Source organism: Anthonomus grandis, chromosome 13 (genome assembly GCF_022605725.1).
Source record: "Anthonomus grandis grandis chromosome 13, icAntGran1.3, whole genome shotgun sequence".
Lineage (NCBI taxonomy): Eukaryota > Metazoa > Arthropoda > Insecta > Coleoptera > Curculionidae > Anthonomus > Anthonomus grandis.
This window is the reverse complement of record NC_065558.1, coordinates 1-222,332: the sequence shown is the minus strand read 5'-3', so window position 1 is coordinate 222,332 and position 222,332 is coordinate 1. Positions and strand designations below refer to the sequence as shown.

Sequence of the window (222,332 nt, the reverse complement as noted above, 5' to 3'; positions counted from 1 at the left end):
TTCGATACGGGGGGGTATACCCGAAAAATGAAAAAACCCAAACTTTGAAGGTCGATATCTCGGCTTCTATTGAAGCTATCGGGAAAATTCCAACGGTTTTGTCTTAGTTTCGTCGTTGTGAATCCAACGAGACCACCCGCAAGGTCGTAGCTCTTCTAGTAGCTGAGATATGGCATTTTTGATGCCCATTTTTGGCCTCAAAAACAGACGTCGAAAACGACTTTTTCAGGATTTTCAAAGTGCTCTTATTCCCTTAGTTCTGCTCGGATCCTGTTATAACCCGGTGTTTTCGTAATCTAGGTGACCCAAATAAGACGCTGGTATACTTAGTTTGATTTCGACAAAAATCAATTTTTGGTGAAAAAATTCGATACGGGGGGGTATACCCGAAAAATGAAAAAACCCAAACTTTGAACGTCGATATCTCGGCTTCTATGGGAGCTATCGGGAAAATTCCAATGGTTTTGTCTTAGTTTCGTCGTTTTGAATCCAACGAGACCACCCGCAAGGTCGTAGCTCTTCTAATAGCTGAGATATGGCATTTTTGATGCCCATTTTTGGCCTCAAAAACGGACGTCGAAAACGACTTTTTCAGGATTTTCAAAGTGCTCTCATTCCCTTAGTTCTGCTCGGATCCTGTTATAACCCGGTGTTTTCGTAATCTAGGTGACCCAAATAAGACGCTGGTATACTTAGTTTGATTTCGACAAAAATCAATTTTTGGTGAAAAAATTCGATACGGGGGGGTATACCCGAAAAATGAAAAAACCCAAACTTTGAACGTCGATATCTCGGCTTCTATGGGAGCTATCGGGAAAATTCCAATGGTTTTGTCTTAGTTTCGTCGTTTTGAATCCAACGAGACCACCCGCAAGGTCGTAGCTCTTCTAATAGCTGAGATATGGCATTTTTGATGCCCATTTTTGGCCTCAAAAACGGACGTCGAAAACGACTTTTTCAGGATTTTCAAAGTGCTCTCATTCCCTTAGTTCTGCTCGGATCCTGTTATAACCCGGTGTTTTCGTAATCTAGGTGACCCAAATAAGACGCTGGTATACTTAGTTTGATTTCGACAAAAATCAATTTTTGGTGAAAAAATTCGATACGGGGGGGTATACCCGAAAAATGAAAAAACCTAAACTTTGAACGTCGATATCTCGGCTTCTATGGGAGCTATCGGGAAAATTCCAACGGTTTTGTCTTAGTTTCGTCGTTGTGAATCCAACGAGACCACCCGCAAGGTCGTAGCTCTTCTAATAGCTGAGATATGGCATTTTTGATGCCCATTTTTGGCCTCAAAAACAGACGTCGAAAACGACTTTTTCAGGATTTTCAAAGTGCTCTCATTCCCTTAGTTCTGCTCGGATCCTGTTATAACCCGGTGTTTTCGTAATCTAGGTGACCCAAATAAGACGCTGGTATACTTAGTTTGATTTCGACAAAAATCAATTTTTGGTGAAAAAATTTGATACGGGGGGGTATACCCGAAAAATGAAAAAACCCAAACTTTGAAGGTCGATATCTCGGCTTCTATGGGAGCTATCGGGAAAATTTTAACGGTTTTGTCTTAGTTTCGCCGTTGTGAATCCAACGAGACCACCCGCAAGGTCCTAGCTTTTCTAATAGCTGAGATATGGCATTTTTGATGTCCATTTTTGGCCTCAAAAACGGACGTCGAAAACGACTTTTTCAGGATTTTCAAAGTGCTCTCATTCCCTTAGTTCTGCTCGGATCCTGTTATAACCCGGTGTTTTCGTAATCTAGGTGACCCAAATAAGACGCTGGTATACTTAGTTTGATTTCGACAAAAATCAATTTTTGGTGAAAAAATTCGATACGGGGGGGTATACCCGAAAAATGAAAAAACCCAAACTTTGAAGGTCGATATCTCGGCTTCTATTGAAGCTATCGGGAAAGTTTTAACGGTTTTGTCTTAGTTTCGTCGTTGTGAATCCAACGAGACCACCCGCAAGGTCGTAGCTCTTCTAATAGCTGAGATATGGCATTTTTGATGCCCATTTTTGGCCTCAAAAACAGACGTCGAAAACGACTTTTTCAGGATTTTCAAAGTGCTCTCATTCCCTTAGTTCTGCTCGGATCCTGTTATAACCCGGTGTTTTCGTAATCTAGGTGACCCAAATAAGACGCTGGTATACTTAGTTTGATTTCGACAAAAATCAATTTTTGGTGAAAAAATTCGATACGGGGGGGTATACCCGAAAAATGAAAAAACCCAAACTTTGAAGGTCGATATCTCGGCTTCTATTGAAGCTATCGGGAAAATTTTAACGGTTTTGTCTTAGTTTCGTCGTTGTGAATCCAACGAGACCACCCGCAAGGTCGTAGCTCTTCTAATAGCTGAGATATGGCATTTTTGATGCCCATTTTTGGCCTCAAAAACAGACGTCGAAAACGACTTTTTCAGGATTTTCAAAGTGCTCTCATTCCCTTAGTTCTGCTCGGATCCTGTTATAACCCGGTGTTTTCGTAATCTAGGTGACCCAAATAAGACGCTGGTATACTTAGTTTGATTTCGACAAAAATCAATTTTTGGTGAAAAAATTCGATACGGGGGGGTATACCCGAAAAATGAAAAAACCCAAACTTTGAAGGTCGATATCTCGGCTTCTATTGAAGCTATCGGGAAAATTTTAACGGTTTTGTCTTAGTTTCGTCGTTGTGAATCCAACGAGACCACCCGCAAGGTCGTAGCTCTTCTAATAGCTGAGATATGGCATTTTTGATGCCCATTTTTGGCCTCAAAAACAGACGTCGAAAACGACTTTTTCAGGATTTTCAAAGTGCTCTCATTCCCTTAGTTCTGCTCGGATCCTGTTATAACTCGGTGTTTTCGTAATCTAGGTGACCCAAATAAGACGCTGGTATACTTAGTTTGATTTCGACAAAAATCAATTTTTGGTGAAAAAATTCGATACGGGGGGGTATACCCGAAAAATGAAAAAACCCAAACTTTGAACGTCGATATCTCGGCTTCTATGGGAGCTATCGGGAAAATTCCAACGGTTTTGTCTTAGTTTCGTCGTTGTGAATCCAACGAGACCACCCGCAAGGTCGTAGCTCTTCTAATAGCTGAGATATGGCATTTTTGATGCCCATTTTTGGCCTCAAAAACGGACGTCGAAAACGACTTTTTCAGGATTTTCAAAGTGCTCTCATTCCCTTAGTTCTGCTCGGATCCTGTTATAACCCGGTGTTTTCGTAATCTAGGTGACCCAAATAAGACGCTGGTATACTTAGTTTGATTTCGACAAAAATCAATTTTTGGTGAAAAAATTCGATACGGGGGGGTATACCCGAAAAATGAAAAAACCCAAACTTTGAACGTCGATATCTCGGCTTCTATGGGAGCTATCGGGAAAATTCCAACGGTTTTGTCTTAGTTTCGTCGTTGTGAATCCAACGAGACCACCCGCAAGGTCGTAGCTCTTCTAATAGCTGAGATATGGCATTTTTGATGCCCATTTTTGGCCTCAAAAACGGACGTCGAAAACGACTTTTTCAGGATTTTCAAAGTGCTCTCATTCCCTTAGTTCTGCTCGGATCCTGTTATAACCCGGTGTTTTCGTAATCTAGGTGACCCAAATAAGACGCTGGTATACTTAGTTTGATTTCGACAAAAATCAATTTTTGGTGAAAAAATTCGATACGGGGGGGTATACCCGAAAAATGAAAAAACCCAAACTTTGAAGGTCGATATCTCGGCTTCTATTGAAGCTATCGGGAAAGTTTTAACGGTTTTGTCTTAGTTTCGTCGTTGTGAATCCAACGAGACCACCCGCAAGGTCGTAGCTCTTCTAATAGCTGAGATATGGCATTTTTGATGCCCATTTTTGGCCTCAAAAACAGACGTCGAAAACGACTTTTTCAGGATTTTCAAAGTGCTCTTATTCCCTTAGTTCTGCTCGGATCCTGTTATAACCCGGTGTTTTCGTAATCTAGGTGACCCAAATAAGACGCTGGTATACTTAGTTTGATTTCGACCAAAATCAATTTTTGGTGAAAAAATTCGATACGGGGGGGTATACCCGAAAAATGAAAAAACCCAAACTTTGAAGGTCGATATCTCGGCTTCTATTGAAGCTATCGGGAAAATTCCAACGGTTTTGTCTTAGTTTCGTCGTTGTGAATCCAACGAGACCACCCGCAAGGTCGTAGCTCTTCTAGTAGCTGAGATATGGCATTTTTGATGCCCATTTTTGGCCTCAAAAACAGACGTCGAAAACGACTTTTTCAGGATTTTCAAAGTGCTCTTATTCCCTTAGTTCTGCTCGGATCCTGTTATAACCCGGTGTTTTCGTAATCTAGGTGACCCAAATAAGACGCTGGTATACTTAGTTTGATTTCGACAAAAATCAATTTTTGGTGAAAAAATTCGATACGGGGGGGTATACCCGAAAAATGAAAAAACCCAAACTTTGAACGTCGATATCTCGGCTTCTATGGGAGCTATCGGGAAAATTCCAATGGTTTTGTCTTAGTTTCGTCGTTTTGAATCCAACGAGACCACCCGCAAGGTCGTAGCTCTTCTAATAGCTGAGATATGGCATTTTTGATGCCCATTTTTGGCCTCAAAAACGGACGTCGAAAACGACTTTTTCAGGATTTTCAAAGTGCTCTCATTCCCTTAGTTCTGCTCGGATCCTGTTATAACCCGGTGTTTTCGTAATCTAGGTGACCCAAATAAGACGCTGGTATACTTAGTTTGATTTCGACAAAAATCAATTTTTGGTGAAAAAATTCGATACGGGGGGGTATACCCGAAAAATGAAAAAACCCAAACTTTGAAGGTCGATATCTCGGCTTCTATTGAAGCTATCGGGAAAGTTTTAACGGTTTTGTCTTAGTTTCGTCGTTGTGAATCCAACGAGACCACCCGCAAGGTCGTAGCTCTTCTAATAGCTGAGATATGGCATTTTTGATGCCCATTTTTGGCCTCAAAAACAGACGTCGAAAACGACTTTTTCAGGATTTTCAAAGTGCTCTCATTCCCTTAGTTCTGCTCGGATCCTGTTATAACTCGGTGTTTTCGTAATCTAGGTGACCCAAATAAGACGCTGGTATACTTAGTTTGATTTCGACAAAAATCAATTTTTGGTGAAAAAATTCGATACGGGGGGGTATACCCGAAAAATGAAAAAACCCAAACTTTGAACGTCGATATCTCGGCTTCTATGGGAGCTATCGGGAAAATTCCAACGGTTTTGTCTTAGTTTCGTCGTTGTGAATCCAACGAGACCACCCGCAAGGTCGTAGCTCTTCTAATAGCTGAGATATGGCATTTTTGATGCCCATTTTTGGCCTCAAAAACGGACGTCGAAAACGACTTTTTCAGGATTTTCAAAGTGCTCTCATTCCCTTAGTTCTGCTCGGATCCTGTTATAACCCGGTGTTTTCGTAATCTAGGTGACCCAAATAAGACGCTGGTATACTTAGTTTGATTTCGACAAAAATCAATTTTTGGTGAAAAAATTCGATACGGGGGGGTATACCCGAAAAATGAAAAAACCCAAACTTTGAACGTCGATATCTCGGCTTCTATGGGAGCTATCGGGAAAATTCCAACGGTTTTGTCTTAGTTTCGTCGTTGTGAATCCAACGAGACCACCCGCAAGGTCGTAGCTCTTCTAATAGCTGAGATATGGCATTTTTGATGCCCATTTTTGGCCTCAAAAACGGACGTCGAAAACGACTTTTTCAGGATTTTCAAAGTGCTCTCATTCCCTTAGTTCTGCTCGGATCCTGTTATAACCCGGTGTTTTCGTAATCTAGGTGACCCAAATAAGACGCTGGTATACTTAGTTTGATTTCGACAAAAATCAATTTTTGGTGAAAAAATTTGATACGGGGGGGTATACCCGAAAAATGACAAAACCCAAACTTTGAACGTCGATATCTCGGCTTCTATGGGAGCTATCGGGAAAATTCCAACGGTTTCGTCTTAGTTTCGTCGTTGTGAATCCAACCAGACCACCCGCAAGGTCGTAGCTCTTCTAATAGCTGAGATATGGCATTTTTGATGCCCATTTTTGGCCTCAAAAACAGACGTCGAAAACGACTTTTTCAGGATTTTCAAAGTGCTCTCATTCCCTTAGTTCTGCTCGGATCCTGTTATAACCCGGTGTTTTCGTAATCTAGGTGACCCAAATAAGACGCTGGTATACTTAGTTTGATTTCGACAAAAATCAATTTTTGGTGAAAAAATTCGATACGGGGGGGTATACCCGAAAAATGAAAAAACCCAAACTTTGAAGGTCGATATCTCGGCTTCTATGGGAGCTATCGGGAAAATTTTAACGGTTTTGTCTTAGTTTCGCCGTTGTGAATCCAACGAGACCACCCGCAAGGTCGTAGCTCTTACGATAGCCGAGATATGGCATTTTTGATGTCCATTTTTGGCCTCAAAAACGGACGTCGAAAACGACTTTTTCAGGATTTTCAAAGTGCTCTCATTCCCTTAGTTCTGCTCGCCTTAGTTTTCCCTTAGTTCTGCTCGGAAAAAATTCGATACGGGGGGGGGTATACCAGAAAAATGAAAAATTCCAAACTTTGAAGGTTGGTATCTCGGCTTCTATGGGAGCTGTCGGGAAAATTCCAAAGGTTTTGTTTTAGTTTCATCAGTCTGAATTCAACGAGACCATCCAACGAGCAAGGTCGTAGCTCTTATACTTGAGATACTGCATTTTTGTGCTCAAAAATAGCGTCACTCCGATTTTCACCCGTCCCAAAAAAAAAAACTCGATTTCAATCAACAATTCTTTTTATTGTTGCATATAAAATTTAAATAAATTATCTTTTTCAATATAACAAAAAAAAAAAAAGAAACTGTAGTCAACATAATTCACTCTGAACACAGTAGCGCGCAAACGATTATTCAATTTCAACGATCACGTATTTTTTTACTCATTATCTATTTCTAACTGATTTTTTTTTTGAATTTTTTTTTCACAAGATTACGTCTATCTACGTGACTATGCGGACCTTTGGACCGACGCTAGGTGACGCTTGTCCTATGGGCTAAAAAATGAAAAAACTCAATTATTAAAAAATCAAAACAGCTAAATGAATACTAACCGGGTCTCGGTAACCTTAGAGACTCATTATCTTTAATGGTAATTTCATGGGGTTGATCATGGTAGTTGTAGATTACATGTAAGATTTTTTCTTCTCCCAGAGCGGCATCAAAGAATCCAGGCAAGTCGCTCTAAAAAAAAAAAAATAAGCAATATGACCTAAATCATCATTTCACCGATAAATAAATGAATTCCTAAATAAGTACCTTGGTGTTTTCATGTATAACCAGTTTAGAATCCTTGACGAGACACTGGACTGGTACAGTGACATCTATGACGTCACTAGACATTTCTGCATCCCCATGATCTAAACGTAAATTTTTGACTTATAATGTAAAGTAAGGAATTTTATTGTTACCCTTAATAACTTTTCCATAAATCGCTTTAATAATGACTAGACCCTTTTTCTTTTCTTCCTCCTCCTTGATCCTCGTATAAGTTGCTTGCATTAAATCTTGGGCTGCCATCGCTTCTTTCCTTTAGGACAAAAGGAAAAAACAATTTTACCATTTTTTTAAACACCAGGTAAAGAATATTATTCACCGTTTTTCCAGCAGCTTATTAAAATTATTTTGTTTTTGCTTTTCCAACTTCTTGGATTTCTCTTCTTTAAGAAAGGGCTCTACGACCCCTTTTTTTACCACCACATATAAAATAAGGGGCACCACAGTAGCGTAGAACACCGGGGAAGGCATTATTTCTTCACACAAGTGAATTGGGAATGAATACACTTGGTTTGCACGTGACAACCTACCAATAATAATAATATTAGATAATAGATAATACACCAGATATTGTATCATAAGAACTTATTGAGTTTTACAAAGCCAATATACTGAATGATTAAAGTTAAATTAATTTATCAATAAGATTATATTTAAAATAAATTCCAATGCTGTTGGTGAAGTTGTGAATTGTACAGAAGTTCACGCAATTCTGCGAGTATTTTTTACAGAAAAGGACGAAATCCTAATAGAAACAAATTATTATGCCAAGTATTAAAAAAAAAACATCCAGGCAGTTAAAACACTGAAAACACAAATTTTCCTAGAAAAAATATTGATTGTTACATTGTTCATATAAAAAAACAATTTTTCCAGACATCTTTGTTCTTGTACCACACAATTTTATTCTAAGGATAGCGAAATATACAGAAATTCTGATTGAAATCAATTGTTAAACTTTAATCCAGGCAATTGCGGTTAAATTCCAATTCAAGGGTGAGAAATATTCGAACATCACGTTATAAGGATAGAAAAATACAAAGGAATTACTATCTGGAATTAATTATAATTTTATTCCAGGAAGTTATGTTTAAAAAATAAAAATATCCAGAAATCCTGGTGTCTTTATATGTACTGTGTTAAATCGCATTCTGAAAATGTCACTTTTAGACTGGTCTAATAAATCTGAGTCTAAGTCAAAATTTTTGAGCTATAAGATTCTTTCATATGGATACCGCTTCTCTAAAAGGAACCAAACGCCATTCAACGAAACACAGTTTTCTTGTTTATCTAAACCGATCCAAGCGACTGGTTCTGTTTAGATAATCTATAGACATCGATATGCGGCGTTTGGTTCTTCCCGTATTTCTAACCTCAAAGTTATTATTCTGTTGTGTGGTTTATATATTATTTTGTTCAGTGTAAGTGCTGCAGTTTTTTTTTGTTGGTGGTTGATGGTTTTAGATTTTTTTTATCAAAATGTTGAAAAGAAATCTTACCAGGTGTGAAAAGTTGGTGGAATTAGCCCGCAGTAGTTTTCAAGTAAGTAATAAGTAAATTTAAAAGTTTAATTAAGTAGTATTAAAATTTAATATAGTATATAGTTATTTGTAACTTTTTCATAGAAAGTTGAAGTTTTACCAGTCAATAGTATTGACATTTTGGACTACAATGACATTAGCAATAGCAGGAGTTTGAAAGAAAATATTTCACCTAACCAAACTAAGATAAGTCAAATTGCAGAGAAAAACGTAAGTAAAAATGTAATTTAGTTCTTAAGGTCGCTACATAAACACGACAGATATAATATTATAATATAAAATAAAAGTAAAATATTTCTACGTTTAGTTTCTTAATTTCACTTTAATTTTTTACCTTAGGTTTCGAAAACTATTAAAAATATACCATGATAATGTCTTCCTGATTTGTGTGCTATATTTGTGTGATATGTGCAATAAAATTAGTTTTATTTAGAAAGACGATCCTATAACATTATTTTTACTATAGATTGTTGATCATAATATTTTAAATTAATGCTTTCTTGTAGGAAACTAGTGATTTTTCTGCCAACAAATTTAATGTTGCTACGAATAATGATACTATTTGCACTCTTGATAAACCAAGATGGTGTGCCAGACAAGAATTATGAGGTATAGAGTTATCTTATTAATGCAAATAACTTGAATACCTCCTATGAAAATTATTGTGGTCAATCTTCTAACGTGGCTATTCTTCAAGATACTGAAAATTACATAGATGTAAGTTTTGGAGTTTTACATTTTAAGTAGTAAGATAAAGGGTAGTTAAAAGCGTAAAAACTTATTTCGATTTTAATGTTCTCTTGCAGGAATCCGAAAACATTAATGAAGCATCTGATCAAACTGATGAAGACATTCCACAGCCTGAAAGACAGATTATTACTACCTCTTCAGATTCAGAAGAGGATTACCCTTTAGCGGTAATACGCAAAAAGGAAAAGCTACGAAGTGTTAAGGAAAACGGTGAAAGGAGGCTAAAGAAAGGAAGAAATAGGAAATATCCAGAGCAAACTTTTAAACTACGAAAAAAATTAAAGGACTCTAACTTGCCACATTATTCAGTAACAGGAAGACGAGTCGAATCAAAAACTTTGAATGAAATGAAATGTCAGGAAAAAGTGGACCAACAAAAACGAGCTGAACTTTTTAAAAATTTTTGGGATTTATGATGTTCAAACAGCATTTTTAGCAGCAACAGTTCAAGTTATTGAAATAAAAAGAAAACGAGTTCCTAACAGTCGGAAAAGAGGTTACACAAGTTATGTTATGTCGAGAAATGTTCGACGAAAAAGAATTTATACTGCAGTAAAAAATTAAATAATGATTGCATTAATGATAAAAGGGGCAACAAATCAGGAGGTTTAAATAAAATTTCCGAAATTACTAAGGATGCTGTTCTTGGTCTCATAGCTATGTTCCTAACCTACATATCGCATTACACTAGGGAAAAATCAGATGTAAAGTACTTAAACCCTGATCTTTCAGTTCCAAAAATACATTCACTATACTTGTCTGAAAATAATCCTTTTGTTAGTTTAAGTATCTACAAAAAAATATTTTATGAAAATTTCAATTTAAGAAGAAAGCCCAATAAAAGATACTTGCAATGTATGCGATAGCCAGCAAGTAAAACTACAAAACCAGAAAAGTGAGACTTTGAAACAAGAAATAAATCTCGAACACATTGCTCATTTAAATAAAGCTAAAAAAGCACGTGAGGCAATGAAGGTAGATTTCGCCACAGCAAATGCGACCCATGACGTTATTAGTTACGACATGCAAAAAGTACTAAGCTTACACAAATGTAACATACTACAAACGACAGCTCTCTGTGTACAATGAAGGAATACATAGTGCGTCAACAAATTTGCCTTACTGTTTTATCTGGAAAGAAGGAATCGCTGGTCGAGGAGCACAACAGGTTGGATCACGCATAAAATACATTATTGAAAATTATCTAGATCCAAATATTGAAGAACTCATTATGTGATTCGATTCATGCGGTGGGCAGAATCGTAATATTAAAATAATTCTTCTTTTAAAGGCTGTCCTTAGTGGACATAAGAGTCTTAAAAAAAATATATTTTAAATACCTAATCCCTGGACACAGCTTTTTTAGCAAATCATACTGATTTTGAAGAAATCGAACGAGCTATGAAGCACCAATTATGTGTCTTAGTACCTTAGATGATTTTAAATCAATTATTTTATCAAGCAAGAAAAAAAATAACTGAAATGGACACCCATCACTTTTTCTCTATTGAGGATGTTGAGAAGGCTATCTCAAACAGAAAGGTATTTGAAACAGGTGAAAAGGTTGATTAGGTAAATGCTAGAATAATCAAAATCAAAAAAGAAAATCCTTATAGCATCTTTTTTAAACACTCGCACGTCAAAGTCGATTACAGGGAGCTAAAAATAGATAAAAGATCTAAAGGTATTAAACTCAAAACTTTAAATGGAGATTTTAGGGCAAATCTAAAAACATTATATCCAGAGGGAAAACCGATTTCCGAAAAAAAGGCAGCAGATATCCAAAGCCTCATGACTTTAGTTCCCGAAGCGTGTAAGAACTTTTATAACACCAAACCGCAAACAGCAAATTTTGAAGAAGACTTGGAAGGATTTGGACCTGAAATTGAAGAAAATTATTATTTTTTTAATATAAATAAAAAAAGTTTTAAAACAAAAGTTTTGCAAAAGCTCTAATTAAAATTTTTGCCTATAATTGCTTTTTATTTTACCTTAAAATTATAATTTGTATCATACAATATGGAACTAACAGACAACTATAACAGATTATTGAATTTTTAGTTTTTCAAAAAGGAACCAAAGACCAAAAATGACATTTTTCACCTTGATCCTATGAAATTTTAATAAAATCCTCTTTATTTTACCTCTTATATAGAATATATTTTTTTAAACATCATTGCAAAATTTTTACAATACAATTTCCGGGATTGCTTGAAATATACAAATTGAATTTTCTCCAAACGAGGAAATGTCGCTTGGTGCTCTTTAGATAAGCGGTATCCATATATGAAATTTTTTACTCCTTAGGAATTACCTCACTTCAAGTGAAACCCTAATTAAAGTAACTGGAATATTTTCTGTAAGGTATCAATGATAGAAATTAATTATTAATTATAATTAAAATAAGAAACATAATTTTCATGTCAAAACACATAAAATCGCCAATTTGCAAGAGGATACTGCTTAAAATCATAAAATTATTAGGAAATTTCAAATGAAAATTCCAACTTCAAATACCCTGTTAAGCTCAATTACCATATTTTGGTGTGTAGTATCATCAGTTCAGAGATTGTCCATAAATATTAAAAATTATCTATTTAATTACTATAGTGTTCTCGTTTTTTCTGTATTTATTAACTCTTGTGTTTTTTCAGTTTTTATCTATAAAAAATCTTTAAGTTACCCAAGATAGATAGGGTAAGTAAAAGATTTTTTTTTGTATTATTTTGATTTATACAGTATAAGTTTTTTTAGTAACCATCTCTTTTTAATATCTAATTTTTCATATATTGTATTCCTTTGGCGACAAATAAACTATTCAAATTCTAATTTACCTTATTTTTAACTTTACTCCGGCGGGCACCCCACAGACAACAGAAAATGACAAATTGCTGTGCTTCGACACTTGCTTTTCCGCTCCATATTCCACCACTCCACCAAAAGTACCCATCCTGAAAATATTACGTAAATTGTTGAAAAAGAAAGAAAGAAAGAAAGAAAAATGTGCTATATTACGTAAGACAACAAAATCTTGTGTACAAGCATCCTAAAAACTAAAAAATTCCAAATTCACTTTAAATTTCAAACAAACATAACTTCTAAAACACTTTACATAAAATTTACACACATTACCAAAATTAATCATAACAAAACAGATTGAGAAAAAAAAGCATCTTTTTGATAAATTTCATTAAAAAATAAGTAAAGATAAATGTAAAAAAAAAAAGATAAATGTATAATGTGTAAGATCGTCAAAGATTCACGGGACTCAGATCGGTTTATATGCTCAAAAGGGGGTGAAAAGTCCACTTTGTCACTTTCTAGCGCATCTTACCTCTCAGGATCATTATGAAATTGAACTTTTCTTAAATATTTATGAATATTACGCATTCTTACTTGATTGCCAGCCTTAATTTCAATTCTTGGGCCATCATTTTTCTGGTGTATTGCAACTGAAAAAAGGAATGTGGTACTCCTACTTGTATTGAAAAATTAAACCTATTATTTTCTGAAACAAAAAAAAAAAGTTTATGATATCCGCTAAACATAAATGTCGCTGCCTTACCAGTATCCCTAATAATTTGCGTTGAAAATATCGACCTAATGCCCCCATGATAAGAAATGTAACCTATTGAATGTTTATCTATCTGCATCGCCAATGCTAAAACAAATTCAAAAAAAATAATAATAACAATTAAATCGCTTTAAAACTTCAATGAACCTCCTCACTTGACATAATACCAGGCCGGACTCCTTCGGGAGTAAATTGCAGAACAGTGCCGCCGTTCCAGAAAAACCGTTTCGTTAATGTCCTAAACCCTTTTAGAGATATCGCCGGACCACTTCCGGCGGTCATTTCGATTTCGGCCCAACTTTTATGGGAAAATAAATGGCGCCAGCTCATGTTCACACCACCACCTCCGGTGCCGTTTTGCGTGTGCAACTGCCCGGAGAGGGTGCAGGTGTCCTTTTGGGTTAAAGGAAAATCTACTCCTTGGGTGAACTGCATCGAGGACACTTCGATATTGGGTAATCTCCCGAGCATACCACTAAAATGAATAACTTTATAAAACCATATTCAAAATTTGCTAGGATAAAAGTTAAATGTCAGAGGAGACAAATTTCTTTAAATCTCTTATTTATTACTTATAAACTCTGTAATTGTTGTAATAACTAAACCATTTTGTAAATTGTGTAGGAATTTAGTGCATTTATGTGACTATTATATTTCTGACTTGTCAATGATTATGAGATTATTTTAATGACATGTTTAAGAGACAGTTTTAACTGTTTTGGTACCAATTTGAATCCACACTGCTAAAGGCCCAAGAAAGGCCGAGACACAATGGGATAGTTTCTCGACCTTATTCACTTAAATTAAGATTTAATGCAAAGCTTAATGCTTAGTGGGCTAGTTACTAATTCAATACTGACAAATTTTATAACGGACATAGGAATCCCATCTTGCCTCACAGATTTTTTAGATTTAATAGAATGGAGATTATTTCATCAAAGTGAGGTTGAATAAAAAAGATTTTTTTTTAATGTTTTTGAGCAGTAGCATAGTTTACTTGAAAATTAAGACTCTATGTCATAAAGAATTTTTAAATTTGTCCTGTTAATGTCCTGCTTTATATTTATTAATAATTGACTGCCTGTTTTTTGCTGTATCCTGCCCTTTGAACTGCTATACAACATTCCAGACAACTTTTGAGGGATTTTTTGAGTGGGTTATGTCATTTTTTAAGTGAACTTACAACAGTAACAAATACACACAAACCCAACAAAAACTGAAGTATTATTTATGAACTTAGATGAAAACCAAACAATACCCAATTTACACAAATGAATTTAATCAATTTTACTATTCAATAGTAGAAAAACTGACAGATAATCTAATCCTTATCAGGACTCCTTTTACTTCTCCTATAATACCAGACTTCAATATTCCACCAGTGAATTGACTAAGAACTCTCTTATTTATTTAACTATTAGGACTTTTTCACCTCCCAATTAATATAAAGTTTGCACAAATTTTGATTGGCTTCAAAAGATATGTTGCATCACTCTTTAAAGTGAAGCATTTTATTTACTACCTATTATTATTTTTTTTCAGATTAAGTAATTGTTAATCACCGTATTTTATGATAATAAAACATGTTTTGACTTGGTTTGAAAAGTATCTCACCTGTCATATTCATCCTCGAACAGATCCTCATCATACGGATTAAATAAATCAGTAGCGTTAATAGCAATTGTGATGTTCCCGGTAGGATTTGTGGCCTGTTTTTTCCTCCTCTCTGCTCGTTCTTCTGCGAGCTGTTCGTATTCAGCTCGAATTTCTGCAGGGGTTTTTGTTCTCGACACAATTTCCCAGCCCTCAGTTTCCAGACCTTTTGTACCTAGGGAATCATATATGGCACGTCTATGAGGATCTGATAACACTAAAAAAAATATAAATTATGTAGAGCGTAGGTATTTATATACCTAGTTAAATATTAGAAATATATCTGTATACTTTTTTCTCTTATTTATATATTTTTTTTTTTAATTAAAGTAAGGTTGTCTCATCTGCCTCATAATATGTTTACAGGTACAGACTAATGGTTGAGGGACATTCTACTATCAAAAAATTGATTGTATAATTTAATATATGGCAAATAAAACCTGTTTAAATTTGAATATTTTTTATGACAGGGTACCTTCATAAGCCTTTTTGATCTTATTGAACATAATGTCGGCCTTAGCTTTAAGCTCTGGCTCCCTGTGTTTATCTGGATGGTACATGCGACTAAACTTTCTATAGGCATTGTTGATTTCTTCTTTGGAAGCCTGGAATTTAAAATTTAAATGTTATTGATTAATGTAATCGATAAAACCTTTTTGGAGGCTTTATGGATATATACAAATACCTCTTTAGGAACGTTCAAAAAGCTATAATAGTCTTCTTCACTAATGTTTTCCTCGTCAGAATCAAAATCCATCGTTTTGAGGTTAAGTGGAGCCCCTCAATTAAACGTCAATAAATGCGAATAGTTGTTGTCATAAATATTTAAAATACTAATTATCGGAATAGGGGAAGCGGACACATTTTTAATTAAAATAATATTCCTGCACGAATATTTAATTTAACAAAAATTTCGTGGTTAGGATAAAAAAAAATGGGTGAGAATCGGAAAACCCCTGACGCTTATGCAACACAACAAACATCATTTGACATTGACAGTCTTCTTGACTGAGGCTTATAGGTTAGGATCCCTATGTACATTGTAGCAACAAAGTTGAATTTCTGTGTTGACAACATTTCTGTGTTATAAATCATAATTTTTAGGTAGCAACTAGAGGTATATATATATTTGTGTTCTGTGGGTAGCAATAAATTATTAATTTATAACAAAAGTTATCGTCATAAGACAAAATACAAGCCAACTACAAGGTAAAAGAAAAAGCTGATTTACTTCACTGGGCTGTCATAACCACAATACACTTAGTAACCAGTAAACAAACGCCCAATTTGGAAAGAAAAGCCTTAAAAAGTGCAATTTCCCTTCATAATGGGTAGAAAGTGCAGTGTACAAAACTGCGGTTCAGATTCCACGAAGCGAGAACATGCGGGCGTCACATATCATAAGGTGCCCCTGCATACCGACATCAGACCCAAGTGGATTTCCCTGTGTCGCATCCCCGAGGAAGAAAACACCTCCAAAGTGCTCTATGTGTGCTCTAGACACTTTCTTAGGGCCGACTTTTGCAATTTCAAAGGCAAAAAGTATATGCTGCGCCAAGGAGTTCTACCCAGCGTGTTTCCTTGGGACAAGTCAAAATTGCATGCAATCAAAGCAGAAGTCACCATTAAAAAGGAAGTCGAGGTAGCGCCTAAAAAAGGACAAAAAACTAAAAGTGTCCCCAAACAAAGGAAAAAGAAACTTTTAGGAAATGCTGCAGAAGTTTCTCAACCTGCAGCTGATGTTAAAGTAGAAATTAAACAGGAAACTGAGGATGCCCCTGATGGTGGACCATCAGCCCCCATAAACGAAACCCTCTTAGATACCTTAAAACATGAAATTAAATCTGAAGTGGCAGAAGAGTCGGATTCGAAACAAGAAATATCTGTGCCCCAAACAGATCCGTTCGATCAACACCAAATGTCCCAAAACACTCCGGCAGCCACACCAATCAGTTTCAATATTGGGTCTCGCATAGAAGTACTTGACAACAATAGTGTGTGGCAACCAGCCAAAGTTAATGAAGTGGACTACGAGGAGAGCGAAGTCCTAATTCATTTTGAGAAAAGCAGCAATAAATATAAGGAGTGGATTCCAATGGCTAGTCCAAGATTGAGACCTGTGCAACCAAAAGTCGCTGAGAAATTTGAGATTGGGGAGCGATGTATGGCTTATTGGTGCGATAACAGGAAGTTTCCAGCTCAGATTACCAAAGCATTAGACAACGGTAAGGGAAAGTTTTTTACTCGTAATTGTTCTCAATTTTTTTTAATTCACATAATTCATCTTAATTTAATTTAACTTATTTCAATGTAATTTGTCACTTAATATTTATTTTTATTTATTTATAATACAGGAAAACCCCAATTATTGTAAATTTTACAAAGCAATAATATTTACATAAACAATTGTCATAATCTAAACCTACTTAAAAAATTAATACTCAAGTAAAAAACACCTATACTACATATACTAGAAACAACCTTAATAATTTATATGCAAGAATGTAAATACAAAATTTTTGTGCACAATTATGAAGTAAGTGACCTCTTTAGATGCATTAAGGAACTTATGTTAAACACATCAATATTCGAATTGTTTAACAAATTCATATTATTAAATCCATAGGATGTTCTGTGGAATGGAATGTTAAAGGTTACATTATGGCGCAACCCGTGATGAGGAACATTAAATCGTATGCGACCCAACAGATCAGGGCAATCAATAAGCCTATTAACGATCTTATATATAAAACTAGCACCAGAAATATTACGGCGTTGCGACAGTGTCGGAATAGATAATTGACTTTCAATATAAGAATAGTCATGGTTCTCAATGACAGTTAAAGTTCTATGAGCACAATATCTCAGGAATTTATGTTGAACTCTTTCTAAAGCATCGATATGAATCTGGTGGTATGGAGACCAAACTACAGAGCAGTACTCCAATATAGTTCTTACTAGGGAGCAATAAACCCTTCTTGTTGAAGAGACTGAGAAATATGAACAGTTTCTCATAACAAACCTTAGCAATTTTGATGCTTTTACAGAAATTGAATTAATATGATCAATAAATGTGAGTTTCTCATCAAAAATAATTCCCAAATCCCTAATAGATGCAACATAATTCAGTGGCTCATTATTAATGAAGTAATTAAATTGAAACTGGTTGATCCTGCGAGTGAAACTAATAACACAACATTTCTTAACATTTAAATGAAGATTGTTTTGTTCACACCAATAGAAACTTGATTTATTATCCTTAGGTTGTGATACAACTAACACTTTAATGCTTGAGAAAAGTAAATCTTAGAGTTCTTTAGAAAGTTAAATTGACAAGTATCATTAACCTTAAAACAATTTGATAAAACATTGGTTGGAGAGGTATGTTTACACTGTCCCATTAAACCTTATTCTTCATTTTTCCATATTGCAATCTGGAATATTATAATGTGATCCCAAATATGGAATTTATTGTATTAGAATGTAATTTATAAACTTCTAAATTAAAATAAAACATTTATGGACAATATGCTTTTAAATATACCTACATCTTTTGATCTTCCTCAATTTGCAGACATGTATGAAGTCCTTTTTGATGATGGTTTCATAAAACTGCTACGTAGTGCCAGAATTTCGAAAATGTCGGTAACAAAACCGGCTCCTGCGTCTCCCTCTGTAGAATATAGACCTCTTAATGCCTCACCCCTGTTTGACCCTGTGCAGGGCACCAAACAAGACAGGAGGGAGAAAAAGAGGAAACTCAATGTAGCCGAATTGTTTACCGTGACTAAGACCAACAAAAGGCCCAAAAGTGGTAATAGCGAGAAGAAGAGGAAAACCAGCCCCACCGTTACAAAACCACTGGTGGATGAAATTTGTGACTCACCGGCATCGCAAGATGAAGGGCCAGTTCCGGAAATTATTCAGCCGAAAATCAAATGGCATCCAAGGTGAATATCTACATGATTCATAAAGAATTAGTCGTTATGAGGATTAATATTTTAGTTGGCAGGATGGCAAACCTGTGGGTATTGAATCTGCTATAGAGGGAGCAGATGGTTTAAGGACGTCCTACATTGTGCCAGATCCTAGACTTCCGCAGGATTGGGCAAAGCATTTAACTCAAAAAATCCATGGCAACTCTGTTGGAAAGTGGGATACTATCATTATGGCGTAAATGTAATTTTCTAAAGATATTTTTTAGGTATTTATAATGTTTTGTTTTAGGCCTGATGGGAAAAAATTTCGCAATAAAAATGAGATCAAGAACTACATTGAGCTTCATCCCAAACTGGAGGTCAGCTTAGACATGTTTGACTTTAGTCTATATCGCAGCGGTTCTAGGAAGAAAAGGGTGAAAAATAGACAATCAAAGGTCAAAGTAACAGATGTGGTACCGTCTACAGATGCCCCAGTTCAAAATAAAGAGGAGCCTCTGGCTGAGTCAACTATAGCAGAAGAAGCGATCGTGGATGAAGTTAAACAAGGTAATCAATCAATCAATCAATGCTTTATTATCATAAAATTTAAAATTTTGTCGACAAAGCTATTATTTAAATATATCATATAAACAAAATATACACAAATACAACAAAACATACAAAAAACTTAACAATTTTATAAATTGTTTGAGGTCATATTTCCTTAAACTCTATAAAATATATATACATTCACTTGTATACAAAGTGAGCAAAAAAAGCAGTTGTTTACAAAAACATTATTAGCAAACTACTAATTTGTTTAAATAACATACGAATATTATTTATGTACATTATCATAACAACATAATAAACGCATAATAAACTGTTATAGCCGTTGCCAAACTTAGCTCCCTGGATACTGATCTCAGAGCAAAACATGCAGAACTTAATTTTTTGGATAAGTAATCGATGTGGATATCCTATTTTAAAGAGTTGTCTACCATCAGTCCCAAGAACTTTACGGAATCGACGACCTCCATTCTGTTGTTATTAATTACAAAAGGTTGCAACGCACCGCTAAATGATAATGCTCTAGTTTTTGAGAAGTTAAGGCACAAAAGATTTGAATCGCACCACGATTTAATGGTGTTTAGGTCACGAGATATGGTTTTACGAAGAGCCACCATTTATAACTAGAAGAAACAAAATAGGGAGAGCCTCGAGGTACCCCGCATTCTATTGGCTTGCACGAAGACGTCATCGAATCAACCCTAACAAACTGATTCCTGTTGTTCAGGTATGACATGAACCACTCGAGAGGTGTTCCTCTAATTCCATAGTTAGTTATTATTTTAGAGGGTTCCCGTGCAAGGGAATTACTCGCAACGATTGCTTCCTTGTCTGAAGCAATTCTTAAAGATCTCTCTGGCGTAGCAGTGGCTTCTGGTGGTGGCTGAATCTTTGATGTTGGTGAATCTAGATTCTAGACCTAGCCAAGGCATTTGACACGGTCCCTCATAACAAATTGCTTCAAGTCCTAGAATCCTATGGGATAAGGGGAACCGTGTTAGACGTTTTTGCTGATTATTTGATGGATCGAGAGCAATCCGTCAAAGTTGAAAATACTATAAGTGAACCCCTTCAAATTAAAATGGGCATCCCTCAGGGGACTGTTCTGGATCCAATTTTATTTGTAGCATATGTAAATTCCTTAACCAATATGTCAATACAAAACGGTAGTACTATCTCTTATGCTGACGACACAGCAGTAACTTTCTATGGGGAAACATGGGATTTGGTGAAGGAACATGCTATAAACGGTATAAAGAAAATAAAACACTGGCTAGACTCATTTAAATTATCATTAAATATCACTAAAACTATTTATATAGCATTTTCCCTCACAGCTGCAAACCGTCCATCATTTAATAGTATTTACATAGATAGTCTTATGGATAAACTTCATGAAGTTCACTCTACAAAATATCTTGGAATCTATATTGACAAACACGTGGGACCACCACATCCTTAGACTATCAAAAAATATTTGAAAACTAATATACAGGTTTTATGTGCTCAGGGAAATATTAAATAAACAACTTTTGATTTCGATTTATAAAGCAATTGTGGAATCATTACTAAGGTATGGTCTAATTCTTTGGGGTGGGATATACCAAAACACATTGACTTCTTTAAATGTTACCCAAAACTACATTTTAAAAGTTATTTTCAAAAAAAAACAAAAGATTTTCTACTGCATTACTTTATTCCAGAAATATTTTTGATGTACGCACATTATACTGTTGGTCGCTCTGTATATATGTTCACAAGTCGAATAAATTTAAGAAGTTTGTTAATCATCAGTATCAGACTAGATTAAATGTAAATAGACACTTATCAATTCCAACTGTTGCCACTACTATGAAATTAAAATCAATTTTTTACCACGCACCCAAACTGTACAACTTATTACCACCATATATTAGACATACAAAAGTTGTCAAAAAATTTTGTAAAATATCTGGGGATTACATTTATGATCATTTACATGTATTTAAAAAACTACTTACTGTTAATTAATTTTCATATTTCATAGCTTTAGGTATTCATATGTGATCGTGAAAGATTTTTGTTTTCTTATGTTTAATTATTTATTGGGTGTTAAATGGAAACTTTGCAATAGTTAGTGGATGGGACATATTTTGTTTAAATATTTATTTTTATAAAATTGTTTTTGATTTTTTGCACATACAGGTATTTGGTTACCTAGGTGCACCTTAAAATGTACTGAGATAGATTATAATTATGGGATTTTATTACACATACTTTGTAAAAGCTTATATGTAATATATCCGAGTATAATCTGGATGGGTTAAAGCATTCAACTTGTAGCCATCTACAATTGTACCTGCTGGCCACATAGTTGGGCCTTTTAAAGTTTTTAGGTGCTCCTTTTTTTGCACGCCAACTTTGAAGTCTGAGTCTGGACAGTCCTTGTTCTTCAGCATAGGAAAGCATCTAACAAAGTCCGTGGTTTTAAGTTTCTCGTTGACGTAGTGTGCAAGTTAATTTGCCGTATAGGATGAGGGGATCCTAGACACAACCAACCGTATTCCCATTCCTTTTTTACAAAAGATTTGGAAGGTGGAGGAGTGGTTTTGTTTATGGGAATCTTCACATCTATAGGGTTTTCCAAATGCTCGGTCTGCGTTGAACTGGATTTTTTTGGTTTCAGGAGGCTACTTCCACTACACGTGTTTCCCTTAGAAGTTAAATTGTCGATGGAAAGTGCCATTTGGTTAACACTTTTTCGGAGATCACCCATTTCCTTTGCGAGCTCTTCCCTTGATGAGTCGTGTATCTGGACCTTAACAGAATCTCCATGATTATCCAGGAGAATAGAAGAGAGATTAAAAATGCCTTGCTTCATTTCCCTGATAGAATGGAATAAGGTTTCTTTTCCGTTTTCAGGAGTTCATCTATTTTATCGTATAAGGTCTTCCATTTCGAGTCATGGTAGCTCAGATAATACAGGGAACAGTTCGTTGTTCTTTTTTAGGCACGTTCCCAATGCTTCAACAATTTCAAGGGGGATCTGACTTTTTTGTAGATGAGAGACTTTGTCGTGCAAGTATTTGAGTGTCGGAGAGTCACAGACATTGCAAAAATATCTTACATTGTGGCACTTCTGCTGATAAAGCGCTTTTGTCATTGTCTTGTCCAGCTCGGTGCAGTTCATGCAGAAATTCCGGCGACACTCGCCGCTGCAACGAAGTTTATGTTTATCCTTATCGGATACGGTTTTTTGACACGAAACACACTTGATCTCAGCCATTTTTTATTAAGGTGAAGAAAGAAAAAAAAAATATAATAATAAAAAATTTAAGATTGTAGAGTAAAAAGTTAACTAATAAAATAAAAATAATGGTAAAAGTGTGAGTGAGGATAAAAATGAGTTTGGAACAAAAGTTTAATAGTCCTATGGTTAGAACTTTTGGTGTGACAAATTTTCGATAGTTATTAATTGGTTGGAGTAATTTTTTAGTTGTTTGTCTATCCCTAGAGGCAAGAAACAAGATTTAATCATGCAATGAACAAGAATTTTATCTTCACTTAAAATTAAATTATTCTTAGATTTCAATAATTTAATTTTTGTTGTTATCTTAAAAATTCTAGAGCCGGTTTCAGAAGAAGAAGAAGAAGAAGAAGGGAACTCATCGGCGTTAAAGATCGTCTTCGAAAATGACGCGTACAAGTGTCCGATCGAAGGTTGCGACAAAAATTTCCGTCGCGAAAACTTGGCTCTGATGCACGTGAAACATTATCATCCCGAATACACGAAATACCTGGAGTCGACCCCGAACGTGGCCGATTTGGCTTATGCCCGAACGGTCGGTGAAAACCTGGACCGATCTCCTGGACCGAAAAGCGGCGAACCTAAAAAAATCGGTAAAAAATTTGGGTTTTTTGTGAAAATCGTTTAAAAGGGGCGTGTTTCAGTGACGTCCAAAACAGCCAAATTGACAACCCAAGGGGATGTGATTAATCCCGCGGACGCAACTGAAATTCGAACGAAAGACTCTGAAATTATTAAACTACTTAATTCAAAGCCAATGGATTCTACTAATGACATTCAACCTTTACCGTCTGGTAGAGCACTTAATTAACCTCATCACACTTATTTTATTAAATCGATGGTTTTAGGTTTACCTGCGAGCATGTATCCCGACATAAAATTGAAGGATTTACTTGGGAAAAATGAAGAACTTTCCATGAGGGACGATATCAATATTAAAAACTTGTGTTCCTCGAGGCCCTCCTATGGTATAAAGAAATTATTTTCAATAATAAAATTTATAATATATATATCGTCAATCTCGTTTGCAGGTATCAAGACCCTGTTACCGGTGCGCCATTCAATTCCAAGCACGTCCAGTGTGCCTGAAGAAAAACCAGCGTCAAAAAGAAAAAGGAATTCTTTGGATAATTCTGATCCGTTGAAAGGTGAGAGTAAGGCTTTGTCGCTATTGTTTTCTTGGTTGCTAACTGCTGTAGTTTTATACGGATTTATACTTTTTCTATTTACACCCAATCACAAAAATTACATACACTATCGGGTAAAAGGAAAGCAACAAAGTGTTTTTTTTCTCGTTTTGTCGAAGAAAAAAAGCTATTGGGTGATTTTTGGATACGGTTAATGAATAAGTATTATCTCTAATATTAAAATAATTTTTCACATCATGATAAACACATTCATAATTATAAATATTGACGAAAATCAGTTTGACAAAAGTAAAGCAATTAAAAAGTATTCAACATTATTTTGGTTTTATATATGATGTTGTAATTCTACAACGGATAAAAACTGTAAATTCAACACAATTTAAAATAAGTTAATCCGCGGCAACGTCGCTTTTCTACCATGCCGCTACCAGCCTTTTGATGTTCTATAAATAACCTCCACCAGCGTGGCGCCTTTGTCCTTTGTGTCAGTCGCTCGTCACCACGAACTTAAAAATATACCTGGACTGCCAATTCAATGAAAAGTAAATGACCACTACTAGGGGGCCGCCATTTTGCGTGATTGTGTCCTTTCGATGTTGGTCACTCTGACAAATTTTAATTGTGCCAACTGTAGGGAAACAAAACAATTAAAGTTTTTGAGAGGTTATGTTTACAAAAATACAAAATAGAAAGTTACATAAAGGTAAGAATTTAAGATCGTTGCGTTAGATCTGTGATTTTTCTGGTACTTCTTTAAGAATTTCGTTAAAATTTATGAAAGTAATCCTCACCTAAAATGAGACAAAGTTTCAATCAACTTGGAATAGATGCGTGCACTTTAAAATATTTGTTTTATCATTCTGATAATCTTGAATCTTATAAATCCTAATGCCATGAAAATCATGGTATTCATTTCAATTTTTGCTTGTATTTACTTAACAAATTCAGTTAAAAAAAACACTAATAAGTGTTTTTTACTATTTCTTTCTATTTTTACTATTACGAGTTTTACTTTCCTTCCATGTACAGCGTTTCCACATTAATAAGTACAACCATATATAAGAATCAAAATGTAGATGATTTTATGAGGGTTTGTAATTATAAAGGGTTTATTTAGAAAAAATATATTATTCTGTCAACAACTCAATATATTATTCTATTATAAACAACACAGACGGACAATTCACAATAATTCGGTTTTGAGAAACTGAACCAAATACCTTTAAATAAAGATGGTGATACATTATTCACATATTAAATAAGGAGAAAGATACATCGCCTGTTCCAGACGATATACCCAAGCGTCGTTTACAAATCGTCACAAGCTAGGCAATCCGCTATACTCACACGTCAAATGTCAACTTCATTATCGTTATTTAATATATTTTTTGTTGGCAACACTAAAAATTTTCAGAGTGACCAACATCAAAAGGACACAATCACTATAAAAATGGCGGCCACCATGCAGTGGTCATTTTTGGGTATCGTGGCCATATGCATTAGCAGTCCAGGTATATTTTTAAGTTCGTGCTCGTCACCTCTCGGCGAGTCGCCTTTGAGCCGTCTCGCGGTATCGTCTCCGTTCAGTTGTAAGATGGAAGAAACGCTCGCAGCAAATCAAAATTGAACTTTGTTGTTTTCTCTTGAATTAAATTAACTTTACAACAAAAAATCGCTGCAGAAATTGAAGGCGGTTGAGTGAAGCAGTAATCGGCCCCCATGGTGGAGCAGTTCTTCTTAAAACCTTAAATTTGTAAGTAAGGTCTCTTCTTACATAGGAGAGCGCTACAAGTGATTGGGGCAGAAAAAACCTGCCCACATATGACAATAAAGAACATGTAACACATTTGTATATAATAATTACTTAAACTATTATCTTATTGATGCAATCGAATGTTGAATCACGTTTTCAAGAAGACTTGTCAAACTTGACTGATTCTATCTATCCATGAGTGTTTATTCGAAAATATTTGTTTTTGAATATGAGGTTCTCCTTCTTCCACAACCTCTCAAACGGGTTGAAATCGGGGGATTGGGCCGTCCACTCAAGTACTCAAACGTTATTTAAGTGTTTTGGATCGTTATGCTGCTGGAACGTGAAAAGCAGTGGCATTTCCTACTCTGCATAAGAGAATCACATTTTCCACTATTCTACTACATCCCTATAAATATATACAGTGTGACCTATTTGTTTTCGGGTCACCCTGATAAAAAGTTTATTTTTGGTGTGATTTTGCTCGGGTTTTTTTTTAAATGTTAGGTCCAGAAAAACTGCATCATTATAACAAAAAAAAATTCTGCCATGCAAATTCCAAGGCCTACTAATGTCAGTTTTTAAGGGCCAAATTTTAAGAAACCATGCTAGGCATTTTTTTAGCAAAAAATTGTGCACACCACTGGATTCGGCATCCCCCAAAACGGCCTTATACCAAATTTTACCAAAAAATATTAAGTAATAACAATTTTATAACAAAAAATAAAAAGGGAAATTATGCATTTATTTACATTAAAAAATGTGTAGATAGCCATGAAAAAAACAAATTGAACAAAGATAATACAAGCAAATAACAATTCCAAACTAAATACAAATAAAATAAAAACAACAAATAAAAAAATTAACCGCTACTAAATTTTTGAAATTTCTACTAATCCACCATTGTTTTCTATGCATTTTACATTCCTTTTGCCTACATTTAAAATAACTTTACGGACTTGCTCTGGAGTAATTTCTGAACAAACCTGGATTATTCTGACTTGTAGATCTTCTAAATTTTGAGGTCTTGATTTGTACACTTTTTCTTTAAGTAAGCCCCAGAGAAAAAAATCGAGTGGCGTTAAGTCAGGGGATCTCGGTGGCCACTCAACGAAAAGATTGTTTCGTCCTATCCAACAGTTTTCAAAATGTTGATTTAACCAGTCTCTTACTAAACGAGCATTATGGTCAGGACAACCATCTAATTGAAACTTCAAATTAAGATGATATCTTAAGGGTAAATTTTCTAATGCCTTCATTCTCAAGAAAATTCAAAAATTCAATTGTATTCAAATTACCATTAAAAAAAAAGGGCCAATAATTTTGTCGCTTAGTATTCCACACCAAACGTTAATTTTTTGCGAATACTGTCTCCTTGCATTTATTATAAATTCTGGATTCTGCACGGACCAGTGGCGGCAATTTTGACTGGAGACTACGCCATTTGTGGTAAAAGTGGCTTCATCGCTAAAAAGGATTTCATCTAGAAAGTTTCTGTTGTTTAAATATTCTTCCTGAAGCCAATAGCAAAACTCTAATCTTCTTGCCTGGTCACCATCCTCTAAGGTGTGCAAAAATTTTGGCTTAAATGCTTTTATGTTATTTTTTTGCAAACATCTTCTTATACTTTCTCTGGGGATGTTAAGGACCAAACTAGCCGTTCTGACACTACTTCGAAGATTGCCGTTAAAATATTCCAAAATGTAATTTTCATTTTTAAGTAGATTATTTGAAACAGATCCTGTTTCATTGAAAATTTTATGAACACTTTGCACAGTACTTAGACTTACTGGTCTATCAGGATGCCTAATATTAAATTCTCTGGCAGCTTCTCTCATCGAACACGTGTTACCACCAACAAGACGAACAATTTCAATTTTTTCTCTTAAATTTAAATTTTCCATGATTATTAATACTATCTAAACACGTTTTATTACCACTTTTGACAGTTAGATGTCAAATGTGACAATTCAATATTTCAATAATTTTTAGACACAATTTAGAAGTAAAGCGCATTTCTTTTTTTTAATCATAAAATTGTTATTATTTAATATTTTTTGGTGAAATTTGGTGTAAGGCCGTTTTGGGGGATGCCGAATCCAGTGGTGTGCACAATTTTTTGCTAAAAAAATGCTTAGCATGGTTTCCTAAAATTTGGCCCTTAAAAACTGACATTAGTAGGCCTTGGAATTTGCATGGCAAAATTTTTTTTTGTTATAATGATGCAGTTTTTCTAGACCTAACATTTAAAAAAAACCCGAGCAAAATCGCACCAAAAATAAACTTTTTATCAGGGTGACCCGAAAACAAATGGGTCACACTGTATATATATTTCGCTTCGCTTTGATCAATGCCTTACGTCAATTTTTCTCTCAGGAAAACACCCGCGTACCACTCAACAACAACCACAACCACCTTCACTTATCAATCCTTACGTCCCACCCCCACCTCAGTCCCCACCTCACACCACCGACCAACCACCCCCACCACCCCCGTTAGACACCGACACAACATCGAACACGAGCACCTTGGCGGACTCTTCTTCCGCCCCTCCGGAAATTCCTTCCGCCTTCGATTTGGCACCGCCCCCGCCTGGGATGGCGGAATCGACCGTTTGTCCGCCGACCGTCACCCAGTTCGACGGCGTGATAATCGAAGGCGGCCAAATTATTAAAATAGAGAGGATGAAACAGGAGGAGATCATCAATTGCACCTGCGGCTACAGCGAGGAGGACGGACTGATGATCCAGTGCGAGTTGTGTCTCTGTTGGCAGCACGCCTACTGCAACAACATACAGACGGAGAGCGAGGTGCCGGACAAGTACGTCTGCTACATTTGCCAGAATCCGTCCAAGGAGAGGCGGGGCACGCGCTATCTGCACGATCAGGATTGGTTGAAACAAGTAAGGTTTAAAGTTCAGTCAGAGTACGCGGATTCCGTGTTCTGTCGCTTTCAACATGTCGAGTTCTAGTGTTGAATTCCACTTTTAAAGTCAACCAAATATGTATTTTGTGTACCCATCGTTACCGGTTCGGTAAAAGTCGGGATTTATCAACACGTGGCATTTTGGATACTATTCATTCTGAAAATGTTTGAGCAAATTCTAGGTATTTTTTCTTTGTTACTAAATATCTAGGAATATTTTTTTAATTGTGTTTGTATTGGTCAATAGTTTGTATGTTATGTGATCTGTGATGGTTTGTTTTTTCGATATTTACTTTCAAAAATATTTACTCGCAATTTACTAATTCGATATTTACTCGGCCAAATAAAATAACTACCACAAAATAATGAGGGTGACTTCCCTTGCACTGGGAAACTTTTTTGCAAATATGTGAAAGGCACCCAAATTTGGTTACCAATATTATTTATATTGAAAGGAAACATCTAAAATATAAATAGGTATTTGTATAACGAGGAAACACGCTATGTATATGTTACATGCCAAATTTTTGAGATGAAATTTATAGAAAGTAGCCATGAAACTAATTAGAAACAATTAAGGTAAGCAACACAACAAAACATTATAGGTTCAGACAAAAATATAACCTACCTAAGCTAAATTTGGGGCCCTCCTAACCTAACAAATGACAAAAACAAACAGAAATAACAACGTAAAACGTAACTACAACACCTTTAGAACCTAAAATCAAACTACAATAACCAAAATAAATGTAATGCAAATAAAAACAACACAAACCTAACAAAAATGACGCTCGTAACAATATCAAGACAAATTTAAGAAGCTCAAAAAGGTGCTACTAAATTCCTACAATTTAAAAATTATTAGTTTTACCTTGTATGGGTATTTAGTAAAAATACCCAAAGTACCATCAACAAAAAAAAAACAATTAACAATTTTTACAAAACCGTCCAATGTCAAAATATAAAAAAAACAAAGAAAGTCGTATAGAAAAGATGAAATCAACACGTCAAGAGGTGTCGTCTTCGTAGCGACCGAGAACAGGGCGAAAGTCGTGTAGCAAACGGTGCACGGAATATAAAATTTTATAGGCGACATGTCGCTATGGAATTCAACAGTACACGGAATCCGCGTCCAGGTTAATGTTACTCGAGTCCATGCAACTTCAGTTATCAGAAAACCAAATCGATTTATTTTTAGGGAGTTTTACCGGTAGCGTCCTACCATAGCAAAGACTCGTTATCGCTAGAGAAGCGTTTCGATAAATTGAAAAAATGTCACGATATATCCGGTGGCCTGTTAGAACTGAAGGAGTACATGCATACTTTGGCTGTCAAATTAAAAGTTGCAAAGTAAGTTATTCTTTTTTTTTTTTGTTATAAATAGTGACGAACATTTTTATGCTAGTACAGTCAATCTGGTGTCTGTATGGTCCAGAAAGCATTAAAACGAAAAATTTTGCAGTTTTTTGGGTAACTTTGAATAGTTCGTGTGACTAAATCGTAGGTCATACTGAATATTTATTACTGAATAATTTACCTTCCGAGAGTAACACAATTAGAAAGTGTAAAGTTTCAGTTCTAGGTTCCCTTAGTTTTTCGGGGGAGATTTTTATGTGCCATAAATTTTTTGTTTGTTTGACATAGTAGATTTCATGCCGCTCACAAGAACTCTGACAAAATTGTCGAATTTGGGACGACATCAATTCACGTGAGATCCAAGAGTGTTCAATGCATTTTAAAAAGTCGCTCTGCGCCAGCGTTAACATCCAATTTCGTTTGGCTTAATTTCCAAATTAAAAGAACCAACGGGAAGGGGGTACCTTTCTGCCACCTCTTGCAACATTATATTGAAATCGCGTCCAATATACAGGGTGTCATTGAAATGGTGTAAAAAAATTCGGGGGGTGATAGTACTCCTAAAAATTTTAAAAAAAGTTCCTATAACTATAGGGCGGAAAATGCATATTAAGGGAGTTAGGGGCACTGAAAGGGTAAATTTAAAAAACGGTTTTTTGAAATTGTAGGCTTAAAAAACGAGATAAAATTTCGAAAAAAAATCCTCTGCCATAAATTTTGACCCAAAATCAAATGGTGATACTAAAAAATAATTTGGAAAATCGGAAAGGGTAGTTTTTGCAAGGGTAGGGGGTCAATTCGTGAATAACTTTTTTTAGGTTATTTTTTTCGCAACGTGGGTTCATTTTTTAAAAACTACATACTTTTTCCTACAAAAAAGGTACTCTTGTTGCACATCGCCCAGAACGATGGTTTTCGAGAAAATTGAAGGCAAAAAGTTTGCTCTGATGGGTTGCTAACTGGTTAAACAACATAAACCTATGAAAGTTATGGGGTTTCAAAAGTAAACACGTAGTTATTATATAATTAATTAAAAAATCTAAATTTTATGATTTTTAAAACATCTTATTGCTTTAAAAAACGAAATAAACCAATTACCAAAATTCCTTAATAAAATAATGCATTTCTTAATTCATTCATAGTAAATGTTCAAAGTGACCACCATTCATTTTAATGCAGACATCTGCTCTTCTTCTCCATGATCTGCGTATCCTGTGGAATATCCCTGGGGTTGTACGAATTTGATTGGAACAGTCGATAATAATGAAATTTGGAATAATTTACGTGTAAACTTGTCAACTCGCGCACGTTGAGTTTGAGAATAGGAGATTGGGTCCGCGTATTGAATATTTGGTACTCGCGGTGTAAACTAGGCTAATGAATCAAATAAGTATGCATTTAATAAGGAATTTTGGTAATTGGTTTATTTCGTTTTTTTAAAGCAATACGATGTTTTAAAAATCATGAAATTTAGATTTTTCAATTAATTATTTAATAACTACTTGTTTACTTTTGAAACCCCATAACTTTCATAAGTTTATGTTGTTTAACCAGTTAGCAGCCCATCAGAGCAAACTTTTTGCCTTCAATTTTCTCGAAAACCATCGTTCTGGGCGATGTGCAACAAGAGTACCTTTTTTGTAGGAAAAAGTATGTAGTTTTTAAAAAATTAACCCACGTTGCGAAGAAAATAACCTAAAAAAAGTTATTCACGAATTAACCCCCTACCCTTGCAAAAACTACCCTTTCCGATTTTCCAAATTATTTTTCAGTATCACCATTTGATTTTGGGTCAAAATTTATGGCAGAGGATTTTTTTTCGAAATTTTATCTCGTTTTTTAAGCCTACAATTTCAAAAAACCGTTTTTTAAATTTACCCTTTCAGTGCCCCTAACTCCCTTAATATGCATTTTCCACCCTATAGTTATAGGAACTTTTTTTTAAATTTTTATGAGTACTATCACCCCCCGAATTTTTTTACACCATTTCAATGACACCCTGTATTGGTATTCATAGGCTTTTTAAATGGATAAAAAATTTCGATAGCAAAGGCTGCATTCTTTTATTTCAAATTCAAATGAACTGTACTATACTTATTAACTTGATTAAGTTTCTTAACAACATTGTAAATAATTGTTTGTTGTTAGGGCCAAGAACCATCCAAAACTGTACCTCTGGTCAAAACCGTGGGCTAAACCGAAACTCCCCGAAAAATCCGATTCCACCGACCCGAGTGACATAAAACCGAAACTGGAAAATCCCGATCACGAGTACCTTAAAAACAGTTTGGATGTCGATAAGAGAGACTCGGCGAGCGATCCGATGCTAATGATGATCTTGAAATCTGGAAAAGAAGACGGTCCGATGTTGAATAATAGTAACGCGCCCATAATCCCTAAACCGGAGGCTCCGATAGATTCCGATGATTGCAAGTTGAATCTTTTGGACCATATAGCTCACGCGGAGAGTCTGGTGGAGGAGAGATTGGACGAGTTCGAGAGGAGAATGGATCAATTGGAGGAGGGAGTCAACTTGGAGTCGGATGCCGACTATCCAAGGACGAGGCAGACGCTTCAGATGCTCATCAGGGATTTAAATACTGTGAGGAAGTTTAGCGAGTTGCCTATGATTTAAAAAAAAAGATTTTATCTCGATTAGTTTAGAAGTTATGTGTTTTGTTTTTGTTACTGCTTATCAATTTTGTAATATAGTAAGTAGATTATTAGTGTAGTTTTATTTTATGCAATTGCAAAAGTATATCCATATTGACTATGCAGTCAAACCTCAAGATCATTAAAAGGTAAAGGTCTATTTTTTACTGAGAATTCTGTCAAATTTTTTATGATAAACTTGTCAGGGTGAAACGTTTTAAGAGCGTTTAAACAGTCAAAATTGCGAGCATTTTTATTAAAATAACTAAAAATAAAAGCTCTCCAAAAGCCTAATAATGGCATCATTTGTGTTACATTTTTCACTACATAACACCTTGAATCCAAGAAGGAACATATTCGATTTGTTACTAATTTCTCAATAATTTTAGAGAGACTGGATAATAGTGAAATTGACCTAGAATTAGATGGATTATCTAAATTTAGGTGATCACCTTAATCAAGAGTTATGATCTCTGCCAGCTTCAATCAGGGAAAACTTTTGATTCTCAAGAGTGATTTATGGCAAATACCAAGATTTGAAGAACTGATTCTAAAAATGACTTTTAAGTTAGGAACATTTTAAGTTGACTCTTAAATTGTTTAAATAATTTAAGTTCTCTGACCATCGCTAGTAGTCGATTGTATATTTTGATACAGGCTTTTTACTCTGTTAATAACTTATATTTTATGATTTTTATTTGCGGTGTGTTACTACTGTAATACATTTTAACTCTTTGTAATTGAATACGATTTTCTACTTTTTAGTTCGATTAGCAATAAGTGTGTTCTTTTATTTTTTCTAAATTATTATTTATTACGTATTGGATTGAAATTTATTTGAAATAATTAAAGCTTAAATGCCTCGTTTGCATACTTACGCGTACCCAAAACAAAATAAAACTCAATAGTATTTTATTTGTGGATCTCCATAGACTTTATTGGATATTTACAGAGAAGCCAAACACGTTAAGATTTATCAAGTCTATCGTCATCAATAAGAGTACGAGTAGTAGTAATAATAAACTCAACAAAAGACCGTTAACATTAATACTAATAATAAATAACGTCCCTACTTATTATAGGGTAATTAATAATAATTATTACTCACTAACAGCGTATACTTAATGAACAAAATAAAAAAACAAAAACGAAATACTGAAGGAATGAATATAAATAACACAGTCGCTGCGTTAAATAATTAAAGAGATTCTAGAAACCAGCATGTCGGGATGGTGGTGGTCAGTTTTCCTTCTAAATTCTTTCCGATGAAAATAAGTAGTTAAAAGAAGCCGCCTAACGAGAGAAAAACGATTCCGCGAGGAACTATTGATGAGGATTTTCTTGAGGCCTTCAAGAGTGGAGGAGGCTGAAGACGAGTCTAGTTATTTCTTCTTTTGGGCCTTCTCCGCGGCCTTCGTCACTTTGCCGGCCGTGTCTTTAAAGTTCACCTGCTTTATTACGCCCACGGCGACCGTCTGACGCATGTCGCGTACGGCGAAACGACCCAGCGGCGGGAATTCCTACAGTTACGAGTTAAAAAGACAACAAATCAGTTGAAATTGAAAAAAAAACACATTTCGTCAAATTCTTCTCACCTGAAAGGATTCGACGCACATCGGCTTCGACGGGACCAAATTGACGATGGCCGCGTCTCCCGACTTGATCCACTTCGGGTTTTCTTCGGTCGTTTTTCCGGTACGACGGTCGCACTTTTCCTTGATTTCGGCAAATTTGCAGGCGATGTGCGCGGTGTGACAGTCCAGCACCGGAGTGTAACCGTTCGCGATTTGCCCCGGATGATTCAGTACAATTACCTAAATATCAAAATTTACAAGATGTTTAATAACTGGACGTAGTTATGCATAACGCGATCAAACGCCAGAATGACAATTGTGGGAAAACACAATTAAGTTTCTTAATGAATGCCCTTAAAAATCGATAAAATCTAATACAGATCTCATTTTTGCAAGCTATATCCAAGACACTATTTCAAATTATATTATGTAAGCTTTTAGCAAAAAATAATAAAAAGTTATGATAAAAAATGTCACCTAGTCTGGTTATGCTTTTTTACTTATTAGGTTTTTTTATTTTACAAAATTGAACTACACGCCAAACTTGTCGCATAGCGCGTTTATGCAATGCCATGTATTTTCTTTTTAGACTATATATTTCGACTGACAGCCCTATTTTTCATTAAGGTAGTTTATGAACAGCTGAAAATTTTGTTAGAAACACCGACTTAAAATGAAAAGTGACTCTTTAAAACCCTTACAGATCTTTTAGAAAATCGTGTAAAAGCACTTTTTATTTTAAAGTAAAAGAAGCAACAAAATTACAGTAAAACTAAACCACTTTATTTACTAACATAATTAGTGTTGTGAGCAATGGAACGTTCCCGTTTATTCTCGAAGAACGTTCACGACTTTTTTCGTGACGTTTATTCTCAAGAGCATGAATCCGAACGTTCCCCAAAAATGTGAAATTTCCCATAGCGTTAATGTTTGGTGACGGTTCTATACCAATTGTCGGTATATCTTGGTTGAGTTAGGACAATACATGGGGAAGACCGACTACTTTGAACAGGCCAATCTCTGGAAAATAGTGGACAAAATTGATTCCAGGACATGGTGGAGTGGTTATTGCTCAAAGACATCATTGAAAACTATCGCATTAGCTATTTTAATTTTGCCACTGAAAGAACTTTCAGCAAATATTCTTTCCTGCACACAAAAAAAAGAAATCGATTAACCACTGAGAGGGCGGGAAAATTGGCATTTGTTGCTTCAAATATTAATTTAGAAACAGAATTAAAGAGTCAAAGTAGAGGCTCAAATACCGGCCAGCCAAACACCTCTACCAATTTAATGGAACCGAAATCAAAAAAAATAAAACTCACTACCAAATCTGGGGCTGAAATTAATACCATTAAAGATGATTCTTCTGAGTCTGAATTTGATTTAACGGAAATTCTCAGTGATTTAAAATCAAGCGAGCGCAAAGAGGGAGAGGATAGTTCAGATTATTATTGATTAGGATGGTTCTGTTATGACACCACTTTGCAAAATTGGATTAAATATATGTATAAATAGTTCATATATTTCATTCATATGCCTTTATGCCATCAGTCAGGAGTGCCGTTTTTTTTGTGTGAAGTGAAAATATGTTTAATTAATTAATTGTTGCAACAAGATAGAATTTTGAACTGGACATCAATGAAATATTTTTCTTGTGGAGTAGGAATTGTATTTTCCATTTTAAGATCTATATTTATCTAATGACTATTGGTCACACTAATTATCAAAACCAAAACCAGTATAATTTTTTATATTTATTTTAGTAATACGTTTCTTACTTTCTGATTACTATAAAGAAGAAAACTTAAAAAACTCAAAATATTAAGGGCCATAAGTGTACCTGAGCAATAAAATCTGCGGCACCCCTGGGCGGGTTACTCTTCGAATCACCAGCGACGAATCCTCGACGCAATTCCTTAACAGAGACGTTTTTAACGTTGAATCCAACGTTATCCCCGGGTACCGCTTCTTGGAGGGCCTCATGATGCATTTCCACAGATTTCACTTCGGTAGTGAGCCCGACTGGGGCAAAAGTCACCACCATGCCAGGTTTTAGGATGCCGGTTTCCACTCGGCCCACTGGCACTGTGCCAATGCCGCCAATTTTGTACACATCCTAAAATCATCATCACAAAAAAAAAAACAAGTAATGAAAAAACCTGTTACAAGTTATAATCAGTTTAGAAATTTGATAAATAATTTAAAAAAAAAAAAACTGTTTACCTGCAGTGGGAGTCTTAAAGGTTTCTCAGTAGGTCTACTGGGAGGCAGGATGGCGTCCAAAGCCTCGATCAAAGTCTTGCCCTCCGCTTTGCCCTCTTTGCGTTCAATCATCCATCCTTTGAACCAGGGCATTTTGTCGCTGGACTCGAGCATATTGTCCCCGTGCCAACCGGAAATCGGCACGAACGGCACCGCGGCCGGATTATAACCGATTTTCTTAATGTAAGACGAAACCTCTTTTTTGATTTCCTCAAATCGGGCCTCCGAGTACGGAGGTTCGGTGTTGTCCATTTTGTTTACACCGACAATCAGTTGTTTCACTCCTAAAGTGAAGGCGAGCAGAGCGTGTTCTCTAGTCTGACCGTTCTTTGAAATGCCGGCCTCAAATTCGCCAGTGCCTGCGGCCACAATCAAAACGGCACAATCAGCCTGCGAGGTGCCGGTGATCATGTTCTTGATAAAATCTCTGTGCCCGGGTGCGTCGATGATCGTCACATAATATTTGGCAGTCTCGAATTTCCAGAGGGCGATGTCGATCGTGATGCCTCTCTCCCTTTCCGCCTTCAGCTTATCCAGCACCCAAGCGTATTTAAAGGAGCCTTTGCCCATCTCTTGAGCTTCCTTCTCGAATTTTTCGATGGTACGTTTATCGATGCCGCCGCATTTGTAGATCAGGTGACCAGTAGAGGTCGATTTGCCAGAGTCTACGTGGCCGATTACGACGATGTTAATGTGAGTCTTTTCCTTACCCATCTCGATTGAACAATTTCAAGACTGAAAAGTAGGATACAGAGTTTTGTTAGTTTCATTTAATGGCATATATTTAAATTCTATAACATCGAAGGCACTTTTAAATCCACAAATTAACTAGGACATAATATACATTAACCGGGGTGAAGTAATAAAAGGTGATAGGTTTCTTAAAAAATATATACTGGCCCGCAAAATTAACCGGACGACAAAAATTTGGTTCAAATTCAATCCTTAATAACTTTTTCAGTATTGCATCAATTTTGACAATTTTCTGCCGAATTCTAGACCGTTTTATTGTTAAAATGTTTTCATAGCGAAGCTAGAAAAATCTCCAACTAAATTGTTGCTATACAGGGATTAATAAAACGTTGAATTTTACTCTAAATTTTTAAACACCCTAATGGAACAAAATTAAATAACCGAATGATTCTTTTTGCGGCATTTTCAAGCCCCATCTTTTCTTAACCACTTTTAGGTATATTGCAGCCAGGCTTGACCATCTACACAGTAGTAGGGTATCCGATGCGATACAAAGTTTTAGACAAACTGGTCAAGTAGACCTGGACAGGGAAGACAAGAGCCACAAACGCGGTTGAGGATCGATTTTTTCGCCTTCGAGTTCTTTGAGAGCGAACAGCCTCTGCTTCAGCTTTAATAAGAAGATTGGCAGATGTTAACGGTACGTTGATTCAGCTGAAGAAGGTTAGCGGATCAGAATTTAACATCTCATATATGTATCTGCTACAGGTCCTGTATTGTGCCTGGAGTTTAGTTTTAAAATGAGCCAAAAGTAAAGGATTAAATTGAGAATTAATACTTAAGGAGTAATTTCTAGTACCACTCTTGGAGTTTTATGGAGAAGGTGGAAATAACTTTTATAGTCATATAAGCAATAGTTCACTTTGGATAGGCAGATATTTAATGCACTGTGAAGGGGTTCTTTGAGAATCAATTAGCAGTTATTTAGAGATCATTTGAACCATGAGAGGCATAGATACTACTTGTATTTGGGTTGCCACATGCCCTATTACTTTATTCTTTATCTTCCTTCTTATGAAACTTAAAAAATCATCTCAAATCCTTTAGATTGATACAAAAATTTTATTTTTAATTTAACCACTCAGTAACGTGTATTTTTATTAAAAAACAGCTATAGCAAAAGATTCTTCCCTTTGGAATTTGAAGATTCAAGTCCAGCCAACTGAATTCTAGTCTGATAAGTAGTGTCGTTGTACTGAAATTTGAATTTGTACAATAAGAACTTATTTTGAACTTACTCCAAAGCGTTTAGTTTAAAATGCATACAGTGGACACCATATCACAGAATAATACTCTAAAGCATCTCTGAAAAGACAGTTGTACAGTGACTTAATAGCTCGATATCACAGAAATGATAACAGGTACAACGTAAGAAACCCAAATAAATAAATTCACTTTAGCCTATTTATGCTAAGTTCTCATGAGATTTTTGTTAATATTAACAAAAGACCTCTAAGTATAATAAATTTAGTTATTACCGATACCAATGACTTAAAGTGATAAAATCGTAACTGCATAACTTGCGACAACCTTGACACAGCGAGCATAGGACAACATACAACTTTATGCCTAAACTAATTTGCTAATAATAAACATCATCATCGCGCAATAATGTACAACACCGGCAAAACGAATTAAGATTAAAAATAGCGACGATAAAATAATTTAAAATGAAATATGCGGTGCTGTTATATTATGATTCCTAAAGTATGAATGAATGTATAAAATGCAGACGATTACTATTAATGTGCGAATTCTTTGTAACGGGGAGCGATTTATTATCGATTTTACCGGCTCCTGGAAGTCGACGGGTTTTCTGTTGTTCCTTCTGTGCGATGCCAACGCACGCCCAGCCATCGATTTACACGTACAGTGGCGTGGCATGCTTATAATAAAATCTTTGAGTCGAGTATTTAATTTTGATGTTAGAAGACAATAATGAATTTAAAAAATCAAATTTTTAGGCAAGTTTTTCCTTGTACAGTGTATGATTTTTAATTGTATTACATAGGCACCCAATATAAAGAAAAAATTTTCCTTTTATTAAAAGGTGCAAATAACGATCTAAAATAATGTAAAGCAACAATAATTATCTTTAAAAAAAAACATTAAGACACCTTTGATGACCCTATATGAGAGTCAAGGTTTTTCCAAAATTTTCTTGTCTTCAATATATTTTATATGAAGTACTTCAAACATGGTATTTCCCCCAAAAATTTTTAGATTAAAAATAATTTAAGATTTGTGACCATTTTACAACTAATTAAGCCATTTTGATATGTAATCGATGACTGATATAAATATTGAAAACATTTATTCAAGAATTTTTTTGCTATTTTATAAGGAACTGAAAACTTTTTATCTAACTTAGCCGAATAATTTTTACTTTTGTCTGAAAGATTATATTACCTTTTCCATACATATTGACCCTCTTTAAATTGTACCTACTGGTCTAAGCCTTAAATTATAGCTGTGTTGATCTTCGATGAGCCTGTTTTAATTGCTTTTCTACAAAATTATGAATTTCTTTAAGTTTATTACATTTTTCTCATACCCTATTGTCAGTTTCTTCCAATTCATTGAGATTGTGAGGTACATTTTGATAATCATTGCTTTCAATAGATTGTTTTTTCCTTATTTCTTTAAAGTAATTTCCATCTGTTACCACCTCATACCCAAAATTAATGAAGTAAGGAGTGCTTTTAGTGAGAGTTATGGTTTGTCGATAACAAATATAAAGCTATCTTTTGATTTAAGTTAGAAATACTACAATTTCCACAGCTTTTGTTTAATTTTGACCCATATTTCTGTAACGAAAGAGAGGCAAAGGTCAATGCAGATCTATTCATAATCATAAACTTAATAGTACCAAAACCCAAGTGGTGATGTTTGCACCTAGAAGTTGTTCAGAGTTTTTAAAAGGAATATATTTTATTTACTATCAATGGTCAAGCCAACTATACAGAATCTGTCATAATAACCTTAGGTTTAATAGTCATTTGTCTAATCTAAGTAAAAAGACATATCTAACACAAGTTACTGTATGCGAATATCTTAAACTAGAAGGTAAGAAAAAAGTTATGTGAAGCATATTATGTTATTTTTCCTTTATCTTATTGTCTTGTTTTAAACTATCCTCACCTAATGAAAGGAGAAAAGTGTTGTTTGCAAGTCATGCAGAATAGTAGTGTAAAATTTGTTAATGACTTAAGAAAACATGACCTCCAGTATAAAGAAAATGAATTGGCTCAAAGCTGCATATCAGTATTTAAAAGAGAGCAGTTCAATTCATCCTAAATATCCCTCAAAGAGTCACACTTTATGGAACAGAAGATCTTGATGCTTCTCTGGTCATTTTAGAAACATCTTCCCTTATTTTTAAAAATCATGTCAGGCTGCAAGGTCCAACACCACTGCATGCGACTCATCAGAAACTTAATTTACCCTTACCAATTCCTAAGAGTACTTTAGTGAAAAGCTCATTGTTATATGACAGTTGAAGAGTTTTTAATCACTTGCCTATTGTTTTAAAAGCAACTATAATTCAAAAAAAAAACATGCTTTATTGTTATTAACAAAGAAAAATTGTTCTGACACTGGCCATTTAACTCGTCGTGTAAATGATGTTCCCCTACCTGTTCCTACGTCTTCCCTTACCAAAAACTCATTAATTTACATAAGTAAAAAAATTTACAATCATGTTCCTCTGTGTGTTAGACATATATCGGATGTTAAGAAATTTAAAAGAGAATTAAAGTCGCTTTTATTGGCTAAGGCATATTATAACCTGGATGACTTTTTTAATGAGGTTTTAACCTTGGACATGTTGGAAAGTTTTCTTTTTTTTCTTTTTTCTTCTCTAGTTTTGTCAACAAGTTTACCTTTACTTAGTAATTGATTGTTTTATTTCGTTATCTTTAATTTAAGTATGTTCAAAAAGTGTTGTCTTCTTGTGTTTATTGTTTTGTCAATTTTTGAAATTGTATTTGTGTTTTGTTTTTTTAGCTTGTAGGATGCTTGTACACAAGATTATTCTTACGTAATATAGCACATTTTCTTTCTTTCTTTCTTTCAAGCTACCCTAAATTACTAAATTCCACAATTATCCCCTCAAGTATAAGACAGCAAAGAATTCTAATCATACAAATAAATCAAATAAAATTCAAATACTGTAAACTTACACTTAGGGAACATTAGAATGTGTCGACGTAGTATTCATCCAGTGAATAGTAACATTTTTCGATACGTTGCTTCCCTGATTCCACCTGGTAAACGATTGAAAATTTTGATTCCCTCGTAGAAAATAGATTATTTAGTTAATGTGGAGGAGGGGATTGGAAGATTTAGATCGTTCACTTGACGCGTTAAGTGTCTTGGATTTGGGGTTATAAATTTAAAGCGATTTGCAAAAAGTAAGCAGGCCACTTCCTGAATGTAGATGGAGAAGATAGTGTGTATGCCCAGCCTAACAAATAATGGGCGACAGGAATCTCTTGGTTTAGCCCCACAGATGTAACGTACAGCACGCTTCTGTAAAACAAGCAGCATTTGTAAAAGGTAGGTAGCTGCATTACCCCAGAAGCAAATGGCATACCTAAGGTGGGATTCAATTAATGAAAAATATACAGATCTTCCAAACTCCATGCCAAGTTCCAGGGTAGTCTCTCTAACTACAAAACAACCTGCAGACACCTTTTTGCAAGTACCGAGGATATGCTCTTCAAATCTGAGTACTCTGTCAATCAATAAACCCAAAAATTTTGTATTTTCAAACTGCTGAACTACTGAATTAGAATAAGGCACATATGGTCTAGAGCACACTTAAAACACAATAATTGGTTTTTTGAGAATTTAGTGACAGCAAGTTTGATTCAAACCAGAGATTTACTGCCTGAAGATCAGTTGCTAATGTAGTTCGCAGAGTATCTGTGTCTGGGCTGTGCCAAAGAAGTGTGGTATAATCGGCAAATAGAGTAAATTTCCCCCGTACATTAAGATTGGTAAGATCATTTATGTATAGGAGAAAAGGTATAGGCCCCAAAACTGAACCCTGAGGAATTCCCAAGGTGATAGGATGGTAATCAGAGTACTTAGATCCTACAAGCATTCGTTGTTGCCAATCTCGCAGATAGGAAGCAAACCAAGAAGATGATCCCCGAAATCCATAATGATGAAGCTTCTGCAGCAGAATCCTATGGTAGACACAATCGACAACCTTCAACAAATCACAAAAAACTGCCGCCGAAACTTCACCATCATTTATCTGGGAGTAAAGCCCATGAAAAAAATTAAACATGGCATCATTGGTACTGGTATTTTCACGGAAGTCAAATTGAAGTCTGGTGAGGATATTTTTGGACTTTAAAAAGGACATTATTGGATTTTTAACCAGTTTTTCGATTACCTTTGATAGTGTAGACAAGAGAGAGATGGGACGAAAGTTGGAAGGATTATCAAGAGCTCCACCCTTGTGAATTCGGATAACTTTTAACTGATTTTAGGCAAGATGGAAATATCCCCATGCTCCAAGAAAGGTTAATTTGCGTCAACTAGTGCCTTTAGAGCCGTTTCTGAAAAGTTGGGAAAAATCTTAGCTGAAAGGCTGTCTTCTCCAGTTGAATTTTAATTTTTTTTCAGTATACAGAATATCCTTGAGTTCATTTAGGTTTGTAGGTATAAAGAAGAAGGAATTTGGAAAATTCATTAAAGACTTTTAAAGGATTGCTAAAAAAGTCACTTTTAAGCAGACCTTATTAAACTTGGAAGAGTACTTCCAGGGGCTTCCTTCATTCTATTATGTAGTTTTTGGTCTTTTTTTTTCCTGTGAATGAGGCTAAAGTTTTATTTACATACGTTTTACTACTTAATACTTTTTATGTTTCACTAAATTTTGATACCTTATTCTATTATACTGTTTTATAATTATTTTTGTAATTGAAGTCCTATGTTTTACTACTTTTAGTATTTATTATTATGTACCTAGATCTTAATATTAAAACTACTCTATTAAGGTATTATATATGTTTATTTTCTCATCTTATTAAGCTATATTTTGAGTATAAATGCATACATGCTTTGTTAACAAAAATACATATTTTTTTTAAACAATAGAGCACTTTTTGACTTACTTTCTTTCAATATTGAATGTTGCTCATTTTTAAAATATTAAAGACATCGCGCCCAAACTACCTATATAAGATCAAAATATAATATACAGGTAGAACAAGAGCTAAGAAATAACTTTTTAGAAGTGTCTCGACATCTTACTTCAACATTTACTCGAAGTTTTATTTATAACTCACTTCTGAATATTTTCTGTAGTGGGTCGAACATTTTATCATAAATTTTAGAATGAAGGCTTAATCTTTATAGCATTTGAATACTTTGTAAAAATGGGGTTACCTGTAAACTTTATAAATAAATCTAATTTATTGTCAATTTAGTGGAGCCGAATAATGTTAAATATATTTTCTTTAGAGAAAATTAAGTTATCAATAATTATATTATACCTATGTATAATTTTTTTTGTGTATATATGTAGGTATGAAGTTGAATAGTTAATATAGCTAGACTTTTATGAAATTACTTTACCTTTTTGTATTTATAAATAATATTGTAATTTCTTAATAAAGCCCTTATTATAAAAATGTTTGATTCTCCTATAACAACTTTGTACCTACGATTAACAAGAATTGTAGCTATAGCAGCAAAAAAAGAACGTCTATATTTTTGTAATACCAGTCGCCCAAAGGGCTCTTTGAGAATACCCTAAGTGGCGCCACTGGTACTCCTCCTAGGCAAAAAAATTCTTGATGTAGGTCAAAATATGTATATAATTGAAAATCAATAGAAAACACTAATTTTAATTTGCTCTCCTAATACACAATGTCTACATATAGACGAACAATAAGGTACTTACAATAATAATAGAGCCAGGAAATTCGCGACTATTACACTAAATTAATTGCACAATATTATTCAGGTGTGTGTACGATCGATGATGCAACTATATCGAGCGGAAAATTCCAAGTGTTTGTTTCAAGAATAAACTGTAATATTTGACGAGTTTTGTCAAGAGAAACATCCACCAGCAGCAAAGGGATTGTTGTTAATAATCATTGTCAAAGTGCCGGTAAACGTCAGTCATATTGCAAAAATATTTACGGTAATAAACCAAATGGATAATTCAACGTTAACGTGTGACTTGTGGAATTCCGGATGATTTATTATTCTAAAGATAAATTAAGAACAATTAAATGTGAAAACTCACCCTGCAGGAAGCGCAAATTCGCACACAAAAGAAATCGAACGAAGTCCGCGATGTTTTGCGACAACTCGCCGAAAAGGAAATGATCGGGGAACGTTCGACGGAGGGTGGGGATGACGCGTCAAATCGCTGTCTTTTTCATTACGGTTTTTTTTAATTAATTATAAAATCGCAACAAATTCACGTTAATTATTATTTAAAAAATATATTTCGATTTTTAGTGCTAAATCGAAATCTTATTGAAAACGATAATTTACTCATATAGACGCACGAAAAAGTTCGTTTCGACCGGAAGTGCCCATTAAGCAAGGGGGATGATTCATTAAAGGCGGGAAATTCAAACATAAATATTTATTTACAAAATGTATTACATAAATATTATTGTGGTTTATTCGGGGATGACCACGACGTGGGTAAGTAGCTGGTCCATCCTTTTGTTCCGGGATCGCCTCTCGCCACCGTTGAAAGTTTTTGCGTTTCTTCCGGACTGAGTTTTAAGATTGTGTTTAATACTGGCACCAATCGGGACTTTTCGTCTCCATTATGCAACGTTACAAACTGAAAAAAAAATATATTAATTTTGAATTGCCCAATTTATATGTTTTTTCCAGAAATATAATAATAAGAATAATAAAGCCTAAAGAATAATAAACAAAAGTGGCGAAGTTTAACCTTAAGTGCTAGCTACTCTAACTTAACAATATAAACAGAAAGCAATTAGAAACTAATTAAATAAAAAAACCAATGTAATAAAAGCTTGCGATCTTTATTGTAAGGAAAAAAAATTACTACCAACATTAATGTCAGGATAAAGAGGTATTTGTTAACACTACTTAAGGGGGCTTAAGTAGAGCACAAGTTGATAATAAAAATAAAGTCAATTCAACAAAGTAGAATAATCTAAGGTCGATTGGTCAATAACGTATTTAATCTATAGTGCGAGTCTCTATAAGTTGGATAAAATTCATTAAATCAAAATTGTTCTCCTTTTCGGAAATATGCTCAGACACGTCTATTAGTATTTTAAATTGTCATTATTTTCATGCGAAAAAATTCTACACAGGGTGTCCTAAATGTGAGATATGACAAAATGAATTCTACCAATCCATATACCTGGAAATACATAAGTTCTGTGATGTATCTAAAGCATTGATGGGATATATTTACCCTTTAGACCTTTAAACCCGAATTGGACTATATATATCTCTAAAGAAAAAGTACCAACAAGCTTCTAAATAGAGCAGCTTCGGTACTAATCGTTTATTTCTTCTTTGTACTTGTACGTAAAGTAGAATAACTATTTTGTATTTAAATTTTGTAATTTTGGAAATAAATGTATTATTATTATTGGATTGTGTGGATCACAGAATACTATTGTCGAAACTAGAGAGATATGGCCTGCTGTCGAGGCTCATCCTTGGAATATGTCAAATCCTACTTGTTAGGTCGTGTTCAGAAGATCAATTTTGACAATTCCTTACAAGAAATGCAAGCTTCCACTGAAATTCGCCAGGGTTCTATCTCAGGACCACTACTCTTCCTATTATATATTAATAACTTGCCACTTCTACCAATAAAAGGCAAGGTGACAATGCGGCTGTCCCAAGCAAAAACAAAGTAACTGACATTTTTAATAAAATCGAGATTTTCAATTACTGCAGTTACTCTGTTTCTGCTTCACAATTTAGTATAAAATTTATTAAAATCGGTTCATAAACAACAGAGATATGAATATGCCTAAACCAATTAACTGCACCAAATTTTACAATTCCCCACACTAAAACAAAGCAATTACAAAATGCTATGCAAAAACAAAGTAACTCGCATGTCCGTTAATTTGTTTTTGCTCACAAGATTCAATTACTTTGTTTCTGCATGGGAAATTTGTGCCTATTTAATAAGTAAGTCAAGTGGAACGAGTTAAGCAGTAGTGTAAGCGAGAGTTCAAGGAAGAAGGATCGCCTCTTCGTCGAAAATGTCTTTTCGCACCAAAATAATAATGGATTATGCTTTACGGCCAGAAACTACTGGCGTTTTGTCACAAATAGTAAGTATTTTTTATAATGTGAAATTTTTGTAATATACATTTAGCACAAGCGTAATATTGAATGTAATGTCCTATGATTTAATATAAATGAATATTTATATAAATTAAATAAATGGTTTGTTTATCATATTATGGTTGCTTTTTCCATAGCCAATTGCGTTATTCTTATTTAAATACAGATTACTTTTTTAGAGGTTTTAAAGTCATCTTAATTTGTTTATACTTGTATACTAGATATTAAGTTTATATACTTAGATGTTTATTTCTTTTATTTACCTACTCAGAAATACATGGAGCCCCTTTAGTTATTTCCGGTAGTCAAATATGAGCATTCAGGGCTTTATACTGACTGCTTAGAAAGTCTGGAACAAAAGGAGGTATACGTTGCTAAAATTAAAGAAGTTTTTCAGACTAAAAATACTTCAATAAAAGAAAAAAATAATAAAATGGAAGCAATAGGAAGCAACATTGTTTGTTTAAAAGATTTAGTAAAAAACAAAAGGTTTGATGTTAGCGATGCAGGAAGTACGGTTGATGACAGTGATAAGGATCGAGATTATCGTCCTAGTTCCACCAGCGAAAGTGACAGCGAGATTATTTACCAAATAGGCAGCTCAAGTACAGAAAAAAAGGCGTCGCCTAATTAGAAAAATTAAAAAGGTTCTTGTTTGTTTTTTTAGTTGGTTTAATAATTTAATTTTCCATTTAGATGCCTTTAGCCAATCTAGAGAGTTCATTTAATATTGAAGAACATAGAAAGAAAAAACCGACCTGTTCAAAGCTAAAGCAAAAGATGAGTTTTAAAAGGAAGTTTTCAATCAGCGATGAACAGGTATTTTCAATTCTTCAGGCCATTGTTTTTATTTGCCTTTTATTAAACATGTGTATTTATTTTAGCCTGGCTGTAGTAAAATTGCCGTTGTACCCAAAATCTCCAATAATGATGAGAAATTATTAGATTTTGAGAAAGCTGTGGTAATATTTTGTAAACTTACGTTTATTGTTGTAGAAAAAAAAATTTTAGGCCTTTGGTGGTAAAAACCTCGAGATCATTGAAGAGTCCAGAATTCAATTGAAAAATAATGGCAAAATGCTTACTCTTGAACAAAAAGTGAGAAGAAATAAAAAGAATCATTCCTTAAGACCAATATGTAGAAACGTATGCAGAAGGAAATGTGGAGAATTAGATGAAGAAACGAAAAGAATATCACTATTGGTCGATGGATTATACAAGTCGCCGAAAGTGGCTTAGTAAGCATGTCACTTTAGTTCCTATTAAGCGCAAGTATTCACAAGCACTACACAATCGAGCAGAGTCTAGACTTTTTTCTTTACCAAAGTTACCTGATACCACAGAAATTTCAGTATGTAAGTTAACATTTTTAAATACTTTCGGATATAAAGCAGACGCTGTCATTACTCAATTGGTGTTAGCAATGAAAGCCGAACTTCGTGAAAGTGCTGTAAAAGAACGCAGAGGTTTAAATCCTAAACGAAAGGTCGATCGGAATATTATAAAAGAACATATTGAATCCTTGCATAAGCCACTATAGAAGAAAAAATGCTCCCAACACCAGATATCTACCTAGATAATTAACTATAGAGTTTTTATTTAACGATTTTATTTCACAACATCCCGGATTTTGCAAAATAAAAATTTACCGAAAAATGTTAAAACAGATGCACATTTAATTTTGTCAACCCAAATCTGATATCTGCGAAGATTGTACTTCTTTAAACAATAACAATAATTTAGAGGCCAAGGAAAAAATTACCATTCTTAAGTTAAAAGCTTCTCAGGCAAACGAAAAATATAAAGAAGACTCTGACGAGGCTGCACATTTTTCCAAAAATTGTTCTAAACGCATTTTTTCTATGCATCTTCAAAAAGTGTTATTAATTCCAATTATGCCCCAAAGTAAAACTTGTTTGTTTACAAGCAAACTGGTTGTTTTTAACCAGACATTTGCTACAATGAATAAAAATGACAAGAACGATAGTTGTTGTGTAGTCTGGCATGAAGCTTTATGCGGTAGGAAAGCAGAGTCATTGGTTGATGGAATGTTTGAGGTTATTAAAATGGAGCGCGATGTAAGCGAGTTTATATTTTAGTGCGAGAACTGTGCGGCACAAAATAAAAATTGGGTGTTATTCACCGCCCTGGTGAGCAAAGTAAATGAATCGTTTGGTCCACAAAAAGTAACGATTCGTTACTTAACAAAAGGTCATACACATATGAGTGCTGATGGGATACACGGCAATATTAAACAAAAAATTAAAAGAAAATAAACTGCTTACGATTTTCAAGAGCTTCTTGATTTAATTGCCAGTTCCAGAAAAAAAATAAAAATATTACAACTCACTGAGTTTCATGCATGGAAAAATAAAAAACGAACTGCAAGAAAAACAGACAATTGCTTGAGAGGTTTTTTATTAGCCGATTTGGTAGAAGTTCGCTTTTTAAAAGGTAAAACATGCCTCTATTATAAAACAAATTTTAGCGAAGAATATCAAGAACTTAATTTCTTGCAAAAGAAATACAATTTATCTACCGTGCCTAAGATGTTACCAAAACGTGGAATTAATGCGGATAAAAAGGAAAAAATTATAAGTGATTTACTTTCTCTAATGCCATAAAATCGAAGACTTTTTTGGCATACGTTCCTGCATCAAATTCCGAAGATTTGATTTCGACAAGAGATGCAAATGAAACCATAAATGAAGATTATTAGTTCGTTTTCCCTTATTTAATTTTCTTTCAAATTCGTTCTTTTATTTGTATACTTAATAAATTAGTTTATAAGAAACAATAATAATTATAACAATGTTATATGGACAATATTATTTACATTTATGTTTATCTTTATGAAGGGCAAGATTTCAGTTTGTAATTTTTATGATTTTTAGTGCCAAAATAAATCTTTTGCATTGACATTGTTGTATTATTTGTTACACAACATTTTTAGTCATTAAAACATCACAAAAATGCAGACCAAACATAGTTTATTTTAATTTTTTGACTAATGTGATAAAATAATGTAATGTTAGTTATTAAATACCTAATATTAGGTATTTACTTCGTTTATTCCTATTAGCATTTGTTTCTTTTTAATTTTCAAAAACAAAGCAAGTGCACTTACTTGGTTTTTTCCAACTTATTTAATTTTTTACAATTTTATACTCATGTGAAGAAACAGTTTTTTTTATTGCCAAACTAATTTAATATGCTTTAAACTGATTAAAATACCTATTGAACAAACGGCAGGGTATACTATTTGCTTCTTAGTAAATATGGTGTTGAAACCTTCATAAGCAACATAAGGGTAAAGCAGATTTATAAAAAGTCGTTTTTCTTAAAATCGTATTTTTAGCAGTTACTTGGTTTCTACTTGGGACAGCCGAATGTTTGCTGACGACATCACCATTTTGTGGCATGACAGATCTCGAAATGACGGTGTGATGAATCCCAAACGATCATATACATGAACATAAGTAAAAATAACACGCAGCTAAGGCGGTAGTCAATCTTACCTTAAAAACAACATTTTTCAAATATTCCAAATTCTCCGCATGTTTTTCCCTCTCTACGGACCTTTGCTGCCTTCGTATCTCCTCTTTAAGCACTTTATTCATTTGAACGTGTTTCGAGAGATCCTGCTCCGTGTCCGATAATAGGGCGGTCAAATGATTCACTTTGGATTCCTGTTGATAGAGTTGCTTTTTGAGAGCCATCACTTCGTCTTCAGATTTTGAGTCTAAAAATCAAAATTAATTACAATACACTAGCTAAATTAGTTTAAGTTACCTAAGAGCCGCTCCAAAGGAATCGGATGCACATTATTAGGGAGCGGGTTACTCTCAACGCTTTCGGAACCCTCTCCCTCCTCCCGAGGCATACTGGGAGGCACCGGGAAGGTACAGTGCACAGGAGACGGAGCTTTTTCCAATTTACTTTGCAGCTCTATGATTTCCCTGTTATGTTGGACCTCCAGTTCTGATATTTGCTGTCTGTAGCACTGCGATAAGGTATCTGCATGGACCTACAGGAATATTCCAAAAATTACTCCATATTATCCATAGGGATGGGGAAAAATTACTTTTAAATTTCTAACGGCTTCGATATGTTCACTTAATTCTTTTTGATGCTTAGCAGCAAGCTGGTCATTGTAGGATTTCAATTCTTCTACCTCAGTCTCTAGATCCTTGCACTTTGTTAGCAGGTTATCTCTTTCTTTTATTAGTACCTTGTTTTTTTGCTCTTCTTGACCCAACTTGTCTCTAGAATAAAAATACTTTACTAGAACTTTATTTAAAGAATGATTTTTATATTTGATGGTATATAATTGTACATTAAATTTTTGGAAATAAATAGTTCTTAGTAGATCTTGAGTTTGTTTTGCTATTTGAAATTAACAAATGTTTATTAGTTTTAGATCTATTTATATTTATAGTAGTAAATATAAAAAGGGATCTAATATTAGGAGTTTCACCATACAATAATTGTGCAGGGCATCTTCTTTTTTTTATATACAATTAAAAATGGTTTGTTTGTGCCTCTTTAGAGATTCAAAACCTCGTCTTTTGCCAGTTGGTTTTCAGGGGAGTTAAAGTACTTGATCCAGCAAAAGAAAATTTCAAATAAAAAATACATACTGTTGCAGACTACGAAGTCTTTTCAGATCTTAGAGCTAGGTGCAAAACTCTAACGGAGACTTGTTACCAGTACTTTATTTCAAATTTGGACCAGTTACTTTATACAAACCCCAAAAGTTTTTGGTATAAGTTTAATAACAGGAGAGCAACGAATAGGCTTCCTGATTTGATGACCTATAATGATGGGGAGTTTGCAGGTTGTGAACAAATTGCAGAGGGGTTTGCCAGGTTTTTTTTTCCAATGTCTATAATAGAGATAATAATGTCTTACCTTCTCGGCAGGCTGGTGTAAACATGACTATTCCAAATCCTAAATTATCCTTTGGATTAATTTTTCATAAGATCTTTCGAATACCCCTTAAACTTAGTGCCTGCCCTGATGGTATACTCAATTATTTTTTGAGAAAATGTGTATCGGCACTCTTATCCCCTCTTTATTTTATTCAGTAGGTCTTTAGACTTGACAGTTTTTCCATCCCAGTGGAAACTCAGTTTTATTATGCCTATATTTAAATGTGGTGCTGCTAATGAAGTGTGTGTGCACAGTGTGTCATCCCAAAACTTCTAAACAGTCTTATTTATGACCAAATTAATTTTTATTGCAAAGGACTTCTGTTAAGTGAACAGCATGGCTTCAGTCGTGGCAAGTCTGCTATTACAAACTTGTTGCTGTATCAGGGTGCTTTGGAGAGGGGTGAACAAGTGGATGTAATATATACAGACTTTTCCAAGGCATTTGACAGTGTCAACCATAGCTTATTATTAGAAAAATTGAGACTTTTGGTTTTTCAGATTGTTTGGTGGCCTGGTTTGCAAGTTTTCTTTCTGACAGATTTCAGCAGGTACAAATTGGGGATGCTACGTGGCATCTTATCAGTGTGACCTCTGAAGTTCCACAGGGTGGTCATTGTTCTCCCCTGTTGTTCAATATTTTCATTAATGATATTTTGGTTTGCTTTAAAAATAGTAATTTTTTGTTATTTGCCGATGATTTAAAGTTTTATAGGGTGATCAGTTCAGAACAAGACATGGTTCTCTTGCAAGATGATCTGAATAGATTGTGTGAATGGTGTGTTGGTAATAGTTTGGCTCTGAATGTGGGTAAATGCAGTAACATTAGTTTCTACAAAAGAAACAAACGGGTAACTTCCTTCTATACTATTGATAATGTTAATCTTAGGTAAAAGAATAGATGAACAATTGAATTTTAATACCCATGTAAATACTATTATAACTAAAGCATCTAAGGTCCTTGGTTTTGTCCTGTGCAATTGTAAGGATCTGTCGGTTGAAACTTGCAAAAGATTGTACATATCACTTGTTGTCTCTTTGTTGGAGTATGAATCAATAATTTGGTCTCCTCTGTACATGAATATTATGTATACAATGAAAATTGTATGGCACTGGAGAGGGTTCAAAATGAATTTCTACGATTCTGCCTTTATAAACTTCGCATTCCAGTTCCTAATGACCATTGTTATGATGAAGCAATGAACTTGCTGAATATGCGGAATTTACTTAAGAGGCGCACTGCGAATGATTTGGTGTTTATTTATAAACTTTTGAATGGCCTTGTGATTTGTCCCAAACTATTTAGTTAGGTTAGGTAGTATAGCTTTTATTTCTTTTTCAGAAATATATATATTTTTTGTAATGGGGTTGATCCCTTGTATAAATAAATGAATAAATAAATTTAAAAAAATTATTTTGTATAATCCAACTAGTTTTTCATTAAATTTTGTACTCTCTTTATCATCAGTCCAGGTGTTTCCTGAAAATAGGGATTATTCGGACGATGCTTGGGCCTTTGCACTATTATTACAGTAATTTCTTATGTACTGCACAGATCTGTTGCATTGGAAAATGTGAATCATTATTTTACAATTCCAGGCAGTTGAGGCATGAATTAAATATTTTCCTTCATACATTTCAAAATGCCAGGCAGTTATAAAACCCATGGAAAATATTTAGTTATCCAGTTAATGAGAAATTCATTTAATTTCAGGCAGTTTAACTGTGGATATTTTTTGCAGGGTAATTAAGTCATAATTTTGTATATTTTTAGGTAGTGGGAAAATTGAATAACTTAAGGCATTTTTTCCAATACTTTTAGAAGGTAATTATTCTATAATTCTAGGCAGTTAATTTATTTCACTCTGTTTAGTTTAATTAAATTAAATTATAATCTTCTCCTTTTATATAGTAAAGTGTTTTAATGGATTTTTCAATTTATTAGGTCCCTTATCAGCAGTTTTACTAGTGAAGGCATGCTAAACCATAATTTTTCCTTAAAGGTTTGAGTAATTTAATAATTTTCAAATTCCAGACAGTTTAGAGATGCTCAGTGAACACTAAACAGGATTCCAGGCAGTTTCATTAATTTTTTTTATGTAGACAGTTTATAAATTCAGATGACTAATTTTGCAATATTAAGAGCACAACTCATGGCAACCAAAAAAAAAAAACATTTATAAATGGCTTTTGTAATATATATAAATAATGAAAACAGGAAATTCAACCAGATAAACTAGAAATCTGGTCTCAAAAAACTACCTACAGTATCATATATTTATAATACCATAAGATTTAATAGTGTCCAACCCAACCCAACCCAATATCTTCCTTATTAAATTTTTTTTTGCATTAGATTGTCCAGGTGCCAGAATATAAACCTTGTTACAAAAAAAATCAATATAAATACTAATACATTCACCTTAATGATCCATTTGCCTTACCTAATACTTTTCAACTCCTCATTCAGCTGACAAGTTTGCTCCTTCAAAGTACAAACTTCCTCGGACAATTTTTCCTCAAGACCCAGATCCCTATTTTGGTTTTTCTTCAATACACTTTGAGCTCTCACCTTGTAAGTCTCATAATCTTCCTTGATGTTTCTCAGTTCATCTTCTTTTAATTTCAGAGTGTCTTGTGAATCTCTTAGGTCCTGATGGAGGCTCACTAGTTGATTGCGTAACTGGTCTCTCTCACTCTTCAGAGTGTTAAGAGATTTTTGATGTTCTGCAATGATTTTTGTGAGGTCCGTTGACAGTTCTTCATTTTCACTTCTTACTTGTTCCAGAAGCCTCATTGTGTCTTGCAACTGTGCTTCCTTTTGCTGCAACACATCCTCCATATGTGAAATATTCTTTTTACAAGCAGTGAGTTCAACACTATTGCTCTCAACACTCTCACTCTCTTCCCGAAGTCTCTCTTCTAGCAATTTATTCTGTTCTTTTAAAGCACTTATAGTTACTCTTTGACTTTCTAATTGAGTTTGCAAGTTTAAGTGTTCAGTTTTTTGCTTTTCAACTTTTTGGGAAAGCTCATGAACACTCCTTTCGTAATCCTGCATTTCCAGGTTTAAAACAGAATTTTTCTTACACTCATTGGTTGTTTGGTCTAATAAATCTTTAGTGTGTTTAAGTTGTTCTTTCTCATGACATAGTTCTTGCTCTAGTTTTGTTACTTTGGCTTCAGAATCTTTAATCAGCACATTTTTAGCTTCCAACTCTTTCCTTAGGGTTTGCACTTTGGCCCCTACTTGTTTCTTCCATGCTTCAACATTTTTCTTTTCATCCTTAAGTTTCTCAATTTCTTTGGTTAGTGTTGAAATAGTTTCTTCATTTTGCACCAAAAGCATTTTATCTTTTGAAATATTTTCAGCTACACTATTTAATTTTGAAAGGTATTGCATGTTCTCTTGTTTTAATTGTTCTGTTTCATCTTCCAAATTGTCAATTTGAGCTTGTAATACTTTTAAGGCTTCAGACAGTTGTTCTCTTTCCTTCTCAAACTCAGTTATGGTAATTGTTTGCTCCTTAATTTTTGCCTTCTGTTTCAATGCCAAGTTTCTTAATTTTCCATACCTCTCCTCCCAAGGCCCCTCAAGGTCCTTCAACCTGTTCACTTCTTCACTTCTCGAAATTGTTGAAGTGGACATTGCTTCACTTTCGGCATAACTAGTTTCTGCTGTGCTGTTCAATTTATCTTTAAGAGCCTCTATTTCATCCCTCAATCCATTGATAATATGGTTTTCTTCATTAAGATTTTTCAAGGAATTAAGCTCTTCAGATAAAGTTTTAATAGTTTCATCCTTCTCTGTTAAGGAGTCAATATTCTTGCTTGCTTGAGTTTCAAAGAGCTGTAACTTCTTTTTCATTTCCTCACAATGGGCTTCCAGCTTGGAGATAATTTCTCCTCTCTCTTTTAGAGCCTGGTTCATTTGGTTCATCTCGGAAAGCAATTCAGCATTTTCCCTTTTGTGATTTATTCCAATTTCCTCGCCCATGTGCTCTTCATCAGTTTGACATAGTGAATCCTCAAAAGTTTTACTGACAAATGATAAAAGTTTTTGTTGAAGTTCACTGTTGGTGGCTTCCAAGTCTTTATTTGTTTGAGCCAACCTTAGAATCTCTTCACTTGATTTTTCTGCAAACTGCTTTTCAGTTTCTATAGATTTTGTGAGATCGGTAATATGTTCTTGTTGGGAATTGATAATTTTGTTTAAGGCAGCAATTTCATTTTTCTCTATCTCATTTTCTATGGTATCTTCCAAGATTTTTTGCTTGGCTTGTAGTTCTTCATTAAGACTGCTCAGGTCTGTTTGGTACCTTAATAGTGTTGCATTCAGTTTTTTAATTTCTTCTTCTAAAAATGCATTTAGTTCCATCAACCTTGAAACTTCTTTAGTTGACCCTTTGAGGGCATCATTTAATTTATTAACCTCATCTTTCTGGCTTGCCTCAAAATCTTCAATAGTTTCTTTATACTGTGTTTGTTTAGCAAGCAAATCATTTTGAATTTTATCAAATGATTCCTTAAGTTTAATATTCTCACTCTCTATATTTTGATTAGTTTTTATAGCATTGTCTAATAATTCTTGCTTCATTTTGATTTTATTTGTTAAATCATCTATGTACTTATTAAGCTCTTCAATTTTTGCACTGATTACATGTCTGTCTTTTTTAAGGCTCTCATTTTCATGCTCAAGCCCATTGACAAGTTTAATTAAGTGCGAACTGGCAATACTTAACTGTTCCTTCCAATCTTTTATCTGGTCCGTATATTTTTTGAAAACATCTATAACTTGATTCTTCTCTTCCCTTATTTCCTTAATAGTAAAAGCAAACTTTTTAAGCTTAGAATGATATAATGTAACTTTATTTTTAAGTTTTTCATTCATACTTTCTATATTCCTATACTTAATATCACAATCATTATTGCTAGAACTATTCCTAATAATTTTTAAAGCTTGCAATTCTTGAGACAACTCTCTTATCTCATTTTCCTTCTCTTTTAAACTATTATTCAATTGATTGACTTCTTCCAAACTAAATGAGAGTTTATTTTGAAGCTCCTTCATGTGGTTGCCCCCTGATTTTTCTAATTCTAATAACTGGTTTCTTTGCTCAATCCCTATGCTTTTAAGCTCTGCTATTTGCTCCTCAAAAGTTGTGATGTCCGACAACAAAGTCTCATTTTCATCAGTGAGTCTTTTTACTTGCCTAGAGTATGAAATGTTTTCAGTTTCTAATGTGGAATACCTCTCATTTAACTGTTTAATTTTCGCTTTAAGATCTTCATTCTGGGTTACAAGAGCTAACTTCTCATCGGTGAGTCTTTCAATTAATTCTTTAGTGACATCGGATATTTCATGTTGCCTCAACTTCTCTCTAAGGCCAGTGATTTCTTCTTTCAGGGTTTCTTTTGAGGATTTCGCCTTTTGGGCTAATGTAATTAAGTTTTTGCACTTTTTGATTAGTTCCTCCCTTGCCAAGTCTTCTAGGTTAATTTTTTTCGGTTCTGAGGCCTCCATACTTCTTTTTTCAACTCGGTATATTTGAATGTAACTTTAATTAATGCGAAAAAAATGTTTTACTAAAAGGGACACATCGACATTTTCGCTAAGCTTAAGTTTTGACACTGACAGGTAAACAATAAACAAACAATGCTGCCAACCTGTAAATATAGTACCCGTTTGATATTAAGTTGTTGCTACATGAGCGATTGGGCACGGCGTTTGAATTTCGCATAATTAGCATGTTCGATGTGACCCAGTCCTCCCTTGTATTATGTTAAAATATTTATAACTCTGTAAGCGGAAATGCCTGTGTATAAGCCTGATGATGAGATCATCGACTTGATTTTGGTTCTTTGCAAGCTCAGCAAAGCTGAGTTTGAGGCGAGGGGAACACGGGAATGTATAACTGTAGCGTTGAGTTATTTTGTATAAGTTTAATAATAAATTATTGTCCTTTGTTTTGAAGATTTATTGTTTTATTTAGGGTTAAAGTAACCCCAGTGTTTACAACTCTATTCATTGTTCAGAAAAGTTCGGAAAAGGACCTTTTAGATATGGAAAGAATAATACGATTGCGTCGTAATAGTTGTACAAGTTTTGACAATATTGTGCAAGAAGCAGAACCAAAAGTTTACGTCTGAATTAGACAAACAGAACGAATCAATACAAAAATTTTTGTATTATATACTCTAAGCCTAAAAATGTTTACATAATTTGTATTTATATATCATCTAGTTCAGATTTTAATGACTTTAGAGAGAAATATTTCTGACATTCCTTACTCAGCGCATGTGATAGTATCAGGAGATTTTAATGTAGATTACAAGAATGGAACCTCTGCGTTGAATTTGAGATTGTGTGACTTGTTTAGATCTTTTAATTTGAAAATGTATATAAACTCACCTACTTGTATCACTAAATTTATGTGTCCAAATTTATACCGTTTCTAAATTTTTCCTAAGTTTTACTAATTTTATGTTTACTATTTGCCTGATTAATATACGAAATTATGAAATTTTTTAACAATCCATCTATCACAACCTTCTTTATGAGTAAAGATGGCTGTGTATCTATAAATAAATAATAATTAAAAATACATCTTTAAATACGTATTTTATGCTATCTAATTTTTATATTTTCAGTATTAGTTTAATAATTATAATTTTGCTTTAGAGCTCTTTCAGACGGGGATACTGTATGCGAGATACAGAATTACGACCGGATACGTTTTACTTCTGTATCGCATACAGTCTTGTCTTGTTGTTTTAGTTCGAAAATAGACCCAGTGTAGTGCAGTTGTAGTTTTAAATTATGGAAATAGAAAAGTGTATTGCGGTGTAGTATTTATTACATAATAAGAAGAAGAAACTAAAAAGGAGGCGTATTTTGTGAGTCCATCCCATGTTGGGATTAAGAGAAAGCAAGAGAATGTATAATTTATTGTATCAAGATTTGTTGCAAGATTCATCGAATTTTTTTAATTATTTTCGAATGTCTATTCAGTCCTTTGAGGAACTTCATAATATTTTGAAAATCAGACTTGTTAAAAAGGACACAAATATGCGTAGAAGTATTGCGTCAAAAGAACGACTAGCCATGACATTAAGGTAAGGAAAAAATACTTATAGTTTTTTTATTTTTAACGAATTTTTATTTAAAGTATTCCAAAAGAAATTTAATAATTATCTTATTACTTAATCTTTGTAGTTTACAAGGAGATCGATGATGGATCCGTCTGTTGAGGTGGCAGTTGATTCAACGGAATGGGGTGAGAGGAGGGGAATTGTTTCTGGTCTTGTGTTGGTTGAAGATTGGGACGCTAAATGGGAATGAGTGGAAGAAGGATGACCATAAACGTGCAGATGTGAAGATGATGACTTATGTTGTGTAAAGGGGGGATTAGGAGTGGAAGGATAAAACGGCAAATGTAGTACATGGTTGTAATTTAATGCATATTGAGGGGGTAATAAGGCAGATTTTATCGATTATATCATTGCCAATTTCACATCCATCTTTTTGTCAATTGGAACTCTTTTAAAGTCAGACAGTAGCGAAAGAAGGTCGACCTCCGTCATTATCTAGAATAATCTCATTTGTTTGTCGCTGTTCAAGACTTGCCTTCAATAGTTTCACTATCTCGGTGTTATGCTCGGTTTCCGATGCCCCTTTCCTTTTTTTCTGTACATGTGTAGGCCTTATAGGAGTAATATGCTCGTTTTGTTCATGATCCGAAGTTTCTCCGATATTCTCATTTTCCTCTATAAAATTTGAAGTGGTCCTAAAATAAATCTATTAATTTGGTAGTTCATAATTTGACAAATTAAATTTTTATACTCTCTATTTGAAGAGCATCGCATCAAAAATGACAGCTGTTCAGAAAATATATAGATTTTCCAAGAAGCTCCGTCACCACTTTTTTTCTTTTTTCTTTTCGCCAACTCTCGAGCAAAAGAGTTTCTTAAATTCTTCCATTTTTTTTGAAGATCATTCCCTGAAAAATTTAAAAAAATTTTTTTTTTACTATTTTCAGGTACGTGATGACTGGTTGCTCACTTACTGAGCACTACATTACAACTACAGAGTTGCAATTTCAACAGCGAGTGGAATAATTCAGCAGACATGCAAGCTAATTTGGATATTTATGAAAGAACAATGTATACCATACCAATGCCCACACGAGAAAAATGGTTAGAAATCGCAGACGGTTTTTTGAAAAATGCAAATTATCCACACTGTTTGGGTGCAATAGACATATCCGGAGTATAAAACCACAACATAGTGGTTCACTTTATTTTAACTATAAACAATTTTTTCCAATTCAACTTTTAGCTATGTGTGACTCGAATTATTGCTTTACATTTTTAGATATTGGAGATTATGGCAAAAACAGTGATTCAAGCATTTGTATAAGAACTTAACGTCAGAAAAGCTAGATTTTCCGAATCCAGATTTTTTGCCACAAAAGAAGGATTACGAAATCCCATATGTTATTGTTGGAGACGAAGCGTTTGGTTTATCCTTCAATGTTATGAGGCCATATGGTGGAAAAAATCTATCATCAAACAAGAGAATACATAATTACCGATTGACTCGAGCACGAAGATTTATTAAGTGTACTTCTGGAATACTTTCTAACAAGTGGAGAATATTTCACAGACCACTCAACGTGTCAGTAGTCAAAGCTTGTACTGTGCTCCATAATTTTTTTGTTCCATAAAATTCCATAAAATTGGATAGTTGTTTTTGTTTTGTTGAAACCAGTCACCCAGGTTCCACTTCGTTTCTTCCTTCCTGTGAGCTGGGACAAGGGTAGATGGAGCTGGGGTAACAATACAGCAGAAACGAACGAAATATTTGGAAATTTAGACACAAAATCAAGTGGGAACTGTTCAAAAACCGTTGAAAAATTAATGATTTATATCAGGAGAAACCATTCACCCAGGTTCCACTTCGTTTCTTCCTTCCTGTTAGCTGGGACAAGGTAGAATGAGCTGGGGTAACAATACTCCAATTTTGTTCGTACACGAACAAAATTATGATGGATGTAAACATGAAGATACCTTATCCGTCCAAGGATTGTATGATGATGATTATGTTGCGGAAACAGGAGCAGGTTCTGCAAGATCAGCGACTGTTATTCGCGACTATTTTGCTGACTAGTTCATGAATACTGATATATAACCCTGGCAGAATAGCTGCATTGCAGTGTGAACTAATGATGTTGAAATTTTGAAATTTATTTTTAATCCTAATATAATCTTATCAATTGAAATATCTTTTTATTTACTTTACGAATTTATATTATAATAGAATTTATTATTATAAATAAAAATGGTATTACAAGTTTTTTTTAACTTTAACAGAAGTGTACTTTACGCTCCGAAAATTTGAACATATCGATATGAGACACCTTGTATAATGGTGAGTTAATTTTAAGATACTAAGTATTTTTGGGACAATAAATTTCATTTAATATAATCCCATATTATGTAAACTTTTTAGCCTGCACTACTTACTTAAAATAATGTAATATTTATTTGAAATAAAAATATGCTTAATGCTAAATAATACTTATCATATTCATCTTGTTAAGCTGCTGTCTCAGGATTGCTGTTTTTTATTTCTATCGCAATAATCTGGGTGCGCTGTATCCCATAAACAGGGATTTGGTTCCACCAAACTTCAAAGACTGCACGTTCCATTTCTATATATACTAATTCTTTACTACTGCAAGACTGCAAGAAGAAAAAAACCCAACGCCTATGTTCTACCGTATTCACTGAATAAAAAGTATGCGTGTCTGAACAAGTCCATATAACATAATGATAGTTCTGTATGCGGCATACGCATTTGACTGTCGCCGGCGGCCGAAAGATGAGCGATACCGAAGTTTGCTTTCGGCATACGGAATGCGTCGCCAATGCTGTGTCAAAGGTTCGATTTGGGTGTATGAAATATTTGTATCTCGAATACGCGTATCCTCGTCTGAAAGCGCTCTTAATAAGTAAACCATATTTTCACTTTGTCTTTGACTATTAAATAAGATACTCAGAAAATAATAATCAAGAGACTAGACGTAAGCAAATTTAGACGCTTTTTCAGCTGCATCAATACTAAAAGCGATGCAATTAGTACGCACGATATTTACGTCTAGCTTGTTGCTTGTGAATCGAACTTAAAATTTCATCAGGTGATGCGATTACAGTATTGCGAAATTACAGTACCACCAACAAAACAAAATAAAATCCGATGACGTTTGTTTTGGTTTTTTCATTCCCGTTGACGTTTTGTTGTTTTCTTTTTTATTTTTAATACGTGGTTTAGTTAAAATTGCTTCTTTTCATTTTGTTCGTTTTAATAAATATATTTTTGTATATTATGTTTGCTACGTAAACAATGTCGTCAAAACATTTTTGTCTAAAGTGGACTAAGTTTCAAACGAGCATCTTAAACGCATTTGAAAGTCTTCAGAGCAGCGAAGATCTTGCAGATGTTACATTAACTTGCGAAGGGATCAGTGTGAGAGCTCATAAATTTATTTTATCAGCATGTAGTCCGTACTTTCGGACAATATTTAAGGTAAGACTCGGTCTCAGTCCTTATAGAGAACCACTGTAAAAGTTTTCACTTTATAGGAAAACCCATGTTCGCATCCAATAGTGATCTTAAAAGATGTACAATATGTAGACCTAATAGCAATAGTTAACTTTATGTACCATGGGGAAGTTATGGTGGCAGAGGAGCAGTTGCCCTCCTTCTTGCAAACAGCAACAATTTTGCAAGTGTCTGGCTTGATTAACAATGAATCTCCTTACTCGATGAACAAACAGGTCACCCCTATGAAAAAACAAAAGCAAATAGTTAGTGAGTCCCAAGAGTGTCCATGCCCCATAAAAAAGTTGAGAACAAGTCCAAAAGCACACTGTAGAAATATTTCAGAGGAGATTGGTAAAAAATCTGAACCTGATAGAGTAAAATATGAAAAACAAGAGGCTCCAGAAGACATAAAGGAACAAAATATTACAACAAAACTAAATGATGAAAAACCTGATAACCAGATGCAAAGCTCAATACTGGAACAGGCACTTGAGGTGAAAACAGGAAGTATATTAGAAAGGTCATTGACATCTCAACCTACTTCTGGTAAGTTGTTAGCACAGCCAATCTTATGCAATAGAATAAACATGTCAGAGGAACTTCCAGATGTATTAATACCGAAGACAATATTCATCCCCAGGAAACCACCAGAGAGTGACATGGAAAGATTAATATTGAGGTCATCATCTGAATCTAGTTCTAGTCCATCAACATTCGAGCGTCCAAGTGATTATCTGCATCAGAGCATCAAAGTTGAGGGAGTAGAGCCTCCTGATATAGAAGTAAGTAGATGACTTTGCTTGACATTGTTTAACACAAGTTGAATTATATTTTTTTTTTGCAATTTAAAACTCCAAACAACGCATGTAATAAATATAGCATTCAGAGATTCCTGTAGAGTAAAATTTATATATTGTTAAATGTATTATTTTACACTAAAATTATAATATACACTCATTAAACTATAATGTCCCTCTATACAGATTGACATCTACTGAGAAATGACCAACAAATACTTGCATTTCTTATTTCAATAAGTTGAAAAGAACAAGAATAAAGAGAAGTTATTGTTTACAAAACAATAGTTGTATTATTACAGTAATCCCTCGTCAACCGCGGGGGTTCCGTTCCAGATAGGGTGCCGCGGTTGGCAAAACCGCGGTTAGCAAGGGATTTTCTAAAAACAGAAGAATATAAAATATTAGTAATTCTTTGTAATTTCTGTCCCATTTCTATTTTGTCTACCCTCTCTAAGATAGTTCAAAAACTTGCAAAAAGCAGAATTTTGTCCTTTTTACATCATAATGGCATTTTGTCTGCAAATCAGTTTGGATTTCAAGCTGGTAAAGGGACTCATGATGCTGTTTTTAGCTTTTTGGAGAGCGTCTATGTGTTCTTGAATTCTGGAGAGTCATCGGCGGCAGTGTTTTGTGATTTATCCAAAGCATTTGACTGTGTGGATCATGGAATACTGTTATCTAAGCTCGATAAATATGGTTTTAGAGGCGTAGCGTTGCGATGGCTTGAGTCCTATCTATCAAATCGTACTCAGAAGGTTTCAGTGCCTGGGCGTTTGTCTGCTTCTAGATCCCTAAAATGCGGCGTTCCCCAGGGTTCAGTGTTGGGACCACTGTTATTTTTACTGTATGTGGATGACTTGAGTTCATTGAAACTGCAGGGCAAGGTGCTTCAGTTTGCTGATGATACCACCATACTATGGAGCCATAAAAATTCTGACTATATTAAGACTTGTATCCTTGAAGACCTTCAGATTTTATCAGGGTGGTGTGCTTCCAACAGGCTCGTGTTTAATGTAAGAAAGACGTCTATTATGGGGTTTAAGTGCGATGTTCAGGGTTTGATGTTTGACGAAAATTCCCTCTTGCAGAATAAAGAGTGCTGCAAGTCCCTAGGAATTACCATTGATGGTCGCCTTCAGTTTGAAAATCATATTTTACATTTAGCTGGGAAATTATCTTCTGGATGTTTTGCAGTAAGAATGGCAAAACAAGAGCTGGGAGGGGTGGTTGCACGTTCAGTGTACTTTTCACTTATTGAATTTCATATTCGGTATGGCTTGCCTTTTTGGGGTTTAACCAATAAGGGGCTACTTAACATTATCTTTGTTATTCAAAAAAAAGCAGTTAGATACCTGTGTTCTGCTAAGTTAAGAGATTCTTGCAAACCCCTCTTCATTTCTGAAAAAATCCTAACTCTTTTTTCACTCTTTATTTTAGAAACAGCTGCTCTTATTCACAAAATTCCCAAACTACCCTCTGACACTGGCCATTTGACTCGTCGTGTAAATGATGTTCCCCTCCCTATTCCTACGTCTTCCCTTACCAAAAACTCATTAATTTACATAAGTAAAAAAATTTACAATCATGTTCCTCTGTGTGTTAGACATATATCGGATGTTAAGAAATTTAAAAGAGAATTAAAGTCGCTTTTATTGGCTAAGGCATATTATAACCTGGATGACTTTTTTAATAATAGGTTTTAACCTTGGACATGTTGGAAAGTTTTCTTTTTTTCCTTTTTTCTTCTCTAGTTTTGTCAACAAGTTTACCTTTATTTAGTAATTGATTGTTTTATTTAGTTATCTTTAATTCAAGTATGTTCAAAAAGTTTTGTCTTCTTGTGTTAATTTTGTTCATTGTTTTGTCAATTTTTGAAATTGTATTTGTGTTTTGTTTTTTTAAGCTTGTAGGATGCTTGTACACAAGATTATTCTTACGTAATATAGCACATTTTCTTTCTTTCTTTCTTTCTTTCTTAGTGTGGAAATACGTAATTAAGAAACCAAATTTACTTTGTTGTACATATGTATGTACATATCTATATTAAAAGTAGATACATAATGATTTTGTTATAACCGTATACAACTTATTTTCGGAAATAATGTAAAATTGTCAGCTGCTTCATTTTTTTTGTGAGTTCTTTTTGGATCTCCCTATACGGATGCAGTAGCCCATTCAAACCATTTGAAGGCTTCTTTCTAGTGAAGGGTCTTCATCATAAACTAAATCTTGCAACTGTTGTGCGGTTGATAAAATTTTTTGTAAACTACTTAACACTAGGGATGTAGTAGTAATTATAGTAGTCATCGGCTCGTAGGAGGTTTCATTTATTTTCCAGGATTTCAAGCAGTTCTGATTCCGATAGTTCACTGTTGTTAGAAACTATAACTTTTTCAACATCACTTGATTGCAACTCGTCGAAACCATCGCCATAAATTTGGTGCAAGATTCTTACAATCTTTTCAATTTCGGTTGCTTTGTCAGGAATTGTTGATGTGTCTGCCACAACCTCTGACCACAGCTTTCTCCAACAGGCATTCGTGTTGATGAACATAACTCATCCACTGCTTCTTTGATAAATATTATGCAATGGGTGATATTAAAAGCTTTTCAACTTTCAGTGACTGTAAGACCAGGATTTTGTTCCATGCTATTCAATACATAACTGAAAGTTCGCTTAACATAATATCTTTTAAACACTGCTATTATTCCCTGATCCAATGGTTGTATCAATGATGTAGTGTTAGGAGGCAGGAAACGAACTTCTATGTTTGGATCAGCAAACTTTAAGGATTCAGGATGGCCAGGAGCATTATCAACAAGAAGTAAAGCTTTGAATGGCAACGATTTTGAGGTTAAATATTACCTAACACTGGGTACGAAGCAGTTCAGAAACCAATCTGTAAATAATGTTGCAGTAACCCAACCTTTTTGATTCGCTCTCCAAAACGCCGGCAGATCTTTTTTGTTTTTATTTTTTAGAGCATGTGAGTTAAAAGATTTGTATACGAGCAGTGGCTTTATCATGTGTTGGTTACCTGAAGCATTAGAGCAAAACAGAAGAGTAAGCCTATCCTTAGCAACTTTAAATCCTGGTGCGGATCTTTCAGTTTGAGCAGGCATCCTCTTCCAAAATAAACCAGTCTCATCGGCATTAAATATCTGATCTGGATGATATCCCTTGCTTTCAATTAGTTTTTTGAATTCCATCGGATACCGATTAGCTGCCTCGTGTTCTGCAGAAGCCGACTGTCCTGTAATTTTTACGTTGTGCAGCGAAAATCGCTTTTTAAAATTTTCAAACCAACCCTTACTGGCTCGGAAGCTTACCGTTTCCTCATTAGACTTTAGGTTCTCGAAAAGACGCTTATTAGCTTTTTCTTGAATAATTTGGGTGCTAAGTGGTACTTTTCTTTTAGTTTGATCCTCGATCCAAATTCCGAGCGCCCTTTCCATCTTTTCCATCGTTAGAGGTCGCGAGAAACATTTTACTTTGTTGCTGGTATTTAGTACCGCGCGAAACACTGGCCCGAATAGATTGCTCACTCTTTTTTATTGTTCTTACATTCACTTTAAATTTTTTTGCAGCACTCGCATACGTTTCACCCGCAGCAAGACAGTATAGCAATTGAATTTTTGTGTCAGGAGTCATTACATTTCGCTTTCTTTTAACAAAATCGTGACCTGTGAACGCCATTATATTATAACAAGAAAAGGACAATCACACTAATCACCAACTTAATTTGCTAATGAATGTAACTTAAATGCGTAACTAATCACACGCCACGTCGCGCTATGGCTGTGCGTTCCGCGAAAGAGGCAACAAAAGATTTAGGGAAGCCGATTTCGCAAGACAGAACCGCGATTGATGAGGGATTACTGTATTGATCTATTGTCTTATTTATGTAGTTTAAAGTTTTTGTTAACCAAAGTTTTCCCCCATTCTCATGTATTTTAATTCGTTTTAACCTTGTCTGAGGCACTAGAAGTATAAGATATATTGACAGAACCCCTTAATTTGTTATGCCTGACATGTTACATGCCCGAAACATGTTAGATTAATAGTTTTTTTTTTAAATAAATTTAGTAAAAGATGAATACTTTTAATTACCCATTGATCTATTAACTCCACTGCAAGAATGGACTACTTCTTCAATATCAGTTTTGTCTGAAGTCCTAAATCTGTGACACTTTCTTTCTATTTTACGCTAAGGACATTCAACTTTATTAGTAGTTAATTTGTTTTAGATTCTTTCTTCAGAAGAGGCGGCCCTGAACTTCTCCAAAACCATGATCGATATTCCGCACCACAGCAGCCAGTGCGGCAATTGTCCTCATTGTGGCAAAATTTACTCCAATCAATCCGCTTTGAAATATCATGTGAGACTGGTCCATTCAGATCTGACTAACATGTACTGCTGTCACTTGTGCCCCGAAAGTTTCGATTATAGGGAGGGCTATAAAAAACATATGGCGGAGGCACATTCGGTTAGGAATTAAAACTGTTTTAAGAGGCTTAACTTAATTTATTTATATTGGGAATTGTTTTTTTTTATTATTATAATTATTTTGTTAAACATAATATATTATTTTATTTTGTATGCTACGTTAATTATATTAAAATGGTTTTTGATTGTTTTTTTTATTTTATCGCTTTTGACCTCCGCATGATAAACGTTTACTTTGGCCGAAACATAATATGGTTGTCAAACGCTATGATTTTCAAAAGCGAAAATTTTCGTTAAATAAAATCATAAATTCAGAAAACTTTAATTCACTATCTATACTGCATTACAATATACAATCAATTCGCACTAAAATATTAAAATTAAAGCCAGTTGTGAAAAATTGCTTTAGTGATCAATGGCTTAGAGAAGAGGCAACGAGTTTTTAAATTGAAGATAAAATAAACCATAAATTTGAGCAAATAGAATTTCACTTTGAAGTTACTGCAGTGGAGTCAAGGTCACTAAAACTGTTGGTTACAACATCACATCGATCTTCAGTAAATAGAAATTTTGGCATGTTTGTCAATAGCCTGAGTGATATCTTCTTAAAAACATATGTAAGAAGCAAATAAATATTTTCCCATTTAATAAAATAGCCCACAGAGAGCTAAACTGACAGATTTATTATATTGTCTTTTAATCTAACTCCGTACATATTCCAATTAACTAACGGGATAAATTGTATCGACAATATAATCTTTAACATTGATACTATTAAACTGACACGAACATCGCTGAAGTTAACGGCCTATCAGATCATAGCTATATTTCAATGTCTTTTCAAATATCCATAAAAGTAAACAAACTAGAAGTTATAGAATACCGTCCTATCACAAAAACAGGTCTAAACATTTTATTAAACTACATAAAACAGATTAACTGATTTTTTGTAAATGAACCTCATTAAACCAGTCTTTTAAAATTATACAATTAGGAACTGAAACCTATTTTCCAGAAAAATAGACAGCTCGCCAATCGGTTGATACACAGAAAAAGGCCAGATAATTTTAACAGATTTTTTGGAATAATGTAACGTTTTTTTTATTCAATTGTGGAAATATATTTTTTTTTAAATTTATTTATACTCTTACAAACATATTTGAAATGTAATTATATGTGGGAGTGCTTACCTTACTGGCTTGCAGAAAGAAAAAGGAAAACCAATAACAATGATGAAACTAAACCTACACTAAAACTAATAACATTTAATAAAATACACCTACTTACAATTAAAAATCAAAAACAAAAAGAACAGATTAACAAGTAAATGATTAATCAGATAAGGATACAAAATCAGTCTTAATTTGGCGAATACTAATATTAAAGAGATCTATATCATATTTTTGTATATAATTATTACATTCTTGCATCATTCTATTAAATGGCGAACAACTTGAGGGTGAACTCTGGAAAAGATTGTTATTTCTTATTCTCAAATTGATTTTAGGAACAGCAAATGATAGATGATTAATTAAAGAACAGTTCTTATATTATAAGTTGTTAGTTATGTAGTAAATAAATAAGACATCATTCATATTACGCCTAACACTCAATCGTACCATTTTAAATTCAATTAGCATACTATTATAGGAGATCATATAAGGATATGCATTATGTGTTCTTAAGTACAGGTGTCTTAAAAATCTTTTTTGGACCCTTTCAATCATATTAATATGCACCATTGCTTTAGGTGCCCAGATAACTGAGGCATACTCCAAGATCGGTCTGACCAGTGAGTTGTACAGAATTATTATTGATTTTATTTCTTTAAAATGTTTTGTATTTCTTATTACAAAACCAAGAAGCTTATATGCTTTGTTTACAATAGTTTCATAGTGTTGCTTAAATTTGAGATTTGTTTGAAAACAGACTACAAGATCCCTAAATTTACTTTTCCTAGTTAACGATAAATTATCAATTTTGTAATCAAAATTTTTCTTGTGAAGGTTAGAATTTGACATTTATCTATGTTTAATGACATTTTATTTTCTCTGAAACTGGTTCACCAACACTGGGTCACCAAGTTCAAATCAATTTGCAGCTCAAGACAATCAATAAGAGATGTTATGTGCATAAGTAATTTAAAATCATGAGCAAACACGAGATATCTAGCATGCTTTATACAGTTTGGCAAATCGTTCAAAAAAATTAGAAATAAGAGAGGCCCAAGGTTACTGCCCTGAGGCACCCCAGATGTTACTATATATATTTTTGACAATTTTTTATCAACTTTAACTTGCTGAGGCCTTCCGGTAAGATAAGATACCATAAACCTACATGCTTTCAGCGAGAAGAATGCGAGTTGCGAGAGAATTAAGAACGCTAATTGGTCTGTAGTTGTCAACCAAAGAACTATCTCCTGATTTGAGGATTTGAGTAACCAAAGCATATTTAAGCACTTCTGGAAATGTGTTTGTTTTTAGACACAAATTAAAAATTGGTTTTTAATGGAGTGCACAAGATATCAGAACAACCTTTATAAATGTATGAGGGGATACTATCATTGCCAGTGGCCTTTTTTGATTTTAATCTCTTAATGGCTGCTTGAATTTGCATTTCAGAGATCTTGGAGAATGAAAAGTTGCCACTAGATTTATCAAAGTTAGGTTTTTCAAACTGCTAAAATACTGAGCTTAAATATAATGCAAATGTGTCAGCTATTTCCTGAGCATCGCTAACAGTACACTCCCCATAGCATACCTCAGCCGGAACACCAGGTCTTGAACGCCCAGACCTGACAAAATCCCAAAAGCTATTTGGGTTAGTTTTGACATTTCTCTCGATATTCTCATGATAAGTTTGAAGCTCATGTGCAGTTTGATATTTCACTGTACTTCTAATTTTGCTATATTCATTCCTAATTTGAAAATTGGCACTGCCTTTTTTAATTTGTTTATGCAGATGTGTCTTTAACTTAATATTTTTCTTTAGTTCTAGAGAGAAGTATTTTGGAAAACTTTTGAGTTTTCGTGTGCCTATTTTAACTTTCTTTCTGGGTATTGCCAGGTCTAAGCATCCATAAACCTTTTGATAGAACACATGAGTGTACATGTCAACATAGTCAGCCCTTTCAAGTTCTGCCCAATTAACTTCCCTCAATAATGTATAAAACCTATAAAAGTCGCCCATTGAATAGTCATAAATATATTCATAGTTAATGTAATCATGATTTTTTATGTGATTCAAAGATATCGGTAAAAACCGTACTTAAAGCAGGATGGTACCGATCTTCATCAAGAATTGGATTACCACAGTGTTCTAAATTAGTTATTCGCATATTAGATAGTACAAGATCCAGCTTTCTTTTCATTTTGTTAAAGACATTATTATGGCTGGTCTAAATTATAAAAATTTAAAAAGTTATTTATCAACTTACTTTTCTCACAGCCTTCTGTTACATAGAATGGTACGTTAAAATCTCCTAAGATAATTATATTTACATCCTTATCTAAGATACATTCAAAGAGGTTAAAAAATTGCACATATATATCAACATTAGCATTTGGTGGTAGCATTGTAAATTTTACCAGTAAGCACTCAAGACTAGAATCCTCAGGGATATTAATGGGGACGAGCTTCATGTCCAAGTTCTTCTTAGCTCCTACAAGAATCCCACCTCCCCTTCGACCATCTTTCCTGTCGCTTCTCATTATACTATATCTGTTGTCTAACAGCTCTGCATCATGGAAACCATCTGTGAGCCAGGTTTCGGTTAAAGTGACTATATCATATTCTTCAGCTAAAAAAATAGTGCAGCAGCATAGTAGATTTATTGACAGGTGTATTTTCATAACATGAATATAATGTAGTAGAACTACTACTACTACATTGAACACTATTTTTTTAATGATAAAAATATACACCACAAGTTATAAAAACAGGCATATATTTAAAAAATCGACTTATATAACATTCGTGTAATCGCTTATTTACAGCTACATAATATATTTAGTCACAGCCGTGCATCAATCTGCATAACACTATTAGTTATAGAGTGTCACACACATTTTAAATTTGAACCTAATAAGGCAACTATATATTAATTGATTATTTACATAATATTTAAATTTTCGAACAGTTTACGACGTAAACTATGGCACCATCTCAGCTCTCCATCTGGTCAGCGATGATGAGCTCGTCAGTTTCGGCCGCGCTGATTGTTATCATCATTTTCTGATCGTCATTTGAACTTTCCGAGGAGGCCGATTGTTGAGTTGAAGTCGCTGCCTCCTAAATAAACAAACGAATTGCAAGACAACGATAGTTTAATAATAAAATTCTAGTACCTTATAATCTGAGTAATTCAAGTGGGTTATCGAATATTTGATGTTATTCTTACTATCGGTGATCCAGACTTTGGAATCTTGTTCTTCCAGCGGAGGTGCCGGCTCGTCCTGAATTTCCCAGACTTCTTCTTCGTTCTCCTCCTTTTCTAGCTGTAAACAAAATATGCACGTTACATTTGACTAAAAAAATAATAATTATTATGACTTACGGCTGTCAGTTTTAGTTTCTGATGAGTCTTCAAATGTTTCGACAAATGGTCGGATCGCATAAATTTCTTATTGCATTCTCCGCATTGAAACCGTTTTTCTCCGGTGTGGGTTCTTTTGTGACGTTGCAGCTCGTCTGAACGGGTAAACTTCTTGCCGCAAAACAACCAATTACACACGAACGGTCTCTCCCCTGTATGCCATCGCAGATGAGCCCTAAAATGGTTAAGAATATATACTTTTTGCGCTGGCAAATTAATTTTATTGCTTACCGCAAGTGACTGCACTTTCCGTAAACCTTATTACACCCTGGAATATGGCAGACGTGCTGTTTTTTTCTGTCCGAGTCTCGTTTTCCATCCTGGCAATTCGGACAGGTACACGCGACCCTACGAACTCTCGGTTTTTCTGACTCATTGTCCGGAGTGGCGGGAGCCGCGGGCTGAGCGGTCTCTACCGTTGTTACACTTATAGGAGTTGCAACCTATATTATAATTTAAGATCAATACGAAATTTTGATTCATTAATCAGCCGTGATTTTTTCTGTTCGCCCCGAACAAGGCCTTAATATAGGCCAAAAGGTTGGCAGTAAAGAGAAAATAGATTTTACTTAACCCTTAAAACACAAAACAATTAAACTGGATCGCTAGGATAACATACTAAATCAATTATTGCAAATGTTTGGTTTTTAAAAACTTGCAAACTCCATTCAGCCCTGCCAAAGTTTATTGATGTATCTTTTAAAAGTAAATCCTATTTTTCGAAAAAGACTGATGTACTTGCTTTTGGATTTTGTTTTTGAAGAAAAAATGGCTAGATTTCAAAATCAAGTATTTATATAGTAAATGTGGTATTTTAGAGTTAGAAGAATATATTAGCTAAGATTTCATCGCTAAATAAAAAACTAAAAAAGTTGGTGAGTTGAAAGGATACCATTAAAAGAAATCCAATTAATATCGTTGAAAATTAGTTCTTCTCAGTCTTTTAATGAGAAAAAACAACCTGGAGGAATTTATACTAAGTGTTAAATTATAACTTCAATACCAGAGACTTCAAAGGGATATCTTATGGACAGACACCTCAGATTCCAAAATTGGTTAACGACTGAGAGAAAAATATCGTATCTATTTAAAAGCTGAATATTTTAAAACATAAAAAATTTTAAAGAGTCATTAATCAAAATGCCAAGGATTGCATAATCTTATTTCCTCTTTAGATAATTTAAAGTTACAACTTTTGAACCCAACAATTCCAAATCTATATTGTTTACCAAAATAAAATGAGACCAATTGTCTTCACCATATAGGATCCCCAATTTAGAGAACATTTGTATTAAAATAAATGCTTAACATATGCCAGTTGACAAAAAATAATACTTAATTCTTTACCTGAACGGGTTGTGGAGTAGCAGCCGCAGTAGTAATATGAGGGACAATTTGCCACTTTGTTGGATCATTTGGATCCTGTTGGATGTGTTGCCCGGTGGTTAGTTGGGGAGCTTGAGTCACTACTTGAACATTTCCTAAACCTGTAAATACAAATTACATAAAAATAAATCTTATCTAACAAAAAATTATTTAAAAATTACCTGGAATATGTTGTATTGTAGGAACGGTAGCCGTTTGTATATTAGGTAGTTGGATATAGTTCCCTAAGCCACCAATATTACCGACAGTCCTCACTTGCTGAATGTTTTGCAAATTGGACACCGGTAGTGTGAACTGTTGACCGTTAGCAGCTAAAATAATGAATAACATTTTGAAAGTTATATAAAAATGGAATTATTAGGTGCTGCTTATTGCAAGCCAATCTTTAAAAAAGAAATAAAGCTGACATTTGCTATTATTTATTTTAGAAGCAGTCTCTTGAATACATATAAATATAAAAGTGTTATAACCTATCCTTATCCGTACCATATTTCTCTGCTTATTCCAAGATCAAGTTTGACATAAAATTTAAAAATTGTCAATAATTTCAAAAAGTATAAAAGGCTGTTTGTGAAAAAAAAATCCTTACAGAGAGTTTAGTGCTTAGTATTGCTAGATACTTAAATATTGTATATGGTCCTTTTTTAACTGAACAAAATAAATATAAAATCCACAAAATTCAAAATTCCTGTGTAAAATTTACTAGAAATTTGCCTCAGAGGGTTCACATGAGTAAGCATGTAAAGCAGGTCTATAGTCTTAATATGGCCCAAAGAAGATTTTTGGGTATAAGCTGCACTGTACATAAATTACTTAATTTTCATGAACCAGAATATCTGTCAGAATTCCTTATTCAAAGGGGAGATACACATAATGTAAATATTCGCTATAAAAGCACACTGGCATAAGACTTAATTTCTGAAAAGTTGTTTCATTTATACTTCTGCCTGTATTTACAATGGCCTATCTGCAAAAATTAAAGATTTAGGCATGGCCTCTTTTAAGTCTAAATTAAAAAGAACTTTTGGAGACTGCTGATATTTTAATATGGGTGTAACTTTTATTCTGGTATGGTTGGTTCTCTGAATCATTTTTGTTCAAATTTTTATTTTTAAGAAAATTGTGTGTTGAAAAATGTCTTTTTATTATTTATTGTGCTGGTTATTAAAACATGCCTAGCGGTACTTTTCACCTTTGTATATATATACATATATAGAATAGATGTAATTTATTTGTTGCATACAATAAAAATTATTTTATTTTTATTTAAAAACATTCATAAAAATTAAAATTTCAGAAAATCAGTACCGCAGCTAAGTATTTTAATGATTTGAGATTACATTAAAATTACTATTATTTAAGTGTTGATAGTTATTATATGGGTTTTTATTAGTTTAAGATGTCATATCCATTTTTTTTATGTTAATTATGGTTTGCTCTTCTCTATTTTATTTTTTTTATTACCTTAATCATATACATGTTTGAAAATTAAAATGAGTTTAACATATTTTGATCATTCTACCTGTAAATGTTAATTGAGTTCCTGCATCTCCTGACCCGACAATTTGCTGTTGTCCAACAGACACTGATGGAGTAGGAGCAGGTTGTGGTTGCTGTTGTGCTTGCTGGGGCATAGTCGTTGCTATCTGAATCTGTTGGATTTGTCCAGATGGAGTTAAAATGTTCGCTATTTGAGGAATTATCTGAGGTTGAGCGGCCTAAAAATGAAAAGAAGAGAATGTACCTTACTGTTACCCTACTATTAAATAAATTTTTAATAATTTATGTTTTTTTCTTACTTGTATAATATTGGGTACAGCTGATGCCGCAGCGAACTGAACGGGAAAATGAATGGTTTGATAAATAGTCTGGCCGTTTCCCGATGAAATTGGCACTTGAACAGGTATAGTTTGTTGCATTGGAAATTGGAAAACTTGAGACTGTAGCGTAGGCCGAACCTTTTAAATTGAAAACCAAACAGTTCTACTTTTTTTTTTTCTTAATATTGGGCGTACTCTTTTTAGTACTGACCTGTATGCCTTGACCGTTAGATAACTGAACTGGAATATTGGCAGTGGACGTAGGTATGGTCACTCCCGCTGGAGCTCTTAGAATTTGGCCAGGACTAAAGATTTGTTGAGATTGTTGTCCACCTTAAAAAAATGTAAAACTCCAAACATTATTTTGTGTATAATTTACAAAAAAGGACTAGTGTAGGTACTAAATAACAATGAGGACAATCTAAGGTAAGTGTTTGTCTTTGCAAAAGTTTTATTTATGTCTAATAGAAAATTATATTATACCTTGCGGATCATTAATGACAAGAAACTCTTGATATGATGAGTTTTCTTCAACTTGAACATGCTCAAGTTTTGTAATTCCTTGATCACTATTAGGTTCACTAGCACTAACCACTGCGCCTGACTCATTTGAATCAGCTATTTTGTCCAACATATTTCTACTTTAATACAAAAATTCTATATACCTAACTGGAACTGAACCACAACAAGCACTCTCTGATGGTCGATCTCTGATAAACTAATGTGTTGAACTGAGGCATTTTCTACAAGTTGGGTTGGGTTTCTAAGAAATAGTTTTACCTTTTATAACTAAATTGAAGTAGGACGGTCACAAGTTTGAAAATTGCAATAGGGCCTTCCTCCTTCCAAAAAGTTCCAGGTAGAAAGAACCAGTGGTGTTTCAATTTATTCTTACTTAGAGGTTTAAATGAAATATTTATCAACTGAGAATATTTTGTTTAATGTTGCGTGAAACGTGCAATATTTCGTAATAAATTTAACCAAAAAAATGTAAACAAACAAATATTTTAATGTATAATAGGTATATTCTGTCAGGAAGGAATTTAAGCAAGGGTGCCACATTTATCTAAATTTCCCTGTACCTAATTTACTCTACGAGTTTTAAATTTATAGCATTTTTTTAAGATTTATTTTTTCTTTTTGTTTGAAATTCAAGTAACAACTTTCGAACCCAACAATTTTAAAATTGTATTGTTAAATGAGGCAAATTGTCTGTCTCCATTAGAGGATATTGAATTTTAAACAAAGTTTTTGAAAAAGCAATTTGAGACAACTGCCCTTATGAATGTTTTTCAGTCATAAACAGTCAACAATTATTTCAAGAGTTAATTTTAAGCGAAGACGAAATTCTTTTTCGATGTATCTATCTTCATTGTTACCAAGCATTTCTATACCAGAAACTTTCAAATATCTGATTGAATTTTAGAAAGTAATGGTTTCTTGGACAGAAGTGGTTCAAACTTTCTTCAAAAAATATTTTTTAAAACAATTTGTATTATGAACAACTTGAGGGTACAGCCATGGGTAGGTAATTGCCTTTCTCCTTTTGAACAAGAAACAAATAACTAAATTTGATACTCTTGTCTACCTATTTATAGAAATGGAACAAATAGCTAATTTTAGATATTAGCTACCCAGATAGCATCCAATATCTATATCTCAAATAAATTGCAATATGCTTAGAATATCCCAAAAATTATACATGTTAAAGCATCATTTGAAAGGTGAATCATGAATTCCATTGGACAAAGTTATTTAGAAGTCCATTGGATTGCCCAAAATTATTATCCATATAGGACGTCCATTATTAATCCTTGGACATTTCGACCTAGTTTGAATCAATACTTGGCATCCTTGGATGTCCATAGGACACATTTGTCCTGTCTGGGATGTTCATAATAGTGATATGAGATTTTCCTGGGAGATATGAATATAATAATTAGATAATATTCCGGAGGGATACCTATGCATGCAATGTGTTTGTGCTGTCTGGGTGAATGAAAAATAATTTCAAATTCCTGTAACAAAATGACGTGAAATATTAAGAAAAATATCCAAAAAGTTCTTTGATAAATTGAAAATCATTTCTTTTATAATTTTCTGAAAAACATGAATTTATTTTAGTTTGCCTATTTCTTTAATATTTTTATTGGGAATGTTGGAAACTTGAAAAAGTACAAAATTATTTTTTATCTTCCAGGAATTTGATGTTGTTCTGTTATTTTTTAAAGGTACATCTTGCATGAGGATTTTTTTGTTTAAATCCCTGCCAACCAAAATACCTAAAAAATATAAAAAAATCATTTACAATTCCTTGATAAATTATTTCGATTTTTTGGAAAACATTAATTTTTTTTTAGTTTTCCGCGTGTGTTAATTTGTTTTGTATTTCTTTTGTATTACCAAAAAATGTTGAAAATTTATCTTCTAGGACTTTAACTTCTTATTGCGTTATTCTTTTAGGGTACTTGGCGTAATATTGTGTTTCTTCCAGAGATTTAAGAATAATTTAATTTAAATCCCGGAAAAAATGTAAAAAATTACGCCAACCAAATACTTGGAAAACGTGAAAAATCATGACAAATGCCTAGTAACTTATATAAAAGTCACGATAAATGCCTGGAATAAGATGCAAATTATTTAAATTCCCTGGAGAATTTTTTGGATATTTGGAAACCTAAGCAAGTAGACAAATAATGTTTGTCCTAATAAAATGTCTATTTTTTATATGTCTTAAAGACCGGGATCTATGAGATTAATTGTAAGTTTATGTGAAATACGTAAGAGTTAAAAAGTCAAGTTTGACTAAACACTGTTTTAAATACTGTTCACTTTGCATAATTCTTTATAGAGATAAAAATCCAATTCCCTATAATGAATTAGTATAATTTACTGAATGTTTAAGGTTTATTCAGCCATGCTTCATAGGATTTTTCGCTCCATCAGTACACTTTTACTATATTAAAGTCACTTGTAAATATCTTTTTAACTTTAGTTTAGTTTTAGTCTTCTCCCAGAGATGCTAACATTTACAGTTAAGTGTCACGGTTAATGGTGTGAAAACTGTTTCGTTATTTGATTGTGTTAGAAATGATTATTTACCTGCTAAGCTCATGGCCGGAATAAATATAGTTTCATGTCCATCGACGTTCAACGTCTGAACGCCACCGGGTGCCTGCACCACGTTGTACCCTGTCAAATTTTGATTTGCCGCTGCGACCAGCTGCGAAGTCGCCTGCTGCTGCAGAAGATGCTGCTGGAGCTGTTGGGCGGTTACTCCTGCGCCCACAGGCATCGTGACGACCTTCAAATAGAGGAAAATTTTGTCATAAGTTTGCTAGGCATAAGATGGACATTTTTTCTATTTCTACCTGTGGCTGTGCAGCAACATTGATGGGTTGCTGTTTAACCTGTTGCTGACTCTGTGAGGTGGGGGTACTGGACATGTTGATCGACCCTGATTGGTTTTTTTCAATTTGATTATCAGGTCTAATTCGGCTGCAGGTAACTACGCCAAGAGTGCCAAATGGGAGGGAGTTCTTTTACTGTTATTCTCAGGTTCCTATAAAATTAACAATTAGTAAATTTTATTTTTTTCAAGGCATCCCTAGTACAGCATATATTCAAGGCACATTTTTAACTTTCAAACAATATATACAATATAATAGTTAGTAAGAAAGGTAAAAATAGGTGAAAAAAAAACCAAGTACCTAGTCTAATATAAGTTTTGATACTGGTGCTATTGTATAATAGGTAGGTATACAATTTCATATTTTCATATCCCAAGCAACACACGATGGTTAAATAAATGTTTTTTTTTTTGGTTCACACCAAATGTACGTTTTTGGTTGAACTTCAACTATAAATATCGGATAAAATGTCCTCATGATTTACGAATTTAATATTATGTTATATGTATAGAAAAGTATAGATACAAAAACTATAGATTTTTATCACCTATAATTTTCTTAAAAAACATTTTTTTCTCAAGTAATTATTTTCTGCAAAAAAAATTTTTTTCATAACCTGATTGATGTTGAATGATTCAAAAATCACTGTTTTCTGAAATAATGCAATAACAGCTGATTTTATCTTTAATATCTAATCTAATAACACAGTTTGTTTATTTAAATTTGATACAATTATATATATGTATATTAATAAATATTTAATGCCAAACAGTGCTATTAGATTGGATATTATGGACGAAAAACGGTGATTTTTCAAAGGAATTTCTTACTGGGCAAATGTTTGGGGTGGTTAAGGGTTGTGTTGATGAAAAACCATACTTTTGCAGAAAATATAGTATTCAATATTTAATTTAACAACACTGTTTATTTAAATTTGATATATAAATATTTTCAATAAAAACAGCGTTCTTTTAGATTGGATAATATGTGATAATATCCCATGTCAATCTTTTCAAATGCCGATATTTTCTCCTTTTTGTAAACAGAATCGTATATGATATCCGTATATTCTACAGTTACATATACCGTTGATAAATATACCAAAACCAAAAATGTACTAAATTATCGTTGAATAAATATATATTTAACGAAAATAATATATAATGTGTTGCTTGGGATGGCTCAACCCATATGTGCATACTCCTTACATAGAGACTTTTAAATAGGAGAGAAAAAGTAATATGCCTAGTCTAAAAACCCCAAATGGACAAATCCCACCCATAAAAAATGTGGCTTATATTATGTCCGAATAACCACTACCCTTCTTGATATTGAGCTGAAGCAATTCAAGTCACGATGATGCTGATCACCGCCTCCTCGGAAACACCCACGTCAGACCCACCCTTTCCACAATATTAGATCTACACTGAGCCTAAATTACACTTGCCTGAAAAATTGTGGTTTCCAAGATGTATTCAGTCGTTCCACGTTGGATCTCATCAATCATCCCCAATATTAAATATTTCCATATTGTTTTTGATAATAAGTCAAACAATAATTTATAAACACGTAGTGCGGACGCCGCTGTCTCGCGCTTTCGTCACTGTCTCCAATACGCTTTAGTATTATCAGTAGATATTTCCGAAATTGGTTTTCGTCCTTATGCAAATGTAATTATCAATTTATCACAGTACAATTATTATTAAGAAGAGAATCACACATTTAGAAATATGATATGATGAAGAAAAATGTGAAATTGGGCGTGTTAGCGGGTTACCGTAATCAAGAGCACGGTGTGCAAATCGTGAAGAGAACGCACGAAACCACGCCAGGTCACCTGGGGGACTGCCTCTGGTGGGGAGGGATCCGAGGGTCTTTCAACTTGGCATCGGTTGCCTGCCGCTGAAAGTATAGATGGGAGACATAGGCGCCTCAAGTGGGAATATAAAACCAGAATAAAGAAAAATATAAAATTATAGAAATCTGGAAATATGACCTCTCTATCGGGAAAGTCAAGCAAGTTACTAATATCTGCCTAGTATTTTCGGGCATAGGTCATTATCAAGACTATATATATGACTTTGTCAAATATATGACTCTACTATAAGGGTAAAAATAGTTTGCTGACCAAAAATCAAAATGTGCTACCAAAGCTATTTATCAATCGATAACTGATGTTACTATACATATAAGTGCTTGCTACCAAAAAATAATTGAAATAGCACCCCTCTAAGGGGTAGTTTGTATTTGTCAATTTCTAATAAAAACGTGCTACCAAAGCTATTTACCACCGGAAACTATGCGAAATCGATAACTGATGTTACTATACATATAAGTGCTTGCTACCAAAAAATAATCGAAATAGCACCCCTCTAAGGGGTAGTTTGTTCTTCACAATTATTACTAAAAACGTGCTATTAAAGTAACCTACAGTCGGAAACTATTCAAACTTGGTATCTATTATAATATGTATAAATGCTCTCTACCAGAATATCATAATAGAAGTTGCACGCCACCAGGGAATGGAGATCTTTGACAATTTTCATTAGCTACCTAAACTATAAAACTTGCTTCCTATTTACCCTAAGGGACTATTTAATCATGATTTTTAATTTTTGTTGTTGTTGTTGGGCATTAGAAAATTTGAAGAAGTAAAATAAACGCAACATAAATTTTCTGGTACGTAATTTATTATTAACATTTCCTGGTATAATATGTATTTTATTTGTTATGCGAGTATTAAAACTAACTAATTATGTTTATGAATCCTGGCATGTTAAACAGATAAGTTGTTTGGGCTTTTGTTGAAGACCAATGATAGCATTTCATACACAAGATCATCTCTTCAAAAATATTGGAACACTTGGCTGCACCAATATGACAGAAACCAGCCGTATCCTCATCCCAATAATTAACTGATACACACTGTAGAAATTGTAATGATGTCGTCAGAGATTTTCCGCTTAGGTGAGGTAGTTGGTTGTTTTCCTTTATGATAATGTTTCCTTTAAAGCCTGCTCTACCTTTCTCTACTATATTTTTATCATAAGCAAAGGTACGGAAATTTGAAGTTGTAGTGTAAAATAAATCAGTCAGTTGTTTTTTAATGTGAATTCTGTAATTGTTGATTTCTCGAGATTGATGGTATGCTAAAGCCTTGGAAGATCCGGTAACTATGAGCATAGAGTAATTAAAAGTTTAATATTCATTTCTCTATGCTATGCGTTCAGACAGAAGAATGACATAAGCGCCATAGTCATATGAGTTATACTGAACAGGTAAATCCGTTGGCCGGTAGAGATTCCAATTTTCGGATAAACTTATATGCTTTTGTTGATGAACGAACTGTAGTACTTTCATGACGAAGATAATTTCATTGCGATATACTATATCACTTCTTATACTATTTAAGCATAGTATAGTATTGAACTTTTTTAGCACCACTATCAAAACAAAATGTTCATTTTTACAAACCGAAATTAACTAAATATCTTTCCACTGGAAAGATATCAACCGATGCTTTTATCTTTTTTTCGTTTACGAGAAAAGCTAAATAAACATCAATTATCACATCTGACAAATAAAGGTCTTTGAAGTTTACACCTCCTTCATCTTTCACAAGACATTCTAAATCCTTAGGATATATCTGTCTACCGTAGATGATGCACTGTTTATTATTCTCAAATTTTGAATCAATTCAAAAATGTTTTTGTAACATTCAAATCTGAAGCCATTTCCTTAAAATCTGACTCGTCACCATCGCTGGGAAAAGATGTTTGCCTCTCCATCGATCGTTCTTCTGGGATGAGACTGATGGAAGAAGCTTCTCTAAATATATAACACTATGTTAGAGATGTAACGATATAATGAACAAGGAATGTATTGTTTATCGGGTTTATCCAGGAAAAATTTAGCAATAAAAAAACCATAAAAACTGACAACGCACCACATCCTAATCGACCGACATCGAAAAGAAAATTCGGGTGAAAAAAAGTTGCAGGTGTTCATTTTCTTAATAGAGACAAAACAGTGGCAGCCGCAGTATTCTGGGGCATTTTTCGCGTTAAACCTGTTGGTATCTTACAGATTTTTTTAGGACGTCTATGAATAGTAAAAATAAAGTTTTTTACTAACCTGCGTAAAGAGCTTACTTTTCACACGCTTGTCGATTTGTAAAGTCTGTCTTTTTGAGTTAAAGTACATAAAGTAAAGCTGGACCGGTTTTGTTCATATTTTAAAATTTATTTAAATTTGAATACAAAACTTACTTGAGAGTCTCTTAAGGGCTTTCGCAATGCAATTCTTTATTTCACTCATCAAAAATGGGATAATGTTGGGTTTCTCGAGAACATTAAATAAAATACAAGAATAAAGAATTTACTGACTCTGTAAAAGATAAGAGGTTAAAATGTACTCACCGAGAGTAAAACTTGAACGCCTAACTGCCGCTAAACAGTCTAGCATCAGTAGCATCCCACCGAACAAAACTACCTCTTAGAGGGTTGCTATTTTAATTACTTTTTGGTAGCAAGCACTTTTATGTATAGTTACATCAGTTATCGATTTTGAATAGTTTTCGAGGGTAAATAGCTTTGGTAGCACGTTTTTCTTAGAAATTGACAAATACAAACTACCCCTTAGAGGGGTACTATTTCAATTATTTTTTGGTAGCAAGCACTTATATGTATAGTAACATCAGTTATCGATTTTGAATAGTTTCCGGTGGTAAATAGTTTTGGTAGCACGTTTTTATCAGAAATTGTCAAGAATAAACTACCCCTTAGAAGGGTGATACTTCAAATTGTTTTTTGGTAGCAGGCTGTCATACATATACTGCTATTAGATATTAAGTTTGAACAGTTTCTGCCTGTAAATAGCTTTGGTAGCACGCTTTTATTCTTGGTCAGTAAATTACACACCACCCTACTATAAGTCATTAAAATGTGAATGTTTTGGTTGAACCCAGACAGCACGTATTCAAAGGTTTCCTCCTTTTCGAAATATGAATTTCCTGTGGACATTATTTAATTTCTTAAGAAAACAATTAAATGTCTTTGCTGGGTATTAAAGGAAACATTCTACTGCACAGATAATTTGTTGATGCAAAACAAAAAGTTCAATGGATAGTAACTTATTTTCTTCCTTAAAATATATTCAAATAAGTACTGAAACAAAACATGTATAGAGGTCCAATATAAAATAAAAAATAGTTGCTACGTCTATGGAATTGAGTATGAAACCCTGTTAGCCGCGTCGTGATTGTCGAGGGCATCAATAAGGGGGCGGCGGCTGTTGGCATAGTTTAGCTCCGCCGTTGAAGGTTTCCTTTGTCTAACGGTTACCGTTCTACCCAGTGCATATCCGTCCTTGTTCGCTCCACAAGGTTTGCATGAAATGAAAATATGTTCGGTAAATCGATTGTTGCGACCGTTATAGCTTTGCCAAATTTGGGCCAAGGTTTACAAGCCCGGCCCATGTGGGACGGATTTCACTTTTTATTAAATTTTTTTTAAATAAAATAATGGAACGTTAGTGTTCACAATTATCTACGTCAATTATATATTTTTTTTAATATATTGGGTTAGATATTTGGGACTGAATTTCAGGAAACTGGATGTATTTTCCAGGAATTATTAAGTCATTTCAGAAAGATTTATTTCTTGCAGGCAGTTCAAGAGGTCCTCGCTTCAACTGCCTGGAAGCAATACGTAATTATTTTAATTACAAAATATGAACAAGGTCACCAGAGCCCTCTTCTGGAAACCGCATGAAATTTCCAGGAGGTAATAATTGATTGAACACTGGAGAATCAGATACCGGAAGAATCTTTGGCCTCAACCGCCAACTTCAAGGACAATAGAAGATTGGAAATTTAATGTAATTTTCACAGGCTATAGGTCTGACAAAATTACATTACAAATTACATTCTGACAAATAATGCAGAACTTAATACTTGGATTTTTTTTCTAAGCAGTATAAGAATTCTTAGCCTCAACTGCCTGGAAGAAACACAAAATTATTTTAACTGAAAAATAACAATTACAAGAAAACCAGCAAGGATGAATTTCCCAAGAACTCTTAAATTATTAAATACTGAAGAATAATTTTTTACTCAACTGCCTGAAAGAAATACTAATACAAAATAATTTTAATTAGAAAATAACAACTCCTGGAATCTCGGGTATCCAGTAAAGTCCTGGAAACTGGATACATTTTTCAACATCTATCATGTTACTGGACATTACAGAAATAGATACTTAAAGTTGTTCTTTTTTCCTCAACTGTCTGGAAAAAAAATCATAAATTATTTTTACTTCACATTATTTCAACGACACCAGCGCTGAAACGCCTGACAACTAGATGCTACTTCATCAATTTTCTTTTTTTTTTCCTCCAGGCAGCTTATTGGGAAAAGGGCAACTCCAAGAACCCCATGCCGGTCCTAATAAATGCCTGTATATTGAAGATAATATTTAGAGGCTATCAAGTCAGTGCACAATAATAATGAATAGTAACAGTAGTAAACAATAGAACCCAATACTTATATTTTTTCTTCCAAGCAGTATATGAACTCTTAGCCTCAACTGCCTAGAAGAAAAACATAACTACTTCTTTCAAATGGAAACACAATATTTTCCTAACTAGCAGCTACTGAGTTATTGAATACTAAAGAACCAGATACTTAGAATTATCATTCATGTTTTCCATGCATAAAAAACTCCTGGCCTCAACTTCTCAAAAAAATATAAAAATTACTTTAACTGGAAATTATTCCAACGACACCTGATGGTCGGAAAACGCCTGGAAGGTAGACGCAATTTTTAAGATCTATCAAGTGAATGAACACTATCAAATAGTGACAACTGCGCTGGACAATTAAAGTTACTGTTTTTTTTATTGAAGAATTACAAAATCACTTTTACTGGATAATAGTTACTCCAAGATTACCATAGGGTTTTAAATATCTGGAAATTGAACAACAGAGAACCCTACACTTAGGTTTTTTTTTTCAAGCTTTATAAGGATTCCTGGTCTCTACTGCCTGGAAGAAATACATAATTACTCTAATTCTTCCAGCAACCGTTGGCCTCAGTGGAGGATATACAAAATTAATTTAACTCGAAAATAGCAGTTTAACCAGGCAACTCAACCACCGTCTATAGATTACAACTGTTGTAATCTATAGACGGTGACCCAACCCAACACGTAGTTAACTGCGTGAAATTATTAGGAAAACCTACTGGACAACATGACATTAAAACCAACACAATTATGTATTTACATTAGAAGTGGTGTTTTGTGACTAAATTAGTCAATTTCTGAAGAAAACTATTTGTTTCTAGCCATAGCGTTTCAAATTATCATTAATTCATCTTCATGTAGGGCTCTCTTCCGTTAAATAATTAAAATAGAACATATTACAGGGATAAAAACGCAGATATCACAAATTTAGACCGATTGCGTACAGGAGGCAATACAATTAAAATATATGATTTGAACAAACCGGTAGACTAGAGAATTCAATACTGTACTTGCAGGGTTAACAACCGGTTTTGACCTTTTTAGAGTTCATTAGACAAATAAAGAGATGATCAAGTAGGAGGAACACATCAGCTTCCTGCGAGAGACGCCAATGTCATTCCTACTGGTCTACGCCTCAAAACCGCTATACCAGGTGGAAGATCAGAACGTATTCTTGAACGTACTAGTATGGAGCTACTGCTATCTCAACTTAGCTACCACCGTTGGAAGAAAGCACAAATAGAAATCGAATGCATTCAGCGGTTCGAAGAAATCAAAGAAGTTACATTGGAGGAAGACTATCAACCAATCTTTGACAAAATAGACTTCGCTTGCCAGAAACTAAGAGAAAAGCTAAGAGCAGGCCACCTTTCAAAACTCCAAAACCTTAAATCCAGACGAACCAACAGGACTCAACCAGCACCAACCTCTAATCTCCCCGCCACCATCATTAATGTGTCAAAAAGAACCCTTACCGATGCTGAACAAAAGGTGTTAAACAGAGGACTAAACTTCGCCATATCCTCAAAACCATCCTTTATAGACATAGTGTCTTCAGTAGAATCAATCCACCTACCACATCCTGAGGCCGATGAATTTCGACACGAGGTAAGGGTTGCTCTGGACTCACTTAAAAAACAGAAACCTTCGCAGAACATCAGCAAAGAAGAGGAAACAGCTCTCAGGAATCTCAAAAGTGAAAAGAACATCAAAATTCTTCCTGCAGATAAGGCCAATGCAACTGTGATTATGGACCTGGAAACCTACGAAAACAAGGTTGAGGAAGTTTTGAACAAAGGCGAATACAGGCTACTATCTAAGGATCCGACGACAACCATAGAAGGTCGAATTTACAGAGCACTTAAGAAGTACTCCTCAACATTGTCGGATGCGGTACGCTCTAGGCTGACACCACATTATAGCAAATCTCCACACCTATACGGACTACCCAAGATTCATAAGGAGCAAATGCCTCTGCGGCCCATCACGAGCTCTAAAAATTCGCCGACATCAGAACTCTCGAAATTCCTTTTGGAGATCATTAGACCGATCTAGGAAAATGCAGCGTCTTTCGTGCGAAACTCTGCCCACTTTGTAGACCTTCTTGGAGGGATCGAAGTCGAGACCAATGACAGATTGGTGAGTTTTGATGTCGAAAGTCTCTACACCAATGTACTTATAGGAGAGTCTCTTAACATCATCCGAGACAAACTAAGCAAGGATGCAGCTTTTTCAACTCGGACCACACTGCCTCTGGACGGGGTGATGGAACTTTTGGAGATCTGTCTTCGTAATTCTTACTTTCAGGTCAAGGATAGATTCTACGCCCAAGACGAAGGACTTCCGATGGGTTCATCTCTTTCCCCAATAGTAGCAAACATATTTATGGAATGGTTCGAGGAACATGCAATAGATGCCTCTCATTGCAAACCCAAGCTCTGGCTTCGATATGTGGACGACACCTTCATCATCTGGGACAAAGAGGAAAAAGCACTTCAAGATTTTCTGCTTCACCTCAACAACTTCAGACCAACAATCAAGTTCACGATGGAGACAGAGAAGGACTCAGCTCTACCTTTCCTAGATGTCCTCGTTAAAAAGGTCGGTGGAAATCTATGAACTTCATTTTAAAGAAAACCAACACACACGGGCCAGTATCTTCACTATGAGTCCAACCATCAAAGTAGGCATCATAAGATCACTCTACAATAGAGCTCGAACCATCTGTAGAAGCGACGAGCATCTCAAGACTGAAGTGGATACCATCTACAAAGACCTACAACAGAATGAATATCCAAAGAAGCTAATAAGTAGGACCATCCAAAGGACGCGTGTAAATCAAATCAGAGACGAGGCCACCACGACAACCAGACTTCTACCCATACCTTACATTAGGGGTACATCGGAACAAATCCGACGCATTGCCAGCAAGTACAATATTAGAACTGCCTTTAGATCTAGCACCACTATCAGAATCGTGGTATCAAAGACCAAACCAGATGGCCTGTTGGATACCAAAAATTGCGTCTACCGGATCCCATGTGAGTGCGGTGGTACTCATACATAGGTGAAACGAAGCGCCCCCTAGAAGTCAGAGCGAAGGAACATCGCAGCTGGACCCAAAGAGGAGAGGTTTCCAAATCCGGAATAGCAGAGCACGCGTGGCATAATGGACACAATATCCATTGGTCAGAAGCCAAGATTCTGCACAAGGAACAGCACTGGCGGAAGAGGAAGTTCGTAGAGGCAGTTTTCATTTCACAGAATCAGGGGATCTTCAGCCAGCCAAGCGTCGATGTACCCAACATCTGGAAGCCTCTACTCTCAGGACAGTGTAGGATCTAGAGAGAGGCGTGTCTTCCCCCCAACTCTTTTCACGGATGACTTTCCTTTCCACATCGCTGCACACATCTAGTATATAAGCCTATAGAATAGTAGTTTGCTGGTTGGAGATACTTACCAACCGAAACGTCGTGTTATATTAAATAAATAAGACAATGCAAGTTCGACAAGATGTTTTCAAATAAAGAGTTCTTTCTCTTAATTTATGTCTTGTCAAAACTTTGTAACACAATAAAACATTTGAAAGAACCTAGTTTAATGCGTTGAAAATGCCTATCCAAGACGAACGAAGTTCGAAATGTGTTTTATTAAATAAAACGTAAATTGAATATACAAATGTAAAAACATCTAACTTTATTTGTAGAAATTATATTTCTATACATGTTTAGGGAATAAAAATAAATATACATATATATTAAGATCTGAAACAGTAAAATTAAACTTAATACTGTAAGTTATTTATAATTAAATAACTTACAGTATTATAAGATACAGATAACAGTATATAAGATTAAATAAATCTTAACCTAAAACCTACAAAGTTATTTTAATCACAGCCCGCTATCGCTTTCATAATATAATTATTTTGTCTTTAAAAAAAAAACCAAAAGATTGATTATATCTTTCGAGTGGCTCAATTTATACAGTTCGATCACTTGTATAAAAAATAGTACCGTATTTAGTTAGAATCGTATTTACAATTTGTATTTATAAAGTAAACGGTACGATCGTTTCAGCTCTCCAAAGGATCAGCGATGATTAATTCGTCGGTTTCGGCAGCGCTGATTGTGATCATCATTTTATCACCATCTTCGTTGGAACTTTCCGACGAGGCCGATTGTTGGGTGGACGTTGCTGCTTCCTAAAACGCATTTTATTTTATTTATTTATTTAAGTACAGATATCTGTAAGCAATCCAATAACAGGAAAGCACAAAGTATCTTAGTGAATTCAAAAATACAAGTAAGCGCTTTGAAAAATGGTTACACTTTCACTAATCGTAATACATATTATATGTAATTAACTTACTTATTATTACAATCGTAAAAAAATATGGGAATGAGATCAATAATTAAATGAGGACAATATAATAGTTTTCTTTGCAAAACTACGTATAGAATCCCTTAAGTGACGCTAAAATGACCCAGACTGGTGGAAAATATGACATCATTTAAATTAATGCGTTGAAGATTATTAATTAAAACTACAGGTAGACAAATAGTTTGATGAATATCTTGAGATACTAGAGGACAGTAGCAAGAGGATTACTAAATTTAAATTAAATCAAAATTGTTTCTACAACTCTCCGAGGACTTAATACCATAAAACTTTAAGCTACCATAGTAGTTACAAAAAATCCCTATGAAAAAAAAAGCGGAAATTTAGTATATTTGCAAACTAGCATTGTACCTTATTAAATTGGTCACTTGGACTTAGGGCTATTATTGTCGCCATTTCTATAGTTGCTTTTATAAGACGTTTGATGTAGGAAAAACTCTTTGTAAATATTTTCTATATTATTATCCTTGTCTTGATAAAATAACCCAGCAGAAATTGCAACGTCTACAAAATACGTGTTGTCGATTTGCGTGTAATTTAATAAAATTTAATCATGTGTCGACATATATAGTAGTGGCTAAAAATGTCATTTCTTTTTATGTTTCATTTTCTTACATTTATGTATCAGCTCTATAAAAACCAAAAGCCAAAATATCTGTTAGAGAAATTAATTCCAACAAATGCCATGAATCGCATTTGATAGAGAAGAGGAGAATAGAGAGATTAGAGAATAAAGAATAGAGATATAAGACTCTGACATTGCCACACCATAGCATGGCTCTTTTCTCACGTAATTATACTTACATTTCCATAACAATTTATAATCGATTTAGACCTAATTTTTCAATTCCAATATCTCGCTTTTAAAAATGATTATAAAACTTTGTTCTTCGAGAAACAATAGCACAATTAGTTTTTTTTCTCTCTATTTGTTCTGTGATTAATTTTTATATTACTATTACTGCTTGTTTGTCAAAACATTTGAAATTATTATTATTTTTACGGTTAAGAGATAAAAGTGGCTTTAGCTAATCTTCGCCTTTCTGGGCAAATGTAATGTAATGTGCATTTAATACCAAATAAAGATATATTTATTTATATGAACGTTGAAGCATTTTGGTATCAAATGCCACAACCAAATCCTTATTACACGTTACTTAGTAACCCAAAAATCAGACATGGTTATTACCTGTGAATAGTTCAAATGAGTGATTGAATATTTAATGTTACTCTTGCTGTCTGTTATCCACACTGCGTTCTTTTGATCTTCATTAATCTGAGGTTCGGTGGAGTCCTCCTGCACCTCCCAAGCCTCCTCATCGACTTCCTTGTCTTGCTGCACCTAAAAAATGTTCAAGATTAAAATAGTTCTTATACAGTGAGGACGCGCAAGTTGGTACAAATACATTTAAAATTCAGGGGTGTGTCCATATCATTCACACACATCTAATGTTATTCGAGCCATTTTTTAAATGATGTATTCATGTATACAAGAAGAACCAAAAATTAGCAACTACCATTAATTTCAATTTTTCTAAATGGAATTACCTATTTTTTATTCCATTTTTAAATTCTGCATAGAATTTTAAGTCTTATACCTAATAATAACATTATTAATAAATTTGCAACTGTTTGGTTTCATATTCAAACATGTTTTTCATAGTTTTTTAACAAGTATATTTGATTGTCGACACCTTGTCACCATTTAATCGCATGGAACCAGTATGTATTACTTTATGTAAATGTCAGTAGGTAAGTGTCAAGGGTAGTTGCAAAGTTTAAAAGTATGGCGCGTTTAACTAAAAAACAAAAAATTTAAATTTTGATGATGGTAGGATATGGCGACAAGACTCGAACACAGGCCGAAGTTTGCGATTTGTTTAACAATAAATACCCGGAGAAGCCTATTACACGTTCGGTAGTAAGCAAAATAGAAAAAAAAGTTCAGAGATTTTGGACATATTAGAGACAAATATGACCTGGACCGTCCCACGCTTCCAGAAAACAGACAATTAAATATTTAGCTCGATTTACAAGAAAATCCACATAAATCAACTTGACAAGTTGCTGCAGATCATGCCGTTAGTAAATCATGTGTTCTAAAATATATGCATGGGAATAAATGACATCCATATAAAATTCATTTAATTCAGGAGCTTATTGAAAATAATCACATAAGCAGAATTAAGTTTTGCGAAATAATGATGAATAAATGTTTTTTTTTTAATGATTCCGTAAATAGGCAAAACCTTTGTTATTGGGCACCAGAAAATCCACACTCTGGAGTATGAAAAGTCACACACAATTTCCCAAGAAACGCATGGGCAGGAATTGCGTGGGCACCTACTTTATTGAGGGCGCACTTACCTCTGAAAAATATTTAGAGTTGCTTCAAAATCAGATAGTACCTAGTTTAATTGCACTTTATCCAAATGGTGAAAACTTATTTATAGCGACAGATTTGATATGGTTCCAACAGGATGGCGCCCCCGACCAACACTCACTCAAAGACAAGGCCTTTGTGCTTGGCGCGTGACGTCATCGATGTGGGCCACCGATTTTTAAAAACCAAGGGATTTCATATGCTAATATCTCAATATTTGGCTTATTTTAAAAAATGCTGGGAATAGAATAGAGTTCAGGAAACATGCAAAGGTATGTTTTAGTTCTGGTTGAATGTCAGGTAAAATATTATGGTGTAATATTAAATGCAGACTCCCAACTCCCCTACATCTGCGCCAAAATTTAGGTATTTTTTTATTTTTTTTATACCATTAAGTAGTAAAAAATGTTATTATATACACATAAATACATATATTGACTTTAAAAGCTTAAAAAGCTTAGGTATACTCCAGTTCATGTAATTTTTTAATTGCAGAAAAATAAGCACATTTTTTCTTCGAGGTGTCAAAATCAGGAAAATAAAATTTTTGGTCTGGTTTAGAGTTAAGCCAATTATTAAATACACATTAAAGTAAGTGAACTGTGTCAAATAGGTAAAATAATGGTCTCTGATTATCTATGGGATGAGGATAAACAATGCTAAGTTGGTCTGCAGTTGAAAAATGACTAATGGCATTATTATCACACTATTAAAAACTATGTATCCAATTTCCTCTAAATTTTCAATAATTGTCTTAATAAAACTATAAAGTATGTCTGATGTAATTTTGGAGATGGGAGCTATGTGAACCACTTCCTTAAAGCTGGAACACACACTTAAGTAAATGCCAAGGAAGCTAGAGACTTATTATTGATTGATGTTCCAGTGATATTACTGCCTTTATGTAAGGGTCAATATGAATTTCATCAAAAAGTAGTGTCACAAGTCTCTCATGATCCTTTAATAAACTAAACACATTTCGGGCATAAGTTAAGAACATTTTTTTCTTAATCTATGTGAGGATCAGTCATGTGTTTGTTACAAATACCCATTATAGTTTGAGGACGTGGTAAAATTAAGGATCTATACCTAATTTCTTAAATACTTGTACGCATGAGGACTAATAGTATAGATTATAGAAGTCAAAATTATTGGGACTACTTGAATATCTGTACCTTTCCTTTGCAGTTGTAAGCAAAGCTAATTGTTCACAAATAAAATCTAAAGCATGCACTATTTTGTTGTCTTCAATGTTTTTAAAACTTTTTAGCATGTTTGACACAAAATCGAACACACATTTCATTTTATTTATGTCATTTGATGGTTTGGCATGATCGAGAATAGTATTGCCAAGGGTATTGGTAGCAGTATTTGGATTTAAGTCACAGTCGGGGTTGTCATTATTGGTAACATTTTCCTCCAAAGGCAGGGTAATAATAGTAAGGTCTATTGCTTCAAGTATTGCATATAAATCATCTAAACTATGGGAAGCCTATATGGAGTTTTAAATTTTGATGTTAAAACACAAACTGGCTCGCTATATAAAAAAGTTACAAAAGTTTCAGTCATGGTTTTAGTAGTTCTATTGTAAAAATTTTACCTGTGTTGGAATCTTGAACTTAATATGTATAATAAAACGTATAATAAAGAACTCTTTATTATACTACCTTCAGGAAAATGAGCTTCACATACTTTGGTGTTGTTTGTGGGTTCAAAGTCATCTCTGTGTATGGCTTTTACCCATTTTCTCCTTAGATTTAGGTATATCCGTAGGAAAACCAAAGACATGCACTTTAGGTCCGTTTTTATAGTTTCCGTTACAACCCGGAACACAACACATTTGAGGCATATTTACACTCTGGTATAAACTACAAACCGAACTAGGAGAAAAATATTAAATTAAACACGAACTAAAGTATTAAGGTCTGATATAACAAAATAAAACCGCCACCGAGAATCGGTTTTTCCGAGGATCTTTCTAGTCTGAAATTACGATTTTACGATTTAAAAGTACGCGAAGAGTTTACAAAAATATAACATACACGTTTCGCGGAAATAAACAGTTCCGATTTTTAAAAAAAAACACAAAAATGGGCTAATGTTAACTGCGGATCTCGTCAGAACATAAATATAAACAACCTAACCTCTCGTTTCATCAGGTGGCACAACTAGTAGATGCGCCGTTGTCAGATTTATATAGAAAGAACTCCTATTGGCAAGTAACAAGGTATTAGATAAATGATAAAATTTGAAAAAATGGAAGTTTAAATTATAAAAAGAAAAATAAGGATGCACTCTTTTTTTTTTAACTAAATTGTAAAGTAAGAGCAGTTAAAGATATAGATTTAATTATTTTAAGATAGTAATCGATCATCCTAACGTTCACGGCAATCTGCAAAGTCTGACAGCGTTGCATGCAGCCTTCCGTGGACGAACACCGCTGAATTCATGCGAAAATCAACTCAAAGTGCATGGCCCAAACGTGTGACATCACGAGCAAAATTTTTTGGAGCGCTTTGTCCTTTTGTAGACTAGTGTTGTAAAAATCCGGATTAATTCAATATCCGGACAGTATTGTTTCGGATGAATTGAAAATTCGGTTTTTTCATCCGGATTAATTCGTCCGCTCGATGTCTCGTCCGTTCGGCAAATTATGCCATGTTTCGGGCTCGATGCTCGACCGTCCGATAAACGTTTTTTATAACTGTTTTTCGAAAAACATATACATTTCATTTTTACATACTAAACTAAAATAGCTAATTATGTATGTAATAAATCAAATGTATTTTAAACGATGCAAAATATCAATACAAAAATGCTTTGTTTCCGATTGCCGGGTTATTTGTCCGGACGATTTAATTCGGATTCTCTTAGCCGGTGGAAGGTGGAACTTCGTGAGCCTCGTGCAAGCTCATACAATTATTTCATTGTCGGTCGAACGAGTCGACGGGCGGCGTGTATCCGGACGATTTAGATATCCGGATTGATTCGGAATAATTTGATATTCGGATTGAACGGACGATTAATCCGGACTCTTCGCATCACTATTGTAGACGTGTTATTGCAACACCACCGAAATAAAGAAGGCCGAGGTGCTCTGACGTCACCAAAGTAATACGTTACGCAAAGAAGGCGAAGAAATTCGCTACCGCCTTCCCCCTTCAAATTTTATAATGGAACGACCCATTTCTTGTTCCTTTGCCCGAGCCTCGGTGCCAAATCAACCGCAATATCATTGAAAATATATTCGGCGTAATACTTATTGACCGCGACATGTGTGGTTATTATACCCACATTGTGGCAACAATGCTGACTCTTTTACACTTTACACATTATCCCGTTAGAAGGGTGTTTGTTGTTGACAACTTGTAGTATTTCTACAGGTGAATATAACAGGTGTTTCGGTGCCGGTTTCGGTGTTATTGTGTTATTATATATATTAAATATTGTATAATCCGACTGCCGTTCGCAATTATGCCTAATAAGTGCTGTGTACCGGGTTGCAAAGGCAATTACGATGCCGAACATACTCGGCACATGTTTCAATTTCCGAAGGATGAAGAACTGTGTAAAAAGTGGCTAAGAATGATTCCTAGAGACAATTTTAAACCTACCCAGTATAGTAGGGTTTGTGACGCACATTTTGCCAAGGAAAATATAATTTGGGTGATAACATATTTTGATGAAAAGACAGGCAAGACTTTACAAGTTCCATTGAAATATCCCAAACTTCAACAAGGTACAATCCCTTTAAAGTTCCCTAATTGTCCTTCATATATTTTAAAGTCTATACCAGTTATTAGGAAAAGTAGAGATGAAAAGAAAATTGAAATTGAACAACAACATTGTCTCTAGCAATTCAAAACAGTATTGATGAATTTTCGCCCTATCAAAAAACTATAACTTTTCAAAATTTCCAAGAAGTTTTACCTATTTTTAATGCAATGGTACTGCCTAATGATTGGCTAAAATCTGTTAATACCCAAAATGATATTATATTGTATAAATTAAAATACTCACCCGCACCAATCATAACATACTCTCTTATTATAAACCAACATTTAAAACTAGAAACTTATTTATACGGTCAAGACATAGTATTGCAGATAAATAAATTTAAAACTCCATTCACTATAAGTAATATTAATGATTTATCAGATTTGTTAAATGAAATTAATAAATTGAATTCAGAAAATCAAATAGAAAACAATAATGAAATTAATTCACAGGAAAAAACAAATATTATAAACCAGATTTGCAATATGTTGGAGTCTATTAAATGTGAAGATTTTAATAAAACATTATCTTTTATATCTGAACAATTAAAATTATTAATATTACCTAAAGGGATATCCTTAGATATCGTTACTCGCCTGACACAATAATTTTTTGCTCCATATTAAATACAATAAGTGCACATTCCTACAGGTATTTAAGGGGGTTTGGATTCTTTAAAAAACATTTGTAACTCTTAGCAAAGTTTTTAGCAATGACCACATTGGAATATCTTAAAAACAATAATTTTGTAGACAGCTTTCCAAAATGTCATATTCATAGTAATGAAACTAATGTAAAAATTATTATTAATTCTGTTACTGTATAAGTTCTGTTACTGTGGCAAAAAAAATGATTGACTTGGGAAAGGCAGTAAAAGGAAATTAGATACACTAACTTCTTAAATTTGCTTAAATAACACCCCCGCCAATTTATGACATGAATTTTTGAAGTTTAATTTCTTTTTCAAATCTGTTTAAAAAAAAATACAAAAAAAAACAAAAAAAAAAGATAAAATATGAACATACTAGTTAAGATAGGTAATACCTACAATTAATGAATAATACTAAGTATTATTTTTGATATTAGTATGAGCCCCAAATACTATATACAACCCTCGATACAAATATTTTTTTAAAATAATTAGTTTGTTTACATTCCTCATGAATTGTTTTTTTTTATTTTATCAAAGCCAAATATTTTTTTTGTCAAAGAATAAAAACCATCCCTTATTTTCTACCCCTTTTTCAGAACCGATATTACTCAAAAGAAATCCTAACTAATTGTTTATAGGTATGCAACATGTGTACCAAATTTCAAATTAATATCTTAACTTCCTCGAAAGTTATCGGGGCCATACACAAGGTTATGAGGTTATTCCAGAGACAGATAGAGACACAATTATTTGCCTAAATTAGGTTTTTACAAGTCTTAACACCCATACTCCTTGAAAAACATTCTACTTTAATTATAACGGCCGATATTATCCTAAATACACGTCCTTATCGCTACCGAGATTCATAAACGTGTGCAAAGCATTTGCCTTCTTGTGATGACGTCACAGCGAAGCCCCGCGGCCTTCTTTATTTCGGTGGTGTTGGTTATTGCCCCGACGCCCACACTATTCGCCAATAGAACAAGATTACCTTACCAACATTTTCCCAAATAGATGGATTGGACGGAGAGGTTTTATTGAATGGCCAGCCAGGTCGCCAGATTTAACCTTGTTGGATTTTTATCTATGGGGTTATCTAAAGTTTATTTTGATAAACTTGAAAGTTTAAAAGAATTAAAAAATAGAATTAGAGCCGAAATACAACAAATCCGCCCTCAAACAATAAGTAAAGTATTACAAGAATTTGAATATCGACTTGGTTACTGTAAGTTAATGATATGCAATTTGAACATTTACTTTAATTTTTTTGTTTTGGTAATATACTTAAAATTTTATAAAGAATAAAAAAATTGGAGTTTCTATTTAAAAAAATTGAGTCGTAGCTCATTTTTGGTCCATGAATTCATCATCAAAAAAATCCGTATATATAATTTAGTCCGTGTGTGCTCTTACTGTAAGTTTTTGCTTTTGATGAGTCTTCAAATGCTTCGACAAGTGGTCGGATCGCATAAACTTCTTATGGCATTCGCCACACTGAAACCGTTTTTCTCCGGTGTGAGTTCTTCTGTGACGTTGAAGTTCATCAGAACGGGTGAAACGTTTTCCGCAAAACAACCAGTTGCAGACGAACGGTCTTTCACCTGTGTGCCATCGCAAATGCGCTCTAAAAAGAAAAAAGGTTCTTGTGACTCGAAAGTATTCATTGTCTGTGAAAGAATTTACAATTTTCTTTTTGCGGTCAACTATTAAACTTTTTAAACCGCGGGCTACATTTTCTTGAGCTGCGACTTACCGTAAATGACTGGATTTCCCATAAACCTTATTACAACCCGGGATATGACAAATGTGCTGTTTCTTTCTATCAGAGTGTCGCTCTCCTTCTTGACAGTTTGGACACGTGCACGCCCTTCTTCTCACCTTTTGCTTTTGTTCTCCCCCAGTTTCGCTTCCTAAGTTCGTAGCAGACTGTGGAGCTTCTACTGTTGTTACACTAATAGGAGTGGCCACCTATATGAAGGTAAGATTAAATTTACGTAAAAAACGTCAAAAGTTTCAATATTACAATAATGGGCTTGGAAAATTAAAAAAATATATATACAGGGTGTCTCACGACGAATAGACGCGATTGATATCTCAGAAACTAATTTTTCAAAAATTTTGAAAATTTGGCAACATGGTACAGTCGATGGGGGCCACACAACTAAAATATTTTGACAGTTGTGACGTTTCCGGTTATACCGGAAGTAGGTGTCAACTTCGTTATTTTAAATAGAACACCCTGTATATTTTTACATTTTTGGCTTCTACGTGAAATTCCAGGTATATTTTGTGTATAATATCCTATACCTAAGTGTAACCGTTTTTGAGATATTTTTAATTTCATGTGAAAAACTATGTTTATAAGCCCTAACATAATTACCGATCACTCCCTTTTAGTAGCCTTTATTTATTGGTTAGTTTCGGTTTTATTTTAAAGGAAGGACCACTTTAAAAGACTATTTTAATATTTGGCTTAAAACAAGATATAGGGGGGTCAAAAACTAGCATTAAAAATTGAAATGAAAAAATCATTAAAAGTCAATTTTTTTAAATGGAAACCCCTTATTTTTATAATTTTTTCATAAAGATAATTAAAAATAAGGTTAACTTTATATAAGGTTATCTAGTCCAAAAATTGATAGTTTCCGAAATATTGACAGTTTAAATTTGGCCTAATCTTAAAACCCGTATATTTACACGGTACCGGGTCAAGGATTGTTGATTATTTGACCATGATGGTTGTCATAGTAACCGCTACAAGCAACAGTAAGATAATGGATTATAATAGAAATGTACACTTTTTAATTAAATTATACATTTAATAACACTTTTACGAAGAAAACTTAAATAGCAAATCACTTATAAATTTGATGCATATAATCCATTATCTTACTGCCGCTTCCAGCGGTTACTATGACAACCGTCATGATCAACTAATCAACAATCCTTGACCCGTGTACCGTGTAAATATACGGCTTTTAACATTAGGCCAAATTTAAACTGTCAATATTTCAAAAACTATCAATTTTTGGACTAGATAACCTTATATAAAGTTAACCTTATTTTTAATTATCTTTATGAAAAAATTATAAAAATAAGGGGTTTCCATTTAAAAAAATTGACTTTTAATGATTTTTTTATTTTAATTTTTAATGCTTGTTTTTGACCCCCCTATAACGTTTTTTTAGTTAAACATTAAAATAATTTTTTAAAGTGGTCCTTCCTCTCAAATAAATCAAAACTAACCAATAAATAAAGGCTACTAAAAGGGAGTAATCGGTAATTATGTTAGGGCTTATAAACATAGGTTTTCACATGAAATTAAAAATATCTCAAAAACGATTACACTTAGGTATAGGACATTATACACAAAATATACCTTGAATTTCGCGTGGAAGCCAAAAATGTAAAAATATACAGGGTGTTCCATTAAAAATAACGAAGTTGACACCTACTTCCGGTATAACCGAAAACGTCACAACTGTCAAAATATTTTAGTTGTGTGGCCCCCATCGACTGTGCCATGTTGCCAAATTTTCAGAATTTTTGAAAAATGAATTTCTGAGATATCGATCGCGTCTATTCGTCGTGAGACACCCTGTATATATATATTTCGCTAAAAATAAATACAACATAAGTTTATAAGAACAATGACGTGTATTTGTTTCAAGTTGTTAGGGTAAGTATTTGCAAAGTTATAGGGCTGCTAGTCTGGGGTTTTTTATACCTCCCGAGATTCCGTCCCAATTACGCGCTACGTCATAGACGCCGACGCGACGCGACGGTGTATTATAGAGCGCTTGCTAGCCAGCCAGCCACAGCCTAGTGCCCAGGCGTTATTTTGACAGGGTGGTTTTGTTTGTTGACATTTTGACTTTTATTATTGACGTATTTTGCTTGTTGACTAATTACAATGGAGCAGGGATTTGTTCGTCGTCAGTCAGACAACTTACCCATTATATAAACGTAAATATTTTAAAACTATAAATTCTATTCAAAAATAATTAAAAATAAGCTTTTACTTTGACACCCTGTTTTTCAAAAACTAAGCATTTTTCTTAGACAAGGTAAATGACACCTGAAACGAGCTGCTTGCCACCAAATCTGCAAAAATGTCATCTGGCAATTATTTTTTCTACGAAATTTAAATCAAAACATTGAACATCCCACTTTGATGTAATATTCAAAAAGTATAGATTTAACCAAAAATTTTACTTAAAAAACCAAGAATCTCTTAAAATACACTCAAAAACAAGTAAGCGTGTCACCATAATGCGAGAAAAATTCGGCTCACTTCGTTAACATTGTAAATATAGGCTAATACCGGTTCAACCATTTTCCTTGTCTAAGGCGTTTTTCGACATAGAACATATGAACATATTAAAATACAATACAATATTTATAGCAGGTATGTGGAGCAGACATTTTGAAAAACACAAACAACAGCAAAAACATGCATAATAATATTAACAAAGCAGCGTGCGCGGTCGACATGCTAGCGTCGGTCGTCGCGTCCACTTGGGCGCCTGTGACGTATCATCTGGCCGCGCTGGTACAAGGAAAAAATTAAACATGGCGTATTTATTCGAACTTTGAAAATTAATTGTGAAGTTACTATAAATGCTAGAGAACTGAAATAAATTGCTAAGTTTAAGTTGGAGCCTGCTCTTTTTTACTAAAAAATAATCGAATTGTCGTTTCCAAGCTCATTACTATGACAGACCTGATGAGATTGTTGAGGTGTAGCAGCGGCAGCAGTGGTGGTTTGCAATTGTGGAATTATTTGCCATTTATTGGGATCGTTCGGGTCCTGCTGAATGTGTTGACCGACGGCGATTTGAGGCTGATGTTGAGTTATCACTTGAACATTTCCGAGACCTAAGTAGTTATAAGTGAACAGTGGTTTTTATGTGTTTAAAAAAAAATTATTTTAATAATAATCACCTGGGATGTTTTGAATGGTAGGTACGGCAGTTTGGATACTTGGAATCTGGATAATGTTGCCCAGTCCTCCGATATTATTTACTGTCCTCACTTGCTGTAAGTTTTGTAAGTTTGAAACGGGTATCGTAAATTGTTGACCGTTGGCTACTAAAAAAAATTAGTTATATATGTAAATATTATTATAAAAGTAGTATTCTAAGTCTGCAGAAAACCAGGTAATTTTATATGACCAAAAAGACCTCCCAGTTCCAATCAAAAAGTTAGATTTCCTGGAATAATTAAGAATCTACTTCCAGGCAGTTGTAAACTATGCCAGAATAACATCCCGGTCATGAGGATGTTACGGAAAATGGTCATGAATCTGCAAAACCCTGCTGAACTTTAAACAACCTCAAACTCTTAGAAGAAATAAAAAAAATTACTTTCAAGCAGTTAAAGAATAAACTTTTGACTCTTTGGAAGAAGTAAGTTTTATATTAGAGTTAATGTTATGTTATTTAATTTAATTTTCATTGTTGTTCTGGAAAAAATTGACAAGTTAATTTACAAACAAACATTAATATAAAAGCAACATCCTAAACTTACAGAAAACAAGATAACTTAAGAAGAATACTCACTAGTAAAAGTTAACTGAGCCCCAGAGTCGCCTGCAGTAATAACTTGCTGAGCTACCGAAGTATTCGGAGCCTGTTGGTGTTGTTGTTGCTGCTGCTGCTGCTGCTGCTGTTGTTGTGGTTGTTGTTGTGCTTGCTGAGGCACAGCTATTTGAATTTGCTGTATTTGTCCTGAGGGAGTCAAGATGTTGGCTATCTGCGGTATTACTTGAGGTTGTGCCGCCTACGTAATACACAAGGTTAGTCGAATACAGACGAAGCAAATTCATTAAGTACAACCTATTTATGCTTATCTTTTACCTGTATAATGTTGGGAACTGCTGTTGTATTTGCAAACTGAACAGGAAAGTGTACAGTCTGATAAACGGTCTGTCCGTTACCGGAAGAAATGGGTATTTGTACCGGAATGGTTTGCTGCATGGGAAATTGAAAAACTTGGGGTTGTGCAGCCTGGCGTACCTAGCAAATAATGGTCAATCAAAAGTGCTTTTTACTAAATCCGTTGTTTGCCAACTCACCTGTACACTCTGTCCGTTGGACAGTTGAACGGTCGTGGGTATATTGGCTGCTGACGTGGGTATCGTCATGCCCGCGGGAGCTCGTATGATTTGGCCTGGACTGAATATCTGTTGAGGTTGTTGTCCTCCTATTATTCAAGATGAGTTATATATAGATAGTATAGGGTATACAGATTGGCGAATGGATCACTACACATATAAAGTTCCCAACAGGTGAACGATTATTTTAGTAAGTCTCCGACTTCATTGGGTGTTAAATCTCTTGCGGCAAAATGCGAGAATTACATGTATAAAACCCGCATAGATTCGTAATTAAAATTTTTTTATGCTGTGCATTGCATATTGAAAATTAAAGAATCGTTCTTATTAAAATAAAATATAAATATAAATAAAAATAGAATGCAATGCATGCCTATCGTAAAACCTGTTCCAAAAGAGTTTAAAGTAAAATGGAATTGGCAGATTCCACAATTTTGTTTTTTAACTCCTCTAAATTCGTTGGTCTACTATTATGATGTTATATAAATAATCTCCTTAAGATAACCCCACTAATAAGGCGGTTAGGAAAAGTATTTATTATAAATTCTTTTACTCTAAGGTCTATATCAGGGAGGAATTGAACGACAGTCAAGGTATTTTTTGGCGTTCAAAGTACCATAAACGAAAAATGACCCAATAATATGGCCCTACAAAATACCAGCTCAAACATTCAACTTTTGAGGGTACTGAGTACGGAACTGAAGACTTCTATGCTCGTTTTCCTGAGACTCGTAATAAACAATGGAAGGATTGTGTTTACTATGCAATGAAAAAAAGAACTCATCTGAAAACAAGATATTTTCATTTTCATTTGCCTTTTTCATCATCATGGTTTCACATGGAATACCATTCTTCGCCAGTGGCATTCAGGAAACTTCTCCTGAGTGTTGGAATATTTAAAACATTTGTATGCAATTGTTTTTTCTAAATACTCGTCACAGTTTTATCATGCATACCCAGTTCCTCTCCAACACTTTTCCTCGATCGTGTTAAATCCAGAACTAAAGTACTACAAACCATTTCTTCCCGCCTTTCAATCTCCTGAACCCTTTCAATCAATGTTTTCTAAACTTTGATGTGACAATTTCTACATTCTTGAAGGCAAAAAGATGATAAATATTTAAAAAATTTAAAATATCACTTTAACAGTGCCAGTATGCAATCACACACCAAAATGAAACCCGTTGATTGTGCCGGGCCGAAGTAAGCGAGAAGCGGTGTTGCCATTTTAATGTGTATGTCTACTTTTCAATTCGCCAATCTGTATATTAGGCATAGTTTTGTTCGTTGCAAGACCACTGAAGCGCGTATTTACCTGCCAAACTCATGGCTGGAATAAAAATGGCCTCCTGCCCATCTACACTGAGGGTCTGTACTCCTGCGGGGGCTTGAACGATGCTGTACCCGGTCAAGTTTTGACCGGCCGCGGCCATCAGTTGATTTGCCGCCTGTTGCTGTAACAGCTGCTGTTGCAATTGCTGAGCAGTTACTCCTGCTCCTATTGGGACACTTACAACCTGTAAAAATTATTATAATAATTGAATTGATATGCCATAAACACAGGATGTTAATTAATGTTTATACGCAACAAATTTAACAGGCAATTTTTTTGAGGTGTTTTAAGATAAAAGGAGAGAGTTAGAGTTATGAGATTTAGGATGTTACAAAGTAAAATGAGAAGAAATTCAGGTTTCCTAAGTCAAATATTGTTTATAAATTAGGCTTGTTTTTATTATAATTCAATTTTCATAACAAACACATATAGGCCGAAAATAATCCATACGCCTTAAACGAGAAAATAATTTTTAACTTTAAAATAACCTTTAGAAAAACTTTATGTAATACATGCATGACAATTTTGGGATTATTGGAAAATTATCATAACCGCTGGATTGGGAGAGCAGCTCTACAACTCTGGGCCTCTCGCTCGCCCGACATGGAACCTTTAGATGTTTTTTTCTGGAGTTATTTTAAAGTGTTTCCTAGAATAAATACAATTACATTTTTTCCAGGCAGTTGAACTTTATCACTTTGGATCCATAGAATTCAAAAAAGTGAAAAGTGTTATCAAACGCCTGGGACAAAATTACTTTGAGAATTTGAGATGGTTAATATTTTTTTCTGGAAATAATTAAAAAACGAGTATGAGTAGAAACGAGATGTAGTAATTCCCATAAAAAGTGAAGAAAATCCAAATAAAATGTTCAAGAATCGCCTGCAGAATTGTAACAACACCCTGTATATAAAATCCAGCAGCTGTGATTCAACAATATTAAATAAATATTTACCTGCGGTTGAGGCTGCGCTTGTGGGGTTTGTTGAACGGTCACGGTCGCTTGTTGTTGTTGTTGCTGTTGTTGTTTGACCTGCTGTTGTTGCTGGTTTTGAGGAGTTGGAGTTGTGGACGACATGTTGATTTGGTTTTGATGGATGTCCGTCGGACCGATACGGCTACAGGTGGCGGCCAACAGGGCTAGGGGAGAGGGAGACACGACGTTCGTCACCAAACCGTGATGAGATTCCTAAGAATAAAAATTATCGTTCATTATAAAACTTAAATCAGGCCTAAAAAGACTAGGTCAGTGGAGTAAGAAGAATGCTCTGGATCTAAATATTGCAAAATGTCACTTTATTATAGTTTCAATGCTTCATCAGGAGTGACCCTAACGTGTACACTATAATTTTTCATTGACACAATCGTTTTCAGAGCACTCAGTATGCTCGGGTTTATACAAATTTGATTTTACGGGTATTTCTGCTATCATATTCCTGTACTGTACTTTAGTAAGACCATTGGTTGAATACTGTTCATCAGTCTGTATAGCCTTCACTTCACTCATGTAGCAACTCATTTCTTAGATATTTAACTTACATGTCCGATATTGTTCCAGTCTATAATGATCTGAAAAATTTATTTTCAGTTCAAATGTTAAAAGTCAGGGCGATCGTAAATTGTTCTAGAAGCCATTTTTTTTTTCGAAAAATCGTTTATTTAAACAAAATTTGATACAATAAACTTAATCGTAAAAAAAATATAAAAATTAGTGCATAACAATTATCTTTTAAGTTATTTTAAAAAGAAAATTGAATATGTCTGTGCTTAAACCACTGCATTTTTCAAAAATAAATTTTGTTTTTTAAATCCTTATTTAGTTTTGAACAAATTTGTACTTTTGAGTTTTTTTTAATTTGTAAATCTTATTTGAAAACCCCTTTTGCAAATGAAACCATTCAAGAAATTCTTCAGTATTTTGACAAAGGCCACTCGGTTTCGTCGGCTTACCACAGTTTCTGTTTCTCAAAAATGGAAATATTTGGCAATGACTATCATGAAATGATGCCCGACAGGCATTATTTTCCAACAAAAAGTGATTTTTCCAATTTATGGAAAAAGTATTTCAAAGAATCATTTGGTGCTCGATCTGGAAAAGACATGCTTGATACGTTGAATAAAAATTTATCCTCTACTGAAACTTTGTTTAAAATCCAAGAAGTTTCACAGCACTACACGGTTTCTCTATGTACACCCATGATGCAAAGAGCAGCCAATTTATTAACTCAAACCTCTGAAATATTATTTGTGGATGCCACCGGAAATTGTGATGTGGAAAATCACAAGATATTTTTTTTTGTAACGCAGTCTTCGGTAAGAGGTATTCCGGTTGGGTGTGTCATTACGACTTCTGAAAAAACTGAGGTGTTTGATGTAGCAGTAAAGAATTTAATAGAAATCATGCCAACGGAAATAAGTCCCTGTGTTATTATAACTGACGATGATTTAAAAGAGCGTAAAGTACTTCAGATATATTGGTCAAATGGAACGTTGCTACTCTGCACATTTCATGTGTTAAAATTGGTTTGGAAATGGATTTGTACAGCTAGCAACAGCATTACGCTTGAAGATAGGCAAGATGCATACTGATATTTCAGAAATATTTTAATGTCAAATTAAAGCGAGGATCAAGTTGAATCCAATATCTCAGAATTCTTCGAGAAAACATCCAAGTATCCCAAATATCAAAATTATGTTAAGAACATACTTGTTAGTTTGTTAGAAGCTACTTGGTGTCTTTTCTATAGAAAAAGTTTCTTACGCGGAACTCTAATACGAATAATATAGTTAAAGTGATGTTTAGACTGTTTAAGGACACTCCTTTAAAAAGAACCAAGGCTTATAATCTTGTTTAATTAGTAGATTTTATTACAAGCTAGTTTAACGCCTATTATTATTTTTTTTTTTTCAAGTACTTTATTGTCGAAAATTTGGTACATGTACACGAATTTTATTGACAAAGCTTCAGAAAATAAATACAATCAAATCAGATTTTACAAAACAAATATATAAAAAATTTATACAACATATAAAATGCCTAAAAAAAAAATGCAAGAGAAAATGTTACAAACAAAATCTTTATAAAATAAAATACATGCATGTAGACAAAGGTAGCAGAGATAAAGGGACACATAAAGGTATGTTCAAAATTAAAATTAACATATTAAAAGCTTAGCATCTACTACACAACATCCTCAGCCTTAAAAAAGTCTTCAATCGAATAAAAGGCTTTTAGAAGCAAATATGACTTCAGTTTACAACGAAACTGGCGCAAAGACTGAACACTTCTTAATTCCACGCTAATGTGATTATAAATCATTAAACCGCGATATATAAATGAATCTTTGATAGATGTAAAATGAGGAATAGGAAGGGGAATATTATTAATCTGTCTGGTATGGTCGGATTGGAAAACTGTTCTTATTTTTGAATATTAAACATGCAGTTTCCAAAATAAATAATGATGGTAGGGTCAAAATACGGCTCTCTTTGAAAAGATTACCACAATGCATTTTAGAATGGGCCCTAAATAAACTTCTGACAGCCCTCTTTTGCAGCACAAAAACAGACTGAAACAGATAATTTGAACATGCACCCCAAAATGGAAGAGCATATCTTAAATGCGACTCGAACAAAGCAAAGTACACATCACGAGCAACATCTCTCCCCAGTTCATGAACGGTTGCCCTAACAGAGAAGCAGCCAGAAGCAAGTTTTTTATTTAACTTTATTATATGGTCAGAAAACTTTAAATCTTTATCAATGACTAAACCAAGAAATGCAGAATTGTCTACCATGTCCAATGCGTTCTCACCAAAATCAAGACTCTCAGCTTGAAAATTGAAACCAATAATGTGGGACTTTGACATATTTAAGCAAAGTTGATTGGAATCACACCATTTCTTTAATTTCAGGAGATCGGCTGCAACATCTCTGACAAGCTGCTTGGGATCTTTATTCGACCATAAAACCGTTGTGTCGTCAGCAAACAATGTAAAATGTCCACATATGCTAAGAGTAATAAGATCATTAATGTATACAAGAAATAGAAGGGGACCAAGAACTGACCCCTGTGGAACACCACAATCCACAGACTCCCTATCAGAAAAGTCACCATTAAGGTACACAGACTGCTCGCGACCAGACAAATAGCATTCAAACCACTTCAGTGCAACACCCCTAACTCCATAAGCAGAAAGCTTCTGAAGCAGTATCCTATGACTCACACAATCAAAAGCTTTGGACAAGTCACAGAACACCGCCGCAGTCGCCTCTCTTCCATTAACACCCTGGAGAAGTTTGGACAAGAAATCAAACATAGCGTCAGAGGTGCTTTTCCCTGATAGAAAACCAAATTGTTCATCTCGAAGAACCCCTTCCCCCAGAAGAAACCTTAAAAGACGATCCTTCATAAGTCTTTCAATTAACTTAGATAAAGTAGACAAAATTGAAATCGGCCTATAGCCTATTATTATAAACAAAGATTATTAGATATAGTGATGAAAAAAGTAGATATTAGAAAATATTTAGCAAATGATAAGGATGTAAACCCCGACAACATAAATGAATTAAATAATTTCCAGTATTCAGTGTTAAGTTCGTCTACCAGTACAGAATATTATGTTGATACGCAAATTTGTACGTGCTCTTGTCCTGAAGGCCATACAAGGAAAATCTGTAAACACTAATCGGCTGTCATTAAAAAATACCACATTACTTCAGCATGCAATATATTATCGGATATTCAAAAAACCATTTTATATAAAATAGCTACTGGAATCAGCCCTCCTGAACAGCTACTACAACCATTGCTACTAAAGGACGGGGAATCCTGCCCTTTAAGAGGAACGAAAGGTAATGATTCTTTATTGAACAGATCCCCAAAATCATCTTTGTGTGACCAAAATAGCGATGACGAATTTGAACAAAATGATAATGATCACATTTTAGAGGAAGTAAACGCTAGTTATAATTTTGAATGTAAATGTTTATCGTTTCTGATATTGAAGAAAATCTAATGGGTGACCCAGAAAACTTTCAAGAAGGAATAAATGCCTTTATGAACAATTATAATAAGAATATTAAAAGTTCTTTTTCACTTTTAAGTGGTTTACATACTGCCTTTAAATCTGTTAGCACAAAAACAAAACGACTAATTCACACTTGTCGTAAAGGTATAAAAATATCGGTTCAACCGACTGCTATTGTGCGTAGAAAAACAAAATTCACAGAAAGGCGTCGATTCCAGTCAGGAAAAAAATCAAATAACACTCTTAAACGATACTTGGCTCCTTATAATTTGCAATAATGCGTTAAAGACAATAAGCCCTTAGGTGCAAGAAAAATTGAAAAATAAAACAAATGTTATTATTTTTATGTTATTTAAGCATGTAGTTCTAGTATTGAAAATTATAAATATTATTTCTGTAAAAAAATTTTTAGCTCCCAATCATGTGATCAGTTTTATAGTAAACTTTAAAAATATATTTTCCTGTAGTTTTGTGTGTAGTTTTTTGCAATTTTTTGTAGTTTTGGTTAACGCTATGATTTCTTTGTTCGTGTCACCACAAATTGTTCACGAGATATTTCTTTAATACCTATAAAATCCAGAGATATAATGACGCAATACGTTAAACGTGTTCCGTCATGCCATAAAAATGTACTTAACGTATTTATTTATATTTTTTTCTAATTTTTTTTTCTATTAAAAGTATAAACTATCATTATATTATATTATATATTTTTTTATTTTATATTTTAATATATGTATTCTCATTTAAAACAAAACTCTTTTAATGATCTATAATAATTCTATCTCAATTTAATTAATTCCATAATCAATTAATAACTTGATATATTTAAAATAACGTATATTGCTAAAGATCTCTAATATTCATTGAGTTAAGGGGACACCCAAAAATATTAATTGGCGAGTCAGTCAGAAAGCAACGTTTGAGAGAAATGTGTGTAAGTTGGTGTGTTGGAAAAAGAGTTGTGTTTACTGGTTAAACCAGGCTGCTAAATTTAATAGTGGTGAATATGTGAGAAATAGTTGATCTTGAGTAGATATGTGGCCATTATGAGAAGTTTGTACAGATCTGTTTGCGCATCTTGAAGATAGGTGTGAAAGCCTCTGTTCAATTAGGAACGAATGCGCAATTCCTCGAGTGCTGTCTGGTAAGACTGGGGGCCTTACCTGGGGCTCGATTGACACGAATAAACAAAAGGATATAGTAGAAATATATCCTTTGTCTAATTCGTTGAGATGCTTACTGTTTAGCGGCAGTGGAGCGTCTGGGGACTGAAGCCCTTACTATTTTAGGTGACACTAGCTAGTCGTCAAATAAAGGAAGATAACATGTTTGACATATGTATATATTGAAATGTGACATTGTGTAAATTGATGTTGACTAAGATGATGCAAGGGAGCGGAAGTTCCCTTGTGAGTATATTTAATATTGCCAAAAGTTGACAGAACAGTAAATATTGTTTTTTTTTATTATTTTTATGTGATGTTCGAGTTTATGTCTAACAGTATAAGAAGGATGACTGTTGAGTGAATTTGCATTGTAGAGACCCATTGGCTAAGAACAACTCTGACAGGTAATAAACCACATTTTAAAGCGTATTTTACAACCTAGGATTCATTTCCTTATTAAATTTACAATAAAAAGGCCAACAATCTATCAAATTTGTTTACTTATAATACGAATTAATATAAGCTTCGAATTTGCAATCACGAATGCTATTTACTAGACGGATTTTGCAATATCGTATGCTGTTTACGGAAGAGGACACGCCAGCGTTCGGGCTAGAACCGAATCGCGATCATGGACGTCGTTTACAAATATGCGTCCCGCACCTTCGGCAGTATTTAATTCAGACATACCAAAAAATAAATGGATATGTGGTCCGTTTACTTGGCCTTCTAGATCCCCCGATTTAAAACCCTGTGATTTTTGCATTTGAGGGTATTTAAAAACGGTTTTTTGTCGTTCTCATAGAATCAGATGGCCGTCATGTACAACACTTGTACAATGTAAATATTTTGTTTTGTTTTATTTTGTTATTGTTTTTTTTTTTAATAAAATATCGATAATAGAAAAATTTAAACACTAGAATAAAGTGCCAAGAAAATTTTAATTTGCATTTAAAAATCATTTGCTGTTTGCTTTTTTCCCAATTATCGTATAAAATGCTGAAAAATTTCATTGATTTTCCAAGAAGATAAAGTTAATTCATTTTAAAGTAATAAAATTAATACTTGTTGAGTAAATATTATCAATTTGACTATTCCAAAAATAGTTTTTATTAATTTACGCAAAAAGTGTCTCGAATAAAAAAAACTCGTGAATACAAATTTGCTCAAAACTAAATAAGGATTTAAACAATATTTATGATAAATTCCTTACGAACGCCACTGGTAAAAATTAATTGTTTTGCAAATTTCAAAAAAAAATCTACAATGTACAGTAATAGTACAAAAACTTTTTTTTAATACCCTGTAGATCCGAAAGTAAGACATTTAGGACATACAAGTCATATAAAAAAAAATTCCTTATATTTTGTGGGAGAATCACCCTGTAAAGTTTATCGGTAGAGTCTCTGGACACCTGGTATAACAGGATCAGGATTGGTCGGTATGTAAAAGCCTAACAAACCGCCCAAAATAGAAAATTAGGTGCTACAGAGTGAGTCCAGTCCAGTAATAATAAATATTATGAACAAGAGGCAAGTTGCACGCACCCTTCGGCTGACAATATAACGACCTCCCGCCTCTAATACGATGAAGCGAGATACACCCACGATGGGCCCACCCACTCACCCCAGCACACAGTAGGTACAGATAGACATACTAGGTTCCGACAACGTTTTTATTGAGAAGACTCACCGATGAAGCTGTGGCTGGATTTCCTGTTTCTATTACGTATTCTACTTTTATCTGTTGCTGACCCTCCTCACTGTTCATCCTACGAAAGTGTCCCTAGGCATTATTTTTCCATCAAGTTAAACGAACACAAAGGAGTGTTAAAAACTATAGGCGCGGCGCCACTGATGTCGATGATCGAAAACGGTTTCGTCATACGTTAACGATAAAAAAAATCCACTTTTCGGTCTTGTGACTTTTGGAAATTCGGCCCTTTTTGGCGCCAAATGTTAGTTCCGTAGATGGGTAGAAAAAATGTGAAATTGGGCGTGTTGATTTTCGTAGGAAAAGGTCGCGAACGCGGGCACGGGGAGGTCGACTGTGACAGAAACCACGCCAATCGTGTGGCGGGGAGGAGGAGATCGACGTTTTCTTTCTGTACGACGAACGAGCGAGCAACTGCCGACGGCGGTTATTTCGAGGCCCGGTGACCGGCCAACGCAGGGGCGTAACGTGCTACAGGGTGGGCGCAAGAATCGCGTCATTACAACTTTCCTTTTAGGTATCCCCAAAAGAAATAATCAGGGAGTGTTAAGTCCGGCGAGCGGGCGGGCCAATTGAATCCTGAATCTCTTATTAAAATTATTGGTGTTTTTTTCCAGGTATTACAAGTGATTGTTAATTTTTCCATGCAGTTCAAGCTATTTCTGAACTATTGCATCAGCTAGTCATTTCTGGTAGCTTCCAGGCATTACAAACCATCACAAGCTTTATTCCTGACTTACTCCGAAAACTACATAACAAATCACTGTTACTAAACTACTTTCACTAGGGAACATTTTCCTATTTATCAGTAATTATATTAAGCATTAGCCTTGATAAGATTATGGGCAATACATTGAAAAAGACTTGTTCTTCTTTATTCGAACAACATTAGCTTTAAAAGGAGCATTCTTATCCAACAATTTAATTAAGTTACTATTTAAAAAATGTATTCATCACCAATGGGTGCAAATTTCAAATCAAAAGGAACAGCCTCTAAATCCCCTTGGAAGTTGTTTAAATTTGTATTTTTTAAGAGTCCATAATATACAATTTGCGATTTACACTAAAGTCATAAAAAATGCCCAAGTTGGTTAGAAAATATTAATTTATGTTCACATTCATTCTGGTTTAGTCATATTTTTTAAAGTATATTTATAATTACAACAGTTCCAAGATTTGTTAATTAATAATAATTTCTCTCAATTATCAATTCTACGCCGCTGTCGAATAAATTCAATAAACGTGCTGCTGTTACAGCTGTTGTGCACGTCGTGGCTGCAACGTCAAGGGGCGTCGTACAAGCCACTCCTCGTTCGCTTTCACTTTAATACCGGATTTCGTTCAGTCGAATTATCTCCGTCTCTTTTTACTTCATCACAACGAAACGTAACTCAGACCTACGACTAAACCTGAACGGTTTGGGTCGATAGAAAAAACGAACGTTCTTGATTGACCCAATTTATATGCAGCGAACCCTCAAGACACGGCCCAAAGAGGTGGTCGTCTAAGAAGTTTTTGGCCAAATCACGTGGTTGTTTTTCGTAACATCTTAATTATGTTACAGATAGTACCTCTCAATATAATATATCAGTGTATTAAAAACAAATTATTAATTTAAACTGTTCATGAGCTAATATTATATTCATCTTTAGTAGAATCCACATTAAATGACTGCATTATAGTGTAAAGAGCAACAAATATGGAAATTTAAAAGTGTGCCTTGAAAATTGTTCTGAGAAAACCTAAGTTTTACTTTTTCTGAAATCAATACCCTAAAGAACCAAATATACAGGGTGTTTCCTAACTACGGTACGAAACTATACAGGGTGAATCGTTAGGTCGTTTTATGTAAAAAAGTTCCTATGAACGTATATCGGGAGTTGCTTTGTTTCTGAGATACAGGGCGATGAAGGTTCAAAAAAATAACGGTATTTTAAAAATACTATAACTACCCTTAAACCGATTTGGTTGAAATTTGGTGCAGTTATAAGACGCTTATTTAGCTGTAACTAGATTGAAATTATTAAGTCCAGTGGCGTCTCAGTGGGCACCACAGAAAAAAACGAGGCCAATAATTGTTTTGCAGCTTTTTATTTATTTTTGTTTTAAGCAACTAAAAATACAACTTTTTCGTATCTTATCTTATATTATCTTCATATCTGGCTTTGTTTTCGAAAAAAAAATTTAAAGTATCTTTAACTCATTCTAAAAATTATCCATGGACATGAAATAAAAACCAATTAATTCGATAAACAAATTCGACCTTAAAGTAAATGAGCAAAATGCCCACCTTCTGATAAAATACACGACTGCAAACGATTTGTCATGGAGTGTCTGACATGCTCAAAAATACCTGGAGTATCCCTTATGATATTGCAATTGACAATTATCCGATTCCTCAAGTCATTCACATCTAGAACAGGAGTTTTATAAACAAGAGCCTTCAGATGACCCCCTAAATAGTAATCCAGGGAATTCATATCAGGACTGCGAGCCGGCCAATTTTGAGGTCCTGCACGTCCAATCCAGCAATTAGGGTAGATGACGTCGAGATGCTGACGAGCAAGAACACTGAAATGAGCTGGAGCCCCGTCGTGCATGAACCACATGTTGACTCTTACTCGTAGGGGTACTTCTTCTAATAAAGTGAGTAAATGGTGTTGCAAGAAATTTGCCTGTTAATCTTGCCGGTAAAAAAAATGGGCCAATTAGGTAGTCACCAATAATTCCTATCCAAACGTTCAGCGAAAATTGTTGCTTAAAAAGAGTTTCTCTAATAACGTGGGGATTTTCGTCGGCCCAAAAATGATCATTGTGGAAGTTCATAATGACATCTCGTGAAAAATTTGCCTCGTCCGTAAAAAAAATATTTGGTAGGAAATTATTATTGTGTGCCATCGTATGAATCAACCACCTGCAAAACATTAATCTTGGATGAAAATCCCGAGGCAGTAGAGCTTGTACACGCTGGATGCAGGAGGTTTTTTTTTAGAACTTTCCAAACGGTTTTTGAACTGACTTCAAGCTGCAGTGCAATCTTCCTGATACTATTGGAAGGTTCTTCTTCTATCGCATCAAGTATAGCTTCTTCCAGTTCAGGCGTTGTTATAATTTCTAGTCTTCCACCACCCATATTTTTATTAAAACTCCCAGTTTCACATAATCTTGCATGTAGTTTTCTAAATGTTTTTGCACATAGAATTACTCTGTTAGACTATCTGTCCTGGTAAATTCTTCGTGCTTCTTCCGCATTTTCATTGGCTAATCCATAAATAAAGTGCATGTCGGTCATTTTATGGTTAGTAAAATTATTCATAATGGAGTAATGAATCACTGCTAATTGACTGCTAGCTGAATTTTACTTATAGCAATTCTGTCAGCTGGTCTCCAAAGCAGGTAGATACAAAGGAGGTACTTGAATGGACTTGTCAACTATTTGTCATAAGAAGCAATGTATTTGTTATTTTGTTGTATTTAAAAAATCGTAGAAGTTGAATGTTTATTATCATAGTAAACAAGACACAAGAGACCAAAAAGTCGTGCATTGGAGGGTGGACATCTTGCTCATGTACCTTAAGGTCGAAATTGTTTATCGAATTAATTGGTTTTTATTTCATGTTGTCGTCCATGGATAATTTTTAGAATGAGTTAAAGATACTTTATATTTTTTTTCTCGAAAACAAGCATTTCAAGCCAGTGTTTAAGAAATATTAGTGTTTAGATAGTGGTCTCCAAAAACAATGCTCAATTTTCAAGGTAAGTACTCACTTGAAAATTGAGTACTGAAAAAACTACTTAAAAGATTTCTATAAAACAACCAGCATGATATTCAAAGAAGTATTTTGAACAAATAATGGTAAATACTTAAATTAATTCAAGCAAAAGTTTAATAAATAATGCAGTTTTTAGACAGTGGCTTCCAAAAACAATGTTTGACTTTTAAGGTGATCACTCCCTTTAAAATTGAATATTGGAAAAACTATGTGGCCGATTTTTATGAAACAAAAAGGATGATCTTAAGAAAGGCGTTTTAAACAAATAATGCTTAAGGCTCAAGGTATTTTAAGCCAGTGTTTGAGAAATATTACAGTTTTTAGACAGTGGTCGCTAAAAAGAACGTTTGATTTTAAAGGTAAGTACTCACTTCAAAATTGAATATGACAAAAACTATTTGGATGATTTTCATGAAACAAAAAGGATGATCTTAAGAAAAGCGTTCTGGATAAATAATGCTTAAGGATCAATGCGAAATTGTTTATCGAATTAATTGGTTTTTATTTCAGCACCAAATCGGTTTAAGGATAGTTATAGTATTTTTAAAATACCGTTATTTTTTTGAACCATCGCCCTGTATCTCAAAAACTAAGCAACTTCCGACATACGTTCATAGGAACTTCTTTTCATAAAATGACCTAACGATTCGCCCTGTATAGTTTCGTACCGTAGTTAGGAAACACTCTGTATATTAATTTAGTAATAAGATACATATATGTTTAAAACATCTTCTCTATAGTCAATAGGACAAGCTCATAAGTTAATTGGTCTAATATTTTTTAAATTATGATTTTTAAAAAGCCCTATTATTATTATTGTAGTTAAATATGAAAAATTCAAATCAAGACCAGTTTACCTGAAACTTGCTGTGATTAAAAAAAAAATATTGCTATTTGTTGAGAGTAGGTTATCAGTTAATTGGTCTAATATTTTTTTAAGAAAATGAATTTTTCCCCAAAAAAGTCAAACACTATTTTAGTTCATTCAAATCAAGACCAATTTACTTATAACTTTTTATAATAATAGAGAGATCTGTTTTTTATCGATGTGATAAGGTTATAAGTGAATTCGTCTAATATTTTTGAAGTCATAATTTTTCTTTCAAAAAAAAAAATAAATTTAAGTTCGGTTTTAAAAATTCATAAAAATTTAAAATCAAGACTAATTAACTTGAAACTTCTTCTAATTATAAAGATATCTATCGCTAATGGATGAGATAAGGTTGTAAGTTAACTAGTCCAATATTTTTAAGGTTATGATTTTTTAACCAAAAATAGTTCAAAAATTATTTTAGTCCAAATTAAAAAATTTATAAAAAATGTAAATCCAAAATCAATTTACCTGAAACTTATTATTATTTTAAATAGATCTGTTTTTATTAATGGAATAAGGTTCTAAGTGAATTGGTCTATAATATAATATTTTTAAGTTGTCTTCTTTTCATAAAAAAAGGCCCAAAAACTATTCCAGTTTACTTAAAATCCAATACTTTTTACATGTTAGAAAAACCTGTTTTATGTAATACACTAAAGCCTCGATAGTCCGGACTAATAAAAACGACGGTGATCCGGAGTAACGAAAAATTCGGATTACTGAAACATGATGTCTTTTTACATACATACATATATGTTCTTTATTAGGGAATAATATTATATGTATATAACTAAAAAATTGCCTACAAATATGTGATAAACGAAAAAAACATACAAATTAAAAGGATAAACTAAATTACATGCTACTACTATGTAGTAGGTACATAATAAGCTAATTAAAAAAGTCTGTAATTTTGGCTTGCTTTACCTTTTCTTGGTTTTTCATAAAAGCCATTTCTTTAAGTCTTTGAAGAACAAGAATATCATGCAATGGCACTCGATTTTCTTCAGCCCACTTTAAGCATAAATTGAAGCCCTTCACTGCTTCATCATTTTTGACTCCTTTCTCTCTCCCTTGATTTTCGTCACATTCTTCGCTGCTGCTATAATAGTCAAGTCAAAGTCAAAAATAGCTTTATTGTTACATAACATCATTTGTTGTTAACAAAGCATTATATAAAATCTTAAAAATAGTTGACAACATAATCTTTTACAAAAATATAAAAATTTTAACAATTCTTACATACATAGAATATAGAACACACCCAAAGAAAGGGTAGTAAGAATTCACATTACGCTGCGCAAAAATTCTTCACTGTCAAAAGATTGTATTTAAAAACTCGTCTACAGAATAAAATGAACATCTACCTAATAAATGCATTTCGTTGCTTTCTATCTCATCTAATACCAAGTTGTCATCATTTTCAATCCGGCTATTCACTTCATTAGGATTTATCTCGTTTCCATTTTGTTCACTTTGTTTGGAACATAGCCGAAACATCCGTTAAAGCTCGTAGCTTTTCCTGTAATTGCTTTAGTGAAATCAGATCATCGGCTTCGTATTCTAAATCATTACCAAAAACCGTTCCTTTTGGAATTACTTTTTCCCTACATGTTTGTAAAACCTCTACAGTAAGTTTTGACCATGTATTGCTCAGTAAGTATGTTGCAGTTTTGAGATTTAAAGTCTTTAATACCTGGATAACATTTTCTTCATTTTGTGATAAAATGTGCGCCAAAAGGCTCTTACGGTAAAACAATTTAGTCAACCTTATGGCATTTTGATCCATGGGTTGCAGCAATGCTGTGCAATTTGGCGGAAGAAAGATTGTTTGGAAATGGCCATCCTCACTTCTCAGTTCTTCTGGCGATCCATGGCTTGAGGCATTGTCAATGATTAAAAGAGCACGTTCAGTTAGATTTTGGCTTCTTAAATACTCTTTTACTTGCCTAATAAACGAATTAAGAAACCACTCTTTAAATATTGCAAATGTCATCCAAGCATTGCAGGAATTTTTGTACTCTACGGGTATGGGTACATTTTTAAATGCTCTGGGATTTTTTGCTTTTCCAATGACGAGAATTCTCAATTTGTGAGAACCATCTCCATTTACACATGCCAGGAAAGTAACCCGCTCCTTACTTATTTTTCGTCCCGGTGCTGTCTTTTCTTGAGAACGAATAATTTTTTTTGCCCGGTAACATTTTCCAGTACAACGCTGATTCATCAGCATTGTAAACCTGCGTAGGAATTAAATTCAGGTCTTTCATTTTCTGTGTCAACATATTTTTAAAAGGCTTAACAGCAGTTTCGTCATTTCACAAATTTTTAAAGTTCTCAAACCATGTCTTTTTCTGAAATTTGCGATCCAACCTCGACTGGCTGCAAAATTCTCATTTCCATAAACGTCGTTGTAGATTTGCTTTGCTTCGGCTGCTAAAATTTCATATATGGGAATGTGTCTAGAACGTTGCCTGCAAAACCATTCGAACAATCGCTTTTCCATTCTGGGATATTCAGGTTTTCTTAGTGTTTTCCTAGCTTGTGGTACGCTATTACAACCGCTAATAAAACTAAAAATAAAATACAAAACATTAATAAATATAAAACATCTTTATAAACCTTGGCACATACCTTTTAATGCTCAATTTGTTTTTTTTTTAATATTCGAAATTGTGGATGTGCCTACATCGTATTCACTAGCTAAGGCTGTTCCACTCACGCCACGTTCTAATCTGTTCAGTATATCAAGCTTTTGTTTTAAAGAAAATGTTTTATGCTTTCGTCTTGGAGCCATATTCCCCAGAATTGGTGTAGGAAGGCCAGGAAGCAATAAGTGTCGACTGTACTACTTATGTAACATTAAAAACTAAATTTTCGCAAACTACCAATCAATTTAAACTTGTCTAAGCCTACAAAACGGCTAAAAACAGCGCGATCCGGATTATAACGTACATAATAGCGGCAAAATTCGTGTTCCGACTACTGAAGCATCCGGAGTAACGCATATCCGGATTATCAAGGCTCTACTGTACCTAATAATTTCTTTTTTCTTTTATTTGCTACTGTTTTTCCAACACACTTTAAAAAATGTAACATTAAGATATTATTTTAGGTTAGTTCATATGTCCCTTTATCCCATATTTGAATGTTGATCTTTTTTTGCAGTTGCATAGGTAAATTGCTCATGATAAAAAAAAAGTTAGGAATTAATTGTCTATAAAAATAAAACTAAACAAAATTATATAACAATCATTTATTTTTTTAAACAATATCTGCATAATTACATTTAGATATTTTTTATTTACATTAAGATTATGGCACGAATCGATTTTAGACGAGCGTTTCAATAATTATATAAAACTTCGAGTACAAATACAGATCATCATGATGAATGAGTGTTTTTTAATCAATGAGCGTCAGTCAAAGTATCCTTGATTAATTGATTGTGTGATGACTGTCTAAATATATTAACTTTTTATTCTATTAGACTAGAAAACCAGGATTGGGTGTTTTGTTTAACCCTATAAAATTTAATTAATTAAAACAGCAAAGATATACGTATTATAAATTATAGGTATAATCCTCATCCAAAGAAATTTATTGAATGGAGCTATCTTATTTTTACTACTACTAAATAATAATTCTAGATGAAGTTTTTTTTTTTAATAGTATATGAACAAACAACCATTGAAGGCCAACCTGGTATACTTTTTTATGGAATTTATCGGTAGTATTATCTAAATTTTTGTCATGACAGGAACTAAATACGTAAATATCTTAAAATAAGATCAAATTGGGATCATGGAAAAATTGGCTTTCAGTTTATCTATAATCCCGTATCCCGACTATTATATGTTATGTCTTAAGCTTTTTTAATAAACTTTTAAACGAAATACATTCATACGCTTTTTATAACTGCGAATTACAGGTTAAATTGTGACAGCCTACCTAGTAGCATATAATATACTTATTAAAGCCTCCCAAGTATATGTTTTTTTTTGAATGTCTATTTTAAAATGGTATACGTTTAAGATGTTTTAGACTGTACCATTTTATTGACAATGTAAGTTTTTTTTTTGTAACCATGAATAAACCTTACTTTACTATAATATACGTTGCCTGAGAATCAACTGGAGCCATCTATCAACAATAAGGTCAAGCTCTTCATTTAAATCCTATATAGACAGACTGGCACACTGAATAGGCCGTGTACAAGAGCCGCAAATACAGATGGAGCTGTTTAACACATTTAAAAATCACATTACAATTATTGTAGAGTAGAAATGAACTATAGTGTAAACAAATAAATAATATTATTATTTTAAATGATACTTAAACAATTATTAAATGTTGCAATATATTTTTTGAATATCGTCAGGTCATCAAAAATAATTTAATTGATTTATTCTCTCATTACTTTTTGATAAATCTGATCCTTTTTCAACCCTATTTTAAAATACTAGACTGCTTTGGTTAACTTAAACTAAACTTGACTTCGCATAAACTTAAATATTACCGCGAATTAATATCAAAGGCCAGAACGTGCTTTATACAAACTAAACCCCTATAAGCACTCAATCATTGGTATTATAATAATCACAGCCAAAATATGAGTCGAGAACCTCAAATAAATTAAACTCAGGTCTCGGAAATCATATTTGTAGTACTTAATGTATCTTTCCCTTATTTGTGGCTGGATAAGTTTTATGATAATAAGCGTAACCCATCACAAAAATGACCGAAAGTAGAAACTGAATAATCAACCAAATGACAATGTTCATGGGATGAGTCTGCTTGAATAACTCAGTTCCGTGTTTAATACATATTAAAGATTCTGTTACCATAATAAATCCGTAAACCCAGCATTGAGTTCCCACTCGTTTGCAAGTTGTGTCTGTAACATAACTAAAAAGAAAAAAATCATGAATGGAATAGGAATACTTTTTTTTTAAACATACCAATAAAACTGACGAACAGATGGAGCGACAAACAAGCCAATCAAGATAAGTCTCGCGGAAACCAGATAGTGGGCCGTAGGGAGATCAAAGACGTGCTTTAAAAAGAACGTGTTCAACTCTGACAGTTGCCAAAATAAAACGAGTTCGCAAAAGGCAAATACCCTCATATAGGAACATTTAGGATCCAGCCATCTTACCGAGGTCCAACTCTCAGGTGTAAATTGTAAGAAAGCACGTTTTATTTTACCTAAAAGTCGTTTGATAATCCGCGAACTGCTCGGCAACGTCGTCTCACTTACCTGTAGTAGAATGTATGTCTTTGATACTCTCCCATTTATACTCCCTCATTTCTAAAATGCGACAAATTCTTAAGCCGCACCAGATTCCGAATCCGTTGCAAAGAAGAACGTCCAGTATTAGAGCGTCCCACCAACACTCTATAAAGTTTGGGAGAAGGTGGGCGAATGCTAGTTCCGTTATTTCCCACATTATACTAAAATTTAATTTAAATGATTTTCACTAGTCTACCGCATGTTAGAGTAGTACTCCATGTATCTCTCTTAATCAAATTTTATATTGTCATTTATTCCTAGTTTTTGAGAAAAAAATTAATATAAGAACGATTTTTGTGCCTGGAAAAATGTTGAAATATCTACAATAAAGGAAAAAATTACTGTAAATACCTGAAATATACAAGAAATCACTTAAAAATGTCAGGAATGTGGTGACATAAAATTCGAATATCCCACTAATATTCCTCTAAACTAAAATTGCTACTGAACTGAAGAAATAATACATTCGAGGCATTTCCAAATAAATAAAAATATTTTATTTTTAAAAGTCCAGGAGCACAAAAAGTGAACATTAAATAAAATACCTTAAAAAAATTATAAAATTAAGAGAAATGTCTGGAATTAAGGGAACAAATTACTCAATCACAAATGCCTGGAATATACAAGGAGAATCTTTTTGAGGTTCTGTTTGCTGGGGATCATCAACATCGATCACAATTTAAAAAACTGTATACTGCATATGCCACAATCTCTGAATTTGTATTTAAATAGATTTTCTGCTTCATTTTAAACAATGTTGTAGTCAGATAGAATCAATGCATCTATTAGTAAACAAGCTTTTATCTTTTTATTTTTAACAAATATTATGTATGGAACCAATTTATAAATTATGCAAACTAAAGGAAGGTGTAGATTGAAGATAAATGCATAGCTACTTGTTCAGTTGATTTTAATAATAGATAAGGTAAACGCACTAGTCTTTGACCCATTAAGATACTTTTCAAAATTTAAAGTAATACCAAAATTAGAAAGATTTATTAAAATGGTGAGCAATTTTATCACCATGTAACTTTATTAGTTATTTTTACGAAAATTACTTTTAAGACAACCGTAATATATTTCAAATATTCAACAAAAAGTCCAATGGGTTAGTTATTGACCTATATAAAAACGACCAGCGCTAGTGTTTGACCGATTAATGCACTAGTTCTTGACCAACACAGGAAATAATACGCTTTTTGATCAAAAACACTTTTATTTTTCAAAAAAAAAATGTATAACCAAAAATAAAAATTCAAATTCTTTAAAAAAAATTCAAAATTAAACTGTATTGAAAAAAAAATATATAAATCATTCCAAAACACTTAAATATTTTGCAACTTGGGCAAGGTTGTGGCTCATTAATTGTCTCTAACACGTCTTCTTCAGAATCCAGATGACGTCATCTTTGTCTGGCCACTTCCAGTTTTTTCCGCTTTTAGTCATTGCCTTATAAAATATTCCTGTTTTCCTTCCACCACCTTATACTTTAAAACAATACCTCGGAATACCGACTCTTCATACTTTACCACAACATATGACTTTTCGGCGACATCTGAATTTTTGATGCTCTTACTAGTTTGTTTAACTATTTTCTTCTCTTCTCTTTTGGCTTTCCTTTCTAACTTTTCCTTTTCTTTCTCTTCTTTTTCTTTTTTCTTGTTTCGGACTATTGGTGTCTTTATCAGAGGGCCAAAATAAATATCTCTTAAAAGGAGTAGGAAAGTCACTGTTGACTTGTTCATAAGACATTTCGGGAGTTTTATAAATATTTTTATAAAAGTCCCGGCAGTATTTTTTCTACTAATATTATTTACTTTATCTTCAATAGTTGTTATTGCGTCTAAATCAATTATTTGTCGCTTTGTTGGTATTACAGCTTCTCCAGAGAATCTATTGTTTTTAGGAGAAGCTTGGAACTTTTGAATTTTTCAGGAATATTTTCTTCATTTCAAATGTATCTCGATGAATCTCAGCAACTGTTGTCATTGTTGTTTTTATATTTGACCGTATTTTAATTTAGTATTTGACCTACGAACTTACATCTTTATAACTTGTATAGGTCAAGGATTAAAATTTAAAATATAGGTACTTTTGTCTGTTATAAAATACCTTGGAAATCTTGATTTAAATATATATAATAATAATAAAATAAATTTGTTTTTTTTTATAGTCTTTTGCATCTTTGACCAAATTGTGTTAATGGTTGACCTATTTTTGTTTCAATGTTTTTAAGAAAAGGTAGGTCAGATACAAGCTACTACGTTTTTTACATAATGGAATTTTAAAATTTAACTTCTATAGTGCATATTAAAAGAATATCGAAAAATCGTAAAGATTAACAAAGCGTTAGTGTTTGTCCTAATGGTCAATCATTAAAGCACACATTAAATATATTGTGTTAATGTTTGTCCTACTTAATAAATGAAAAAATATATAATTTTTCCTTACAAAGAGGTAATTTTTATTTAAAATTAAGTATTTAAAAAAACCCTAACCAATAAATATCCTGCTATAGTACATTAAAACAGGCAAAACACTTACATGTTTGTATAGAGGTTCCTTAACATTTCACTAGCAAAACAGATCTGAACTGCATTGACAGGTTGCGCAATGTCAAAAAACTATTTATAACGGTGTCTGTAGCAAAGCAACCATGCTTAAATTTATTGAGTTGACAGAGAGAATGTATAGACGGCGTTATAAGGCAATCATATAAAGGCAATAATAAAAAAAATCCTTAATATTTTGAATTAAAGTGAAAAGCGGTCAAAGACTAGTATTTTTACCTTATATGGATTCCTTTGCTAAAGAGAGATAAATGTATTTTATTCATGTATTTTCTACTACTAAATTATATTAGGATCACACCCTTTAACTAATAAAAAAGTAATATGTGTATTTTCTCTGTTACTTTTTGAAACAGTTTTTCAATGTTGAACCAGTGTCAATTTAGAAAGGAATTTTAATTGAATATTCTAAGAAGCGTCAAAGATGTTAGGATGAGGTGTTCTTATTCAATAAATAAGTTTTTTGTTCTTTTCAATTTCAATAAGAAATAAGGTTAAGGAAGACATTTAAAAGAAGAAACACGCTCATAGGTCAATAGATAAAACCTTAGCTGCTGAGTATACAGTATTGCGCATAAATATAGCAACAAGCGATGTTTTCAAAAATACTATTTGCTCCTTTATTTATTCCATAATATTTCTTTACTTTTAAGTACACGCCTCTGTATTATTTATAAATATACCGAGATATCATAAGAATGCCAATGCAGAGTAAGGAACTTCATATTTGTTTATTTAGACAATGTGCATAAATTTAGCAACATTCTTGTTTCGCATTTATTTTATCAGTTAAATATCGATTTACCTGCTGTAAAGTTGTTATTTTTGAATCTCAGAATTAACTTAAAATGGGTCCCTCAAAAACCGTCTCTGGTGATCTAAGAAAAATTATTGTGGAGCATTACGAAAATGGTGTTAGGCAGAGTGACATTGCAAGCTTACGGCTTTTTGCAAAAAATTTTGCCTTACTGGAACAGCTGCACCGGCACCCATTCCTGGTAGACCCAGAAAAACAAATTTGAGGATGGATAGGCAGCTGCTACGAATTTCCAAAGAAAATCCTTTTTTGTCTTCTTCCCAAATTTTGGCAAAATTAAAAGAGGGTGGAGGAGTAAACCTCAGTTCCAGTACCGAAAGGAGAAGATTACTTGATGCCAACTTACCTGCCAAAAAATCGTTGCTCTCAAAGAAGAACGTCAAGGCTCGTTTTCACTTTGCCCAATCTCATGTCCACTGGTCTGTAGCTGATTGGAAGAAAGTCATATTTAGTGATGAATCTAGATGTAATTTATTCAGGACTGATGGAGTGATGTACGTCAGACGCCCCAGTGAACAAAGATTAAACAAAAAGTACGTTTGCCCCACAGTTAAACATGGAGGGGGAAATATTCTTGTATAGGGATGTTCCTCGGCTCGTGGCATGGGACCCATAGTAAGAATAGTGGGCAAAATGGATCGTTTCATGTACCAAGACATTCTGCAAACACATTTAGTGCCATATATGGATGAAGTCATGCCAGTAACAGCCATATTTCAGCATGACAACGATCCAAAACATGCTTCTCAATTTGTTAAGAGGTGGCTATCCGATGAAAAAATAAATGTATTGGTCTGGCCATCTCAATCGCCAGACTTAAACCCTATAGAGAATTTATGGCATTACATTGACACCAAAATCAGGCACCTAACATACTTTAATACAAATATTCTCTTTGAAATAGTGGAAAAGGCTTGAAACGAAGTAAACAATGACTATATTATGAAATTAATTGAGTCCATGTCAAGACAATGTGCAGATGTTATAAAGAAGAAGGGGTACTCCACGAAATATTGAATTGATTTTAATTTAGTTGAGTTATATTTTTTTTAGAATCAAAACTATTTTTTACTGCTATATTTTTGAATAATAAATTTGCATAAAACAATTTGGTGTTTTATTTATTATGATACAAAAAATATGATAATATGAAAATATAAACAGGCTCTAACTATTCTTGTTAATAATATATAAACCTTATTTATAAAATAGATACTAAAAGATATATAACAGGAAAGTTCAATGTTGGTATCTTTTTGCACAATACTGTATAAAAAGATCTATTATACCTATACAAATAAAATGTAAAATTTAAAAATTATTGGACTTAAATTGATCTAAAAAATGTTACTTCATATTTCTTCTAAATACATGAATAAATCTATTTTCTTTTTAATGATTAAGTATATGAGATGGTATTTTTTAAATTGATATTTACTGAATTTTATTTAATCTCAATTTATTCTTATACTTTTTATTGCATGAAAATATTCCTATTAATTTTGAAGATATTAGAGTTTAGGTGAAAAATTTCTTTATCAATAACTAACATCATTTTAAACCTGACACAATATTTTTTGAAAATATTCTCCAGAAAATCATGCATTTTAAATTTTGAGAATATTTCTATTAGTGTTGAAGAAATTGGATTTTAAAGTGAGTGCTCACTTTAAACATCTGACATCCCTCTTAGACTCTATTACTTAAAATGGCCAATATTTTGAAAATTTTCAATGATTATTATTTATAAAAATATCCGCTCAAAAATATTCATCACTATTTAGTTATGTAATACCCAACTAAATAAATACCTAATATATAATATTGTAAATACCTGGTGGCCCAAAGAATTCCCATATGTCTAATCAAAATAGCTTTAAACATCCATCCCAAAAAATGACCCACAGCAAAAACATCCACATGACTCCATATTCTTTCTATGGTTATATCTGAACAGTTAACTCCATACTCTTTATCTAAATCGATATGAAATTCCTAAAATTACAAGTTTTTTTTTCAATTAACATTCTTTTAAAAGAAATAATTCTATGGCGTACCTTTAATTTTGGATCCACCCAATACAAAATTTTTCTAACAGTTTCAGTGTTTTGAAAGAGTACGAAAAGACATCCTAAAAGATACAAGACACTCATTCCGAATACTATCCTCCATATGGCAGGGTGAGGTCTGGTAAAAGGTCCATTGGGGAACGCCAAAATTGATATTATGAGGAAAAAGAAGCAGCAGCATAGCAAACCAGACCAAATGTTCTTTTCTACATCTTCAGTATCTCTGAAAATCGTTGAAAAGTAGCCCTGAATTTATACAAGAAATCACCGGTATGCTGCTAGTTTTTAGAGGTGCAAATTGCACATACTTTATCATAGGTCATTAAAAAAAATTGTCAGTGTTTTAATAAATAAAAACCACTAATTATATTGACCTGTGAACTGAAACAGTGCGATAAGCCACTGATTGTGTCACTTATAAACTGTGGTAACTATATCAGTTTTTTATTTTAAAAATATTTGCCTTATTTACGCAAATTATTACACATTATGTAATATATCCTCAATAGCATTTTTACCTGACAAAAGCAAAAAAGACCACAGCTCCTATAGAAGTCAATAGTAGTGTTATGGTGTGGGGCTTATAGAAAAATTCCAGTGTGATATCATCAACTTCCTTCTCATTTATGGCACTAAATGAATTAAATCTGGCTCTTGTAGACACTTTTTCAACTTCTCTGGGTCTCATATTGATGGTTTTTAATTATCATTTACTATGTTGAGTTTTCTGCCTTCCTAAAAAAGGATATTTTTTAAATAGAAAATAAATAAAAGGTCAACTTTTTAGACAGAATTTACCTTATCAACAACTTAATAGAACAGTTTGATTTTCACTATTATGATAAGCTTATGAATTATACTATGACTGTTTTGTGAATTTAATTCATAGGTTAGAAATTGTATTATTATAAGGAGGAACACCGAACAATGCAAAGAAGTATCTGGGAACGAGGACGAGCTCTACCGAGAAATGCCAAGAAATTGACAATTTTGACTTACGATTGATACTGTGTTACGACGCTGCCACATCTTAACATTATACAAATTTCCAAACACGCGTGGGTAGGTACTCTAATATGTGATATATTAAAACAAAAAAAACTGATGAGACGTTATTTGATTAAAAAAAAAAACGAAAATATATGTTGTAAGTACTTGGTGGACACAAACACTAAAAATATACTAAGATATTATCACGGGCTAATGAATTTTATATTGATCTAAAATAATTTTAAATATGTGTAAATTATGAACTGAAATGATGATCTAACTGAAAAGACCCAAATGTCTGGAAAGAATTTACAATTAATCAAAAAGTTTAAATGCCTGGAATATATCTGTACTTTGGTAGAATAAAGGCCAATGTCTATTTCAGCAGTTTTGAGAAAAACAGGGTTAATGAGATGGATTGACTTTATATTTTTATAAATTGTGACCCTTTTTTCCTACTTTACTTATTTTTTGGGATTTTAAATATTATGAAGGGATTCTTTTTGAAAATGTATTGTTAGTCTTCTAAATTGCAAAAAAAATCGACATTGGCCCCTAAGCGCGGACATTGGCCAAGGCGGTATTAAAGAGCTAATAGACATCGGTCTTTTTGCTACAATAAAACAATCCCAATTACGAAAATAATTTTTATTTATACACGAAATTCGTATTTTTTAACATTAGAAAATTAATTTTCTGTGGCCATAAATCTTTACTGCTTATGATACCTACACTAAAATATCAGAGAAAGTTAGTTATTTTCTTCATGCTCAGGGTCTTGTATATCTTCAACATTTAAGTCGGAAGATCTTTATCAGTTCTCAGAAAATGGTTTGTTATAATGGCAATGCTAATGTAAGGCAGCAAATCTTTGATTTTAAGATCTACCAATGGTAAAGGTTCTTGATTTATAGGTTTAGGCACATCAATATCCAGAATCGCAGGCCGGTTTCGTACAGAACCTCTTCTCAGGTCAACAACCTTATACTTTTTACTATCGTTTTGTAAAAAATCTGAAACTGGTGTTCAACGGAGAACTTCATCCATTTAATCCGCATCCACGGAACAACTTCACCAATCTCATTTTATTTTTCTATGAACCATCAGCCAGTTATGGAGATTGACATTGGAGTAGGGAGGTCTAATTTAGGTTTATTATGATTTTGGGGAGCGAAGACATTTCTTGGTTTTCCAAAAACTTGAGCGTTTGTCGGATAATGTCTTTGAACTGGTCTAGGTCGTATTTGTATAGGCTCACTGGGAAATTGTTGCTAGGGGAATGTCATGGGAGGTTGATTCTGGGGTAGTAATCTTACGGGACTTTGAAAGCTATTTTGTGTTACATAGGAATTATGGTTATTATTATTAGTAAATTGGTTATTATGAACATTAGACAGATTTGAAAAATTTACCTGTGATTCAATCATATTATAGTTAATTACATGCGTATATGCATCATCAAGTGTATTAGGGCGTTGTAACATTAACATCGTTTTTAATGTCTGAGGCGAATTGGCTGTCAGAATTAAAACCGAAGTTTTTTCTATTTAATTAATTAAAATTAATTTCGCATTTACATCTGAGACTTTGCAATGTAATTTAGAAAAAAATCTTTGTACAAAGGATTTGAGTCTATCTACAAATTGTAATATGCTTTCATTTTCATTGATCTTAAAGTATTGTAATTGTTGGTGTAAAATTTGATAAGTGATAGGATCACCGAACTTTAGCCTTAGGGCCTCTTTAATTGAAGGCCATGAATATAAATCTGGTCTAGAAAGTAAAAAGTCTCGAGCATTGTCAATTAACTTTGACTTAATGGCTGCTAAAACAACTTTATTTTGTTCAATACCATCATTTGTAAAATATAATTGGTAAAACTCATCTATGGATATTATAAAACTTTCTAAATGGTTTTGAATTCCAGAGAAGGTTGGTAAGAGAGAAGTGTGGAATCTTATGTTTTCCATTTTAATATTTAAATTAGGCTTGGATAAATTAGAATTTAAAGTTAAGTTATTTAATAGGTTACTTACACTATCTAAATTAATTTGATCGGAAATATTTTGACTACTTAAATTAGAAATGTTAGAATTTTCGTTTTCAACTACTAATCCTAAAGATCCCCTATTTCGTATTAATATGTTTTTTAATTTTTGCGACGGATATGGACTAGACATTAAATAATGGCAATTCAAACAACATTTTTCCGTCAAAAGGCTGTTCAAATTTAGGAAGTCTTTTTGTAACATTTCCTTAACTTGTAGGGGTGGATTTCGGCGCACAGTTCTTATAAAATTAGTCCAGTCATGGGGGACTTCTATTTCAGCAGTCGTTTTTTTCTTGCATATTTCGATTGCTGCATGGATTGTGTCGACCTCCATATGAGTATGACCAGGCTCCATAAATTTGTGGACGCCTGAAAAAAATCTAAAATAGATTCACTTTTTTGTAAAATTTTAATTTGATTCAGGGACTAAATTAAATGTGTATTTTGGCAAGTTATCTGGTTTATTAAGAGCCTTACATTTCTATATAGACAGAATTAAATAATGGAAAAAGAAACAGAAGCTAATTATTCTAGCACATTATACCTATATGTACCTAGTAGGTATGAGGTATTAAAAGAAATCATCTTTATTTTAGGGGGTTCAGCACCATAAAACCGCGCATAAAAAATCGGTGTGTTTATGAGGCATTTTTATGTGAATTGGGTTTTTGTGGCTATAAACGAAATTATTCTTATTCCAGACACTTTTTCTTTTGAATTTACTGATACTTTTAATATTTTCAATAATTGATAATTATTTATGTCTTCCAGGCACTTGAGGCAGATTTTGGGTTGTTAAAAGAAGTATGATAAATTTTTATATTTTCCCAAGGGTCTTATTATTGTTCACTCGTTTTGTACAACAAAGCATCATTTTTGTGTTTGAAAAGAAATTACCAAAGAATGAATATTTAGTTTTTAATCATTTAAATATCTTTCATATTTCAATATCTTACATAATCTGTTCTCAATAATGTATAAAATGTATCCAATCAAAAAGATGTTTTTAAACGCGGTATTTGGCCTCTTAACAATCCAGAAAGAAAAAAACAATTGACCTACTCCTCCTCGCGAAAAATCATCTAAATTCTAAAAATAGCCGCGTCAGCCCAGGACCCGCTGGTGTATAGTAATCTCACTCCCCTTCAAAATTAAGTTGAATTTTTGAAATTTCGCGGAGCGGGGACGTTTTATCGTTTTACAGACTTTAATAATAAACAATGTCCTACCAACGGCCATCCTTTTGGCATTTTAGAGCAGGACAACAAAAAAAAAAGGTGAGTCAATTATAAATATCCATTCGTAAGAGTTTTTCCTATACTTGTAATAAAGTTTATTATACAATTTAAAAAAAAAAACAAGTGCATCGGCCGGGAATCGAACCCGGGCCGCCCGCGTGGCAGGCGAGCATTCTACCACTGAACCACCGATGCTACGAGCAGAATTTACAAAAGATACTATATATAGTATATTCTAAAAGCTTTGCGACGACTAAAAATATTACTTCCAAGATGCCACATCATTTGAATTTGATTTTACTTATTTTCTGAACCTTCTAAAGTAATTTTTCTATACAGAAATAAATACTTTCTTTGAATGCATAAGTCTTCGACTCTGAAATAGTAACTCGATTCCAAGATGTGCTCTTGGAACTCTCTGTTCTGAACTGTTGTACTCTTAGTTTAACTTTTTTATATAGTAAATAATTAAACATAATCAAGTTCGTTTCAATTATACAGTAGTAGAATGGAAATCTAGGTCAAAAGTAAATTTCGCGTTCAAAAATAACACGCGGGAGAATTCAGCTCAAGGTGTCGCTTAAGCTCTTGAGTCTTGAACGAATTTCATAATCTGGATTCACAATTTCACGCATTGGCGCTCGCCAGCTGTTATAAACGTTTATTTTAGTTTTAATTTCATGTAATAAGTGCATGATTTTTTTTTTTGAGTCAAGATTCTGGTTCTCTTAATTACTTCCAATATTCTTGGATTTCCTTATATAGATTTCAAACAAGTTGGAAGAAATTTAAAAAAACCTCAATTGTCTGGAATTATTGATTTATTTCTTACGGGCAATTGAGATCCCAACTACCTTTAAGGTGTCATTTTGCAATCAGAAATTCCAGTTTCATTTAAAGATTTTGAGTTTCTCTTCTTTCCATTATTTTTTTTAAAATATAGACAATCAAACTGAATTGCCTGGCATTATTCATTAATTACAAACAATTGAGACTTTCTTGGATTTCGTCAAGAAACTTCTAATTACTTTAAATTTTCCATTGGTACTGGGGTTTTTTAAGCTTTTTATGCTCTATGCCACTTTTCGATTTATTCATTTTTCTTGGATTATTTGGGTTTTTTCTTTTTGGAATTTTTGTCTTATTGAAGACTTTCTCTGACTTTCAAGGATTTTTTTTTGATTTTTTTATTTATTTTTTAAGAATTAGGGTATTGACATTTTTCTCACAGGAGTGCCTGGGAGAAATAAAATAATTTGTCTCTCACCGGCAACTAAATAACTTCATTTTTATAGTGGCTCAAATGTTGTATATATTTATTTGTTGTATATATGATATTTAATAAATTACAAGACCTGGAATGGAATATTTTGTCACCCCATAGTTGTCAAGACGTTCATTGTTTAATGTTTAAGTAGGTATCTTTAAAAGTACCTAGACCAGTTAGTTAATACCAAAATGTCAAATTGGCTTCAGAAATATTTAATATATAATACTATAACACTTATGAATTACTAGTAATATGATGGTCCACAAATGGAACCGTGTCGTGAAAGTCTTTACTGAAAGATATAACCCAATTATTGTGCTCCTATGCAATAGGCAATGGATTTTAGCAGGAATCAAAATGGAACATAAAATAATAAAAACAGATGACAGCAACCCGATGTAAAGGGATCAAAAATTGTTTGACAATAAGTAGTAAATTCCAAAAAAGAATTGATTTTTAAAAAAATCAATGTTTTCATAACAATAATAAACTCTGAAGTGCATCGGACAAGCGCTACGTCACAGAACACGACCGCGATGCCAAAAGCCGAACATCCCGTATCCCGGTGCTATTTCTGTGTTCTGTGTGCATTGTGTCCGAAAACACCCACGGGGGGGATCATCTCAACTCATCCACACACACACGACAATCGATCGCTAAATCGATATCCTCCATCCAGTGCATCCGAATTACCTCTTTCGTAACGTCGCCATTTCCGTAAACGAAGGTCACCAGTGTGTGCTAGTGAGAGGGTGCAAATCATCCTTTTTTTGTTCAAAACTTGAAAGTGTCGTTCGTGAAGAACTGCTGCATACTTCAAGGTCATTATCTAAAATAAAAAACAGACACTTCAGCGCTGCGGGGATTTATTTTTAAATATATTTTATATTTATCCAGAGCGGGTTGTGTTTACTCGATAAATAAATTAATATTTTAGTCTTAACTCGAGTGGGTCCTTGATCGGGTGTTTTTAGTGCCAAAAAAGTTCGATGGGAAAACATCACGAGTTGATCGTGGACTTGAGACGGAATTCCCCGAACGAACCGTGGGGCTTTAGTTTGGTAGGGGGCGCTGACGTTAAAACACCCTTGATCGTTACGAGGGTTAGTATCGATGCAGTCATAAAAAGCTATAATCACTTCTAGTCAATAGTGACGCAATTTATTGCTTTAGGTTGCCTTTGGATCTCCGGCCCAAGGAGGTCTTCAACGAGGAGACATCATCACTAAAGTAGGCAATTACGATTCTAGAGACATCAGACACGAAGATGCTCAGAATTTATTTCGAAATGCTGGCAGTAACGTTCGCTTGGTAGTTCAAAGGTAAGGAAAATAATTTTTCATACCAAAGCAAGACTTAACTTGTTCATAATACTGACGTTCAAGAGTCATATTAAATAATTGTTTTGTCATTTTAAGATCTGAGGTATATTGACCTTCATTAAATCTTATAAAACATTCTGGTTTCCGACACATCATCGGCATTAACGAAAAAATGCCAGAAAATATCGCGGTTTTAAAATAAATACCCGAGAGAACCAATCCACCCACCATCGACAATAATAATAATTATTGTGCTCGAATTCGAATGTCTGTATACTTCGCTTGGACCAATAAAAAATGTATTTTCCGCTGTTCTGGATTCGATCCAGATATTTTCGTACGACTATGCAAACAATTTCTTAAAATATTGGCCCCGGTTGTACCGTTTTCTCCTACATTCAAAATTTCGGTTCGCTTTAGATTCGTTGGATATTTTTTATTTTATCGGTCGAAGGAAGCAGCATCATCAGTTCGGTCCGCGGTTTCTTCTGCAGCTTTTTGGCGGGTTATTGTTGGTGCTACGATTCAATTTTAGGGATTTAACATGCCGTCTTATAATAGATATTTGTAAGTAGTAAATTTTATTTTAATTCTTAACTAACTGACTTCTTTTATATAGTTTGAACAATATAAAATATGAATTCAAATAATGCTCCCGTATAAATTTATATATATAATATAATTAGTAGTAGTAAGTAGATCCTTTGGTTGCATAAATGACGCCATCTTATGGAAATTTATTTTTGGCCACGTATAAAATTTCAATTAAAGTAGTTGAGATGTTGCCAAAATATTGAAAAGAAAAATTCATATTAAAATTATCATTATCATTTTGCGCCTTTTTCAGTAATTTGCTATATTATAGCTTAGTTATGGGGTATCTGCAAAACCAGTGTTTTGAGATAATGAAGGTTTTGTATTTTTTAACGTGCCACCTATTACGATAAACTTCACTTATATGAAAGATATGGAGTTTATAGTAATTTTTTCTTAAAAAATCAGTGGCATTAAGAAAAATTGCAACTTGTTTTTAGATTTTGAGTTATGGCAGATATGCCTATTTTCCTTAGTATCGTTTTACCATTTGCTGATTAAATTAAAAGATGTCTGAACTATGAAATTTAATACATATAGAATAATGTTTAAATATTTTTATTAACTTACAAAAAGTAATAAAAATACATTCGTTAAAATACAGTTTTATTGCCTCAAATTCAAAAAAATCTTACAAGATTCCAAATGATTCAACAAAAGAACTCATATGTCTTCTTCGTCTTCTTCTACCATTTCAGATTCTTCAGAAAGAACCGGTAACTTTTCCCAAAACGCAAGCCTATTTCTCTGAAAATCTTTTTTTTTGTACTTTGGCGTTTAGAAAATTTAACTCGACAAAATCGTCACAAAAGTTATATTTGTAAGTCAAAGTAAACTCCCCTCGTGAAAACTGGATGTGCACCATTTTATTTAGGTATGGTCGACTTGGTTTAATACACACAAAAAAATCTGTCGTTTTGTCAAAGACTTGTGCTTTGATTCAATGACTTCTTACATTCAGTATTCCTCAATTACAGTAGAGTTTTATCCAACTACAAGTCTAAATTTGGTAACTAATTATATCATATCTTGGATTCAATGACAAGATGTTATCGGATTTTAATGAAAGATTTAATTACAAAGTTTCATTGAATTAAACGGGTACTATAATTGATTTGAAAATACTTTTTTTGCCTTAACTTTATGGTTCTTTTGTTAGGATCGCATGTTGAATTGTTTTGATGCCTCATGTTGTTTCATAGATTACCAGTGTAGTGCATTATAAATAATGAATTATAGTATGTATTTGAATTTTGTCAGATTCGTAATTGCCCCAATCTTAACTAAAATTGGAAGAATTTAATAGATTAATTGTCAGAATAATTAGTAATTTTGCTCATTAAAATTAAGGAAATTAAAACTTATAATTGACATTATAGGTATCTGGATTCAAATCAATTACAATTGATTTTTTATCCGAAATATTTTATTAATTGGTGTGATCCTATACTAAATACAGGGTGATTTTTAATTTATACGCATAAACTTGGGAAATTATTGCTGATGACAAATAACTAAAAATTAAAAAATATTTAAAAAAATATTTTTAGATTTTGAAATAATTTGTTTTTTGTTCACAAAAAATTATAAACTTTATCAGGTGGAATTTTGTTTATAAAGGGCGATTTTCTTATTCAGTGATGGATTTATCGATGGAAACCGTTAACATTTAAACCATTTTGATTATGTCAAAGTTGTAATCAATTGATTTCATCGCTGAAAATAAAAACATCCTTTATAAATAAAATCCCACCTCATAAAGTTTCATATAAGTTTTCGTAAAAATACAAATTATTTTAGAATCTAAAAATATTTTACCGTCATTTTTTCTTCATTATTAGTAATTATCCTTGTTATCAGCAGTAACTTTTCAAGTTTATACATATAGGTTAATAATCACTCTGTAGGTATTTAAGTTAGTAAGAAAGAAATAAGTTTCATAAAGTTTCCAAAAGTACAACCTATAATCAGTTATGCTTTATTACAAATAAATATAAAACATGACAAAAAAAAAACAAGAAAGAAAAGAAACAGAGACGAAACGTCATGTTTTATATCTATTTGTAATAAAGCATAACTGATTATACACTATTATGTACACTTTAAAATTAAATAGAAACATCGCAAAGCTGAAATGGGAATTAAAAAAAAACAGATAGTTAACATAATAGTTTATTTGTCAAAAAAAGGAAACCTGTAAATTCAGTTTTAAATCTTATAGACAATTTAAACATAAACTTTTGTTCCAAAAGTCAAAAAAATAAAAAACATTTTCCTTAATTTCTAAGACCATTAGGAAAACAGGAACAGGAACTAGAAATATACAAAACCAAATAAATTTATTCATTTATATAATATATATATATATATATATTATAATAATATATAAATTAAAAAAACGTGAAAACTGCATCCATGTCTGACATTATGTATTACATACAGAGGTAGGTACTTACCTTAAAAAATAGGTATAAGCTCCTCTAAATCATGTTTTTTTTTTAAAACTCGTCCATCGTACTATAATTATTAATATTATGGATCTACAACACACAATTTAAATTAGCACGAACACAAATTAACATGCAGGCGCGGGGACCATAATGCTGCTTTTTGAAACAAACAAGCCAAAATGACGACGCGACAGGACACCTTCACACAGACACGCCGGACAGATTTACGCTATTTGGTAGATCCAAATTATATACCAATCTACGAATGTACAAAGTAGTTGAGTTAACGACAAGGATCATTGAAGTTAATATAAGATGTCTTTGGCCCAATACTACTGGGTAATTCTCTGAACAATTTAGATATTGCATTAGGTAATAACATGGTGTATTGTGACAGTAATAGTTGTGTTTTAAAGAAAATAAATATATTTTAAATTAATTACTGAATAATGTGTTTGTAGCAAATGGTTTTAATTATCAAATAAATAGTATATTTTTTTCAATGAAAAGCATGATATATATTAAAATTACATAAATGCTTTCATTAAATTAATGTTTATATCAGTATTGGAGGGACACAATATATCATTAAATAGAGACATAAAGTATTTAAAATTTAATTGCGTATAGCTGTAATTATCTTGAACTTAAGGGTTAAATTGTTTCGATAACATGGAATTGAAACTATTATAAATATATTTAAAACAATGAAAAAACATCCAAATACTAACAAATAATTGGAAACACAACAGTATTTTTTTCTGTGTATTTTTAATTTTATATTGAGAGCTGTGGTCTAACCAATTGTAGAAATTATTATGTTGCATATTTATTACCAGAACTGTACCATTGTTTGCATTTTGTATACAGTCTTCAAAATCAGGAAAATCATAAACTTTTCGTTTTTTTTTAAGAGACATCTCAACCTGGTGGTGGAATGAATTCGCCGACATGAAAGTGTGGCCGGGCTCTAAATATTTAATTTCCAGTTTTTCAAGGCTAATTTCATCTAAATTTACTATGCTGACAAAAACTGATAAAAGTGCCCAATTTTTATTTTGTGCTGAGCAATTATGAAGCCACAGAATTATTATGTTTGTCATCTCTATGTCGTAAAAAAAATGAATAAAATGTGCTAATGATCACTTTTTGAGCGTCCGGCCACACCTTCATGCCAATTAACTGCTATGGGCTTCTTGTTGTTTAGTCCCCACTGGTACAAAAGATTCATTGAATGCTTTGATTCTCCCCGTAAATATTACTTCCTTCAAGGATTCATATCTTGGAAGAACCAACTCAATTAACGCCACTAAAATGATTTGACTGTGACAGACGTATACAAGAGCCTTACTGACAGCCGTTAATAGTAACACATTTAATACTTTATAGTATCAAAGGCGGAGCATTTATGCCACATTTAAAGTATTTGCATTTTCGTAACTACAAAAGGGTTGCTAAATGCTTCGCAAAAAGGGCGAATGTGACAAAATGCATATAGATATGCCCTTTTAGCGTAAAAATTGTTGGATACGACCATTTGGCATAGTAGTATGTGTATGTATTGCAGATAGCTAATATTTTATTAGGATTTTTAAGTTAGATGGACAGCAGATACGCCTTTTAGCATTACAAATAAGGTGATATATATTATGGGCTATCCAACAAGCCTTTAACCCAATTTTCGATAAAATGTCAGATACGCCCTTTACGTCGTTAAGCAGGGCAGTGTAGGTCCGAAATAATATTTATTATTTATTAAATAAACAATTTATTACTGATTTATAGGCATAACCGGATCATACTGAGGCCATTATGAGTACTTAAATTATTTCCTGTGACATTAGTTTGTAAATCTAAAATATACTTAAAATTAAAGGTGTGTTTAGAAACCGGCGATTAACCATTTTCAAAATGACAACCCAAAAAACGTTGATTGAAACGATTAATTTTTCCTGGTGTAGTTTTGAAGATGACGTCATACAGATCAAAACTTTAACTAAACTATATAAATCGATTTTTTTTGCCTCGACCGAAAGGATTCATAAAAGGTCGGTCCTATTCTTTAAACAACTACACATTAAACAATTATTTCCTGCTTCACTTTTAAAATAAGTTACCTATCAACAACTTGTATCCCCGTTATTTCATCACACATCATCAGACCTTCTGGCATATTCTGGTTTATTTTAAACTTTTGGTCTATTTGTAAACATTCGACGGTATACGTTTCCAAATAACTCGTTACAACAGACGTTTAATGTTTACATGATAAGGAAGTGTTTTTTTTTTTTTGATTTAGAGAAACCGCTCCTAGACAAAATGCCAGCACTGGATCATCAAGAAACAGCTCCCACTATAGTCCCTTATCGGTGTCTCCTAATTTATCGCCCAGAGGTCCGGGACTCAGTCCGGGTAGGTAATCATCATAAGTTATAACATTGACAGTGATTTACCATAAATAATTTTATGATTATAGGTTATAGTCCAGCTGGATCGGCACTGACACCCGTATACACGTCTCCTCTCACTCCCATTGATAATAATTACTTTGAACCTTACGAATATGGTCAGAGAAAGAGAGATGGTAATGAAGATGGGGAGGTTCACGTCATGAAACAGGTAATATATAAGTTTGACTGAGTAAAACTCAATTTTCAATTTATTGTAAGTATCAAATTTCACTGAAAAAAATAAATATGTACACATAAACAATGTAAAACAAGTAGCAAAGGGATAACAGTTTCATTAATCAGATCTGCGATTTTGGCCGGAGGCCAGTAAATGTCACAAAACAAGGTCCTTTATTTATATACACCACACCTTATACCGTGGTTGGTTGGTATAGCCAACATTTTTTTTCGTTATTGTTATATGTATAAACACAGTAGTGTAATTCATTTTTATAAAATGACGCAACGGCGTGAAAAATTAAAAATTCATTGATTGGTAATAAGTTTATTTACGTCAATCTATTTAGGTGTCCAGAGATATTTTAAGAAAAATTTTATGTATTTTTAATAGTTGGCAAATCTAACATTGTTAAATTTATAAAATGAATTAATAGGATGTGAGAATTTTTTTATAGCCACTCATTATGACATTAAATTGAAAAAAAACGCTGTACGTCACTGTTAATATTTTCATCATATTTACCGCTACGCATAAAATTTGTACTATCCAAAAATACTATGTTATGCTGTAAAGTACGGACAGTTTTTCGCGAAATTCGGGATCAGTTAGACATCGAACTTTTTTATTCAGTTGTGTAACTAACGCGTTTAGGAAAAATCGATATGCTACTGTCCAAAAGTTTTTCTAGGGAAAACTTTCAAGTTCCTGATAAAACCGAGGAAGCAGCACATGCATGGGTAAGATTAAGCGTGTAATTAAAAAACGTTAACATTCAAGGTGTATATGAACCATAATATGTTGGATGTTTAATTCAGATTTTATTGGGTCAATTTTTGTGGGTCTAGTACTTTTTCGAGGTAGAATCTTTTTATGTCTCCTAAAATCCAAAGTTCAACTTTAAACATTTTTCCATACAACATCTAAACTTTTTAGGATATTGCTGTAATTCCTTTACCATATTATAGTGGCCATGAATTTTATATGTAAAATGTGATTGTACCTAGAATACTTTTTGTTATTAAAAAGACTGCATATGTCTGGAATATATTAAAAATTATTTGTCCAATACTTGAATAGTGAAAAAAACAGTTTTTGGTATTTATAGGCTTGATTTTTTTACGACTCTCCTTATTCTCTTAGAATTCTAAAAATATCAGCAAATGTTTATATTTCTTTATGAGAATTGCTGTGTTTTGAAAAACGAAGTTTCCAAGAAAATCACGAAACAAAAACTTTCGTTTGAATTTTCTTATACATACACAAATCATCGTAAAATATAGCCTATTTATTAATTTTTACTACTACTAAGAAGTTACGAAAAATAATGATTTGCGTACTTAGACATGTTTATGAATACCATTTTCATATATTAGCATCAAGTACTCGTATACATATATACCCAGTTCATCTGTCTATGTACCTGTCTCATTTGTATATGTCCCTCCATCTGTTTATTGTAGCCCTACCGCACCACCCCCTTAGTATTACCTGGTGCCAAAGTGAAGAGGGAACCCGGACCGACTGAAAGTTATCTGCGTCATCATCCTAATCCTAGTGTACGGGCGCCGCCCCATCATCTTGATTATGGTCATAAGGTATTTTGTCTTATTCTGTTTAGTTGTTTTCATTTTTATTTTATGCGATAGAAAGAAAAATAATTGAGGAGCTTGCGTTCAAAACCGGCTATATCAATTTTTTTGCCAATATGCTTTTTTCGAGATTTTCGGCTAAGTTCCATAAGATCTATGATTTGGCATGACCATTTGCGTTCAAAACGGGCTATTTCTATATTAAAATCGCATGCAAAGTTGGCATTTTGCATCAAAACTGGCTATATCCACTTTTTGCGATCAAAAGTGGATATATCCAATAATTCACTTTAATTTAAAAATACGATAATATAATACATCTGCCACGACTGTAGACCGTATCTAGGAATGCTGACAATCGCTTAAATTTGCCCCGATTGATTCGCGATATACGATGCGTGATGATTGATGATTCCCGCCAGTTATCATCTAAATGCGTTAGAGACCAGTTCTCATTTCACTGTGGAACTGACGACGATTTACATGCAATATGGATGAAGAACTTATTACCGTGTAGCAAGGAAATAAAGGTTTTAGGCGCCGTATGAAAAATGTGACAAAACGACAGACTAAACAGTTATCAAGGTACGATATAATTTAAATTTATTTTGCGGTTATTATTTTGGACACCTACGTTTGTATGTTTTGTGTCTCGTTTGACACTATGGCGCAGCCAGAAAAACGTCTTAAGGGGCCAAAAGTTGTAGGTAATTTTAAAAAAAAACCGCCGCAGACAAAAATGTTTAGCAGTGTTATAGTGGTTTTCTCGTTAATAATATGGCCTTTTTTCGCGGTAGTGCATTTTACAGATATGGTGACCCCGAGCCAGCACTCATGAGATTCAATCGACCTTGTCAACATAATGGCAAATCATTTCAATGTGCTACAGTTAAAAAACGGCACATTCAGACTTTGAGGCAGACATTTTATGCAGATTCGATCAAAACCAACCAAGACATTAGATTGTGTCATATGATGTCCGTCGCTCCATTTTGTTCGTCGAAGATCGGCTGATGTTAATAGGGTTCCCTTAAAGAATCTTAGTGTTTCGTATTTTATCAAGTGTGACAATAAAGCAACACGGCTATGCAAAAAGTTTTTTGTTGCTGCTCTAAATATTTCCAAACAAAGTGCCAAAGTGCTTCTAGCAGGGGCAGTGCCGAAGGAAAATAGGGGTGGGGATCGGAAATCCCAAAAAAGTGAAGAATAAAAAGAATGTGTTTTTTCAAGAGATTAAAAGGGCGCGAAAGTCATTACAATAGGAAAAAGTCTAAAAGAATTTACTTGTCTGCAAGCCTGTCAATTGCCAAGTTATGGAGAATGTTTAATCAGGAATACCCACAAACTCGAGTATCATATTGTATGTTCCGTAAAATTTTTATACACGATTTTAATATTGGGTTTTCATCACCCGCCTCGGATGTGTGTAGTAAATGTACGCGACTAAAACAGCAGTACAAATTTGAGACAAAAGCTGAAATTAGAAATCAGCTGCTAGTGGAATACCGCGTACATAGAAAACGTGCTGCTACCTTCTATGAGCTAGCTAAAGAGGCCCCAGAAAATAGTTTGAGTTTTTGCTTTGACCTTCAACAGGTACAGCCTCTTCCTCGGACGGCTATTAGCGATGCCTTTTACTCACATCAAATAAGTTTATACGCTTTTTGTTGTGTCGAGCTGTCTTCGCGAAACCTAACATTCTATGTATGGACCGAAGTTTATGCTGTGCGTGGCTCAACAGAAATTGCCTCAGCACTTCTTCACCATCTAGATTCACTTGACTACAATGGAATTAGAAAAATAAGACTTTTCTGTGATGGTTGTGCAGGCCAAAATAAAAATGCCTACATAGTTCATGCACTAATGTATTGGCTGAAAAATAAGTCTCCAAAAGATCTGTCCGAAATCTCGATCACTTTTCCAGTCCATGGACACAGTTTCATGGCTGCTGATCGTTGTTTTGGGAGAGTGGAGAAGTTGCTTAGGAAAAATCCGGAGATAATTTCCAAAGAGGAATATATTAAATTTTATTCAGAAGTCGGGCAGGTGAAAATTTTAGGGACCGACTGGAAAATTTATAATGTAAGGGAACTAGAGAAAGTGTACAATAAAATTAAAGGAATTTCTGAAACAAAAAGAATTTTGTCAGGCCAAAAATGTTAAATTCAAATCCGGTGGCGGTAAATAAATATTTTAATTTTAATATATAGGGCGTTTATTAATTTTTATTATAAAAACAATATTAATCAAATAAATCAAATACTAGTCTTAGTGATAATTACTTACATTATATATTTAAAAACCACGATACTTAAATTACTTGTTGATTATGTTGATAAATATGTTGATAAATGTAGTCAAGTGTAAGATGACATAACGTACGTACCTGGAAAAAATAAATGTGTTGAGCAACCAATTTCCTAATTATGTTATTTTATTTAGTATTTAGATATTTTGATTATTAAAAGATTTAAACATTTATAACTAGTTAAATTATTATTTAATAGCTATTTATTATATTTGAAATATTATTACGCATTGTGTCTGTCACCCACTAGCGCAATATAAATGTGCTATTAACTGCTTAAACAGATAGTAAAATAGGATATTTGGAAAGGTAGAGTTTCATACTATAAATAGTACAGGAAAACGTAGTTTGCAGCATTCAAATCTGTAAGTGGCTCAAACACTCCACAATAAGCAACTTGTTGGTAAATAAATCTACGTTATATGGCCATTTTAGATAAGAGGAAAAAGATGATATGCAGCTCTAGCACTCTGCTTTTATTAAATGAATTATCTGTAATTATTTTATGTAGATTAAACAGGTATTAAATGTTTTATGTCAAATATTATTATTATCTTGTAAAACACATATATTTAAAATAAAATGTTGAAATGTAAATAGCAATAACAATAAAAATAGGAAATAAAAAATAATGGAAATAGGATATGCTCCGTGAGAAAACTCACCAGTATAAAAATAATTCAAAATAAGGTACAAGCACTTAAAACAAATAATATTCACGCACGCTACTTTCACTTCAAAAGTCGAATACGTTTTAAAAAGATCTTTTAAGCGAAGTTTGGATCTCAGGGCTCTTAGACTGGATGTTTATGAGATCGAACCTCTAGTATGGAATTACTCTTGTATGGCTTGTGCATAAATTCTTTCTTAATCTTAATAGTTATTGCGGCGTTAAAAGAAATGGGACGAAGTGTTTGGTCTAGTTTAATATTTTCTTAAAGGGAAAAAAAAAACTTACATCTTACAATTTTTATTACAAAAAAGCAGTAAAAACCAAAATAATCCTAAGATTGAGGTGAATACTCATCTTTATTATCGGTTTGAACCTGCAAATTTTAATAAGCCGTGTCAGATGCTGAAGAAAGGAAAGGACGATACCCACCTTGTCCTTAATATTATAGAGCCCAATAACTGTTTGCCAGATAAAAAGAAACCTACTATTAAGAAGCTTTTAAAAGAGCTCTCTGGTAAAAATTGGATGTCACGAGCAGACCTAAAATAGTATAAAGATTTACTCGTATCTGGTAATCCAGATATAGAAACACACGACATGGAAGGAGATGAGGGTGAACAGGATCAGCCATGTGACTGTTTAGATGAAGAAGCTGCTCTTGACATTTAAATATTCTGTTTTTTTTGTTTTTTTTTATTTTCATATCTGTGTTGTATTTTTACAAAATATTAAATGTATTTTTTGTTTCAGTTTAAAAATTAAAAATAATGATTTATTGCGTTTAAATTTTTTTAATAAGATTTTTTAACGCTTTGCCATCAAAACCGGCTATAACCAAATTAAATGTCAATTTTTTTCAAAAATTATTGACAGTTCAAAAAATTTTTTTAATTGCATCAAACAACTTCCCTGAAACATTCCAAATAAACTTTTTTCCCCATCTCTGATGAAAGGTTTTTTTCGATTTCTGAACATTTTTTTAAAATGGATATAGCCGCTTTTGAACGCAAGCTCCTCAATTATTACCGAAATATATTTTTTTTTAATTTCATTTTTAACATATAGTCCACACGAAATTCACGAATACAACACACACAAATATAATAAATAGACAGGGTGTTTTCCGGCGTAGATGCCGGCTATATCTCGGAAACTGTTAATCTGACCTTATTGCAGTTTTTTTTTTAATTATATAAGAGTTGTCAAGAAAATCGAAATTAGAGGCGTAATTGAAAGGTCAATGATTCAATCCTAATTTTCTTCTAGAAAACGCCGGCTTAAGATACCTTTTTTTTACAACTTCATAAAGGTAGTAAAAATTGAATTGCTTAAAAGGCTATAACTTTTAAAATGCTTATTCGATTTCGTTCAATTTGGGCTTGTTTAAAAGTGAAATGTAAGTACTTTTAGAAAAATATAGTCTGATAACTTTGTTGGTATCGATTCCTTTGTCTAAATCATTTTCTAAGAGAGCTTGATGCAAGGATACATGATGATATGGATGAATTTTAAATTTTTTCAAAGTTCAGAACACCGAAGGATAAATAATTCCTAGATGTAGTGAAATTTTTCTCAACGTATGCAAGAACGTTTATAACTTTATCTTCATGGTTTCTTACTGCACCTCGTCTAATAGAAAAAAGGCGATGTACAATTTCCGTTGTCCTCACACGTATTTGCTTGTTGTCGAAATACTTTTCTGCTATAATGCCTTCGTTTAGGATATTTTGCAGCATATTCACGTGCTGCACCAGGAGCATTCTCAAAACACTGCAAATATACCAGGACCATGCTATAAGATATAGTCGAAATCCACGCTTGATGAAAAACCCTGTATTTAAAAATATAATACACTAAAATATGTTTTATAGGTAGCGAACACCGTTTTAGAAAGAATAACAACTGGAGATCCAAACAAACAGGTTATTTCTTTATTTTCTTTTGCATGCATGTTTTAAACTACTATATTTTTATTTGTTATTGTCTTAAGTGAAACAATGTTTAATAATATAAATATAATTTAAGAGTTTTAATCATAACTATAAAACTTAAGAGATGATTTGAGACTGTTATTTTTATTAGCGGATTCCTTTTATTAATGACATAAAATTTTTTGTTTAATTTATCCGCATGTTATTAATTACTTTGAACTTTTTGATACTTTGATACCATTAGTGGGCAAAAATCAAAAAAGGTCTTTAACAACAGACCCCGAACTAATTTATAAACTCAACTAGTTCCTCCTAAATAAATTTTTAATATATATTTTTTTTTAGTTAGTACACAAACAATTTAACTCTCCGATCAACGTGTACAGTGAACCGAACATTTTGGACACTATCCACAGGCAGACCGGCGTGCAAGCGTAAGTTGATATTATTAGTTATTTATAACAAAAAAAAAACAATTTAAACATTGCCAACATAACTATGCATAACTGCCAATAAATTTAAATGTGGTACTAACAGTTGCACACACAACAACACACACACTATTATGTAATAAAGCTTTTTATTTATTTATTTTTTTCTTATAATTTACAGCCAAGTAACAAGGCAAGTAAACTATATATTTAATCTAGTAACATGCTTATAATAATTAGTTAAACCAACGACCAAGTATGTGCGGCTTTGACTATTTGGTTTGCTGCATTCACTTTTTAATAATTCCATCATTTTAAAAATTGCTTATAAGCAAGACTAATGAAAGCATTCTACTATTCACATTCATTTAATTTAATATATTCTAGACACTTAAAATATGATTTGAAATCGTTCCGTTTTTAGTCCTAAGAGACACGTAAAGTTTAACCCTGCCGAGAGCGCGACTTACCAGTACCTCCAAGAGGAGGAAATGGGAGGATACGGAGCGCCGGTGCAGGAGGTGGTGACACCCCCGCAGAGTAAAATTTACACACCCACCAAGGTAACAGACATTAAAAGTACGATTAAAACCGCTTAGTGACCGCTTGATGAATTATTGATCCATATGCTTCTTAAGCTGCTTTAATGTGAGAAGTAGGTGATTAGTTTTGTTAGTATATTGGATTTTGATTCATGTTAATTAACCACATATCGCTTGTTTGTATGTTCCTTTTTTTTGATTCTAGGTATTCTCCATCCCTCGTAGATTGGCTCTTTAAAAATCTAGGGTTGTAGTATGTATGGAAAACTGTAACTTTTTTCCCCCACCTATTCCTTAACTAATTTGTGAATAAAATTAATATAAAAAACACTGACTGACTGGACGTGTCTTTTAGCTTTATTACTATTTTAAATAATTTGTTTAATACCGTTATCACTTTGTTTTTATAATAAAGGTTTCTTTCACGACGCGTGTAGTGACGCATCAATTCGTTATGAAAAATTCAGTAGTCCAGGAAAAGAAGGCCAATCTGCTGAAAAATTTCCATCGGGATGATTTTTTTATCAACACTTAAAAATTACTCTTCAAAAGTCCCCATATAGTCCAGTGTAGCTTTTTTAATGGCGCGGGGAGATCAAGGGTTACAGATATCGTCAAAACTATCTATCTTACGATAAAATGAACTTTTAAAATACCTTTTTTATTCAGTAAGAAATTCTCAGGCAAAAAAGGTCTTATGCATTTTTTGATATAGGTAAGTTCTTAAAAGAAATTTACTTTCAATGTTCACTTCACCATAGAGGTAGGCCTAATCCATAAAACTACCATAAAAAAATGCAGTAAATGGGACTCTTTTACTGAGTTATCAGTGAGATTATGATGCGACATCTTCCAAGTCTTCGCTAACGTCAAATGTTAAAAGCACAGAAAGTTCATTGGATCTAAATTCTTATCGAATGTAATATTTTTGGAGTGTTTATTGTCCAACCAGTAATAATGCAAAGTTTCTTACATTCGGAGCTTCACAACCTCTCGTACAATTACAATAGATTGGATTGTATTTAATAAAACATCAGAAGATGGCCATAGTATTTAGATTGTCTGTAAATACTCATCAATCTAAAAACATTTATTTTAAATTTAAAAATATTTTTATGCATGTTTTTTTAAAGAATATAAGCGTTGATTGAAGAGGCGAGCGTTGATTGAAAATGGAAAAGATACGCAAATACTGTATAAAATTTCGTGACCGCGGCAGCCAGCCGTTCTTTGCTTTATCTAGCAATTTAGAAGCTAAAAGATGGCGCCCCTATAAGTAGGAATGATGAAACTCGCTTGGCAGGCTCGGTATTAAAAATGACGAGACATGAGAGCAGTGTTGCCAGATGATTGGGTGAGAATTATGGTACATTCTGGCCAAAATTATGGAATTTTGTATAAAATTATGGTACAATCATACAATTCTGTCAGTACACAACCTTTTCCTATGTATGACGTCACGTCACAGTCGCGCCGTCGCCAAACTTAAAAAATGTGTTATATTTTGTTGATAATGGATTATGAATTTAATCAAATTTTCTATTCTGATCATTTCTTTTAATTAAAAGAACGATTTCTAGTAGAAATAAAATATTTTTTTAACAAAGATAGTAATTTATTGAAAAATGAACAAAACATTGCGCTCAAAATCAAAATTAAAAATAGATAAACATTAACACAAATACATATACAAATTTGTATATTAGATAAATTGGTTTAACCAAACAAGAAAAACATAAAAATATTGCATAAAAACATTATTGAAATGTTAGGTATAATAAAAAATGGTACATTTTGCATTTTACTGCGAAATTGTTCATATCATATTAATATAAAAAATAATCATAGAAATTTATAAAAACCAAAAAAAAACAAAATTATGGTACAACTATGGTACATTTATTATTACGGTACAAATTATGGAGCAAGCAAAAAATGTTGCAAAATTATGGTACAATTCCATAATTATGGTACGTCTGGCAACACTGCATGAGAGGTTTGTTCTCACAGCAGTAAGAAACAAGTTTTCGACAAATACACATGCGCAATAGAGTAAAATGCGTTCGCACAGGAATTTCTGATCGGTTTCAAATCAAAAGTTTGATGTTCTTACACAAATTTCTGATCGTCATCTGATAGTCAGACTTGTTTTCGGATTTATTTTAAGCAAAGTGTCAGAGCATTCGTGTAGCCAATCAACGCCGATCTTCGGGATATGAACATAACCTCTAAATTCTTGTTTGTATTTTGTCATTTTGTTCCTTGATATTCGTTTTGAAAATTGTATTTTAAATTGTTGGATTAGTCTAAAAATAAATATTAAGGAAACAAGTGATTTTGAATCGTCGGAAGAATCTGATTAGAATTATGTTGATTCCGACACAGACTTTTAAAGAAGATTTAATTGAAGAATGGATAAAGCCCAAAAATCAAAACTATTTTCATGAAACTGTGTCCCAATTTAATAGAATAGAATTTCTCGACCATTTTAGAGTAAGTCTTGAAATAGCAAATAATCACACAATCTTAAACTCTATTAATAATATACAGCTATTTCAAGGTTGTAGTATAATTTTTGTTTTGTTTATGTTTTATTTATTTTCCCATTTCCCACTGGGATAAAAAAGTGAGCTTATTTTTCTTCTCGACTCAACCCGTATTTGATGTTCGCACAGACGGTTTCAAATCGATCAGAAGTTGTAATATTTTACGCATGCGCATCAAGAATGGTTTGGAAACAGTTTCAAACTTGTAAGAAATTTGCAGTGAGAACAAACCTAATATCGCAGAGAAATGGGAGTTTTCGCATTGCGCTATTTCTGTTTAAGGACATATTCGTATATTCCATAGTATAAATTTGAGAGAAAATATTGCAAGGTTTAGTTTCATATTTTGTTTTTTTTTTAAATTTTTAAGTATAAAATCTAATAAGTAATATAAGTATTATAATTTTGCTTATTTTTAAAAGTACAGTATATTATAGAGTTTGCCTTCTTTTCGGCAGAACCAGAGGCTGATATTTTTTATACAAGGTGCAAAAATATACATATAGTAAAGTGTTTTAAGCTTTTAGGCCTACAGCTTATAAATTTCAAAAAAAATACCTTGAAAGAAAATTAACCTTGAAAACATATAGAGGGGGGTGTCTCGAAATTACATCGCAATATTTTTCCAGCTGCATCTTTGTCTAAAGATAAGACAAAAACTTCCTATACAGGAATCTTGAAAAGTTTATAATTCCACTTTTGCTGACCACTAATTTTAATCGACCCTGTATACATTTTAGCATAAAATGCTATAAAATCAGTTTTTAATAATAACAGTAGTATACGATAAAAGTTTCGAAAAATAACCACCAGGCCTTTCCAAAATAATGACAAAAAATCATCTTTAATGGGAATTATAAAACACCCTGTAGTATGAAAACGATTCACTTTTCCAGATTTCTGTATATGAAGTTTTTGTCTTATTTTTAGACAAAGATGCTGCTGGTAAAATATTGCGATGTAATTTCGGGACACCCTGTATAGTGTATATGTTATACACCTTTAGATTGACTTTTGTTTCATAGGGTAAGCCTTTAGTTGAAAATTTTTAAATGTATTTTTTTAAATCTAAAAATGTCTATTGTAGATTTTGAAGGTCAAGACTATAAAAAAGACCGAAACGTTATTAAAATTAAATGTTTATTCAAGATAAATTTTATGTTTTAACATTTACCAATACCCAAGAAAATAATTGATTTCAAAAATACATAAGCAGCATACATAACCCAAAAATAATCCAACCCTATACATCCAACCAAAGAAAATGGTAGGTTTGGATTATTTTTGGGTTAATTATTCTGGTTTGATAAATAGCATCATATTTCTTAAATTGCCCGGGCATTGGGCATTATGAATAATCGCCATGTAATTACATTGTTCATAATATACGAGCTTCGTCCCACTTCAGTTGGCCCAATTGAAAATTCTTAATAATTTCTGTTTAAACCACCAAAAATAGACAAATTTTATAGTGTTATTTTAGTTTTAAACAAATAATAAGTTTTACTTATTCTATAAATACAACAAAATGGGAAAGTAAACACATTTATATTGAACATATTTTTATTTATTAAAACAGCCGCAATTCTTTAAGACATTGTGTTTATTATGTTCTGGTACTACCCCTGATTAAAACTATCCAAAATTTCTTGCTAGTGGTTTTCAGACTTAATGAATAGAACCCTTGTATATGCCTAAAGAGTTAAAATAAATGAGATTAAAATAAAATAAAATTTATCAATCAATCAAAATCTAATTTTAGAGATAACACATATTGCTTATATGAGATACTTTTTGGTATTGTAATATTGTGGAATAAAGATTCGATAAAAAAATAATAAATTCGTTTTTTACTAAGTGGGCCAATTGAAATAAGACGGGGCTCGTATATATTTTTCGCCTCCTCAATCAACGATATAAGTGTGTATTCCCAGGAATTTTTTTTAAATCGGAAATATTAAACACGTTTTGACTCGAAATTTATGATTTTTATCAGTTACTACACTTTGATCGCAATTTTCTGCAAATCAAAGGTCTCTTCAAAAAAAATGCATAAAACCTTTTTTGTGGAAAATTTCATAATAAAAAAGGTAATAGCTCATTTTATCGTAAGATTGACAGTTCCGATGATATTTCTAACCTTTGACCTCCATAAAAAAAAAAAGCTCCACTTGGATTCATGGGGGTTTTTCAACGATGATTTTTAATGTCAAAGCAAAGAAAGTCTAATGGTCCTGGACTATACAGGTTGTGTTGCGAATAATCATGAGACTGGACTAGCATCATTAATCCAGCTGTTATTCACTTTACCATATTTATGCGTTTAATACACAATCTGTGTACGTCAAAATACACCGGCGTTGTGGGAATAAACCCCTAGTGCACGCATTTCTTAATATGTTTTAGTGGAGTAACTTCGCCGGCAAAAGACGCTTCTTTTTGTTGTTTTCTTTTTTAAGGTAGAACCAAACGAGACTTATATAACGTTATACAGAATTATGTTGGGCAACTGAAATGCACATTCACGACATCCTAGGTTGGGGCTGACTCTTTTTATAGCCAAAAATGTGTAAACAAATACGAAATCAAAAATCTTACTTTTTACCATATAACTCGCAATAATTTCAAAAGTATTCCAAGTATTTAAATATATTTTTGTTTGTTGGAAAGAAGACACTCTAGCGGTTGTAAGAGCGTATCACAAGTCTCAAAAGTCATTTTTATTTTTTGAGTAAACTAGATAAGAATGTCGTTAATCATTATTTGTGCATTGCTTTTTTCAGCAATCGAAAAACTTTTTTATTTCTGAAAATTTTTTATACATCCTACGGGTAAAGTAAAGTAAAATGTTTGAGTAAGTTTTCTAAAAAGAATGCAGGTTGTTAAAACTAATAGTTTACGTAATAATTAAAGTTAAAAACAAGCCGCGCCGACTCCTCGCCTCAATAGAGAAACCGCGATATACCGAATATACTGAATACGAACAGACGTAACAAGAAAAATTTTTTGTAGCTAGTAGATACTATTGACTATCGATTAATTGAAGGGAACGTTTAGCGTATTTATTTACTGAATTCGAGTTTATGCAAAAATTATTTTTGTGCCAAAAATTGTCTGTGAAGTAAGTATACATAAAATATATTATACGTATTGTATAATTTATATTATTAGTTATATTTATTTTAACTAATAGTTTTAAAGACATTCTTTCTTATGGAGTGCATTTTGTGTGGAAAATTAATTGATGGATTACAAGACGAACCGGTGGTTCATAAACCGACAAAACAGGGCCTACAAACCATTTGTAATGCTGCTGAGAAAAGACTGGACACTTGTGGACTACACATTTTAGAAAGAAAGCGAGCTATTTTAGATAGAACTTTAAAAATTAAGTTTCATAAAAGGTGCCGAAAAACATATACTAGTAATAAAAATATTGCTTCTGGCAGCACTAGTACAACCGACAAGGAAATTATTTGCTTTAAAACCACTAGTAGTAACACTGGTTCATTTGATATAAGAAGCATGTGCTTAATTTGTAACAAAACTGGACCTAGAAAAATTAAGCAAAAAAAGGAAAAGTTAACTTTGGTACAAACAGGTGAGTAAAATTTTATTTCAAACAAGGTAATCAATTAAACGAACTGATAATAATTTAAACGGTGTTTATGGCCACTCGATACAATTTTTTACTCAAACCTAAAAATATCAAATTGACAAGTTATCCTACTGTATTATACGTTTGTTTGTATGTATGTATAAGACCTTAATCTTAACAGTTTTTTTACCAATTTCTTTTTCTATTTTCCTTTACAGGTTCTGGAAAAAATACGCATAAGAAAATAATTGAGGCAGCCAAACAGAAAAATGATATAATAATGATATCAAAATTATGTGGCTTCGAAGATTTGTTTGCTTTCGATGCCAAATACCACAAAAGCTGCTATACTCACTACATATCATACACTCTCTACTCTAGTACTCTCTACATACATATATAAAGAAATATTCAAACCACAAAAAATAAAATTAAAAAATCTCCACAAACATCACAGAAACAAGAAGAGTATTTTTCAGATGAATCGGATAATGCAAACGAGGAAAATTATTGTAGGATCGAAAACAGTAATGTGCAATTAATTTTAATAACGCAGCTGATATTTTAAAAAGGGAAATTCGCAACTTTCAATCTGAACAAAATTTGGAAGATCCCAGTAAGTACGGCTGGATATTAGAGGACAATTTTTTGGACACCTGTTTTATCAATCCAAGATCCTGTGCCAGATAATTTAAGTAAGCTTTTGTCTATTCGTTGCTCAGATAAAAACTGTAATAACAGCAGGTGTATTTTTGTTACTCAGGGATTAAAATGCTGTGCTGAGTGCAAATGTAAATCTTGCTCGAACACAATAATTATAAGTGAAGATACAGATTCGGAATCTGACTTATATTAAATGCAAGGTAAACCAAAAAAAATCTTAAGCAAAAAATTATAAGTAATAATATTTTATTGTTTTTAGGCACTTTTGAAAGGAAAATATTCTAAACTTATATTTCTTATGTAGTAATTAGTTAATAATAATAATAATTTATGTTCTTCCACTAAGACTATTAAAATTAAAAATACGTTCCACAATGAGAACGTTTTTATTTCTAGTTAAACATCGCATCGCCTTGTCGCATTATTGTTGCTTGTCCCGAGATGCAGTCGCGCTCCACTCGGTCGGCCGCGCCTTATTTGAAACTTAAAAATCTCAAAAAGTATAGAGCATAACTTGGTAATTTTTTTTCTGAAAACTTTTTTGGATACGTGGCTACATTTCATTCGCTGAAAGTATATAAAAATTCCTTAAAACAAAAAAGTTTTTCGATTACTGAAAAAAGCAATGCCGGAAAGATAATCCCCACATTTCTTAGTTATTTTCACAAAAAATAGAGATGATCCTAAAAATGTTAAATACACTATTGGAACGGTAAAAGTGTATTCTTTTCAATAAAAAAAAAATATTTCAATACTTGGAACACGTGTAAAGATATCGTAAGTTATATGTTAAAAAGTAAGTTTTTATAAATCCGTCATTTTTTACGAGTTTTTTGTTATAAAATGAGTGAGCCCCAACTGAGGATGTCGTGAATTGACATTTTAGATGACCAATAAAATTCTGAATAATGCTACATAGGTCACATTTGGTTCTACGCTCAAAACATTTTTTGAAACATTTCATCGCCGTTTTTACTCCGCTATTAGACTAAAACAAACCATAAAACCAATTTTTGTCGTGTTTCAGGTTTGAATGCTAAGTAACCTATTAAAAGTTGTATACTAATATCACTTAAGTAACGTTCCAAGTATTGAAATGAAACATGTTGATGACAAAGCGTAACTCTTATTAAAATATAAACTCTGTATTTTTCAAAAGTTCTTCGAACATAATCATGTTTTATTAAAGGTGTTTACTCTTCATCAAGTTTTTTTTGTAATTTCTAGAAGGCCGCCAACGTAGTAAACACCAACAATCCGCAATATTTAAACGCAATCGGTCAAGATCCGGAAGTAATTCAGCAAAGCGGATCGTTCAAGAGGCTAATGATGTCTGTCTTGCCAGGAAGCAATTTTTAATTTCATTTCTAACAGTTCACTTGTATTGTATACATGCACTGCTGACGACGAACATTTTAAAAATGTTCGATTTATTATTCTATTTTAAACGTGCCTTTCAATAATCATAGAACTAGAATCGTAATTTTGAGCCATTTGAGAGTCAGAAAACTTTATTTTTATATCTTGCGATTTTATAGGATGTTATTGAAGGGTACTTAACATATTTTAAATAAGAAAACTAATCTACAAAAGAAAAAAAAGTACATTCGATCCATTGGGATTTTCTCTCACTACGGAAGAGTGACGTTGTATCACATAAGTTGAATCTAATATTTGTTGTTGTTTCTTTATTTTTTTTAAATTATCTTTTGGATTATTTTAGATTCGAGTGGTTTCTAGTCAGAAAAAAATTAGGTTATTTAGTATACATATTATTATATATAATAGCATAACCTTATAGATACTGTTTGTTTTCTTTGATCAGTTAAATCATTGCATACCTACTTTTAAATCAATATACATAAATAGAATATATTTACCTCATATTAATTGTAAAAAATTAGGAATGTTTCGTAAAAATGTACTACTTATTCAATACAAAAAATTTTATTTATTCAAAAATATTCTTTATTTAATTCTCTCCCGATCACCATCCTCCTTATTTCTGAGGTGCCTCCACCAATTTCATACAATTTGGCATCCCTAAGAAGTCTTCCTGTCGGATAATCATTAATGTATCCATTACCACCCAGGATCTGGATGGCATCGAGGGCCAATTGAGTCCCCTTTTCGGCACAGTAAAGAAACACGCCTGCGCAATCTTTAGGGCTGATTTTTCCGTTGTCGCATGCCCTTGCAACGCTGTAGAGGTAGCTACGGCAAGCCGACAACGTCGTGTACATGTCCGCCATTTTTCCCTGTAAGAGAATTTTTATTATTAAAATGATTTTAAAAGCCAAATAGCATACCTGAATTAATTGAAACTCTCCGATCCTTTTACCAAACTGTTTTCTTACGTGGGCATACGAAAACGCTACGTCGCAACAAGCTTGCATAATTCCTACCGAGCCGGCTGCCAATACGAGCCTTTCTAGGTCCAGACCACTCATTAAAACGTAGACACCTAAAAGAAGTAGTAACAATTCAAATTCAAATTTTATTAATCATTTGGTTATATTATAACAAATTTTTTATTTTTTTTTTAACTTAATTATATTCAATAATAATAGTTAACAGTCATTGTTTTTAACATACACCTAGATGTTGTAACATCTGTTTGTATATGCTGAGAAATCACAAAATTTTAGTAATAATATAAAATATAACTAACCATAATCTACAACTAAACAAAAATTCTCCAATAAAGTTTCCCTTCCGAAAACTATTTAAAAAAATTAAATTTATCTATAGTTGAATAAATAAATTTTCTACAGACCTTACTAAAGTTTTTAATATTATTTATATTTTTTAAGCTGTTTGGTAAGCTGTTATAAAATTTCGGGGACAAGTATCCTAAAAATCGTTTCCCTATACTTTTTTTTATGTTTGGTATTTTTAGGTGTCTGTTTATATTATTTCGGGTTGTGTAGGAATGACTAACATAATTCTTGATTTTTTCATGCATGTTGACAATATGTAAATTGAGCGTATATTAAACATTTCCTCAGAATATAATTGTTGTGTAGGAAATCTTTTTTGTTTTTTGTATATAACTTTTAAAATAAAGTTTTGTACTACATTAAGTTGTTTTAAACAATTCTTGTATAGACCTCCCCAGACAATCACCCCATACCTTAACAAGGACTCAACCAAGGATTTATAAATTAAAATTAGTAGTTTTTCATTTAAAATATTTCTCAAAATATGAAATCGATAAATAAGTTTACGGATGTTTTGTGTTAATTTTAGAATGTGTTGGTCCCATTTTAAATGTTTATCCACAATGATACCCAGATATTTAGTAAATGAAACTTCCTTGATATCAATTGATTCAAGTTTAATTTGTTGAAAGCTGGGGCGATTAGCAGCTGTTATAGAAAATGCAATATAGTTTGTTTTTTGACCATTGAGACTTAATTTAAAAGAATCCAGCCAGTTCTTGACTGTTGCTAGACCAAGTTCTGCAGTTTTTTTTGTGTCTCCCCAAGAAATTCCGTGAAACACCGCAACCGTGTCATCTGCATATGATATCAGTGACTCGTCATGAATTTTAAGATTGGTAAGAGCGTTAATATAAGTTATAAAAAGTATAGGTCCAATAACTGTTCCTTGTGGAATTCCAATTTTTATATAAGATAGTTCACTAATCTCATTATTTATTTTTAAAGACTGTTTTCTGTCCCCCAAGTAACTTTCAAAGACCCTTGACACTGGACCTCTAATACAATAAGATCTTAAAGTATCTAGCAAAAGCTCATGCGGTACAGTGTCAAAGGCCCTTGCTAGGTCCAGAAACACTGCCCAACACTTTCTATCACCATCAAAAGCCTGATTCACTCGCTTTGTTAATTCGCAGACAGCATCGGATGTGCTGAGCCCCCCAATGAAACCAAACTGATTTTGTGTTAATACGTTATTTTTTTGTAAATAGTCAATAAGTCTATCTTTCAAACATTTTTCGAAGAGCTTGGAAAAATTATTGATCACACTTATAGGACGATAGTTACCTATTTCACATTTATCACCTGATTTATATATTGGAGTGATTATTGATACTTTAAATTGAGTAGGTACTGTTCCTGTTTTAAATATTAGGTTGATAATGTGAACCAATGGTTCAATAAGGTAAATATGAAATTTTTTTATAAATTTTGAGCTAATAGTATCTATTCCAGGCGCGGAATTGTTTTTTAACGAAAAAATATGTTTAATTATTTCATTCCTATTAGTTGGTTTTAGAAACATTGAAGATACACTGTTATGATTAATTTTGAATTGTTTTTTTGGTTTTTTTATTTGGTTTTGCATATTTACTCCTACGTTTATAAAATACTGATTACAAAAGTTTGCCATGTCTTTGTTATTTGAAAATTCTTTGTTATTATTTTTTATTTTTATTATGTCATTTCCTTTAGTAGTAATTTGATTTGTAACCTCATTTATAACTTTATACATTTTGCTCATATTATTCTTAGATTCCTCAATTTTTGTTTTGTAATAGTCATTTTTACATTTATTTATTATTTTACCCAATGAGTTTCTGTATGTTTTATATTGTTGTTCTTTTTCCAAACTATAATTTTTATTCAATTTTCTTTTCATTTTGTCCCTATTTTTTATTGAACATATAATAGCAGCAGTTATCCAAGGTTTTATTTTTTTAATTATTTTTTGTTTTAATATTTTTGTCTCTTCAGAGCTTTGTATAATATGTTCGACAACATTATAAAAAATTTTGGTTGCAATTTCGACATCATTAATATTTAAGATAGTGTTTTCCCAATTTTGTTTTATAAGTAAATCTTATAAAACAAAATTGGGATAAAATAAAAAAAAATAAAAAGTTTGTTTTACAATATTATTATAAAGCAAACAAGGACTTGGGGTATATTCGCTAGTTAATGAGAAGACTTAATTTGTTTCTTAAAGGCACTCCTGGAATAACAATTCAAATATGTTGACATTTTTCAGAAGGTTATTTGAAATTTCTTCGGAAGAGGCGGGAGAATCTTCGAGAAGTCTCAAAAATTTTTAAATTTAGACTATCGGGACTTGAGATATTTCTTATTCTATGGGAAAAGACTTAGTGTGTTTTTTATAGGCATTCCTAAACTAAAAATTCAAATATTTTGATTTTTTTTTTGAAATTTCTGCAGGAAAGCTAGGAAAAATCTAAAAAAAATCAATAACTTTCAAATTTGGACTACGGGGACTTGGAAATTTTTCTTATTCTATGGGAGAGCATTTTAGTTAGTTCCTTAGAAAAAAAAATTAAATATACTTTTTCAAACTGAAATTAAACTAAAAATTGATGTATACTGTAGATGATTTCAATTCGAACACCTTACAAATTGGAGTACGGTCAATATACTAAATTCACGCATTGAAACAAATAGCAAAATATATAATGAGCGGTCCTCGTATATTTAAAGACATCTGATCGCTGGAAATTCCTAAACCCCGTTCCGTTCAACGAGAAATTTTTTCAGAGAGAGGTAGGCTAAGTCCTCAGCAATGACGTGTAAAAGACGAAGACAAAAGATTATTATACTAGGTTTGTTCTCACTGCAAATTTCTTACAAGTTTGAAACTGTTTCCAAACCATTCTTGATGCGCATGCGTAAAATATTACAACTTCTGATCGATTTGAAACCGTCTGTGCGAACATCAAATACGGGTTTAGTGGAGAAGAAAAATAACCTCACTTTTTTATCCCAGTGGGAAATGGGAAAATAAATAAAGCATAAACAAAACAAAAATTATACTACAACCTTGAAATAGCTGTATATTATTAATAGAGTTTAAGATTGTGTGATTATTTGCTATTTCAAGACTTACTCTAAAATGCTCGAGAAATTCTATTCTATTAAATTGGGAGACAGTTTCATAAAAATAGTTTTGACTTTTGGGCTTTATCCGTTCTTCAATTAAATCTTCTTTAAAAGTTTGTGTCGGAATCAACATAATTCTGATCAGATTCTTCCGACGATTCAAAAGCACTTGTTTCCTTAATGTTTATGTTTACACTAATCCAAAAATATAAAATACAATTTTCAAAACGAATATCAAGGACTATACAAAACGAGAAAATAGAAACAACAATTTAGAGGTTATGTTCATATTCCAAAGATCGGCGTTGACTGGCTACACGACACGAATTCTCTGACACTTTGCTTGAAATAAATCCGAAAACAAGTCTGACTATCAGAAATTTGTGTAAGAACATCAAACTGTTGATTTGAAACCGATCAGAAGTTCCTGTGCGAACGCATTTTACTCTATTGCGCATGTGTATTTGTCGAAAACTTGTTTCTTACTGCTGTGAGAACAAACCTACTACCGGCGCTTGGGGTTTGAATTGTGGACGGGCCGGGCCTATTGAAAATAAAAATTCTACGATAAATTTTACATGGGCCTGGTGCCAGTGGCGTTTTATGTTTTATTTCTGGTTTAGAAACAGGTGTCTTAAGAGTGTGTTGGTTGCGTGTCGTAATTTTATAAATTAATTTGTTGTTACCGTTGTGGTCTTTGTTTTTGTTGTTGCTTTTGTCGTTGTTAATACTGTTGTTTAAATATTTTCAATTGCCTATAAAACGAAATGCGCGGGGCCTCACAAAACGACATTTTAAAAAGAGTTTGTGAGCTGACTAAACTTGCCCGTACTACCATCTACACAGTGGTAAAAGCCGGAGACGTCATCGATCATTGTGAAGAGAAAAATATTTTTTAAAAATCCTTCAGTGGCACGCTACCGCTAATGACCCAGTTTTAGTTTTTCTGCTGTTCGGATTGAGTTCATATGGACTATACCTACCTTTGTTTTCTCTCCCTAAAAGATTTTCCTTGGGCACCTTGCAATCTTCGAAGATTAGTTCTCCTGTATTGGAGCCTCTCATTCCAAGCTTATCTAGTTTGACACCACTTCGAAATCCAACGGCGGATTTCCTTTCGACGATAAAAGTTGATATCCCATGTTGAGGTTTGGCTTTGGGGTCTGTTCTGGCATAAACCTAAAAAAAGTTTATTTTATACAGGGTGTCCGGAAGCTAGATGCAATCCTTTAAGGGGGTGATAGCTGACATAAATTTCAAACATTTTAAGCTAAATATATGTAGGTCGAAATGTTTGCATTTTTCTCAAGAAATACCAAAATTTCACACTTAAACGGTAATAGAGCGCAAGTTACAATTAGTATCGGAGTTTCAAAGATTATTTTGTTTTGTCTAATGTGTATTAATAAAAATACGATCAATTCCAAACTTCTGTGTAAACTTAAAAAATAGAGACATTGAACGCCCTTTATTTTAAGATATCACTCATGCCGATGCCTGGCCAATTCTTAGAATTATGGCCTCTTTTGTGCGGCAGGTCATGTAAACAAAAATTATTAGACTGAGACCTCTCATAAGCCTACTAAGCATTAGGGCCCCGATTGTGGGGTTATTTTAGGTTTTAATGTTAAATAAAACACAATCTTGTTTAAACTATATATTGTTCATGTTCAAAATGCAATCCATTATTTCTAATACAAGCACGAGCTCTTTTTATAACTTCGATGGTGGTAACTCTTATGGTTATATTTTCTTTCATCCTGTCAAATGCTTCATTTATTTTGCGACTCTTCTCTTGTTCTTATTTTGGTGGTGTATACAAGCTCCTTTGCCTGGCCCCATATGAAAAAAGCCAACGGAGTTAGGTCAGGCGATCGAGGAGGCCAAGGAAAAGTTCCGCCTCTACCGATCCAACCGTCCGGAAAACAGTCGTCTAAGTAATTCCTGACAGCCAAGGACCAATGCGCTGGACAACAACCATTGGTCTTTCTCGTTCCAATAATCCAGCTTTGTCTAGAAGAACGGGGATATCATTTTGTAGAAAATCTAAATAGTTGGCACCATTTAAATTATCTGGTAGAAAATGTGGCCCAATAATACTCCTGCCTATTACTCCGGCCCACACATTTACTGTTGTCATGATTTTGTTTTTTCCAGTGCGGATTTGCATCTTTGGCAGCCCATTCGTGGAGGTTGTGGAAGTTGGTAATACCCTCCCTGGAAAAATTGAACTCGTCTGTCCACAAGATACTTCTTAAGAATAACGGGTCCTCGATGTCCATGTTCAATAAAAAGCGGCAAAACTGAATTCGTCTCGCAGGGTCTTCTTCTTGTAAGCCCTGCACCCCCGTACCATGAAAGGGATACTGTCCATTTTTCTTCATGGTCGTCCACACCTTCCATCTAGAAAGGCCAAGGTCTTCAGCCACTTTTCTGACGCTTGCAGTAGGGTCTGCGGTAAAAGCTTCCAGTATTTGCTCCTCAATCTCTGCATTATTATGGCCAACTGCCAGTAAGACGGCGAAAGGTGTTTTTAAACACCCGGAAGTTTGGTAACCTCCAATCTGGATAACGTTCCTGGTACAAGCGTCGTGTCAAAGCTCCATTACCGTTAGCGCGTCTCTTGGTTGGTAAATTCCATTTTACAATACTGTTTAATAAAACGGGCAGAAACTCGATTTAAAAAACAGTGGATGCAGTCAGTACGAAGTTGATAATCTTACAAAATTAGAGGCGAGAGTGAAACTAAACAACAAGAGGCTAAAATCACACGTTCTTATTTATTAAGCGAGTACCTAACTTGTAACCTCCACCACAAAGTACCTACTAGGTACGCCTTACCCTTCAGTATCTACTATTAAGTACCTCTGCTTAATTTTGTTTTTATTACTTTTTATTTACCTGAACTGTCCCGTAATAGAAAACCAATCCAGTAAGTTTTGTTGACCATGACCTGCCCACAGAATAAACCATCTCATCGAGATCGTTTATTCTGTGACCTGCCGCACAAAAAGTATAAAAAAAATCGTGTTTTTTTAGAAATAAAAATTCATATATTTGGCTGTATGGCTAGCGAAACGATGAAATTTGGCATAGGGTCTCTTAATACATTGAGAATGATGGATCCGTAAACAATTTTTTTTTCCGGTACCACCAAACGGAGCGGTACTGTCTCAAAGTCAAAAATTCGTAAAAATATTGGTAAAAATCGAGTTGCTCAGGAGATCAATTTTAAAGCGTTCAATTGAGCTGAAATTTTTAGGATATAAGGGTTCTTGGGGCTTACGTGGCTGTATACTTTTTGGGCCAGATCCGTATACAGGGTGAGTTGTTATAAGCAAACAAAAGTGACTAAAAAAAAAAATTGAAACTTCTCCAGAGACTAAAAAAAAAAATTTATAAAAAAAGTGTTTCGGCGACAAGACTTCGTTTTATAAGAGATTTAACATACTTGTTGTTTTTTAACATACTTTTTGTTTACATGACCTGCAAAAGAGGCCATACTTCTGAGAATTGGCCAGGCATCGGCATGAGTGATATCTTAAAATAAAGGGCGTTTCAATGACTCTATTTTTTCTAATAAGTTTACACAGAAGCCTGGAATTGATCGTATTTTTATTAATACACATTAGACAAAACAAAATAAACTTTGAAACTCCGATACTAATTGTAACTTGCGCTCTATTACCGTTTAAGTATGAAAATTTCGACCTACACATATTTAGCTTAAAATGTTTGAAATTAAGTCAGCTATCACCCTCTTAAAGGATTGCATCTAGCTTCCGGACACCCTGTATATTAACTAAGCAACACATTCCATTATGTCTTACCACTAGAATATCAGCATCCGGTCCATTAGTAATCCAAAACTTGGTGCCATTTAAAATGTAGTAATCCCCCTTTTTTTCTGCTTTTAATCTCATGGAGACCACGTCAGATCCAGAATTTGGCTCAGACATTGCTAGTGCCCCAATGTGTTCACCTGAACATAACTAAAACAAACTTTCTTATATAATGAATTTCGCTAACAGTACAGTCCAATCCTACTTTTGGCAAGTATTTTTTAGCCTGCTCCCTAGTGGCATTTCGATGAATTTGACCTAAGCAAAGATTAGAATGAGCTACGTAAGATAAACCAATCGCTGGACACGCTCTAGATATTTCTTCCATGATTACTACTTGATCCAAATATTTTCCATCTGTACCGCCATAGTCGCTTTGTGCTGTAATTCCTTAAAATACTCGTAATAATAGTGATGATTTTATATGAGAAGTTCCAATAGTGGATTACCTAATGCACCAAGGTCACCGAGCTTTTTCCAAAAGTTCCTAAGGTCATCGAAATTATTTTTTTTGTCAATTTCATTCGCTTTCGGTGCCAATTCTTTTTGAGCAACTGTAAATATAGTGTCCCTAAGCTGCAATTTACTCTCAGTTAAATATTGTTGTTTACGAAAACGAACTGCAACTTACTTGAATTTGTTCCGAATTTAACCCGAAAACATGTTCGTCTATTGGATAATATTGAGAGACCTCTCGCCGTTGATATAAACAACATTTGTGGATTTTCTTAGACATAAAAGTCGACAACCTTCTGGCCATTGCAAATTAATTTATCCACAGCACTAATTAAATTAATTGCACGTTTTTATTTTTCACTGTCGCACAGACACACACATAAAATAACAACATACATATTTACGTCTATCTTTTATCTTATCATTAAAATTCAAAAATATACACTGATATGTTGCTCGCACTGGCAATGTTTTCAATCCTATTAAAACTAACGAGGACGATGACGGCAATTATTGAATTGTACTGGGTGCTTCGCCGTTCTAAATATTAGACTATTGTGATATCACTTTTTCAAATTTAAATAGAGGGAAAACTGTGAAACTATTTCAGACTATTGAGTTTTTTGTTATTGAAATTCATACATTAGAAATCAAGATATTGATATTTGTCTCATTAGGATGCCTGGAAGTAATAAAATAATTTGTCTCTTACTGACAAGTAAATAACTTAAGTTTTCTGTATTGTATATCCAAAATTGGCTGTCCAATGAATATTCATTCCTAAGACTTGGACATACCCCATAATAATTGGACTAATTTTGGATGTTCATTGGATAATTTGTGCTATCTAAAAACGCTTTCGGCATATTAATTATTACAATTAAATGATGCTTAGCATAAAGAATGCATTTAGTATTTAGTAACAACTTTAATGGATGTAAATCCCATTAACTAAATATTATATGTATGTTTAAACCTACTTATAAATACGTACAGTAATATGTGGTGCTACAGTAATAATTTAAAAAAGCATTAAACTGTAACCTTTCAAGGAAATCTTTACATCAATTTGCGAGTTTTAATTAAATGGCCCCACCAACACACCAGAAGCAGCAGTAGCGAAAACCGGTACATGGGGAATTTATTTTATATTCTTAGTCATCGTATCAACGGGTTACTCGGAGATCTGCTGCGGTTTTAGAAATATTTATTTATAGTGCTTAATAATAATTATTGGTTACCCCGGATTACACAAACAGTTTATTATTTAGGCACAAAGTAATCCAACAATAACACAGTGTTGTACTTAAACAATGGCAAATAACTGGGATTACATACCCTTGGAACTAAAGGATAATGAACCCGATAGTGCTCCGCACACAAGTGTTCTTAATATAAACGATCCAATGGAAATAGCAGATGAAAGCTCAAAACGCGTTATGTTAAACAGGTATGTTACACGTTTTTCACTTTAGAATTTAATACAATATTTTACTTAAGCGGTGCAATACCTTTTACGAATTTGTCGAAACCGGGAGCTTCTCCTGTTCATAATAATAATTCACAAGGTGCCTCAAATACAAGTGAGATGCTTAGGATTAATTCTGTGGAGGAGGCACCACTGGCTCGAATTGAATTTGAGGATGATGAACGTGAGGATGATGATCGAGAATTTGTCAGTAGGCCGTATCCTGGAGTGGATGATGGTTTTTTTGCCGATAACGATGTAAATGGTAATAGTTTACAATTTTAAATACTTTTTCCTTTAAAGCTAATCCAATCCATAATATACCTGAAATGGAATTGTGAAACTTTTTTCAAAAACCTGAATAGTTTTTATTTTAAGATAGCCGAGAAACTTTTCCCGGTGACGTCGAACTTATACCAAAATCGAAACATCCTGAAGAACTAGCCCCTCATACCCCCGAACTGACTCCAAGGTATGTTGTACATACATATGCATGTAAAAATACTTTTTATGTGATTTTATGATAACTTACAGGGTAGCACCCGATGGGGAAAATCGTCCCCCAGATGTTCCTCCGTCACCTAAGGAATTACCCAGATTTCCTCTACCAAGAGATACTCCAGATTTCCATGGATTTAAACCAAGTTTTAGTGACGAAGAAACTGGAACCCAAGGTATCATCTAATCTAATTAATATCTATATATATTTATATAAATCAATTGCAGTCCTCTTTTAGGTACAGAGACCATACCCGATGTAAATGTATATCAACACAAAAAAACATTGGCACAAGGCATGATGGATTTGGCACTTTTTTCTGCCAATGCCAATCAGTTAAGATACGTTTTAGAGAATTTTGGCAAAAGTCACCCTTATTCGGTTCCAAGTTTGGTGTTGATATCTTTAAGTCTGATTTTACAAGTAAGTTAAAAATGTTCTATGACGAAAAACCAAATAATGTCGGTTGCCGTTTTTCAGGTGGTTATAGGAGCTGGCTTGGTCTGGAACGCCACATTGAATATAAAAGACGAAAAAGCCCTTTGTGTTGCAAATAAGGTTAATAACATGACCACGATCGGAGTGTTTTTCGTTACGGTCATAAATGTATTTATTTCTGCTTTCGGAATAACCACAAATCCTGCTACATAATGTCAGAACTGATTAATAAAGTATATCTATGCACAAATATGAAAATAAAAATATATACCAATATTAGACTACATTTAATTCATTAAACACCAAATTATTTGTTTTTGTAACTCTTTCAATACGTTGAGTTCTCCGGCAAAAATTGTTAAAAAAGAAATCCTTAAAGAATTCTAGAAATCAAAATAAAAGAAGATAAGCTCAAAAACGAGGTCAAAAAATGACTTTTCAGGATTTTCCAAGTGCTCTCATTCCCTTAGTTCTGCTCGGATCCTGTTATAACCCGGTGTTTTCGTAATCTAGGTGACCCAAATAAGACGCTGGTATACTTAGTTTGATTTCGACAAAAATCAATTTTTGGTGAAAAAATTCGATACGGGGGGGTATACCCGAAAAATGAAAAAACCTAAACTTTGAAGGTCGATATCTCGGCTTCTATGGGAGCTATCGGGAAAATTTTAACGGTTTTGTCTTAGTTTCGTCGTTGTGAATCCAACGAGACCACCCGCAAGGTCGTAGCTCTTACGATAGCCGAGATATGGCATTTTTGATGCCCATTTTTGGCCTCAAAAACGGACGTCAAAAACGACTTTTTCAGGATTTTCAAAGTGCTCTCATTCCCTTAGTTCTGCTCGGATCCTGTTATAACCCGGTGTTTTCGTAATCTAGGTGACCCAAATAAGACGCTGGTATACTTAGTTTGATTTCGACAAAAATCAATTTTTGGTGAAAAAATTCGATACGGGGGGGTATACCCGAAAAATGAAAAAACCCAAACTTTGAAGGTCGATATCTCGGCTTCTATGGGAGCTATCGGGAAAATTTTAACGGTTTTGTCTTAGTTTCGTCGTTGTGAATCCAACGAGACCACCCGCAAGGTCCTAGCTTTTCTAATAGCTGAGATATGGCATTTTTGATGCCCATTTTTGGCCTCAAAAACGGACGTCGAAAACGACTTTTTCAGGATTTTCAAAGTGCTCTCATTCCCTTAGTTCTGCTCGGATCCTGTTATAACCCGGTGTTTTCGTAATCTAGGTGACCCAAATAAGACGCTGGTATACTTAGTTTGATTTCGACAAAAATCAATTTTTGGTGAAAAAATTCGATACGGGGGGGTATACCCGAAAAATGAAAAAACCCAAACTTTGAAGGTCGATATCTCGGCTTCTATGGGAGCTATCGGGAAAATTTTAACGGTTTTGTCTTAGTTTCGTCGTTGTGAATCCAACGAGACCACCCGCAAGGTCGTAGCTCTTACGATAGCCGAGATATGGCATTTTTGATGCCCATTTTTGGCCTCAAAAACGGACGTCGAAAACGACTTTTTCAGGATTTTCAAAGTGCTCTCATTCCCTTAGTTCTGCTCGGATCCTGTTATAACCCGGTGTTTTCGTAATCTAGGTGACCCAAATAAGACGCTGGTATACTTAGTTTGATTTCGACAAAAATCAATTTTTGGTGAAAAAATTCGATACGGGGGGGTATACCCGAAAAATGAAAAAACCCAAACTTTGAAGGTCGATATCTCGGCTTCTATGGGAGCTATCGGGAAAATTTTAACGGTTTTGTCTTAGTTTCGTCGTTGTGAATCCAACGAGACCACCCGCAAGGTCGTAGCTCTTACGATAGCCGAGATATGGCATTTTTGATGCCCATTTTTGGCCTCAAAAACGGACGTCGAAAACGACTTTTTCAGGATTTTCAAAGTGCTCTCATTCCCTTAGTTCTGCTCGGATCCTGTTATAACCCGGTGTTTTCGTAATCTAGGTGACCCAAATAAGACGCTGGTATACTTAGTTTGATTTCGACAAAAATCAATTTTTGGTGAAAAAATTCGATACGGGGGGGTATACCCGAAAAATGAAAAAACCCAAACTTTGAAGGTCGATATCTCGGCTTCTATGGGAGCTATCGGGAAAATTTTAACGGTTTTGTCTTAGTTTCGTCGTTGTGAATCCAACGAGACCACCCGCAAGGTCCTAGCTTTTCTAATAGCTGAGATATGGCATTTTTGATGCCCATTTTTGGCCTCAAAAACGGACGTCGAAAACGACTTTTTCAGGATTTTCAAAGTGCTCTCATTCCCTTAGTTCTGCTCGGATCCTGTTATAACCCGGTGTTTTCGTAATCTAGGTGACCCAAATAAGACGCTGGTATACTTAGTTTGATTTCGACAAAAATCAATTTTTGGTGAAAAAATTCGATACGGGGGGGTATACCCGAAAAATGAAAAAACCCAAACTTTGAAGGTCGATATCTCGGCTTCTATGGGAGCTATCGGGAAAATTTTAACGGTTTTGTCTTAGTTTCGTCGTTGTGAATCCAACGAGACCACCCGCAAGGTCGTAGCTCTTACGATAGCCGAGATATGGCATTTTTGATGCCCATTTTTGGCCTCAAAAACGGACGTCGAAAACGACTTTTTCAGGATTTTCAAAGTGCTCTCATTCCCTTAGTTCTGCTCGGATCCTGTTATAACCCGGTGTTTTCGTAATCTAGGTGACCCAAATAAGACGCTGGTATACTTAGTTTGATTTCGACAAAAATCAATTTTTGGTGAAAAAATTCGATACGGGGGGGTATACCCGAAAAATGAAAAAACCCAAACTTTGAAGGTCGATATCTCGGCTTCTATGGGAGCTATCGGGAAAATTTTAACGGTTTTGTCTTAGTTTCGTCGTTGTGAATCCAACGAGACCACCCGCAAGGTCGTAGCTCTTACGATAGCCGAGATATGGCATTTTTGATGCCCATTTTTGGCCTCAAAAACGGACGTCGAAAACGACTTTTTCAGGATTTTCAAAGTGCTCTCATTCCCTTAGTTCTGCTCGGATCCTGTTATAACCCGGTGTTTTCGTAATCTAGGTGACCCAAATAAGACGCTGGTATACTTAGTTTGATTTCGACAAAAATCAATTTTTGGTGAAAAAATTCGATACGGGGGGGTATACCCGAAAAATGAAAAAACCCAAACTTTGAAGGTCGATATCTCGGCTTCTATGGGAGCTATCGGGAAAATTTTAACGGTTTTGTCTTAGTTTCGTCGTTGTGAATCCAACGAGACCACCCGCAAGGTCCTAGCTTTTCTAATAGCTGAGATATGGCATTTTTGATGCCCATTTTTGGCCTCAAAAACGGACGTCGAAAACGACTTTTTCAGGATTTTCAAAGTGCTCTCATTCCCTTAGTTCTGCTCGGATCCTGTTATAACCCGGTGTTTTCGTAATCTAGGTGACCCAAATAAGACGCTGGTATACTTAGTTTGATTTCGACAAAAATCAATTTTTGGTGAAAAAATTCGATACGGGGGGGTATACCCGAAAAATGAAAAAACCCAAACTTTGAAGGTCGATATCTCGGCTTCTATGGGAGCTATCGGGAAAATTTTAACGGTTTTGTCTTAGTTTCGTCGTTGTGAATCCAACGAGACCACCCGCAAGGTCGTAGCTCTTACGATAGCCGAGATATGGCATTTTTGATGCCCATTTTTGGCCTCAAAAACGGACGTCGAAAACGACTTTTTCAGGATTTTCAAAGTGCTCTCATTCCCTTAGTTCTGCTCGGATCCTGTTATAACCCGGTGTTTTCGTAATCTAGGTGACCCAAATAAGACGCTGGTATACTTAGTTTGATTTCGACAAAAATCAATTTTTGGTGAAAAAATTCGATACGGGGGGGTATACCCGAAAAATGAAAAAACCCAAACTTTGAAGGTCGATATCTCGGCTTCTATGGGAGCTATCGGGAAAATTTTAACGGTTTTGTCTTAGTTTCGTCGTTGTGAATCCAACGAGACCACCCGCAAGGTCCTAGCTTTTCTAATAGCTGAGATATGGCATTTTTGATGCCCATTTTTGGCCTCAAAAACGGACGTCGAAAACGACTTTTTCAGGATTTTCAAAGTGCTCTCATTCCCTTAGTTCTGCTCGGATCCTGTTATAACCCGGTGTTTTCGTAATCTAGGTGACTCAAATAAGACGCTGGTATACTTAGTTTGATTTCGACAAAAATCAATTTTTGGTGAAAAAATTCGATACGGGGGGGTATACCCGAAAAATGAAAAAACCCAAACTTTGAAGGTCGATATCTCGGCTTCTATGGGAGCTATCGGGAAAATTTTAACGGTTTTGTCTTAGTTTCGTCGTTGTGAATCCAACGAGACCACCCGCAAGGTCGTAGCTCTTACGATAGCCGAGATATGGCATTTTTGATGCCCATTTTTGGCCTCAAAAACGGACGTCGAAAACGACTTTTTCAGGATTTTCAAAGTGCTCTCATTCCCTTAGTTCTGCTCGGATCCTGTTATAACCCGGTGTTTTCGTAATCTAGGTGACCCAAATAAGACGCTGGTATACTTAGTTTGATTTCGACAAAAATCAATTTTTGGTGAAAAAATTCGATACGGGGGGGTATACCCGAAAAATGAAAAAACCCAAACTTTGAAGGTCGATATCTCGGCTTCTATGGGAGCTATCGGGAAAATTTTAACGGTTTTGTCTTAGTTTCGTCGTTGTGAATCCAACGAGACCACCCGCAAGGTCCTAGCTTTTCTAATAGCTGAGATATGGCATTTTTGATGCCCATTTTTGGCCTCAAAAACGGACGTCGAAAACGACTTTTTCAGGATTTTCAAAGTGCTCTCATTCCCTTAGTTCTGCTCGGATCCTGTTATAACCCGGTGTTTTCGTAATCTAGGTGACCCAAATAAGACGCTGGTATACTTAGTTTGATTTCGACAAAAATCAATTTTTGGTGAAAAAATTCGATACGGGGGGGTATACCCGAAAAATGAAAAAACCCAAACTTTGAAGGTCGATATCTCGGCTTCTATGGGAGCTATCGGGAAAATTTTAACGGTTTTGTCTTAGTTTCGTCGTTGTGAATCCAACGAGACCACCCGCAAGGTCCTAGCTTTTCTAATAGCTGAGATATGGCATTTTTGATGCCCATTTTTGGCCTCAAAAACGGACGTCGAAAACGACTTTTTCAGGATTTTCAAAGTGCTCTCATTCCCTTAGTTCTGCTCGGATCCTGTTATAACCCGGTGTTTTCGTAATCTAGGTGACCCAAATAAGACGCTGGTATACTTAGTTTGATTTCGACAAAAATCAATTTTTGGTGAAAAAATTCGATACGGGGGGGTATACCCGAAAAATGAAAAAACCCAAACTTTGAAGGTCGATATCTCGGCTTCTATGGGAGCTATCGGGAAAATTTTAACGGTTTTGTCTTAGTTTCGTCGTTGTGAATCCAACGAGACCACCCGCAAGGTCGTAGCTCTTACGATAGCCGAGATATGGCATTTTTGATGCCCATTTTTGGCCTCAAAAACGGACGTCGAAAACGACTTTTTCAGGATTTTCAAAGTGCTCTCATTCCCTTAGTTCTGCTCGGATCCTGTTATAACCCGGTGTTTTCGTAATCTAGGTGACCCAAATAAGACGCTGGTATACTTAGTTTGATTTCGACAAAAATCAATTTTTGGTGAAAAAATTCGATACGGGGGGGTATACCCGAAAAATGAAAAAACCCAAACTTTGAAGGTCGATATCTCGGCTTCTATGGGAGCTATCGGGAAAATTTTAACGGTTTTGTCTTAGTTTCGTCGTTGTGAATCCAACGAGACCACCCGCAAGGTCGTAGCTCTTACGATAGCCGAGATATGGCATTTTTGATGCCCATTTTTGGCCTCAAAAACGGACGTCGAAAACGACTTTTTCAGGATTTTCAAAGTGCTCTTATTCCCTTAGTTCTGCTCGGATCCTGTTATAACCCGGTGTTTTCGTAATCTAGGTGACCCAAATAAGACGCTGGTATACTTAGTTTGATTTCGACAAAAATCAATTTTTGGTGAAAAAATTCGATACGGGGGGGTATACCCGAAAAATGAAAAAACCCAAACTTTGAAGGTCGATATCTCGGCTTCTATGGGAGGTATCGGGAAAATTTTAACGGTTTTGTCTTAGTTTCGTCGTTGTGAATCCAACGAGACCACCCGCAAGGTCGTAGCTCTTACGATAGCCGAGATATGGCATTTTTGATGCCCATTTTTGGCCTCAAAAACGGACGTCAAAAACGACTTTTTCAGGATTTTCAAAGTGCTCTCATTCCCTTAGTTCTGCTCGGATCCTGTTATAACCCGGTGTTTTCGTAATCTAGGTGACCCAAAAAAGACGCTGGTATACTTAGTTTGATTTCGACAAAAATCAATTTTTGGTGAAAAAATTCGATACGGGGGGGTATACCCGAAAAATGAAAAAACCCAAACTTTGAAGGTCGATATCTCGGCTTCTATGGGAGCTATCGGGAAAATTTTACCGGTTTTGTCTTAGTTTCGTCGTTGTGAATCCAACGAGGCCACCCGCAAGGTCCTAGCTTTTCTAATAGCTGAGATATGGCATTTTTGATGCCCATTTTTGGCCTTAAAAACGGACGTCGAAAACGACTTTTTCAGGATTTTCAAAGTGCTCTCATTCCCTTAGTTCTGCTCGGATCCTGTTATAACCCGGTGTTTTCGTAATCTAGGTGACCCAAATAAGACGCTGGTATACTTAGTTTGATTTCGACAAAAATCAATTTTTGGTGAAAAAATTCGATACGGGGGGGTATACCCGAAAAATGAAGGTCGATATCTCGGCTTCTATGAGAGCTATCGGGAAAATTTTAACGGTTTTGTCTTAGTTTCGTTGTTGTGAATCCAACGAGACCACCCGCAAGGTCGTAGCTCTTACGATAGCCGAGATATTGCATTTTTGATGCCCATTTTTGGCCTCAAAAACGGACGTCGAAAACGACTTTTTCAGGATTTTCAAAGTGCTCTCATTCCCTTAGTTCTGCTCGGATCCTGTTATAACCCGGTGTTTTCGTAATCTAGGTGACCCAAATAAGACGCTGGTATACTTAGTTTGATTTCGACAAAAATCAATTTTTGGTGAAAAAATTCGATACGGGGGGGTATACCCGAAAAATGAAAAAACCCAAACTTTGAAGGTCGATATCTCGGCTTCTATGGGAGCTATCGGGAAAATTTTAACGGTTTTGTCTTAGTTTCGTCGTTGTGAATCCAACGAGACTACCCGCAAGGTCGTAGCTCTTACGATAGCCGAGATATGGCATTTTTGATGCCCATTTTTGGCCTTAAAAACGGACGTCGAAAACGACTTTTTCAGGATTTTCAAAGTGCTCTCATTCCCTTAGTTCTGCTCGGATCCTGTTATAACCCGGTGTTTTCGTAATCTAGGTGACCCAAATAAGACGCTGGTATACTTAGTTTGATTTCGACAAAAATCAATTTTTGGTGAAAAAATTCGATACGGGGGGGTATACCCGAAAAATGAAAAAACCCAAACTTTGAAGGTCGATATCTCGGCTTCTATGGGAGCTATCGGGAAAATTTTAACGGTTTTGTCTTAGTTTCGTTGTTGTGAATCCAACGAGACCACCCGCAAGGTCGTAGCTCTTACGATAGCCGAGATATTGCATTTTTGATGCCCATTTTTGGCCTCAAAAACGGACGTCGAAAACGACTTTTTCAGGATTTTCAAAGTGCTCTCATTCCCTTAGTTCTGCTCGGATCCTGTTATAACCCGGTGTTTTCGTAATCTAGGTGACCCAAATAAGACGCTGGTATACTTAGTTTGATTTCGACAAAAATCAATTTTTGGTGAAAAAATTCGATACGGGGGGGTATACCCGAAAAATGAAAAAACCCAAACTTTGAAGGTCGATATCTCGGCTTCTATGGGAGCTATCGGGAAAATTTTAACGGTTTTGTCTTAGTTTCGTCGTTGTGAATCCAACGAGACCACCCGCAAGGTCGTAGCTCTTACGATAGCCGAGATATGGCATTTTTGATGCCCATTTTTGGCCTCAAAAACGGACGTCGAAAACGTTTTTTTCAGGATTTTCAAAGTGCTCTCATTCCCTTAGTTCTGCTCGGATCCTGTTATAACCCGGTGTTTTCGTAATCTAGGTGACCCAAATAAGACGCTGGTATACTTAGTTTGATTTCGACAAAAATCAATTTTTGGTGAAAAACACATCTCGTGAGAGTGGGTATACCCCGAAAAATGAAAAAACCCAAACTTTGAAGGTCGATATCTCGGCTTCTATGGGAGCTATCGGGAAAATTTTAACGGTTTTGTCTTAGTTTCGTCGTTGTGAATCCAACGAGACCACCCGCAAGGTCGTAGCTTTTCTAATAGCTGAGATATGGCATTTTTGATGCCCATTTTTGGCCTCAAAAACGGACGTCGAAAACGACTTTTTCAGGATTTTCAAAGTGCTCTCATTCCCTTAGTTCTGCTCGGATTTTGTTATAACCCGATGTTTTCGTAATCTAGGTGACCCAAATAAGACGCTGGTATACTTAGTTTGATTTCGACAAAAATCAATTTTTGGTGAAAAAATTCGATACGGGGGGGTATACCCGAAAAATGAAAAAAACCCAAATTTTGAAGGTCGATATCTCGGCTTCTATGGGAGCTATCGGGAAAATTTTAACGGTTTTGTCTTAGTTTCGTCGTTGTGAATCCAACGAGACCACCCGCAAGGTCGTAGCTCTTACGATAGCCGAGATATGGCATTTTTGATGCCCATTTTTGGCCTCAAAAACGGACGTCGAAAACGACTTTTTCAGGATTTTCAAAGTGCTCTCATTCCCTTAGTTCTGCTCGGATCCTGTTATAACCCGGTGTTTTCGTAATCTAGGTGACCCAAATAAGACGCTGGTATACTTAGTTTGATTTCGACAAAAATCAATTTTTGGTGAAAAAATTCGATACGGGGGGGTATACCCGAAAAATGAAAAAACCCAAACTTTGAAGGTCGATATCTCGGCTTCTATGGGAGCTATCGGGAAAATTTTAACGGTTTTGTCTTAGTTTCGTCGTTGTGAATCCAACGAGACCACCCGCAAGGTCGTAGCTCTTACGATAGCCGAGATATGGCATTTTTGATGTCCATTTTTGGCCTCAAAAACGGACGTCGAAAACGACTTTTTCAGGATTTTCAAAGTGCTCTCATTCCCTTAGTTCTGCTCGGATCCTGTTATAACCCGGTGTTTTCGTAATCTAGGTGACCCAAATAAGACGCTGGTATACTTAGTTTGATTTCGACAAAAATCAATTTTTGGTGAAAAAATTCGATACGGGGGGGTATACCCGAAAAATGAAAAAACCCAAACTTTGAAGGTCGATATCTCGGCTTCTATGGGAGCTATCGGGAAAATTTTAACGGTTTTGCCTTAGTTTCGTCGTTGTGAATCCAACGAAACCACCCGCAAGGTCCTAGCTTTTCTAATAGCTGAGATATGGCATTTTTGATGCCCATTTTTGGTCTCAAAAACGGACGTCGAAAACGACTTTTTCAGGATTTTCAAAGTGCTCTCATTCCCTTAGTTCTGCTCGGATCCTGTTATAACCCGATGTTTTCGTAATCTAGGTGACCCAAATAAGACGCTGGTATACTTAGTTTGATTTCGACAAAAATCAATTTTTGGTGAAAAAATTCGATACGGGGGGGTATACCCGAAAAATGAAAAAACCCAAACTTTGAAGGTCGATATCTCGGCTTCTATGGGAGCTATCGGGAAAATTTTAACGGTTTTGTCTTAGTTTCGTCGTTGTGAATCCACGAGACCACCCGCAAGGTCGTAGCTTTTCTAATAGCTGAGATATGGCATTTTTGATGCCCATTTTTGGCCTCAAAAACGGACGTCGAAAACGACTTTTTCAGGATTTTCAAAGTGCTCTCATTCCCTTAGTTCTGCTCGGATCCTGTTATAACCCGGTGTTTTCGTAATCTAGGTGACCCAAATAAGACGCTGGTATACTTAGTTTGATTTCGACAAAAATCAATTTTTGGTGAAAAAATTCGATACGGGGGGGTATACCCGAAAAATGAAAAAACCCAAACTTTGAAGGTCGATATCTCGGCTTCTATGGGAGCTATCGGGAAAATTTTAACGGTTTTGTCTTAGTTTCGTCGTTGTGAATCCAACGAGACCACCCGCAAGGTCGTAGCTCTTACGATAGCCGAGATATGGCATTTTTGATGCCCATTTTTGGCCTCAAAAACGGACGTCGAAAACGACTTTTTCAGGATTTTCAAAGTGCTCTCATTCCCTTAGTTCTGCTCGGATCCTGTTATAACCCGGTGTTTCCGTAATCTAGGTGACCCAAATAAGACGCTGGTATACTTAGTTTGATTTCGACAAAAATCAATTTTTGGTGAAAAAATTCGATACGGGGGGGTATACCCGAAAAATGAAAAAACCCAAACTTTGAAAGTCGATATCTCGGCTTCTATGGGAGCTATCGGGAAAATTTTAACGGTTTTGTCTTAGTTTCGTCGTTGTGAATCCACGAGACCACCCGCAAGGTCGTAGCTTTTCTAATAGCTGAGATATGGCATTTTTGATGCCCATTTTTGGCCTCAAAAACGGACGTCGAAAACGACTTTTTCAGGATTTTCAAAGTGCTCTCATTCCCTTAGTTTTGCTCGGATTTTGTTATAACCCGATGTTTTCGTAATCTAGGTGACCCAAATAAGACGCTGGTATACTTAGTTTGATTTCGACAAAAATCAATTTTTGGTGAAAAAATTCGATACGGGGGGGTATACCCGAAAAATGAAAAAACCCAAACTTTGAAGGTCGATATCTCGGCTTCTATGGGAGCTATCGGGAAAATTTTAACGGTTTTGTCTTAGTTTCGTCGTTGTGAATCCAACGAGACCACCCGCAAGGTCGTAGCTTTTCTAATAGCTGAGATATGGCATTTTTGATGCCCATTTTTGGCCTCAAAAACGGACGTCGAAAACGACTTTTTCAGGATTTTCAAAGTGCTCTCATTCCCTTAGTTCTGCTCGGATCCTGTTATAACCCGGTGTTTCCGTAATCTAGGTGACCCAAATAAGACGCTGGTATACTTAGTTTGATTTCGACAAAAATCAATTTTTGGTGAAAAAATTCGATACGGGGGGGTATACCCGAAAAATGAAAAAACCCAAACTTTGAAGGTCGATATCTCGGCTTCTATGGGAGCTATCGGGAAAATTTTAACGGTTTTGTCTTAGTTTCGTCGTTGTGAATCCAACGAGACCACCCGCAAGGTCGTAGCTCTTACGATAGCCGAGATATGGCATTTTTGATGCCCATTTTTGGCCTCAAAAACGGACGTCGAAAACGACTTTTTCAGGATTTTCAAAGTGCTCTCATTCCCTTAGTTCTGCTCGGATCCTGTTATAACCCGGTGTTTTCGTAATCTAGGTGACCCAAATAAGACGCTGGTATACTTAGTTTGATTTCGACAAAAATCAATTTTTGGTGAAAAAATTCGATACGGGGGGGTATACCCGAAAAATGAAAAAACCCAAACTTTGAAGGTCGATATCTCGGCTTCTATGGAAGCTATCGGGAAAATTTTAACGGTTTTGTCTTAGTTTCGTCGTTGTGAATCCAACGAGACCACCCGCAAGGTCGTAGCTCTTACGATAGCCGAGATATGGCATTTTTGATGTCCATTTTTGGCCTCAAAAACGGACGTCGAAAACGACTTTTTCAGGATTTTCAAAGTGCTCTCATTCCCTTAGTTCTGCTCGGATCCTGTTATAACCCGGTGTTTTCGTAATCTAGGTGACCCAAATAAGACGCTGGTATACTTAGTTTGATTTCGACAAAAATCAATTTTTGGTGAAAAAATTCGATACGGGGGGGTATACCCGAAAAATGAAAAAACCCAAACTTTGAAGGTCGATATCTCGGCTTCTATGGGAGCTATCGGGAAAATTTTAACGGTTTTGCCTTAGTTTCGTCGTTGTGAATCCAACGAAACCACCCGCAAGGTCCTAGCTTTTCTAATAGCTGAGATATGGCATTTTTGATGCCCATTTTTGGTCTCAAAAACGGACGTCGAAAACGACTTTTTCAGGATTTTCAAAGTGCTCTCATTCCCTTAGTTCTGCTCGGATCCTGTTATAACCCGATGTTTTCGTAATCTAGGTGACCCAAATAAGACGCTGGTATACTTAGTTTGATTTCGACAAAAATCAATTTTTGGTGAAAAAATTCGATACGGGGGGGTATACCCGAAAAATGAAAAAACCCAAACTTTGAAGGTCGATATCTCGGCTTCTATGGGAGCTATCGGGAAAATTTTAACGGTTTTGTCTTAGTTTCGTCGTTGTGAATCCACGAGACCACCCGCAAGGTCGTAGCTTTTCTAATAGCTGAGATATGGCATTTTTGATGCCCATTTTTGGCCTCAAAAACGGACGTCGAAAACGACTTTTTCAGGATTTTCAAAGTGCTCTCATTCCCTTAGTTCTGCTCGGATCCTGTTATAACCCGGTGTTTTCGTAATCTAGGTGACCCAAATAAGACGCTGGTATACTTAGTTTGATTTCGACAAAAATCAATTTTTGGTGAAAAAATTCGATACGGGGGGGTATACCCGAAAAATGAAAAAACCCAAACTTTGAAGGTCGATATCTCGGCTTCTATGGGAGCTATCGGGAAAATTTTAACGGTTTTGTCTTAGTTTCGTCGTTGTGAATCCAACGAGACCACCCGCAAGGTCGTAGCTTTTCTAATAGCTGAGATATGGCATTTTTGATGCCCATTTTTGGCCTCAAAAACGGACGTCGAAAACGACTTTTTCAGGATTTTCAAAGTGCTCTCATTCCCTTAGTTCTGCTCGGATCCTGTTATAACCCGATGTTTTCGTAATCTAGGTGACCCAAATAAGACGCTGGTATACTTAGTTTGATTTCGACAAAAATCAATTTTTGGTGAAAAAATTCGATACGGGGGGGTATACCCGAAAAATGAAAAAACCCAAACTTTGAAGGTCGATATCTCGGCTTCTATGGGAGCTATCGGGAAAATTTTAACGGTTTTGTCTTAGTTTCGTCGTTGTGAATCCAACGAGACCACCCGCAAGGTCGTAGCTCTTACGATAGCCGAGATATGGCATTTTTGATGCCCATTTTTGGCCTCAAAAACGGACGTCGAAAACGACTTTTTCAGGATTTTCAAAGTGCTCTCATTCCCTTAGTTCTGCTCGGATCCTGTTATAACCCGGTGTTTCCGTAATCTAGGTGACCCAAATAAGACGCTGGTATACTTAGTTTGATTTCGACAAAAATCAATTTTTGGTGAAAAAATTCGATACGGGGGGGTATACCCGAAAAATGAAAAAACCCAAACTTTGAAAGTCGATATCTCGGCTTCTATGGGAGCTATCGGGAAAATTTTAACGGTTTTGTCTTAGTTTCGTCGTTGTGAATCCACGAGACCACCCGCAAGGTCGTAGCTTTTCTAATAGCTGAGATATGGCATTTTTGATGCCCATTTTTGGCCTCAAAAACGGACGTCGAAAACGACTTTTTCAGGATTTTCAAAGTGCTCTCATTCCCTTAGTTTTGCTCGGATTTTGTTATAACCCGATGTTTTCGTAATCTAGGTGACCCAAATAAGACGCTGGTATACTTAGTTTGATTTCGACAAAAATCAATTTTTGGTGAAAAAATTCGATACGGGGGGGTATACCCGAAAAATGAAAAAACCCAAACTTTGAAGGTCGATATCTCGGCTTCTATGGGAGCTATCGGGAAAATTTTAACGGTTTTGTCTTAGTTTCGTCGTTGTGAATCCAACGAGACCACCCGCAAGGTCGTAGCTTTTCTAATAGCTGAGATATGGCATTTTTGATGCCCATTTTTGGCCTCAAAAACGGACGTCGAAAACGACTTTTTCAGGATTTTCAAAGTGCTCTCATTCCCTTAGTTCTGCTCGGATCCTGTTATAACCCGGTGTTTCCGTAATCTAGGTGACCCAAATAAGACGCTGGTATACTTAGTTTGATTTCGACAAAAATCAATTTTTGGTGAAAAAATTCGATACGGGGGGGTATACCCGAAAAATGAAAAAACCCAAACTTTGAAAGTCGATATCTCGGCTTCTATGGGAGCTATCGGGAAAATTTTAACGGTTTTGTCTTAGTTTCGTCGTTGTGAATCCACGAGACCACCCGCAAGGTCGTAGCTTTTCTAATAGCTGAGATATGGCATTTTTGATGCCCATTTTTGGCCTCAAAAACGGACGTCGAAAACGACTTTTTCAGGATTTTCAAAGTGCTCTCATTCCCTTAGTTTTGCTCGGATTTTGTTATAACCCGATGTTTTCGTAATCTAGGTGACCCAAATAAGACGCTGGTATACTTAGTTTGATTTCGACAAAAATCAATTTTTGGTGAAAAAATTCGATACGGGGGGGTATACCCGAAAAATGAAAAAACCCAAACTTTGAAGGTGGATATCTCGGCTTCTATGGGAGCTATCGGGAAAATTTTAACGGTTTTGTCTTAGTTTCGTCGTTGTGAATCCAACGAGACCACCCGCAAGGTCGTAGCTCTTACGATAGCCGAGATATGGCATTTTTGATGCCCATTTTTGGCCTCAAAAACGGACGTCGAAAACGACTTTTTCAGGATTTTCAAAGTGCTCTCATTCCCTTAGTTCTGCTCGGATCCTGTTATAACCCGGTGTTTCCGTAATCTAGGTGACCCAAATAAGACGCTGGTATACTTAGTTTGATTTCGACAAAAATCAATTTTTGGTGAAAAAATTCGATACGGGGGGGTATACCCGAAAAATGAAAAAACCCAAACTTTGAAGGTCGATATCTCGGCTTCTATGGGAGCTATCGGGAAAATTTTAACGGTTTTGTCTTAGTTTCGTCGTTGTGAATCCAACGAGACCACCCGCAAGGTCGTAGCTTTTTTAATAGCTGAGATATGGCATTTTTGATGCCCATTTTTGGCCTCAAAAACGGACGTCGAAAACGACTTTTTCAGGATTTTCAAAGTGCTCTCATTCCCTTAGTTCTGCTCGGATTTTGTTATAACCCGATGTTTTCGTAATCTAGGTGACCCAAATAAGACGCTGGTATACTTAGTTTGATTTCGACAAAAATCAATTTTTGGTGAAAAAATTCGATACGGGGGGGTATACCCGAAAAATGAAAAAACCCAAACTTTGAAGGTCGATATCTCGGCTTCTATGGGAGCTATCGGGAAAATTTTAACGGTTTTGTCTTAGTTTCGTCGTTGTGAATCCAACGAGACCACCCGCAAGGTCGTAGCTTTTCTAATAGCTGAGATATGGCATTTTTGATGCCCATTTTTGGCCTCAAAAACGGACGTCGAAAACGACTTTTTCAGGATTTTCAAAGTGCTCTCATTCCCTTAGTTCTGCTCGGATCCTGTTATAACCCGATGTTTTCGTAATCTAGGTGACCCAAATAAGACGCTGGTATACTTAGTTTGATTTCGACAAAAATCAATTTTTGGTGAAAAAATTCGATACGGGGGGGTATACCCGAAAAATGAAAAAACCCAAACTTTGAAGGTCGATATCTCGGCTTCTATGGGAGCTATCGGGAAAATTTTAACGGTTTTGCCTTAGTTTCGTCGTTGTGAATCCAACGAAACCACCCGCAAGGTCCTAGCTTTTCTAATAGCTGAGATATGGCATTTTTGATGCCCATTTTTGGCCTCAAAAACGGACGTCGAAAACGACTTTTTCAGGATTTTCAAAGTGCTCTCATTCCCTTAGTTCTGCTCGGATCCTGTTATAACCCGGTGTTTTTGTAATCTAGGTGACCCAAATAAGACGCTGGTATACTTAGTTTGATTTCGACAAAAATCAATTTTTGGTGAAAAAATTCGATACGGGGGGGTATACCCGAAAAATGAAAAAACCCAAACTTTGAAGGTCGATATCTCGGCTTCTATGGGAGCTATCGGGAAAATTTTAACGGTTTTGCCTTAGTTTCGTCGTTGTGAATCCAACGAAACCACCCGCAAGGTCCTAGCTTTTCTAATAGCTGAGATATGGCATTTTTGATGCCCATTTTTGGCCTCAAAAACGGACGTCGAAAACGACTTTTTCAGGATTTTCAAAGTGCTCTCATTCCCTTAGTTCTGCTCGGATCCTGTTATAACCCGGTGTTTTCGTAATCTAGGTGACCCAAATAAGACGCTGGTATACTTAGTTTGATTTCGACAAAAATCAATTTTTGGTGAAAAAATTCGATACGGGGGGGTATACCCGAAAAATGAAAAAACCCAAACTTTGAAGGTCGATATCTCGGCTTCTATGGGAGCTATCGGGAAAATTTTAACGGTTTTGCCTTAGTTTCGTCGTTGTGAATCCAACGAAACCACCCGCAAGGTCCTAGCTTTTCTAATAGCTGAGATATGGCATTTTTGATGCCCATTTTTGGCCTCAAAAACGGACGTCGAAAACGACTTTTTCAGGATTTTCAAAGTGCTCTCATTCCCTTAGTTCTGCTCGGATCCTGTTATAACCCGGTGTTTTCGTAATCTAGGTGACCCAAATAAGACGCTGGTATACTTAGTTTGATTTCGACAAAAATCAATTTTTGGTGAAAAAATTCGATACGGGGGGGTATACCCGAAAAATGAAAAAACCCAAACTTTGAAGGTCGATATCTCGGCTTCTATGGGAGCTATCGGGAAAATTTTAACGGTTTTGCCTTAGTTTCGTCGTTGTGAATCCAACGAAACCACCCGCAAGGTCCTAGCTTTTCTAATAGCTGAGATATGGCATTTTTGATGCCCATTTTTGGCCTCAAAAACGGACGTCGAAAACGACTTTTTCAGGATTTTCAAAGTGCTCTCATTCCCTTAGTTCTGCTCGGATCCTGTTATAACCCGATGTTTTCGTAATCTAGGTGACCCAAATAAGACGCTGGTATACTTAGTTTGATTTCGACAAAAATCATTTTTTGGTGAAAAAATTCGATACGGGGGGGTATACCCGAAAAATGAAAAAACCCAAACTTTGAAGGTCGATATCTCGGCTTCTATGGGAGCTATCGGGAAAATTTTAACGGTTTTGTCTTAGTTTCGTCGTTGTGAATCCACGAGACCACCCGCAAGGTCGTAGCTTTTCTAATAGCTGAGATATGGCATTTTTGATGCCCATTTTTGGCCTCAAAAACGGACGTCGAAAACGACTTTTTCAGGATTTTCAAAGTGCTCTCATTCCCTTAGTTCTGCTCGGATCCTGTTATAACCCGGTGTTTCCGTAATCTAGGTGACCCAAATAAGACGCTGGTATACTTAGTTTGATTTCGACAAAAATCAATTTTTGGTGAAAAAATTCGATACGGGGGGGTATACCCGAAAAATGAAAAAACCCAAACTTTGAAGGTCGATATCTCGGCTTCTATGGGAGCTATCGGGAAAATTTTAACGGTTTTGTCTTAGTTTCGTCGTTGTGAATCCAACGAGACCACCCGCAAGATCGTAGCTCTTACGATAGCCGAGATATGGCATTTTTGATGCCCATTTTTGGCCTCAAAAACGGACGTCGAAAACGACTTTTTTAGGATTTTCAAAGTGCTCTCATTCCCTTAGTTCTGCTCGGATCCTGTTATAACCCGATGTTTTCGTAATCTAGGTGACCCAAATAAGACGCTGGTATACTTAGTTTGATTTCGACAAAAATCAATTTTTGGTGAAAAAATTCGATACGGGGGGGTATACCCGAAAAATGAAAAAACCCAAACTTTGAAGGTCGATATCTCGGCTTCTATGGGAGCTATCGGGAAAATTTTAACGGTTTTGTCTTAGTTTCGTCGTTGTGAATCCAACGAGACCACCCGCAAGGTCGTAGCTTTTCTAATAGCTGAGATATGGCATTTTTGATGCCCATTTTTGGCCTCAAAAACGGACGTCGAAAACGACTTTTTCAGGATTTTCAAAGTGCTCTCATTCCCTTAGTTCTGCTCGGATCCTGTTATAACCCGATGTTTTCGTAATCTTGGTGACCCAAATAAGACGCTGGTATACTTAGTTTGATTTCGACAAAAATCAATTTTTGGTGAAAAAATTCGATACGGGGGGGTATACCCGAAAAATGAAAAAACCCAAACTTTGAAGGTCGATATCTCGGCTTCTATGGGAGCTATCGGGAAAATTTTAACGGTTTTGTCTTAGTTTCGTCGTTGTGAATCCAACGAGACCACCCGCAAGGTCGTAGCTCTTACGATAGCCGAGATATGGCATTTTTGATGCCCATTTTTGGCCTCAAAAACGGACGTCGAAAACGACTTTTTCAGGATTTTCAAAGTGCTCTCATTCCCTTAGTTCTGCTCGGATCCTGTTATAACCCGGTGTTTCCGTAATCTAGGTGACCCAAATAAGACGCTGGTATACTTAGTTTGATTTCGACAAAAATCAATTTTTGGTGAAAAAATTCGATACGGGGGGGTATACCCGAAAAATGAAAAAACCCAAATTTTGAAGGTCGATATCTCGGCTTCTATGGGAGCTATCGGGAAAATTTTAACGGTTTTGTCTTAGTTTCGTCGTTGTGAATCCAACGAGACCATCCGCAAGGTCGTAGCTTTTCTAATAGCTGAGATATGGCATTTTTGATGCCCATTTTTGGCCTCAAAAACGGACGTCGAAAACGACTTTTTCAGGATTTTCAAAGTGCTCTCATTCCCTTAGTTCTGCTCGGATTTTGTTATAACCCGATGTTTTCGTAATCTAGGTGACCCAAATAAGACGCTGGTATACTTAGTTTGATTTCGACAAAAATCAATTTTTGGTGAAAAAATTCGATACGGGGGGGTATACCCGAAAAATGAAAAAACCCAAACTTTGAAGGTCGATATCTCGGCTTCTATGGGAGCTATCGGGAAAATTTTAACGGTTTTGTCTTAGTTTTGTCGTTGTGAATCCAACGAGACCACCCGCAAGGTCGTAGCTTTTCTAATAGCTGAGATATGGCATTTTTGATGCCCATTTTTGGCCTCAAAAACGGACGTCGAAAACGACTTTTTCAGGATTTTCAAAGTGCTCTCATTCCCTTAGTTCTGCTCGGATCCTGTTATAACCCGATGTTTTCGTAATCTAGGTGACCCAAATAAGACGCTGGTATACTTAGTTTGATTTCGACAAAATTCAATTTTTGGTGAAAAAATTCGATACGGGGGGGTATACCCTTAAAATGAAAAAACCCAAATTTTGAAGGTCGATATCTCGGCTTCTATGGGAGCTATCGGGAAAATTTTAACGGTTTTGTCTTAGTTTCGTCGTTGTGAATCCAACGAGACCACCCGCAAGGTCGTAGCTCTTACGATAGCCGAGATATGGCATTTTTGATGCCCATTTTTGGCCTCAAAAACGGACGTCGAAAACGACTTTTTCAGGATTTTCAAAGTGCTCTCATTCCCTTAGTTCTGCTCGGATCCTGTTATAACCCGGTGTTTCCGTAATCTAGGTGACCCAAATAAGACGCTGGTATACTTAGTTTGATTTCGACAAAAATCAATTTTTGGTGAAAAAATTCGATACGGGGGGGTATACCCAAAAAATGAAAAAACCCAAACTTTGAAGGTCGATATCTCGGCTTCTATGGGAGCTATCGGGAAAATTTTAACGGTTTTGTCTTAGTTTCGTCGTTGTGAATCCAACGAGGCCAACCGCAAGGTCGTAGCTTTTCTAATAGCTGAGATATGGCATTTTTGATGCCCATTTTTGGCCTCAAAAACGGACGTCGAAAACGACTTTTTCAGGATTTTCAAAGTGCTCTCATTCCCTTAGTTCTGTTCGGATCCTGTTATAACCCGACGTTTTCGTAATCTAGGTGACCCAAATAAGACGCTGGTATACTTAGTTTGATTTCGACAAAAATCAATTTTTGGTGAAAAAATTCGATACGGGGGGGTATACCCGAAAAATGAAAAAACCCAAACTTTGAAGGTCGATATCTCGGCTTCTATGGGAGCTATCGGGAAAATTTTAACGGTTTTGTCTTAATTTCGTCGTTGTGAATCCAACGAGACCACCCGCAAGGTCGTAGCTCTTACGATAGCCGAGATATGGCATTTTTGATGTCCATTTTTGGCCTCAAAAACGGACGTCGAAAACGACTTTTTCAGGATTTTCAAAGTGCTCTCATTCCCTTAGTTCTGCTCGGATCCTGTTATAACCCGGTGTTTTCGTAATCTAGGTGACCCAAATAAGACGCTGGTGTATTTAGTTTGATTTCGACAAAAATCAATTTTTGGTGAAAAAATTCGATACGGGGGGGTATACCCGAAAAATGAAAAAACCCAAACTTTGAAGGTCGATATCTCGGCTTCTATGGGAGCTATCGGGAAAATTTTAACGGTTTTGCCTTAGTTTCGTCGTTGTGAATCCAACGAAACCACCGGCAAGGTCCTAGGTTTTCTAATAGCTGAGATATGGCATTTTTGATGCCCATTTTTGGCCTCAAAAACGGACGTCGAAAACGACTTTTTCAGGATTTTCAAAGTGCTCTCATTCCCTTAGTTCTGCTCGGATCCTGTTATAACCCGATGTTTTCGTAATCTAGGTGACCCAAATAAGACGCTGGTATACTTAGTTTGATTTCGACAAAAATCAATTTTTGGTGAAAAAATTCGATACGGGGGGGTATACCCGAAAAATGAAAAAACCCAAACTTTGAAGGTCGATATCTCGGCTTCTATGGGAGCTATCGGGAAAATTTTAACGGTTTTGTCTTAGTTTCGTCGTTGTGAATCCAACGAGACCACCCGCAAGGTCCTAGCTTTTCTAATAGCTAAGATATGGCATTTTTGATGCCCATTTTTGGCCTCAAAAACGGACGTCGAAAACGACTTTTTCAGGATTTTCAAAGTGCTCTCATTCCCTTAGTTCTGCTCGGATCCTGTTATAACCCGATGTTTTCGTAATCTAGGTGACCCAAATAAGACGCTGGTATACTTAGTTTGATTTCGACAAAAATCAATTTTTGGTGAAAAAATTCGATACGGGGGGGTATACCCGAAAAATGAAAAAACCCAAACTTTGAAGGTCGATATCTCGGCTTCTATGGGAGCTATCGGGAAAATTTTAACGGTTTTGCCTTAGTTTTGTCGTTGTGAATCCAACGAAACCACCCGCAAGGTCCTAGCTTTTCTAATAGCTGAGATATGGCATTTTTGATGCCCATTTTTGGCCTCAAAAACGGACGTCGAAAACGACTTTTTCAGGATTTTCAAAGTGCTCTCATTCCCTTAGTTCTGCTCGGATCCTGTTATAACCCGATGTTTTCGTAATCTAGGTGACCCAAATAAGACGCTGGTATACTTAGTTTGATTTCGACAAAAATCAATTTTTGGTGAAAAAATTCGATACGGGGGGGTATACCCGAAAAATGAAAAAACCCAAACTTTGAAGGTCGATATCTCGGCTTCTATGGGAGCTATCGGGAAAATTTTAACGGTTTTGTCTTAGTTTCGTCGTTGTGAATCCAACGAGACCACCCGCAAGGTCGTAGCTCTTACGATAGCCGAGATATGGCATTTTTGATGCCCATTTTTGGCCTCAAAAACGGACGTCGAAAACGACTTTTTCAGGATTTTCAAAGTGCTCTCATTCCCTTAGTTCTGCTCGGATCCTGTTATAACCCGGTGTTTTCGTAATCTAGGTGACCCAAATAAGACGCTGGTATACTTAGTTTGATTTCGACAAAAATCAATTTTTGGTGAAAAAATTCGATACGGGGGGGTATACCCGAAAAATGAAAAAACCCAAACTTTGAAGGTCGATATCTCGGCTTCTATGGAAGCTATCGGGAAAATTTTAACGGTTTTGTCTTAGTTTCGTCGTTGTGAATCCAACGAGACCACCCGCAAGGTCGTAGCTCTTACGATAGCCGAGATATGGCATTTTTGATGTCCATTTTTGGCCTCAAAAACGGACGTCGAAAACGACTTTTTCAGGATTTTCAAAGTGCTCTCATTCCCTTAGTTCTGCTCGGATCCTGTTATAACCCGATGTTTTCGTAATCTAGGTGACCCAAATAAGACGCTGGTATACTTAGTTTGATTTCGACAAAAATCAATTTTTGGTGAAAAAATTCGATACGGGGGGGTATACCCGAAAAATGAAAAAACCCAAACTTTGAAGGTCGATATCTCGGCTTCTATGGGAGCTATCGGGAAAATTTTAACGGTTTTGTCTTAGTTTCGTCGTTGTGAATCCAACGAGACCACCCGCAAGGTCGTAGCTCTTACGATAGCCGAGATATGGCATTTTTGATGCCCATTTTTGGCCTCAAAAACGGACGTCGAAAACGACTTTTTCAGGATTTTCAAAGTGCTCTCATTCCCTTAGTTCTGCTCGGATCCTGTTATAACCCGGTGTTTCCGTAATCTAGGTGACCCAAATAAGACGCTGGTATACTTAGTTTGATTTCGACAAAAATCAATTTTTGGTGAAAAAATTCGATACGGGGGGGTATACCCGAAAAATGAAAAAACCCAAACTTTGAAGGTCGATATCTCGGCTTCTATGGGAGCTATCGGGAAAATTTTAACGGTTTTGTCTTAGTTTCGTCGTTGTGAATCCAACGAGACCATCCGCAAGGTCGTAGCTTTTCTAATAGCTGAGATATGGCATTTTTGATGCCCATTTTTGGCCTCAAAAACGGACGTCGAAAACGACTTTTTCAGGATTTTCAAAGTGCTCTCATTCCCTTAGTTCTGCTCGGATTTTGTTATAACCCGATGTTTTCGTAATCTAGGTGACCCAAATAAGACGCTGGTATACTTAGTTTGATTTCGACAAAAATCAATTTTTGGTGAAAAAATTCGATACGGGGGGGTATACCCGAAAAATGAAAAAACCCAAACTTTGAAGGTCGATATCTCGGCTTCTATGGGAGCTATCGGGAAAATTTTAACGGTTTTGTCTTAGTTTCGTCGTTGTGAATCCAACGAGACCACCCGCAAGGTCGTAGCTTTTCTAATAGCTGAGATATGGCATTTTTGATGCCCATTTTTGGCCTCAAAAACGGACGTCGAAAACGACTTTTTCAGGATTTTCAAAGTGCTCTCATTCCCTTAGTTCTGCTCGGATCCTGTTATAACCCGATGTTTCCGTAATCTAGGTGACCCAAATAAGACGCTGGTATACTTAGTTTGATTTCGACAAAAATCAATTTTTGGTGAAAAAATTCGATACGGGGGGGTATACCCGAAAAATGAAAAAACCCAAACTTTGAAGGTCGATATCTCGGCTTCTATGGGAGCTATCGGGAAAATTTTAACGGTTTTGTCTTAGTTTCGTCGTTGTGAATATAACGAGACCACCCGCAAGGTCGTAGCTTTTCTAATAGCTGAGATATGGCATTTTTGATGCCCATTTTTGGCCTCAAAAACGGACGTCGAAAACGACTTTTTCAGGATTTTCACAGTGCTCTCATTCCCTTAGTTCTGCTCGGATTTTGTTATAACCCGATGTTTTCGTAATCTAGGTGACCCAAATAAGACGCTGGTATACTTAGTTTGATTTCGACAAAAATCAATTTTTGGTGAAAAAATTCGATACGGGGGGGTATACCCGAAAAATGAAAAAACCCAAACTTTGAAGGTCGATATCTCGGCTTCTATGGGAGCTATCGGGAAAATTTTAACGGTTTTGCCTTAGTTTTGTCGTTGTGAATCCAACGAAACCACCCGCAAGGTCCTAGCTTTTCTAATAGCTGAGATATGGCATTTTTGATGCCCATTTTTGGCCTCAAAAACGGACGTCGAAAACGACTTTTTCAGGATTTTCAAAGTGCTCTCATTCCCTTAGTTCTGCTCGGATCCTGTTATAACCCGATGTTTTCGTAATCTAGGTGACCCAAATAAGACGCTGGTATACTTAGTTTGATTTCGACAAAAATCAATTTTTGGTGAAAAAATTCGATACGGGGGGGTATACCCGAAAAATGAAAAAACCCAAACTTTGAAGGTCGATATCTCGGCTTCTATGGGAGCTATCGGGAAAATTTTAACGGTTTTGTCTTAGTTTCGTCGTTGTGAATCCAACGAGACCACCCGCAAGGTCGTAGCTCTTACGATAGCCGAGATATGGCATTTTTGATGCCCATTTTTGGCCTCAAAAACGGACGTCGAAAACGACTTTTTCAGGATTTTCAAAGTGCTCTCATTCCCTTAGTTCTGCTCGGATCCTGTTATAACCCGGTGTTTCCGTAATCTAGGTGACCCAAATAAGACGCTGGTATACTTAGTTTGATTTCGACAAAAATCAATTTTTGGTGAAAAAATTCGATACGGGGGGGTATACCCGAAAAATGAAAAAACCCAAATTTTGAAGGTCGATATCTCGGCTTCTATGGGAGCTATCGGGAAAATTTTAACGGTTTTGTCTTAGTTTCGTCGTTGTGAATCCAACGAGACCATCCGCAAGGTCGTAGCTTTTCTAATAGCTGAGATATGGCATTTTTGATGCCCATTTTTGGCCTCAAAAACGGACGTCGAAAACGACTTTTTCAGGATTTTCACAGTGCTCTCATTCCCTTAGTTCTGCTCGGATTTTGTTATAACCCGATGTTTTCGTAATCTAGGTGACCCAAATAAGACGCTGGTATACTTAGTTTGATTTCGACAAAAATCAATTTTTGGTGACACATCTCGTGAGAGTGGGGTATACCCGAAAAATGAAAAAACCCAAACTTTGAAGGTCGATATCTCGGCTTCTATGGGAGCTATCGGGAAAATTTTAACGGTTTTGTCTTAGTTTCGTCGTTGTGAATCCAACGAGACCACCCGCAAGGTCGTAGCTTTTCTAATAGCTGAGATATGGCATTTTTGATGCCCATTTTTGGCCTCAAAAACGGACGTCGAAAACGACTTTTTCAGGATTTTCAAAGTGCTCTCATTCCCTTAGTTCTGCTCGGATCCTGTTATAACCCGATGTTTTCGTAATCTAGGTGACCCAAATAAGACGCTGGTATACTTAGTTTGATTTCGACAAAATTCAATTTTTGGTGAAAAAATTCGATACGGGGGGGTATACCCGAAAAATGAAAAAACCCAAATTTTGAAGGTCGATATCTCGGCTTCTATGGGAGCTATCGGGAAAATTTTAACGGTTTTGTCTTAGTTTCGTCGTTGTGAATCCAACGAGACCATCCGCAAGGTCGTAGCTTTTCTAATAGCTGAGATATGGCATTTTTGATGCCCATTTTTGGCCTCAAAAACGGACGTCGAAAACGACTTTTTCAGGATTTTCAAAGTGCTCTCATTCCCTTAGTTCTGCTCGGATTTTGTTATAACCCGATGTTTTCGTAATCTAGGTGACCCAAATAAGACGCTGGTATACTTAGTTTGATTTCGACAAAAATCAATTTTTGGTGAAAAAATTCGATACGGGGGGGTATACCCGAAAAATGAAAAAACCCAAACTTTGAAGGTCGATATCTCGGCTTCTATGGGAGCTATCGGGAAAATTTTAACGGTTTTGTCTTAGTTTCGTCGTTGTGAATCCAACGAGACCACCCGCAAGGTCGTAGCTTTTCTAATAGCTGAGATATGGCATTTTTGATGCCCATTTTTGGCCTCAAAAACGGACGTCGAAAACGACTTTTTCAGGATTTTCAAAGTGCTCTCATTCCCTTAGTTCTGCTCGGATCCTGTTATAACCCGATGTTTTCGTAATCTAGGTGACCCAAATAAGACGCTGGTATACTTAGTTTGATTTCGACAAAATTCAATTTTTGGTGAAAAAATTCGATACGGGGGGGTATACCCGAAAAATGAAAAAACCCAAACTTTGAAGGTCGATATCTCGGCTTCTATGGGAGCTATCGGGAAAATTTTAACGGTTTTGCCTTAGTTTCGTCGTTGTGAATCCAACGAAACCACCGGCAAGGTCCTAGGTTTTCTAATAGCTGAGATATGGCATTTTTGATGCCCATTTTTGGCCTCAAAAACGGACGTCGAAAACGACTTTTTCAGGATTTTCAAAGTGCTCTCATTCCCTTAGTTCTGCTCGGATCCTGTTATAACCCGATGTTTTCGTAATCTAGGTGACCCAAATAAGACGCTGGTATACTTAGTTTGATTTCGACAAAAATCAATTTTTGGTGAAAAAATTCGATACGGGGGGGTATACCCGAAAAATGAAAAAACCCAAACTTTGAAGGTCGATATCTCGGCTTCTATGGGAGCTATCGGGAAAATTTTAACGGTTTTGTCTTAGTTTCGTCGTTGTGAATCCAACGAGACCACCCGCAAGGTCGTAGCTCTTACGATAGCCGAGATATGGCATTTTTGATGCCCATTTTTGGCCTCAAAAACGGACGTCGAAAACGACTTTTTCAGGATATTCAAAGTGCTCTCATTCCCTTAGTTCTGCTCGGATCCTGTGATAACCCGGTGTTTCCGTAATCTAGGTGACCCAAATAAGACGCTGGTATACTTAGTTTGATTTCGACAAAAATCAATTTTTGGTGAAAAAATTCGATACGGGGGGGTATACCCGAAAAATGAAAAAACCCAAACTTTGAAGGTCGATATCTCGGCTTCTATGGGAGCTATCGGGAAAATTTTAACGGTTTTGTCTTAGTTTCGTCGTTGTGAATCCACGAAACCACCCGCAAGGTCGTAGCTTTTCTAATAGCTGAGATATGGCATTTTTGATGCCCATTTTTGGCCTCAAAAACGGACGTCGAAAACGACTTTTTCAGGATTTTCAAAGTGCTCTCATTCCCTTAGTTCTGCTCGGATCCTGTTATAACCCGATGTTTTCGTAATCTAGGTGACCCAAATAAGACGCTGGTACACTTAGTTTGATTTCGACAAAAATCAATTTTTGGTGAAAAAATTCGATACGGGGGGGTATACCCGAAAAATGAAAAAACCCAAACTTTGAAGGTCGATATCTCGGCTTCTATGGGAGCTATCGGGAAAATTTTAACGGTTTTGCCTTAGTTTCGTCGTTGTGAATCCAACGAAACCACTCGCAAGGTCCTAGCTTTTCTAATAGCTGAGATATGGCATTTTTGATGCCCATTTTTGGCCTCAAAAACGGACGTCGAAAACGACTTTTTCAGGATTTTCAAAGTGCTCTCATTCCCTTAGTTCTGCTCGGATCCTGTTATAACCCGGTGTTTCCGTAATCTAGGTGACCCAAATAAGACGCTGGTATACTTAGTTTGATTTCGACAAAAATCAATTTTTGGTGAAAAAATTCGATACGGGGGGGTATACCCGAAAAATGAAAAAACCCAAACTTTGAAGGTCGATATCTCGGCTTCTATGGGAGCTATCGGGAAAATTTTAACGGTTTTGTCTTAGTTTCGTCGTTGTGAATCCAACGAGACCACCCGCAAGGTCGTAGCTTTTCTAATAGCTGAGATATGGCATTTTTGATGTCCATTTTTGGCCTCAAAAACGGACGTCGAAAACGACTTTTTCAGGATTTTCAAAGTGCTCTCATTCCCTTAGTTCTGCTCGGATTTTGTTATAACCCGATGTTTTCGTAATCTAGGTGACCCAAATAAGACGCTGGTATACTTAGTTTGATTTCGACAAAAATCAATTTTTGGTGAAAAAATTCGATACGGGGGGGTATACCCGAAAAATGAAAAAACCCAAACTTTGAAGGTCGATATCTCGGCTTCTATGGGAGCTATCGGGAAAATTTTAACGGTTTTGTCTTAGTTTCGTCGTTGTGAATCCAACGAGACCACCCGCAAGGTCGTAGCTCTTACGATAGCCGAGATATGGCATTTTTGATGTCCATTTTTGGCCTCAAAAACGGACGTCGAAAACGACTTTTTCAGGATTTTCAAAGTGCTCTCATTCCCTTAGTTCTGCTCGGATCCTGTTATAACCCGATGTTTTCGTAATCTAGGTGACCCAAATAAGACGTTGGTATACTTAGTTTGATTTCGACAAAAATCAATTTTTGGTGAAAAAATTCGATACGGGGGGGTATACCCGAAAAATGAAAAAACCCAAACTTTGAAGGTCGATATCTCGGCTTCTATGGGAGCTATCGGGAAAATTTTAACGGTTTTGTCTTAGTTTCGTCGTTGTGAATCCAACGAGACCAACCACCCGCAAGGTCGTAGCTCTTACGATAGCCGAGATATGGCATTTTTGATGCCCATTTTTGGCCTCAAAAACGGACGTCGAAAACGACTTTTTCAGGATTTTCAAAGTGCTCTCATTCCCTTAGTTCTGCTCGGATCCTGTTATAACCCGGTGTTTCCGTAATCTAGGTGACCCAAATAAGACGCTGGTATACTTAGTTTGATTTCGACAAAAATCAATTTTTGGTGAAAAAATTCGATACGGGGGGGTATACCCGAAAAATGAAAAAACCCAAACTTTGAAGGTCGATATCTCGGCTTCTATGGGAGCTATCGGGAAAATTTTAACGGTTTTGTCTTAGTTTCGTCGTTGTGAATCCAACGAGACCACCCGCAAGGTCGTAGCTCTTACGATAGCCGAGATATGGCATTTTTGATGCCCATTTTTGGCCTCAAAAACGGACGTCGAAAACGACTTTTTCAGGATTTTCAAAGTGCTCTCATTCCCTTAGTTCTGCTCGGATCCTGTTATAACCCGGTGTTTCCGTAATCTAGGTGACCCAAATAAGACGCTGGTAAACTTAGTTTGATTTCGACAAAAATCAATTTTTGGTGAAAAAATTCGATACGGGGGGTATACCCGAAAAATGAAAAAACCCAAATTTTGAAGGTCGATATCTCGGCTTCTATGGGAGCTATCGGGAAAATTTTAACGGTTTTGTCTTAGTTTCGTCGTTGTGAATCCAACGAGGCCAACCGCAAGGTCGTAGCTTTTCTAATAGCTGAGATATGGCATTTTTGATGCCCATTTTTGGCCTCAAAAACGGACGTCGAAAACGACTTTTTCAGGATTTTCAAAGTGCTCTCATTCCCTTAGTTCTGTTCGGATCCTGTTATAACCCGACGTTTTCGTAATCTAGGTGACCCAAATAAGACGCTGGTATACTTAGTTTGATTTCGACAAAAATCAATTTTTGGTGAAAAAATTCGATACGGGGGGGTATACCCGAAAAATGAAAAAACCCAAACTTTGAAGGTCGATATCTCGGCTTCTATGGGAGCTATCGGGAAAATTTTAACGGTTTTGTCTTAGTTTCGTCGTTGTGAATCCAACGAGACCACCCGCAAGGTCGTAGCTTTTCTAATAGCCGAGATATGGCATTTTTGATGCCCATTTTTGGCCTCAAAAACGGACGTCGAAAACGACTTTTTCAGGATTTTCAAAGTGCTCTCATTCCCTTAGTTCTGCTCGGATCCTGTTATAACCCGGTGTTTTCGTAATCTAGGTGACCCAAATAAGACGCTGGTATACTTAGTTTGATTTCGACAAAAATCAATTTTTGGTGAAAAAATTCGATACGGGGGGGTATACCCGAAAAATGAAAAAACCCAAACTTTGAAGGTCGATATCTCGGCTTCTATGGGAGCTATCGGGAAAATTTTAACGGTTTTGTCTTAGTTTCGTCGTTGTGAATCCAACGAGACCACCCGCAAGGTCGTAGCTCTTACGATAGCCGAGATATGGCATTTTTGATGCCCATTTTTGGCCTCAAAAACGGACGTCGAAAACGACTTTTTCAGGATTTTCAAAGTGCTCTCATTCCCTTAGTTCTGCTCGATTCCTGTTATAACCCGGTGTTTTCGTAATCTAGGTGACCCAAATAAGACGCTGGTATACTTAGTTTGATTTCGACAAAAATCAATTTTTGGTGAAAAAATTCGATACGGGGGGTATACCCGAAAAATGAAAAAACCCAAACTTTGAAGGTCGATATCTCGGCTTCTATGGGAGCTATCGGGAAAATTTTAACGGTTTTGTCTTAGTTTCGTCGTTGTGAATCCAACGAGACCACCCGCAAGGTCCTAGCTTTTCTAATAGCTGCGATATGGCATTTTTGATGTCCATTTTTGGCCTCAAAAACGGACGTCGAAAACGACTTTTTCAGGATTTTCAAAGTGCTCTCATTCCCTTAGTTCTGCTCGGATTTTGTTATAACCCGATGTTTTCGTAATCTAGGTGACCCAAATAAGACGCTGGTATACTTAGTTTGATTTCGACAAAAATCAATTTTTGGTGAAAAAATTCGATACGGGGGGGTATACCCGAAAAATGAAAAAACCCAAACTTTGAAGGTCGATATCTCGGCTTCTATGGGAGCTATCGGGAAAATTTTAACGGTTTTGTCTTAGTTTCGTCGTTGTGAATCCAACGAGACCACCCGCAAGGTCGTAGCTCTTACGATAGCCGAGATATGGCATTTTTGATGTCCATTTTTGGCCTCAAAAACGGACGTCGAAAACGACTTTTTCAGGATTTTCAAAGTGCTCTCATTCCCTTAGTTCTGCTCGGATCCTGTTATAACCCGATGTTTTCGTAATCTAGGTGACCCAAATAAGACGTTGGTATACTTAGTTTGATTTCGACAAAAATCAATTTTTGGTGAAAACACATCTCGTGAGAGTGTATACCCGAAAAATGAAAAAACCCAAACTTTGAAGGTCGATATCTCGGCTTCTGTGGGAGCTATCGGGAAAATTTTAACGGTTTTGTCTTAGTTTCGTCGTTGTGAATCCAACGAGACCAACCACCCGCAAGGTCGTAGCTCTTACGATAGCCGAGATATGGCATTTTTGATGCCCATTTTTGGCCTCAAAAACGGACGTCGAAAACGACTTTTTCAGGATTTTCAAAGTGCTCTCATTCCCTTAGTTCTGCTCGGATCCTGTTATAACCCGGTGTTTTCGTAATCTAGGTGACCCAAATAAGACGCTGGTATACTTAGTTTGATTTCGACAAAAATCAATTTTTGGTGAAAAAATTCGATACGGGGGGGTATACCCGAAAAATGAAAAAACCCAAACTTTGAAGGTCGATATCTCGGCTTCTATGGGAGCTATCGGGAAAATTTTAACGGTTTTGTCTTAGTTTCGTCGTTGTGAATCCAACGAGACCACCCGCAAGGTCGTAGCTCTTACGATAGCCGAGATATGGCATTTTTGATGCCCATTTTTGGCCTCAAAAACGGACGTCGAAAACGACTTTTTCAGGATTTTCAAAGTGCTCTCATTCCCTTAGTTCTGCTCGATTCCTGTTATAACCCGGTGTTTTCGTAATCTAGGTGACCCAAATAAGACGCTGGTATACTTAGTTTGATTTCGACAAAAATCAATTTTTGGTGAAAAAATTCGATACGGGGGGTATACCCGAAAAATGAAAAAACCCAAACTTTGAAGGTCGATATCTCGGCTTCTATGGGAGCTATCGGGAAAATTTTAACGGTTTTGTCTTAGTTTCGTCGTTGTGAATCCAACGAGACCACCCGCAAGGTCCTAGCTTTTCTAATAGCTGCGATATGGCATTTTTGATGTCCATTTTTGGCCTCAAAAACGGACGTCGAAAACGACTTTTTCAGGATTTTCAAAGTGCTCTCATTCCCTTAGTTCTGCTCGGATTTTGTTATAACCCGATGTTTTCGTAATCTAGGTGACCCAAATAAGACGCTGGTATACTTAGTTTGATTTCGACAAAAATCAATTTTTGGTGAAAAAATTCGATACGGGGGGGTATACCCGAAAAATGAAAAAACCCAAACTTTGAAGGTCGATATCTCGGCTTCTATGGGAGCTATCGGGAAAATTTTAACGGTTTTGTCTTAGTTTCGTCGTTGTGAATCCAACGAGACCACCCGCAAGGTCGTAGCTCTTACGATAGCCGAGATATGGCATTTTTGATGTCCATTTTTGGCCTCAAAAACGGACGTCGAAAACGACTTTTTCAGGATTTTCAAAGTGCTCTCATTCCCTTAGTTCTGCTCGGATCCTGTTATAACCCGATGTTTTCGTAATCTAGGTGACCCAAATAAGACGTTGGTATACTTAGTTTGATTTCGACAAAAATCAATTTTTGGTGAAAAAATTCGATACGGGGGGGTATACCCGAAAAATGAAAAAACCCAAACTTTGAAGGTCGATATCTCGGCTTCTGTGGGAGCTATCGGGAAAATTTTAACGGTTTTGTCTTAGTTTCGTCGTTGTGAATCCAACGAGACCAACCACCCGCAAGGTCGTAGCTCTTACGATAGCCGAGATATGGCATTTTTGATGCCCATTTTTGGCCTCAAAAACGGACGTCGAAAACGACTTTTTCAGGATTTTCAAAGTGCTCTCATTCCCTTAGTTCTGCTCGGATCCTGTTATAACCCGGTGTTTCCGTAATCTAGGTGACCCAAATAAGACGCTGGTATACTTAGTTTGATTTCGACAAAAATCAATTTTTGGTGAAAAAATTCGATACGGGGGGGTATACCCGAAAAATGAAAAAACCCAAACTTTGAAGGTCGATATCTCGGCTTCTATGGGAGCTATCGGGAAAATTTTAACGGTTTTGTCTTAGTTTCGTCGTTGTGAATCCAACGAGACCACCCGCAAGGTCGTAGCTCTTACGATAGCCGAGATATGGCATTTTTGATGCCCATTTTTGGCCTCAAAAACGGACGTCGAAAACGACTTTTTCAGGATTTTCAAAGTGCTCTCATTCCCTTAGTTCTGCTCGGATCCTGTTATAACCCGGTGTTTCCGTAATCTAGGTGACCCAAATAAGACGCTGGTAAACTTAGTTTGATTTCGACAAAAATCAATTTTTGGTGAAAAAATTCGATACGGGGGGTATACCCGAAAAATGAAAAAACCCAAATTTTGAAGGTCGATATCTCGGCTTCTATGGGAGCTATCGGGAAAATTTTAACGGTTTTGTCTTAGTTTCGTCGTTGTGAATCCAACGAGGCCAACCGCAAGGTCGTAGCTTTTCTAATAGCTGAGATATGGCATTTTTGATGCCCATTTTTGGCCTCAAAAACGGACGTCGAAAACGACTTTTTCAGGATTTTCAAAGTGCTCTCATTCCCTTAGTTCTGTTCGGATCCTGTTATAACCCGACGTTTTCGTAATCTAGGTGACCCAAATAAGACGCTGGTATACTTAGTTTGATTTCGACAAAAATCAATTTTTGGTGAAAAAATTCGATACGGGGGGGTATACCCGAAAAATGAAAAAACCCAAACTTTGAAGGTCGATATCTCGGCTTCTATGGGAGCTATCGGGAAAATTTTAACGGTTTTGTCTTAGTTTCGTCGTTGTGAATCCAACGAGACCACCCGCAAGGTCGTAGCTTTTCTAATAGCCGAGATATGGCATTTTTGATGCCCATTTTTGGCCTCAAAAACGGACGTCGAAAACGACTTTTTCAGGATTTTCAAAGTGCTCTCATTCCCTTAGTTCTGCTCGGATCCTGTTATAACCCGGTGTTTTCGTAATCTAGGTGACCCAAATAAGACGCTGGTATACTTAGTTTGATTTCGACAAAAATCAATTTTTGGTGAAAAAATTCGATACGGGGGGGTATACCCGAAAAATGAAAAAACCCAAACTTTGAAGGTCGATATCTCGGCTTCTATGGGAGCTATCGGAAAAATTTTAACGGTTTTGTCTTAGTTTCGTCGTTGTGAATTCAACGAGACCACCCGCAAGGTCGTAGCTCTTACGATAGCCGAGATATGGCATTTTTGATGCCCATTTTTGGCCTCAAAAACGGACGTCGAAAACGACTTTTTCAGGATTTTCAAAGTGCTCTCATTCCCTTAGTTCTGCTCGATTCCTGTTATAACCCGGTGTTTTCGTAATCTAGGTGACCCAAATAAGACGCTGGTATACTTAGTTTGATTTCGACAAAAATCAATTTTTGGTGAAAAAATTCGATACGGGGGGTATACCCGAAAAATGAAAAAACCCAAACTTTGAAGGTCGATATCTCGGCTTCTATGGGAGCTATCGGGAAAATTTTAACGGTTTTGTCTTAGTTTCGTCGTTGTGAATCCAACGAGACCACCCGCAAGGTCCTAGCTTTTCTAATAGCTGCGATATGGCATTTTTGATGCCCATTTTTGGCCTCAAAAACGGACGTCGAAAACGACTTTTCAGGATTTTCAAAGTGCTCTCATTCCCTTAGTTCTGCTCGGATCCTGTTATAACCCGGTGTTTTCGTAATCTAGGTGACCCAAATAAGACGCTGGTATACTTAGTTTGATTTCGACAAAAATCAATTTTTGGTGAAAAAATTCGATACGGGGGGGTATACCCGAAAAATGAAAAAACCCAAACTTTGAAGGTCGATATCTCGGCTTCTATGGGAGCTATCGGGAAAATTTTAACGGTTTTGTCTTAGTTTCGTCGTTGTGAATCCAACGAGACCACCCGCAAGGTCCTAGCTTTTCTAATAGCTGAGATATGTCATTTTTGATGCCCATTTTTGGCCTCAAAAACGGACGTCGAAAACGACTTTTTCAGGATTTTCAAAGTGCTCTCATTCCCTTAGTTTTGCTCGGATCCTGTTATAACCCGGTGTTTTCGTAATCTAGGTGACCCAAATAGGACGCTGGTATACTTAGTTTGATTTCGACAAAAATCAATTTTTGGTGAAAAAATTCGATACGGGGGGGTATACCCGAAAAATGAAAAAACCCAAACTTTGAAGGTCGATATCTCGGCTTCTATGGGAGCTATCGGGAAAATTTTAACGGTTTTGTCTTAGTTTCGTCGTTGTGAATCCAACGAGACCACCCGCAAGGTCCTAGCTTTTCTAATAGCTGAGATATGGCATTTTTGATGCCCATTTTTGGCCTCAAAAACGGACGTCGAAAACGACTTTTTCAGGATTTTCAAAGTGCTCTCATTCCCTTAGTTCTGCTCGGCAGGTGGGTTGGGTTGGGTTGGGTTGGGTTGGGTTGGGTTGGGTTGGGTTGGGTTGGGTTGGGTTGGGTTGGGTTGGGTTGGGTTGGGTTGGGTTGGGTTGGGTTGGGTTGGGTTGGGTTGGGTTGGGTTGGGTTGGGTTGGGTTGGGTTGGGTTGGGTTCCTACAGACCACTCTGCCTGACAGACATTGTGGGGAAACTTTTGGAGCGGGTAATTAAAAATAGACTGTGCGAGGAAATTAGGGATAAAGAGCTAATTAGTGAGAACCAGTATGGATTTAGTAAAGGGAAGTCTACTATTAGCGCTATAAGTGAAATTAAAAAAATGGCACAAAAAATAAAAAGAAAGGCACACAAAAACAGAGAAATATGTATAATGATTCTTCTGGACATACAAAACGCATTTAATTCTGCCCCGTGGGATGAGATTGTCAAAGCCTTGGAGACAGGAGGAGTTACACCGTACCTCACGAGGATTATCAAGGCGTATCTGTCAGACCGCAAGATTATCTCTCCCTATGGGGAAAAAATGGATATGACATGTGGAGTTCCACAGGGCTCGGTTCTCGGACCGACCCTGTGGAATGTCTTCTAGAATAAAATACTAAAAATAAAACTTGAGCTGGGCGTAGAATTGGTGGCGTATGCTGATGATTTGGCGGTTATCGTTGCGGGGAAAACCCTGGAATTGGTAAAGGATAAGACTCGGTATGCCGTTGAAATGATAATAGAGACGCTTCATAACATGGGAATTAGTACAGCAACACAAAAAACTGAAGCAGTAATAATAAATGGGAAAAAAAACATTGAATACATAGAACTGGATGTACAGGGTAGCCAAATCAAAACATCGGACACAGTGAGGTATCTTGGGGTGATGCTAGATAGAGATTTGCTTTTTAGGGCACATGTCAGATACATCACAGATAAAGCATACCAAATGATGAAGCTACTTTACAGATTGATGCCAAAAACAAACGGACCTAGGGCATGTACGAGAAAAACGATCACGAGTGCAGTTGTTTCAGCAGTTCTATATGCGGCCCCAATATGGCACTCAGTTCTGCGATTTAAATACTACAAACAAATGTTAACAAAAATAAACAGAAACCTATCACTCCTGATAACTTCAGCGTACAGAACAGCCCCCACGGAGGCAATCGAAGTACTTGCAAAACTTCCACCCCTGGAACTGAAGATCGAAGAAAGGGTGAATGTACACCAAAGTGGTAGGCAATACAAAGGGGAAGCAAATCAACAACTAATGGAAGCATGGCAAGAACGTTGGGAGAACTACGGAGGATGGACAAAAACGTTTATCAGGGACGTTAGACAATGGACAAACAGAAAGTGGGGAAGTACGAACTACTATACGACACAGGCTTTCACGGGACATGGTATATTTAAAACTTACCTTATGAGGATTAAACGACAAGAGGACGATCGATGTTGGCTATGTGGAATCCAGGACACGCCAGAACATACATTGTTTAACTGCCATTCTTTCGAAGAAATCAGAAGAGAGGCAAGAGCCAAATGCAGTTCAGACATCACCAAAGAAAACATAGGAGATCTTTTGATGAGAAGCAAAGAAGACTGGGAAGCCGTAACAGAAATGATAGAGAGGATCATGAAAGTCAAAGAAGAAACCGAACGACTTAATGATATTTCTCAAATCTAAAATGTGAGAAAAGAAAAATAGAAACAAATAAATGAATTAATAAAAGATATATACATTAGTAATACATTAGTAAAAGGCTGAAAGAAACCAAAAAACACGAGAAGTGTTAAGAGAACAGATTGGAGGGAAGAAAAAAGTCATACCGCTTTCTCCCTGAAGTAATACCGGAAGGTGGTCCCAGGGAGAAATAAAAGCGAAGAGAGGGAAAGGTTTTTAGTGGGTCGGGGGTGCACCAGGATTGATTTTCTCCATCCCCACACTCCCCCAGGCGCCAGAACACCAATGCCTGGGGGGTCTGCGTACAGATTTTCCTAACCTCTATAAAAAAAAAAAAAAAAAAAAAAAAAAGGGTTGGGTTGGGTTGGGTTGGGTTGGGTTGGGTTGGGTTGGGTTGGGTTGGGTTGGGTTGGGTTGGGTTGGGTTGGGTTGGGTTGGGTTGGGTTGGGTTGGGTTGGGTTGGGTTGGGTTGGGTTGGGTTGGGTTGGGTTGGGTTGGGTTGGGTTGGGTTGGGTTGGGTTGGGTTGGGTTGGGTTGGGTTGGGTTGGGTTGGGTTGGGTTGGGTTGGGTTGGGTTCCCCCTTGAGGAGCCGCTGGACCTTGACGCTGGTGGAGGGGGCTCAGACGGCCGTCCAGCCTTGAGCACAAAAGCGCAAGGATGGACGTCTGTCTGCTAAGGACGGCTCGGGCGCTTCACTGAGGCGTCTCCAAAACATGCTTCCCTAAATTCTTCCCTACTTACCCTCTAAGGTAATCCTTCTCCCACGGTCCGCTGCCTGGCAGCAACCACTTCTCCCCTCCGACGCTATTAGGAAACGAGGGCTAGGAGGTTCCTTCATCTTCCCCATCCTTCCACACCTAAAAAGGGAAAAAAAAAAAAAAAAAAAAAAAAAAAAAAAAAAAAAAAAAAAAAAAAAAAAATTGGACCTATCCTATAATGACCCGGCTGGAAATGGAAAAAAAAAAAAAAACAAACAAAAATATGACAGATACAAACAAAGGAATCCAAGTTACGGAGCAGGGGGTCGGATCCCCAGTTCCGGTCGGTGATGGGGGTGCTAGGGCGGGCCCTCCCCGACCGTCAGCCAATAACCGTCAAGTATCAGGGGTAGGAGACCAGGCTCGGATACTTAGCAAAGATACTGGAATAAACACAGACAAAGGACAGACAGCAGAAATGAAAAATAAATTTCTGACAGCTGTATTCTTGCAAAGAAGAAACTCAATTAGTGAAGGCTGTGAGCAGGCAAAAAGAAAGAGGCTAGAGCTCTCAATGGAAGAAGAAAAAAGCCCATACAAACAAAGGGAAAGCCCGGAGGCATTTGTAGTGAATGATGCACTAGAAGCAATTACACAAATCTCCAAGAAAATGGAAAACTACATTGAACAAAACACAAAAAAAGAAATAAAAGAATTAACGATCAAACTAAAACGTCAGGTAGCTGTACTACAAGGAGCCGCAGTCCAGAAATGGCTACAGGCACATAGGTACAGCAAACCAGAAGTTTTGATATTAGACGCAGACACACAAACAAATACACAAGACCTAGGGGGAGGAACACAAACAAGAAACATAGGCACACAAACAGGAGCGTGGATGACGGGAAAGGAGAATATACTTACCCAAATGCCGGAAGAAAGGAACTTAAACTCATGAAGGCAATACAAAAATTTAAAATGGTCAAATAAATGCTACAACAGAACAGAAACTAAGATAGGAAACCCGCTAGACACAAAAGACACCACGGTAAAAGTAGTGCTTGTGGAAAATGATGATATTCCTATGGACAAATACATACAGAGACTATACAGAAACCGATTCCCCGAACTACGTGAAATCGGGGAAGAATATGAAGTGGTAAAGCGAATCACGAAGGTGAAGTACACAAACCGGGTGGACACATCATGCCAGAAAATTGTAAAAATATCACTAAAGGGCACTGAAGAGGACCTTTTCGAAAAACTTATCAGGCTTAAAGAGGATACCGCAGACGATGAACACGTAGCTCTACATCATATCAAGAAATGTAACCTGGAGACTCTCAGAAAAATGTGTGAAATGATTTTCTACGATACGGATACAAATCTGACGATATACACGACAAGCGCAAATGTAAAAGAGGCTGAAATAACTAAAAATAAAGAGCGCTCAACGTGCGCGCTAATAATTGAAGATAAAGAAGACATAAAGACATTGGTGACGGGTATTAAAACAAATTTAATAAATACAGCTGCAAGCAAATCAATAAAATCCCTACGAACTACAAAGGAAGGGAAACTAATAATCGTTACTGAACAAAATAAGGAGGCAGTGAAATACATCAAAGAAGCCGTAAATAAAAAGTTTACAAATGCTAAAATTCGTGTTAGTGGAGTGAGGGAGACAAACTTAAATGAGACCTTTCACGTAAGAGGCATGGAGATTACCACAACGAAAAACGAGATTAGGACAGCAATAGAGGGAAAAGTTGGGGATCTAAATGAAGACGAAATAAAAATAAGCGATTTCAGGCCAAATCGTGATAACACCCTTGCAGCAACTATTAACATAAGTAAGGAGAAGGCGTCAATACTAGCACAGCATCGATACATAAGAATAAGCATGGCGAACTGCAATATAGAAAAAAGGCTGCAAGTTACAAAATGCTCGAAGTGCTGGTCCTACGAACATCACGTGAGGGACTGCGATGGGCCAAACAGGAGTAACTTGTGTTACAGGTGTGGAGAAGAAGGTCATCAGTCAGGAGCATGCGTTAAGGATGAATTTTGTCCCCTGTGCGATACAAAGGGACACAAGTATGGAACAGGGAAATGTACAGCCTTCAAAAGGGCCCTCGCTACCATAAGAAGATCATCATACGCTAAGAACCAAAGAATACACAGCAGTGAGAATGAAAAGACTCGGATAAACGACTATGATAATTCCACGATACATGACAGTAATCAAACCGATAATACTGTTAAAAACACCTGTGATAGAACAACCGACTGTGATAGAACCTGCAATAACCCGGGGACTAGCGACTGTGATACTAGTCTTTCGGACCTACCTGTGATATAAACTCTAGAACCTAAAAAACTTTAAAACTTTAGAACTTACCTATATAAAACTTTTACTTATTTGAACCTACCTGTAATATTTAAAGAAACTTACCTGCGATAAATCTCTAAAACTTTCCTGTGAAAACGTATACCTACTTCCTAGTAGAAAACTTACCTGTGCGATATAACTTCTGTTTGGTGCTAGAAAACATACCTGTGAAAAATTTCTGCCAATACTAAGAAATGTCCCCACTACAAATCAAAATACTACAAGCAAATACGCAAAGAAAAGTTGTTGCAGAGAATCTGGCAGAAGCGATAGCTCAAAGATTGGACTGCGACATGTTATGTATACAGGAACCGAACAAGAAGAAATCAAAAATAAGTGGACCTTATACCTACAAATCAAATGAACCCGATATAAATACGCTGATAAGAATCACAAAAACAAGCAGAAACCAAACGCTTATTTCAAGGATGGAGAGTTTTGACAACTTTACCTGCATCCAGACAGGCAACAATTTTGTCTACTCTGTATACATATCACCAGCCAGTTCCATCCAGACCTTCGAAGAATTCCTTAACACACTCTTTCTTGATGTAAGGCAAAAGCTGTCCCAAAGATCAAAGGGAGTCATTGTGTGTGGAGACTTCAATTCAAAAAATACGGCATGGGGAGGCAACAAAACCGACGCGAGGGGAGAGTTACTACATACAACAATAATGTCCCAAGGTCTAATTATCCTAAATGACGGAAAACTCCCAACTCTGTCCCATGACCCATTTGCCTCCTGGACATTATGGGAAAAACATTCGAAACCATCCTCAATGAGAGACTAAAGACTCAAATCGAGAGAAACGGCGGACTAAACCCGAACCAATTTGGATTCACAAAAGGAAAATCCACAGTAGATCCTATAAAAAAAATTATAGAGCAGGTCAAGAGGGTCCCCAGAGAGATTGTGAGCCTAATTTGTATTGACGTTAAGAACGCGTTCAATACGGCTAAATGGGACATTATTGTTACAAAATTAAAAAGACGAGGTATCGACAATTATTTAGTAAACATGATTATATCCTACTTCGAAAATCGCAAAATTCAAATAACCAGGGAAAGCATCAGTGACGTAGGGGCCGGAGTTCCTCAGGGATCAGTACTAGGACCCACCCTTTGGAATATAATGTACGACAGCGTCATGCAGGAATGTGTCGATATCCCTGTAGAAACCGTATGCTACGCAGACGATTTAGCGGTGCTGATTAGAGCGGCAACAGTTAAACAAACCATTGAGGCAGGGAACAGGGCACTACAAAAAATTAGCCGCTGGATGACAAAAAACGGACTAAGCGTAGCACCTGAAAAAACATCGGCTGTCGTATTCTCTTGGAGCTACGTACACCGAAGAGATATCAGATTTAAGATGGACGACCATGACATAATTCCCCAGAAGACCGTAAAATATCTAGGAGTCACATTGGATTACTGCCTGACCTTCAGCTCACATATTAATACAGTCACTGAAAAGGTTGAGAAAACAACAAAGGCATTAAACGCGCTCCTTCCAAACATAGGAGGCCCATCCAGCTTCAAAAGGAAAGTCATGGCTATGTCCATGCAGTCCATTGCTCTATACGCGGCCCCCGCATGGCACGAAGCCACGAAGATTGCTGGAAATAAAAATAAACTCCTGTCGTGTCAAAGAAAATTTGCATTGAGGTGCATAAGCGCATACCACACAGTCAGCGTAGACGCAGCTCTAGCTATTGCAGGCTTAGTACCAATTACCCTCTTAGCAGAAGAGCGAGCTAATATCTATGCAAGAAATAAGGCAGAGAATCCAACAGAAGTAGAAAAATCCAGAATAGCTTCAGAGGAAAGATTACTAACGCTAGAGAGATGGCAAAGAAACTGGTCAGCGGCAACGGAACAACCGAATGAAAAAAGCAAATGGACAAGACAATTGATGCCGGATATCAGGGTGTGGGCGAATAGGAAACACGGACAGGTGGTTTATGGTATGACACAGTTCCTGACGGGGCACGGCTGTTTTGGGAGCTATTTATTCAAATACAAAAAAAGACAAACACCAACTTGCATGTATGGAGACGCACAAATGGATGACGCTGAACACATGCTGTTTCATTGCGAAAGATTTTCAAGGCTAAGAACGAGTACGGAAATAGAAACAGACACAATCCTAAGAAAGGATAACTTAATAGAGACGATGTTAAAAAATAGAGAAAACTGGAATTATATAAAGAAGATGATGAAAAAAATGGTAGAAATAAAAGAGAAGGAAGAACGGGAAGAAATAGGTTAAACAGAGAGAAAAAAAGACAAAAGCACCCTCACTCTGAGGAATATTTCCTAGGAAACAGTGCCGGAGCGAGGAGGTGCAGGACGGGGTGATGTTTAGTGGGTAGTGGAGATCTTAAACCATCAAAGACTCTGAGTCCCACAGTACTTGATAACAAGTCTACGTAAAGGTATTTTACACCCCATAAAAAAAAAAAAAAAAAAAAAAAAAAAAAAAAAAAAAAAAAGGGTTGGGTTGGGTTGGGTTGGGTTGGGTTGGGTTGGGTTGGGTTGGGTTGGGTTGGGTTGGGTTGGTTGGGTTGGGTTGGGTTGGGTTGGGTTGGGTTGGGTTGGGTTGGGTTGGGTTCCCCCTTGAGGAGCCGCTGGACCTTGACGCTGGTGGAGGGGGCTCAGACGGCCGTCCAGCCTTGAGCACAAAAGCGCAAGGATGGACGTCTGTCTGCTAAGGACGGCTCGGGCGCTTCACTGAGGCGTCTCCAAAACATGCTTCCCTAAATTCTTCCCTACTTACCCTCTAAGGTAATCCTTCTCCCACGGTCCGCTGCCTGGCAGCAACCACTTCTCCCCTCCGACGCTATTAGGAAACGAGGGCTAGGAGGTTCCTTCATCTTCCCCATCCTTCCACACCTAAAAAGGGAAAAAAAAAAAAAAAAAAAAAAAAAAAAAAAAAAAAAAAAAAAATTGGACCTATCCTATAATGACCCGGCTGGAAATGGAAAAAAAAAAAAAAACAAACAAAAATATGACAGATACAAACAAAGGAATCCAAGTTACGGAGCAGGGGGTCGGATCCCCAGTTCCGGTCGGTGATGGGGGTGCTAGGGCGGGCCCTCCCCGACCGTCAGCCAATAACCGTCAAGTATCAGGGGTAGGAGACCAGGCTCGGATACTTAGCAAAGATACTGGAATAAACACAGACAAAGGACAGACAGCAGAAATGAAAAATAAATTTCTGACAGCTGTATTCTTGCAAAGAAGAAACTCAATTAGTGAAGGCTGTGAGCAGGCAAAAAGAAAGAGGCTAGAGCTCTCAATGGAAGAAGAAAAAAGCCCATACAAACAAAGGGAAAGCCCGGAGGCATTTGTAGTGAATGATGCACTAGAAGCAATTACACAAATCTCCAAGAAAATGGAAAACTACATTGAACAAAACACAAAAAAAGAAATAAAAGAATTAACGATCAAACTAAAACGTCAGGTAGCTGTACTACAAGGAGCCGCAGTCCAGAAATGGCTACAGGCACATAGGTACAGCAAACCAGAAGTTTTGATATTAGACGCAGACACACAAACAAATACACAAGACCTAGGGGGAGGAACACAAACAAGAAACATAGGCACACAAACAGGAGCGTGGATGACGGGAAAGGAGAATATACTTACCCAAATGCCGGAAGAAAGGAACTTAAACTCATGGAGGCAATACAAAAATTTAAAATGGTCAAATAAATGCTACAACAGAACAGAAACTAAGATAGGAAACCCGCTAGACACAAAAGACACCACGGTAAAAGTAGTGCTTGTGGAAAATGATGATATTCCTATGGACAAATACATACAGAGACTATACAGAAACCGATTCCCCGAACTACGTGAAATCGGGGAAGAATATGAAGTGGTAAAGCGAATCACGAAGGTGAAGTACACAAACCGGGTGGACACATCATGCCAGAAAATTGTAAAAATATCACTAAAGGGCACTGAAGAGGACCTTTTCGAAAAACTTATCAGGCTTAAAGAGGATACCGCAGACGATGAACACGTAGCTCTACATCATATCAAGAAATGTAACCTGGAGACTCTCAGAAAAATGTGTGAAATGATTTTCTACGATACGGATACAAATCTGACGATATACACGACAAGCGCAAATGTAAAAGAGGCTGAAATAACTAAAAATAAAGAGCGCTCAACGTGCGCGCTAATAATTGAAGATAAAGAAGACATAAAGACATTGGTGACGGGTATTAAAACAAATTTAATAAATACAGCTGCAAGCAAATCAATAAAATCCCTACGAACTACAAAGGAAGGGAAACTAATAATCGTTACTGAACAAAATAAGGAGGCAGTGAAATACATCAAAGAAGCCGTAAATAAAAAGTTTACAAATGCTAAAATTCGTGTTAGTGGAGTGAGGGAGACAAACTTAAATGAGACCTTTCACGTAAGAGGCATGGAGATTACCACAACGAAAAACGAGATTAGGACAGCAATAGAGGGAAAAGTTGGGGATCTAAATGAAGACGAAATAAAAATAAGCGATTTCAGGCCAAATCGTGATAACACCCTTGCAGCAACTATTAACATAAGTAAGGAGAAGGCGTCAATACTAGCACAGCATCGATACATAAGAATAAGCATGGCGAACTGCAATATAGAAAAAAGGCTGCAAGTTACAAAATGCTCGAAGTGCTGGTCCTACGAACATCACGTGAGGGACTGCGATGGGCCAAACAGGAGTAACTTGTGTTACAGGTGTGGAGAAGAAGGTCATCAGTCAGGAGCATGCGTTAAGGATGAATTTTGTCCCCTGTGCGATACAAAGGGACACAAGTATGGAACAGGGAAATGTACAGCCTTCAAAAGGGCCCTCGCTACCATAAGAAGATCATCATACGCTAAGAACCAAAGAATACACAGCAGTGAGAATGAAAAGACTCGGATAAACGACTATGATAATTCCACGATACATGACAGTAATCAAACCGATAATACTGTTAAAAACACCTGTGATAGAACAACCGACTGTGATAGAACCTGCAATAACCCGGGGACTAGCGACTGTGATACTAGTCTTTCGGACCTACCTGTGATATAAACTCTAGAACCTAAAAAACTTTAAAACTTTAGAACTTACCTATATAAAACTTTTACTTATTTGAACCTACCTGTAATATTTAAAGAAACTTACCTGCGATAAATCTCTAAAACTTTCCTGTGAAAACGTATACCTACTTCCTAGTAGAAAACTTACCTGTGCGATATAACTTCTGTTTGGTGCTAGAAAACATACCTGTGAAAAATTTCTGCCAATACTAAGAAATGTCCCCACTACAAATCAAAATACTACAAGCAAATACGCAAAGAAAAGTTGTTGCAGAGAATCTGGCAGAAGCGATAGCTCAAAGATTGGACTGCGACATGTTATGTATACAGGAACCGAACAAGAAGAAATCAAAAATAAGTGGACCTTATACCTACAAATCAAATGAACCCGATATAAATACGCTGATAAGAATCACAAAAACAAGCAGAAACCAAACGCTTATTTCAAGGATGGAGAGTTTTGACAACTTTACCTGCATCCAGACAGGCAACAATTTTGTCTACTCTGTATACATATCACCAGCCAGTTCCATCCAGACCTTCGAAGAATTCCTTAACACACTCTTTCTTGATGTAAGGCAAAAGCTGTCCCAAAGATCAAAGGGAGTCATTGTGTGTGGAGACTTCAATTCAAAAAATACGGCATGGGGAGGCAACAAAACCGACGCGAGGGGAGAGTTACTACATACAACAATAATGTCCCAAGGTCTAATTATCCTAAATGACGGAAAACTCCCAACTCTGTCCCATGACCCATTTGCCTCCTGGACATTATGGGAAAAACATTCGAAACCATCCTCAATGAGAGACTAAAGACTCAAATCGAGAGAAACGGCGGACTAAACCCGAACCAATTTGGATTCACAAAAGGAAAATCCACAGTAGATCCTATAAAAAAAATTATAGAGCAGGTCAAGAGGGTCCCCAGAGAGATTGTGAGCCTAATTTGTATTGACGTTAAGAACGCGTTCAATACGGCTAAATGGGACATTATTGTTACAAAATTAAAAAGACGAGGTATCGACAATTATTTAGTAAACATGATTATATCCTACTTCGAAAATCGCAAAATTCAAATAACCAGGGAAAGCATCAGTGACGTAGGGGCCGGAGTTCCTCAGGGATCAGTACTAGGACCCACCCTTTGGAATATAATGTACGACAGCGTCATGCAGGAATGTGTCGATATCCCTGTAGAAACCGTATGCTACGCAGACGATTTAGCGGTGCTGATTAGAGCGGCAACAGTTAAACAAACCATTGAGGCAGGGAACAGGGCACTACAAAAAATTAGCCGCTGGATGACAAAAAACGGACTAAGCGTAGCACCTGAAAAAACATCGGCTGTCGTATTCTCTTGGAGCTACGTACACCGAAGAGATATCAGATTTAAGATGGACGACCATGACATAATTCCCCAGAAGACCGTAAAATATCTAGGAGTCACATTGGATTACTGCCTGACCTTCAGCTCACATATTAATACAGTCACTGAAAAGGTTGAGAAAACAACAAAGGCATTAAACGCGCTCCTTCCAAACATAGGAGGCCCATCCAGCTTCAAAAGGAAAGTCATGGCTATGTCCATGCAGTCCATTGCTCTATACGCGGCCCCCGCATGGCACGAAGCCACGAAGATTGCTGGAAATAAAAATAAACTCCTGTCGTGTCAAAGAAAATTTGCATTGAGGTGCATAAGCGCATACCACACAGTCAGCGTAGACGCAGCTCTAGCTATTGCAGGCTTAGTACCAATTACCCTCTTAGCAGAAGAGCGAGCTAATATCTATGCAAGAAATAAGGCAGAGAATCCAACAGAAGTAGAAAAATCCAGAATAGCTTCAGAGGAAAGATTACTAACGCTAGAGAGATGGCAAAGAAACTGGTCAGCGGCAACGGAACAACCGAATGAAAAAAGCAAATGGACAAGACAATTGATGCCGGATATCAGGGTGTGGGCGAATAGGAAACACGGACAGGTGGTTTATGGTATGACACAGTTCCTGACGGGGCACGGCTGTTTTGGGAGCTATTTATTCAAATACAAAAAAAGACAAACACCAACTTGCATGTATGGAGACGCACAAATGGATGACGCTGAACACATGCTGTTTCATTGCGAAAGATTTTCAAGGCTAAGAACGAGTACGGAAATAGAAACAGACACAATCCTAAGAAAGGATAACTTAATAGAGACGATGTTAAAAAATAGAGAAAACTGGAATTATATAAAGAAGATGATGAAAAAAATGGTAGAAATAAAAGAGAAGGAAGAACGGGAAGAAATAGGTTAAACAGAGAGAAAAAAAGACAAAAGCACCCTCACTCTGAGGAATATTTCCTAGGAAACAGTGCCGGAGCGAGGAGGTGCAGGACGGGGTGATGTTTAGTGGGTAGTGGAGATCTTAAACCATCAAAGACTCTGAGTCCCACAGTACTTGATAACAAGTCTACGTAAAGGTATTTTACACCCCATAAAAAAAAAAAAAAAAAAAAAAAAAAAAAAAAAAAAAAAAAAAAAAAAAGGGTTGGGTTGGGTTGGGTTGGGTTGGGTTGGGTTGGGTTGGGTTGGGTTGGGTTGGGTTGGGTTGGGTTGGGTTGGGTTGGGTTGGGTTGGGTTGGGTTGGGTTGGGTTGGGTTGGGTTGGGTTGGGTTGGGTTGGGTTGGGTTGGGTTGGGTTGGGTTGGGTTGGGTTGGGTTGGGTTCCCCCTTGAGGAGCCGCTGGACCTTGACGCTGGTGGAGGGGGCTCAGACGGCCGTCCAGCCTTGAGCACAAAAGCGCAAGGATGGACGTCTGTCTGCTAAGGACGGCTCGGGCGCTTCACTGAGGCGTCTCCAAAACATGCTTCCCTAAATTCTTCCCTACTTACCCTCTAAGGTAATCCTTCTCCCACGGTCCGCTGCCTGGCAGCAACCACTTCTCCCCTCCGACGCTATTAGGAAACGAGGGCTAGGAGGTTCCTTCATCTTCCCCATCCTTCCACACCTAAAAAGGGAAAAAAAAAAAAAAAAAAAAAAAAAAAAAAAAAAAAAAAAAAAAAAAAAAAATTGGACCTATCCTATAATGACCCGGCTGGAAATGGAAAAAAAAAAAAAAACAAACAAAAATATGACAGATACAAACAAAGGAATCCAAGTTACGGAGCAGGGGGTCGGATCCCCAGTTCCGGTCGGTGATGGGGGTGCTAGGGCGGGCCCTCCCCGACCGTCAGCCAATAACCGTCAAGTATCAGGGGTAGGAGACCAGGCTCGGATACTTAGCAAAGATACTGGAATAAACACAGACAAAGGACAGACAGCAGAAATGAAAAATAAATTTCTGACAGCTGTATTCTTGCAAAGAAGAAACTCAATTAGTGAAGGCTGTGAGCAGGCAAAAAGAAAGAGGCTAGAGCTCTCAATGGAAGAAGAAAAAAGCCCATACAAACAAAGGGAAAGCCCGGAGGCATTTGTAGTGAATGATGCACTAGAAGCAATTACACAAATCTCCAAGAAAATGGAAAACTACATTGAACAAAACACAAAAAAAGAAATAAAAGAATTAACGATCAAACTAAAACGTCAGGTAGCTGTACTACAAGGAGCCGCAGTCCAGAAATGGCTACAGGCACATAGGTACAGCAAACCAGAAGTTTTGATATTAGACGCAGACACACAAACAAATACACAAGACCTAGGGGGAGGAACACAAACAAGAAACATAGGCACACAAACAGGAGCGTGGATGACGGGAAAGGAGAATATACTTACCCAAATGCCGGAAGAAAGGAACTTAAACTCATGAAGGCAATACAAAAATTTAAAATGGTCAAATAAATGCTACAACAGAACAGAAACTAAGATAGGAAACCCGCTAGACACAAAAGACACCACGGTAAAAGTAGTGCTTGTGGAAAATGATGATATTCCTATGGACAAATACATACAGAGACTATACAGAAACCGATTCCCCGAACTACGTGAAATCGGGGAAGAATATGAAGTGGTAAAGCGAATCACGAAGGTGAAGTACACAAACCGGGTGGACACATCATGCCAGAAAATTGTAAAAATATCACTAAAGGGCACTGAAGAGGACCTTTTCGAAAAACTTATCAGGCTTAAAGAGGATACCGCAGACGATGAACACGTAGCTCTACATCATATCAAGAAATGTAACCTGGAGACTCTCAGAAAAATGTGTGAAATGATTTTCTACGATACGGATACAAATCTGACGATATACACGACAAGCGCAAATGTAAAAGAGGCTGAAATAACTAAAAATAAAGAGCGCTCAACGTGCGCGCTAATAATTGAAGATAAAGAAGACATAAAGACATTGGTGACGGGTATTAAAACAAATTTAATAAATACAGCTGCAAGCAAATCAATAAAATCCCTACGAACTACAAAGGAAGGGAAACTAATAATCGTTACTGAACAAAATAAGGAGGCAGTGAAATACATCAAAGAAGCCGTAAATAAAAAGTTTACAAATGCTAAAATTCGTGTTAGTGGAGTGAGGGAGACAAACTTAAATGAGACCTTTCACGTAAGAGGCATGGAGATTACCACAACGAAAAACGAGATTAGGACAGCAATAGAGGGAAAAGTTGGGGATCTAAATGAAGACGAAATAAAAATAAGCGATTTCAGGCCAAATCGTGATAACACCCTTGCAGCAACTATTAACATAAGTAAGGAGAAGGCGTCAATACTAGCACAGCATCGATACATAAGAATAAGCATGGCGAACTGCAATATAGAAAAAAGGCTGCAAGTTACAAAATGCTCGAAGTGCTGGTCCTACGAACATCACGTGAGGGACTGCGATGGGCCAAACAGGAGTAACTTGTGTTACAGGTGTGGAGAAGAAGGTCATCAGTCAGGAGCATGCGTTAAGGATGAATTTTGTCCCCTGTGCGATACAAAGGGACACAAGTATGGAACAGGGAAATGTACAGCCTTCAAAAGGGCCCTCGCTACCATAAGAAGATCATCATACGCTAAGAACCAAAGAATACACAGCAGTGAGAATGAAAAGACTCGGATAAACGACTATGATAATTCCACGATACATGACAGTAATCAAACCGATAATACTGTTAAAAACACCTGTGATAGAACAACCGACTGTGATAGAACCTGCAATAACCCGGGGACTAGCGACTGTGATACTAGTCTTTCGGACCTACCTGTGATATAAACTCTAGAACCTAAAAAACTTTAAAACTTTAGAACTTACCTATATAAAACTTTTACTTATTTGAACCTACCTGTAATATTTAAAGAAACTTACCTGCGATAAATCTCTAAAACTTTCCTGTGAAAACGTATACCTACTTCCTAGTAGAAAACTTACCTGTGCGATATAACTTCTGTTTGGTGCTAGAAAACATACCTGTGAAAAATTTCTGCCAATACTAAGAAATGTCCCCACTACAAATCAAAATACTACAAGCAAATACGCAAAGAAAAGTTGTTGCAGAGAATCTGGCAGAAGCGATAGCTCAAAGATTGGACTGCGACATGTTATGTATACAGGAACCGAACAAGAAGAAATCAAAAATAAGTGGACCTTATACCTACAAATCAAATGAACCCGATATAAATACGCTGATAAGAATCACAAAAACAAGCAGAAACCAAACGCTTATTTCAAGGATGGAGAGTTTTGACAACTTTACCTGCATCCAGACAGGCAACAATTTTGTCTACTCTGTATACATATCACCAGCCAGTTCCATCCAGACCTTCGAAGAATTCCTTAACACACTCTTTCTTGATGTAAGGCAAAAGCTGTCCCAAAGATCAAAGGGAGTCATTGTGTGTGGAGACTTCAATTCAAAAAATACGGCATGGGGAGGCAACAAAACCGACGCGAGGGGAGAGTTACTACATACAACAATAATGTCCCAAGGTCTAATTATCCTAAATGACGGAAAACTCCCAACTCTGTCCCATGACCCATTTGCCTCCTGGACATTATGGGAAAAACATTCGAAACCATCCTCAATGAGAGACTAAAGACTCAAATCGAGAGAAACGGCGGACTAAACCCGAACCAATTTGGATTCACAAAAGGAAAATCCACAGTAGATCCTATAAAAAAAATTATAGAGCAGGTCAAGAGGGTCCCCAGAGAGATTGTGAGCCTAATTTGTATTGACGTTAAGAACGCGTTCAATACGGCTAAATGGGACATTATTGTTACAAAATTAAAAAGACGAGGTATCGACAATTATTTAGTAAACATGATTATATCCTACTTCGAAAATCGCAAAATTCAAATAACCAGGGAAAGCATCAGTGACGTAGGGGCCGGAGTTCCTCAGGGATCAGTACTAGGACCCACCCTTTGGAATATAATGTACGACAGCGTCATGCAGGAATGTGTCGATATCCCTGTAGAAACCGTATGCTACGCAGACGATTTAGCGGTGCTGATTAGAGCGGCAACAGTTAAACAAACCATTGAGGCAGGGAACAGGGCACTACAAAAAATTAGCCGCTGGATGACAAAAAACGGACTAAGCGTAGCACCTGAAAAAACATCGGCTGTCGTATTCTCTTGGAGCTACGTACACCGAAGAGATATCAGATTTAAGATGGACGACCATGACATAATTCCCCAGAAGACCGTAAAATATCTAGGAGTCACATTGGATTACTGCCTGACCTTCAGCTCACATATTAATACAGTCACTGAAAAGGTTGAGAAAACAACAAAGGCATTAAACGCGCTCCTTCCAAACATAGGAGGCCCATCCAGCTTCAAAAGGAAAGTCATGGCTATGTCCATGCAGTCCATTGCTCTATACGCGGCCCCCGCATGGCACGAAGCCACGAAGATTGCTGGAAATAAAAATAAACTCCTGTCGTGTCAAAGAAAATTTGCATTGAGGTGCATAAGCGCATACCACACAGTCAGCGTAGACGCAGCTCTAGCTATTGCAGGCTTAGTACCAATTACCCTCTTAGCAGAAGAGCGAGCTAATATCTATGCAAGAAATAAGGCAGAGAATCCAACAGAAGTAGAAAAATCCAGAATAGCTTCAGAGGAAAGATTACTAACGCTAGAGAGATGGCAAAGAAACTGGTCAGCGGCAACGGAACAACCGAATGAAAAAAGCAAATGGACAAGACAATTGATGCCGGATATCAGGGTGTGGGCGAATAGGAAACACGGACAGGTGGTTTATGGTATGACACAGTTCCTGACGGGGCACGGCTGTTTTGGGAGCTATTTATTCAAATACAAAAAAAGACAAACACCAACTTGCATGTATGGAGACGCACAAATGGATGACGCTGAACACATGCTGTTTCATTGCGAAAGATTTTCAAGGCTAAGAACGAGTACGGAAATAGAAACAGACACAATCCTAAGAAAGGATAACTTAATAGAGACGATGTTAAAAAATAGAGAAAACTGGAATTATATAAAGAAGATGATGAAAAAAATGGTAGAAATAAAAGAGAAGGAAGAACGGGAAGAAATAGGTTAAACAGAGAGAAAAAAAGACAAAAGCACCCTCACTCTGAGGAATATTTCCTAGGAAACAGTGCCGGAGCGAGGAGGTGCAGGACGGGGTGATGTTTAGTGGGTAGTGGAGATCTTAAACCATCAAAGACTCTGAGTCCCACAGTACTTGATAACAAGTCTACGTAAAGGTATTTTACACCCCATAAAAAAAAAAAAAAAAAAAAAAAAAAAAAAAAAAAAAAAAAAGGGTTGGGTTGGGTTGGGTTGGTTGGGTTGGGTTGGGTTGGGTTGGGTTGGGTTGGGTTGGGTTGGGTTGGGTTGGGTTGGGTTGGGTTGGGTTGGGTTGGGTTGGGTTGGGTTCCCCCTTGAGGAGCCGCTGGACCTTGACGCTGGTGGAGGGGGCTCAGACGGCCGTCCAGCCTTGAGCACAAAAGCGCAAGGATGGACGTCTGTCTGCTAAGGACGGCTCGGGCGCTTCACTGAGGCGTCTCCAAAACATGCTTCCCTAAATTCTTCCCTACTTACCCTCTAAGGTAATCCTTCTCCCACGGTCCGCTGCCTGGCAGCAACCACTTCTCCCCTCCGACGCTATTAGGAAACGAGGGCTAGGAGGTTCCTTCATCTTCCCCATCCTTCCACACCTAAAAAGGGAAAAAAAAAAAAAAAAAAAAAAAAAAAAAAAAAAAAAAAAAAAATTGGACCTATCCTATAATGACCCGGCTGGAAATGGAAAAAAAAAAAAAACAAACAAAAATATGACAGATACAAACAAAGGAATCCAAGTTACGGAGCAGGGGGTCGGATCCCCAGTTCCGGTCGGTGATGGGGGTGCTAGGGCGGGCCCTCCCCGACCGTCAGCCAATAACCGTCAAGTATCAGGGGTAGGAGACCAGGCTCGGATACTTAGCAAAGATACTGGAATAAACACAGACAAAGGACAGACAGCAGAAATGAAAAATAAATTTCTGACAGCTGTATTCTTGCAAAGAAGAAACTCAATTAGTGAAGGCTGTGAGCAGGCAAAAAGAAAGAGGCTAGAGCTCTCAATGGAAGAAGAAAAAAGCCCATACAAACAAAGGGAAAGCCCGGAGGCATTTGTAGTGAATGATGCACTAGAAGCAATTACACAAATCTCCAAGAAAATGGAAAACTACATTGAACAAAACACAAAAAAAGAAATAAAAGAATTAACGATCAAACTAAAACGTCAGGTAGCTGTACTACAAGGAGCCGCAGTCCAGAAATGGCTACAGGCACATAGGTACAGCAAACCAGAAGTTTTGATATTAGACGCAGACACACAAACAAATACACAAGACCTAGGGGGAGGAACACAAACAAGAAACATAGGCACACAAACAGGAGCGTGGATGACGGGAAAGGAGAATATACTTACCCAAATGCCGGAAGAAAGGAACTTAAACTCATGGAGGCAATACAAAAATTTAAAATGGTCAAATAAATGCTACAACAGAACAGAAACTAAGATAGGAAACCCGCTAGACACAAAAGACACCACGGTAAAAGTAGTGCTTGTGGAAAATGATGATATTCCTATGGACAAATACATACAGAGACTATACAGAAACCGATTCCCCGAACTACGTGAAATCGGGGAAGAATATGAAGTGGTAAAGCGAATCACGAAGGTGAAGTACACAAACCGGGTGGACACATCATGCCAGAAAATTGTAAAAATATCACTAAAGGGCACTGAAGAGGACCTTTTCGAAAAACTTATCAGGCTTAAAGAGGATACCGCAGACGATGAACACGTAGCTCTACATCATATCAAGAAATGTAACCTGGAGACTCTCAGAAAAATGTGTGAAATGATTTTCTACGATACGGATACAAATCTGACGATATACACGACAAGCGCAAATGTAAAAGAGGCTGAAATAACTAAAAATAAAGAGCGCTCAACGTGCGCGCTAATAATTGAAGATAAAGAAGACATAAAGACATTGGTGACGGGTATTAAAACAAATTTAATAAATACAGCTGCAAGCAAATCAATAAAATCCCTACGAACTACAAAGGAAGGGAAACTAATAATCGTTACTGAACAAAATAAGGAGGCAGTGAAATACATCAAAGAAGCCGTAAATAAAAAGTTTACAAATGCTAAAATTCGTGTTAGTGGAGTGAGGGAGACAAACTTAAATGAGACCTTTCACGTAAGAGGCATGGAGATTACCACAACGAAAAACGAGATTAGGACAGCAATAGAGGGAAAAGTTGGGGATCTAAATGAAGACGAAATAAAAATAAGCGATTTCAGGCCAAATCGTGATAACACCCTTGCAGCAACTATTAACATAAGTAAGGAGAAGGCGTCAATACTAGCACAGCATCGATACATAAGAATAAGCATGGCGAACTGCAATATAGAAAAAAGGCTGCAAGTTACAAAATGCTCGAAGTGCTGGTCCTACGAACATCACGTGAGGGACTGCGATGGGCCAAACAGGAGTAACTTGTGTTACAGGTGTGGAGAAGAAGGTCATCAGTCAGGAGCATGCGTTAAGGATGAATTTTGTCCCCTGTGCGATACAAAGGGACACAAGTATGGAACAGGGAAATGTACAGCCTTCAAAAGGGCCCTCGCTACCATAAGAAGATCATCATACGCTAAGAACCAAAGAATACACAGCAGTGAGAATGAAAAGACTCGGATAAACGACTATGATAATTCCACGATACATGACAGTAATCAAACCGATAATACTGTTAAAAACACCTGTGATAGAACAACCGACTGTGATAGAACCTGCAATAACCCGGGGACTAGCGACTGTGATACTAGTCTTTCGGACCTACCTGTGATATAAACTCTAGAACCTAAAAAACTTTAAAACTTTAGAACTTACCTATATAAAACTTTTACTTATTTGAACCTACCTGTAATATTTAAAGAAACTTACCTGCGATAAATCTCTAAAACTTTCCTGTGAAAACGTATACCTACTTCCTAGTAGAAAACTTACCTGTGCGATATAACTTCTGTTTGGTGCTAGAAAACATACCTGTGAAAAATTTCTGCCAATACTAAGAAATGTCCCCACTACAAATCAAAATACTACAAGCAAATACGCAAAGAAAAGTTGTTGCAGAGAATCTGGCAGAAGCGATAGCTCAAAGATTGGACTGCGACATGTTATGTATACAGGAACCGAACAAGAAGAAATCAAAAATAAGTGGACCTTATACCTACAAATCAAATGAACCCGATATAAATACGCTGATAAGAATCACAAAAACAAGCAGAAACCAAACGCTTATTTCAAGGATGGAGAGTTTTGACAACTTTACCTGCATCCAGACAGGCAACAATTTTGTCTACTCTGTATACATATCACCAGCCAGTTCCATCCAGACCTTCGAAGAATTCCTTAACACACTCTTTCTTGATGTAAGGCAAAAGCTGTCCCAAAGATCAAAGGGAGTCATTGTGTGTGGAGACTTCAATTCAAAAAATACGGCATGGGGAGGCAACAAAACCGACGCGAGGGGAGAGTTACTACATACAACAATAATGTCCCAAGGTCTAATTATCCTAAATGACGGAAAACTCCCAACTCTGTCCCATGACCCATTTGCCTCCTGGACATTATGGGAAAAACATTCGAAACCATCCTCAATGAGAGACTAAAGACTCAAATCGAGAGAAACGGCGGACTAAACCCGAACCAATTTGGATTCACAAAAGGAAAATCCACAGTAGATCCTATAAAAAAAATTATAGAGCAGGTCAAGAGGGTCCCCAGAGAGATTGTGAGCCTAATTTGTATTGACGTTAAGAACGCGTTCAATACGGCTAAATGGGACATTATTGTTACAAAATTAAAAAGACGAGGTATCGACAATTATTTAGTAAACATGATTATATCCTACTTCGAAAATCGCAAAATTCAAAT

The 222,332-nt window shown here is 35.3% G+C and overlaps 13 protein-coding genes and 1 non-coding gene across 32 annotated transcripts; 6 read left to right on the top strand and 8 right to left on the bottom strand.

Annotated features, from left to right (window-relative positions):
* Positions 1–6,760: 6,760 nt before the first annotated feature.
* Positions 6,761–15,817, bottom strand: LOC126743677 (dnaJ homolog subfamily C member 11). The gene is made up of 12 exons (XM_050450882.1): positions 15,519–15,817; positions 15,309–15,438; positions 14,795–15,050; positions 13,336–13,655; positions 13,172–13,267; positions 13,003–13,114; positions 12,441–12,557; positions 7,635–7,841; positions 7,450–7,568; positions 7,298–7,398; positions 7,093–7,222; positions 6,761–7,035 (listed from the first exon to the last, which is right to left on the bottom strand). Exons 1-12 carry the CDS (start codon positions 15,588–15,590, stop codon positions 7,013–7,015), a joined length of 1,683 nt encoding a protein of 560 aa, XP_050306839.1. The 5' UTR covers positions 15,591–15,817; the 3' UTR covers positions 6,761–7,012.
* A 59-nt stretch (positions 15,818–15,876) lies between these two features.
* LOC126743676 (PHD finger protein 20) lies at positions 15,877–32,518 on the top strand. Of its 3 annotated transcripts, none has more exons than XM_050450881.1 (11): positions 15,878–17,058; positions 18,408–18,783; positions 18,839–19,006; positions 19,061–19,320; positions 22,930–23,202; positions 23,254–23,403; positions 23,458–23,577; positions 23,641–23,757; positions 28,190–28,413; positions 29,635–29,786; positions 31,941–32,518. In XM_050450881.1, exons 1-11 carry the CDS (start codon positions 16,161–16,163, stop codon positions 32,425–32,427), a joined length of 3,225 nt encoding a protein of 1,074 aa, XP_050306838.1. In that variant the 5' UTR covers positions 15,878–16,160; the 3' UTR covers positions 32,428–32,518. The 3 variants fall into 3 exon arrangements, with proteins under 3 accessions (XP_050306837.1, XP_050306838.1, XP_050306836.1); XM_050450879.1 differs by having other exon boundaries at positions 27,887–28,413; XM_050450880.1 differs by lacking the exon at positions 23,254–23,403 and having other exon boundaries at positions 15,877–17,058; positions 27,887–28,413.
* An 834-nt stretch (positions 32,519–33,352) lies between these two features.
* Positions 33,353–44,460, bottom strand: LOC126744261 (elongation factor 1-alpha-like). 2 transcript variants are annotated; one of them, XM_050451633.1, is made up of 5 exons: positions 44,307–44,460; positions 36,245–37,018; positions 35,862–36,137; positions 34,040–34,258; positions 33,353–33,964 (listed from the first exon to the last, which is right to left on the bottom strand). In XM_050451633.1, exons 2-5 carry the CDS (start codon positions 36,995–36,997, stop codon positions 33,827–33,829), a joined length of 1,386 nt encoding a protein of 461 aa, XP_050307590.1. In that variant the 5' UTR covers positions 36,998–37,018; positions 44,307–44,460; the 3' UTR covers positions 33,353–33,826. The 2 variants fall into 2 exon arrangements, with proteins under 2 accessions (XP_050307590.1, XP_050307591.1); XM_050451634.1 differs by lacking the exon at positions 44,307–44,460 and adding an exon at positions 43,956–44,124.
* A 179-nt stretch (positions 44,461–44,639) lies between these two features.
* On the bottom strand, positions 44,640–56,918 carry LOC126744260 (GRIP and coiled-coil domain-containing protein 2-like). Its single transcript, XM_050451632.1, has 5 exons — positions 53,739–56,918; positions 50,448–50,628; positions 50,156–50,390; positions 49,882–50,105; positions 44,640–44,861 (listed from the first exon to the last, which is right to left on the bottom strand). The coding sequence occupies exons 1-5, from the start codon at positions 56,816–56,818 to the stop codon at positions 44,682–44,684; spliced, it is 3,900 nt and encodes a 1,299-aa protein (XP_050307589.1). The 5' UTR covers positions 56,819–56,918; the 3' UTR covers positions 44,640–44,681.
* On the top strand, positions 46,595–49,012 carry LOC126744264 (uncharacterized). Its single transcript, XM_050451637.1, has 3 exons — positions 46,595–47,182; positions 47,248–47,325; positions 47,375–49,012. Exons 1-3 carry the CDS (start codon positions 47,060–47,062, stop codon positions 47,600–47,602), a joined length of 429 nt encoding a protein of 142 aa, XP_050307594.1. The 5' UTR covers positions 46,595–47,059; the 3' UTR covers positions 47,603–49,012.
* Positions 56,919–61,569: 4,651 nt separating the features above from the next.
* On the top strand, positions 61,570–67,333 carry LOC126744263 (modifier of mdg4-like). Its single transcript, XM_050451636.1, has 4 exons — positions 61,570–61,882; positions 61,939–62,446; positions 62,507–62,682; positions 66,949–67,333. Exons 1-4 carry the CDS (start codon positions 61,700–61,702, stop codon positions 67,198–67,200), a joined length of 1,119 nt encoding a protein of 372 aa, XP_050307593.1. The 5' UTR covers positions 61,570–61,699; the 3' UTR covers positions 67,201–67,333.
* Positions 67,334–71,077: 3,744 nt separating this feature from the next.
* Positions 71,078–80,194, bottom strand: LOC126744052 (transcription factor Sp4-like). Of its 5 annotated transcripts, none has more exons than XM_050451376.1 (12): positions 79,806–80,194; positions 78,320–78,510; positions 78,051–78,252; positions 75,160–75,281; positions 74,928–75,086; positions 74,651–74,846; positions 73,290–73,439; positions 73,090–73,229; positions 71,974–72,185; positions 71,704–71,917; positions 71,495–71,644; positions 71,078–71,438 (listed from the first exon to the last, which is right to left on the bottom strand). In XM_050451376.1, the coding sequence occupies exons 2-12, from the start codon at positions 78,392–78,394 to the stop codon at positions 71,313–71,315; spliced, it is 1,746 nt and encodes a 581-aa protein (XP_050307333.1). In that variant the 5' UTR covers positions 78,395–78,510; positions 79,806–80,194; the 3' UTR covers positions 71,078–71,312. The 5 variants fall into 5 exon arrangements, with proteins under 5 accessions (XP_050307333.1, XP_050307335.1, XP_050307334.1 ...); XM_050451378.1 differs by having other exon boundaries at positions 74,928–75,068; XM_050451377.1 differs by lacking the exon at positions 79,806–80,194 and having other exon boundaries at positions 78,320–78,421; positions 78,461–78,478.
* An 8,367-nt stretch (positions 80,195–88,561) lies between these two features.
* LOC126743799 (specificity protein transcription factor 3-like) lies at positions 88,562–111,873 on the bottom strand. Of its 2 annotated transcripts, none has more exons than XM_050451022.1 (12): positions 111,433–111,873; positions 104,497–104,730; positions 103,524–103,725; positions 102,170–102,297; positions 101,952–102,110; positions 101,655–101,874; positions 101,038–101,184; positions 100,817–100,971; positions 97,847–98,061; positions 97,507–97,717; positions 90,471–90,623; positions 88,562–89,084 (listed from the first exon to the last, which is right to left on the bottom strand). In XM_050451022.1, the coding sequence occupies exons 1-12, from the start codon at positions 111,508–111,510 to the stop codon at positions 88,956–88,958; spliced, it is 2,031 nt and encodes a 676-aa protein (XP_050306979.1). In that variant the 5' UTR covers positions 111,511–111,873; the 3' UTR covers positions 88,562–88,955. The 2 variants fall into 2 exon arrangements, with proteins under 2 accessions (XP_050306979.1, XP_050306980.1); XM_050451023.1 differs by having other exon boundaries at positions 101,038–101,181.
* A 7,468-nt stretch (positions 111,874–119,341) lies between these two features.
* LOC126744240 (phosphatidylserine synthase) lies at positions 119,342–127,837 on the bottom strand. The gene is made up of 7 exons (XM_050451599.1): positions 127,648–127,837; positions 127,368–127,584; positions 126,838–127,072; positions 126,615–126,775; positions 121,361–121,554; positions 121,062–121,308; positions 119,342–121,008 (listed from the first exon to the last, which is right to left on the bottom strand). Exons 2-7 carry the CDS (start codon positions 127,535–127,537, stop codon positions 120,771–120,773), a joined length of 1,245 nt encoding a protein of 414 aa, XP_050307556.1. The 5' UTR covers positions 127,538–127,584; positions 127,648–127,837; the 3' UTR covers positions 119,342–120,770.
* Positions 127,838–131,003: 3,166 nt separating this feature from the next.
* Positions 131,004–155,637, top strand: LOC126744241 (PDZ and LIM domain protein Zasp). Of its 9 annotated transcripts, none has more exons than XM_050451604.1 (10): positions 132,980–133,500; positions 133,571–133,719; positions 139,063–139,175; positions 139,240–139,382; positions 140,855–140,989; positions 145,836–145,886; positions 146,241–146,329; positions 146,751–146,889; positions 147,074–147,121; positions 154,903–155,637. In XM_050451604.1, exons 1-9 carry the CDS (start codon positions 133,387–133,389, stop codon positions 147,104–147,106), a joined length of 966 nt encoding a protein of 321 aa, XP_050307561.1. In that variant the 5' UTR covers positions 132,980–133,386; the 3' UTR covers positions 147,107–147,121; positions 154,903–155,637. The 9 variants fall into 9 exon arrangements, 7 of the variants coding, with proteins under 7 accessions (XP_050307559.1, XP_050307560.1, XP_050307563.1 ...); XM_050451605.1 differs by having other exon boundaries at positions 147,074–147,125; XM_050451602.1 differs by lacking the exons at positions 132,980–133,500; positions 147,074–147,121 and adding an exon at positions 131,004–131,166.
* Positions 131,252–131,322, bottom strand: Trnag-gcc (transfer RNA glycine (anticodon GCC)). The gene has a single exon. It is a non-coding gene; the product is annotated as a tRNA-Gly (tRNA).
* On the bottom strand, positions 155,604–164,274 carry LOC126744239 (isovaleryl-CoA dehydrogenase, mitochondrial). The gene is made up of 7 exons (XM_050451598.1): positions 163,980–164,274; positions 163,798–163,924; positions 163,554–163,738; positions 163,337–163,498; positions 160,490–160,685; positions 155,985–156,139; positions 155,604–155,933 (listed from the first exon to the last, which is right to left on the bottom strand). Exons 1-7 carry the CDS (start codon positions 164,106–164,108, stop codon positions 155,631–155,633), a joined length of 1,257 nt encoding a protein of 418 aa, XP_050307555.1. The 5' UTR covers positions 164,109–164,274; the 3' UTR covers positions 155,604–155,630.
* A 502-nt stretch (positions 164,275–164,776) lies between these two features.
* LOC126744243 (ninjurin-A-like) lies at positions 164,777–166,485 on the top strand. Of its 2 annotated transcripts, XM_050451607.1 has the most exons (6): positions 164,787–165,254; positions 165,305–165,537; positions 165,651–165,744; positions 165,807–165,946; positions 166,010–166,194; positions 166,252–166,485. In XM_050451607.1, exons 1-6 carry the CDS (start codon positions 165,118–165,120, stop codon positions 166,420–166,422), a joined length of 960 nt encoding a protein of 319 aa, XP_050307564.1. In that variant the 5' UTR covers positions 164,787–165,117; the 3' UTR covers positions 166,423–166,485. The 2 variants fall into 2 exon arrangements, with proteins under 2 accessions (XP_050307565.1, XP_050307564.1); XM_050451608.1 differs by lacking the exon at positions 166,252–166,485 and having other exon boundaries at positions 164,777–165,254; positions 165,999–166,143.
* Positions 166,486–203,321: 36,836 nt separating this feature from the next.
* On the top strand, positions 203,322–222,326 carry LOC126743597 (uncharacterized). 2 transcript variants are annotated; one of them, XM_050450763.1, is made up of 2 exons: positions 203,322–203,683; positions 219,114–222,326. In XM_050450763.1, the coding sequence occupies exon 2, from the start codon at positions 219,168–219,170 to the stop codon at positions 221,244–221,246; it is 2,079 nt and encodes a 692-aa protein (XP_050306720.1). In that variant the 5' UTR covers positions 203,322–203,683; positions 219,114–219,167; the 3' UTR covers positions 221,247–222,326. The 2 variants fall into 2 exon arrangements, with proteins under 2 accessions (XP_050306720.1, XP_050306719.1); XM_050450762.1 differs by lacking the exon at positions 203,322–203,683 and adding an exon at positions 213,931–213,998.
* Positions 222,327–222,332: the final 6 nt, after the last annotated feature.

Excerpts from the sequence above, each read along its gene's own strand:
- LOC126744263 (XM_050451636.1), top strand. The coding sequence starts at position 61,700 with ATGTCGTCAAAACATTTTTGTCTAAAGTGGACTAAGTTTCAAACGAGC. Across the intron at positions 62,447-62,506 it reads GACATCTCAACCTACTTCTG|ATGTATTAATACCGAAGACA; the intron begins GTAAGTTGTTAG and ends AGGAACTTCCAG. Across the intron at positions 62,683-66,948 it reads TAGAGCCTCCTGATATAGAA|ATTCTTTCTTCAGAAGAGGC; the intron begins GTAAGTAGATGA and ends AATTTGTTTTAG.
- LOC126744241 (XM_050451600.1), top strand. The coding sequence starts at position 133,387 with ATGGGAAAACATCACGAGTTGATCGTGGACTTGAGACGGAATTCCCCG. Across the intron at positions 133,501-133,570 it reads CACCCTTGATCGTTACGAGG|GTTGCCTTTGGATCTCCGGC; the intron begins GTTAGTATCGAT and ends TTATTGCTTTAG. Across the intron at positions 139,176-139,239 it reads AGGTCCGGGACTCAGTCCGG|GTTATAGTCCAGCTGGATCG; the intron begins GTAGGTAATCAT and ends TTATGATTATAG.
- LOC126743597 (XM_050450763.1), top strand. The coding sequence starts at position 219,168 with ATGACAGATACAAACAAAGGAATCCAAGTTACGGAGCAGGGGGTCGGA.
- LOC126743799 (XM_050451022.1), bottom strand. The coding sequence starts at position 111,510 with ATGAACAGTGAGGAGGGTCAGCAACAGATAAAAGTAGAATACGTAATA. Across the intron at positions 104,731-111,432 it reads ATCCAGCCACAGCTTCATCG|GAATCTCATCACGGTTTGGT; the intron begins GTGAGTCTTCTC and ends TTTTATTCTTAG. Across the intron at positions 101,875-101,951 it reads CAGTTCCCAACATTATACAG|GCGGCACAACCTCAAGTAAT; the intron begins GTAAAAGATAAG and ends TGTATTACGTAG.
- LOC126744239 (XM_050451598.1), bottom strand. The coding sequence starts at position 164,108 with ATGGCCAGAAGGTTGTCGACTTTTATGTCTAAGAAAATCCACAAATGT. Across the intron at positions 160,686-163,336 it reads CGGATGCTGATATTCTAGTG|GTTTATGCCAGAACAGACCC; the intron begins GTAAGACATAAT and ends AACTTTTTTTAG. Across the intron at positions 155,934-155,984 it reads GAGAGTTTCAATTAATTCAG|GGAAAAATGGCGGACATGTA; the intron begins GTATGCTATTTG and ends ATTCTCTTACAG.
- LOC126743677 (XM_050450882.1), bottom strand. The coding sequence starts at position 15,590 with ATGGATTTTGATTCTGACGAGGAAAACATTAGTGAAGAAGACTATTAT. Across the intron at positions 13,268-13,335 it reads CCGGCCTGGTATTATGTCAA|CATTGGCGATGCAGATAGAT; the intron begins GTGAGGAGGTTC and ends AATTTGTTTTAG. Across the intron at positions 12,558-13,002 it reads AAATTAAGGCTGGCAATCAA|GATGGGTACTTTTGGTGGAG; the intron begins GTAAGAATGCGT and ends TAATATTTTCAG.
- LOC126744052 (XM_050451376.1), bottom strand. The coding sequence starts at position 78,394 with ATGTCCAGTACCCCCACCTCACAGAGTCAGCAACAGGTTAAACAGCAA. Across the intron at positions 71,645-71,703 it reads AGAAACTAAAACTGACAGCC|CTAGAAAAGGAGGAGAACGA; the intron begins GTAAGTCATAAT and ends TTTTGTTTACAG. Across the intron at positions 71,439-71,494 it reads TGAATTACTCAGATTATAAG|GAGGCAGCGACTTCAACTCA; the intron begins GTACTAGAATTT and ends TTGTTTATTTAG.
- LOC126744243 (XM_050451607.1), top strand. The coding sequence starts at position 165,118 with ATGGCAAATAACTGGGATTACATACCCTTGGAACTAAAGGATAATGAA. Across the intron at positions 165,538-165,650 it reads TGCCGATAACGATGTAAATG|ATAGCCGAGAAACTTTTCCC; the intron begins GTAATAGTTTAC and ends TTTTATTTTAAG. Across the intron at positions 165,947-166,009 it reads CGAAGAAACTGGAACCCAAG|GTACAGAGACCATACCCGAT; the intron begins GTATCATCTAAT and ends GTCCTCTTTTAG.
- LOC126744260 (XM_050451632.1), bottom strand. The coding sequence starts at position 56,818 with ATGGAGGCCTCAGAACCGAAAAAAATTAACCTAGAAGACTTGGCAAGG. Across the intron at positions 50,391-50,447 it reads AAGCCGTTAGAAATTTAAAA|GTCCATGCAGATACCTTATC; the intron begins GTAATTTTTCCC and ends ATATTCCTGTAG. Across the intron at positions 44,862-49,881 it reads TGAAAAATGTTGTTTTTAAG|TTTGTAACGTTGCATAATGG; the intron begins GTAAGATTGACT and ends TTTTTTTTTCAG.
- LOC126744264 (XM_050451637.1), top strand. The coding sequence starts at position 47,060 with ATGCCTTTAGCCAATCTAGAGAGTTCATTTAATATTGAAGAACATAGA. Across the intron at positions 47,183-47,247 it reads TTTCAATCAGCGATGAACAG|CCTGGCTGTAGTAAAATTGC; the intron begins GTATTTTCAATT and ends TATTTATTTTAG. Across the intron at positions 47,326-47,374 it reads TAGATTTTGAGAAAGCTGTG|GCCTTTGGTGGTAAAAACCT; the intron begins GTAATATTTTGT and ends AAAAAATTTTAG.
- LOC126744240 (XM_050451599.1), bottom strand. The coding sequence starts at position 127,537 with ATGAGACCCAGAGAAGTTGAAAAAGTGTCTACAAGAGCCAGATTTAAT. Across the intron at positions 127,073-127,367 it reads GTCTTTTTTGCTTTTGTCAG|AGATACTGAAGATGTAGAAA; the intron begins GTAAAAATGCTA and ends AACGATTTTCAG. Across the intron at positions 121,009-121,061 it reads TCTGTTCGTCAGTTTTATTG|TTATGTTACAGACACAACTT; the intron begins GTATGTTTAAAA and ends TTTTCTTTTTAG.
- LOC126744261 (XM_050451633.1), bottom strand. The coding sequence starts at position 36,997 with ATGGGTAAGGAAAAGACTCACATTAACATCGTCGTAATCGGCCACGTA. Across the intron at positions 36,138-36,244 it reads CTTTAAGACTCCCACTGCAG|GATGTGTACAAAATTGGCGG; the intron begins GTAAACAGTTTT and ends TGATGATTTTAG. Across the intron at positions 33,965-34,039 it reads TGTGCGTCGAATCCTTTCAG|GAATTCCCGCCGCTGGGTCG; the intron begins GTGAGAAGAATT and ends TCGTAACTGTAG.
- LOC126743676 (XM_050450879.1), top strand. The coding sequence starts at position 16,161 with ATGGGTAGAAAGTGCAGTGTACAAAACTGCGGTTCAGATTCCACGAAG. Across the intron at positions 19,321-22,929 it reads CGTGGATGAAGTTAAACAAG|AGCCGGTTTCAGAAGAAGAA; the intron begins GTAATCAATCAA and ends TAAAAATTCTAG. Across the intron at positions 23,203-23,253 it reads CGGCGAACCTAAAAAAATCG|TGACGTCCAAAACAGCCAAA; the intron begins GTAAAAAATTTG and ends GGCGTGTTTCAG.